Source organism: Diceros bicornis, chromosome 16 (assembly GCF_020826845.1).
Source record: "Diceros bicornis minor isolate mBicDic1 chromosome 16, mDicBic1.mat.cur, whole genome shotgun sequence".
NCBI lineage: Eukaryota > Metazoa > Chordata > Mammalia > Perissodactyla > Rhinocerotidae > Diceros > Diceros bicornis.
In genome coordinates, this window is record NC_080755.1 from 8,410,390 (window position 1) to 8,698,747 (window position 288,358).

At 42.5% G+C, this 288,358-nt stretch overlaps 2 protein-coding genes across 2 annotated transcripts; one reads left to right on the forward strand and one right to left on the reverse strand.

The window, feature by feature from the left end:
• Nucleotides 1-23,010: 23,010 nt before the first annotated feature.
• On the forward strand, nt 23,011-47,975 carry NAPG (NSF attachment protein gamma). The gene is made up of 12 exons (XM_058556724.1): nt 23,011-23,153; nt 26,731-26,798; nt 29,720-29,804; nt 30,533-30,550; nt 31,219-31,249; nt 34,854-34,963; nt 35,081-35,147; nt 35,431-35,501; nt 41,408-41,486; nt 44,138-44,217; nt 44,773-44,902; nt 45,613-47,975. Exons 1-12 carry the CDS (start codon nt 23,098-23,100, stop codon nt 45,754-45,756), a joined length of 939 nt encoding a protein of 312 aa, XP_058412707.1. The 5' UTR covers nt 23,011-23,097; the 3' UTR covers nt 45,757-47,975.
• A 3,728-nt stretch (nt 47,976-51,703) lies between these two features.
• PIEZO2 (piezo type mechanosensitive ion channel component 2) lies at nt 51,704-241,714 on the reverse strand. The gene is made up of 36 exons (XM_058556541.1): nt 241,571-241,714; nt 239,035-239,154; nt 236,153-236,191; nt 235,022-235,160; nt 231,794-231,942; nt 228,429-228,659; nt 224,268-224,391; nt 223,311-223,597; nt 221,979-222,127; nt 208,617-208,822; nt 206,504-206,664; nt 198,446-198,571; nt 196,849-197,049; nt 196,005-196,209; nt 195,785-195,886; nt 194,517-194,682; nt 190,080-190,323; nt 160,359-160,525; nt 150,939-151,301; nt 150,292-150,550; nt 147,086-147,268; nt 143,723-143,975; nt 142,609-142,741; nt 141,260-141,407; nt 140,955-141,169; nt 135,156-135,314; nt 133,277-133,424; nt 128,818-129,006; nt 128,396-128,488; nt 126,700-126,872; nt 124,927-125,055; nt 123,598-123,677; nt 120,380-120,563; nt 52,167-52,680; nt 52,015-52,059; nt 51,704-51,931 (listed from the first exon to the last, which is right to left on the reverse strand). Exons 1-36 carry the CDS (start codon nt 241,619-241,621, stop codon nt 51,704-51,706), a joined length of 6,363 nt encoding a protein of 2,120 aa, XP_058412524.1. The 5' UTR covers nt 241,622-241,714.
• Nucleotides 241,715-288,358: the final 46,644 nt, after the last annotated feature.

Here is a 288,358-nt window from a genome sequence, read left to right on the forward strand (position 1 = left end):
TTTAATATTGTTTTGGTTATTTAGGGTCCCCTGCAACTCCATATGAACTTCAGGATTGGCTTTTCCATTTCTGCAAATAAGACTATGGGAATTTTGATAGGAATTGTATTGAATCTGTAAATTGTTTGGGAGAGTATTGCCAACTTAACAATATTAAGTGTTCCAATCCATGAACACAGGATGTCTTTCCATTTATTTAGATCTTCCTTAACTTCTTTCAACAATGTTTTTTAGTTTTCAGTTTACAAGTCATATACCCTCTTGGTTAAGTTTGTTCTGAACTATTTTATTCTTTTTGATGCTGTTGTAAATGGAATTGTTTTATTAATTTCTTTTTTTCAGATTTTTCATTGCTAGTGTATAGAAATACAATCAATTTTTGTGTGTTGATCTTGCGTCCTGCAATTTGCTGAATTCATTTGTTACTCTAATAGTTTTTATGAGGATTCTTTAGGATTTTCCATATATAATATCATGTCATCTTTAAATAAAGGTAGTTTCATTTTTTCTTTATAATTTAGATGTTTTTAATTTATTTTTCTTGCTTAATTATTCTGGATAGAACACCCAGTAAAATTTTGAGTATAAGTGGCAAAAGTAGGCATCCTTGTTATGTTCCTGATATTAGGGGGAAAGCTTTCAGTCTTTCACCATTGAGTATGGATTTTCATAAATGGCTTTATCATTTTGAGAAAGTTCCCTTCTATTCCTAGTTTGCTGAGTGTTTTTATGATGAAAGAGTATTGGATTTTGTCAAATGCTTTTTCTCCACCACTTGAGATGATCATATGGGGGTTTTTTTCCTTCTTTGTTCTATTAACATAGTATATTGCATTGGTTGATTTTCTTATGTTAAACCACCCTTGCATTTCTGGGATAAATTCCACTTGGTCATGGTGGATATGTGTTTAATACATTGCTGGGTTCAGTTTGCTAGTATTACGTTGAGGATTTTTGCTTCTATGTTCATAAAGGAAGTTGGTCTGTAGTTTTCTTTTCTTGTAATGGCTTTGGCTTTGGTATCAAGATAATGCTGGCCTCATAGAATGAATCAAGAAGTGTTCCTTCCTCTTCCATTTTTTGAGGAGTTGGAGAAGGCTTTGTTTTAATTCTTCTTTAAATATGTGGTAGAATTCACCAGGGAAGCATCTGGTCCTGGGCTTTTCTTTGTTCACAGGTATTTGATCACTGTTTCAGTCTCTTTACCTATTACAGGTCATTGAGATTTTCTGTTTCTTCTTCAGACAGTTTTGGTAGTATGCTGTTTCTAGGAATTTGTTCATTTCATCCAGGTTATCTAATTTGTGATGTACAATTTTCATAATGTTGTCTTATAATCCTTTTTATTTCTGTAAGGTTGGTACTTTCATTTCTGATTTTAGTAATTTGAGTCTTCTCTCTTTTGTTCTTTGTCAGTTTGTCAATTTTGTTGATCTTTTCAAAGAACTCTTTCACTCTGTTTTTCTATTCTCTATTTTATTGATCTCTGTACTAATCTTTATTATTTCCTTCCTTCTGATAACCTTTGATTTAGTTTGCTCTTCTTTTTCTAGTTCCTAAAGATGTACAGTTAAGTTATTAATTTGAGATCTTTCTTTTTTAATGTAGCTATTCACAGTCGTAAGTTTCCCTCTGAGCACTGCTTTTACTGCATCCCATAAGTGTTGGTATGCCATGTTTTTTTTCATTCATTTCAAAGTATTTTCTTATTTTCTCTTGCAGTTTCTTCTTTGATCCATTGGTTGTTTGAGTGTTTTATTTAATTTTTATATATTTGTGCATTTTACAGTTTTCCTTCTGTTATTGATTCCTAGTATTATTCCTTTGTGATCAGAAAAGATATTTTGTATGATTTCAATATTTTAAAATTTATTGACAGTTGTTTGTGGCCTAATATATGGTCTATCCTGGAGAATATTCCATGTGCACTTGAGAAGAATGTGTATTCTGCTGTTGTTGGGGGGAGTGTTCTATAGATTTCTGTTAGTTCTGGTTAGTTTATAACATCGTTATTGCTTCATATGGCTTCCAGTTACTGTCAGTTTCCTTTCGTTTCAGCCCAAAGGACTTGTGTTAGCATTTCTTGTAGGGAAGTATACTGGTGATGAACTCCCTCAGCTTTGTTTATCTGGGAATGTCTTGATTTCTCCTTCATTTTGAAGGATAGTTTTACCAGACATAGAATTTGTGGTTGCGTGAAGCAGCCATACCTCTGAGATTAAGTGTGTGCACCCACTTCTCTTCTCGCCGGTCTTCCCTAATCTGTTGGGTGGCAGCAAGACGGGCAGTCACGTCTTCCGCACCGCTTGTCCTCCTTCTTTTTTTTTTTTTGTGAGGAAGATCAGCCCTGAGCTAACATCCATGCTAATCCTCCTCTTTTTGCTGAGGAAGACCAGCTCTGAGCTAACATCTATTGCCAATCCTTCTCCTTTTCTTCCCCCCCAAAGCCCCAGTAGATAGTTGCATGTCATAGCTGCACATCCTTCTAGTTGCTGTGTGTGGGACGCGGCCTCAGCATGGCTGGAGAAGTGGTGCGTTGGTGTGCGCCCGGGATCCGAACCCGGGCCGCCAGTAGTGGAACGGAGCTCGCGCACTTAACCACTAAGCCGCGGAGCCGGCCCATGTCCTCCTTCTTGTAGAGTGGTGTGGCAAGGGGATCAGTTAGATTTGAACCCTGGTTTCACAACATATTATCTGTGGAACCCTCTGCAAATCATTGAAACTCACTGAACCACACTTTCCTCATCCAAAAAACGTGTAAGTCATGATAATCATTGTTCTTCATACCTTAGGGGATGGCTGTCTAGGTCTAATAACATTTAGATTTAGAAAGCACTTTATGAATTATAACATTTGTACACTTGTGAATTGTTATTACTATTATTATATGAGATTTATAGGAGTGCCTAGTGCTTAGGACTAGTAAAAGGCTGAATGAAGAACTAGGATTTAGTCTATACCCATGTCACTATCCATTTATCTGTCTGTCTGTCTGTCATTTCCATCTATCTACCATCTATATGTCTACTCACTTATTCTTTTTAAATTATTAACCTTTTTTAAATCATGAAATATTTCAAATATGTAGAAATATTTGAAATGTAGAAAAGTATAAAAAAAAAGCTCAGTTCTATAACATCCAGAATTAATAAATCTTAGTATTTTGCCAAATTAAAAATTTTGGGGGGTGTGGGTGGGTAGAGTGTGCTGTTTTCCAGGAAGGCAAGCAGAGCCTAGTTGGAGTGTGGGCTATGTGACTGTGGGTGTGTGAGGGGATTAAGTGTGGGTCCTAATGGAGGGGCAGGGAGAGGATGGGCTGGGATTCACTGAGCATCAGGGGCGGCTCAGAGAGTGATCGAATCAGGTCCAAGGAGCTGCAGTTGCGACCATTCTTCCCAGAGGAAGCCTCAACTCTCGGGATCTTGGGAGTTGTATGGGGCCGGCAGAGAGTCCTGAATGAGAAACACCTGGATACCCCAGGTGCCAGACACCCGTCACCCCAGACTCATCTGTAAGGACTCTGGCTCACACTACCTATCAGGAAAACCCTAATTTTTTTCTGTCAGCACTTTAAATATGTCATCCAACTGCGTTTTGGCCTTCGTGGTTTCCGAGAAATATGCTGTTAATTTTAGTGAGGATCCCTTGAACGTGATGAGTCTCTTTTCTCGCTGCTTTCAAGATTGTTTCTTTGTCTCTGGCTTTCAACAGTTTGATTATAATGTGTCTCAGTATTGGATCTCTGAGTTTATTCTACTTGGAGTTCATTGAACTTGTTGGATGTATAGATTGATGTCTTTCATCCTAGTTGGGGAATTGGGGGCCATTATTTTTCAAATATTCTTTCTGCCTCTTTGTCTTTCTTCTCTCCTTCTAGGATTCCCATTGTGCATATGTTGGTGTGCCCTATGGTGTCTCACATGTCTCTTCAGCTCTGTTCATTTTTATTCATTCCTTTTTCTTTCTCCTCCTTAGACTGGATAATTTCAACTGACATATTCAAATTTGCTAATTCTTTCTTCTGCCTCTTCACATCTGCTGTTGAACTCTCTAGTGAATTTTTCATTTTAGTTATTATATTTTTAAGCTCCAGAAGATTTTTTTTGTTCCTTTCTATAATTTCTACTTCTTTATTTATAGTCTCTGTTTGGTGGGACATAATTCTCCTGATCCCCTTCAGTTCTTTGTCCATTGTTTCCTTTAGTTCTTTGAGCATATTTAAGACAGTTGATTCAAAGTCTTTGTCTAGTAAGTCCAATGTCTGGGTTTTCTGAGGGACACTTTCTATTAATTTCTTTTTTTTCTTATGAATGGACCCTATTTTCTTGTTTATTTACAAGCCTCATAATTTTTGGTGCAAAATTGGGTATTTTGAATTCTATAATGTGACAACTCTGGAAAACAGATTCATTCCCCTGCCAGGGTTTTTTGCCACTACTAGTTGTAGGTTGGAGTTGCTTGCTTAGTGACTTTTCTAATTAATTTTTGTAAAGACTGTATTCTTTGTCACACATGCTCACCAATGTCTCTGTTCCATTAGCTTTGTCATTAGACAAAGATTTCCTTACATGCCTAGAGCTGAAGAAAAGAATTCTTTCCTGGGTTTGCAAATTGGCTTTTGTTGATACACTCTTTCTGTGTTTAACCAGACTCTGTACGATTCTGTCTTAACCTTCACTTCCTGACTGTGCAGAGCCTAAAGGTCAGCTAGAGGTGAAAGCTTGGTCTTCTCAGGTCTCTTCTGAACATATATCTAGCCCTGGACATGAGCATGGCCTTTTAGATTCCCTGGTATACACGGGAGCTTTTTTTTTGTGTGTGTGTGAGGAAGATCAGCCCTGAGCTAACATCCATGCTAATCCTCCTCTTTTTGCTGAGGAAGACCAGCTCTGAGCTCACATCCATTGCCAATCCTACTCCTTTTTTTTTTTTTTCCCCAAAGACCCCCAGTAGATAGTTGTACGTCACAGTTGCACATCCTTCTAGTTGCTGTATGTGGGATACGGCCTCAGCATGGCCGGAGAAGCGGTGCATTGGTGCGCGCCTGGGGTCCGAACCCGGGCCGCCAGTAGCAGAGTGCGCACACTTAACCGCTAAGCCACGGGGCCGGCCCACACGGGAGCTTTGTAAAGCCCTCGTTCCCCCATGTATCTCCTTCCCCAGCCTTTTGCTTCCCAGGCTTTTTGTTCTGTTTGCTGCTTGCCTCTTGGTGGCTGCTGCTAGTATATTTGCCTTTAAATACAATTGACAAATGCTGCCCAGAAGGCCATCCAGCCCTGAGAAAGCTCCAAGGTGAGAAAACAAAGATTAGCCCTCTGGGCCAATCCCTCAGGGAGCCATCAGACAGGTCAATGCCCACAAACACAGTTCTCCCAGAACAGGGTCCACACTGCTCCTGCTGGCTCCAGCAAGCCGCACCCTGGACACTGGTCCCCACAGTCAGGGCTGCTGCTGTGCTGAGGAGTGGGGGGATCACGGGTAGGTAGGTCAAATGCCACCATCATCTCTTACTGAATTTCAGCAGCTTCTTTATTCTTGCTATAGGTTTTTAAATTAGATTCCAGAGATCCAAAAACATTAATTCTGACAGGTTTTGCTAGCTTACTCAATGCTTTAGTGGAGGGAGGTAGTTTTGGAGTTCTCTACCATCTCCAGTCATATAATAATGTTTTAACCTAAACTTCTCTAGAACTGTTTATTCATGTTTTGTATTTAATAGCACACTTTATGCTGATCCCAGAAAAGATCACTGTGCTGAAGGCCCAAGACCTTGCTAAACTTCTGAATCAAATTTTCTTTACAGGCGCTGAAGTAGGGTCCACTCCATATATTTTTTTAAAAATCCTTGATTGCCTTAAAATGAAATCAATCCATTTATTAACCATGCCTTAAAAACTCAAGCCTTCCTTGCTTCTAGTAAATTTTAGGATCTGGTTCTTTAAAATGATGTTGTTTACAAACAACAAGCTGGGGACTAATAATGTTTTGTCACAGTTCTATTTCTCAGAAAAGACTCAAGAATAACTGTGAGGAATGGGGACTTGGCTCTTTATAGCTGCCAGATTATTTCTGGCACATCTGAGTGGCCTGTTACTCCACAATCTTGCCCACAACCTGTGATTCTACAATCTTATTACTAGGCGCTGTGGTAAAATGAACGTAGCTCTCATGCAAAATTCTGCCACACATACAAACATCAATTAAGTATAAAAACAGTTATTCAATCTGTTCTTGTAAGGTCTGTGTAGTCCCAGCATCTTCCTTCATATTAATTACATAGTCATGCTCCGACGCAGTGGTGCATGCAGGTTAGCTAATCCTAGATGGTGTGACTTAAATCGATTATTCTAAAGTTCAAATTTTATTTTGATAATTATTCACTATTTTTGTATGACCAACATTAAGTAAACCGATTATTAGGCTCTGCCCTTCCACCATTTAGGAATAGCAAATATGTTGCAACAAGTAGATGATTTTACACTCAACGAACTTTTGAATCTATCTAGTCCTACCCCATTCCCAATGCAGTGATCCCCTCAATGCTGTAACTGACGGGGACGTCCAGTGTCAGCCCGAACACTTCCAGAGACATTGCTCAAATCTCCAAGGCATGTCATTCTATTTCTGCGCACTTGCAATTCTTTCTAATATTGGGCTGAAATGGATCTGCTTCCACCATGTCCCTAGTTCTGTCAGAAAAAATTAGACTCTTCCTTTACTTGATAGGCTTCCTAATAACTACTCTTCCCAGTTCTGTTCTTTGGTAATCTCTTCACACTTTCCTAACGTGACTTGGAAACACTGCTTCAAATCACTGCTCCAGTCCTTCTCTTTCAGTCAGCTTCCGTTTGACAAATTAACATTTCTCTTAAAATGCTGAATAAAATAGCATAGATATAGATGGACCAATGAAGATAATATTAGTACCACTACTTCCCTTATTCTAGACCAATTCTGGTCTAGTTTTAGAAATAAGAGTTACATTCATTTTTGGCATTCTTATCCTTAAAGTTTTACAAGCTAACGTTGTCTCCTTTATGTTTCCTGGTATAGACACGTAACAACTCAACGAACCATTGCTGTAAGAACTTGAGAAGATTAAAAGTTTTTCATAAAGAAATAATTTACGTATGTATTTGTTGTGTCTATCTAGAAGCTATCCAATGCAGCATTAACTTTGCCTCCCTCACGTCTGGCATCTAAGGCATGCATCATATAGAACCCAGAAAATAACAGATACTGCATGAGGACACTTATTAAAATCGTTTACCTTTGACGGGTTCAGTGCTTATCAAAGCTCGCCGAGGATACTTGATTGCAATGGGAGAAGCAGATCAGTCTGCAGGGCAAGACATTAGGGCGTGTTTGAGAATCACTGGGCGGGGCCACTGGGCTTCATTTCCTTGAGGACCAAAAAACTTTAAGATGTCTTTTGATGTCTTTTTAGGGGAAGATAAAATAGGGACCATCACCTTGGTCTGATAGCAGGTGGTTGTACTTAGAGCAGAGGAATGGCTGTAAATTGGTATTTTGCTTATCTTAGTGCTTTATTGTTTGTGCTTTTGAATGGTTGATCTGTGATCTTGGCTTCAATCTTCCTGCATTAGTTTAAATCTTACTGCATTAATTTGGTATGGTTAAATTGTTTGAGTTCTTTAATTTGTACTCAATGTTTCTTTATTTACTTATTTTTATCCCACTTGATTCCAAAAATGATTCAAGGCAGCTAACAGAAATACCTACAATTCAACAAGACCAAACAGAATATAAAAATAGCTGAGTGCATCTGAACAAACAGAATGTAGAGCTGCTACAAAAATAAGAACAATCCAGACCTGACCTGGGGATTCTCAGGAGATGCCAGCAAGGCTTAGCTCCTCGCTAGGGGGAGACATGTTTAATGTTAGGCTTTCTAGAAGCCAAAGTAGTAACATGACTTAAAATTTCATGTGACTTGAACAAATTAATCGCTCAGGAAAAAGAAGAACTATTTCTGAAAGCAGAGAGATTTTCCTTTGCGAAACTTATTCAGTGAAGAAGAATCCACCTATTTATTTCTCAGTCTAACACACTCATTTCCATTCAGGATTGTGGAAGCTACATCATCTTTGCGCACTACCTACTAGGCTGGATGCTGTTTTGTGTATCTTTTAGAAGAAGCAGGAAAAACGCCCAGGTCTGCCCCACATTTAGTCCCAGTATTGAAGTTTTCACTTAAATTTAAAACCCTGGGTCCATCTGAAATTAGCCTTCACTGGTCCAGGGAAAACATAATTTTATGTTTAGAAACATAATTATGTTTGTTTAGAAAACATAATTCTCTTATTCGTGTGTGCCTTTGATGTATGTGGCCTTCGTGTTCAATTACCATGTAAAACACAGTGGTCTTCCTTTCCAGGGCTTTGTGTAGCAAAATTTGACTTTCATCCTTCAGTTAAATCTAATTAAGAAAATCAACTGAAGGAACTTCCCATAAAAGTGAGATGTTATTATGTGCTAATGAAAGGCAGATTGTCCTCCTAGTTACATGGTATTTCCTTATGAGGAGGCATAAACAGAGAGGTTGCATTCTCATCAAAGGGTCTTAATTATCTGTCCCCTGAGTGTTCCCATAATTATAGTATCCTATTATCAGGTGTCAATAAATGCCCAAACATGCAGTCTGCATGCAGAGTACATTCTGCAAAATATTTGACATGATGGTTTTTGTTAAACCTATCCAAACTTAAAATCCTTGATTGCTCTGCTGCTTTATAACAAAACCATTTACTGTATAACCTCTATGTGGAAGGGTCCCTGCTTTTTTTATATATCCAAGGATGTTCTTGGATAAACTATTGTGGAGGAGAGTGGGAGTGGGGTGGCAATCAGAGTGTTCATCTCACTGTCCCCACCACTGGAGGGTCTTGATGTGGCCAGCCTCGTGGACCTCCTTCTCTTCCCATTGAAGTTAATCCATGTCAGCATCACCCTCCTTCAGCCCAGCTCTCTCACAAAATGGTTGGCAGTGAAGAATCATTTTTTTTTCCCAAGATCCCTCCCACCTAGACAGTCTACCCCTGATCAATCATGTCAGACCTCGATGGTATTTCCTTATGAAGAGGAAACTGAATCTCAGAGCTGTGGCATAATATCAGAAACACTAATGATAGAATTTTTATTTCACTCAGTCACAAATCATTCCCTTGTACTCCCCTGTTAGTGACAGGCCTTCCAGAGCTGAGTTCCTCAGACGCATGCTCTCTCTTAACTTTTCTCTTTTTCTTCAATTCTCCCTTATTTTCTTGCAGAGGGTTTTTTTTAAGTCCTCAATCCAGGCCAACTTCTTTGGCAAATCCCTGCTTTCTCTAAGAGAGGTGTGTGTGTGTGTGTGTGTGTGTGTGTGTGTGTGTGTGTGTGTGTCTTGTGTCTGTGTGTGTGTCTGTGTTTTGCATCACAAAGCTTTTCCTTTGTCTTACAAACTAGTGTCCTGGGCTTTAATGGGAGGTTCCTTCTCGGCTGGGTCACAGGATTGTCTTGGCTTCCAAACAGGAGGAGAAGGCAGTGACCCCTAATTGAGTTCAAAAGAGAGTCCTACACATCCTCTTCACCTTCTGCTCCAGCAGGAATCCAGCAGGAGCTGGAGCAGATTTCTTCACTAGACAAAAGTATGCCACTACAAGATGATCGCTATTTTTTTTTTTACTGTAGTGTTAAGAAGCATTCAACCCTTCCCTGGAATTGCTTACAATCCAAGAGTCAACACAAATTAGACTGTTTTTCTATTTCCAGTCATCTCCCTTCCTTCATCCTCCTCTCTCAATGAAATTGTTCCCTCAGTTCATCTTTGTATAATTACAATAGCCACATACAAATCACTGGTCATTCAAAAGCCAATCATTCTAAAGAACAACCTTCAAATGTGAAAAATACCAGAGCTACCTGAATATTTCTTTATCCCTAATTTTTTTATTATTATTATTCCACCTTTTCTGCCAACTTTTCAGGATTTGAGATGTAATCTGTAACATGCCATTGAAGCCTCATTTATTCAGTGGGTAAGCATTGAGGGCCTGGTGGCTCATCAGTCCACATCCACACCCACAGTGTAGGTGGAGCCCATGGGCACCAGGGTCCCAGTCTCAGGAGCTCACTTATCAACCGGTGTGTCCTCTTCCTTAGAATCTCATCCCCTGAACTTTTTCCTGAGCTGTTTGAGATTACAGCCATGCCCCTCCCTCCCTAAGCCACCCCACACCCTATCCCCTGGCAGCTTTCATCCTCGTGACAGCAATCTCCATATTTGTAATTTTAAAGAATGTTATTTAATATCTGTCACTGTTGCTACAGAGTGAGCTACTCGGGGGAAGGGACAGTGCCTGACTTGCCCGTGCTGTGTCCACATCGTGGACCTCAGAACTGTGCAAACATGTTCTGGGTAAGTAAACACTGAATGTGCTGTCTGGTTTGCCCACCAATCGTTAAGCGTGGCTTCATTAAAAACTGCCCCAGACCGAACTCAGAGTTACAGAACATTACAAAATTGGAACCTAGAGCAAACAGATTTCATCATAGCTCTGGCAATAAAGTCAGCAGAACTCTAGCGTCAAAAAACTATCTTTTGATTCACTTCAGAATATTTAGTTCTGTATGAAACATACAGACTTGTTTCCTAAGATGAATGTTAATCTAATTCTCTATCTAAAACTATTGTCGGGAGCAAATTGTAAGTGCTCCTCTATGCAAAAACATCCAATGCTTGCCAAAGAAACAGAAAGATTCGGAATCCTTTACTCAGGAGGCAGAGAAAAGAATCTTGTCTGGGAAAATTACACACAGATGGTCCCCACAACAATTGCGAAGATCTATGTCTTCTCTGTTCAATCCCTGAAGAGCAGGGCAGCCCAAGCTGGTCTCTGGGAGCTGAGAGCATCAACTCAGCCAAACCTGACATGGAGTCGTCTATGGTGGAGGCCACACTTACAGTCAGAGCTTCTAACACAACTGAACAGTCTTGATAAATTGGTAAAGGAAAGGTGAAAGTTGCTAAGTTTTTTCATTTTTATAAATTTGTATTTTTAATGAGTATAAGATGTAGAAGATTATAACTCAGTAAGAGGGTTGATTTGAAAGTCTATTTTGAATATCAAAGACATACCCTGTAGTTTAAACTAGAAGTCCCCCACTGGTCAATGTTCACCTAAATTGTAGGTGCAGTCTGGAACAACTGGACTTAAAAGTCAAAAATCATAAAATTAAAGTTCTACAATGGTAAATGCCACAGCTCTAAAGAGTGAAGCTTTAGGTGTGCTTCGAGGAGAGCATTTGTTCAGGTGGAGTGCTGCTGTATCTTTACACTGCGCCGTGAGAGTGGGACCTCTCTCTGTTCTTCTGTAGGATCAGCACTAATCCCTGGAAGTGGTGAGAGTTAGAGTGAATTCTTGCTAACATAGAAACTCCCCCTAGAACCGTCCACAAGCACACTCCATCCTCACAGTCGTCCCACCTGCCTGTGTAGGCTCTCAGGGTTACATGTATAGCCTACTGGATGGGAACTGCCAGGTCTCTTGTCTTTCTGTCCCCAGAACAATACTTGGTGGGTGGCAGCAAGCCAACCAGGGGCAACAAGAAGCTGCACAGGAAGTGTCCTTCGAAAGTAATGAGGCCAGCAGGGAGGACAGAAGTGCGCTGGGGCCTGTGTGCTGGCTCAACAGAAGAAGCCGTGGTCAGGCCCATGGGAATACTGGAGATGTGTGCTGTGAGTTGAAGGAGGAACTGAAAACAGGAGCTCAAGTGACAGGGGAAAGCTGAACCATGGAAAACAAGAGAATGACATGGAGCAGAGCAGGGAAATAGAAGCCTGGTTTCTCAGTGGGGATCCAGGAGGTCGGCGGCTACACGCGAGCCCGGGACAGAGCTGAGCTCCTGGGGAACAGTGGCGGTTGGATGCATCGGCACAAGAGCTGAAGTGCCAGGTCCCAGCTTTGCTGCCGAACACGAGAGTCTGGGCTGGAAGTCTCCCCTCCCAGTTTTTGCTTTTTTACTTTTTGCTTTTAGCTATTCCTCCTTTTCTCCAAGCAGAGAAACCAATGGGGAAAGCATATCATCCAAAGTTATTTGTCCCAGTTCTGGTGGCTGTAATTGATCTTAAGAGTCTCAGGTTAGGATCCACAGGCGGATTGTGAGAAATAGGAAGAAGGCCATCAGCAAAAGTTCCTCACCTCACCTCCAAGCTGTTCATGTGCTTCCATCACCTTTGGGCTGCGTCATCCTCTCCTTCATCCCCCACTCCTCCCAACTTCCTCTGCTCTCTGGAGATGGGCAAAGCATCACCCCGAGCCATCTGTCAGAGCAGGTGGGGCAGACACAGGGCCTGGGCCAGCAAGGTTGGGTACCCAACCCTCTGGAGTTGCTACATTTTCTTCTGTCAGTGGGAACTACTGAAGCTGTTGACACAGGGAGCAGTGTGATCAATGGTGATGTTTGTGCTTTAAAAAGGCTGTGATGCAAAGTGGATGATGGATTCTACAGAGGGCAGAGTGTGGCCAGATGACTAGTGAGTTAGAACAGGTCGACCAGTAGTTCAGACAAGAGAAGGTGCCAATGGCTATAGGGGTGGTGAGTAACCGGCCTAGGGGAGAGGCTGAGGAATCAGCACACACTGTTATCTGGGATTCCGAGTTCCACAAGTTAACTACACTAAGAGTATTTTAGTTCCTAATATTACCAGTGACTCAATGGTCACAGGAGGTCTAGCATCATCATTGGAAGTGTCCCCTAAATACCTGTGACCAAAAGATAAGGACACTTGGGGGACATGGGACGTAAGGACACTGTGAGATCTTGAGAGGCGCTCAGCCTGGCTGGCGAGCTCTCAACTCCTCTGTGGAGCTGGGGCTTCGACAGCTGCATTTGCAGATCTCTTAGGCCGCGGTGCCTTCTGTATACCCAGTTGTGTTTAGTTGCCAGCTGAGTTTAGGTAGTCAGGGAGATTTAGAGGAGAAATATAAAAGACAAGCATGGAGCTGCGCTGTAGGCACTGTGATGTCCCTGGAATGCAGGGCCAGCACGTCTTGCTTGCTGAGAGAGCACGTGCTTAAGGGAAGTGCCAGCAATGGCTGGACTTAGTGGCTCCCCTTGCACCTGACTGGCTTAGGCCCGGGAGGATTTGCAATCCCAAAGCCCGTGGACTCCTATGAGATTTAGCTGCAAGGGATTTCCTGTCCTCTGTGAGCTCAGAGAGGATTCTCTGCCCACATTTCTAAAAATCTGTCCTATAGAGAGAAAATACATATGACAATAATGATGCTGGCTGCTATTTACTGAGTGCTCTCTCTGTGTCAGTTCTGGGCTAAAATTGATGACAGCTCCACAAGACAGGCACTTAGTGTCCTTATCTATTGCTGCTTAACAAAATCCCAGAGCTCAGTGGCTTAAAGCAACAATTTGTTATTCTTGTATCTCATGATAGTGTGGACAGGAATTTGGACGCGGCACTGTGAGGGGAGCTCATCTCTGCTTCACGATGTGTGGGACCTCGGCTGGGATGGCTCTCATGGCTGGGGGCTGTCTGGGCGTCTCTCCCTCCACACACAGACCCTCTCCTGGTAAGCTTAGGCTGCCTCCCTTCATAGTGGCCTCAGGGGAGTCAGACTGTTCAGGGCTCCAAGAGTGACAGGAAGTGGGAGCTGCCTTGCCCTAAGGCTGGGCCTGGAACATCACTTGCTCCACGTTCTATTGGTCAAAGCAGTCACAGAACCCACTTAGGTTCAAGGGAGGAACATAGACTCCACCTCAATGGGAGGAGTGTCTGAGATTTGACTGGCTTTTTTTTTTTTTTGATGAGGAAGATTGGCTCTGAGCTAACATCTGTCGCCAATCTTCCTCTTTTTGCTTGAGGAAGCTAATACCTGTGCCAACCTTCCCTTATGTTGTACGTGGGATGCCGCCACAGCATGGCTTGATGAGCAGTGTGTAGGTCTGCACCTGGGATACAAACCTGAGAACCCTGGGCTGCTGAAGCGAAGTGTGGGAACTTAACCACTATACCACCAGGCTGGCCCCTTGACTGCCATTTTTAACCCACCACATTATCATTATCCCTATTTTATAGAAGAGTAAACTGAGACTCAAAGAAGCCAATGCTCTCTATCTTATGAGACACACAGCTGAGGCTGGACAGCAAGAGCAACTCTACGCCTGTTCTCTTTCCAGTCCACAGCCCCGTTCTCTCAACACGAGAACATGTGCATAAGATAAACTTGGTTGAGGGGCTAACTGCTTTTCTGACAGCATTTAGAATAAAGCACAGCAAATCACTTCGCCACAATCTTTCTATACTTTGCATCACTAACTTTAGAGGCCCAGTGCAATATACAGCTGTAGAATCTAAAACTTCTCTTCAGTTTGGGAGGTTGTTCAGGGTAAAAGAGGAGGAAAAAATACGAATGAATAAAATCACCAATTTAAATGAGAACTACCTGGCTCAGGGTAGGTTTCTTTCCCCAGAGGATAGAAATATATTTACATTATGAAATAAGCTGGAATCCAATGGGAATCCCTTGTTATTATTAGATTTCCTCTTGAGAAGGATTTATAAATGAAAACATAACTTGCTATTTTAGAGTTTTGTTTTTCAGGGAAGAAAAACCCTTTGCAAAAACAAATTTAAAAGGAAAAACTTATCCATTTCAAGCACTTGTTTATTTTCTTTTTTGCCAAGCTAAAATCGTCTTCTTTCATCTCTGATTTTGTTAGGGGCTGAGGGAAGAGGTTTTTTTTTTTTCCCTTTTTCCAAATCTGGAAGGTCTCTGTTCAAATGTGAGACGTACTAAGGCTGCATTTCTGAGGCCGCCCTCCTTTGCGAGCTGTGGGCCGAGAGCTCCGCGCAGCGAGGGGACGGGGACAGCAGACAGAGGGGAGCCTGGTGCTGCTGCAGTGTTCATCTGGGAGTTATTTCAGGGCCCTACGGGATTACTGGGCTCACGGGTCCTCTCTGGATCTTCCCTGTCTTTTCTAGCACGTGTCCTACCCTAGCGTTTTTATTCTATCTCCCCAGCTATACGAGAATCTTGAGGAAAAGTGTCCTGTAGCTGCTTTTGCAATCCAAGTGCAATTCTGGGCTTCCAATTGTCATGTTTGAGTAGGCTTTATATCATAGACTGTGAGTACTTCCTTAGCTTCTTTATTAACAAGTATTAAGTTCTAATCACACAAGCAGAAGGAAGTTGTATTTAAGCAAGATATGTGTTCCGGAAGATTTTCAAACATAATTCAAACTTTGCCTGGTTTTAAATGGATCTTGACAAACGATGGCACATATGTGCTCATGCACCAGGTGGCTGCTGGAGTCCGTCAGTCTGCTGCCGCCTCCCGCTCCCCCTGCACTCCCTGGAACAGGCCAGGCACACCCCCCCTCACCCACCGTGCTGCGGTGCTTTATCAGCGGTGCTCCTAGTGCAGATAGCCCTCCCCTCAGGCCGGCACTCCTGCAGGTCTTCATTCAGTCGTCACCTGCCCAGTGGGTGACGGCCCCCACCCTCACACGTGCATTGTCCCAGCCCCTCTTCCTGCTTTATTTTCCCGCTAGCGCGGATCCCACTCAGCATCCCATCTCAGCTGACTTATTTCCTGCTTGTCTCCCACTCCCCCACTGACCCTTCTCTCTGCTAGCATGTAAGCTCCACGTGCACCAGGCAGGACTTCTGTGTGTTGTGTTCGCGGCTCTATCCCCAGAGCATGGAACAGTGCCTGGCATGGAGAACCCACTCCCTAAATATTTGTTGAATGACTGCCTAAAGAGTGAATAGTATAAACCCAGTTCACAGCTGTGTATCCCCCACAGCTTCAAACTGTGCAATTCTTGAGAAATTTTTAATTTGGAAGAAGCGTGTTATTTAAAAGATTTCATTGAAAAAGTCAGACATTATTAATATTTTATGTTTTATTATTTCAAATTTGCATAATTTATATTTGCACAAAATGTAACCACATGAATATATTCTCCTTTTAAAAAAATTAAATTCTTACAATTTCAGGCTAAAGCCCTCTTCACTGGCAAATCCATGGCTTATAATTCTAAAAAGAGAACATGTGCAGGATGGAAGTAGGTTATCTGCAAGGAGTCCGATAACATACACGGTGAGACTCCACTGAGCCAGTTCAGTAAACTGTTTCAACTTTTATTCAAAGATAACTAGCAGAGTAAGTTCTACACCTTCTCCCTTTATTCTTAAAAGAAACCGTCATCAGAACGATTGTGTTGGTTACAGTGGATGCCAGAGATCTGTTATCACACATACTAATGCTGCACATCTTTCTAGCTTTCCTGTGAGCTGAACGCTGGGGCAACACGGCTTCCCTCTGAGTACAACACAGTGAGAGCTGTCACTTGCGTGTGGAAGGTTCAGTTATGCGTGCAAAACGCCCAGCCTCTGACTCCCCCGCGGCGGCCGGCGCTTCCGTTTGGAAGCGCGCTGTGCGCGTGCAGCTGGTGCCACCGTGTGTTTGCTTGGGGACCGCAAGGCCACAGGCGGAGACGAAGGCACGCGGGTGGAGCTCTTCACGTCCGTAAGGGACGTTTCTTAGCCGTTGGGCAACTTGCTTCAGTCATACCTAATAAATTCCCAACTCTGATTTTTCAATTGTTAGTGAAATTTCAAAATAGTAACAGATATGTAGTCAAGCGCGCTGTGATTTTTCTTCTTTAAAAACATTTGAAAACCTATCATTGAGCCATACAACTCGGGGCGTGCTGTGAGAGTCGTTAGTAAACTACTACCAACCCGAGACCACTTTCCAGCCCACGATGGTGGCTCGAGAGTCTGGAGACCCCTTAGTGACGGCGCGACCTCGGCGTGCCTCGGCCCGGCAGCGCGCCCCGCCCGCCCCGCAGGCCCCGCGCGCCGCCGCGAGCCCGTAGGGGAAGGCCCGCTCCTGCGCGCCGCGCACCGCGCACCGCCGCCTGCCGCCGCTGCGCGCACGGCTCTCCTGCTCCGAGTCTGAAATTGTTTTAAAAATATGAAGAAATTAAACATGACGATTGTGTGAACGGTTACAAGGGGCGAGGACGCGGGAACCGTGGAGAAAGCCCAGCCAATAAAAGCAGACGACAAGGCAAAGAAGTCACCGCGAGGAAGAGCCAGCCCAGGCTCCCGGGGAACCGGCCGCCTAACGTCCCTGTCCTTCCATGTCTTCTTCCGGAGTAACGCGACATTTCAGCGCGGCGAGGCCTGAGCTCGGCTCTGTGCCCCACCCACCTGGCTGAGAACTCAGAGTCCTGTCATCCAAGCTCTCGAGCTACTGGGGGCAGACTCGTCAAACCGTTAGACACCGTCAGAGCCGTGTAAAAAGGCAGGCAGCCGCAGATACAAGGGAAGCAGCTCATCCATGAACCCAGCACTATGCGCTGGGAGCAGGTCACCCATGAACCCCACGTGCAGGCACTGGGAGTAGGTCACCCATGAACCCCACGTGCAGGCACTGGGAGCAGGTCACCCATGACCCCACGTGCAGGCACTGGCAGCAGGTCACCCATGACCCCACGTGCAGGCACTAGCAGCAGGTCACCCATGACCCCATGTGCAGGCACTGGGAGAAGGTCACCTATGAACCCCAGGTGTGTGCACTATGTGGCTGTTAAGTGTGAGGCATTGTTCTAAACACCAGCAAAAAAATATACAAAGATACCTGGCCTCATGGATCTTAAATTCCAGGAGGAGAGATGAACGATAAACAAAACAATAAAACAAGAAAATGCTATCATGTTAGAAGATGACTGGTACTGTGGGGGAAAGTGGGGCAGTGTTGGGGGATTGCAAGTGTGGAGAGGAGAGGGAGCAGGCCGCAGGATCAGTGGGCAGGCCTGGAGCACAGGTGAGGTTTGAGCAGACTTGAAGAAGGTGAGGAATCCACTCTGAAGCTCTCTGGGCAGAGGGCTGTGGGGGAGGGAACACTGGAATAAAGGCCCTGAGGCAAGTGTGCCTGTGTGTGAGAATTGTGGGGCCGGGGTGGCTAGAGTGGAAGAGGAAAGGTCTAAGACAATGGCAGGGCCTGTGCGAGGCGCTCAGGTCCTGGCAAGTCTTGCAGGCCGTTGTCAGCCTTTGACTTTTCTTCTGAGAAAATGGGAGTCGTTGGAAGGTTTGGAGCCAGGAGTGATGTGATCTGACATGTTTGATCTGATACGTGTTGAGAACAACCTGTGCAGTCAAGGCAGGGACATGGGTCCAAAGGTCACTGCAGTAACAGAGGATGGTGACTTTGACCATGGGGTGGCTGTGGAGAGGGAGAAGTGGTTGGGTTCTGGATACCTTTTGGTGGTAGAGTCAGCAGAATTTCCTGACAGATTGCATGTGGTGTGTGAGCGAGAGAGGAGAGGTCAGGATGACCCCACGTATTTGGACAACAAGCAGGATGAAGTTGCCACCAACCAGCGTGGGTGAGATGAAGGAAGGGCAGGTTTGGGGAGCATCAGGAGTTCCGATTCGGACAGGTTATGTTTGCGACTTTAGATTTCTGAGTGGAGCTGTTGAGCAGGCATTGGACACACGAATCTGGAGAAACAATTCTACATATTCGTCTCATAGATAATTGTGGTGAATTTTTAATCAACGGATTCATTAATGCTTAAAAAAATACAGATCGTAATGGCATCTATCAGTCTTATCCCAGCAAAAGCCAAGAATAATTTTCTAAAATCCTATTCCAAGTAGAGCAACCCATCAAATTATAATAGGATTTGTTCTAAAAGTTTATTTGTAGGTTTGTTGTTTTGGTACGTCGTTATATATTTTCCCAGAGAGATGATTTTATGACTCTTGGTTAAACTCTTGGGCCAAGTCTTGGAAGCGTATCTAATCTGTACAAGTCGCAGTGTATTTGCAACAAACAAACAAACGAACAGAGAAACAAACGAAAGCAACACTGCCAAGGTACTACCAATTAAACAAACACACAATGCTTAAAGATCTAGGAGCTTGGTGCTTTCCCATTTATGATTTGTGGGTAGAAATAGTCAGAATTCATCAACCAAACCTTCTCCCCCCACAATGACAAAGATCCCTCATTTTCCTGGACGTTCGGCTGAGGAAGGGAGATCCAAGAATCTTGCTTCCTGCAACAGAGCAGACGAGGGGAGGGGGCATGTTTGTATGCAAAGACCCTGGGGACTGATGCGCAAAGAACTCCCACAGACTGCAGCCCCACCATTAGAGCGATTTGGGGTAGCAAGCTCTGTGTTAAGCCTCTTTCATACTTTGATGGAATCGCTTTAGTCAGATCCAAAACTGGTAGGGCACTTGGGAATACACATTTTTATTGGGGCAGGATAAAGAAAAGGAATTGTTAGAATAAGAGGAAAGGATGGGCTCAGAAGGGGTCACTTGGGCCAGCAGCCAGCCTAGGGGTAGGGGGGCATTAAGTGTTTGAAGGGGCCCAGGAGAGGAGTAGAGAGCCAGCCTGGAAGGAGGAGAGGAAGCAGGAGGGGGGTTGAAGGCACAAAGACAGGCTTTGCTTAGGTTCTGGTGGCAGCTGCTGTGATATCAAGAATCATTTTCATGGGTCGCCAGTGCTGGGGTTATGCTCTCAGGTCTAGTCTGAAAAACGACACGTTTCAGTCTTTCCTCACTTGGTCCAAGCTTTCCATTCTCGGCTCATCCAAGCTGGCTTCCCCATGTAAATTCCCCTCACTCAAACCCTACCTCAACCTTGTGGTAGGAAGGGAAGGGATAAAGTGGGGTATTGTATCACCCCTTTGTTATCTCCATTCTCCCTCCTCTTCCCCCTTTCCTGTGAGTGTGGTTAGCATGCGCTTATACAGGTCCCTGGTCATAGGTCTTTGGGAATATCGAACCCAGTGCCACAGGGCTGTCACAGCTGTCTTTCTCCTTCTCATTCTTTCTGTATTAGTACTTAAATAAAATTAGGTTTAATATCTGTGTCCCCTCATAGGTCACAGATTCCATGAGGGCAGCCGTTATCCTGACGAGGTTCAGAACACACTACCCCAAAATATGGCACCATGGTACATTGAATATTTTAAGTTGAAGGAATTTGAGAACGAGTGCATGCAGGGAGGGCTCTCTGACTTCACCCTTCTCCGCTGAAGCAGGTCGTAAGACCCTGTGGCAGGGGAGAAAGTTTTCCTCAACCCTCTTAGGGTCCCTGGTTGGGTCTGAAAATTAAACTGACAAAGACAGATTAACAGGGGAAAAGCATACAGATTTATTTAATGTAAGTTTTAGGTGACACAGGAGCCTTCAAAAGGAAATGAAGACCCCAAAGAAACAGACCTGTGTCCTTTCCTGCTGGGTTTGGTGAAGATGGACAGTCGTGGAGGAACAGGAGAGGTTAAGGAGGATGAGGCAAGTGTAATGCAGTGGGGGAGACTGAGCAAGGCCTGTTTGTTCCGAGTCCTCCCCTCCTCGCTCGGTCTTCAGAGGTAAGGAAGCGCCTTTCCTCTGGTGTACAGAGGGCACCTGTCACATGAGGATTTTATGACCTGTTTCAGGGGAGAAGGATGAGGGCAAGAGAAGGTCAGAGTGACCTCCTTCTTCCTCCCATTTTCTCACACTTCTACAGCTTAAAATAGTCAACGTGCCAAGGTGCCATATTTGGGGTAGCATGTCCTGAACCCCATCAACCCTCATGTGAGAGGCGTCCTCCCTATACTGGGAGGAAGGGGGCATCCTGATCTCCAAAGACGGAGGGACACCGAGGGGAATCTGAACGAAGTCCTTGCTAAGTTGTCCCCCACTTACTATGCTTGGCTCATACTTGTTGTTCTATCACGTTTTCCCACCCTTCATCAAACCAAGCATAAAAACACTCAGGTTTAACCACTTTTGCGGGGCTTCATTTCCTTAGGAATGCTCTCATGTCAAGTAAAACTTACATTAAATAAATACGTGCTTCCCTCCTGCTGCTCTGTCTTTGCTGGTCTCAGTTACAGGGGCCCACTGGAGAACCTCAGATGAGGGAGGAAGAGACTTTTTCTCCCTTACATTCCCAAGCTCACAGTTGTGTCCTGGGTGTGTCGGCACAGTGCATTGTGCAGAGTAGGTGCTCAGGAAGTACCTAATAAATGAGTGTGTGGACAAGGGAGAATGAGGAGGAGGCTATAGACTTTTTGTGTAGATCCCTTAGAAAAACTTCTGGGCACTTTCAGTGGTTTTAGAGGTTGATGGCACTGGGTGGATATCAAGTCTAATTTCACTTAAAAATGTAAGGCTTTCCTGTTTCCTGATAAGGGCACCAGTAACAGTCCTCAGACTTAATCAGTCACCCCAGAGTTGTGGTGAACTGGAACTCATGGCCATAATATTTTACAACTCCTTATTTCCCCACCTCTTGAATCTGGACTTGCCTCGACCGATAGAGTGTGGCAGAAGTGATGCTGAGTTGGTCCTGAGAGCCTAGGCCTTATGAGGCCAATAGCTTCTACTTTTACCCTCTTGGAGGCTGCAGCGTTTCTATAAGGAAGCTCAGGCTAGGCAACGGGATGATGGGAGGCCTCCTGCCTGCATGGTACTTAAACCCAAGAGACTAAATAAGGAATGAGGGTAGACGGGGGGGGGGGGGGGGGGGGGCAAGGCCAGTTCACCCATTGACACCAGAGAAAAGGCAAGATATTTGGGAACAGATGCAGGTGGACTGGTAGATGGGGTGGTGGGGCGAATTGAAAGATCTCTTCTAATTGCTTTTTTTTTTTTTTTTTTTGCTGAGGAAGATTAGCCCTGAGCTAACATCTGTGCCAGTCCTCCTCTACTTTATATGTGGGACACTTCCACAGCATGGCTGGTGAGTGGAGTATGTCTGCGCCCAGGATCCGAACCCGTGAACCCAGCCGCTGACGCGGAGAGCACTGAACTTGAACCACTCGGCCACGGGCTGGGCCCAACTAATTGCTGTTTTTTATTAAGCAAGAAGTAAGAGTTGGCAGGCAGGCAGGGAGATGGTGTTGCAGTTTTGAGGAGAAGGAGGGTGTGACCAGCCATCCAAGTGAGGAGGTGAGTGATTTGACCAGGGAAATGTAGCACCAAAGGTCTCACCAAAGGTCATGTGCATGATCATTAAAATGAGTAATGTTCCATGCCGGTTTATTTTTCTCCAGCTACATTCACTTGCTCAGGAGCAGTTCCAGAGTAGGTGGAGAGTTGGGGTTTTCCTAGACAAGGAGAAAGGAGGGAGAGGGGGCCAAAGAAGTTGAGGGTATGCAAAAGAGTAGCTAAAATGATGGGACACGGAATCTATGCTGGGTAGGGAGAGAAGTGTGAGTAAGAGCAGGGGGAGAGGAAAAAGGCTGGAGTTTGTTGAAGGTGAAGAATGGCACTAGGAAGGGTGAGCTGGGATGATAGGAAGAGGTAAAGTGGGCTGCTTGAAACTGACACCCTGGAGGGCCCTGTTACTAGTGATTGACTGGCAAGGCCGAGGGTGTGATCCTGGGATGAGTGGCTGCGTGGTTGGGTTAGAAACTGGGAGGCTGCATGGGCATTGCAGGAATGTGATGTGGACACTGAAAAAACGTGGATTATGGATTGAGTCTGCTGTATTGCTGGCTATTGATCCTAACGCCTAAACTTTTCCTTCAGAGCACTCACAACAGTTTGTGTTGATCGAGTGATTATCTGACAGCAATCAGGACTGACAGTCTGTTTGCTTACTGGCTGAAATACAGCTGGCGCTCAAAAGGCAGAATGAATGAATGAATGCTATTCCAGCTATAAACAAATGCAATAAATTACGGCGCCAACGCGTTTTCACATGAACGAGAGAGCAAGGCTCCACAAGGGCGATGTTTCTGTCTGTTGTACTCCCTGCTGATTTTCTGCTGCTTACTCAGTGTCTGATACAATCAATACTTGTTGCGTGAACGACCGACCGACCTTCGCTACCCCACTGCGCCTGCGCTGGAAGCCCGCGGGTCTGGCGAGCCCGGGCGCTCTGCGCCTGCGTGGCGTCTCCTGCGCCGCGCGCTGCCGGGCTCTCGAGCCTGCATTGCCGCGTTAGGTTTGAGCCCTGCAGGCCTCTGTAGCCGCCGGGCTGTAGCGCGGCCCCGGCGTCCCTCGCGGTGTCTCCCGCCTCCCTCGGCGGGTTCTGTCGTCCGCTGGGGCCGGACCTGGGATGGCGGCTCAGAAGATCAATGAAGGGCTGGAGCACCTCGCCAAAGCCGAGAAGTAGTGAGTGAGACCCTCGCGCGGGCCTCCGTATGGCGCGGGGCCGGCCGCGCCCTGGGGCGGCCGGGGCCGGAGGGCGGGCGCTGCGCCTCCGGAGCCGGGCTGTCCCCGCCTACCCGGGGTCGTCTCCCTTGCGCGTCCGGGGCTTTCGGGCTAAAACTGTCGCAGCCTTGGCCCTCGGGGCTGCACGGTTCGCTGCGGCGGGGCCGTCCTGGGCGGTGTGGCCTGGTTAGAGCGTCCCCGGCCACTGCCCCCTGGATGCCGGTAGCACCTCTCCGCCCTGTGTGACAGCCAGAACTGTCCCCGGCGGCTCACAGCGCCCTGTCGAGAACCTCTGCTATGAAAGACTTCCTTGTGTTGGGGAGGGGGCTAGAGATTTACCCTGAACGCTCCTCGGCGACCCCTTGTCGTGTTGTGTTGTAGAGTTCCTGGGGGCAGAACTGCGCCCCCTTAGCCGTTCTATGCGTTTATTCTGCCAGCGTATGGTACGGTACGTAGTAGGCCGCCAACGAATATTTGCGGAACTGACTGATGCTGCCTCATCCATCCTTGGGACACTCGCCTCCTCGTCAGTTTCATTACTCCAACGAATTTTCATCTGTCAGTTATAGATAGTGAAAAGTCTACGTTGTGCTGTGTATTAGGTGCTTCACATACCTAATCTGAGGTCTTCGCAACTTCCCCGTAGAGATTCTCATTATACAGGAGACGAATGAGGCTTGGGGAAGCCTCATAATGACTTGCCCAAGGCTGCGCAGTTGAAAGATGGCAGAGCTAGTTTTCGAACAGCGGAAAAACTCAAGCTCTTTCTGTCGTGCCACATTATTTCCTAGGCAGTGTGTAAGGGGCGGGGGCTCTTTTGGTGCAGGAGGCGCCCACAGCAATCTTACTTTCTATTGGGAACAAACGGTTATACAAAAGTATTCTTAGAATAGTGTGTGTAGCAAAGACTGTAGTAAAGCTGTGTTAACAGTGCCTTGGTAACACAGAGGAAGGAGTTTATCCTACCTGGTGAAGTTTAGGAAGATTTGACAGAGGGGATTTCTGAGAAAGACCTGGAAAATAATACATTTTTTAGCTGGAGGGAAATCCTGTGAGAGAGAATCTAGCCACAGGATGTGGTATATGCACAGGCCTCAGAGTGTGTTGGGGGACAGTGAACGCAGGGGAGCTGCAGTGCCACGGGATGAGCTAGAGCAGAGGAGTTGGGACCAGGATGTGAAGGGGCTGCCCCTCGCATGGCAGGGAGTCTCAGCTGTGCTAAGGATCAAATAACCACTGCAACCTGGTGAGACTGATTTTTGGCTGAAGAAATGTGGCAACGTGGAGAACGGACTAGGGGGGAGAGGAGAGTGAGGACTTGGGCATATTCAGTAAGCAAACATTTATGACATTGTCACCACGTGTCTGTATCAGCCACTGGGGTGACTGAGTGACCAAAAGTGATCCCTTCCTCAAGAGCTTAGAATTCACAGGAGGGCACACAAGTAAACAGATGAATGAAAATGAGATACTAAACGCTAGAACAGAAGTATACAGTGGTTTCGGTGGAGATACAAAGTAAGGAAAAGTCAGTATCCCCAGGATGGAGGGATGGAAAAGGAGGGCAGAGCAGGAAAGGTGACTTTCCTGTGACAGGTTAGTAGGCTGTCAGGATGAGGGCCCGAATTAAAGTGACAATACAAGGGGCAGGATTGGGCAACATTTGTCAAATAGAATTGACAAGCTTTCATGGCTAGACTGGATGTGGAGGGAAATCCTGACTCCCAGGATTCTAACTCGGGATGGAGTGGAGGAGAGACCTTCTGTTGAGACAAGGGGTATAGACAAGTAAACAGGGTGGGTGGGTAGGCCTAAGGGTAGGGAGGTGTTAGCTTGCGTGTGTTGTTTGAAGTGCCTCTAGATGGAGTTGTCAGTAGGTGGCAGGACAAGTGGGCCAGGAGCTTAGGAGAGATGTGATTTTTCTGTTTTCTAATGCTAATGTAGCTCAATAATGCTGAGTAGTTTTGCAATTATAATTGATCCCCTCAAACAGATGGTGGTTTTGCAGTTTTTGGTCCTATGGAAATTGATCAAGCTGTTGGCCCCAACAGAATTTCCTTATTGACTCTTTTGACAGAGTCAAAAGCGCTCACAGGTAGAGCCTTTAAAGCTAAATTAACCAGACTGTCTTCTCTCTTCCTGATTTGAGGTGCTGAGTTGACTCGGGATGATTTGCTATATTTTAAAATCTCTAGCTCTTTCCATGTGTAGCACATTAGACAATTGAATGATTGTATCTTGGTTTTGGTGGGATTTTAAAAATTATGTTAATATACAGAGTATAATGAGTACTTTGGGGTACAGGTGGAGGATTAGAATTTTGCTTTATTGCCTGCTTCCTCGGTTTTGTGCATTAGAGTAGACAGGCTGCAATTTAACGATTTTATTTTTCTGAGCAATAATATTCTTGGTAAGCTTGAAAAATTGCTTATAAATTTGAATCTAATAGCAGTGTGTACACAAACATAATTGTTAAATAAATTTAATTGACAAAAAAATGTTCCTTAAAAGTTAGGGCGTTTGGGCAGTGCATACAGCCCTCACAAATGAAGGGTGTACTTCAGAGGGCTCTTGGGGATTCCCTATCTCTCAGTTAAAGTGCTCCCCTGAGTCCTTTGAAGCTTACAGTGTTATATGTGAGCAGGCTTTCTCTAACTGATTTCAGATTTAGAGTTTAATATGGTGTTTAGCAATTCTTATGCACACCCAAGTTTGACAGTCACTGAGTTAGTTTAAACTAGAAGTCAGAAATTATTTTAAAATGAAAAAAAGAACACAGAAAGGGCAAGTAAGATAAGGACTCAAAATTGATTGTCCTTTGGTTTGGCCTCTGGGAAGCTAATAGCGATCCTGGAAAGCAGCTTCTCTTGTTTTCATAATGTCCTTGTCTTTCTGGTTATCCTTCCTGTTCACTGGTGGCTAATTTGCAGCCTTTTTGTGACTCCCTCTGTTGTTCTTCTGAATGGTTGTATTCTGTAGTCTTTCTGGCCTCTCTTTACAGTTTCCCTAGGGGATCTTAACTGGGCTCTTGGCGTGGCATAATGCTGATGACTCCTCAGTTAATATCTCTATCCTCTCCTGAGCTTCAGTCTCATTGATGCTGTGCGTCATTGGGTCTCAAACATGAATGTGCCCTCAGGGCTTGTTACACCCTGGATTGCTGCTGCCCCCACGAGCCCCCCCCCCCCCCCCCCCCGCCCCGAGTTTCTTGTTCTGTAGCTCTGGGGTGGGGGTCAACAATTTACATTTCTAGCACGCTTCCAGGTCATGCTGATTCTGCTAGTCTTTGGACCACACATTGAGAACCTGTGCTCTAATTGGATGTTACACAGGCATTTCAAAAGGAGAAAAACCACGTCTATGACAGTGGGAGGGAAAGTAATGAGGTTGTATTTAATTATAAGTAAGTTTGGGTGGAGGTGGGTGAGATGGGGACTTTGTACCTGATGTAGTGTGCTACAAGGTCACTACAAGCAGGGTTTCTGACTTGTAAATGTGGTTGGTAACTTCTGTTAAATATGTCTTCCTTTCATTTTAGCTTGAAAACTGGTTTTTTAAAATGGAAGCCAGATTATGACAGTGCTGCCTCTGAATATGGAAAAGCAGGTACGTGTGACCATAGCCCTTTCACTCCAATGTGTCATCTTAAAGTAGGTGATAACTTCATCTCAGCATAATGCTTACTCTTAATGCTTCCTATAAGATTTTAATTGTTTAAAATAAAAAAACCTACCCAGACCCTTGCATTTTTCCCACTTATTTTGACATGTGTTATGTGCTGAGTTGCAGATCCAGCTGCTGCTTCCTCTCCTGTGACAGCAGAGATGGGTGGAGTTGGTGGTGCGCAGTGCAGGTTTTTAGCATTGTTCATATATTCTTGAACTTCAGTCAGTTGCATACTGCTTCCAGGAGTTTTGTCATATTTTTCTATTAAACTTCCTATTATTGAATAAAGATTTTTCTTTAACGTTTTTTTAAAACTTAACCTTATTCTAAGCAGATCTGCAAATCATGTGTTTGTTTGGCATGTGTTTTTTTATAAGCCTCACTTTGAAATACTCTGATAAACATTCATTGAGCATTAAGCTATGTACATATTTTAATACATTTATCTGCATATAAGATAAAAATGATCTGAAATATGCAACAGAAAGGGAATTTACTAAATATTTAACATTTTAAATTATGGAATGATAGCTTTCAGCATATCTATGATTATTTTAGATATAAAGCCTAACATAATTTTGAGTTGTGTTTCAGCCATAGCCCTGATCACATTTGTTGGCCTAGTATAGAGATTACCTAGGTAATGTGCTTTCGGCAAACTTTAGTTTTAGTATGTCACCAAATAAAAAAGAAATCGGGTAAATTGAAACTAATCAGTATAATATAAGATTTATTTTCTGGATAATGAGATGACAACAAATGAGTCTTTAGCACTTTTATTTGAATTCTGAGTAAATTCTTTCCATTGCATTATGCAATTTATATCTCATATTTAAAAGGAAAATTATTAAAAGTTCAAAATGGTACAAGAACACTTTTGTAACTGAGGGTACAACATTTTGCAAGTCTCCTCCATGAGGGAAATTGAACACAGATTTGTTTTATATGCATCTGAGACCATGAGCTGCTTTCAAAAATAAATATTTTGGTCAGATTTTCACATTAAAGCATTCTTCGTTTATTTTCTTTAAGCGGTTATGCAAAATACGTTTAATCAGTAGAATAAATTTTTTACAAAATGTGGAAATCCAGTGATGAAATGAGTTTCAGTAGTTTATTTTCAACATTTGATTAAAGAGAATTTTAAGAGCATGCGTTTAACAAATAACGTTTCTTAAAACGGTATCCTTTTTTGCTTATTTGTAAGCAACTGTGGTAAGTTTTCCAAAATCTCTAAGATTGTAATTTAGGGCCACTCCTAATTGTTTTGCTCTCATGATGACATTTTTACAGTATATTTTAGCTCTTTGGACTCTGAGAGCTCTTTTTCACAGAGCCCTAAACAGCATGAAAGCTTTATTTTAAAAAAATGCATTGTTAATTTTTTTCGACATTTATTTAAAGATTGTGCCAAAAAGGAGAGTTTATTATAAAAATAATATATTTATTGGCCTTCAATTTCTAAATAATTTAAAAGATGGAATAAGCTGTAACTAAAGCACTGTCCTTATTGTTAAATGTAAAACTGGTGACATAAGATACTGTCTTTTGTGACAGATACTCTTTGGGAGTATTGGTTTGACTGACGCAATCTTAGTTTCTCAAAGCTTAGATGTTAGTGTTAGCAAGACTTGGTTTTGAGTGGAAGTAGCACTGATTAATTGCTAATAGTCTACAATTTAAAAAAAAAAAAGTTTTGGGGCCCGCCCGGTGGCACAAGTGGTTAAGTGCGTGCCCACCGCTTCGGCAGCCGAGGTTTTGCAGGTTCGGATTCCCGGGCGCGCACTGATGCACCACTTGGTAAGCCATGCTGTGGCGGTGTCCCATATAAAGTAGAGGAAGATGGGCACTGATGTTAGCTCAGGGCCACTTTTCCTCAAGAAAAAAGAGGAGGATTGGCATTGGAGGTTAGCTCAGGGCTAGTCCTCCTCACAAAAAAAAAACATTTGAGCAAATCAAAACAACACTAAGATACCACCTCACGCCCGTTAGACTGGCTATAATCACCAAGACAAAAAACAACAAATGTTGGAGAGGATGTGGAGAAACAGGAACCCTCATACACAGCTGGTGGGAATGCAAATTAGTGCAGCCTCTATGGAAAACGGTATGGAGATTCCTCAAAGAATTAAAAATAGAGATGCCCTATGATCCAGCCGTCCCACTACTGGGAATCTATCCAACGCACCTGAAATCAACAATCCAAAGAGGCTTATGCACCCCTATGTTCATTGCAGCATTATTCACCATAGCCAAGAAGTGGAAGCAACCTAAGTGTCCCTCGACTGACGATTGGATTAAGAAAATGTGGTATATATATACAATGGAATACTACCCAGCCATAAAAAAAGATAAAATCGTCCCATTTGCAACAACATGGATGGGCCTGGAGCGTATTATGTTAAGTGAAATAAGCCAGAAAGAGAAAGACACACACTGTATGATCTCACTCATATGTGGCATATAAACCAACACATGGACAGAGAAAACTGGACTGTGGTTACCAGGGCCAGTGGGGGTGGGGGTGGGTACAAGGGATGAAGGGAGTCATATATATGGTGATGGACAAACAAAAATGTACAACCCAAAATTTCACAATGTTAGAAACCATTAAAACATCAATAAAAAAATCAATTAAAAAAAAAATTTGAAAATATTTCTGTCATTGATAATCAAAAAAGTTTTGAGAAAATCACTTAGATAAAAGTATTTTATAGTTTTATGAAACTTCCTAAGTATTTGATTAAAATAAGTATATTGTCTAATACTTCAGACATGATGCAGATTTTGGTATGGATTCATTTGAAGATTTTTAGTGATGGAAATAGAAAGTCTGTTTTTTTTTTTTTGTTCTATTTCAGCTGTTGCTTTTAAAAATGCCAAACAGTTTGAGCAAGCAAAAGATGCCTGCCTGAGAGAAGCTGTTGCCCATGAGAATAACAGGGCGTATCTTTTTCAGCCTTAACAAAGGAATTCAGCAATTTGATGATTTTGACAGAAACTCATGATTTTTTCTTATAAATTTGCTACATGTGGAGTATAGTGCTATTCAGTTAGAAAATGATTAGAAAAATTCTGCATTTTTAAACTCTGAAGGAGCATTTATACGGACTTTTAGTCATGAGGTCCACACTGTTTTGCAGGGCTACATTTGAGAGTTTATTTCTACTATTTCTGGATGTTCTTGATGATGGTTTACTTGGGATGGAGTGAGGAAAGGATGAAGAAGTAGCACAGGTATTAGAAATGTATAAACTGCTATATAAGTATTTTTAAAATAGAGTCTTCTGTAGGTATTTCAAATAATATTTTTAAGTAATATAAAACAATAAATTTTCCTGAGGTATTTTAAAACTGATAGACTAAAAAAATGTTTATCTCACTTGCAAATTATGGTTATAATAACCTTGCATTTTTAGTAAAAGTCTTTAGATAATGCATAATGGAAGTAACTTGAAAACCTATGTGATGTTTTGTCAGTGTTTTTGTGAATTATGTAGTTTTAAGAGACTTCAACAGGCATTAAATTATTTCTTTTTCACCTGTTTGTAGGATTTGTCTTTTGGAACCAACTGGGGCAGTGATTTAGTTAACATTGTTTTTTAAATAGTAGATCTTTAGAAACTGTTGATTTGCTTTTTTTCCTTAATTTTGACTTTGTTACATCCATTCAGTCTTTTTCATGCTGCCAAGTAAGTAAATATTCTCCATGTTTTCGTGTGCTTGCAGATTATTATGTTTTAAATGTTGCTATTTTTCCATAGGTAAGTAAATTTTTCCTAAGTTACAAATTCATAAATAGTGAATTATTTTGTATTGATTTAAATAAAATAGGCATTTCCATTTGTTTCAGTCTTCACTTGAACCTTAAAAATTATCACTCCTAACTAAGATATATAGTGTTTAAGTTAAATTCACCATAATATTTTTAGGACCATTTTGTTCAATAACCTATGAGAAAACAAGTAAGCTAGAATCTCTTTTTTCCCTCTTTATAGTCAATAGTGCCTGTGGAAAGAAACAGGAAGCTTTCTCCTGCTTTTGTGGGTCTTATTTATTTGTTTCAAAACTTGGCTTTAAGTTTGTCAAATAGAAAATCATCTCACCTCTCTGAGCTTTACTTAAGTTTGCATCTGCAAAATAAAATCCCTTTAACTTAGATGTCTGTTGTTTACAAGGCATTATTGCCCACGAAAATAAAAAGAAGGAAAAATGATGTCATGTGGTAATGAAAGCCTTAAGTATTACATAGTGTGTGGGCCAGTTTTAATTGACATAATTTCTCATATCTGTGGTAGGAAGTTTCTCCTCCCCCTTATTTCATTAAGATCTCATCCAGGAAATTATGTTCTCTTTGCAGAGCTTATGAGCAAGCTGGCATGATGTTGAAGGTCAGTAATGTTGTGTCACAACTGTTCCGTAGGCAAAATGAATTAACTATAAGGTGTTAAGTAAATTTGTGTTGAAGTTGAAAAGTCTCCTTGCTGTAAGGCAAGAGATACTAAGATTTCTTGACCAAAGTAATGCTAATTGGACCTATAGGGTACCTTCTGCGTGTCTTAAGACAGAGAGTTTTAAAAGTGCAGTTTAAGAGACACTGTTGGAGGGAACTGGGAACACCAAGGTTGTAAGCTTTGTAACCACAAGAGAGTGGACTGCTAAACAAAGAGCTGTGTGGGAAGTTCCCTAATTTTGAGAACTTAGGACATCTTAACGTAGTAAGAATTTACAATTGTATATTTTTTACTACCCATAGATTATAGAAGAGATTTTTGCTTGTTTTATAAATATCAGTTGACATTGAAGAGAACCTTAGACTTAAGCTATTGTTATTTAACTCTGATTCTCTTTGAATGGAATATTTTGGCTAATGTACTTAAGCTGCTTTTCATATTTCTGCTTCTTAAAAGCACGTTGAGAGTTAATATCCTGTTGTGGTAAGGCAGAACATGTTATTTTATGACACTGACTCTCAAAGTATGCCAAGTGGCATTGAAATAGAACATCTTCCTTTCCATTTTTATGTTCTCTGATATGGTAAAAGCTATTTTGAATTATTTATTATAAAGCTTTGTTTTAAGAACTTATACTTTAATAAAGCTTTTGTTTTTGATTTCTACTACTTTTATAATCTTAACTTACTGATTTTTTTAAGTGAATACATGCTGATTGTAGAACATTTTGAAACACTGGAAAGATTAAAGAATGTTAGTAATAACTGTTAACATATTTGGTTTTTTTCCTTCTAGTTATTTTTCTATACACATACGTTTTCATGTAGATATATATATACACACACATCACTGAGATAATGCTCTACACACTTTGTATCTTACTGTTTACATTTAACCCTTTCATGCAGATTTTCTAATGTCATTTAAAAAATGCTGTCATAATATAGACCAGCGCTTTAAGAATTTTCATAGGTTTGACCCAGGAGTTCCAATTCTGTGACTTTATCATAAAGAAATAGAGAGAGCGCAAAGATTTATGCATAAGGATTTTTATTGCCATATTGTAAAGAAAAAATTGCAGCTATCTAAATTTTTAATAATAGGAAAATATGACATTATGAGGCTTTATGATAAATTGTTATATAGCCATTTGTAATAAAGCTTTTCTGGCTGAAACATGCAACCAAATTGATATTTGGTGATGCAAGTCAGGTTATTGGCAGCAATTCCTCAGCAACTAGAATTTCTTTTATAGCTGAAGAAGGCAGTGTCTGCCCTGACCTTCTCCTGTCTCCGTGTCCCCTGAGAACTAGGACGCTCCCAGCTGGCTCTTGTAGTCTTGGTGTACTTTGTTAGGATTATTAGGTTACACTGTCTTAGTACAGAAATGCCAGAACGCTATAGTATAATATATATTCCTCACAGTCTCAGTTTCTGTTCTAACAGCTGTGCTAAGACTTGGATCTTCATCAAAAGTTATTATTCCAACATATTACCATTGCTCTAGTATCTGTTTAATTTGAGGATTTGAAAGGCACTGCATTGAATGAAGGGAAAATAAACCTAATGGATAGGGAAAAAAGGGAAAAAGACAAAAGAAAATGCTTCTGGCAGGCTCTTGTGTTTAAATTAAATGCCTTTGGACAGTCCTTGGCAGCATTAGGAGTCCTGAACTGCATGGTCCACAGTTAACTCTGTGTGCTAAAATTTCCACCAGCTTGTCATACAGACCTTCATATTTATCCCTCAACGAGGCTCAGGAAGTGACGATTTGTGGATGGGGCATGGGAGAAGACACAGGGACTTGTTGGATCAGCCTCTGGTTCTTCATTTTACAGCTGTTATGATTTCATATCCTGTTTACTCCACAGAAACGAAGTGACTAAGGCACACAAGCCACTGCGAATAGGCATATTTTTATCTTCTTCATGATTTTGCTGTACTAGAAGAACACGGTGAAGAGTATAAAATAGTGTGACTTTTAAGTAGGTAGCCCATCATTTCTTATGGAGGTGTCAGTATTGTGGTTGGGCCTCTGCTAGTCACAGTCACACTCGATTTGATGCAAAAGCAGGGAGATATACTTACTAGTTTTTGAATGTGTGACTTAGATGGTACTTATTTCATACTGCCCTCTCCTGTACTTATTGCTCTGTGTCTTATTTATGAGGGTCAAATTCAGGAAGGATAGTACCCGTGTTAGACTTCTTTTTATCCCCCAAATGTTTTGCATGTTGTAGATGCTCAGTATGTATTTGATCAGTTAACGGATAAGTCAATTGGGAGAAGAAATACTCTGTAAAGCCCAAGTGACCCTCAGGACTAAAGTGGGTGAAATGGATTTTGTTAGACTTCCCTCCCCTTCATATATCCTTCAACATATACCCTAGACGCTTGATTCTTTCATTGACCTTTGGTTTCTACAACAAAAAAAGTTTTTCACTGAGATTTGAAGATATGTTAACTGATATCATTCTACTTGAGTATGATAGCAACTTTATCTTTTATAGTTTTTTTCAGTCTGTTTTATTGTTATTTAGCTGCATAGCTAAATAATAAAAAAGTTATATTTTGAAGTTGGTAAGAATGAGACCATCAGTTTTGTATCCTAAAGAATTTTTCAACTTAAAGACTGAACAGGCAGATTTGAAAACAACCCAAGAGATGTCAGCATGGAGCCTACTTTAAGATACACCATGTCAACCCCAAATAGATAAGGCCGATAAACTTTATATCTAGCTTCTAAATGATTTTTTTTTCAGTTTTTTAAAAAACGTTTTGATTTGGAGATATTAGATATAAGGACCACAGGATGCTGAGACTTGTGCTTTAATGGTAAGAGAGAGAGTTACTCTGTGGATGGCACTCAGCGTGGAAGAGGGTCGAAAGCTCAGATCGACTCAGGGCGTAGGGGAATTAGAGGCAGTCTGGGTGTAGGGCAGTAGGGAGTGGGGAGAAATGCAACCACATCCATGCGGCGGCAGGCCTCGTCTGACGGGGACAGCTACTGCTCTGCCCAGCCCACTATTGCTACGTGGGAATGCACGCCTGCTGATGTCATAGCTTTTGACGTTTTTTTAAAATAGGAAGCCATAAAACAACTTTTGTGAAAGTATCTGATTTAAAAATACTGAATGGTATTAAGCATGACGCACTTGGAAATGAGATACAGCCTCTGGCTACCAGTTTGCAACCTTTGGCATAGGCCTTTGATATAGTAGGGACTCAGTAAATGTTCAAAGAATTGTAAATGGTTAGAAAACAGTAAAGAATAAGTGTTTTGGTTTCTCCTATTTGTATAGTTTCCCTAAAACTCTGTGAAGTCATGATGAACTGTGTGTGGAAGTTAACTGATACATTTTTGGTTTGGCTAAGTGAAGCTTGATGAGGAGAGTAACCATGTGAAAGCATTTTATTTTGAATGTATTTATTGTTGTATAAGGTTTTGAATTAGGGATAAAATAATTGAATTTTAGGTTGTTAACTCTGTATTTCTTAAGTGGATGCAGTTACTGATCCATGCTGTATCCTTTGCCTGAAGGAGATGCAGAAACTACCAGAGGCTGTTCAGCTGATTGAGAAAGCCAGCATGATGTACCTAGAGAACGGTACCCCTGACACAGCAGCCATGGCACTGGAGCGAGCTGGAAAGTGAGTGTGCAGAGCACAAGTCTCTGCCAAGAAGTCATGGCTTTTTGTTTTAATAAAGTCCTTTGAAAAACAAGTTTGCTATTTCTCATATAAGCCAAATTTTCTTGTCTAATTTAGGCTTATAGAAAATGTAGATCCAGAAAAGGCTGTACAGTTATATCAACAGACAGCTAATGTGTTTGAAGTAAGTTTGAATTTTATTTTTTTCTTTAAGTATACTTAGAATGTTTAGGTTCACAGTATACAGGAAAACAGAAATGCAGTGGCTACTTTTTAAAACTTTTCACTGCTCACAACTGAACTCTGTTTTTTCTGTTGGAGAGTAATGAAATGGATCAGCAGCTTTGGTGTGTTGCGCCCCTCTGCCCCCATCGAGTGCTGTTACTTTTTTATCAAATAATTGTTGTGGGCTAAAGAAGATTCTTACATTGAAGCAGCCAACACTCTCTTTTCTTTGATTCCCTCAGAATGAAGAGCGTTTACGACAGGCAGTTGAATTGCTAGGAAAAGCCTCCAGACTGCTAGTCCGAGGACGCCGGTGAGTTTTACAGGACTGTGTTCCTGTGTGTCCATGTACACCTTCAGTCCACATTTGCAAATTAAGTAATTTTGGGAATGGCTTGTTAATCTTTTGGTGTAAGCCATAGGCACAGCAGGTTACCCAGTAGAAAAATTGATGTCTACAAGACGGCACATTGAATTAAATATGAAAAGATCTGCTGTTTTTCTAAAGAGTAATATATTTGCCAAAATGTATCATGCATTGTGCTTTCATTGGTTAAGACCTGGGTCAGCATGAGAAAGCAGTTTTCTTGATCTGTTATTTGGTTAGATTATAATGTCTCTCTCTTGAGGAGAAATGTCTATATAGGCATAAATAATCGGATGCCCTAAATGCTCACCCGTGAAAACTGACAGGTTCTTGACAGCATACAGTGTCATTAAATAGAGTATTTACTGTTTTATCCTTTAAAAGTATGACCTAAGGCACAAATAGCTGGACCCCAGAAACCTAGAATCCTGTTGGATTTCCCTCTGTTTTTTTTTTTTGTTTTTTTTTCCTGTGAGGAAGATCAGCCCTGAGCTAACATCCATGCTAATTCTCCTCTTTTTGCTGGGGAAGACCAGCTCTGAGCTAACATCTATTGCCAATCCTCCTCCTTTTTTTTCCCCCCAAAGCCCCAGTAGATAGTTGTATGTCATAGTTGCACATCCTTCTAGTTGCTGTGTGTGGGACGCGGCCTCAGCATGGCTGGAGAAGCGGTGCATTGGTGCGCGCCCAGCATTGAACCTGGGCTGCCAATAGTGGAGCGCGCTCACTTAACTGCTAAGCCACGAGACCAGCCCTCGTTTTTTACTTTACCTTAATTTAAGCTTAGTAAACAATTTCTATCATTAATAAAATTCTGTTTGCCAGGACCTTGTTTAGTAACATTTAAGGTCAACACCCTTAGGAGACTGTAAGTCTGAAGATAGATATCTTAATTGAAATTTGCCCCTAACTCTCCAGTGACAGAAAAGACCCAAGATATGTTTTGTCAAGGAATTGAAAAACAAATGACTGAAGAATCTATTGACCCTTTCTGAGACTGGATTAAGTTTTTTCTTCATGAAGGTGGCAGATTCTAAAATACAATTCAATCGAGTTTAGAGTAGCATCAAAATAAATTAATATAGAATTAATAACTATTAAACATTCTCATTTAGATATACTACTTTATAGGACTTTCTTTCATTGATTAGTTTTTTTGTTGGTTTAAATGGAATAGCATTTTTTTTTCATTGGCCCTGCGCTAACATCTGTTGCCAATCTTCCTCTTTTTCTTTTTTCTCCCCAAAGCCCCAGTACATAGTTGTGTATCATAATTGTAGAGTTGTAGCTCTTCTATGTGAGATGCCGCCTCAGCATGGTTTGATGAGTGGTGAGTAGATCTGCGCCCAGGATCTGAGCCGGCAAACCCCGGGCCGCTGAAGTGGAACATGTGAACTTAACTGCTGTGCTGCTGGGCTGGCCCCCTGGAATAGCATTTTTATTTTGTTTTCAAATTAGGGCTTTTGTATTAAACCGTGAGGCAAAATTTAATTTATAAATGAGCTTTGGGTCATTACCTTTATTCATCTTAATAATTGTGGCTTCCTAGAAATCAGAACGACTGAATGCTAACTCTGGAGTTCCCAATTTATAAATGGTGGTCTAATAAGTTCCGTTTAGTCTCTGAAGTGGTTTCCCACAGAAGCAGAGCTGTTGGTGGGGTGGTCCCAGCTGTTGCAGAAGAGCTGAACTGTAAAGTGCTACCTAGCTTCTGACCTTGGTGAGCAGGCCCCGCACTCTGGAAACTGGAGCGGTGTCCTGCACTCTGCTGTTACAGGGCTCACAGTAGGCACCTTCTGGTTTGCTTTACCTCCTTTTCTCATCCATTCCCACCCCTAGTGATCCTCCTGTGATGTTCCCAGTGCCTTCCCAGAGGCCTAGGCCCCTCACTGAGGGCCCTGCTGAAGGCCTAAGAGGTGAGGTTGGAGTGGGGCAGAAGGTAAGGACAGCTCTGTGTGGGAGTCTGCTCCGCTCCAGCTTCCCTAGAGGATTGCAGCTTTTCACATCCTTTTCCCTTTTGCTTCCCAAACTGTAGATTATCTAGAACTGTGTTTTAGGGGAGCAGCAAAGGGGAAGGGAAGGGCCAGGATCTCCCTTAGGGGGTCAGCTGAGGAACGTTTTCCAGCTATATGTACATGTTTCTCTCGAGGACTCCATTAGGGATGGTAGCCACCATCATTCCGAAAAAGTTACTGATTGGTTGTGATGTGTAATGAGAATCATTATTCTAAAGCAAGTACTAAGTGTCCTTCAGGTGTCAGTGGAGGGGGAAAAGTGTGAACTGAATGAGTAGCAGGATCGGGCATGTTGTGTGGGTATATTTGAAAGGGGATATTTATAAATCCGGGGCAACCAATAAGTCTTTTATTTACTTTGTGAATTTGTTCTATTGGTTTTTTTTCTTTTTAGTAAAAATGCATTTAAAAATGATAGTATTTTATGCAATGTTTCAACAATAATTAATTTTATGGAAATATTTTAAAAAATTGTATAACAATGTAAGAATTGATTTAAATTTATTAAGGAATATTAAGGAATTTGATATTTTGAAAAGTATCACTGGGTATGTGTGGTATGAAAGAATTAAAAGTCAGCTGGCACAGTACTTCTATCAGGAATTTAAATAGTGGAGGGTAAGAAAAGCATGGAGCATCTATACTAATGGAAAGATAACTGGGATAATATATGTGATATTTGAGTATCTTGATTATATACTTTGATTATAATCTGATTTGAGGCTATCAATTGCCTAAAAGAACTAAAACTGGTGGTAATTTTATAGTTCATACAAATAACATCTACCAATAGAATGTGGTGGGAAATTTTAATTTTATGCTTGTTATATCTAGTTAGTATCCTTATATTTTTACATTAACGTGAGACTGTAACATTTAATCCTAGTTTAGTCTGTATCTTAGTATAGCAAAATTAAATAACTTATTTAATACATATTGTACTAGTCTCCTGCTTTTCCCTCGTTTCTGGAGAGCCCTAATTCAGCAGTGAGTCAGCTTTTATTTAGGTAGCCTCTGGGAGACCTGAAATCAGTCCTAATCCAGCGCCCTTGTCCCTGCATTGAAAAGGCCTTTCCAGCAAGTTCATCTGCCTCACCAGTGAGACTTCCATTCCTGTGCCTTCCAGAGAAGTTCTTGCAGCTCAGGAGATTGGCAGGCTGTGTGGTTGGCTCTCAGTGAACCAAATCTGGAGTGCCTTCCTGGAGCTCTGCTGCAGCTCCCAGCGGGGACAATGGGCTTCCATGTCGGTTAACCACCCTGCCCTGCCCCACTCCTGCTTGTAAGACTTCGCAAAGCGAAGCACTCCTGCTCACCATTGGCCGAGACAGTTGCTAGATTGTGAATGCAGGGAGGGCTAGGCGAGCGTGTGTGCGGAGATTCTAGTTGAGGGTAGTCACTGGGTTTCTTCTTGCGTGACTGTGTCCTGTCCATTGTGGTGCCAGGTTTATCAGGGATGGTGATAAGCTAAGGTGGTAATGTGACAAATCCGCTGAAAAGTTCCGTAGGTGGTTAAAATATATTCTGGAGCTCAGGAGGTAGTTGGGGCCCGAGGAGGAGTTTTGAGTCATTGTGAGGAGGTGCCCATTGAAAGCTGGGGTGAGTGAAGTCTTATGACAGTTTCCTGTCATACACGCATAATTTTTGTGGGGCTTACATTTTGTTTTATTTTTGAATTACAGGAAGATAACAATTCTCTTTTCAGCAAAACCTGTTTTGTTAGGAGTATTGAGGATTATCTTTGCGTTTCATTAGAATAAGTAATGAATAATTTCCTGGATAGATTTGAAAATAGATGCTTTATATGTCAATTTCATGAACTTTTAGCAACGTCGATTCATTGTTTTGATTACAAACCCATATAAATGTACAGTATTTCTTTTGGATGGCTGTCTTGCTAGGTAGCTGTTAGCACATAGAAATGCTGTTTTTATACCAAGGAATTAAATAATTCATGCATGAAGAATGTAGCCTTAATCAAATATATGAAAAGCTTAAAATACTGAGATTCCTACTAGAATGATATCATCTGGACGGTATGTTCACAGAATGTTCTGATGTAATTTATTTGTAAAACAGGATCTGTGATAAGCTCGTGGTCACAAGTACAAATGATACAGATATGTGTAATCTTCCTTTATTAGTTTTCTGTTTCTGCATAACAAATAACCATCAACGGAGCAGCTTAAAACAACCCTCACTTACCGTCTCACATTTCTGTGGGTCAGAAGTCCGGCACAGTGTGGCTGGGTGCTCTGTTCAGGGTCTTACCAGGCTGGAATAATGGTGTCCCGTGGGGCTGCGATCTCACTCCAGGCTCACGGGTTGTTGGCAGGATTCCTTGCAGCTGTGGGACACACTTTTGTGTTTCTTTGTTGGCTGTTGGCCAGCGGTTGCTCTCAGTTCTGGAAGTGCATGCCGTGCCTTGGCATGTGCCCTCTGGGTGGTTTACACATGGTATTTGCTGCTTCTTCAAGGTTGGCAAGAGCATGTCTCTCTCAACTTGACTTCTAATCTCTAACCTTTCAAGGGCTCACCTGATTGGGTCAGGCCCACCCAGACAATCTCTTTTTGATTCACTCGAAGTCAGTTGATGAGTATCCTACTCACAGGAGTGAATCCTATCATACTCAGAGGTCATGCCCGCATTCAAGGGGAGATTATGCAGGGAGTGTATTCGAGGAGTAAGAATCTTGGGGGAGAATCTTAGAATTCTGCTGCCACGTCCAACTCGTAAACTGACTTTGTTCTCAAGTTGATCTTTGGAAGTTCAGAAAGTATTTCTCCAGTGAGCCTTATTTTATGAGGTGAAGTTGCCAGGGTGCCACCCCAGAAATGCGGTTTAATTCGTATGTGAGCTAAATCAAGCCACTGAGTGTGTGTGTACATATATGCACATGTTTTTTTAAAGATAATTGTTAACATACAGAAAAATACAGTATAACATTTTTATATTTTTGATTTGGGTCACAGAAACACCTCTCTCCCTCTGTATCCTCACAGTGTAGACTGTTCGCCCTTTCTGGCTGTTGGGAGGGGAGACATGGGTGAAGACTGCACAGTTCATCCAGGTACAAGTTAGCGCCAGGAAGAGAGTCCTGGAATCAGAAGTCTACGGCAGCTTTACAGGGAGATGGGGACCTGGGTCTGATGGGGTCAGGGCTGGGAAGGTAGGAAGGGCTAGGGCCTTGAGGATTTGGGCACAGTTTTGGTGATCCCTTTCCTCTTCATTCTGCCATCTGAGGGGGATGGAGGAAAAGGAAAATGTGTGAGAGTAGATGAAAAAAGATGAAAGTTGAGGATCAAAGATGGCAGGAAGGACTTTTTCTAGCCCTCTACCTGCCCTCTACTGCGGCCCTTGTCAGCACCGGGAGCTGTTAGGGCTCACCGGGGCAGCACTGGGGCATGCGCAGGACAGAGCGAGGACAGAGCAGGAGAAATTCCTCAGCAGGGAGGCAGGCTCTCGGGGTGTCTGGATGGCCTTTCGGTGGATGATTAAATCAGGATTGTCTAATTCTTTTCACAGATGTTCACAGAGCAGTTTGTTGAATTTGGTAGATACTCATTAATGGATGAACCTTGGAAGACTTAAAGCTGTCCATTGGAGTGACCAGTCCTTACGTTCTTTTGCTTTGTCTGTCTGCTTGATGCCTAAAAGGGCAAGTTGTGCATTTAAAGGACAGGCCAGAGGAGCAGAGCTCATGGAAACATGGGTTACAGAGCAGTTGCTGAAATACCTGACTATTTCTCTAACATTTCCTGTCAAACACAGACAAGAGTGACCTCTGCTCTAGATCCCCTAGGCCTGCCTTATTTCACATTTCTTTGTTTTGTCTTTAGGTTTGATGAGGCGGCACTCTCTATTCAGAAAGAAAAAAATATTTATAAGGAAATTGAGAATTATCCAACTTGTTATAAGGTATGCTTTTAAAGTGCTTATTTTGAGTTTTACAGTAGATAATTTTTCATATTGGTACAACTGTGTACCGAAGACTGGATTCCATGGATATTTGTATATTTTTTAAATAATACTTTATGGGCCTCTGTTTTTGGCCAAGGTGGAGTAAGCCCACGATAGCCTCTCTCTCCTGCTGATTACAACTAAAACTTCTGGACAAAATACAAAGCCGTTGCCCGGTGACTCTGAAAAGTCAGTGAAAGCAGGACTGGGGAGGGGGTGATACATGGAGAAGCTGCCAGCATGGGATTGGGTGTCCAGGGTTTTTCCCTCTTTTCTTTTTGAGGCACTGCCTTGAGCAAGGCCCTAGTCATGGAGTTGGGCAGCAGAGGCTCCAGTAGCTACAACTCCCGAAGAACCCATCTACCCCTCTTTCTAACCAGAGGCACTGGGGAAGCAGGCCCCTAGTTTTCCTCTCTTTTTTTCTGCTTGCCTTTGCTGTGAGGGTGAGCCCTAGTCGTGGAGCTACAGCTGTGATGGTGGCACAGGCAGATAAAACACCAAAAGAAACCCAATCTCTTTGGTCAGAGGTACTGGAAAGATGAGCTGAGAGAGCAAGGAGGAAACCCCAGAAAGGAGAGCTGGGAAAGGGACTCCCCTGAGTGTGTGTTTTGGGAGGGGCGCACAAGTCGCGGGTTTTCTCTCCAGCTTTGCACGTGCGGGACAGACCCAGAGCAGCAGAGCATAGGCTTTGAGAACTGAAATAAGATGAAATCACTGTCCTGGGCACATGTGTGGGGCCGAGCAGAGGGGCTGAACTAAGACTAGAGCCACTGTCCACCATAGAGCAGACAGAACATGCAGTCTGAGCCCAACTGGGTGATCCACACTCTCCTGAGAATTAGAGGAGGGCCTCTAGCATAACCCTCCCAATGTCTAGGATACAATCCAAATTACTCAACATAGAAAGAACAAGGAAAATAGGACCAGTCTTGAAGAGAAAGGACAACTTTGCCAACCCAGAAATGACCCAGATGTTGGCGTTACCAGATCAGGACTTTGGAGCAGCTGTTAGAACTGCTCCCTGAGGTAAAGGTAAACACGAGTGAACAAAAGGATTGATTTTTTATTTATTTTTTAATTTTTTTTGGTGCAGAAGATTGGCCCTGAGCTAACATTTGTTGCCACTTTTCTTCTCTTTGCTTGAGGAAGATTGGCCCCGGGCTAACATTTCTCTACTTTATGTGGGACGCTGCCACAGCATGGCTTGATGAGTGGTGTGTAGGTCCACACCTGGGATCCAAACCTGCGAACCCCGGGCCACTGAAGTGGAATGCGTGAGCGTAACTGCTACTGGGCTGGCCCCTAGGACTGATTTTTTTTTAATAGAATGTATTAAAATGAACTAAATGAGAATTTTCTTTTCTTTCTTTAGTTTTTTTTTTTTTTTTTTTTTTTTTTTTTGTGAGGAGATCAGCCCTGAGCTAACATCCGCCAATCCTCCTCTTTTTTCGCTGAGGAAGACGGCCCTGGGCTAACATCGGTGCCCATCTTCCTCCACTTTATATGGGACGCCGCCACAGCATGGCTTACCAAGCAGTGCGTCGGTGCGCGCCCGGGACCCGAACCAGCGAACCCCGGGCCGCCGCGGCGGAGCGCGCGCACTTAACCGCCTGCGCCACTGGGCCGGCCCCTCTTTCTTTAGTTTTTTGAGGAAGATTGGCCCTGAGCTAACATCTGTTGCCAATCTTCCTCTTTTTCTTTTTTCTCCCCAAAACCGCAGTACATAGTTGTATATCCTAGTTGTAGGTCCTTCTGGTTCTTCTATGTGGGATGCCACGTCAGCATGGCTTGATGAGCGGTGAGTAGGTCCGAGCCCAGGATCCGAACCGGCGAACCCCGGGCGGCCAAAGCAGAACGCATGAACTTAACCGCTGTGTCACCAGGCCGGCCCCTAAATGAGAATTTTAAAACTGAAAAAGCAATGTGTGAGATAAAGTACCGGATGGGCTTTTAATCTGATGATGGAGAAAATGAAAGATTCAGTGAACTTGAAGGTAGATCAATAAAGGTTATCTGAAAAACAGAGATAAAAAAGATTGAAAAATGCCTTATGAAGAGCTATTTTACCAATACGATCTTACCAGTCATATCTTGAATCTTATTAATGCTCTTGTTGGTCTATATGTACTATCATTGTTTCTGTTATCTACAGTTTTCATCCATTCATCTTTTTCCTCGTATCTCTTTAAAAATTCCAAAGTATAGTTGTAGAGCCACCAGTCCCCCTGCTTCTTTTTGCCTTTTTAAGATTAAACCTATATAGATATTTAGAAGAGATTTTCTGTAAAATGTGTGGCTGCTTTGTCCCGCAGTGCCTGGTCTGCAGACTGCAGTGGTGGGACCACCTGGGCGCTTGTTGGAAACAGCAGACTCGCAGGCTTGCCTCGGGCCTTCTAAATCAGTTTTCCTCTTAACAGGAGCCCTGGGTGGTTCTTGTGCACGTTACTGTTCTGGGATATTCTCCCTCAGATATCCTGTGGAAGTTACTACAGAATTTATAAATCTCTCTCTATGTAAACCAAGACTCTGAAATTCCAATTCCAGATGTCAGGAAATTAACTTTATTAAATAGATACAAATTTGGACTATAATCACCTTTTTTGTTTTAGAAAACAATTGCTCAAGTCTTAGTTCATCTCCACAGAAATGACTACGTGGCTGCAGAACGATGTGTCAGGGAGAGCTACAGGTAGGACACTGACTTGACGCGCAGTTTTAACATTTCTGTTTCTTAGTCTAAGATTACTACTTAGACAGATATTCTTGGCCATGAAACTTTTTTTTTGAAAAGTAAATTTCTTAGTGATAGGAGTTCTTGACTACCATTTCAGCTTTTACAGCAGGATTTTTACAAGTTGTGTTCTTTCCTGTGTTTTTCTCCTGGGCGCTTCCATGGGAGTGAATGACTTGAATGGTTTCTTGTATTTGCCTTCTAAGAAAAAAAGAAAAGTACAGGAAAGTTCTCGGATTGTATGTTACAGAAGATCAGAATAAGGGATTTTTTTGTTACAGAGTTTAAAATGGCAGTGCCTGTCGGGGCCTGTTGACGTTCGGGCTGCATAGTTCTGTGGTTGGGCCTGTCCTGTGCGTTGTCGGATGTTGGCCACGTCCCTGGCTTCTGCCCACTGGTGACAATTAGACGTCTCCAGTTGGTGCCAGACATTTGCTGGGCGCAGAGTCATCTCTGGTTGCACTGTATTCTGTTAAGGAACAGGAGGAGACATGTGACTTGTGTTTGCTGTAGCATTCCAGGGTTCAATGGGAGTGAAGATTGTGCTGCGCTGGAACAGCTTCTCGAAGGATATGATCAGCAAGACCAAGATCAAGTGTCAGAGGTCTGCAACTCACCGCTTTTCAAGTACATGGACAATGACGTAAGTGGCCTTTGTTTAGCTTTCTTTTTTCCTCTTGAAAGGAAGAGACTTCTAGTGAGATTATCTTTCTCCCATGGACTTGTGAGCTTTTATTCCTCAATTTCTCACCTCAAGCTACTTTTCAAAAAGAAACTTGGAATTTGCACTGAATTTCACTTTAAGATTGTTTGGATGTCAACCATGTGGGTTTACAGCCATTTGTTTATCCATCTAACTGTTGAGCACGTGTATTTTTTAATTCAGCCCCGTTTCTCAGCTTCTCCTTCCATCTGTCAGCCTCTATAGATTGCTTAGTTTATGAAGTTTCTTTCAGGTTCACTGTCTGAAAGAGGCCCATCATGTAATGGCCTTTGTAACTCAGTAGACTGGAATCCCACTTCTAGCTTACACTCTTCATTTACTCCACAGATCTTTATCTCACAGGTACTACAAATGTTACTTAACTTAGTATGTCCCTATGATCGCAAATTCCTAAGTGCGGAGTATAATTGATATTTTTACCAGTTGTGTACCTGTCACGTCATGGTCATGAGCCATCTGACGGCAGAGCAATGTTGAGTTTTGTTGTGGTTGTTTTTCCGTCTACTGGCAGTATTGGTTTTCAGAAGGCAGAGAGCTAGGATCTGTCTTTTATAGATAACTATTGTTGAGACACCACATGTCAAGATTCTCATTACTCAGCTTTTGAGAACATGCTTTGTCATTGACAGTATGCTAAACTGGGCCTGAGTTTGGTGGTTCCAGGAGGGGGAATCAAGAAGAAATCTACAGCAATACCACAGGCCAAGCCTGAAGGCACCGCTGCTTCCCCTGCCGAAGAAGAGGAGGACGAATATGCAGGAGGGCTGTGCTAGGAGCTTGCTTAGCAGAAAGGAAGAGAACAGTCCTGAGACACCATTTGCGGACTTGGAACGTGTCTAAGGGTATCCAGACTTCATTGCAGGCCTGGTTTTGAATGCCAACAAAGACTAATTTTTAGTTACCATTTCCCCAAATCATCCATTGTACCCACTATCTGTGAAGCATTTTTTTTTCTTTCCATGATAAGAGCTTTTGTAAGACACCAGCAAGAATTAACAGAAAAATGTACTGTGACATTTTAATACAGTTGATTTTAAAATTTGCAAGCCAAATTCTAGACAAATTACGTTCTAAACAAAAGGGACAATAGGCATAGATATTCTTTTCTCTTGGGTTCTTGTAATTTATCGTGCAAGAATTTTCTTTGCATTTTATTTAATAATTGCTGCTAAAAGTGAAGTTTACTGGTTAAACAAAATAGTATTACTTTTAAATATTTTTTTGTTTTGCAAAGGAAATTTATCCCCCATGATATTAGATACCTTTAAATTGGTAAATCTATTCAGAGAAGAGATTGGAGCAGGAAGCTATTTTGAGTCTTACAATATTATTTAGCCCAGTAAGGTTTGAAAATTTTGAAGGTAGCATATTAAAGTCATTCTATAAATGTCTTCAGTTCTCTCTGAAATATGGATATTTTTTCCACGTAAAAAACACACAGTGACTGTCTCTACACCTACTTGGTTCTTGACTAAATGGGCACTAGTGAGCACCTTTTTTATGCATTCTAACAGACGTAATGTTTCCATCAATCTAGTATATGTATGCATTTCTTCCCTCCAAAGCAATTTCTGATTCATTTAGAGTTGTAACAGGACAGTAGCTTGACATGGGAAATGCTGTCAGGGAAGATGGTTTTTGAAGTACTTATATTTAAAGTACTGTACTGCCAATGTGTTAATCCTTTATAGGTATTTCCTAAAAGGGTATTTTTGAAGCATTCCTTTTTCATGCTGTGTGGCTTAGACTCATCTCCCAATCTGTTCACTGAAAGGAGGCTTCAGAGCCTAGCAGTGAGCATTCTGTGGGCAGGTGCTGCCCAGAGTGGTTTTCTGTTTGTCTGCCCTCCGTCTCTTCAGAGTCCTGCTTCGTGGGAGTACAGTGTGCTTAGTTCTGCTAGGCTTCCTGAAAACACTAAGGTAGGCGAGCACAGTGGGTTTAGTCCCAGCTGGCTCTGTGGGAGAGCTTAGACGGAATACTATCCTTGTTTGGCAGGTGGGCTTGGGGGGTGGATGTTAGGATAGGAATCTTTATTGAAGGTTTGATTCAAAACACTAATCAATGTAATGTTTTGATTCCTTAAGTTACGTGCATGGTTCTGCAGGTGGCAGCTCATTTTCAATAACTATGCAGATCAATTTTGAACAGTCTCAATAAAGCTGTATTTAGGCATTTGTATTTAATGACATGTTAATATTTAAAGATCCCATCATTGCTGCTCTGCCCTGTAGAGCCAGTCAGAAACTTCAGCACTCTTATGTTAATGCTCATTTGAGTTAATTAACAGTCTGTTTAAATAGATTTGGCAGCACTTAAAAGATATTTTAGACCCTTTGTTTAGACCATATTATAGACCATCCATTATGGTCCATATTATCCATGACAGCCTTGGAAAAAATCTTTTACTCTTTTCATACATATTAAACAAACATGAGGAATGAATCAGTGCACTCTGTAGCAGCAATGCAACTTGTCTTAAATAAAGGCTTTGTACAAGTGCAGCCTCTCTCCACCCTCCCTGCCCACATGTGAGAACTGACGTGCAGAACTTGGGGATACTTGGGGTGTCAGGGTTATTCTATGTGGTGTCTGATAAAGAGCATTTGTTCCACCTTTATGCATTTTATTTTTCCGCTTAGTAAGTCTATCCTGAGGGTATAGTCAGAAGTGGAAAACTTGGTGTTTACAACAGGAAAAATTATTTTCCAGAACTCATGTGATCACTTTTACCAAAATGGAAGTCTGCATGAATATGCTCAGAATCTAATAGTCAATATTCTCTTATATCATAAGTGAAGTCAGTCTACAAAATATATTTAATATATTGAATTTATTTGTACATATGCAGAGTATGGTATTTGTGTATGGAATCTGGGCTTTATTCTTATTTTTTCCAGCTCTTTGATGAGTAGAATATTAAATGTGTTGTTATGGAAATGTAGACTGTTGCTTCTCTAGGAAGATAATTATGAAAATAAAATCTGAAACTCTGTATGATGATTATTCTTATTATTCATTTTGCTTTGCTTGCTTATTTCCTCTTTTCCAAGGAGACATTCTCCTTTATTTATATGATTCCAGCTATATTACACAAGAACAATATTTTGTTCTCTTAAGTTGTATATTCTGCTTTTTGGGAGTCAGTTAAATACCTTTGGGAGTTACTGTAAACTATTTAAACTTTTTAAGATAGTGATCATCCAGTTACTTTAATACTGTACCACCTGCTACTCAGTGAGATGGAAGACTAATATATCTTCCAGGAGAATAATTCTTTCACTGAGGTAAGAGAGGTAAAAATACACGATTAGGAGGCTAAGAAAACAAATGTGAAATGGCATTGTTTTGCATTTATACATTGGTAGCACCTTAGTCACCAGTGGATTTACTTACAATTAATCAGACATTTATTGAGTTCCCACTATGTGATATTGTCCCTGTCTTTCATAGAATGGGAATTGATAATATGATTTGATACCAGGACTTAGTAGAAGTTGGAGTGCGAGACAGAAATAATGGAGAGAGAAGAGTGGCTCTTGGATGTAATGCGATTTTGCATTTCTTTCTGGACACCTTGGAGTGTTCTGAGTGTGCTTTGTGGTCACCCTGGTATTTGTAGCATTAAGGTGAGACAGGGAGGAAAGATGAACAAAATCTATCTCCCTCTACCCCTCCCCCATTGTTTTCATTAGGCCAGTACCAATAAAAGGCTGAATGTTGACCTTAATTTGATGTTAAATTTAAGGGTATTAAAAATATCTTGAGGGGGCCGGCCCCGTGGTGTAGTGGTTAAGTGTGCGTGCTCTGCTGCTGGCGGCCTGGGTTCGGACCCCGGGCGCGCACCAATGTACCACTTGTCAGGCCATGCTGTGGCGGCATCCCATATAAAGTAGAGGAGGATGGGCACGGATGTGAGCTCAGGGCCAGTCCTCCTCAGCAAAAAGAGGAGGATTGGTATGGATGTTAGCTCAGGGCTGATCTTCCTCACACACAGAAAAAATCTTGGAAGAAGAAAGGACTGAGTCAAACATCAATTTGAAAAAGGAGAGCAAACCTCTTTCATTTAAGTGGTTTTTTAAATAGCCAAGAGACTTTCGTGAGTAGAAAGAACTTAACGTGGCTTTTAATTAACTTCCAAGGGCACTGAATAAAATTCCCCTAAATAATTAGCCCCAATAACAAACTAGGTTAATTAAATCCCCTTAGAGTTTAAGGCTTAAATATTTTAAATTATATTGATAAATTTTTTTATATCTGATTCTCCCAAAGCTTTTAAGGGCCTAATTAGGGCAGTCTTAAAACTTGCAGAATTTTTGTAAGCACTCAATTAACTTATAAAGCTAATAAATCCAACTTCCACATATAGTAACTTGTTTCCAAATTTTCATATTACTGTTTGTGAACTTAAATGCTCAATCACAAACTTTTAAAATGAAAATCAAAAAGGTAATATGTCAGATCCTGTTAAATGTTTCAAAACCTTAAATATAAACATACATGAGGGGCCAGCCCCATGGCTTAGTGGTTAAGTGCCAGCGCTCCGATACTGGCGGCCTGGGTTCGGATCCCAGGCACGCACCGATGAACTGCTTGTCCGGCCATGCTGAGGCAGCGTCCCACATAAAACCGCAACTAGAAGGATGTGCAACTGTGACATACAACTATCTACTGGGGCCTGGGCGGGGGGGGGCACCAAAAAAAAAGGAGGAGGATTGGCATGGATGTTAGCTCAGGGCTGATCTTCCTCACCAAAAAAAAAAAAAAATACACGGGTTATCACAATGATTATAAAACTTATTCCTAACCTAACAAGAAAGTATTACCACCATGGGGTTGACTGACTTTATCAGTATGAAATACTTATTTCTACACCTACCCAGGGTAAGTAATTTACCCAATTAAGGGGAACAAATTTGCCATCTTGAGTGGGCCAACATGCTGTTAGGACCACAATACACTTGGAGGTCAGAGACTAGGATGTGGGTGTTGGGTGCTAAATACTTGCAGGATGATTCTGCACATACCACAGATGAGCAAACCTGGCCTTTTCTTTGGTTCTTGCGCTATGTCAATAGAGGACACCAAGCCTGTGCCTTTTAGCTCAGGGTTTAGTTTCACAATGCAGTGGACCACACACCCTCTGGGCATTTCTAAAACTTCATCCTATGCAGGTTTCTTTTTTTTAATAACCTCACAATGTTTTATAGTGTGATTTGGATAGAATTCTGCACCTATAACTAGTTTGAAGATCATTTCTTTCCCTACTTGATTTGGATTCTAGTGTTATCTTTATTGTCTAGTTGGTTTCTGCGTCTTTTCATATTTCATGGACTTTAGGCCATGATTCAGTGGTCTTTATATTGATAAACTCATAATTCAGTAGGCATTATTTTGATAAACAACTACCACCCCAGATAATGTGGTCTGGATCAGAGGGGATCAGTCAGGAAGGGCCAAGTTATGCTGTAGTAACAACTTCAGAATCTCCAGAGAAAACAGAAACAAGGGCTCATTTTCATTCATGCTCCACGTGTGTCACAGGTCAGCTGGGGGCCCTGCTTCATGTCTTCCACTCTTACGGCAGGACAAGGGAGCATTACGGATCACAAGCAGGGGAAAGGGAACTCAAGAGAGGGTCCCACAGCAATAAGTGGTCCATCCCAGAAGTGACGCACTTGACTTCCACCCACCTAAGCAGAAAGGGGCCTGAACCTTCAGTCTCTTGTGGGCCTATAAGGAGAGGAGAATACGCCATGCTGGGGGCTACCGAATCACTATGCTTTAAAGCATTTGCAGTCCATTGTAAATTAATTTTTGTTAAATTTCCATAGGATTTTAATAGAAAACACCAAGTCCCACCCGAAGGCAGTCACTGTTATCTTGCTACACGTACAGAGTGATTTCACGGACATAGTCATGTTTATCCCTGACAGTCATTCTCTGTTACCCCCGTTTTCAGGTGAGTAACAAACCCAGAGGAATTAATTTACTCCGAGTGTTTTTGGTGTTAAGATATCTAATGGAGATGTTACTTGATCTGATTTCTTGGTTTTCTATCATTCATTTGAAAAGGAAAACAACATCAGCAGGCCAGCTTGGAGTTTGCGCTTTTAATTTAATTTTTAAATAGGAATGTGAATAATCGGTTGTTAAAAACATTATGACCTGGCTCAGACTGCCTGGTATTCTAGCTTAGATGTGTGTGACTTTTCCCCAGGGTGATCTCTGAGATCTGAGATGCTCTGCACTAGCTGACGCCTGAGCATCGGGGAGATCTAAGGCAGGGTCTCGGTTGTCTTTACGATTTCTTCCTCCCTTTGCTTGCTTTATGTTTCATATTCCAGTTTTTTCTGTCAAATCTCAACATTTGTCGGAATTCCCATCCAAGTACTATTTGACAGTGCCTTCTTCATGGTTGGTGGAAGGGTAAAGTGGGTGATGGAGGATGGAGAACCTGACACACTCTTCCCTGTGGGGGGTTGGAGGGTGAAATGGTTGATGGAAAATGACAGTGCCACTGCATGGAGGTTTGGTGGACAATGGAGAGTATGATGCTTTCCCCTTGGGTGGGTGGGAGGCAGAGGGGGGTTGAAGGAAAATGGAGATTATGACCAAGATTATGAGCAAGTTCTGGGGGAGACCCAGGCCCTGAGCGAGGGCAGTCCCGGCTCAGCTCCTCCAGGCTAACGACAGGGCCTCGGACTGGGGGCGGGGGAGGCGTCAGGAGCACAGGCCGCGCGGTGGAGCCAGCGGCAGGCCTGGTCGGGAGCTGGAGAGCTTCCACCAGACATGCGGGGACTCCTGAAGCTTTTGCCTTCCAGGCAACGCTTTCACGCCGCGGGGTGACGTGCGCGCACGCGCCCACCCCAGGAGGACATGGAGCTGGGGTGGGATGTGGGTCCCTCCCCGAGAGGTGGGCGAGCTCACGATGGCCGTGAGGCTGAATAACTGTGTGGAAAGGCGGAAGCGTCCCGGGTGGCTGTGATGTGCAGCCCGGGGTCACGTCACCGCCCCGCCACGCGAGTCCTCACGGTCTCCAGCTGGTCGTCCCGACAGGGCCGGCGTCTAATCCGACCCTGAGAGCAGAGCCTGAGGGGGCAGGGGTCCCCCCGCTCTGAGAAGGTGTCGGGAACCACAGGGAGGGGACACTGAGCACAGCCCGCCCGCCCCGTCAACTTCTCACCCTGGTGACTCCTCCGAAACTCAAGCCGGCTGAGGGGGCGCCGTCCTGACGGGAAGGGAAGCAGAGCGGTGTCCGCGCCCGGGTTTCTGCCGAGACCACTTCCGCCCGGGACCTCCCAGCCAGCTGGTGGCGGACGTGGGCTTGGACCCCGGCGTTGTGGCTCCGAACTCCGGCGCGGAGCAGGCGCTTCTCCCCCGCGGGCTCCTGTCTGCTGCGGGCCTTTGATGAGCAGACGTGCGGGGAGCGGGGGGAGAGAGGCCGGGGGTGGGCCGCAGGCCCTGTCCCTGGGGGGGGGGGGCCGCAGGGGAGAGACTGGAGGGGCGCCGGGGTGCGGGCTGCGTGCTCGGAGCCGCGGAGGCCCCGCAGGATGGGGGGAGACGGGGGTGCGCTCTGCTGCTCCCGGGCGGGGTGGAGGGGGGCGCGGGGCGGAGCGGGAGACGGGAGGGTGTCCGTGGACGCGGAGGGAGGGGGCCCCTCCGAGAGGCAGAGCTGAGAATCGGGGATGAATTGGATGCTGGGGGCGGGGAGGGAGGAGGAGGCCGAGGTTCCGGGCTCGCCCCTACCGGGTGATGACCCTCAGCTCAGGGACTGTGGCTGGAGCTCAGGTGAGGTGCGGACCCCAGTGAGCGGCCGCCTGAGGCTCAGGTGAGGTGGAGGTGGAGAGCCTGGAGCCGTGGCCCAGGGCGGTGCTGGAGGCACACGCGCTCCTAGCAGCCGGGCCTGAAGGGAGGAGAGGCATCCAGAAGGCTGGGTCTGGGGGACGGTGTCGGAGCTGTTTCCAGGGCTGCTGGTTTCAGGGGCCTGTGGGGAGGGTGGTGGAGTCCAGGTAACAGAGCTGAGGGGAAGTGGCTCAGAGCTGGTGTTAATGTGATAAATGTCATGTCAGACACTGGGAGGAGGTGCGGTTTGAGGAGGGACATTTGGTGAAGGTCTGCCATGGGGTGGACACTGTGTGGGACCTGGACCTCTGGGCCAGCCCTCCCACAGGCAGAGGGAACATGTCACACTTGGTTCTTTTCTGCTGGGGACCCCAGGTCTCCTGCACTGGGTGGGGACTGAGGGGCAGAGGTCAGAGGGCACAGGGTGCACTTGTGTGGTCCCAACACTGGGAACTTCCTCTGCTCAGCTGCTCAGACCCAGCTCACCTGCTACCTGGGTACTTGAACACAGCAGCCTCCTGGAGGCTGGAGGCGCCTCGAGTTTGGGGAAGTGATCTGGAGCTGCTCACCCCTATGGATGCCCCAGTTCCTTCATCTGTAAAATGTGGATGACTCAGGTGGGGGTGGTGTGAGCAAGAGCCAGCCAGGACCCTGTGGGGGCTCCAGAACCATCGGCATCAGCAAGGCCAGTGGGGATGCAGGCACGCCCAGGATGGGGATGTCCCATGCTCAGAGTGGTCAGGTGTGGGGCCCGAGGAAATTGCAAGACATAGGATTTGGAGATGAAGTGTGGTGACAGCTGCTGACCTGTCCACCAGGCAAGACCCTCCACCAGCAAAAACATTACGACTCACTGAAGGCTCAGAGGATGGTTAGCATTTTTTAGCAATAACGTATTTTTATTTATTTATTTTTAAAATTTTTTTTTGAGGAAGATTGGCCCTGAGCTAACATCTATTGCCAATCCTCCTCTTTTTTTGCTGAGGAAGATTGGCTGTGGGCTAACATCCATGCCCATCTTCCTCTACTTTATATGGGACGCCACCACAGCGTGGCTTGATGAGCGGTGTATAGGTCGACGCCCGGGATCCGAACCTGTGAACCCTGGGCCACTGAAGCAGAGCACGCACACTTAACCACTACACCACCAGGCTGGCCCCCTAGCAATAAAGTATTTTTAATTAAGGTATGGACATCGTTTTTTAAGACATAATACTATTGCACACGTAATAGACTACAGCATAGTGTAAACATAACTTTTATACGTACTCAGAACAGAAAATTCGTGTGACCTGATTCACTGCGTATTTATTGCGGTGGTCTGGAACTGAACCGGCACTATCCCTGAGGTGTACCTCTAAAACAGACATGCCATCTGAAGCATCGGAATGCAGTGCTTGGCTGACTGGGAAGTAGCTTTCCAGAAGGGGCATCATAAAATGAAAAAGGTCTCTGGTGCATCTTAGTATGTAAAGAATGTCCCAGGATTGGGACATCAGTTGACTATTACTAACTATTCAAGAAATTTTTCACTTTCTCCACGTTTAAGACTATAAACCTGGAGTAAGGCACATTTGGTTGTAAACTATTTTAATTGGTCTTTTAAAAAGCATGCATGACTTTGCTATTAGAGTTCATTGAAGCCGGTTGCAGCAGTGTTGTGTAGTGTTGGGGGCCAGGCTTCTGCCTGCGTGATTCCTTCTGCCTCGCCAAGCATCTTGGGCAAGCTCATTTCCTCGTTTAAGAACATGAGCATGACAGCACCCACTGAAGAGCAGTGTTGAGGATTAAATGAGTTCACAGATGCAAAGCACTTAAAAGAGTTATTGGCGAATAGTAGATACTCAATAAACACTAGTAAGGATGATGAATGAGATCATGAACTTTGTGAAAGAAAAGGTCAGGTAAGAGTTCCAATTTGATAGCCAAACTTTCTTGGGAACTTAGGCATTTCAGACTAGAGTGTAAGTCATTTCCTCTAGGACCTCATGTTATCTTCATCAGGGCCTGGTCACCACTGAGGAATGTCCTATCTCTGTGCATGTGGCACCTCACACTTAGACGCCTGTAACTGATGGGCCTTAGCCTTCAGGATTTGCATCCGGATCACTGCCCATCGTCCCATTCCAGATTTTTGTCTAGATCCTTCTCTGCTTGGTGATCTCTTGGAGGCCATCTGCCTGCCTACAGACCAGGACTGAGGCCCTGACCCTGTGGGGTATTGATGGCCCAACATCTCCCTCCTGCTTTGGGAAGCTGCACTACCTTTCAACTCCGCTGGGCCCCAGCAGTCATGTTTAAACAGTGTGTCCCCACCATCCTGGCCACAGTTGTTTGATCCCAAAATAGGCTTCTGACTCAAGCTAAGCAAATCAGGGTTCCCTCCCAGAGAGTGTGGATTTGCTCTCACTATCCAGATGGCTTGCTCTCTTTATCCTGTCTTATTTTACTTCCTAGTACTGCTCAGTACTTGGAATTATGCTATGTATTTATGTGTGTATTGTCTGAAATGTGAACTTCATTAAATTAAACTGTGGCCTCCAGGAGAGAAGGACCTTGATTCTCTTCCTCACCAATGAATCTTCTGGAACAGTGCTTGGCACATAGTAGGTATGGAATAAATATTAATAAACACAGGAACAAAAGCACTCAACAAATGTTATTTTGTTCGTTTTTACTGGAATTGGCTGGTCTCTAGTCATGCTCTTTGTCATTCTTTTTTTTGTGTGTGTGAGGAAGACCAGCCCTGAGCTAACATCCTCCTCTTGATGCCAATCCTCCTCTTTTTTGCTGAGGAAGACTGGCCCTGGGCTAACATCCGTGCCCATCTTCCTCTACTTCATATGGGACGCCACAGCGGCATGGCTTGACAAGCAGTTCGTTGGTGCGCACCTGGGATCTGAACCTGCAAACCCTGGGCCGCTGAAGTGGAGCGCGAGAACTTAACCGCTGCACCACCGGGGTGGCCCCTCTTTGTCATTCTTAATTTCTATTGACCAATAGAAATCCAACACTTTTCAAATCAAATAGATCTAACATTCCTAAGTGCATGAAAATGTTCTTTAACTTTTGGGGATTCTTTGTTTTCCCCCACCCTCCATACCTAATTTAGAGGGACTGAACACACCCTGCTAGATATTAGCCCAAGGCACAGTTGGGACTTAATGACATGCTCTGAGAAATACATGAGCTCATGGAAATACATTCAGCCACCTGCCTCCCAGGGCCCAGCGAGGGTATCTTGGGTAATTCTTGGGTTCCAAGTTTTCTAAATTTCAGAGCCAAACCATAAAGTTGTTTATTGCTTGAAGCTAAGATGCGATTTGGCTGTGATTTCACAGAGGTGATACATTGGAGGGGTGGTGATGGGGAGAGAAAAAGGAATCTGAAACAAAATTGGTTTGAATGACCCTGTTCAAATATTAGAACTTGTACACAGAAGGCTCGCCTTTCCTCTTCACTGAAAGCACTTCTTAAGCCCTTCCTAGAATTTGGGCTTTCCAGGTCAAGAAGTGGAATGTTCTACAGCTTACATTCTCTACGCTGAAGACCAGTAGAACAATCAACATGGCAGTAACTCATTGCATCAATAGCTTATAGAATTCCTTTTCTGGAAGATTTCTGTTCAAAATTAGTATTTCACCTGTTTAGTGTGGTTAGGTTCAATCCTGCTGCCAATAGCTCCTTCTTTTAACTGTGGTTTTAGCACATGTTACTTGGGATTTGATTGCATATGATTTTAATTAAGGATGCTTTAGAAATGTCACTGAGCAGAGTGATGCCCTCACAGAACCATGCTGAGAAGTATCTTTAACTTCAAGGCTAAAGTCAAGCATACAGAGTGAACTCACAATTAAACTGCAATGTTTAGAACATTGCAGAATTAGCAGCACACGTTTTGATACATTCCTAGATTTTGAAAGTGGTTTTGTAGCTGAGTTGCATTTCCCACATCTTCACCGGCTTCCTCAGTCTCAGAATGTTTTCCCCTTCCTATCCTTGACCGCCCAGCCCCACTTCTACATCAGCTGCTTTGCTTGAGGTCCATATCCATGGTGTATGTGTGCATGTAGACAGACGAACACCCCACAGGAAGCCAGATGATCCTGTCATCTTGCAGATACGTTTAAGAGGGTATCCAGACCTTATTTTCAGAGCTGAACATTGGCTTAAGTAAACTAATGCCATAATCCTACTGATTCTCTTGGCAAAAACAGTGAGTTCATATATCTGTTTTATCAGAGAAGAGAGTAGAAGGCACAAGAAGAGCAGATGAATGGGATATGATTTATTAAGACCTGACTGCCCCTGAGACACAGAGACTCCTTACACCATCACTCCTTGTCTGTCCGGGAACACGGATTAAGACATTGTTGTGTGGCTACGAGGAACAGCGAGCTCAAGCCCTGGCAGGAGCTCACCATTGTCCGGCAGACTCTAGCCCTGCCCCCCGTTTCCTGTGTCCTCTTGCATCAGCTGTGTGCCTGCAGACAGCCGCAGAAGAGATGGAAAATGCATGGGCACAGACTGCTCTGATGGTCACTGCAAATTCAAATCAGGATAGGAACAGGATAGGGACAGGATGACCTAGTGGAAGTCAGACTGACCTGGGCACCTGGAGGAAGTTGTACGTCATCTCTAAGCTGCAGAGCATCCTGGTCCAGGATAGACACAGACGCCCTTCCCCAAATGACCTAGAATTTCAGGACTGCCAAGCGTTCCCACGCAGCTGCCAGAGATCCCATCCTGGTCCTCATGACTCATCCCCAGCTCTGGCCAGCAGTGAGTCCAGAGTTTGAAGGTGCTCCCCAGCCAGGGCTGGCTGCATGATTTTCAGGGCCCAGTACAAAATGAAAATGCAGGGCCCTTTGTTCAAAAATTGGAAAAAAAAAGGCTTGTTCCTCTCCTCTGCGCATCTCTCTCTGCCTGTCATGGTGTTTGCATTTGCTATTCAATGTCCGTCCTTCAGGAGCAAACTCTCCTGGGGGCTTGGGCCCTGCCTTGCAACTTGGCACAGGGGCGCATGCCTGACACAGCCCTTCCCACGCTCAGGTCACCATGGGGCAGAGGGCAGCTGCAGGTCGGTGGGTAGGTGTGGGAGCCGGCTGCCAAGACCCCGTCCTGGGGAGATGCGGGGTGGGCCCTGTAAGAGCCGAGGCTCCGAGCCCCTGGCACATCCTCCACTGTCCCATCAGACTTTGCTTACAGAACACAAATCCAAAGATAAAATGATTGAGAAATTCAGGACGACCGCAGGCGCACGCGCCTTTGAGTGTGGCCCGGCCAAGTCATCTGAGCCAGACCCGGGGTGGGGTGGGGGTGGGGGGCTCCGATCAGGTGTGGTTCCCCTGCCGGCACGCAGCTTTCACGTGGGGATGTGCACCTGGGAGTCCCTGGTACCCCACCCTGGCTGCTATTCTCCCTGGAGGAGTTCCCCAGGGGCCCTGGGCATCTTGGTTCTGGCCTGTGCAAAAAAGGAGGGGAAGATGGATCCTTAGGGTCCTGACGCCCTCACGGTCATTAGCAGGAGTGGGCCGCGGCCTTTCAGGCTCTTCGCTGCGCGAGTAAATAAACGCAAACGGCGTTTCTCATGCTAATATTGATCCCTTCTCATAATCCAGCTTCCTTGAATCATTCAGCCAAGAGGCGCCCCTGGGGGAGGGGGCGGAGGGGAGACTACACCCGGCCTCGCCGTCTGCAGTCGCACAGCCGTGGGCCCAACAGAAATGCACCGGGAAGGCTGCTGAAAGTGAGCTGCTCTGTTTACAGCGGGCCCGAGCCCTTCTCTCAGCAGCTGTGAATTGAGCTGTGAGTTGTGTCCACGGCCTTCCTTGTCCTCTGTGTTGCCTTTCTCCCTCGCTTTCTCAAGGCAGAGCACGTTGGCTTGGTGATGGCGCCTCGGGCTCCCTGGGGTGCCCTCCGGAAATGTCCCCCCACCCGCCACCTAGGTGCACTCAAACCGTCTGATAACCCGCCCAGGAGCCGTAGCCGCGACTCAGAGATGAGATGAAGGGAGCCAGGCAGACAGGGAGCGCGGCAAGCCCATCTGGAAGGAGCCACGTGAGATTGGGAACTCAGAGGGTGGATGGAAAGGCAGAGAGTGAGGAAGGCCACGGAGCAAGGCGAGGAAGCCACCAGCCCACGTGGAGACAGGAAGCTGGGGAACCAGTGGGCCTTGTCCGGCTTTCCCGGGGCGACTGGAGGCTGGGAGCGCCATGCGGGTTACCTGCCCCAGGTCTCAGCTTGGAATAGAGTTCCGAAGACCACCTGAGGCCGTTTTCCACCAGAAAACATTTTTGGAATGGAACCACCTTTATTTGCTGTTTGTTCCTCTTCTCCTTTTTTGGCATAATGCTTCAGGTATATCAAGGCGAGGCAGCTTCTTCAGGGCCCCAGTGTCAGAATTTTTACAGCCGCCAGGTGGTGCTGCAGAGCAAGCCTAGAGGTTGCCTGGTGGGAGACAGCTGCTGGGGATCCTGGGTCTGCTGCCTGGGCAGGCGCGGCTTTACACAGACCAGCTCCCAAGTTAACGTTGATGGAGACTGCGGACAAGCTGTAGGATGGGTGAGCAGGGTTGAAACTCACCAATTGGATGAAAACCTGCAGCCATGGTGTCTGTCTGTCTCTCGGAATCATGCACGTAGGCGTGCATGCACACACACACATGCACTCTGTGCAAACTCTTGGTTGTGTTTACCTGTTGTTACTCTCCGGGCCACAACCGTAACTTAAGATTATGTAGTGGACAAGGACCGGCCTGGGCCTTTGCTGAGGCTCCGTCCCGGGCTGCTGGCAGCGCTTTGGGGAATTCTTCATGTAAGCCTGCTAGTCCTGTGGCTGGTCATTTAGCCTCCACGGCTCCTGCCCAGTAAATGCTAGTATGTCCCCAAGCATTGTGACAAACCTACAGTGTCCTCACACGCACGCAGGTGCCCCACCCAGGGTTGGGGTGTTGTCCTTGTTGGAAACCAAGACAGCTTTGAGAACACAGTGTGCCCCTGCCCTGCCATCTAAACGCTGTGTGATGTCAGAACAACAGCGCACGGCTCTGGGCCATGCTCTCCTACACGATAGCCACATGTAGCTTTTAAATTTAAATTAATTAAAATAAAATAAAACTTAATTTCTTTGGTCACACATCACATCTCAAATGCACTATAGCCCCATGTGTCTCGTGGCTACCGTGCTGGGCAGTGCACACGTAGAGCTTTCCATCACTGCAGAAAGTTCTCTCAGACAGTGCTGGTCCGGGTCGTCCTTTTGAAGCGCAGCTGAGCTGCTTTGGCCCCATGCCACAGAACCCCACCTTAGTGGATCCAGTGCAGGTGGGGCGTCTGCTGACCAGCCCTGGTGATCTGTGGGGTGACAGCGTGGCTCGCTGTGCAGGGACAGCTACAGAGAGAGCAGATTCAGAGTGTCATTTCTGACGCTCTGGAGCCAGCTCTTCCTGAAGCCCTTCATCTGGCCCTTCTCTCTGACCCTGAGTCTGACATATGCCTGGTGCTTTGTCTGTCTTACCTCACTGGATATATTCTCTCCTGCGAATTCACAAAGTTTCCTAAATACAAAGTCCTTGGCTCTTTCTCTGTTTCCTTTCAGACTGAATTATTGGATTAGAAGAAGGTTTCCTAGTTTAGCAACCCAGAGACGTGTAAAGGTTTCTGATAGAAATGCCCTCTTCCCCAACAGAGAACACAGGGACTCAGGCACACGGAAAGCATCTGGCGGGGTGGTTGGGGAGCCGGGAAGTGCAGACACTCCTCAGTGAGATACTGTGGGAGTGGCTTCAGAATACCCACCACCCACACACTTCCTGTGCAGGGGGTTCTCTAAGTGGCTTCAACAAGTAACACTGGTACCTTACCTATTAGCAGAGAGAGAGAGAGGCCTGCTTCAAGTGAGATAAATATCTCCAGGAGGGACCTTGAAGCTCTACGCAGTATGCTGGTGGGAATGGGAGCCTGCTGTGGAATCGAGGGCCCACCCAATACTTTTTCCATCTTGACTACTTGTTTCTTAAACCTTTCCAGCATGTAGCATTTCCCAGGGTGTGTCACAGGCCATTTCTCTCATGAGATGCTTCTTTAATAAACAGTTCCAAGAAAACAGCTCAAAATGTTTAAGAAACTCGACGTAACATTTTCTGGAACTTCACAGTGCACTATAGCCTATTAAACATTCTGAGGAGTTCCAGACAAGAAAATAGTTGCATATTGTGGAACTCAGCATTTCCCTGACGCATTTGACCCTAATGGCCTTCTCTCGTAGAACCCCATCCACGTCCTGCAGACCAGGGCCCTCAAAGACACAGCTGTGGTGTGCAAGATTATCCCCAGGTCCTCCTACCCAGCCGCAGCCCGGGAAGGCCACCCCGATGTATTTCTGAGCTTGGGCTTCCCGTCTGGAGAACAACACTGAGCTGGAGCCCATCTAGAGAAGCCCCCAGCAACAAGCTTCACCAGAGTGAAACAGCCATTTCATAATCTCACAGCCCTGGGGAGGAAAGGCTTCTCCTTATCACTGACAAACACAACAGCAAGAATACAGCACCTTACAGTCACGAAAGTCTGCATTTGTGTTTTAATGTCTAACAATCCTGAGGGGTAGGAGGACATTTTATAGTTAGGGCAAAGGGGGTTCAAAAAAGTTAAGCGATTTGCCCTAGATCATCAACCTACTGAAGCAGAAGTTCAAACCCAATTCTTGTGCTTCTGGGTCCTTGACACTCTTCTCTCTGCCAAACTGTTATGCAGAAATGGCATTTGCTCTGCTGTTTCTTCAACTCATACGTCCTAGCTCTGCCCTCTAGATTCATAAGGTAAAAGTCTATTTCTGTTGCTGTGGTTAAAAGCACAGGCTTCAAAATTAAAGATATGAGTATTTAAATTAAAAATTTGTCACGTAGAGCTGTATGATCTTGGAATAGTTACTAAACCCTTCCGAGCCTCAACTTCCTCACTGGTAATACTTCCTACTTTGGATGGTTGTGGTAAGGATGTGCTAAAATTAAAGAGGGGATGACAGAGTCCACACTTCAAGGAGCTTAGAAGCCCAGAAGGGAATGAGACAGATACACCCTCAACAGGCAGTATAGCACGGTGGTTACTAGAGAGACCCTGGACCACTCTACTGGGGGTCAGATCCCAGCTCCATTGGGCATGTAACTCAACCTCTCTGGGCCTCAGTTTCCTCATCTGTAAATGGAGCTCTTATGAGTCCCCACATTCAAGAGTGGTTGGCAGGGCTGAGGGAGGTAATATATGCAAAACATTTAGCACGATGCCTGGCATATTTCAGGGAGCTGAAGTAGTGGGATGAGAGGGCAGTTTGGGGAGGGCATGGACCACGAGTCAAACCTCGACAGCTCCAGATCAATTGGTGTGGTGGCGCTTGGGTGGTGGTTTGGCAGGTACAGGGAAGCAGGATCCAGAAAGTTTATGGAGAGTCTAAGACTGCGCTTTTAGTTTTACATTTCAAATTCCTAATTTCCAAAGGAAAACATCTAGCCCTCAAAGGAACAGATGACAAAGAAACATCTGGTGTTGACCCCAGATGAGCGTGGCAGGAGTGCAGATCTGAGATCTGACTCTGGGCTGACTCTGCAGGTCCGTCCTCTGCCCAGGAATCTTATTTTTTTCTGCTGTTCCCAGCTTGGCATTCCCTGGGCTGAAATGTTGCCCTCTTTCCACACTTGGGCCAAGCATCTGTACACACTGAGGGCCCGCCAGCGTACGCTGGCCTTGGGCCCAGAGAGTAACTGCATTTCCATAGCGAGAAAGAAGGAACTGAGCCTCCCCGAGGGAGCTGGATGGGCCCGATCAGGGTCGCGTCTCACGGGGAGGTGGCGTCCGCTGTCCCTTCCAGAGGGCGCAGGTGCAGAGGAGGACGCCAGACCCCTCACCCTCTCCTCGCCCCTTCTCTCTGTGGAAGGCCACCTCCTCCCTTCTCTTTCTTTTCTTTCACTGTGAGCACATCTTTTCCTGTGGATTAAAAGACCTTGTATTTCTGAGGATTCCTGAATCTAGGTCTCAGGCCCGACCTTTCTTCTGAGTTCTAGTCTTTTACATCTGCTTGATCCCTCTCATTTCGATGCCTCAAACCCATCATGTTCTAAGACAAACCTGGAGTCCCCACCTCCACTGTCCCATTTAGCAAATAGCTGTGTCCAGTCACTGGTGTCACAACTGGAGGGATTCTCCTTGATCCCTTCCTTTCCCATGTCCAGTCCATTAGCAAGTCCTGTCAACTCTGTCTTCAAAATCCATCTGTCCATCCCTTCCACTTTCATGGCTCCTGCCTAGCCCAGGCTGTGGTGTGCTGGAGACAGCTCGTTCTCGCTCCGGAGAGCTGATGATGAGTACCTCTTCCTAACTCCACCTTGAGAGCTTGAAATCAGCGCTGGGGGAGTATTTCCACCGTGGAAACTGACAAAGTCTACCAATCAGGGTTTTTTTCTTTTTTCTTTTCTCCAAAGAGCTGATGTTAAACATTTTACCAGCACAGCACCGGGACTGCTACCATCTTTTACCTCTACAAACGCAATGGCCTCCCGGTTCCCATGCCAATCCATTTTTCTACTCAGCAGCAAGAACAGGTTTCTGGAAATACAAGTGAAATCACGCCCTGCTCTTCCTTAAAGCCTTTTGATAGCCCCTCCTTGCACTTGGAAAAAACTCGACTTCTTCATATGGTTTACCAGGGTAGTCCACGTCTCCAGGCTCATTCGTGCCAATTGCTTTCAGGAACCAAGTCAGCCTGGGCTTGGGTGTGGACAGGCTTTGCCGGGCAAGTTGAATAACGCACGTGGTGATTGTGAACTCCACAGACCTCACTTTCAGGGCGCAGCGCTGAGGCTCTGTAGTTTATAGAATGTGCAGTAACTCTAACTTTGCTACCCCATTCAGTCTGATGAAGAAAACAGTCTAGACCAGCACTGATAAAAAATGCAATGTGCATCACATACGTAATTTTCAGTGTTCTAGTAGTCGTATTAAAAAGTAAAAAAAAACAGGTGAATCAATTTTAATAAAATGTTTTCTTTAGCCCAATGTATGCTGCTCCAGATATAACTTTTTCCCGCTGTCCTAGGGCATGTCCTCGGCTCACTGCCGAACTCCCGAGGGGCTGATTCGCCTGGCGTGGCTTCAGGTATCTACCTGCCCTTTGCCCTGCAGCCTCCACCGAGCCCTCCAGGATCCCCCTCCCCCCCCGGCCCCTGAAGTCAGGGTCCCGGGTCACTCCATGTGGTTCCCAGCCCTCACCTCTGGCCCTGCTTCAGGATAACCAGCTTCCCTGCCTGGGGCCCCTTTCTGACACCCCCAGGAGACTGGAGGCTGCCCTTAGGCACTTGCTCTGCCCCTAAACTTCTCATAATGATCTTGCCTTTGTGGCAAAGCTCCCAAGGCCAGGGGTCAGGACAAGCACACAAGACCAGGCCCAGGGTCCACTGGACTCTTGTACCCTCCATCTCATCCAGCTGGAGTGGGATGGGTAAGACACCTGCAGCCCCGTGCCAGGCTCTCCTGCTTTCCCACCGTCCCCTTTTCCACGTAGGGGGTTGATCCTCTCTCAGGGGTGGTCCTGGAGAGGACTGGGCTGGGCACTGGGTGGCAGCTTCTTTCATGTATTTTCACCAATGGCAGCCCTGCTTCCAGCCCCTCTCTGCCCAGAGGTGCTGGCAGGGCAACCCCTAGGGAGGCCTCTGCTGTCCGTCACCCGGCCCCCGCGGGTACACGCTGGTTGGGGGATGGGAAATGGGGTCAGAGAGGTGTGAGATTCATTACCCAGGTGCCCCTGTACCTGCACTGGAGGGACAGGAATTGAAGTGATTGTCATCAGGGATCTGGACACAGTTCCAGGGGCCCTGACCTGACTTCCCTCCCATGAGTTCCTAGCTTCAGGCTCTGTTTCTCTCTATCTTCTGTAACCTCAGTTTCCTGGCTTTAATGTTCACCTCCAGGTTGGTGACTTTTAAAATCTTCATCTTCAGCTATGACTTTTCTCCAAAACTTCATCCTCAGTCGTCTGTTATCCCACTGACGAGACTCTCCTGAGGACCAATCTCACTTCCTCCTATCTCTTCTCAGACCTGCTTATTTCCTCCATCCGAGTGTGGTTGTTCCAATCTTTCCTTGTCCCATTTATCAAATCTTTTTTTTTTTGAGGAAATTAGCCCTGGGCTAACATCCGTGCCCATCTTCCTCTACTTTATATGTAGTATGCAGCCACAGCATGGCTTGATAAACAGTGCATAGGTCCGCACCTGGGATCCAAACCTGCGAACCCCAGGCCACCTGAGCCGAGCACTCGAACTTAACCACTACGCCATGGGGTGGCCCCCCATTTATCAAATCTTGATCATTATCACACTGCTGTTATGAAAATCATCATGTTCATCAGGTCACTATCAGAATAGCCAATGTGTATTGAGAAGGTTTTAGGAACCAGACAAGGTGTTAAAATCTGGCCTTCTGGCTGGGGGCACATGGCTGTCCATGGGGACGTGGCTGTCCACAACGGGCCCCAAGTTAATCTCCTGCTCTGGTTTCCACCGTGTTTCTTTACACTACACCACTTGTGCTGATCCGGCTGCTGGTTCCCCTCTCCTTTTGCCCTCTGCTGTGCCTTCAGGCCACTCCCTTCCTCTCCCCTCCATCTCCATACATTCAAGCCCTCCTGACCCGGAAGATCTGGGTCAAATGCTCCTCCCTCCAGGTGCCCTCCCGCTCCTCCTCCTCCCATGTTCCCCAGGCGCCCTCCCTGGGCCCTCGTCCATCACTCCATGTACTGTGGGCCAGGCGTGGAGGGAGGACCCAGGGACACGGGGAGTGGGACCCACTTGTCAGTGACTTCTGTCTCTCCTGTGCTTTAGCATCTTTAGGTGCTCCTATCATCTCCCCTCCTAAATCGTGAACCCCCACATGGTCTAGAAAACTCTTCTAAATAAAAGAGTGTGAACACCCAATCATGGATGAACAAAGGAAAGTGTGCAGGTTCCTCAACGTTCTTAGGGCAGTGGAGCGGCGGAGGGCAGAGCTCAGAAGAAATGCTCTCGGTGCACCTCTCTTTACACGATACCTACACTTCGTCCTGAAAGTCGAGTGAACACCAAATGTTTACAAACCCAAAGCTCCATTAATGGAGGAACCTGCATCTTTTAAAGAAATCTTTGATAAAGAGAAGAATGAACCTCATTTGTCTTTGATTTAAATCTTGGCCTTACATAAACATTTCCTCAAATCTCCTTATGTTCATTCCTGTAGACATTTTCCGCACACGAGCCTGTGTGCATGTATGTGTGTGTGTGCATGTATGTGTATGTACATATGTGTAGACCTCTGCTCATCGCCTATGTCTGAAGACGACAGGAACAGAGGTTAACAGTGCAGTTGTAGTTGATTTATTTATGCTACAGACACTAACTTAGCCCTTCCTCTGTGCAGGGCACTGTTTTAAGTGTTTTACAGTTACTTCCTCCTTTAACCCTCAGAACAATTTTATGAAGTAGATACCATTACTGCTGGAGATTGGGAGACTAAGGCACAAGGACCCTTTCTGTTACTCAACTCATTACTTATTGCTTGGTTATTGTTTTAGAAAAAAACTTTGACTCACTTTGATCCACATCTCCAGACATGAGAAGGCTCCCTCAGGATTTGGTGTCAAGACGCCTCACTGATTTTCTTGGGTGAAGACACAGTAAGGCCTGCGGCAGAGTTCCATTAACACCATAATCTTCAGTATAAAGCAAATCGCACTTTGATTCAGCAGCTGGAGTAATTTAAGACTGTTCTTATTGGATTTACACATTTAATTTTGTATATCATTGGAGAAGAGTTTAACAATCAACTTGACAAAGGAAAATAAAGGTAGAGAGCAACAATAAATACTGTTGAAATTATCTGAAACATTAGGGTGGCCAACCATGTGGATTTGCCAGGGTCTGAGAGGTTACCCAAGACCTGGGACTGTTCTGGCACCCTGACAGTCTTGGGCAAGTGGGGTAACTGGTCTCCCTACTTTGGCGTCAGGCTTCTGACGGATGCAAGCGAGTTAGAATTCAGCATCAGTAGGGCTTGTAATCTAGAAAATGTGCCCCTCGAGCCCGCACTTGGGACCCCGCCATTGACAGAAGAAGGGTGCTGTGTTAGAAATGGACTTCCTGCCTTAGAAATGGGCTTTCCTGGTCTTTGCGGCTCCCTCTTGTGTTAGTGCAGCTGCTCTGTATTTTAGACGCAACACACGTTTGTGATCTCCTAAGTATTTTTGAGCCTCTCGACATGATTGCCCTTTGATATCTGACTTTTTTTCCTTTTCTGTTCACTTGTCCTGGCCTCTTCATGAGAAGGTGGATCTCACCAAATAGATGGGTAGAACCAACCTGGGAAAATGTCTTTTAATTCTCCTGGCGTAAAGCTTTGTAATTGGGCTATCTCATGAAGAAACTCTGCAATTCTCATCTTTCAGGTAAGTCTTAAGAGTAAATTTTTCCACTTTAGATCTGATCACATGTCTGAAACCTATATGAACACAGTTTAATTAGCTGTTTTTCTAGAAATAGAGCTTTTTTTAATTGCTCAAAAGGGGCCGCGAAAAATGAGCCACTAAAATCCAGAGTAAGCATTACCTCTGATGCTGCCCCCTTCTCACCGTAGCTCCATATTTCCTCTCCGTCAATCTCTCTCTTCCCCATGTGTCACTTGCTTAAGAAAAAGGCAAATATATGCCAGTGATGGGCACATAAGGCGAGAGCAGCCGATCTTAGTAGATAAAGACCCACTGCCATGGAGCCTGTCTTTCTCTCATTTTCTCCATCTCAGTTGTTTCGGCATTCTGCTGGTGCAGTTGTAGATGTTACCCCATCCCCACCCCAGCTCCCCCTTGTCCCAGCCCAGCAGCGAAGTGGAGCAGTCCTGATGTCAAAAAAACAAAGTTTAGTTTAGTCAAATGACTGCATAATTTAGTGAAAATATTTAGATTTCAGCTCAATCAGTGAAATTAATAGAGCATTTGAACTGTGTTTTTAGGGTGCCAAAATAATTGTTCTAAATGAGACTACTTCAAATACACTGGCTTGAAGTAAAACTGATTGGTTTTCTACCTTATTTTTTAAAAAAGGTTCTGGTGTGGATTCAGCTGCCACGTTGCTTAACTGTGGAGATCTAGCTTCCCACATCACCTTTAAAGCTATTTCATGCAGGAGTAAATTAAGCTCAAAATGTATTATTTCTCCTCTGGTTCATCTATAGCAGTGAAAGCAATCACTTAGTGCTGCAGGATTAGCCTGGTGTGGCAGGAAAACCACGGTGGCCCGGCCGCGGAGCAGCGTGCCTGGACCACAGCTGTGACTGTGGGCAGGCCGCTGGACCCTGGGTTTCCTTCTCTTCTGTGAAAACAGGGGCTGGGACCAGGTGCGCGTCAAGGTCCTCAATGTCGAAGACTTGGGATTTATGGAAAAGTTACCTAATGCCCTCTTTCCTCCGGTTGGCTTTAGTTTATTTTTCCTCCCCTTTCACAAGTATAAAATTCCATTTCTTAGGTTGTGTATACGCTTACTGCACCTGTAAACCCTGCTCAGGGAAATTAAGATTGGTATTAGGCATCATGCCAAGCTTCTCAACATCCTGCTATATAAAGTCCGTTGCTCAAAAAGGGGCTCCAGGCTCCTTCTGCAGAGTGACAGGTCTCCCGAGCGGTGACTCGGCCTGCTAGGGTGTTGGAAACACTCTGCTCTGGGTTAGGCTAGAGGAAAAGTCTCAATGCCTTTGATTAAAACTTTCTGATCTTTTAAGGTCTTGGTCTTCTGCCACCTCTTCCACGAAGCCTCCAGCATCTGCTTCCCACAGCTGCCCCTTCCTCCCCTGAGCTCCTAGAGCATTTGCTTATGTGCACTAGCTTTACCTAATTCTGCTGCATGGTACAGTCAGACTCTTCTGGACTGTCAGCTACTTAGGAATAGGGATTACGTTTTACATCCAAACTATCTTTTCATTCATTCATTCATTCATTCACTCATTCACTCTTAGTGTCTGTGTCTGTGGAGGATTACATCTGAAGAATGGTCATGTGAGTCCTGACAACCCCACTGCCTGACCTGTGATCTGAACCTTACATAGACGTCGTTAGAGAAGGGTGCTTGGTTCCCAAGGCAGCTTATGTTTTAGGGCCTTCCAGGACTAGGGGAGAGTCCTCAACAAGGTGATCGTAGAAGTTTTTGTAAAACATTCAAATGTGAGATATTTTAAAGACAATTGGGTAAGACAGTCTCTTTCCATTCCGACCTCTCTTCCCCATCACAAACGCATTCTGTGAAGTGGCTGGCCAGGACAATTATAGGCTCCAGCTAAGGGGACTGTTTCCTAATTTCCTAGGGCTACTATGACAAAGTGCCACAAACTGGGTGGCTCCAAGCAACAGAAATTTATTTTCTCACAGTTCTGAAGACTAGACATCCGAGATCAAGGTGTCAGCAGGGCTGCACTCTCTCTGAAGTCTCCAGGGAAGAAACCTTCCTTGCTCCTTCCCAGCTCCTAGTGGCTCCTGGCGATCCATGGTGCTCCTCGGCTTGTGGCTGCATCACTGCAGTCTCTGCCTCATCTTTACATAGCTTGGTCTCTGTGTCTCTGTGCTTCCTCCCCTCTTTTATAGGGACACCAGCTGTTAGATTAGGGCCCACTCTACTCCATTATGACCTCATCTTAACTAATCACATCTGCAAAGACCCCATTTCCAAACAAGGTCCCATTCTGATGTTCCAGGTGGACACGAATTTTGAGGGGACACTATTCAACACAGCACAGGTTGGTTCTCCAGAAACCAACCCTGAGATGGAGATTTGTGTGTAGGAGGTGTATGGAGTAGGCTGTCAGGAACAACACCGTTACAGGAATGAGGGAAGCAGGGGAGAAGTTGACTAAGAAGTGGCGTGAATGAAGAGAAGGGAAGTGTATTAACACGCTGGGAAAAGACGTGGATTTCTTGCTGACTTATCAAACACTGACATTCTCGGTAAAATTTGCAGTACACCATTGCAGTGAGAACATCAGTTACAAACTGGTTAATGAGTGTTGTTAATTGAAAGTGTATTTATGAAAACTTGAAATGTCCTCAAATCTTTCAATTAACATATAAAAGAAACACAATGGAGGCCCCCCAAATTTGACAAAAATTTGATATACAGCATTACCAATAATGAGCTGTTAGCACTAAAGAAACTTTCCTAAATTATCTATAATAGAAAACAAATTTTGATCGATCATGTTACAGAAAAGACTGAACTATTCTCTTTACGGAAAAATGATATAAAGCCATTGTCATATAAGGAGAAGATCAAAGAGTATGAAACCCAAGAGTATTAGGGAAATTAAGTATTATAAAATTATAAGAAAAGTACTAAAAAATTATTAAAAGGAGAGTAAGTTAATTAAAAATATTATTTTATGGATTTTGTGATGTTTATCAGCTTTTTAAAATTTTAGAGTGCTGTGATTTCTTTCTCCTTCAAAATAAATATGCACTTAAACCTAATGTTGTATTCGTATTTTTCTTAAAGAAGGCTCTTCCAAATAGTACAAGCTTCAGGTTCACCCAGGGCCATGCAGCTGTCCACAGGGATGGAGAGCCAGAAGACCAACGGGTATAAACGAGGGAACTCAGGATCCCTGGACCCCAGACCACAGAAGCCCACGTTGCTGAGGTGGCACTTGAGCACAGGTCCGGGGAGTGTGGCCCAGAGCAGAGCTGTAGGTGGAATGGCCCGAGGTCACCTAAAGGGCTGTCCCCTCCAGAACTCTGCCCAGCCCCCTGGAGTGTGAGACACTGCTTGGATCTCTGGGCTTGGCTGCATTGGGGTCGCACGTGCAAGGCTGGGGAGCAGGGGAGGGGAAGGCCTTTCTAAAGAGACTTTCCTTGAGAAATTCAGTCATATCCATCATCTATTTATAGTAAATTTTAAATAACCACAAATGGGGAATTCCAGGCCAAAGAAGTGGGGTCAAGAAGCTGCTTCTCTGAAGGTAGCGGGATCGCTCTGCAGAGGAGATGAGGCCCCACGGGTCGCGCAGGAAGGCAGCTGTGCCTGTGCACGCACTCACAGCTCCGCGATGGGACTGGACTGTTGGCCCATTTAGGGTCCGATTTGTTCCTACCCTTTGTCAAGCAAGGAAAAATCACTACAATTTAAAGAGCAGATATTTCTTTGGGCGATTAGAATTGCAATTCGGGAGATACAGATACAGGTAGAAACCCCAAATGTATTCTGATTAGAGGAGAGGGGCTCAGGGTTTTTATAGAAAAAAGGGAGGATGAGGTGAGTTGTATATAAAGAAGAGTTCACTGGTGCTAGATGAGGTAAGGCCAGGTTTGTACTTCACAGATTGGCCTGAGATTCGATCATCAGGCAGAAGGCTAGACTTGTCCTTCATTGATTTGTTAGCGATTTGGTCATCAGCAAAGTCCAGTTACATCAGTCCTTACAGAGCGGATATCCTTGTCCTCACTGACTTCTTGGAATGTTGGTGGTTTGGTCCAGCTTGGAAGATTAAAAAAAAACAAGACTGCAAGGCAATTCCTCTGAAATGGTTGCTCTGGCTCTATTTTAATATGGCTCCACTCGTGTCATCTTTCACCTTTCGCCAGGGAAGGAAAAGCCAGCCACGTGACTGCCAAACTGGGGGGAGGCCAGAATACGCCATGTAGGCAGGTACCTGCGTTCCCAGCACATGCCGGCTCCCACGACAACCAGGAAGATCTGGGCCAGTTTCACCTTTGTGCTTAGGAATTCAGTTTCATTGGGTCAAAATCAATTTTCTTGGAGCACAAAGTAGCTTTTTGTTGTAAGTTTTTTGTTGAAACTGGCCATGGGGACACAGAAGGCTGGTGGACATCTTCACATCTCAGAGAACGTGAGTCCTACCAGGGACAAGAGAGCCTGCCATGCCCTGCCTCGGAGCACACAGCCCTCTGTACAGACTTCCTGGGAAGCTAGACTCGGAGAATAGAGGGAAAATTTATGCAGGTTCAGGGTGGCATCACAATTCTTTCTTCTGTCCCCGCTGGCCCTGCCCTCGCCCAAGCCATGTGACTCACCTCTGGTAGACTCTCCATCAGCAGTAGGGGTGATAACAACCCAGGGCATCTCACTGCGTCTGCAGACCCTCAGACACTCTGGGCAGAAGCAGTTTCCCCCTTCCTGGCTCTAAGCTGCCTCATACTAAAACCAAAGCTGTGGCACAAAGGAGGGAGGAATCTGTCCCACGGAAACACCCAGCAGACCTGGGATGTGAGAGGAATTGTTTATTGAATAAATTTTTTAACACAGCCCGTGCCTGCCTCAGGACTAGTCACTACTGTAAATCGATGGGATCCACAAACGGGCAGCACCCGTTTTCTGTCTGAGCCTGTCTGTAGCGGGGTTGGGGTGGATGGGGGCTTGGTTGCAGTCACAGATGCTGAGGGTCCTTCAGCTGGAGTGGAAGGGATGTGTTGCTGGCTGCACATTTCAAGCCAACAGTGCTGCTCCAGATGCTCAGAAGGCTGGAAAATGGACAGCATGCAGGCAATAGAGCTCAATGACTTAGCTCTTCTAAATACCCTTTGCTCACCTCAGACTCAGCTAACGTATGCTTTACTCCGCTATTAGGTAACTTTAAAAAATAATCTGAAGCTTTCTCACCCTCAGTCAGAGGTACACAGGTTTGCTTTGACGGCCATCTCCCTTCTCGCTGTGGCGTGTACCAGGCACCCCGACAGGCCCTCTCGGTCAGCAGGTGATCTCCACGTGGCTGCTGCTTGCTGCAGGTGGGTTGCATGACGATACAGCTGAAGCAGGGGAGACCGTCAGACCTCACACGTCCACATCACTGGGCGCAGGCGCCGTTGCTTATGGAGTTTACTCGGGCACTATCTCCTTCCCTGTCTCTTCACTTTCCGGGATGGCAAGTTCAGGGGCGAGTGCAAGGGCCCCCCAGAAGTGGTGGTGAAGTAGCGGTTGCTCTGGTGGCTGGCAGTGCAGGGGCGAGGCAAGGCGGCCCCTCGAGGTTCTGCCCGTTCCTGCTCCCGCCAGTGCTGCTCCCGAGGGTGGGAGATTTGGGGCCGTGCTCCTTCCTCTTCTGCCCAGCACCAGTCCCGTCTTCCTTAGTGTTCCCTGGTCAAGAGTCATTGTAAAATGTGGTCTACAGATGATCCCATCAACTCAGTCAGTCCTTCACTTAACAAACACGTGGGAAACACTCTGCATGTTTTGGCAAAGTGCTCTGTGAGGGGAAAACAAAGTTGAATGGCACAGGCCTTTGCCGTGAGGAAGTCATGCCCTTTCATAGGAGGCCGCCTTGTAGATGATGCAAACAGATGGGCCCCAGCCCTTTCTGCTTTGGGGCGCAATGACACCACGTTAACACTAACGTCCACCATGACTTCTTAGATGGCACCTGCACAACTGCAAACTCTTAGGCCTTTCTCCAACTAGTACCCCACCCCCGCCATTATTTCTGGGGGTCCCCAGAGTACAGCTTCCCACCCCTCTCAAAGCTACCAGAGTGAATTGGTGTTCATGCTGGGGGAGCCAGCCTCCAAGATATCTCACAAGGACCCTTGCCTTTCGGCATTCCCGCCCTTGCACAGTCCTCTCCCACAATGAATCTGGGCTCAACCAGGGGACCAATCGAAGACAGCGGAAGCGTGGTGTCTGCCTTCTGAGGCAAGGTCATAAAAGGCACTGCAGCTTCCCCCTGGTCTGCGGGATCGCTCATTCTAGGGCAACCAGCTGCCACATTGTGAGGACACTCCAGCAGCTTTGTGGAGAGGTTCACATGGAGAGGAACTGAGGCCTCCCACCAACGACCAGCACCAGCTTTCTCGTTATGTGAGTGGGCCACCTTGGAAGTGGATCCTTCAGCCTCAGTCAGACCTTCAGATTTGCAGCCCCAGCCCATATTTTACCTGCAGACTCAGGTAAAACCACTCAGTCAGGCTTTTCCCAAATTCCTGACCCACAGAAACTGTGAGAAATAAATATTTTGTTGTAAGCCTCTAGGTTTCAGGGTGATTTGTTATACAGCACTAGATAGCTACTACACATTCTGTGTAGTGAATCCCCTACCACCAATTGTGTCTCATTTGGGACCTCAAAGCAGTACCACTTGGGACTCAGCTTCCCACAGACTACCTAATAAAAACAGTTCCTTCTGCCTCTTGCTCTACTCCCACTGTCTACGTTAACGCAAAATCCGAGGGGGTCAGAAGCCAGGTCATTATCCTGTCCACTGCCCAGACTATGGGCACCTGTCCAGTTAGCAGTAACTGTCACTTGATCTCAAGGAAGGCAGGCCCTGCCTCAACCCGAGGGCATGAGTCATGGTTGGTCTAAGCCAGACCTGGTCATCTCATCTCTTTTCATCTAAGGCAGGATTGTCACCTAGTTACAGGCAATGCCATGTCATGGAGGTGTGCCCGAGAGGCTGCCCCTACCAAATGAAAAAAACAAAGTCTTCTAGGAGAAAGCTCTTTGCTCCCACCCCTTTCAGCCTTCTTCCAGCCTTGAATGTGGGAGCACCGTCTGCACACCTTGCATATGTCTGGCACTCATGGGGCAACATGTCAACACTCTAAGAATGTGAGAGCAGAAAGTAGAGGAGGCCGGAACCCTTTGTGATGTTTTTAAGCTACTGCATCAATCTATCCCAGCTCTGCCCAGACTTCCTGTTAGATGGACAAGACAAACAAACCTATGTGTTTAAGGCACCAAGGCAACTTGTATTGCCTCGTCTTTCTGACAATTCTGCCTTTTCTTCTTCCCTAGGCCCAAAATAAAAACTGGTGCAAGTAGACCTGCCGAGGACTGGCTGCTTCCACCTTACAGAGACCCTGGTCTGAGTTCCAGCCTGGGCTCATCTGGGATGTCCTGATGCACGAATATTTATGAAGTAGTCAGAAAGTACCATGATCCTATGATTGGACAAGAGGAAGGGACTTCTTCTTACGGGGAGGAGGACTCTTACCCGAACCGTTAAAAACTAGTGAGAACTCCCTGGAGGGACAAATGGTTGTGCTACTTCCTGGGAAAGCACTTTGTCGTTTCTAAAACTCCACATAAAATTGTTGAGGGGGGTTATCACCTTCAGAAAGAAAAGATCAATGTGCTTTCAAAACAGCATTCCTGAAAGAGCCATCTGCGTGCTGGCATTTCAGTAATTCACCCACTTTGTTTTCCATTGAGGTTGGTGACGTTTCCTGTTCTGTGACTAGATTCATATCCTCTCTTGAATTCATAAAGTGATGAAACATGGCCAGTATGCAGGAGGCTTTCACGACGCACTGCCCAGGAAAGCTCTTCTGCAGCATTATGTGGCCTTTCACTTCTCTGATTAGAGCAGCAAACATGTGGTGCAGACACGAAGGCAGTTTTCAGTTCTTTATTGCCTCAAGCTCTCCGCTGGGGACAGGACCAGTAGGCACGTGCCTGCACCCTTCAGAGTGTTTTCTCCCACGTACGACGGAAGACCCTTCCTTCTGAACAGGGAGAAAGACGAACACAGACGAGGTGAGGGGTAAATCAAACAAATGCCAGTTTTATTTCTTCGGCTCCTGAGCGTGTCCCAGCAGAGGGACCGTGCGAGAGCTGTGAGGCTGAGGGCGGCCTCCTCCGCGCCTGCCACATCGGCCTTTCTCCCGGGCTCCCTCTTCCCGTCACAGGTGAATGGTGGCGACTGGTTGTGATGGCCTCTTGGTCTGAAAAACTATGCTTCCTTTATGCCTGTGTAACTAAACTAAAAAGTACAACGGCCGTTTCCCCTTTGATTGGTAGATATTACAATCTTTCAAAAGTCTTGATCAAAACTATCCAGTATATCCAATTTGAAAATTAGCATGACATTTTATTCAAATAGGACATGCTATTATGAATAAAGGAATTAGAAAGTATCTTAATAAATAACAGCACCCGTGTAGGGATATTTCATCTCTCCCTAACTGAGTTAGACAATATCACAATATCCAGAAAATCTTTCTGCTTTTATTTCCTTAGTGAACAAATTGATGGTAAACTCAGATGCAACTGCACGGTGTTCTGGTCGTGAATTACTGTGCTGTTATGTACTCTACATCTATTTGGCTGACTATTTATCTTTCTGTGCATCGTGAACCCATCTTATTTATCATGTATTTATCTCTATATAGCAATTCCATCACCATCACTACCACCAATTCTGTCTGTCCTCCAGGACTGCGCAGGAGGACTCCGCGCACAGTTGACTTCTGTGTGTGCCCTGGAGCTCAAGCATAGCTGGCCAGAGCACACAAAAATAATTAGTCATTAACATTTCTTTTTGGTTTTTGTTTTATGGAAATTATGCAAATTTTTTTTTATTTAAAAAACAAAGTACAGCAAGCAACCCAAAAAGTGCAAAGAAAAAAAATTCTCTCAAATCTCCTCATTCAGAAATGAACCCTTCCTCCGCGACCATCACTGAGTCCAAGCTCTGTGCAAACTGGTCAAAGGACCAATAGACACAACGAAGATTTGACAGCGTGGCATCCTATTTACTATTTTAAAATAAAATGGTAACACTTAATCCTCATGGAATTTAGCGAAAGAGAAGAAAAACTAAAGGAATTGTTGAAATTCAGATAAATGGTTCTTCACAACAGAGATGCATTTCCATAAGATTCCTCTCAAATTTAAAATAGACTGACTGTAAGCTGCTCTTACCCCTACTTCAACCTCAGACATTTTCTGTTGATTCCTTGCTCTGAAATATGGAGAGAGTAGCACAACCTCAGATCCTTGCATCTTTTTTCATAATATGTCCTATTTTTTAAAGTTATGTTATTAATTTTCCATTTTCAAGGTTTATAACATTTGCATTCTGTTCTTCAACCACAATTTCCTCAGTTTTTTAGCCTGTTTTGTATTTAAATGAGTTTAGAACTGACCACCACTTTGTAACCATCAATTTTCCTTTTTTAAAAAATGATTTTGATTCATCCCTTGATTGGCTAAATTTCATTGTCTTTCTTTTCCCAAGAAAAGCTCATGGACTTTTTGAATTATTGACTACTTGACAGCATCTGCTTTTTGTCTTTGTACTTTATGTATAACTTGGCTAAGAGGGAAACTCCTGGGCGACACTTTCCCCACTCAGAACCTTGTAAATATTACTTCCCTGACTTCTGGCGTTGGATATTGCATGGACGAAATCTGAGCCCAAACTAGTCTTTCCCACGTACGTAATGTGGATTTTCTGCCTGGCTGAACACATGAATCTTTTTGTACCCTTGGAGTTCAGTAACCACTCTGGACTAAGTTTGGTGTTGATAATTCTACATCAATCTATCTATATAAATACATATATATATATATATTTATAGTGCAGGTTGTATTCTTTTAAGCTGTAGAATCAAGTATGTCATTATTTCAGGAATATTTAATTCTACTAAATGAATTTATTATTTCCATCAAAGTAATATATGCACTTACTTAAGAGTCAAATACACTCTGCCCCACACTTCCCCAAGCCCCAACCCTGTTTTCTGGAGACTACCTAATTCAAATTTTCTGTTTCTTTATATACGTCCTTCCTTAGTTCTAAATAACATACTTATAATGCTCTTTCTTGATTTTTAGATTTTAGAAATTATTGAATAATATCCTTTGGTGAAAGTTGAGATCTCTCCTCTCTGAGCACCCCCACTCGGCTAACAATTTTGATTGATTAGTGCTTTGTGTTTTCCTTATTTTAAGTACATAAATAATGTTTACTACCTGTCCCATATTGCCATAACTAACTCAGAGGTTTTCCCTGAGCACCTGAAGGCTTTCCCTAGCTTCCTGACTCCCATTGTTTTTTATCCTGCCTTTCCTCCCCTCAAGAATGCCATCCAGGGACTTGATCTGTTTTTTTCCTGCTTCATTCCCACAGCCTAGAATCAGGCGTGCCTTGAAATGGTTACTCATTAAATCTAAAGCTAAGTGAGCAAATGCTGAGAAAATAGACTGCTGTGATTATAGATTCTTTCTTGTGCTTCTTTCTGTTTTTCCTCAAATTGATAATTGCCTGGAATTAATCATTGCCTCACCTTTTTACTTGCTTAGACGTCTATGTAATTACAATCGGTCCTTCCCAAAATTTCCAAAGTCATTGTAAGCCCCCCTGAATACTGTCACTCCATGTTGTAATGACGCATCTGGTGGTCTCTGTCCCGCCCCACAGCCTCCCTGATGTTGGTGTCCAGGACTGTGAACTGCTGTGGGGGGACCCCCTCCTCATGTAAGATCTCTGTGCCCCTCCCCGACTGGGCCCTGCTTCCTGGTGCCCAGTCTTCTTCTTCTTGGTTTATACCCTCATTTTAGTGGAGCATATCTGCCCATAATTTCCTGAAAAATAGGGGGAGAGGTACTGTTTGAGCTATTGCCTGTCTGAACTTTCACTCTAATATTTGTGATTCGGCTGGGACAAACATTCTAGGTTGGAAATCCTCTTCCCTCGGAAATCTGAAGGCATTGCTCCATTATCGTTCAGTTCCCATGTTGCTGTTGAGAAGGCCATAGCCATTCTGACGCTTTTCCCTGTCTCTCTCTGAAATTATTTAGGATGTTCTTGTCAACTCTGGTATTCTGCACTTTCACAATGATGTGCCTTGGCATTGTTCTTTTCATTGATTATGCTGAGAAAATCAAGCTCTTCATTTATTTTTAAAAATAATTTCCACTCTGTTTTTTCTTCTTAGATTTCCTGTTAGTGGGGTGTTGCATATCCTGATTTAATCCTCTAATTTTATTACCTGTTCTCTCCTATTTTTCATTGTTTTACATAATTGAGGATTTTCTCAGTTTTATTTTTCCAATCTTTCAGGCATTTTTCATTTAAGGTTTCATACTTTTAGTTTTCACTGAGCCCTTTCTTCTTACCTAGTTTCCTAATTGTTTCTTTTCTTTGGTTTTTTATTTGTTTTCTTTAATTGATTTTTTTTTTTTTTGAGGAAGATTGGCCCTGAGCTAACATCTGTTGCCAATCTTCCTCTTTTTTCCTTTTTTCTCCCCAAAGCCCCAGTAGATAGTTGTATGTCATAGCTGTACATCCTTCTAGTTGCTCTATGTGGGATGCCACCTCAACATGGCCTGATGAGCAGTTTGCAGGTCTGCGCCCAGGATCCGAACTGGCAAACCCCAGGCTGCCGAAGTGGAACGCGTGAACCTAACCACTACACCACCAGGCCGGCCCCCTAATTGTTTCTTTTTTCCCTCCAACATGAACTTTTTTTATTTCTTGCATGCAATATTATATACTATCTTTTGGAAGATGTTAATTATTGTGCTTTTCAAACTCTGCCCCTCAGTTCCATCTTTGTGCATGTTTGGCCTCCGTCTTTCATGTTGAAGGCACTCCCCAAATGTCTGGTGAGACTTGGTGACTCCTTAAATTTAAGAGAGAGGCACCAAAAGCTAATGAGAAAAGCTGTTTGTGGGCTGGGCTTACCGATGAACTGGCTGTGCTGTAGGCTGATTTGGACAGACACCCAGAAGTTTCTTAGGGGGGATCCCTAGATGTTCAGGAACTGAAGGTCTTTTCTCTGGGTCTCTGGGTCCTTCCAGAGGAGACACCTCCAGCATTCTGTGAGCAGGCAGAAGAAGGGGCTGAGACTCGCCACAGCCCGTGGACTTCCACTTGGCCTCCAAGACAGCCCTTCACGCCTGCCTCTACCCATCCTGAGCCCCTGTGGAGGGGAGAGACTTTCACTCAGTGGAGCACACCCGGCCAGAGAATATGCAGGTCAAACTGCTCTTTAGCTGGAATTGGGGCCTGCTTCCCTGTTTTCCACCTCTTACCTCGCCTCTCTGATCCTGGCATAGCTAGACTTTCCGGGGCCCGCGGGGGTGGACCGGCTCCCTTCTTGCTGCCATCACTTTCCACAGCCACTTAAGGTTTAGTGCTCTCTGTGCTTCTCTTCTACTTAATTTACAACCTGCAGAATTTGTTAACGTTTCTCACTCAACACTTTAACATTCTCCTTTGTTGGGGGTTTTAACTTGCTTTATTCTCTCACTCTCCTTTTAGTACAGTTCTGCAAGGGAGCATGGCTATAAGCATGCACTGCATGTGCCATGACCGATCATTAGCTTTTTTATAATCTCACATCTTTTCTACGCCATTTGCTTTGCTTTCTTCTTCAGGAACATGTTGGATTCCAACGTTATATTTTACACTTCTTCCAACGTGAGCATGTTGGCTTTCCTTTCAGGCCATCCATAACACCCTCTATATGGCAATCTGATAAGTGTCCTCTCAGGCTCTTGGTCCTGCCTACCTCATCTCCACAGCTTGTGTGTCTGTTACTTCCAATGCCATTTTTGTCTTTTAAAAATCTGTTTTTGGGGCCGACCCCGTGGTGTAGCCGTTAAGTGTGGCATGCTCCACTTCGGTGGCCTGGGTTCAAGGGTAGAGATCCTGGGCACGGACCTACACTACACGTCAGCCATGCTGTGGTGGCAACCAACAAACAAAATAGAGGAAAGATTGGCACAGATGTTAGTTCAGGGACAATTTTTCTCAAGGAAAAAAAGAGGAAGATTGGTAACAGATGTTAGCTTGGGCTGATCTTCCTCACCAAAAAAAAAATCTGTTTTTATCTTCTATTTCTTCCTTGAGAAGATTACTTTGAACCTTAATATCTTTTTTTTCCATGTCATAGCATTTGTATTAGTAATTTCTTTAAGACTATGGAGACCTATTTGTCTAAATTCTGCCTCTCTTTCGTATGCAGTATCTCCTGTGGTACACACATCCTACTTAAAAAATAGTTAGGCCCAATGTGGGATCCTTCCTAATTATTACTCATCTTTAAGTATTACTCAAGACTTACATGGTGAGGGCAGTATTGCCCTTCAAGACCTGTTGTTTGCCTGTGAACACGGCTTCTGTGTGTGCGAAGGAGAGAAGCTAGTGCTTCTTATGTCTCTGAGGTGTGCAAATACCCAGCTTCTGCTCTCTTAGTTCTGCCAGCTGCATCCTTGAACCCTGTGGGTGATTTATTCCATTGGCTCAGTATTACTTGACTGTCAGTATTTCCAGAGCTGTCTCAGGGATTTGACTCATCATCCTTGAATTCTGGTGAGAAAATCCTACAAAGTACTATATGTGCAGATGTCAGTACGAGGAGGCAGTGTGATTGAAGTAGACTGGCCGACCTGCAGCAGCCCTGAGCCTGGAGCCCTCACCCCTTCCTTCTGCAGGTGGGGCCTTTTCCAAAGAAAAAGAAATCAGAGAGAGGCTTACAGCAGAGAGCAAGTACATGAACTCTTCAGGAGGCTGCTTTAGGCATCTAGATGACCCCGAGGGAATTTGCTCCTGTTATGGTTCTATTCTGCAGAACAGAATTGGCGGAGATGTCAGACTCTCCTACCTGTAGGCCAACAGAAAGGGGGTATTGTGGCAGGAAGAGCACCTCTGTGGGTCAGAATGAGCTCCCTCTGAGCCAGCCAGCCTCAATGAGTCCACAGCGTAGGAGGTGAACGTATGTTTTGACTATCTACTTCTGCATAACAAGCCACCCCAAGATTTAGAGGCTTAATCCAGTACTTTATCATCTTTCCTGGTTCTGTGGATTGACTAGATTCACCGAGAGAGTCTCACTTGGGTTTCCTGGATTGCAGCTAGAAGGAAGCCAAGGTTGGATTCAGATAAAGGCTTAGCTGGCTGAATAACAAAGATGGCACCCTCACTCCACGGCTGGTAGTTGATGCTAGATGTTGGCTTGGGGCTGAGCTACAGTTGTCAACTGGAACACCTACACATGGCCTCCCTGTGTGGTTGGACTTTCTACATCATGACAGCTGTATTCCGAGGTGGAGTGTCCAAGAACAAACATTCCAGGGGACCCAGGTGGGAGCTGTAAAACTTGTTATGACCTAAGTTCAGAAGTCTCAAAATGTCATTTCCTCCTCAATCTATTGGTCAAGCAAATTATGGAGGCTGGCCCAGATTGAAGGAGAGGGGAATTAGATTTCACTTCTAGATGGAGGAATGGCAAGGTCAGCTTGCAGAAGAGCATGTGACTGCCACAGGGTGAGGTGAGAAGACAGCAAGAAAAGCTAAGGTCAGGACCACCTCCTACCTCCCCCTCTAGTAGGGAGAGGACAGCCAGACCACTCCTTACAGCCTTCTTCCTGGCACCTGCACCGCAGAAATGAATTGGGCCAGACATGAATGAGGTGGGTAGCCTGGGGCATGATCATTATCCCTCAGACCTCCAAGATCAATGTATGCTTCCTTGAATATCCCAACCCGCGAACACAGAGAAGAACCATGATGGGTGACTCTTCCAGGACCAAGCTGGGAGCATGGGCTCTGCTCTCTGCCCTGGCTCCGGATGCACTGTTCTGACTCTCATCGCATCCCCAGGCCCCAGAGGAGAGAAGCCACCCATGTTTGGACCACATAGGAATCCATGGATTTGCCATGGACCCCTTCACATGCCCTGTTCTTTTGCTGTTTCTCTGGTTTCATTGCCCATTAGAGAGCACTGACCCAGGGGAGTTGATGGCAGTGCGGAGCTTGATGGGAGCCTTTTCTGTAAGGAAATCTGCCAGTGTGAGAATGCAGAACCGGCTAAGGGAATGCCCCTCCTCACAAATGGTGCAAATGGCAAACATCTCCAGGCTTAACTTCCCAAACTTGTTTTGGAAGCTTGGCCCAAGACATCTAGATATAGAAGTTTCACACTGGCTATGTCTCTCAACCCAAAGAGGAATTATTTCTTCTTCCTTTATGGGTGGGCAGAGCATGGTGTCACATTCATTAACTAAGACCTGCTGTCCTCCTCTTCCCCAGGAGCAGGATGTCTCTGTGAATAGGGACCGGCAAGCACATGGTTGCTTGCTAATCTCCTCCTGGAACAGGACTCTGGAGTGGGGACCAAGGTGGAAACCAGCTTCAGGAACTTGAGTGTGCTCAGGGCTTAGAGGCTGGCACACTGGAGCCCCACTGGCGGGAAGGAGTAGGGAAGCTGGGTGTGTGGTCAGCAGGCATGCAGGGGAGCACTGCAAGGTGCATTCCCAGGGATGGCTGAGGAGCCAAGCAGGAGCTCAGTGTCCAGCTCTTGTTCCTTGATTCCTGGGTCAGCCTAAGAGGGAGGAAAGGTCACAGCGAACATCTAGTGGGTGCCAGGCATACTCCCATATGCCATCCTACGTAGTCACGTCAGTACTCTTCAGGGGACTTTTTAAGAAGATGCAAAGAGGAGGAAGAGGAAAAGGAAGAGTGATCATTGCTTTATGTGCATTGCCTCATCTAATGCAATTTTCAAAATAAGAACTACTGTTTCTATTTTGACTGAAACTGAGGCTAAGTAATGCTTAAGACCACTCAGCTGAGAAGTGATAGTGCCGTGCTAAGAAGCCAGGAGAGTTCCTGTCTCCCCTCCCTCCTCCACAGGGTCTTAGTAGAAAGCTTGGCCTGATGGCCGGCCAGTGGGGTAAGTGTTTTTGGTCTCACTTCAGGGCTGGGTTGCCAGCCCTGAGGCAAAGGAGGTCAACAGCCTGGATGTGGGCTTGTGGGGAACGCAGATGTAGAGAAGGTAGGGCAGAGGTGCGCCCAGGAGGGACCCAGAGGTGGCCGTTCTGTGCCTCACCATCACAGGATGGCTCTGTGTGGTCTACCACATTCACGGCTGCAGTTTTATGTTGAGTCTCCTCACTAGGAAAGCAAATGATGAAAAGATTCCTTTGACTTTTCTCTCTGACTGGAACACTCCCCTGCCACCCATGTCATCAGCCATGTAAACACTGAAAACTAATGTAGTTTACTCTGGATAAATGCTGGAAATCAATGAACCCTCCTACGGAAGTTCTCTTTCATCCCCTGCCATCACTTTGGGACTTACCCGAACATCTCGGGAAAACGAACCCCATGACCAGGATGTAGGTCACTAGCCTATCACTTAACCACGGATAATTTCCTTTGGTTTATTTGGGAAAACATAAGTTCTTTTTTTTTTTCCAAACTCAAAATAACTCAAGTTGTGCTGTCTGGCAAATGCAGTTTTACCTAACACCAGAACAAGTTAATGGATTTTTCTTTCATGTCGAAAAAGTTTTTTGATGGCAAATCCTGAGTTTGGCTTAAAAAGCATGATGAATAGCTGGGAGATGGTTGTGAATTATGTACGAATCCAGAGACTCACACATGGGGACGTCACATGAAGGTGACAAGGAGAAGGCAATACCCTTAACAAATTGCAGATTATGCCCCAGAGCTTTCTTCTCCCCAGTGGGGAATCAAACTCATCGTAGGCTACAGATGTCTGAGCTGCATGGCGGAGATGAGAGGAAAATCGGACCAGGCTGCGGATAGGAGGCCTGGGACCATGAAAATCAATCCAGCTTGCTGTTTTTTCTCTGTCTCTCTCTCCTTCCTGCTTCTTTCTTTCTATGCTTCCTTGCTCCTTTTGTTTTCTTTCCTTCCCTTCTCTTCCCCTCCCTCCCTCCCTGTCTTCTTTTTCATCCCTTATTCCCTCCTTCTTTCCTGTCTTCCCTTCTTTCCTTCCTTTCTTTCCTTTCTTCTCACTTCTGCCCCCTTCTCTCCGTGTATCTCTCTCTCCCTCTCTCTCCTTCTCTCTTTCTCTCTCTCTCTCCCTTTGTTTTGGCAACTAACACTCTGGTTTATGGGAGGAAAACTGTCAAACTAACAAAAACAAATCAACTGAGACAGAAAAATATATACCCGTAGAGTCTCAAACTAAAGGGAAAAGCATTAACTACGTTTGTATTTTGTCAGAGAGGGGCATGTGGTTCCAAAATGCTGGGAATGCAGTTCTGTCTCTTAGAATAAAGAGTATTTGATAACCTTAAGTCAATCTGCTAACTCACTGGCATTCCTTGTGGAAGTGAAGAGATAGTCATTGTGTGGTTTGGCAGCCAGGAGGCTGTGGACAAGTCTTCATTGGCTCATTTCTTTGGAGCAAGGGTGAACAAGGCACTGTGGGAACCCAGAAGTGTGGGATTTTTGCATGTCTGCCGAAGAGAAAGTGTGGAGTCATGAACTGAGAGGTTTGGTCACCATCGTCTCCCTCTCCTTCATGTGCTTTACCACTATAACCTACACCATTACCGTCACAACGTACAGAGTTACCATCACAACCTACAGAGTTACCAGCACAACCTACAGCATTACCATCACAACCTGCAGAGTTACCATCACAACCTGCAGAGTTACCATCACAACCTACAGAGTTACCAGCACAACCTACAGTTACCATCACAGCCTACAGCATTACCATCACAACCTACAGAGTTACCAGCACAACCTACAGACTTACCAGCACAACCTTACAGAGTTACCAGCACGACCTACAGAGTTACCAGCACAACCTACAGAGTTACCAGCACAGCCTACAGAGTTACCAGCACAGCCTACAGCATTACCATCACAACCTACAGTGTTACCATCACAGCCTACAGGGTTACCAGCACAACCTACAGAATTAGGTGGATTATAAAGAAGTATAAAGAAGAGTTACAGGGAGAGTTTAATGTGGTTTATCTAGAAGGCTCTGTTTTTTATTTTGAAACTTGCACTGAGTGGAGGGATGATTGGTTTCCATTCACCCATGTCTCATCTATCTTACAAATATTTTGAGCACCATTAGTTAGGAAAAAAAAGTTGAGAGTTCAAAAGAAAATAAAACAGCAGGATTAAGAAGGCCTCATGCCTTAAGAATCATTTGGACTAAGCCTTAAGAATGAAGAGGACGGGAAGAGAAAAGGTTTCTGGCATAGTGAGGCAGGGGGAGGTGGGGATTCCAGTGGGAGAAAGCGCCTGAGCCATGACCAGTGTTGTTCCCTAGCAGGCTTCTGTGCACACAGAACCCCACGTTGTAACACATCTGTTTCTTTGTCTGCTCCCCGCCTCCGTATTTCCTGTGAGTTAAGCTAACCCCTGTGCTTGGCATACAGTTGGCATTCCATATATGTTTGCAAAATGAATGAATGCAAGGGGGCAGGCAGCAGTTGCCAGGTGAATCCAGGAAAGAGTGCATATGGCAACAATCCTTTACTGAGGGCTTTCTGTGGGTGGGAGATATAAAACTAGGTCTTAGGGGCTGTACAGAGGAAAAGGTCCCCACAAAGGGCTCAGATTCCCTAGGATATTTTCTCCTAAACAGATAAAATATTTCCCTTCTCTGCACATGCAGTACTTAACATACCTGTGGGTAAGCATCCTTCCACTGGGGAGGTGGCGGGGATCATAGTGTATTCCTGCTGGACCCTTGTCCTGATATGGAATATGATACCTAGAGTTTACTGGGACACCACACCATACAGAGAATTGACACCCATATCACCTTACTGAATCCTCACAAAAGGCTGGAGAAATCAGAGGGACACATTTTAGTAGCCATATATTTTTTCTTTTTTCTTTAACTTTTTATTTTGACAAAATTTCAGACTTAGGGCTTCAAGAATAGTATAGAATCCCGGTATTGCCTCCAACCCGGTTCCTCAAACGTTAACATTTCACCCCATTCGTTAGTGGGGGGGGGCGTGGGGCCTGGGGGAAGGCGCAGTCCCTGTAGCCCAGGGTCCCGCCCACGTTCTCGGTGGGAGGCGCCACCTGGGGCACCCTGCCGCTCCAAGGTGGCCCCTCCCCTCCCCTCGACGCTGCCCCTACCCCCGACGCCCCCCACACGACCCCGACGACTCCCCGCACCCCCCCCACACACTGCTGGACCAGAGGAAGAGAAAACACAGGAGGGAAGTATCGAGCAGGCGGGAGAAGATTACACATGCCGCTAGGGAGCCAGGGTACTTGGTGGGAAGCCCAGAAGAGGGCGAGGGAATTTTGGCTTAGCAATCAGGGAAAGTTCCCTTGTGTCTGCTCCAGCCTGAGTCTTGAAAGCCAACTCACACACAGTGCTGTGCTTCCTGTCTCTGCCAGGAAAGGCAGGCAGGACATCGCGCTGCATTCCAACCCGCTCCAAAGGGCTCAGATGAGCTCCTCGTCCCGGGCCTTTGCTTTCCTCTCTTATTGGAGACCCAAGTCCTTTCCACTTCTATTTCGTGTTGTAGTCTCTTCAGCTAGCTTTGCCCTTGTCTGTGGCCTTCTGCTTAAATCAGGCTTTGGTCTTTCCTTGAATAAGCTATTCAAGGGGCCGTGGGCGGGGGGTGGGGGGGGTGGAGGGGGGTGGTGGTGAGGGGGTGGTGGTTGGGACACGACCCAACCTTGTCAGTCACGGTTTAATCACACAATACTTAAGGTGATGATTTCCATGGTTGGTTGGGAATTTACATATTTTGTATATTTGTAATACATTTCTCATTTGTATAAATGGGAATCTGCCAACATTTTACTTTGTAATCAACTTTAAAATCTTACATGTGCGAACATTTTACCGTGTCAGTAAAAATACTTAGAAAACATAAAATTTAATGCCTGTACAGAGATGCCTGCTGTCCCAACTAGAGTGTAACCTTTAGAGGGCAGGGATCCTGGCTGTACTGCTCAATCTCATATCCACAGCCTCTGTCACAGTACCTGACGCACCGCCGGTGCTGAGTATCATTTGAGTGAATGAATATCGATGAAGACTGAGAGGAGGAGGAAGCTTGTCTCAATAACAACACTTAGGCTGTTGGAAGGGAGGAACAATTCTTATATTTTCCAATATTTAAGTATGAAAAATTTCGAACAGATAGCAAAGGGGAAAGAAATTTACACTGAACACCATATACACACCATCTAGATTCTATCATTAACATTTACTATCCATGCTTTGTCCCATATCTCTTCATCTATCAATCCATCTTACTTTTTGGGCTGCATTCCAAAGTAAATTGCAGACATTAGTAACTAAAGCTCAATATTTGTTTAGAGTTTTGTTTTTGTTTTTTTGAATGTAAAATCTAAATTCACAAATCTATCAAGAGGTAGAACATTATTGCCATCACCCAAGAAAATTCTTCTGGGTCCTTTTACTTGAGTTCCATTTCCCACCCACCCAGAGGCTCCACAGATCAGTGCTGCCTGTTTTAGACTTTCGTGTAAATGGGAGCAGACGGTACGTGCTGTTCTTTGTAAGGTTTTTCTCACACAGCACAGTGTTTCCGAGGTTCAGCTGCACTGCTGTGTATACAAGCAGTTCACCACTCTTTATCGCTGAGCAGTATCCGTTGTGGGGTTAGACCACCTCTTATCCACCTGACCTCTTAACTGATGATCACCTGGGCTGTTGGAGAGAATTTTCTTCTTCCTTTTGATGACTTTTATTTCTTTTTCTTCTCTTAATGCATTGGTTAGACCTCTGGTGTGGTGTTCAATAGGTGTGCAGAGAATAGACATCCTTACCTTTTTCCTGGCTTAGGTGGAAAGCGTTCGGTTGTTCACAATTCTGTACTATAGGGTTTTCATAGATGCCCTTTATTATGTCAAGGGGATTCCCCTTTATTTCTGCTTTACTGAGAGTTGGTGTCATGTTGAATTTTGTCAAATAAGTTTACTGCATGTATCAAAATGATAATATTGGTTTTCTCCTTTATTTTGTTAAATTGTTGGATTACAATAATTGATTTTTGAATGTGATTTCAGCCCTGCAATCCTGGGATAAATCTTATTTAGTTGTAATGTATAATCTTTCAAAAATATTACTGGATTCAACTCGTTAGTATTTTCTTAGGAATTTTGTGTCTATTTTCCTGGGGGATATTGATCTGTGTTTTTCTTTTCTTGTGATGTTTTGTCATATTTTGATACTAGGATTATGCTAGCCTCATAAAACAAGTTTAGGAATTTTTTTTTCTTCTCTACTTTCTGAAAGAATTTGTGTAAGATTAGTGTTATTTCTTCCTTAAATGTTTGATAGAATTATCCAGTCACATCATCTATGCCTGGATCTTCCTTTGTGGAAAAATGTTGATAATAAATTCAATTTCTTTAATACACATATGGCTATTCAAATTTCCTATTTCATCTTGTGCCAGTTTTGCCAGGTTTTATTTTTCAAGGAATTTGTTCACTTTATCTGAGTTGTCAGTGTCTTTCTGTATTCAATTTCTCTCTTCTGCGGGTTGGGTACTTTCTACTAATCTTTCTTCAAGTTCAGTGACTGTTTCTTCTGTTATTTCTATCAAGCAGACAAATATTTCCATTTTTTAAATTTGAGTCTCAGAATTACCACTTGGAGTTTTTAATATTTTCTATTCCTCTGCTGGGGATTCCTATCTTTTTATTCATTAGGAGCTTGCTGTTCACTGAGCATAGTTCTCATAGTTGTTTTAAAATCCTTGACTGCTAATTTTAACATCTGGGTCATAGCAGGGTGGTCTCCATTGTTGTCTTTTCTCTTGAGAATGTGTCCCATTTTCTAGTTTCTTTATATTTCAGATAATCTTAGTTTGTGTCCTGATCATTGTGAATGTTCTGCTGTGGAGACTTTAGATTCTGGCACATTCTTCCAATGAGTGTGATTGTTTTGTTTTATCAAAATTAATTCGGTTGCTCTCAGACTTCAAAGCTTGTCTCTTGAGCAGCCGCAGCTCCAATCTCAGCTCAATTCTTTCCTCTCTAACTGGTTGCTTGCTGCCTCTCTGCCCATGCTCTGTTCCAAGTGGCCAGAAGATTCGAGACTCACCTCCTCGGCTCTCTTATTTCCAGGATCCCCTTCCTCACTCTTCTCACTGCCCTGAACCATGGCCTCTGTTTCCTCAGGCCAGAGGACAGAGGCGTGGCACCCCCGTGGTCACTGCTCCGTGCAGCTCTCCCTGCGCTCTGGCCTCAGGCTGGAGGTCATGAACCCTGGAGCACGCCCAGTGCCTCCGCATCTCCCGGGTGCCGGCCCGCTTGTTTCGTTGCTAGTCCCTCCTTCACGTTGGCTTTCTCTCTCCCCTCCTCCTCCTCCTCCTTCTCGTATTCTGGCCAGTGGTTTATAGCTATCACCTGCCGGAGGGCTTTCCTGGCAGGAGGTACCCGGCCGTATCAAAAGACAGGAGGGCAGTTCTGGTGGAACAGAGTAGTTCTCACACGTGTGTTCGTGGCCTTGCCTGTCCTGGGTTTACAGCTGAGTCCTAGGGAGATAAACCCAAACAAACTGGCAAACAATACAGATACAGGAGTCTGCTCTGTGGCTTTTGTGTTGACACTGCATCTCTCGCAGCACTGCAGTGGTTTCCCACGTGAAAAGGAAGCCTCCCCAGGCCCATATCCACCCAGAAACCATGGGCCTTGTGGGCGTCAAGGCCTCCAAGGGATGCAGCATACTCTGGAGCCCCACAGACTTCCTTTACGGAGGAGAGGACACTGGTGGATGCCAAGGGGCCACATAAAGGACTAATTCACAAGTGCAAGAAGCCACCTTCCTGGGAGTCTAGAGGTGCCTGGACGTGACTTTGTGGTGGAGCAAGGGGTTCACACTGGAACAGCAAGAGGAAGGAGAGACTGCTCATTGCTCTTAAGGTGACCCATTTTTTTTTAATGGGGGAGTAAAGAAATTGAAATTACGTGTCATGATTACGAACAAAGTCTCCAGTACAGCACTGTGTCAAAGAAAGGGATGGACTCTTCCTCTTCCCAGACTCCCAGCAAAAGTGGGCTCTGAGAAAGCCTGGCCCACGTCTACCATCTACACACTTCATGAGGCCTTTGTCCTGGTGATTGAAACATCAGCCAGTCCTGTGGCAGCTAGGGAAATAGCCCATGAGAGGCCTTTGCCTCACTTGATGCCATACAGGTGAAAGGGGACACAGTCTGAAAGACCACTGTGAGCGGTGGGGATGAAGGAAAGAAAGAACCCCAAAACGCGTATTAATACCTATTACCCTGCGGGCTGAGATGACCCTGTGAATTGTGAGGCAATTAGGATACTGTTACTCTTTTTTTGAGTTTAGGCTGTACCGTCTCAGAGAATTAATGTTTGTCTTTAGGAATGTGTGTGTGGGTTTAATTTTTTTCAAAAGTAGGTAGAGGTACAAATGGTGGATTTTTGAAGAAAAAGGTCCTATTGAGGAGAAGGGAAGAACCTGGGGACATGAAAGAAAGGTTGAGTTCTGTGTTGCTTTCCCTTGGACCACATAAAGGTAAGGATTCCCACTTCTCCTTTCACAATTATGCTCTAATTTTCTGAGGTTTTCACCAGCCCGTCAGTAAGGACTCTTGTGTGTGGTACAAGGGGAGAAGGGAGGAAGTGCTGGTGTGTCAGGCAGGGTTCAAGTGGAGAAACAGAACCAGTAGGAGACATTGTGAGGAGGTTTACTATAAGGCATCGGCTTACATGACTGCGGGGCTGGCCAGCAAGTGTGGACTTCTCGGGCTGACTGTGAGGAAGGGCAGCTGGAATCTGGGCACCGCCGCTGTCCACACTTGGAATTTCCTCTTTTTCAGGGAAGCTTGGCTCTCTTTGAAGGTCTTCCAGCTGATTGACTAAGGCTAATTCCCCTTACTTGAAGTTCATTCATTATGGACTTTAGTCGCATCTACAAAGTACCTCCACAGTGACATCCTGCATGAGGGTTTGAATGAATAACTGGGGCTTGCAGCCTAGCCAAGCGGACACATCCAAAAGGCCATCGCAAGAGCTGAGGCCAGTTCTATGTTTGAGGCTCTCGCAGTGCTGCTGCCACCCCCATCCCTCAACCGCCTACTGTAGAAGCTGCTGCAGAGAGGACCGCCGAGGGGCTGCAGTTCCTGTGGTGTAGGGGGCAGCCAGGATAATGCAGGCTGTGATCCAGCGTGGCCCAGGAAGGGGCTCATGGCCTGGAGAAGCAGTGGGCACTTAGGGAGATGTTCCCTCATAAACCAGGCTGTGTGATCCGTCGTGGGGTGGGGGAGACAGGAGGAACTGATACCTATTGCCCTGGACAGACCGAAGAATCCTGGAGAGATGCATCTGCTTTATCAATAGAAACTTGGCCACTGAGAAGTAAGACAAGTCCAAGTTCAGCTCCACCCTTGGAGGGGAGCCACTGAGCAAGCTGCAGGCATGGGATCTGCAGAAATCCTCACCAAGTCACCTCGACCTTTCCTCGGTTCCTGCCCGGAGCCCTGACTCATCCGCATGGGGGCATCTGGCCCACAGACAGTTCCTTTATCTCACAGCCCATGCCTTTCAAACTGTGAGAAGAGCGTTGTCAGGAACCAAGGAACCAACCCTTGTTTGTGCTGTGTTCTCTGTAAAAGTCAAACTTAGTTTGTCAACAACGTTATGATAAATCTCTCACACAGCCCTCTGTGATGGCTGCAGAGCAGTCAAACTTCTGGTGAACTTCGTTTTGGAAGTAATGCTCTCTGGACTTACCACCATGGAAATATTGAAAACGAAATCCTTTCCCTCTCGTCTCTGACTGCCAAGCTTTCCCATCCCTAAGCAGTTATTTTTCTCCTTCCTCCTGCAGAGGGAAAGTTCCAGTGGTTATTGCTCTTGCCTGCTTTCCGGCTCTCACTGCCCACACGCTGGGGGTTTCACAGCCGCTGGGTGTTCATCCAGGGACCCCCACTTCATCAATAATGCACCTCTGTGGCGGCAGGAACAGCGGGGTTGACGTATTAGGCACCTAGATGGATGTAAGTAGCTGAGGCGTGCAAGTTACTATGAAAAACAAACAAAGCAAAAAGCCTGCCGTCAGCCTCCCTGACAGACTGTCAGCTGGCTTCAGTCAGGCTTTGTCTTCCCTGGAGGAAAGCACGGAAAAGTCGGGAAGATCCTGTAGTTCTCCTGTTAGCTCCGCACACATCTGCTGGGGTCACGGGGTGTGTATCAAGCCATTTCACTTCTAGTGTTTCTGGCCTTTGTCCCAGCATCCTGGCAGGTCTTCATGAGCTCCATCAGTGTGTCCAACACTATGGCCCCTCGGGGACCAAAGACGACACCGTCCCTGTCTTCCAGAGCGGGGGTCCCTGAACTACAGCGGGGCCATGTGTACTACAGTTAACCATTTTACTATTATTGGACATTTATTTCATTTATTTCCAATGTTTTATTATAACTAATAGTACATTGAACATCATTGTACATATGAAATTCCATGTTTTGAATTATTCTGTTTTTATAGAAATTAATGCATGCCATTTTAATCTTTACACCAACAGTGTATAAAAGTAGTAATTTCTTCATAAAGCTTACTCATATTAGCTATCTTTTTCTTTTCTTTTCTAAAGCATTAATATTCTGATCTTCTAGATAAAGAATGGAAAAATGTGATGCCTGGAGCCCATCATACCTGGAGACCAACTTCCCTGGACCCCCTCCTTATTGCCCATTTTCCCTATATAAGTGCTTCGAGATTCTGTAATCCTTGAAGATGGTTTTTTGAGACATTAGTCTACTATCTTCCCGGTTATGCTGACTAATTCAATTAAAACTTTCTTTCTTGATCCCTAGCTTGTTGGGCTTAATTGGCTCAGACGCGGCGAGCAGAGAGAGCCCATTGCTCAGTAACACACACTGTTATGCAACCAATCTCCAGAACCTTCTCATCTTGTAAAACCAAAACTCTGTACCCATTAAACAACAATTCCCCATATCCCCTTCCCGTCAGCTGCTGGCAACCACCATTCTACTTTCTGTTTCTATGAACTGGATTACTCCAGGTACCTCATATAAGTGGAATCACATAGTAATTGTCCTTTTGTGATTGGCTTATTTCATTTAACATAATGTCCTCAAAATTCATCTTATTGTAGGATGTGTCAGAATTTCCTTCCTTTTTAAGCTAAATAATATTCCATTGTACGTATATACACCATTTTGTTTATCCCAGTGTCATGTTGATGGACACTGGAGTTGCTTCCACCTTTGGCTGTTGTGAATAATGCTGCTATGAATATGAACAGGGGTGTGCAAATATCTGTTTTAGTCCCTGCTTTCAATTCTTTTGGGTATATACCCAGAAGTGGGATTGCTGGATCATATGGTAGTTCTATTTTTAATTTTTTGAGGAACCTCCATACTATTTTCCATAGGGTCTGCACCATTTTATGCTCCCACCATCAGTGCACAAGCATTCCAATTTCTCCTCATCCTGGCCAACACTTATTTTCTACTGTTTTTTTTTAAATTTGATAGCAGCCATGCTAATGAGTGTGAGGCTAACACTTGTGCTTGAAAATAAAATTTTATTGGAACACAGCTATGATTATTCACGTATGCGATGTCTCCAGCTGTTTTTGAGCCTCAATGGCAGAGTTAAATAGTTGCAGCAGAGATAGTATGGCCCATAAAGCCAAAAATATTTACTATATGCCGCTTAACAGAAAAAATTTGCCCATCCCTGTTCTAGAGATTTCCAATCTAGTGGAGGGAATAGCACATACACCTGAATCATTAAGTAGTGATGCAGGGAAGTCCATGTTGAAGGTCCAAATGCAAATAATAGTGTTCCTTTTCATTGTTAACTAGTATTCCATTGCATGGATATACCACAATTTGTTTATCCATTTACCAGTTGATGGACGTTAGCTTGTTTCCAGTTTGGGACTATCATGAATAATGATGCTATGAATATTCACTTCAAAGTCCTTAGGATTTTTCTGTGCCAAAATGACTTTGCCTGCAAATAAAGACAGTTTACTTCTTTCTTCCTAATCTGTATCTTTTCCCTTTGCCTCATTACAATAACTAGAAACTCAAGTGCAGTGTTGAGTAGAAGTGGTTAGAGTAGGCATCCTTGCTTTGTTCCTGATCTCAGGGGCAAAATATACAGTCTTTTACCACTAAGGATGTCAGCTGGAGGATTTTGTTTGTTTTGTTTTTGTAGGTATTCTTCATGAGTTGAGGAAATTCTCTTATCTTCCTAGTGTGCTGAGAATCTTTATCATGAAAAGATGTTGAATACATTCAATTTTTTTTCTGCATCTTTTGAGATGATCATAAGATTTTCATCACTTACTCTCTTAACATGGTGAATTATAATGATATTTTCTGATGTTAAACCAACCTTGCATTTTGGGATAGAACCCACTTGATCATGATGGAATTGTTTGTTTGTTTGTTTGTTTGTTTGTTTTTTAGTATACTGCTGAATTCTGCTTGTTAATATTTTGTTAAGGATTTCTGTGTCTATGCTCATGAGGGGTGTCTTTCTTTCCTTTCGATGTCCTTGATGATTTGGGAATCAGAGTAATACCAGCTTTGTCAAGTGAGTGGGAAATTGTTCCTATCTCCTCTATTTTTTAAAAGAGTATGTGTAAGAATTGGCATTTATTTTTAAATTTTTGCCTGTATTCTTCAGTGAATCTATCTGGCCTAGGGTTTCGTTGTGGGATATTTTTCTATTATGAATTCAATTTCCTTAATTGGCATAGGGCTATTCCATTTTTTGAAACATTCGAGTTAACTTCTGAAATATATGTCTTTCATGGAAATTTTCCATTTTATTTAAGTTATAAAATTTATTGTTCATAATATTTGTAACCTTATTGTCTTTTTAATAGTCTGTAGAATCTGGAGTGATGTTCCTCTTTCCTTCCTGATATTGTTACTGTATCTTTTCTTTTTGTACTATTACTATCAGTTTTTTGGTCTTTTTAAAAAATTGGCTTTTGGTCTTGTTTATTTATTTTTTAATTATTTGTTTTCTATTTCATTGCTTTCTGGTCCTAACATTATTATTTCTTTCCTTACATTTTATTTTGGTTGAATTTGCTCTTCTTTTTCCATTTTTTAAAGATAGAAGCTTAGACTTTAAATTTTACACTTTTTAAATTTTCTAATAGAGACAGTTAAATTTGTCCCCTAAGTACTGGCTTAACTGCATCCCACAAATTTTGACATGTTGTGTTTTCATTTATGTTCAGTTCTAGTTCTTTACTAATTTATCTTGTGATTCCCTCCTTGATCTATTAATTTTGGGGGGATTTTCAGATATATTTCAATTTCTGATTTCTTATTTAATTGTGTTGTGATCATAAAACATACTCTACATGCTTTCATTCCTTGTAAATTTATTCAGTCTTGTTTTATGGCTTCACATGTCTATCTTGGTGAATGTTCTACTTGAAAGTAGGCGTATTTTGTTGTTGTTGGGTGGAGTTCTCCACAGGTCAGTTAGGTTCAGTTGGTTGGGAGTGTTGTTCAGATCTTCTATATCCTTACTGATTTTTTTCTACTTATTCTGTCAATTACTGAGAGAGACGTATTGAAATATCCAATGAAAATTTGTTTATAACTTGTTGACTGTTTGTTTCTCCTTTCAGTTTGTCAACATTTGTTTCCTGTGTCTTGGAACTGTGTTATTAGATATATATATACACACGTTTATAATCATAATATTGTACTGCCATATTAACCTTTTTATCTCTGTGTAATGTCTCTCTGCATTTCTGGTAATTCATGTTTTCTTATTGTCTATTGTGTCTGACATCAATATAACCTTCCCAGCTTTCTTATGTTAACTACAGATATGGTATATATTTTTATGTTTTTACTTTTAACCACTTTGTGTCTCTATTTTTTGTTTTGTTTTGTTTTTTTGCTGAGGAAGATCAGCCCTGAGCTAATATCTGAAGCCAATCTCCTCTTTTTGCTGAGAAGGACTGGCCCTGGGCTAACATGCATGGCCACCTTCCTCTACTTTATATGGGATGCTGCCACAGCACGGCTTGACAAGCAGTGCATCGGTGTGCACCTAGGATCCAAACCTTTGAACCCTGGGCCGCCAAAGCAGAGCGAGTGCACTTAATGGCTAAGCCACCGGGCCAATCCCTTGTGTCTCTATTTTTAAAGCTCCTCTCTTCTAGAGAGCATATAGTTGGATCTTGCTTTTTAATCCAGTCCAAAAGTTTCTGGATTTTAACTAGAATTTATAGTTCATTTATATTTGATTATGTGTTTATGTAATTTTATATTAAGTTAATTTAATTGTACAGTTAATCACATGATATGTATAAATTTAGGTCTGTCATTTTCTTATTTGTTTTCTATTTGTCTCATCTATTTTCTGGCATCTCCTTTTCCTTTACTGTCATGTTTTTTGTGTTAAGCAAATTATTTTATTGGCTTTTTAGCTTTGTTTTATTGTATCATTTTTGGAGGTTTCTCTAGGGATTAAATTAGCTTCTTTAACTTATCCAAATATTTTAAAAGTTAACACTGAATTACTTCTGTTAAAATATAGGAATCTTGCAATGGTATTGCATATTATACCTATATAAATTAAAAATACAAAAAAACAACAATACAGTATTATAAATTTTACTTTAAACATTTAGGAAATAAAGGAAAACATGCAGTCTGTTAAGGTTATCCTAAACATTTTCTGTTTCTGATGCCCTTGATTCCTTTTGTATATCCCGGTTACTTTCTGGTGTCATTTCAATTCAGCCTGAAGGAATTTTTAAAAAATATTTTTGGTAGCAACAAATTCTCTGTTTTTATTTATGTGAACATGTCTTTTCATTTTGGACGTATGATTTTACTTAGTGTAAAATTCTTGTTTGACAGGTTTTTCTTCAGCACTTTTGGACTTGCCATTTCAACTTTTCCTGGCCTCCCTTGTTTCTGCTGTGAGGCCAGCTGTTAGCCGTGTCGTTCTTCCCCTGGACACATTGTCTTTTCTCACGGCTCCTCACGACTTTCTCTTTATATTTGGCTCCAGAAGTTTCCTCAAACGCGCCTAGGTGTAGTTTTCTTTGTGTTTCCCGTATGTCAGAGAGTTTGATCTTGGATCTATAAGTTATGGTTTATTTTTCTTAAATCAAATTTGGTAAGCTTTCAGCTGCTATTTCTTCAAATATTTTTTCCTACCCCCTCCTCTCTGTTTTATTCTTCTGGAACTCCTATTACATGTATACGGGCTGCTTGATTTTTGTTCACAGATTTCTATGTTTTCTCCATGTTTCTCAAATCTTTCTCTCTCTCTCTTTTTTTTTTTTTTGGATGGGATAATTTCTACTTGTTTATCTTCAAATTCACTCATTTTAAAATTCTACATTCTCATTCTGTTGTTGATCTGAGGTATTATCTACAAACATGATGTACTTCTCTATTAGTTTGCTTTCATTTCCTTCAAGTACATTGTAAATTGTACTCACAGCAGTTTTACACCCCATCTCTCAGATGTATTGCTCGGTAGTTTCAAGGTTTATCCCGTTTTGCATGATTTGAGTGTTATCCTTTTTTTCTGTTACATTTCATGATTGGTTATTTCTGTTTCACGGAAATACTATTGATTTTTGTGCGTGAATCTGTTTTTCAGCAGCCTTGCCAGATACTCTTATTAGTTTTATTGGTTTTTGGGTGGATTCTCTTGGATTTCCTAAATAGACAATCATACCAATAAGGACAGTTTTTTTTATATCTCTGAACATTTTTTATTTCTCATTTCTTTTATTTTCTTTGCTCTCTCTAGGGCATCAAATACAATATTTCTTGGAATCACTAATAATGAGTATTCTTGTCTTGTTCATAACATTAATGTGAATTCCCTAAAGTTTTACTATTACATTTGTTAGATAACCTTTATCCTTTTAAGGGAATTCTCTTTTTGTTCCTAGTTCACTAAGAGATGTTTATTAATGATGAATCAGTATTGAATTTTATCAAATGCTTATTTTCTGTATATATTGTGATGATTTTACTGCTTTTCTCATTTTACCTGATATTGAATCATCCTTGAATTCATGGTATTTACCCTAATTAGTCACAGTATACTTAGTCGTGTTATACTATCTCTTTTTCAAACATATATAGTACTAAAACTGATTCTCTTTATTATTTTTACATATTTATTATAAATGACATTTCATGATTTTCTTTTCTTAAACTGTCTCTGCAGTTTTTTTTGAAATCAAGATTAGATTAGCCTTATGATATTATTTACAAAGTTTGCCTTCTTTTCTTGACATTGAAATATTTTGTGTAAAACAGTAATTATCTGTTCTTTGAAAGTTTGGCAAAACTTATGTGTACAGTTTCACAAGATTGGCATGTTTCTTATTTTTGTAGGGTGGAAGTTGATTTTGACTATTAAGTCAATGCTTATTGCTTTAGTCTATTTCTATTTCTTATTGCATTAAATTTTATAATTTATATATTGATTTGAAGAAAATTTTCTATTTGATCTAAGTTTTCAAGAATATTAGTACATAATTGCTTATAGTATTTCCTTATGATTACTTATTTTTATTTATTCTTTGCCTTTCTCTTTTTCCTTTTGCTCCTTATCAGCTTTGGTAAAGCTTTGTTTATGATTTTATTCTTCAGAAAAAACTTGACTTTAGTTTACTTGCTTGCATTTTTGCTTTTCTTTTCATGTATTTACTCTCTGACATATTATTTTTTACCTTTTACTTCCTTCAGTTATTCTGTTTCCTTTCTATCTATATTCCTTCTTGAATTGAATGCTTAATTTCATTTAATTCAATAAATTATCATTTAATTCATAAGACGCTTAATTCATTTATTTTCAGTCTCATTGATTAGTGCACCTTACTTACATTCTACAAGGTTTGATATGTAGCAGTTTTATTTTGACAAGTTTAAATTTTTTGCATTTAATTTTTTTAAACTCATGAGTTATGTAGGAATTCATATTTTCCTACCATAATTTAAGAATTATATTTGGTTAGTCATTTGTAATTTAATTTAATGTTAATCAGGGTATGCTTGATCATGCTGCCATAATAAATAATCCCCAAATCCCTGTGGCTTAAAATAAAATTTACGTCTTACCTAGGTTATATGACCATCAAAGTTTGGCAGGTAGGATCTGCTCATTGTAGTACTTAGACACCCAGGTTAATGGAGCAGCCACTATTTCAAATGTTGCCAGTTGCTGTGTCAGAGGTTCAGGGAGAGAAAGAGAGAAAGCTCTGAAGGGATTCCCCTGGGCAACTGAATGCTCCAGGACACAAGTCACACATTTCTCTTCTGCTCACGACTCTTTGGCCAGAACTCGTCACACACTCACACCCATTCACAAGTGAGGCAGTGGTAGGAAATGCAATAGAGAACTGTGTTGGGTGAACAGCATAGTATGATGACAAGTGTTAGCAATTTGTTGATACCTTTTTCCTACCTGGTCAACTTTTTTTTTGTGTGTGTGTGAGGAAGATTGGCCCTGAGCTAACATCTGTTGCCAATCCTCCTCTTTTTGCTTGAGGAAGATGGTCCCTGAGCTAATATCCATGCCAATCTTCCTCTATTTTGTGCGTGGGATGTTGTCACAGCTTGACGTGATGAGCGGTGTGTAGGTCCACACTCAGGATCTGAACCCATGAACCCTGGGCTGCCTAAGCAGAGTGCATGAACTTAACCACTATGCCACCAGGCCAGACCCTCCTACCTGGTCAACTTTTGTGAATGTTCCATGTATCCTTGGAGAGTGCATATATTCTCTATTTGTAGAGGCTTGTGTTCTAGAAATAACTAATACATCAATCTTCTAGCTTATTTGTCCAGATCTTATTTTTACTCACTTGATCTATGAGATTCTACAAGAGTTATGTTATAATTTCCCACTATTGCTGTGATTTTGGTTTTGTCATTTTCTCCTTGCAATGATGTTTGTTTATTATTTATTTTTTTTATTGAGGAGGATTAGCCCTGAGCTGACATCTGTGCCCATCTTCCACTATTTTGTATGATGTGGGACGCTGCCACAGCATGGCTTGATGAGCAGTGTGTAGGTCTGTGCATGGGATCTGAGTCTGCAAAACCTGGGCCACCAAAGCAGAGTGCACAAACTTAACAACTATGCCACAGCGCCAGCCCTGATGTTCATATATTTTGAAGGTGATATGGTTAGGTCCCATTTATTACTAGCTACTTTTGCTCTGTATTTCTATCTCTACCAAAAGTAATGAAAATTATTGGCCAAGAAGGTACATAATTTTCCTATACCTACCATCTTCACTAATTGACAGGACTTAGCACTGGTAGTTATTCATAGCAGATGTACATGATTTTATTTAACCTTACAGCATCATAGTAAGGCCATTGCAGTATTGTTATTCCTGATTTACTCCTGAACACATGGGTCCCAGAGCAGAACCTCAAAGCCCACTCTTTCCTCAGCCCATGCTGCTCTCAGAAAAGACAAGCCAACATTTAAGGCCAAAACAACTTTGAAAGACCCGTTCTCCCCCGAAGCTGTTTTGGTGGATCTCTGCGGTGCAAATACTTGTACTAGAAATTCACTGTTCAATCTCCAAGTCTTGTCGCTTTTCCACGTTGAAGGGCACCTACCTGGAGTGCCGGTGACGTGTCTTTCATTTCCCTGTACACCATTAGCACCTAGCACAGCACCAGGACAAAGAAGGAGAATGGACTATCACTTCTTGAGTAAACCTTCCTCCTTCTAATTCCTTCCCTGAAACATGCATCCCCTTTTCTGTAGCTCATTTCCTGGGTCACTCTCATGAAGGGTCCCAGGATGCTGTCCTGCGTCTGGTGACTCATGCTCATACCTCCTCCACGTGATCCTTTTGGCCCAGTTCCCCTTTGGTTTCTGTGGAGCCAGCCGAACTCTGGGATTCTCTCTCTGGCAGACCCCAGCTTGGAGAGGTGACCTGGTGGCCTGGTGGCGTAGGTGGGCTCCCAAAGTGACTGCTGTCTGCAAGGACCCCCTCTCTGCCATTCTGCAAAAAGGCTTTATTTTCAGTATATTAACTGAAACCAGAGGCTTCTTTCCCTCTATTTTCTGGCTTTATTATATTGTCTGGGGTTTTTTTCTGTTTTTTTTTTTTTTTAATATTTTCTGGGTTTCTGGTCCCAAGTGTGATGCAGGACAAAGGCTGCTTGTTATTGACTGCTGAGGGCTCAGGGCACTGCTGAACAACGTAGGCACAGCCATCTGCAAGGCTCATCAATATCTCACTGCTTGCATCAGTCTGGGTGCCACGAAGAAGCATAATTCATAATTTAATACTGCTGGCGTGCTGTTCCCTAATGCATCGTTAGTGTTGGAGGAAGGCCTGGCCCGTGGAGCGCTCTGCACATGTGCTGGCAGCCTCAGAGGTCAGGCTCTGGGCAGCCCCTCCGGGCTGGGGAGGGGAGAGCAGGCTGCACGGAGCAGCCCAGTTGAGAGCCAGAGGCACTCGGAGTCAAGAGAGGTTACCCTAGAACTTTCCATGGCTTAATTGGCCTCTGTTTTTCATGAAGCCTTCCTACATGGAGATGGAACAACATTCATGGACGTAAAATTTTCCCAGAACAAACCTTGCTGACACTGAGATTGTACCAAAAATATCAACAGATGAATGAATTATGAAAAAGCTAGTAGATGAAAACCAATTTTATTTAGCGAGATTTTAAATGTGTCTGTTTCCACACTTGGAAGTGTATGCAGTTCGGATTTGGCTTTGGTTTAGGCTTGGTAAAAAGCCGTCGTAGTCTCCAACTTTTGTGTACTTTGTTGAATACTGCATCCTGTAGACTAGTCTGAATGCAGGCCTCTGTGCTGGTCCAAGCTCTCTAGGCATCGTCCCTGGGGTGTCCTTCCCTGGGTGACTCCAGTCTCCCCTACCCTCACTCTCTCATATTTACTACCCACCTGCCCTCCATACATCAGAACGAACTCTCAGAGATCCACCCCTTAGCCTAACTTCAAGGCAATGTGCTACCCTTCCCAGTGTGCTTACATTTAGGTATTCTCTCTAGCTACAGACAGCAAATTTATTTTTTCTTTACAAAATCATTTCTAGTATAATCTAGTGGGAGGAGAATGATTTCACATGAGGTATGAGAGCCTTCTTAGTGTTTGTGAACCCATACCAAGTGGGCGACTCACTGCCTTCTCTGGTTAGCTTAGAGACCAGGCTTGGGACCGCTGGTTGTGCATCATTTATTGTCGTTTATTATCATTTATTAATGAGGCCGACCGGACATTTGCAATGATTGGCTACTGGGTTCTGAGCCTAGAGACTTCCCTTGTCAGCCATCATTTTTATAAGGCTGCAGAAAATTTTCACCTTTTTCAGTAAAATTGACCTAATTTTCCCATTAGACATTTGACCAACACCGGAGAAAGTGGAAATGATAAGGAAGTGAATGCGAGGGAAATGGATTGTACCTTCCATCTCTGGAACTTTAGTTTCTTAATTGCTTTAGACATTCCTTTCTTGAGGGTGGTGAAGACACAACTGTGGAGCCAGGCAGGGTAGACAGCCAGCTTGGATAGAAGGAAGGCAGAACCAACATCGACTGAACACGTTCCATCCAGTGTCATGATGCTTTAGATCTAGAGGTATCTCGCAAGGCTCCCTTAGAAACAGGATGGGAAGGGAGTATCCTCAAACCTGGCTGGTGTCAGAATCATCTGGCAGGATTTAAATACATGTAGATTCTTGGATGCTGGCCCCCTAAGTCAGAGTCTTGGGGGCAGCATGAAGTCCAGAAGTGTGTATTTTTTTTTTTTTTTGAGAAAGCTACCTAATATGATAAGGTTTTTTTTTTTTTTGAGGAAGATTGGCCCTGAGCTAACATCAGTTGCTAATCTACCTCCTTTTTTCCTTTTTTTCTTCCTAAAGCCCCAGTACATAATTGTATATTCTAGTTGTAGGTCCTTCTAGTTCCTCTATGTGGGATGCCACCTCAGCATGGCTTGATGAGTGGTGTGTAGGTCTGCACCCAGGATCCGAACCACCGAACCCTAGGCCACCAAAGCAGAATGCACGAACTTAGCCACTACGCCACCAGGCAGGCCCCCAGAAGTTTATATTTTTTAACAAGAGCCAGAGGTGATTTTGATGACTAGGCAGTGGATTAGGCATAGCATTCCAAAACACAGATCAATGACCAGTACTTCAGAATCAGCTGGGACACTGATGAAAAGAGATATTTCTGGGCCCTAAATCTATATGATCCAATAAATGAGTCTTGTAGGGTTCTGAATCAATAGTTTTTCAAAGCTCTTCTGTTGATTCTGATGATCGGGCAGGTACAAAAACTCCTGGAATAGAGTGAGTGGAGAGCAGAAGGCTGAAAGCCCACGTGGGAGCTGCTGCATAAACAACAGGAATGGCCTGACTAGGGAGGGGCAGGGCCACAGGACGAGAGGGGCAGAAGTTCCAGAGACTTGACCAGACAGGGAGCTGCTTGACTTCGTGGCCTGAGTGAGTCTCAGACCCTCTGAGGTCTTTAGCCTGAAGCAGTGAGTATTGTTAACAAACTGAAGGCAGGAAAATGAAGAGGGCTCTGGAGGTGAAAATCATGATTTTGGTTTTGGGCATATTGAATTTGAAGTGCCAATGGATCATTAATCTGGAATCCCTCTGAGCAGTTGAAAGGAGCAGGAGTGACAGTAAGGAAAGAAGTCAGATTAGAGATCTAGAGCTGCCTGCCTGGGGGGGTGTTAAATCCATGGGCATGAATGACATTTGTCACTGATGGTGACATTCATCATCCACAAAGTGAGCTTGGCAAGAGAGACAGAAACATCAGAAGAAAGATGCATTCTTAGGGAAGCTTCTGGTGGTATTTTAAGTACTTTTCAAAGGTTGTCTTGTTATCTCAGGTGCATGGGAGTCCCCGGGAGCAGTGCTGCTCTGTTGGACGATGACTTGTCTTGTTTGCACCCTGGGACTTGGGTTACTGATGAGGAAGAGCTCACATGGTTGATCCTCCACTGACAGTCAGGCCCTTACATTCCTTCCGTGACCCTGAAGCTCCTGCACTGTTCTGAGCTTACAGGCTCGCCTCTCAGGTGTGGAGACTGGGTGGTATCCTCTTCACGCCCAAGGCAACATTAATAAGCCTAGAGCCTGAGAACCCTGAGTAATGGAAAGATGTCTTTTAAAAATATAACTCAACAGGGAAGGAGACCGAAACTCTTTTAGATAAGGCAACACAGGAGATATTCCAGTAAGACAAGAATCTCCACAGTGGGGAAGGTCCTGTGATCGCTTAGGGTTTCTGCCTGGAGCTCAGATCACACGGAGGGCCTCTTTTCCCTCTCCCCTTCCATTCTGGAAAACTGAAGCCCATTTCCTCAGCTTTTTTCTAATCCCACCCCTCTCTCTCCCAAATAGCAGCTGAAACTGGATCTAGCAGAGGATGATGGCCACGCACACTGACGGCAAGGAAGAACGTGAGACAGGACCTGGTGAGGAGTAAAGATACTGATGGGGCTGAGAGGCTGTGGGGAGGGCATGGAGCCTGTGGAGGGGATGATCCTGGGTGCTCACTGTGAATGGGCCAGGCCACCTCGTGGGTTCAGGTGTCTGAGACCACACTCACGCACGGAGCCCGTGGATACGTGGAATAGAATAGGTGGCCTCTTTCAAATCTCTACCTCTCTGGGCCTCTCTCTCTATGCATTACATCACTTGATGTAATAAATTGACTAAATGCTCCTCCAGAATCTGGGTGTTTGCTGACACAAGGCTGGGTTCCAAGCCACCAGGCCTACTGAGCTCACTGAAATGAACCTGCCAGGCTGTGTCACTTGCCAGCGGGGTCAACACTGGGCAAATTACTTGACTCCATGGTGCCTCAGTTTCTTCATCTAGGATAGAATTTTGGGGAGGTTTAAATAAATAAATATTCTGCAAAGCTCTGTAGTGGATGGCACATAGCAGGTTCTTAATAAATATAGTATTATTATTATTTACATGTATTGACAAAAAAAGATCACACTGTTAATACTGCTTTGTAACCTACTTTTTGTATTTAACAATATATTCAAGAACATCTTTCCACATCAATAAGCATAGGTGTGTATCATAATTTTTGTGGATGTGTTGTGTTCTAATCCTCTCTTTTGGAATGTTTTTTCCCCAGTGTTTGAATATTGTAAACAATACAGAGGTGAACATCTTTGGAGATGTCTGTGTGTAAGTTCATCTGTTTCCTTTGGAGAAATTCTCAGAAGTGGAGTTGTTGAATCTAGGAGGAGGCAGGGTTGTGAGAGCTGATACGCAGTGCTAAATGGCCCTCCAGAAAGGATGTGCCAATTTACTCCACAGCCAGGGTGAGGGAGCACCCATTTCTCTGCACATCTCCGCAACGCCGGGAATTAGAAGTCTCTGTATTCCTTGCCAATATGTTAGAAAGCAAACGATCTCACTGATATTTTAACTTGTATTTCTCTCTTGCTGTTGTCTTCAAATATTTAAATACTTACTAAAAATCTTATGAACACATCAATTAATAATCTAAGATGTAGTTGTGAAGTTGTAATGGATCATTAAAATAAGCACGGAATTTCCCCCCACCACACACACCAACTTAGATATTTCAACCAATATAGCCATGGGTGGTTCACCTTCCTGCACATGTCATCTCACTCATAATGCTCATTAAATGAGCATTTGTTGAAATCCTGAGGACAGTTCTGAGCAAAGGAACTGCCACCATGGCCCAGCAGTCATGCACTGGGGCACAGTCTGAACTGCCCTGGCCTTCTCTCTTGGTATCATCACCTCCACTGGCCTCACCAGCCTCTTGGGGAGGACCAACCACTGGGCTTCCGCTTCCCAGTGAGCAAATTCTGTCTGACTTCAGACTGCTATTCTCAAAAGGAACTTAAGGAACATTTGGAAAAAGAAAGAAGCATTCGGAAGAGGAGCCCAGAAGGGCCATGCTTTTGTGTCTTGGATAACTAGAGTCCAGACTTTTGTGTCTATAGTCAAACAAATCCTCATTCCCTCCCTCTGAGAAGATTCGACCAGTGATGCCTTTGGGAGGGCATGAGTGTTAAGCCTGGTGGTCCTCAGTCCCTCTGGAATGCAGTCCAGTCTCTGAGTGTGGCCTGGGCCGCCTGCACTTTGCTTGCCGAGTGCCCCTGGCCCATGGCCCGTGGATGAGCAGGGTCCCTCCAGAGTGGGCCCTGCTTCCTCTTCGGGCTGTCCGGGCATCCTGCAGGGGCTTGTTCCGGGTCTGTTCTTCATGCTCTATGATTTCTGCGTCGTTTGCTTCACCACCTGTGCCATCAGTGTGGGTCTGATGGCGCTCAGCTCCCTGGAGGTCCAGGGATCCCAGGGCAAGGCCAAGGGGCACTGAGCCCTCACCCCAGGTAAGGCTGACCTCATCTGTTCTGCTTTGGCCTGTGATCCTTGCACTAGGGGGCCACATCTGGGTCCTTAGAAGACTCTGCAACCCGCCCCCGCCATATTGCACACATGACAATGGACCAACATGCCACGCTCTGCCCTTCCCGCCCAGTGCTTCTGGCTCTGTCCCTGAGGGCTGGTTTCCAAAGCTCTTGCCGTTGCCTAAGGAGGGAAGGTTCTGAGCAATAAAATTTCTGAAAAACAAACAAACAAAATAAAACCCCACGCCCTCACCCAGGAAAGCAGAAGCCCAGGGGTCAGTCCTCCAGGGGGCCTGGTGAGACCAATCAGGGCGATGAAACCAAGGGGCCCAGCCAAGTCAGACTGGGCTCCCTAGTGTGTGGCCTCTGGGCCATGCCCATCTCTTTCCCTCCTGTTGTCCTGTCTGAACTGCAGGAACGAGCAGGATGACAAAATGCAGGCTCAGCCTCTCAGGAAAGGTCAGCTTCTTCACCAGCGCCATCAGCTTGTCTCTGATCATGGTGGCCCTCCCAGATAGATTCAGACGGTTGTGCAAAGAGGCCTGGAGCCTTAATCCATGAATGGCACGTGCAAATATGTTAACTTGGGTGGGAACCTCCAGCTCTGGTTGCTCTGTCCTTCTGAGGAAGCAGGGCTCCATGTGCCCGCCTTAGAAGTTAGAGGGCTGGGATGGGGTGAAGGCCTCAGAAAGGCCTCAGCCCCAGGAGGGCTTGGCTAAATGCAGGTGCGCAGGGCTCTGCAGAGGCCGGCCTCCTTAGCCTCAGCAAGGCGAGCCTGTTCATGGGCACACGTGGCCTCAGGATGCAGCTGCTGCTGCTCGGTCTGGGGTTACAAGTTCAGCTTGGAGGTTCATCTTCCAGGGGCCGACCTGAGCCTGCCCGCAGATGTGCATGCAGGCCTCAGCACGGGGTAGGCCGTGTAGGTGGCCTTGGCCAGGGGAGCAGCTTCGGAGCAGGCTGGTGGTGCTGGCCTTAGCCCATGTGGGGGTTGCCCAGGGCCTCAGTAGACTCCGTGGGCCACACGCTCTCAGCCAACGAGCACTGCAGAGGCAGAGTCTTTATGGTCTTGAGACACCTGGGAGCATATGCGCTGCTTTAGAACTGCGAGTCAGCTGTGTTCTGTGGGCACCACTGAGTGCTAGGGACACACAGCCATACAGTGGTGGCACTATATCAGCTGTCTGCATTTGCACCCAAGGAAGAGGCTGTGGCGAGGCTCACCTTGTTTTCATGCAGCTGGTCCCCAAACTCAAGAGCCAATCCCCTCCCCATAGTCTGGATAATTAATTGCACATGAGGAAGAATCCTTCCCTAGGAGGCCAATTTCAGAGGTCAAATAACTCTATGATAAGGGACAACGAAAGCAGTTACTGTGGCTCAGGACTAACACTGCTGTTTTGTGCTTAAATAGAAAGTACACCCAACGGCATTTTAGCATGCAGAAATATGAGGCACAAAGTGGGAATGGAAATTGAGAAGTTACTAAGATATTGGTGGGGAAAGAAGAAAATCCCCAATCAGATCTTGGGGCTGGAGTTGCCATCATTGCAAACCTCTACGCTCCGCAGGAAGGCAGCCCTGGCTCCCTGGCAGCCTCGTCTCTCTTAGAGCGGGGGCAGGATGCAAACGTGGATTTCTCCCCAATATGGCAAATGCACCGAGCCAAAGTTAACCACCCGCTGGGACATGTCTCTCCACTGAGTTAAGGTCACAGTCATGGATTCCGCTTGCCCCGCATGGACTGGCTTCCTAGAGAATCTTGGACCGACAGGATTTTCTTGTTTCTCTCCACTCAAGCACCAGTGAGCCTCTGCTCCAGGTTTTGGCAACACTCTTCACGGGTCTGAGCACATAGTTTTGCCTGGGATAACAGGGGAGGCAGGGACTTGTCATGTTTTAAAATTCAGTTAGTCTAGGCAAGTTCTGTGGGTCCTACTGATTTTTGGATTCTTTAAAAAACGAAGCACAATCAGAAATGTGGTGTTGAATTGAATTAACATCTGAAGGACTGAAGCTGTGCAGCCAACACAAGCTGCTTTCCTGAGGTGACCGCAAGGCCTCTAAGGTGCTGAGAACGCCTCAGGTGGAGACTGACCAGAGTCATAAACTGGGGGTGGTGGAGGCGGGGCACAACGTTAATCTCTTTGATTTTTCACTCGTGAAGGTAAGAGAATTTAATTAATGTTCTTTGGTTCTTGGTTTAATATTTTAACTTTCAATTTTCCCTGAAAAATAATGAGAAGAGGTCTGTATTTAAATTTGGAACATTTCCACATTAGCATTTTGTTTCTGAAGTATATTAACACTGTCATTTCATTTCACGGCAGAGCCTCATGTAGGTGACGTTGGACAAAGTGCCTGGGTGCAGTTTGTGATGTTTGAATAGAGACTGAAATTTTGGTCTTAGGTATAGAAATTACTAATTAATAGAGTGTTCTGAGCTATTTCACAACCTTCTGGGGACAAAATCGAGACTGACCGTGAGGCCCCATGAGGACATCCCAAGGATCGGTGTGGTTGGCCTTGAAGGATGGACCCACCAATGTGGGTGCAGGAGGGTTGATGGGGCTACTAGGCTGGCTTCCTCCCTCTAGTGGGATGGCCACACGCTAGGCTCACCAGAGGGTAATGACTAGGCCTAAGGGGTTTAAAGAACAAAAAACTGGGAGGACTTTTTTCCCCCTACTCTGTATGGTTTTTCCATGGGGAGGATTATCATCACCATAGCATTCCTGGTCTCTCTTCACTCTCAAATTCATTCTCCCAGCTGAGATTTTATCAATATTACAGGTGACATTTTTCAAATCAAGACTTTATTCTTTTAGAGCAGTTTTAGATTTACAGCAAAATTGAGCAGAAAGTACAGAGATTTCCCATATACTCCCTGCCCCACACATGCATAGCCTCCCCTATCAATCAACATCCTCCACCAGGGTGGTCCATTTGTTACAACTGATGACCTACATTGACAGACACATCATAATCAGCCAGAGTCCATAGTTTACATTAGGGTTCACCCTTGGTGTTGTATATTCTGCGGGTGTGGACAAATGTATAATGACATGTATCCACTATTATAGTATCATACAGAGCATTTTCACTGCCCTAAAAATCCTCTGTGTTCTGCTTATTTACCCCTCCCTCCCCTCTAACCATTGGCAACCACTGATTTTTTTACTGTCTCTATAGTTTTGCTTTTTCCAGAATGTCATATAGTTGGAATCATACAATATGTAGCCTTTCCAGGCTGGTTTCTTTCACTCAGCAATATGCATTTAGGTTTTTCCTTGTTTTTTTCATGGCTTGATAGCTCATTTCTTTTTAGCACTGAATAGTATTGTATTTACTGGATATATCACAGTTTATTTATCCATTCATCTACTGAAGGACATCTTGGTTGCTTCCTGGTTTGGGCGATTATGAATAAAGCTGCTACAAACATCCATGTGCAGATTTTTGTGTGAACATAAGTTTTCAACTCTTTTGGGTAAATATCAAGGAGTTCGATTGATGGGTCATATGATAAGAGTATGTTTAGTTTTGTAAGAAACCACCAAACTGTCTTCCAAAGTGGCTGTACAATTTTGCATTCCCATCAGCAATGAATGAGAGTTGCTGTTGCTGCACATTCCCATCAGCATTTGTGTTGTCAGTGTTCAGATATTGGCCATTCTAATAGGCGTGTGATGGCATCTCAACACTGTTTTTTTTACATTTCCCTGATGACACATGATGTGGAGCATCTTTCCATATGCTTACTTGCCATCTGTATTATCTTCTTTGGTGTGGTGTCTGTTAATGTCTTTGGCACATTTTTTAATCAAGTTGTTTATTTTCTTATTGTTGAGTTTTAAGAGTTCTACGTATATTTTAGAAATAGCCCTTTATCAGATGCGTCTTTTGCAAACACTTTCTCCCAGTCTGCGGCTTGTCTTTTCATTCTCTTGACAGTGTCTTTCACAGAGCAGTTTTTAATTTTAATTAAGTCCCGCTTATCAATTATTCCTTTCATGGATTGTGCATTTGGTGCTGTATTGAAAAAGTCATCACCACTCTCGAGGTCATTTAGGTTTTCTCCTGTGTTGTCTTCTAGGAGTTTTGTAGTTTTGTTTTATATTTAGGTCCATGTTGAGTTCATTTTTGTGAAGGGGACAGGTGACATTTCAGTCTCTCATCTTTCCCTCCCTTTCCTCTTGGTTCAGAGTTTGTTTCATAGCCCAAGAAGGCAAAATAGGAGCTCTTTATTGGGCATTCCTAAATACTCAACATGTGGTACTTGTTTTTGCTGTTTTGTTTTTCTTTTTTTCGTTACAATGTCACCTTGATGAGAGCAGAGTTCTCCAGAACCAGTAATTTCAACCTTATTGAAAAATTAGAGTCACCCTTTGGGCTTTTAAGACTCCACGTGCTCAGGCCCCACATCCTTAGATTTGGGTTGACAAGCCCTGAGATAAATGCAAACCTGGGCATTTGCATTTTTTGTAAACTCCATTTGAGTATCTGGCGTGCTGCTAAGGTTGAGAATCAGCCTGCTGCACTATGGGATAATTGCAGGAGTTGCTGAGGCATGATGTTAGAGTTAAAAAGCCTGATCACAGTCCATATCTCTGCTTTATTAGGAAAACAACGCCTGTTTTATTTATTCAATTACCACATCCATTATGAATCTCAAACTTTCTGATTTTCGAAAAAAGACAAACTAAAAGCCTAATCATTTGAAAGATACTAAAAATCCTCACCTACAAATTCTAGTGGTTTTACCCTTTGATAGGACCAATTGCAGAACACACAACCTGTAGGATCTCATGGGGTTCTCGTTGCCAGACTGGAGACTAGTAGTCCATTACTAGGATGTAGTTGTAAAAGATTTAAGGCTTTTTGCGGGAGTAGTAAGGAGAAAGGCCTAGATATTAAAGCACGATAGAAGTGGTAGAGGTCTGGTGGGCTGAAAGGGAGCACGTTCAGCAAGAATGTGAAGTAGTGACCGTGGCCACCATGTCTAATCCATCATGACAGTGGACTGACCCCATTCTCCAGGCAGCAGTCCAGCATCTCTGAAATGAGGCCGTCTGACAGTAGGAGGCTCAGATCCGCCACCCTGTTACTTTCTCCCATACCTGGATGGAAGGGCTTTGATTCAGATGAGCAACATTTGTTTATTTCACCTAGTGGCTTTTATTCAATAGACACCTGTAGAAACCATGACACCTTGAGATACCCACATTTCTCAAGTACGTTAATTTTTCCATCTTGATCAACTAATCCTTTTGTTAAAAACATGCAAACACAAAAGGAAAAATAGATCTGGCATACAAGAACAGATTAAGAATGAGACGAGCATTTTATAATTTATCATGAGATTAAGGACAGTACTTTATTCCACATGCAAAAAAGTTACTTGAAAATGATCTTCTTCCAGGTTTTCAGATATCTCCCCTTCTCTATTATCATGATGATTTTCTTTGTAACTAGGAAATTGATATGGGGGATTTGGTTCCAAGTAAGGTGGTTCCAAGTATGGCGGGAAGCATGGGTGCTTACGAGCACTGGCTATGTCACACGGGGAAAAGTATTTAAACTCTTTGTGCCTCAGTTTCCTCATCTGTAAAATGAGAAAAACAGTCCCTCCCCCTTGGTTTGCTACACTAAAAGAGATAATCCATGTGAAGCCCATGTGAAGAGGCTGTCCCCATGAAAATGTCAACACATGGCGGTTGTTTCTCTAGAAGACACAGTAAAGGAGGGAAGAACCAGAGAGCCACTTGTCAGAGAGCACTCCACCCTCACTTTCACACAAAAATGTTCTTCTGGCAAGTCCACCACAGTCAGGAACAGAGACACAACCTCCAGTCTGGAAAGTAATCGAGCCCCTTTTCTTCTTGCCTTTTGGCTTATCCAAGGAGAAGACGTTGCCAAGGGGTGGCCAATGATCTCAGTGGCTTAGGAAAGCACTTCTCCTACATGTGGCTGAGAGCAAGTGACCTAACCGTGGAGGGACTCTGGGCTTGGCTTAGCCAGGTGAGCAGAGGACGAGAGTTTCCCCCGGGACAGGAGCCGGGTGGAGGTTGTCTTCCCTTCCACAGTACTGGCTTTGAGGTGTGCATGCTCACTGTTAGTGTCAGTGAAATGGGGTGACTGGTTAAGGGCAGTATAAGATTTAGCCAACTGTCAACATCAGACATGTTCCCCCAGGCTCATTTTGATTGTGATAGAAAAGTCCTCACACCAGAATGTAGTCCATTAAGTCATTGATCCTAACAGAAGTCAGAACATCAGGATGTAGTAAATTAAGTCACCGATCCTATAACAGTAATATTCTTCTATATTGCCCATATCTGTAGCATTATTTTGTTTATCTGAGCTAACTTATGAGATTGTCAAGGAATATGGAAAGACCAGTCCATCAAGCACAAAAATCAGATTCTTAGGTTAAAAATGAAACCTGAGAGATCCTATAACTCCTTGGAAGGTTGTTCAATTACCCACATTTGACCTGGGTGGCACTTCAGACCAGGGATGTTCTCTTATGCTCTGTGCTTATTAGAAGAGTCCAAGGTTCTGCAGCCACCTGGCCTTCCGACCTCAGAGCAAGTGGCTTGAGAGAAAGCCGGGTGAGGTGTAGAGGGAGGGTTGCCTCTATTGCCCTCTTTCTCCCATTACTTGAGAAATTCAGCGACACCTCCATGTGGAAAAGGGTGTGTCTCATTGTACGTTTCCCTGCCAGAAACTTGGTTGCCTGGGAAAAAAATATTGTAGGAGACAAAAAGGTGGGCTTGACGAAAAATTGCTCAGTACTACCTAACCTGACACTAAATACGCCAAAAAGGTGTTTGGGAATCTAGGGGTCCAGTGAGGTCTGAGAAGGGGGAGTGCTCACGTTACTGACGTAGTGGAGGGCTGACCAGGCCTAGGCTGGGCAGAGACAGAGGCTGGAGAGAAGCAGACTTCAGTGGGGAGGCTATGCCAGCAGGAGGCTGGGGTTCCTGCAGGGCAGGCGGGTTCCTGGGGGAAACGAGTCAATTCCCGGCTCATCCTAAGGCTTCTTTACGCCTCTGAGTCCTCATGCTTTTAGCACAGGGTTTGGCGCATCACAAGAAGAGCCAGTTCTAATCGAGCGTTACCTATTACCATTGCTATTCTAGCAGCTCCCACACTCGTTTCCAGCAATCTTCTTCAGGCTCACTTGGATGCAGTGAAGGGTGGGTAGAGAGGCCAGGAACTGTTTCCTTGGGCTTTTCCCGAACATTGTAAACAAAGCCAACAGCCGGTCCAGAGTCCCAGGATGATCTCGGAAGTCCATCTTTCCACAGCTTCCCACGGGCACCCTCGGTGTCTCCCCCTTCTTTCCTCACCATCTCTGGTCCCACTTCTGCTATCAACACGTGCCTTTCTTCTGGAATGCTGTGAGACCCCACCTGTGAAAGTCCCTAGGACAGAGCTCAGTCCTCCACAGAAGAAACAAAGGGTCCCGCAGTCTCACTGTAGATCTAAACTTGGACAGTTTTAGAAGTATGAACACTACAGCTTAGAAAAGGCAATACTATAAAGGATAACCATTTAATATTTTAAGATACTAATATCTTTCTCATTGCATTCAAAATAACCACTGTGTAGCGCTAGAGGTTCTAGTCAATTTTCAAATTGCAAAAACTGAGCCGCAGCAACTGAAAGGATTGCATTTGCAGGTCATTCAAGAACAAAAATGTATGGGACAGTCTGCTCTGACGCTGCAGCCACGGGTCTGGTGGGGGCAGGAGGGAGCTAGGAGGCCTCCTTGATGAAGCCACTGGTCTGGGACAGGCCAGCCTGACACGGTTGCACATGTGGAATAAAACCCAAAATGTAATATTCAGAGTTCACAAGCTGAATAAGTGCACAATATTTAAATAATTAAACCTTTAAATGATGATTTCTGTAAGTCTGTAGAATTTACACTTCTGATTTGGAACACTGTGAATATAGCCTCAAATGTTCATATTAGAAAAGAAAAATAAGGAGCTCTGGACCCAACCCAGGAAGTCAGGAAAAGAATAAAGAATAACACGAGTAAGCAAAAGAAGAAACAAGAAAGACAGGAGCAGAAATTTATAACTAGAGAGCAGATAAACAATAGGGAAGATTACCAACCACTCCTTGAAAATACTGGTAAGAGAGACGAAGAATAGGCACATCTGATCAATACAAAGTTGTGGGAACATGACTACAGATACTTACGACTTAAAATGATGCTTTAATTAAAAATATTTTATTTTTAAGAAATACCTTTTAGTCCAAATGATGTAGGCTCTGAGAACCAATCATTTGTGCACACTGAGTACACCAAAGCACTGTCATGCCAAATAATTAACTAATTTAAGCAGCCAATGAAATTTAAGACTGTTATCTCTGTGAAATTAAATGTGTTCTTCCCTGTTGAATATGGTATTTAGAGGAATGAGGGCAGGTCAAGGCAGCAGCAGCTCGCTCAATCACTCTCTATCCCCTCCCTGCCTCCCAAAACCCCAGGCGAGAAGTAGGCCAGCAGGGAGAAACCCCAGAGTCTGTGATAGCACCAGGGCGGGTGGGGGCGCCCCCTATGCAGGGGGAAGAAGAGAGAGGCAATGGGTGGTCTGGCAGAGCTGGGATCAGGAGCCCATACAGGCCACGCTGACCCCTGGACATGCTCAGAGGGGATTTTGCACACCCCACTCAGGGAGGGCAGTGTCAGGGGCAGGGGCTGAGCTCTTACAACTAACCGGCTGACACCGCCTCCCAGGTGCAGAATCCACGTCGAGGAGAAGCTGCTGGGAATAGAGATGGAGCAGAACAGCTACTCTTGGGAAGACAGGGCCCATATAAAGTAGGCGAGGAGAACAGAGCGGGGCCTGAGAAGTGAAGGGTGCATCTGTGAACACTTCAGAACCACAGGAGTGGGCTCAAAGCCACAGAGCCAGAGGAGCTGTCCCCGCACGTCCAAGTTAGGAAAACTGTCACACACAGGAGCCACAGAAAATGACTGTGCTTCAATCCAATACCGAATTCTTATCAGTAGAAAAACAATAAGGGGCAGGATCAGGTCCTTAGACATGGAAAAAGTTTACCAGCAAGATATGCCCACAAAATGGGCAAAAACTATAATCCAATATTTCAAAATGAACTACAATAAATTAAGAAAATAGCAGAGGACGTTAAAGAACAATAGAAATCAGAATTTGAAAACTAGTGTAAAAAGGAAAGTAATTATTTCAGAAAGGATGACTAAACTAGGACAATAAGACAGTTCCGGCAAGGGACAGGGTCACCTTATGGGCAGGAGTGACTGACCAGGGCCATCGGAAAGAGGGCTGCGGTCATTCAGCTGGGTAGGAAGAATCTGCTGGTGCTCAGCGGGTCCCTGGGGGACCAGGTGGTGCTCCATGGCCAGACTGAACGATGAAGAGGTCAGTGCTGTGGCCTGCGGAGGGCTGGTAACCAGACTCCTAGAGCTGAGGGTCCGGCTCACCCCACCAGGCTCGCTGTGCGATGGCAGAGGGGCTAAATATGGGTGAGGAGGATCCAGAATGGTGTGGAGGGGATGACAGCGAGGCTCACACATGGACTTGAAACAGCGGCCACACGGAGACGGCAGCTCCTGCATCTGACTCTGCTCAGGTGAGGGCAATAAGACCTTACTCTCTTATTATAAGAAGCCAGTGGGTCCGAGAGGCCCGAGGGTAGATGGTGATAGACACTGCGATCTCCTCGGACGCCCTCTGCACACCCACACATCGGTGCCCATGGGTCACGACCGTGACCCTCAAAGGCAGTAAGCTCCAGCCGCAGGGAACGGCCTTGTCAAAGGGGAAGCCCTGCCCGGCGGGTGGCTGTGGCAATGACCTGCATCCAGACAGTGCCTTCACTCGGGACAAGGAAGGGCCACCCCAGCTCCCGAGCACCCCATCGGGTTGGGTGAAGCTGAGCTTCGGCTGCATGGTGAGGCAGCCTGTCTCGCTGCCTCATCCTGCCTTCCTCCCTGACTGCTGTAACTCCCAGGACCACTGGCCCAAATGTCCTCTGGTGACCGTCCTCGGAGGCTCTCTCCAGAGAACCCTATCTAAGGTGGCAGGCCACTCTGATAAGGGGCATCTACGGGGCCAGGGCAGGCACTCACTTGAGGCTTAGAATGTGGCTGGTTACAGCTTGACAATCCCTTCTCCTTGTCAGATAAATGAGGCTGAGAGGGGAAGCTACCTGCTGGCCCGCAGCTCCCAATGGGATGGTGGCCAAGCAGGCCTAGAAGCCGCCGCCGCCTCATCCTCTGTGATTTCCACTCCAGCACACGCCTCCCTGGACGCAGTGCTTTCCTTCTACATATCTGTATTTCTGTCTTCTATCTTCTCCCTCTTACACACCAGGAAGCTTTTTTCTTGAACTCGGGAAACGGTTTTCTTGAGGAATATTACCGTTCTGCTGCCCTTTGACCTTCACACTGCTTCTCAGGAGCATCTTCCTACTTGCCTCTTTGCTAAACATGCTGTAATACTCTCTCTGGAAGTTCCCTGTTGACGTCTTTAAAAGAAAGAATTCACAACCAGAAATATGCAGTGATTCTTCCTGTTGTCTGGAAATCAGAACGTGGTCCAGAGAGTTCCCCTAAGTGGTTTGAGTTTGTCGTTAAAATGACTGAAGTGTTTATTTCGGAGGGTGGAAGTGTGCTGGCTTTCACGGTGGAGAACAAATACGCACTAATTCTCTAGTAAGACACTGGGCGTCATTTGAACTCTGCTATTTTTTTTAAAGATCCATATTCACTGTAATAGTTTCCTCTTTGGAAATTAATTTGTTACCAGTTGTCTCCCGTTCATATTATTCATACAGAGAACGCACATGTGAAAAAATAAATAAAAACAATAAGAAGTGGATTCTTATTTCAGTTAATTTTTTTAACTCCTTGTACACAGTATTGAAAATGATCACTTTTCCTATTTCATGCAAAAGAGGCAGAAGGAGGGGTATTCTTAAAATGACTTTGCAAGATGTGCTTTATTTTAAGTCAGTCCTGAACCCAAACTACATAGGATCATTTTTTGACACATTCTAGTCCATTCAATGATTCTTCTCAGAAACTGTATTTTAATATGGAATGAAAACTACGTTTCAATCATAAATTTTCATGCTACATTGTTATTTAATGAAGAGGTTGTATTATCAATAATAATAATTTAAGAAAAGGCTATTTTTTATTTCCCCAAGCTCAATATACATATTTCTTTCATAATTATGAACTTAAAAAACCCGTCTCGGATGTAAAAATGTGAATGGGAATATGTAAACTCTTTGATATACCTGAAAAACAGGGAGGAAAATGTCACATACTGGAAAAACCATTGCCTTAAATCATTGACATGGGAAAAAGCGTGTTGAGGGCTGGGGAAAGGCAGAAGAGAGCTCATGACCTCAGTGAGTAAAGCTACAAAGTCTGAGCGTTCCACACCCAGCGGGGGCACGTTTATCTTTCTGCCTGTGTCTGTTTCAGAGGAGCAGTCACTCTCTGAGGCAGAACAGCCACCACCACTGACAGGCGTCACCAGCTGGGCCTCAGAAAGCCGAGGTCCACATATTTGTTTTGCTGCTTTTTTTTCCTGAGACGTCACTGGTGTTTAATGGAAAGATTTCTTATGAGTCTTCAGTTCAGATAAGGCAGTAAGAGTGTCGCTAATATCACTTTTTGCTTAGAATGAGGCTTATCCTTCCACTGGCATCTTCACAGCCATCGGCTCCCTGTCTCTCTCCCCTCAGAATTGTTCAGGAATTTTCAGCCTGCTATTGCTGCTGCCTTTCGGGGTGTGCTGAGGCCCATCTGTTCTCCTCACAGCAGCCTCCCCTTTGGCGACAGAGCACTGTATACTGCATCACAGCATCTCTGCAGGAGGGGCACGGGCCCTGCACGGGAGAACACGGGAGTCTCTCCTCTTCGTTCTCCCTCTCTTCTGTTTCTCTGAGGGAAGAGACCCATCAATGATTCCTTCACGTAGCCAATCAGAATGCAAGACACCGTTGACTAAACATAAAGCAAGTAGCCCTGACTGCAGAGAAATGGAATTACAAATAACTTTTTCAATAGCGCCTTAACTTGCAAGGTAGCTTGATTGCAAAAGGAAGTTGACTCCTTTTGGCCACCTGCCAGAAGAGAAACCATTTCCATCGAACTAGAAATGTTTAGCTCTTATGAGAATATTGTGCTTTTTTTTTTTTTTTGAAAATTCAAATGTTAACTTGATTTGCAGTCTGTGTCCTAAGGTATCAATTTGTTTTTTCCCTGGTCCATTTGATCATGGTTTCTGGTGAACGGTACAGGAATATTAATTTGGCATAGAGATCTTCCTCTAGTTCCAGTTCCCCTGTCTCTCGAACCAAAAAAATATCTGTGCACAACTTCAAAATTCGATCGACATTTGGAAGCTCTTCAAACATGATGGAGTGAGAAATTCCACTGAAGAATTCACGGACAAACTTCCCAATCACGAGGACAACTGAAGCATACAGTCCCATGATACTGAAAAAAAATTAAGTAGAAATTGTACTTAACAGTTAAATATGGTTAATAGAACGTATCTAAAAGAAAAAATAATAACATTTTCCCTCAAACTTCATAGAAGATACGATAAACTTATCAAAGCTTAAATTTTTTCCCTTTGGTGAAAACATTCACTTTTTTCTGATTAAAAAGATAATTTACGTTCTTTGAAAAAAAATTTACACATTACAAAGCTGTAAGACATGAAAAATCAAAGTCCTGTGAAATCTCACATTCTGGAAATAACGCTAATGGTTTCATGTATGAACCTCAGGTGGATTTCTGCATATATTCTATGCATAGACCACATATTGTATTTGGTAGAAATGCAACTGCACCATATATACTTTTCATACCTAGCACTTTTCACTTTAACAATACTGTCTTTCTCAGAGATTCAACTTTTTATTGAGGTAACATAATTTTATTGAGGTAATATAATTACAACATTATATAAATTTCAGGTGGACATCATTATATTTCAATTTCAATGACTACATCGTGTTCACCACCCCAAGTCTAATTGCCATCTGTCACTGTATGGAGATTCATTTTTATAATAAAATTCTAGATAGACAATGATTTCTTAAGAGGCTTTTTCTGGGAAACAGAAAACTTTCTATTTGTGTCTCGTAGGAGATGTGTGCGTCCTAAGATTTAAGCCTCAGAATGTAGTAAAATGGTAACATTGGACATATCAAAAACTGTGATTTCTAAGTGATCCTGTATCTGCTAAGGTCAGAAGTAAATGTAAGCAGAAAAGAGACCCTATGCCAATTTCTAAGTTTAAACACTGAATTGCATCAAACTATGCCATAATAGGAAAGTGTAGAGTTAAGAAGCTGAAAATATGGCTTCCAGTACTGTTATTAATGTTGTGACTCACACAAGGCATTTTGACTTCTTCAGGACACTGGTTCCTTATTTTTTTAAATGAAGGGCCAAGGATATGTGAATTTTAATATTTCAACTATAAAATTCGAGAACTCTAAGAAGACAAAAGGCTTCCCATCCTCAACTTGATATGACACAGAAGTAGACTCCTGTAACTGTTAACCATTAAATGAGTCCTTACCCATAGCCAGCCAGGAACCCCAGGCTAGGGGGGCTGACTTTGTCATTGAAGACCACCAGCTCCAAGGCCTGAGCATGCTGGTTGTATATTCTGTTTCCAGTCAGGTTGAGAACCCACCACTCACTGTTAGATTTAGTTGAAGTGTCTCTGGACAAAATGATGGTGATATTCATGAAATTATTTTCTGGAAGAGGAGAAAAATAAAATCAAGTTAGCTTGAGAATTTTAGAATTTAATGTACATCAACAGTTCTCGGATGACAAAACCTGGTTACCATTCATAGCATATGGTTCCAGGATGAGAAGGACATTTGGACATGCTAACAATGCAAGTGGAAAAGGAAGAGTGGGCCTTAGAGGTGTATGGGGTGTCTGTTTGTCACTAAAGAGGTCAGTCATGGTCACTACATGTGCATGGCAGCCAAATCACAGCTGGAGAGTGGAAGACCCATCACCTGACCATCTTTGCTGATAGTTCTAAACAACTAACTAGACATTTAAAAATCCAAATCGCCGACTCTTGATTGAATTGACTGATTCATTCACATTACCAGGATTTACTGATTATCTTCTAGGAGGAAGGTACTCTGTTAGGTGCTAGGGGTTAGAAAGTTGCATACAGTATGGTTCCTTATCTCAATGGGAAAGACCATGGACAGGAGCACAATTTAAGGGCATGTGGCAACCACTCAAAGACCTGCACTGACAAGGTCTGTTAGCTTAGAAAGATTGCTTCTGGTTGGTATGATCCATGAGGGCTTCTCAGAGGAGATGACTTCTGAGCTGAGTTTTGCTGAGTGAGAACTTCAATAGGTGGAGATAGGGTGGGCAGAGGAGACCCTTTCAGCAAGGGTTGATGCCATGAAGCTCTGCAAAGTTCTGAAAACCCCCGTTATGTATGGTCAGTGATTGCTTTTGTTGAAGCATAGGGTGATTATGAAAGAATAGTAAAAGATAAGGCCAACAAAAAGCTTAGGACTACATTGCAGGTCTTTTACAGGTCTTTCTAAGAAGAGCCACCCTTGCCAACGATAATAGGGCCTCCACTGAGAAACATGGCAGTGGGTTGTAAACTCTGTGAGGGCAGGAACCATGTCTGCATTATCTCATGCTAAATTCCTAGATCAGAGGAATCTATGACAGTGCCTGGCAAGAAACATCTGTTTGTTGGATGGATGGATGGATAGATGGATGGATGGATGGATGGATGCATGGATGGATGGATGGATGGGTGAAGGAGAGTGAGGAAAGGCAGGAGACTGGGAAAGATAAAGTCCTTGCCCAGGAAGAATGTGAACCACTCAGAACATTCAAGAACAGGAAAACTTTGGTTCTGACGTCTAGAGACAGTTCTGCGGGGAAATCTGGCCTGGGGCCCAGATAGGCCAGGTTTCGATCTGGTTCTTTCACATACTGGTTGTATAACCTCACTTGAGTAATTCACACCCTGAGCCTCAGTTTCCTCACTCATAAACTGGTGATAACCAGCAACCTATGCTAAATATACCCTGTGGTGAAGATCAGAAATAGCTCAGTGAAGCTCATCAGAAAAGCTGTAGGCAGGATCTGAGAGCACCAAGGCCATGTGGTCTGGGGAACAGGGACTATGGAGGTTGGAATTCAGATCACTCACAGGCAGACAAGCTAGTGTGGGGAGAGGGACAGAACTGGTCAAAGAGGAGGCAGATAAAGGATGCTGCTGGGATGAAGGCAGGGAAGGGATGGGACCCAGGGCACAGGGAGAGGCTGAGCTGGCAGGGGAGAGAGGATACATCTTTCTTTGAGGCTGAAGGGAAGAAAGAAGGTGCCTGTGAAAATACAAGATGTTTTGCCAAGAAGAGGAAGGAGGTTGAAAGTGTGGCTCCTAGCAGGCTGGGGTCTGCTGGGAAGGCAATGGGAGATATTCTGCTGAGATAAAGCAGCAGGGAAAAGCCTGTTGAAGGACAGAATTGTTTCAGGAGGAATGACTGATTGTGGAGCAATCTGTACTGTCAAATTAAACATTTCTAGAACTATTCCAGATTGAAAGGGAAAACAGTGGGCCCTCTGTATCCCCAGGTTCTGCATCTGCGGAGTTAACCGACAGCAGATAGAAAGGCCTGCGACTGTTGCGTCTGTCCTGAACATGTACAGACTTTTTTCCTTGTCATTATTCCCTAAACAATACAGTATAACAACTATTTACACAGCATTTACCTTGTATTGGGTTCTGTAAGTAATCTAGAGATGATTTAAAGTAAACAGGAGGATGTGGGTAGGTTATACACAAATACTACACCATTTTGTATAAGAGACTTGAGCATCTGTGGACCTTAGTGTTCTCGGGGGTCCTGGAACCAAACGCCCATGGATACCGAGGGATGACTGTACCAAGTTCTTAATGCATCTTGCAATTACCTTGTAAGACATATGTTTTTACTGTTGAGGAAGAAGAGCATACAGATGTGGGCTCCAGCCAGTGCTATCCTCCAGCCTTCTTTTCTGCCTGTATTTCTGGCAATCTCCATGGGGGATTCTAACTATTTATTTATATCTCTATCTTTCCAGCTAAACGTGAGCCATGCAGAGCCTGGTCTCCAGGTCTGGCACACGGCCTGGCGACAGTTAAGTGATCCACGTTGGCAATGAATGAACATGAGCTGGATAACTGCACTGTCCTTCTACCTTTACCAGATGTATACATCTACTCTGCTCCAGGTAACTGATTAAGTCACACAATGCTTTATAATTAAAAGAATCTAAAATTACCAATTCACTACCATCACTGTTAAATTGAGAAGACACTGTCTCTCGAGTAGTACTATTGATAGTTAATCACCCTTAGGCTGAATCAAGTATATTTCCTACTATCTTTTTATTGTTCTTATTGGGGGGGCCTTCATATTTAACACTGTATGAGACAGTTTTCAGCCAAAAATATGGTTGCTAACAGAAACAAGTAAAGAGACTGATTAATCAGTAACATAAGTCACTAAACATGAATTTAAGTCAATTGCATTCTATAACAGTGAAAGAAAGAAAATGAAGAATATGGCTCCTGGATGAGTAAATGACTCCTTCTGGCTGGTGAATGCAGCCAGCAGTCTTAGGCTTCTTGCAAGCCATGTCACACAGGGAAAGAAACTGGAAAGGAGCTCGATGAAGGCTGAAAATGCAATGGTAGAAGCTGAATAAAATAAGGACTAAAAAAAGTTCTGAAACAATTCCTCCTGTTCTTACCAGACAGAAGTTGCTTTATGGGTTTTGAGTTAGAATCACTGGGCGCTTTCACGTAATATGGGTAGATCTTTTCTATAGTCCTGTGCATTAGGACAAAAAAAGAGGTAATTAAGTTTTAGTTGGTTTACTCACATAAAGTTGATTTTTTTTGTTGCTATTTTTGACCTCATATCAAACAAATAATGGTGAGAGTCTTCACACATTTACACAACATGTAGTCATCATAATTTATGGGTCTCCATTATAATCAGAATTCTCTGAGGCTGAGCAAATTCACCAGGTTCTATCCAGATACTCATGTAAACTCTGTATACCAGCTAGTTAATGGCTTAAAACCTGCTACAAACATTTTCCCGTGTCTGTGACTGTGTCTGAAGCAAGGGCTGTCTTTCTTGCCAGGATCCTATAACTCTTATCAATCACATTGAGCACTGTTCTCATTTTAATTTTTAGGATTTTAAAACTATTCGTAATCAAGTGGACTGCATGAGTTGATCTCACGCAGAGTGAGGGTCGAGAGGAGACCTGGCGACCTCGACCTTATCCTGCCTCTGCTGTGGACGAGCTGAGTGACCTGAGGCCATTCCGTCTTTCCAGACCTGTGTTCTCGCCTGGGGAATGATAGGGGGATTTGACTGTTTTCAAGGGCCCTTCCACTTTAGGGATTAACAAAGGCCGTCTTAGGGACACATCTGAGGACTGCATCACGGTGGTTCCTATTGTCACCGCATTATAACAGGGCCCGGGCAGACTGGAGGACAGCCTGGGCAAGGGCCGGGGGAAGCTGGGAATACTGCGTTTAGTAGTTTTACGCCAAAAGCATTTTTTTCTCTTGCTAGTTCTCCTATCAGAATCTACACATCACAGTTTGGATTTGTTTGATAATTAAAAGAATCAAAAGTTGTAGGCAGGATTTGTTTGAAGTGGAGTATTTGTATGGCAGGATAATATGTTAAGATGTAGTTTTGCCCCCAAAATTTCCTTTTACCCCTTGTCTTCTCCCACCCCCCATTCATTGGCCAGGCATTCAGTGACCCCGGGGGCAAGAATAACAGTGGTAGAGGGTCGCAGAGGGTCTTTCCCTGGCTTCTGGTGAGTAGGGTCAGATACAGCAAGGTCTGCTACCCAGAGATGAGATCAACTCTCCCCATGCGAGTGGACAGAGAGTAGGAGGGAAGAAATGGAGTTGCTTTAATCCAGCACAGCGAGCCCTCCAAACAGATATTCACTCAGTTACTGAAGTTCTTGCACACATGCATCTGTAGATGGAGATTTGGTACCAAATACATACATCTATTAAAGCTGTATTAACAGCAACAATCAACTTACACCGGTGTTTTGGAACTTTCTGTGTCGTTGCCAGCTATCATTTTAGCTATATTCTCTCGTGTAGTGTTTTTAAGAGGAAAAGAAAGCTTATCTGTTGCTATTTCTGCTTTTGCACCCAGACTCATGTTTCTGCGGGGGGAAAAAAAAAAGAGCTCAATGTCAGTGATTATTCAGAAGTCAGGAAGAGAGATTTAAAAACTCAGATGACTCTTCATTTTATTATTCTCACCAAGTTTTCATTGGATCCACAAGTGTCAACCCAACCCTGTGTGTCCACCTCAAATCTACGTCCAGCCACTTAGACACCAAGTTAGTACAACCCTGGAAGGCCACATACACCTTCAGAACAGAGGTGCGCGAGGAACAGAGCCTCCTGACTCGCAGGAAACCGTCTCGATGCTCTCACATGAGTTTCCCGTAACTCCTTATAGTAACCCAATGAAGCTAGTCCCCATGGTGACTAATAAAATCCACATTTTAAAAAGAATGTTCAATCAGAAGTTGATTTTTAATTTTCACTATTGTTGTTCTTTTTTTGGTAGCTCTTCAGAAAAAGGCCAAGAAGTAAATTTTTGGCAGTACGGAATTCCATGTGAGAAATTTGGAACATTTAAAAGGAGAAAATGAGATTAAAAAAGGAGTTCTTCAAATTCTGAACAGCTCCCTCTGAAATATTCTTTACTGTTTCCTTGTGAATTCACTGTAGATTGCAGAAGGCTTCTTCTCCATCTATCATGATTCTTTATTAACTCCAACCTAGAAACTGGCATTGTGGACCCAAATGAACCTATCACTTGCCTGTCCAAATAAGCTTGCCCAGAGTCCGGGTCACAGGACTGTGATGAGAGAAACTACTCTCATTAGCTCCTGTATGCATCGAGGCCCCCAAGCGGCTCTACTGACACATCCAGCTGGATGTGTTGGATGCAAGAACTTTTCCTAAGATGTGCTCTGTCTACACAAGAAGCAGTGGCTGCATGCTGCCATCGGCTTAGGTTAGGTGGAAAGGAATCTCCCCAGCTCTCCCCATCCCGGGACTGCCAAGCTGCTCTCACACCCCACACCTGGAGAAAAGATCTGCGAGGGCTTCCCCCATGGAGGAGGCATGGAGTCAGAATCCGAGGTTCCAGAGGCTGCAAATTCTTTATTATTAAGACCAAACTTCAACTTTTCAGGGAAATCTTACAATTCACCCAGACTTTGCTTCATTTTATAACCATTACCATCTTTCTTTTCTTTCTGTCTCTCTCTCATGTTCGCAGAACTCATTGCCAGCCTCTCTTTCAAAACTGAAGTTAATACAAAAAAAGGAAAACTAAGAAGTTCTTAGTTTTGCCAGTGATTCTCAGGCAAATGATTATTTAATAAATAAAAATGTTAGCTTTAGGGGCTGGCCCGGTGGCGTAGCGGTTAATTGTGCGCTCTCCGCTTCGGTGGCCGGGGGTTTCCAGGTTCGTATCCTGGGCGTGCACCGATGCACCGCTTGTCAAGCCATGCTGTGGCGGCGTCCGGTATAAAATAGAGGAAGATGGGCACGGATGTTAGCCCAGGGCCAGTCTTCCTCAGCAAAAAGAGGAGGATTGGCATTAGACGTTAGCTCAGGGCTAATCTTCCTCACACACAAAAAAAAGTTAACTTTAGAATGGATGCTCCCAAGATGTAATGTCAACCAAGATCCACATTAATCAAATTTTTCTATCCTTCTACCCCCACCCCTGCCCCAAGTTTAGATGGGGGAAAGGGAGAAATTATGCATGGAAGCACAGTAACTACCTCTGAATACTCCAGGAAAAAACAACAGAGAAGCTACTATTGGGGTCCATGAGTTCCTGTATCATTTTCTGCTTACTGGGAGGGCTGATGGTCCACAAAGAATTTGAGTTTCCTTCCAGTTCTGCTACTGTTATGTCTTCTTTTTCATAATTTTCCAGAAATTGCATGGCACCCTGTATGCACACAAATATACATGCATAAATAGATCACATACATGATGATGTATGAAGAGAGTGATCACTCTGCCTTGTAACTGATTGCACAGAGAGGACTTCTTCCTATGAAAGGAAGATCTCTGTAATGGACTGCCTTGGTGCTCCATTGTACTAACTATGTTCCCACAGGCATGTGCAGTCACATAGCCAGACCCAGTGGTGGTGTTTCCACAGAAATGCAGTTATGGAGTCATTCCAGTTAAACAGTAAAGAAAAATCAGATGATTGTTGCTTTTTCTCCCCACCAAGAAGGAGATCTATCAACTATTGGGGAACGGCCCTCTCATGAGAGAGTCAAATTTAACCCACCCAGGACATCTTGGACCTGTCCCCATAGCTGCTCATTCCTCAAGATTAGTTTTGACACTGTGCGTTATAGGCTGACAATTTTACAAAAGAGAAAAGTTTGCCTAATCACTTTCTTTAAATAAAAAGCATTATTGGGGCTGGCTCGGTTGCATAGTGGTTAAGTTCGTGCACTCGGCTTCGGGGGCCCCGGGGTTCGCGGGTTTGGATCCCGGGTGTGGACTTACACACCACTCATCAAACCATGCTGTGGTGGCATCCCACATACAAAATAGAATAAGATGGGCACAGATGTCAGCTCAGGGACAATCTTCCTCACCAAATAAATAAATAAATAAAAGCATTACTGGTAAAGCAAATTTTAATTATGAAAACTCATGTTATCATATTATTAAAAGTGTGGAGTGTAGAGAAAAGAATAACATCAGCCACAACTCCACCACCAGAATATTATCACTGTTTTATGCAGTAGGGAATGTATATCTGATTTTTTATCATTTTAAAAATAACAGTGTGTCTCCTTTTTCGTTTGTTTTATCTTGAAAAATTTTCATGCCATGTATAGTTTTTGTAATGATTATTTTTCATTACAAAAGAAGTTGCTTGGAAAATATTCAGACAACATGGCATGTAAATAAAATAAAAAGTGGTAGCCCCTTTTCCTCCGCTGACTGCCCTGGAAGCCAGTGCCAATCAAATCCATTCGATATACCTGCTGTGATTTATTCAACCAGTTCCCACGTGTTGGACCCTCAAGTGGCTTCCGGTTTTCACTACCATAGAAGATACTCTCACGAGCAGGTACCTGCACAGAGCTTTCCTATATTTTGAATTCCTTCCTTTGAATAGATTCCCAGGGTAGACCCACCAGTCAAAGGGATCAATATCTACCACAGTTTAAAAAATTTAAAAAATTTTTAAAAGAATCAACATCTGTTGTGCTTAGAATAAAATGTTCTGAATTAAGATTATGTTTGTTAACACTGCGTCCATATAGACATAACGTCTTAGACTATCAAAGTGCCAGGTGGCCAGGAAGCTGCTGGGCATAATTGATAATCCCTGAAAGGTCCTTCCCCCCATCACAGGCATGGCAGATTGTGACTCATATGACAACCAGGAAGCTGGCCTAGATGAAAGATCTTCATAGAGATCTGTTATATGCATTTACTTACAGTGTCCCTAGAAAAAGATTTCACAAATTTATTAAACTTTGGCTGGTCCATAACTTTCAACTGGCTTTGCTGGGCACTCATCGTGAAAATAGGCTGAAAAACAAAGATATACAGTGTCGTCAATATTCTGAAGCTGTTCTCTGCATCCTGGATTAAAGAAAACCATTTACATGTATATCACCCACTGAGTACCCAAAGGCAACTAGCCGCAGAGATCTCTCAAAACCGGGACAGAACTATTCTTTCACTGTCTTGTGCACCTTGTTGCAAACATCACACATTGGGTGACCAGTCAAAATTGATGTGGGAAATATGGACCTGCAACACCTAACCACACGTCCCATAGGTGGTCATCAGGAAAGAGCCCTGTGTCAGGGAAGGGGCCAGCAGGTGGTGGGACCAGAGAAGTGCACAGCCGTTACCTGGTACCCTCCCAGGGTGATTGTGACCGAGACGTCCAGGGGCTGGTTGATCACCCCAGCGACAGATTTGATCAGAGACATGAAGAGAAGAGGAAACCAGACAATGCAGATGAGCAGCACGATGATCATGCCCCCCATGCCATACTTCACCACTTTCTTCTTCTTCTGCCCCCGCGGCTGTGGGTATCTCTGCAACAGAAGAGTGTACAGAGGCTCAGCACTGCCCCAGGAGCAGGGGGAGGAAGGCGCACACTCTCCCCATGGGGAGGCGGCTGGATGAAGTCCTGATTCTGCTTAGCGGGCAGAGCAGCGTTGTCCCCACCTGGTAGGAAGTTAGGTGGTGACGTGAGGCTGTAACAAGCTCACTGCAGGTCCCCCAGGAGGTACCATGAAGGGCCACCATGGCCTGAGTGCCTTTCTCCTTAAAACGGCTATATGGTTTTCAGTGACCCACAGATCAAATACTCTGCTGAACAGAGCTTCTTTCTGCTTTTAAGGGATCATGGGGGAGAAAGACATTTGGTTTTAAACTTCTGACTTTAAATTTCCTTTCAACTGACCCCTTCCTACCCTTGGTGGGTGGAAAAACATGTTTAATTTGATTCATGACACAGGTTGTCAGAAGGTGTTTTTCACACCCTACACTAAGACCTGTAGGGTCAAGAGAGCCCTCTCCGGGCCACTGTGATTCTGCACAGGTCCTCGCTGGGTGCTGTGCTGGGGGTGGTGTTGGAGGGAGGGTAGGTGTGTGTTGAGGGGGGTAGGTGTGTGTGTCACACAAGGGACTTGCACAAGAGCACTGCTCTGGTAGGGTGGAGTCATGTCCATTCGCTTTATCTTTATAAAAGATAAGCACTGAGCTCGGAGGTTGTGCACAGGTGGAAGGGGCCAGCTCTGCTGCCTGGTATTAAAGTTGCTTTACCAGATCTGTATGTGCTTTCCTACTTTTGTGTGGCTTCTCAGTGACCTGCTTTCTTCCAGGGTTACCCTGGAGGTTAGGCTACATACATCACGTATCAGATGTCCCCAACCCGGCCTGAGTTACCCTGGGGCTCACACTCCCTCAGCGGGGATCCACTCACTTCAGTAGATTAAGGTAGGGAAAGATAATCTACATTCTACCTGTAGACACTGAGCTCTAGGTTACAAACTCGGAGAGGGCTGGGAGTCAGCACGGATGTCCCCCAGGACTGTAAAGGACACTGCTACAAAGGCTCTACAAGCCTTGACACTCAGTGATCGCCAGAGACGGGCATAGAAACCGGAGGATGTGGTTGGTGTGGGGTGCAGAGCGGAGCCAGGATGGGGAGCAGAATTCACCCAGGGCACAGAAGATAACGCTTCTAGATGACTCTGCTCTGTGAAAGCGGTGCGAAGTTCAGATCACAGCAGTGTATTTTGATATTTTTACACTGGAATTTGATACTGTTGGTTACAATTTTCTATTTTGAAAGAAAAACTGGAGTCTACTATTTAAAAATTTTAAATATATACCCATACACATACATGCACACATGCACATACCTATACGCATACACACACATACAGGTTTGCTTTTTCATGATTTTCTCAATGAGGCACGTTTAGACAACAGGCCACCCCTCCCACTCCAACAGCACCCTAGCATTCCATAAGGAAGAGCCGTGTGAATTAAGGGAGATTTATCTTATCTCTTCCAAGAACAGCCTCGGTTTCTTCTGCCTGAAGTGGGACCACACCAGTTCCTTTCCTGAAGACTCATCTCAAAGTCCCCAGAACCCCCACCCATCTCCTCCGTCCTCCTGCTCACCTCTCCACGCATCTCCCTGGAGAGAACAGGGCCAAGACCTTCGGACCTGTCTCTAACTGTGAGGCCACTTTCCCCCTCGTGTTCCAAAGGGACTGCACCTTCTCGTCCCGCGCTGCTCCATCCGCCCCTTCCTGGGGAAGCCAGCTCTGTCCTGTGTTCCTGTTGCCTACACTTCCAGCCAGCTTCCTACAGTGTTTGGGGAAGTGGCTGCGTGGGGATCTTTGTAAAATATGACTAGGAGTGAGTGGCCTGTACTGTGTGTGCTCATGCTAAGTTTGTCTTTCAGGAAATTGTTCTCACTTCACAAAGTATATTCATAAAGCCCCAGGAGCATATTACATTCAACATGGAAAAAATCCCCAAGAAAAGTAACTTTTAAAAGAAGCTGATTCTTCTGCTTTGTACTCGACAAGTGATTGTCACTGGTAACGTTTCGTCTCTGATAGGATGGAGTAGAAACTAGTGCCAGATTCATTTAGACTCCCTTACTACAACCTCCCACATGCCTACATACCTCAGGAAGTTTTACCATGCCTGACTTCAAAGGCAGATACTCTGAAACAGCCATCAACTTAGCCTACGATGGAAGTATATATTTAAGTAGAGGTGATGCATTAAAGTGAGGCTTTTTATTTCTTAAAGATAAAATAAAAAGGATAATTGCAAGTTTTTTGTTGGGTGGGAGCGCCTAACGCTCTAGGCCAGATTGACCCTGTCCTTCATAAGGAGAATGGGCAATGGGTATGACTGCCTCACTACAGTATTAAGAACATTGTCACCTGTTGGCTTAAAGGCAGTGAAAATCGAGTATGAGCTGAGGAACTGGGCAGCCACAGCTGCTCACATGAAAAATGGGCCCGCATCTGCGTGACAGAGTTACTTGAGTTCTGACTCAGAAACCCTCCGTAAAGGGCCCCCATCCTGTTCATTCAGGGGAAGCAATGTCTCCCCATTTCTGCCACCCTTTGGGCAGGCTCTGGATCTTAGAATGCCATCTCTCACTCCTGCTCTCAACAGATGAGCTCATCTACTCATGGAGAAGACAGGCTATCGGGCATGAGTTTGTTCACTGCCCATCTCTCTCTCCAACTTTCTGTAGGATGGCCGTTCCTCTTTGCTACTGCTGACTCGTTTTTCCACGCCTCTGATTCTATGCTTTCCAGATCCCCATCTGGACCTTCCTCCTTTGGCTCTGATATAAGAATTTTTACTTTTCATTTTTCTCCTGGTCTTTTGCTTACAATCTCAGAGAGGTTCAGACCCTCTCGTTCTGAAATCATCCTCTTGACTTGCCTCTCTTGAACTGATTCTCTCTCTTGCCTTTCCCTTGCCTATGCTTGGTCCCTCCAAAATGGCAGCTACAGGAGTGACCCCAGGCAAGGCTGTCCCCCAGAACTGTGAGCAGGTAAAATGGTTATCTTCAAACCACTAAGTTTTGAGGTATTTGTTAGCAACAATGGACAACTGATACAATACCTATTGAACGAATGGTTCCAGGAACTGGAGGGAGATCTCCCACCTCTGGAGGTGACCCACTCGTGATGAGGTAGATTTGAGTATTAGAAAGTTCTTTATGTTCCATTGAAACTTATTGGAGCTTTTGTCTACTTGTCTTAATTCTGTTTTCTTAAGTTTCACAAACTAATTTGAATTTTTTGTCTATTTTCCAATATTTCCAATAGTGAAAAACAGCTATTAGTTTTGCCTCCCCCCACTGTTTTCTACTTCAGACTGAATAAGTCTTGGTTCTTCCTACTTGTCCTTATATGTCATGATTTCCAGACCCATTGTTACCTTGATTGTTACCCTCAATGTCCCTTTGGTAGACTGGCTCTCATATTCTGTCATATCTCAACTCTTGCTCTCCTTAAAAATCAGGACAAGCTAGTATGATTTTAAGTATGCTGCCAGTCCCCATCTTCTTCACTCCCACAAACCCCACAAACACAGAGGCCACAGTACAATGGGCCCCATGACTTTAAAGCTGAAATTCCCAGAAGAAGCTACAGAACACACCAGAAATTATACGGAGTGGAGAAGACTTTTCCAAAGAAGGTATTCTCGAGATGAGGAAAAAGCACATTTCATACCACCTTGGCTCATGTTTGTTGGGTATTTCTATTGCTATTATGCAACAGTCTCCTGTTTCAAAACTTGAAGTTCTGAAAAATCCAATAAATAATAGTAATTCTATGCATATTTAAACCTTAACATTCAATGTAGCAGAATAAGAAAATATTTGCACTTCAATTTCCTTTGCACAGAGGTTAGATTGTCCCTCATCAAAGAGTGAATCAGAGGATGAGCCTGAGTCCAGGCCACCTGACCCCACTGCTCTCTACCATACCACATTCTCTCCTGCTCCCAAAAGAGCCATTTAAGAATTATTGGGTCATACAGCTATATATCATTCTTCTTTTTAAAATAACTACAACGTACAGTTGCCAAAAGAAGAACACATCTGGATGCTATTGCTGACTAAGGCAGCAGTAAGTCCAAAATTCCCAACCCCAGCAGGGTGGAAATCAACGGGACTTTTATAGGTCTTGGTAGTTTTTGCCCCCTGTCTCCACTTATTTGGCCACAATACTCGCAGAAGTTCACATTAATCTTATAACCAGCCTGTATCCAAGAGAAACAAGCAGGGATAAGGCATTTTTATTGGCTTACTTTTTCTGACTCCCGCCAACACTTCAGGATGAATATGTGAGCATAGATGTCCTCCACACAGATCCAGCTGGAGAGGCTCAAGGTCGTGTCTGTCCACACCCAGTCCATCACGGCCCTCAGCTCAGTCAAAAACGGAACGAGGCGGAACCTGGCAGAAACCATGCCTTGTTAGAGAGACAGTTGTGGGATGGCCCCCCTCACCCAGCCAACCCTGGGGGCTCGTGGAGTTCCTTATTGTTTTAGCCCTTGTGACTTAAGAAAATTCTCAAGGTGACCTTTATGGTGAAATCCAACTTGGAATACAACTGACTTTCATTATAAATCCAACATAGGTTTTGGTATTTTCCATTCCTTTTTTTTTTTTTGGCTGATGGCTTTAACAAATTGGGATTCCCTTTTTAAAGAAGTTTGAAGGTGTCTTCTGCAATTTTTCATCAGTCTTGTAGTTTTCACCGTATAAATCTTTCACTTATTTGGTTAAATGTATTTCAAAGTACTTTATTGTTTTTGGTGCTATTGTGAATGGGAGAGTTTTCTTTATTTCTTTTTCAGATCTCGTTGTTAGCATATAGAAACATAACTGATTTATGTATGTTCATTTTATATCCTACAACTTTACAGAATTTGTTGATTAGTTCCAACAGTTTTTTGGGTGAGTCTTTAGAATTTTCTCTATATAAGATCATATCATCTACAAATAACCAGAATTTTACTTTTTTAAACATTTATTTGTTTATGTTATGAGAATTTGTTGGTCATAGGATGATTGAATTATTGGGGCTTTGCTGCTGAATGAGCTAGGAAAGACTATTCACTTGGTAAGTGGAAGATGAGGGCAAATGAGAGAAGCGAGATGGAGCTGACATGTCTTCAGGAGCGGCAGCAGGAGGGCCACAGCCGGTGGCCTTACTAGATTAAGGCCGACGGGACTCTGGCTTAGCCTCTTGTACTTCAGTTGGGAATGGGTTGACCTGGGCTCCTCTCGGGTCTGGGGACTCTTCCTTGTTTCCTGACTGACACAGAGCTTCTCCCAAGCTGGAGAACCTGCGTTCATCCCTGGGCCCTCACAGCAGCTGAGTTACCACTCAGAAATCCGCCCTGTGCTACTCAGCTTTGTTGAGTGAACACTAACTCAACCCCTGGAAGAAATATCAGGCCCCCACACGGGATGGCACTAAGTGAAACACCGTTCCACGCATGACAGTTCACATCTGAGCACCTTCAACACCCTTTTGTGACTAAGTCACCGGTCCCCAGGTCTTGTGCTACCAAGGAGTCAGCAGTGCCATGAGCAGGCTGACCCTCTACATCATGGTATAATTTCCGAGGGAACAGAGAAGAGATGCTACCACTGAAATCCTCATATGGAAGAGCCAATATGCTTCGTTTGAGTAGCTAACTTACTACCAGGAACAAGCAAGCTGTGTGGCATTCAGGTTGGTATTAGGTGGAACAAATGCTCCTCTTCAATGGATGAACTTACTGTATATCTAAAATTCCAAAGGTATTTTGGAATAGTCCAGATTCCAAATATTCTGTTCTGTTGTGCCCAGAAGTATATTAATACTTAAGGACCATGTATACCTATTTACCTCCTGCAATTTTATCACAGTGATTATGTAGGATACAGAAATAGAAAATTAACCCACGTGGATGACCTAGAACAAATATCCTGGCCAGGTGTGTGACAACTAAGGTTGGAAAGGTGTTTAAAGAGGTGTATCTGTTCTTTCGGCAGGCACTGTAAGAGGCCACGAGGATCGACACTGCTGCCTGTCAGCACTCTCCCTCTCCCATCCGTCCCCAGAGAGGAAAGAGAATGCCTTTCAGTTGCCAGCCTCTCCTCTGTGAGTGACGTGACAATGCAGAGTGTCCTTACCCCTGAAACAAGAAGAGGTTGACATAATTGTAACTCTTTGTGAGGAAGTTTCCAAGGACGCGCGTTGGGTAACCACAACGGATTTGGTAGGCAGACAACCCGAAGTAAACACACTTCACAAAGTACCAAAGCTGAGCCACCAGATTCTGGCTGAATTTCCTAAAATGTAAAAAATCAGAAAAGTGAAGGAATGGAATACTCTTCCGCTACAAAAGGACACCAGTTTAGGATTAAAAAAAAAACAAAACCTAATTGCCCCTCTGGCACTTAAAGTCAATTCAGTCAATTCTAGGGAATTCTCTATATAAAGTGGATCACTTCAAAGGCAAAAGGTAGGGTAAGAAAATCTAATAATTAAAAAAAATTCCTACGGATGGTGGCCCCAACTAGTAAGTACATTTACAACTAAGAAGTGTATTATTCTGTTGTTTAGGCCATAATTACAATAAATTACTAGGTGAATTTACTAATAAATGTTTTCTTCCAATGTCAATGCTGCTGGTACCATGGCCCAAAGTAAAGCTTGACAAAGAAAAAACAAAATGCATTTCTTACTTAAAAGGACCCATAATTTGGAAGATGTAGGAGAAAGAATTCTGAGAAAAGAACTCCCAATTTTGTTTTGCTACACATCTATAAAGATGGATAATGTATTAACAAAGTTTCGACAACTGGATTTTGGTTCCAGTTCTGTTTATAAGCTACGGGGTTTGTTCCTTAAGCCATCATTTCTCAAGACAGCAACGTCTTTATTTGAAAATCTTCCCTAACTCTGAAAATCTATGACTCTATGATCTAACCTTCCTTTTTTAAACGATGTCCTTAAACATAGAGATGGTAGTCCCTTCTCCTAGTGAATAGGAGACCTGTTCTAGTGAAGAGACCTACAGTGTTGTGCAGTTCATGAATGCTACCGTAAGTTGGAGCAAAAACTTAGCAGAACTAAATTTCACACTAGAAAAATATTTGGAACACATTTTTAAAGAATGATGAGCTATAGGGCCATTTGTTAGTTTGGATAAATGCAGCATTCTGCGTCTTTAACATGGTCGGTACACATTTTAAAAAGGAAATAAAAAGTAAGACTTTTGACTCGGCAAGACCTAGCAGAATCTCCCCTGTGTTTAAAATTAAGAACAATATTGGAAATTTTTTATACAAGCAGTGTATCATTCTTTATGTTGTATTTTGGATTTGTCTTATTAACTTTTAATTTTGTTATTAGAAGAAAACATGTATTATTTTTAAATTGAAAATAGCTATTCTTTAGCTGATAAGATCTAAGGACAAGCCAGGAACGTGTGGGCCTATGTGTCTGGGGAACCTAGGGTCCTTTACGTAGATCTCAACAACTAGACCTCAAAAATATTGCTTGTGAATGTCTCCTCTGTAGAGAAACACAGCCTGGGTACTTGAGGACCTAATGAATTAATTTAACTATATTTGACCATGATCTAGCACTTGACAAGTTATCAACAAAAATATCAGATATTTTACAGAGAGCCCACGTCAATTATCCCTTCCCCCACTCTTTCTAGGCACTGTCTATATTTGCAGAGCATTAGGAAGAACATTATTTTAGCCCTCCAGAAAAATGCCCTTTGATTTTACAGAGACTTGATATGAAAACTGCATGGGAAAGAATTCTTCTACATATATTAAAATTACAGTCAAAGACAGATAAGCTGTGTTGCCTTCTATTCTTTATAAAAGGACCAACCCATGTTTTACTCATTAAAAAAAAATAAACATTTTCCTTCCTACAGTCTTAAAATGTGTCAGCTTGGAATAAGTAATAGTTAATCTGTAGTGCCTCAAGTAATCGTGTTAAATGTAATTAGGGACATTAGGATGTCCAATCCTGGAAGACTTTTTTCTTTGGTGGCCTCTACCTGTTTTATTGCTGCAGCCTACAGACATGCCTTACTCATCTCACAGCACCTACTTACACAGTGGTTTGTAGACTGTAGGCAACTACTGAATGTTCGTGGACTAAATGATGTGCATGAACACAGGAAAACTCATTTATTGGATTAATTATTCAAGATATCAGAGCTTCCTGATGCTCAGTATTCTGACTGGTAGCCATAATTTTCTTCTGTATAGCTTAAAAGACTGCTAATTTATTTCTTCTTTTTTCTTTTCTTGTTTTGAAAAGAATCTAAACAATATGACCATTAATATGAACAATAATGAATTAAATTATCCATAACAATATTCAAAGGAGGAAAAATGAATTTTGGATGTTAAGTAATGGCAGCATGGTTTGAAATGTCAGTAAATTATGTTGCCCCTGACATGCTGGCAACGAAGACAGAAGGTTTGCCAGTCCTAATATATCTTGTATTAAAGATCCAAAAATAAAGATAGGATAATCTGTTGCACTAGGAACGGCCATTAGGTGAGGCTCAATGGTGAGATCCAGTGAGCTGGAAATGGTCTCTGTGGCCACGGCTTTAGCAATTGTCACAGTGTCTTGAGCTCTGAGTGCCACTGTGTGGGCCTTCCCACATGGGGTCGGGTCCATGCTTTATTCACATTGGTGTCATGCCGCTTCTTGTCTGGTCTACTGCCCTGGACACAGTAGGTGCTCAATAAATGTGAAATTGAACTGAATATGCATGACTGCAAGTCACCACAGGAGAAGCCTTCATTCACTCAGTCACTATAACAAATATTTCAGCTCTCTTTCGTTTGGAAGGTGTTTTGTTATGCTGTTAATCTCTTCAAAAGCCTGGTAGAACAGTGTGGTAGATAGAAAAATGCACCCCCCCTTCTGCCCAAAGATGTGCATGTCCTAATCCCCAGAACCTGTGAACATGTCATCCTTACAGGGCAAAGAGGACTCTACAGATGTGATTAAGGATAAGGACCTTGAGATGGGGAGATCGCCTGGGTTATCCAGGTGAGCCCAATCTAATCAGCAAGTCCTCAAAGAGAGAGACTCTTTCTCAGCTGTGGTCAGAGGCAGACGTGACAAGAGAAGAAGGGTCAGAGAGACGCAATGAGAAAAGGACTCAACAACTCTGCTGCTGGTTTTGCAGAAGGAGGAAGAGGCCACCAGCCAAGGAATGCGGGCACCTCTTGAAGCTGGAAAAGTCAAGGAAGTGGATTCTCCCCTAGAGCCTCCAGAAAGGAACAGCCCTCTCAACACCTTGATTGTAGTCTAGTGAGACCTGTGTCAGACTCCTGACCCACCAAATTGTAAGACGATAAATTTGCATTGTTTTAAGCCCTAGGTTTGTGGTAATTTGTTACAGCAGCAATAGGAAACTGACACAAACAGGAAAAGCAAAGCTATTTGGTGATTTGATCTTGCTAAAGCGACTCTCTGTGGCTCCGCCATTGCCATATTTCTGGAAGCACTGATCTCCGTGGGGCTCCCCTGTTAGGACATGGCAAAGATCCCTGCTCTGGGGCTCTGAGCTCTCTTCTGGGATTGGAACCATCAAATCCTTTTCACACTGCACAATGAAATAGTAGATTCTGTCACTTTAAAAAAACCTGCTTGGGGGGCCGGCCTGGTGGCGCAGTGGTTAAGTGCGCGCGTTCCGCTGTGGTGGCCTGGGGTTCGCTGGTTCGGATCCCGGGCGTGCACTGATGCCCTGCTTGTCAAGCCATGCTGTGGCGGCATCCCATATAAAGTAGAGGAAGATGGGCACGGATGTTAGCCCAGGGCCAGTCTTCCTCAGCAAAAAAGAGGAGGATTGGCATCGGATGTTAGCTCAGGGCTGCTCTTCCTCACAAAAAAAAAAAGAAAAATATCTGCTTGGAACCAAATGCGAGATACTTCCCATTGGTGGGTGTGTATCACATAGTAGGTGTGGTGTACAGTAGGTGTAGTATACCATAGGGCCAAGAGGCCTGGGATTGGGATCTGGCCTCACCAATAATTAGCCCAATGACTTTGGAAAGATCACTCTTCTTTATGAGTTTCACCTATCTCAATCTGTAAAATTACACAGTAGGTCTAGAAAGCTTTTTAAGGTCTCTTCTCTGAAATTAAGAGTCTCTATGAGGGCTGGTGGAGAATGCCTATTTCATGCTTTTAAATATTAAAGAAATAGTCAACATTCATCATCCAGCTACCATGGGTGTTGAATTTGGTTTATTTCTCTGAGTTGAGAGATAGCTATAATTACATATTTATAAAGAAAATTATATTTATTCTATTTTAAAGACAACAAATAAGATTCACAACACTATCATGAACAAATTAGAATATTTTTATGAGCAGCTTGTCTTAATCTGAATTATTTTTTTATCATCAGAGATATGTTTACTCTCCCAACATACAGTGTGGAATGGGAGACTTACCAGGCTCTTGGGTGTCTTCTTTATTTAGTTAGTTCTACTAATTCTTTATTTAGTTGTTCTACTTTAGACTCAGGAAAAATTATCCTAATTCAATTTTTCCTTTTAAAATATTTTGCATTGCCACCATTTATTATTCCAAAGCAATAATTCTTATACTGAAATCAGAAAGTCGGAGCCTAAACATTCAGGTGAGAACAGACATTAGCTCCAGCCGTTGTTAGGAGAGATGTGGATTTCCTCATCAGGAATTACATTTGAGTCAGTTTATGTGCCACATAAGTAAAATCCATTTTCCCTACTTTCTATTCACACTTCCAAAAAACGGTGTTAGCCAGACTGATTGACATGTTAGTCATAAAGCTTATCTGTGAATGACTCTTGAGTTATGATAAAAGGGTCAAATTAATGTTAAACACGAAGACCTTGTTAACGATATGTTTATTAAAAAAACCATTCCTCTGACCTCATACGGATACTCCCACCTCCCCTTCTGCAGACCTCACACTCACACCTAACAGCCCTCTCCTGTTTCTAGCAATCTCCCTTGTCTTTCTGTTATCCGCTGTCCCATTCATTGGCTCCTGCATTAACACCAACTTGGTCTCAAGGACTGTTCTGGGTGGAGGTGTGGGGTGGGAAGAAATGCCATCTGGGCTGAGATCTAAATAGTGAGGAGGAAGAAGCACTGTGGTTTGGAGCGGGGAGGCGCGGAGGGAGCAGATGGGCTTTGAGGTGCCTCTGGAGGTCACGGCGCCCTTGGGGAACTGAAGAGGGTCAAGGTCACGGAGAGAAAGACAGCAGCCACCTCCTAGGATCTCACTAGCCCTTTCCCTTCCGAACTTCAGGCTGCTCTACTTAAATACCCACTCCTTTAATCCCCCAACCCATTTTAACTGGCAGCAAGAGGTGTGTTAACGGAGCAGAGTCTTGGAGTCACAGGTCTGCATGCTTCCCTCTCCGTGTGCTGAGACCCTGACGGGGCCAGGAGCTTTCCAAACACCGTTAAACGTAACCCTCACAGCCACCATCTGTGGTGACGCCCCCCATCCCTATATTTTCTTCTACTGGTTAAACAGTCTCTATTTTTTTCATCCACTTCTCATATGACATAGTTTCACATCCTCTCATCCTCTTAATAATGTTCCTAAGATGGTGCTCCAATTCATCTCTGTATCTACAAAGGGTGGAGACAGTCACAACATGAGGACCTAGGTTTGCTCTGATCGTCAAGGCTGTCACCTCCCTTATTCTGAAAACTCTACTTCTACGAATGCATATCGGAATGCGGTGAAAATATTTTTGAGGAATTAGTTCACATTTTGGATTCACATTGAATTTAATATTGATTAAAATCTCTGATTTTTCCTATCTGTGGTGCTGCTCTGCCACACTTCTGCCTGTACCAAAGCACATGGGGTGACTACTCTCTGAGATATATTTGCATTAAAGGGGGCCCATGCCTCCAGCTTCTGAAGACCTTACCTCTCAGTCACACCGGGCAAGATGAAGAACATCCAGAAGTGAATTCCAAACACAAGAATGACCTGGAAAATGACCTTTCCCAATACAGTCTTCCTGAGGTACAGTGCTCGGTCCACCACCATGGTTCCAAACTGAATGAGGACCATCACCAAAAACGGCCCAGGGACCTGGTCCTCGGACAGCGAGGAGGTGATGTCTGCTGCTGCTGAGTGTTTCTGGGAAGGAGACAACAGGTTCAGGCCTGAGGGGCATTTCACAGGACACCATCACTCTTGGATGTCCGGTGGCCTTCACCCCCAACCTACCCCAAAGGCCCAAAAGCCAAAGACGATGATGACGAAGTCGACAGTGTCAGCCAGGAACATGAGCACGTACACATCAGTCACAGCGCTGTAGTCTGGGTGGATGAGGTCGTAGAAGAACTGTCTGATGGGCACGTATATTTGCAGAGTCCTGCAAAACAGAAACCCCCCACTCACTTGCTTCAGGAGGGGCAGGAGGGGAGGAAGGACCAGATACTGCAACCTTTCTGTTCCTCTGCATCGCTCTTTCCAACCATGTCACCCCTCCCTCCATGGGCCTCAGGACAGTCCCACTGGGGGTGGCTCCTGCTCTAACAGAGAGTGCATGTAAGTTCTTTGCCAAGATAGGCCCAAGGGCCCTTTTTGCCAATGGGATCATGGACCTCTTCTCTTGCTTGAAGCATAATAGAGTGGTATAACGCCCTGGAAATGAGGTGCTGGGTTTGTCTCCTGATTCAATTACCCTCTACCTGTGAGACCTTGAGCACCTCTCTGCATTTTCGTTGCTTCTTCTGTAAACCACAGGTAGTAATAAGACCCGAGGCAAGGGGCTGAGGTGAGAATTAAGTGGGAATGTACTAAGGTGCTTAGCCAGAAGTCCTGACCCGAGCCCCAGGTAAACATTAGGGAGCCCCAGCTCCTCCCTTTTTCAGGCCCTGTGCCTCTCCTGTGCCCAGGCATTGCCCTGGGCTTGCTCTCTCCTCAATTACGTGAGCTCCTGGCTCTGGCCTGTCTGTCCAGCCTCTGCCCTATCTTCACTGTGCTCTGGGTTCTGCCTTCAATTCAAGGCCATGTTCAGGTGTGGACAGCCCTCCAGGTCTCGGAGCCCACATTCAGGGCCAGCCTGGATAAGGCTGCACCTCCTCCATCTCCACTTCTAGTCTGCTGCCTGTCTGCGTCCCTGACACCTGGGGGAACCTGTGCATTTTTCTGGAGACTGGCTGTGCGATGTTGGACAAACCATTTTTCTGCCAAGGGCCTTGATTTCCCTTCCCTAGGATGAGAGTTTATTTCTAAGGCCCTTCTAACTTGGACATTGAATTCCTTTTTGTACTGTTGGACTTTACTGTGATAATGCCTAGAATTACATACTGTGAGCCCATGAAATTATTTATCTTGTTCAAAGAGAAAAAGTGTGTTTCTAAATGCAATGGATATAAAAATGAATCATACTTATTAGAAAATGATTTTTAAAAACAATATAATAATGGGTCATTTTATTCTGCCTTAAGCAGATGAAGTCTGTGATACAAGGAGTCACTTCTCTGCTCTTCGCCTCTGGTTTACAAGAAATAATTACACCAGTTCCCCAGCCCAAAAATAAAATACAGGACCCAAACTCATGCACTCACTTCTTTATAGTAAATGCTTTTGCTTTGATTAAATGTTCTTGAAGCTTTTCCATATAAAGCTCTCTTTTGCTTTTTTGCTTAACGCTCAAAACACTACTTCCTTTTTGACTGCTGTTTCGGGTGCTTGTGCTGCCTAGAATTAAAAAGAAACGAAGATGGACTGTGAGTTACGGGTTTGTTGACAAGAATATCGCAGAAGCCCCCAGAGCCCACAACGCAGGAGGACGGCTTGAAACTGTTTTAGAGGGTGAGTGGGCATAGACGCTGTAAGATGGGGACTGAGAATTTAGAATCTGCTGTCTCCACTCTACTGCCGTAGTAAACTCGTTTGTACATGTAGTGCTGGGTCTTTCCTGGGTTGTCACGTAATTTTTGTCCCAGGAAGAAACACATCGCAAGAACAGTTTTTATAGTGCTAAACGGGGTCCTAGGTTGCAGGTTTTCAAGATTGGGTCTATGACCCAGGCCTTTTTTCATGTCCTAATTTCTCTAAGTGTAAAACGAATATGAGATGACCTGCCAACGTCTGCCCGGAAAGTGTACTCTGAAGATGAATACTCAAGTGTTTGGAAAGCTTCAGACAGGAGTACTATACATACAAAAGCCCAATTACTCTGAGTGGAAACTGTAAGGCATGTTTGCTTTCTGACTGTACTCGCTGTTTAGTAAGAAATTAATAACTAGTTGAGGAATTGACTAGATAGTTTTGCTAAAAGTTCCCATCAATTAAATCTAAATAGTCTTTTGAAACAGACTGATTTACAGCAGTCTGGACACACCCGCAGAATCTCTGGGTATGATTTTAAATCTACCGCAATCCCAGGACTCACTAGGTACTAGGCAGTGTGCTGGCTGCTTTTCACAATTATCTGATATCCTTGTCCTGGGGAGGAATCAGACATTTTGAGCAATGATGTGACTGCCCCAGGTCACTTGCACAGCTGAGCCAGGATTTGAACTTGGGTCTCTCTCACTTCGAAGCACTTCTTTTTCACATCACACTATCTATCTCTTTGGTAGCACCCAACCAACTCCCTCTGCCCCAGACCCGATGGCACCAGAAAAACGAGACAGCTAGGGGGTTATTCCAGCCCAGTGACCACATGACGGATACCTCTTTTGGATCTGTTTGAAGAAAAGCTGGACCTATGCGACGTCTGGGAGCTGCTGCCGGAGCGCTTCCTCCGGACAGCCGCCAGCTGCTCTGGGAAGGTCACGTGCACCGACTCCGCGGACGCAGCCAGGTTGATGGATTTCAGAGAATCGGAGGAGGCTCTTCGGCAGTGACTGAAGGAGAGCTCATCATCTGACTCTTCCTTGTCCATGCCACTGTCAGAGACGTCATCTTCATCCCACAAGCCGTGGCACTGAAAGTGGGAAGGGACAGCTCAGACTGCCGTTCCAGGTGTGGGAGCTGGTATTCTGCCCTCCAATATCTCATCCAACGAACTGTCCCCCAAGGTTAGGAAACCAAAAGTAAAACAGGGTGACTGTAGTTGATAACACTGTATTGTATGACTGAAATTAGCTAAGAGAGCAGAACTTAAATGTTTTGGCCACAAAAAAAAAAAAAAGATACATAGGTGAGGTGATGAATGTGTTAATTAACTAGGTGGGGGGCATCCTTTCACAATGTATACATTTATCAAATCACCATGATGTATGCTGTAAATATCTTACAATTTTATTTGTCAATTATACCTCAATAAAGCTGAAATTTAAAAAAAAATATTAGAAACCAGGGCAGGGTAAGGGATTCTAAGAAACCTTATTTCCCATAATTTTATGATAGTCCCAGCAGAGTGGAGATGGGTGGGTGTAGATGATAAAGAGTTTGGCTAATTAATTGAGATGGAGACAGATAATGTTTTGCAGATGGAACAAAGGTGAAATTATAGTCACTTGACTTGTTCCTTGAGTCAAAGCACCTTCCAGAACACATCTCTCCGTGCTTACTACCAGCATTTGAAGTATCAGCAGGTGAATTTAGCCCCACTGCCTATGTTCACCAAATATCTACTTGAGTAATGATGCTGTCCCTCCCCTAGCCTGTAAAGCAAGATGTGGATCCTTGAATCATCCATGGCTGACTTAGAAACAGAGCTGCAAATACTTGACTCAAAAAAAGTTGGCCCACATGTGAGATAGAGATTATGATGCATTCTGCAGAGCCTGGTGTTTGCTTCAAGGAATGGGATAAAAGAGGCTGATAAAGAGGGGAGGAGTGAGGCAGAAGAGGAGGCTGAGAACCAGGGACCTTGCTGGGGTGAGATGCTACCTGGACCACAAGTCACCTTTACGATGACCTTGCTGTTGTTGGACGAAGCTCTCCAATGAGCTCACTGCCTCCTGACTGCTCAGACTGCCAGGCTATGCATTTCTTCCCCAGGACCTCGCCCAATCCCCCCTCTGATGCATACTTCAGAGGATGAGAGCTCCAGCCCAATTTGCCAAAAATCGGTTGCTTAAAAACCAACTCGTAGAATAATCAATTCATCAAAAGACAAAATCACCTAATTTACGGATTATTCTTAAACATTTACTTATAGATATATTATTTTTTAAACATCCATGAACATATTCTTATAAACATAAACATTTTAGATTTTCATAGTGGGATTTTTCAATTTATATCGACTTTCAAAAGTTTTCTCTTTTGCCAACATTTTAACATACTTAGATTCTTTTACTACTTTCTTAGTAGCATATTTATTTGTTTGTGAACTCTTCCAATTATTTATAAAATTTACAGCAATTCATACTAAATAGGAAAGTTTTAACCACCTTTGAAATTTCCCCATTGTTTTAATGGTTTGGTTTTCATAGCAGCATCGTTTAATAGGTTTATTTTTTCAAAAGCTGTAGGTGGTTTTGTCTTCTTACAAAAATATTTGGCATTCCAAAAACTATTTTTCACATCATTAGCCAAAATTTCAGCATAATAGCACCTCAAATAGATTCACCACATATATGAAATTTTCAAAGAAGAAATCAGAGTAAGTATATCAATATGAAACACCAAAATTTTGTTTATTGTATGCTTTAAATATAAAATTGTACCTGTTAAACCATTTAAATATTAATGAAAAAATAGCAAAATGCGTAAAGGTTTAAACAAATTTTTCAAATGACATGAGAAAGGATACAAAAGTTGCAAGAGAATTCTGAAGTGGCCAAATTATACCCTCATGCCTTTTTCTTTTTTTATTGAGGTATAATTAACCTATAACATTATACCATCACGTCTTAAATGCTTAAATTTAAAACTTTAATTTCTAGAAATAAAAAAATAAGGTTAATACATTTATTAATATACTCATAACAAGAATAGCAAATTGGACAAATTCAGGTAATTTATCAGAAGAACTGGAAAATGTAGGCAAATTCCATTTTGGCCAGCTGGTTTCCTTGGATAACATACCTTTGCAAAACACCCCAGTGACCCTGGTAATGCTCCCCCACAATGGAGGGTTAGGGGCTTGGGCACTTCGCAAGGTGATAGAAGAGACAGAGTGAAGATCTTGACCAAGGTGTATGCAGATGAAACCCAGTTTGAAATAGCCCTTGAGCAGGAATGAAGTTGAACACACGGTTACATAGGTAGGCGTGCATGTTTGTGGGTATGTGTATATGCATTAACTTAGGCCAAGCTTGATCTAAAAAGGAACTAATAAAGATATTATTTGATAAAATGAATTAAAAATATTTTATAAAAGGAGACAAGGTTAAAATAAGAGAAGGAAGGTAAGATTGTGACAATAGGCACGTTGGTACATACAATGGATGCTGTGCAATGATTTCTCATTTTTAGAGTTTAGTGGCATATTTACAAGCTTAGCTTATAATTCACATTGTATGAGAAGAAAAAAACCCACACATTGCTCAGGAGGATGACAAGGGTTACTGAGCTTGAGACGGGTCATCCTGCAGGCAGAGCATGTAATGACTGGCTTTCTCAACAGTAAGCTCACAGGGAGAACCACCTGGCTTCACTGGACCACTTAATGTGTGGCCTTTACTAAAGCTAATGTTTCATGACAAGAAATACCCAATCAAAGCAATTCTACCAAAAGAAGGTGGGCAGAAAGTAGAATGGAGATGAAAGGCAATATAATCCACCCCAGACTGTAGCTCTCTGATGCTCTGGCTTAAACCCGGAGTAGAATTTAGTGTGTCAGACATTAAGATACTGCACACCATCCAGGCAATTCCCACATACATGGATTATTTGTGATGTGTTCAATCCAGGGTAGAGATACGGGGAAATTTCCTCTCAGATTTGTTACAAGTTTTATTATTGAGCACACAACGTGGGAGAAAATGTCCACATAACTGTCTGTTAAAAAAAGAAAGAGCACACAAGTAGATGCCACGCACTGGCCCCACAGCCCACCACCAATCCCAGTGTTCAGGCTCTCCACGGACAGGCCGGGGCTGCCGTGGTCAGCATGTGCTGCTCAGTGCTAACGTGCAGTACCTTCAAAATTGATCGATGGAAGAACAGAGCCAGGAGCTGAATGAGATCATAAAGGACATAACCTTCTTTCTTTTCCACTCCTATGATATTAGGTGGGTGGTAAGGTTTATCTTTGTGCAATTCCACATTCTTGTTCCAGGGAAAGAACCCAAATTGGAAGAAATACTTGACCACAATGGCCACCTACAAACAGAGGACAGAAATTAAAAAGAAAATTACTCCTTTCAAGAAGAGTTATATATGAGAAACAGTGATATGAAAATTTAAGAAAAAGATCATTTCACAGGTTTGATGACAAGAATGCACACGGTTATGTGGAGTAATAACATTACCACTCTCACAGTTTACTGATTTCAGAACAAGCACCACATCTTACTCGCGCAGGGGCCTCCCACTGCAATGTATTCCACCGCGAGAGCCTTCAGTGTATGAGCGCCAGCAGGCTGTTCAGGACACTGCTCAAATGATTTCCTCTATTTTTGAAGAGTTGGCTAATTTATACTGATTTAATCAGGTATTTATAAAATTATTCAGCTATGAAAAAATGATAATTAGGACAAACTGGTAGAGAAAGATGTTTACATTTTCCATATTGCTTTAATTTGTCATCTTTATAAGCATATCACACAGTTTTGATGTACACAGTTTTCACTTTCCTCCAGTCTCTTTCTTCTCACCACTTTATTGCTCACTAGAAGCTCTCCTCAAGAAGAAATAAACATAAACGAAACAAACTGGCCAGTTGTGCTAGTAACTGGTCCAGGGTATAAATGTTGTAGAGAAGTGGTAAGCTGAGACAGAAGGACAAACGGGAAAATCTGTGAGTTTCATGGAAGCAGACCTCTGATGTCTAGATCATCTGGAATTAATTGCAATATACACAATTCATCAATAAAAACACTTTAAATAAAGTCTTCTCTTGAGCTAGAGTCTCCCTTTAGCTTTTCTTCTCTCTCTTCTCTTTTACACAATCAAGCTTCTACAAAGAACAGTCCTGTGTTTCTCATCTTGGTGAAGCGCATCCCCACATACCGAAGCCACAGCAAAAACCTGGAGATCATCCTTGCCTCTCCCCTTCTCCCTCACACCCCAGCCAGCTTCAGTCAATCACTAAAACTCTTCTCATCTACCCACCCCTCTTCAACCTCATTGCCTTCAAGTTCAGACCTTATTATTTCTCACTCAGACAGTTAAAATAGTTTCCTGGCTGGTCTCCATGCCTCCACTTTCATTCTGTATAAAAACTTGCTAAAACACAAACCTGATGGAGTCACACCCTTGTTCAAATCTTTCAATACCAGGGGATAAAGTCCTGACATAAACCCTGTGGACAGTCCCAAGCCCCTTCTGCTGTGCTCTCCACGCACAGCCTGCCTTTCAACCATCATAAGCCACCTGCCATTCTTGGCACGTGCCAGGTTGTCTTATGTCTTACTTTGTTTCTTTGCAATGACCAGAGGTCACTGCTCTTCATCCTTTGGTGAACTTACACTCATCTCTCAAGACTCAGTTCTAAGTGCTTCCACTGAGGAGTCGCCGTGATAACCTCTCCACCCCAGCCAGCTGCATAGGGCACGACATCCGTGTAACTCTTGCAAAGTCTCTAATGCCTCTCCCCTTCTCCCTTTGTATTGTATTGTAGGGCAATTCTTTGTTTACATCATATCTGTTTGCCACATTAGTCTGTGAGACATTGTGAAACATAAATATCTTTTTTGGTTTTTTTTCCCACTTATTTTTGGATTCTCATGCCTAGCATAGTTCTCAGGTTTTGGCACTTCATGCAAGTTGTAGAGTTAATTGACATAAACTTAATTTCCTACTTCTTCACTCCTCAGTGTGACAGAGAAAATGGAAAGCCCCACTTTAACTTAACCAGGAAGATTTTATTTTTAAGATGAAAGCTCTATAAGCATCTCTTTTCCCCTTCGTCCACTCCTAGGAAGAAACTCCCTCATACGGAGGTGGTACAGAATGTACCCAGTCCCTAAATAGGAGTCATGTCTTGGGTCATGAAGTGATGTAATGGAAGCAATATTTAAGATTAAGTATTTTGACAAGATTGTGATAGACAGGCTAATTAAAGTAATAGATATGTATTTGGCTTTACATCTTTTATTTTTATTATGCAAATAAGATACATGATATGAGTACTCTGAGTACTTTTAAGATGATTTAATATATAACTTTATTTTAATTTTACTGTTGAATTATTTATAAAGATTTATTATTTACAAAATTTCTAGACTGTGCACATCCATCACGAGTACTATCCTTTAAGAAGCAATTACAGTACTACTGTAAATGAATATTTTTCCTTATGAGCCAGGTAAGAAAATTCACCTTCTTCACAAACCTGAGAACACAAGAACCATGATGACCCAAGGCACAAAGTCTCAGAGCTTCCCTTTTCCCAGTTTATGGTTGCCATGGGAATTTGTGATCTTGTATATATTTAACAGGGCCGGAGAGAAAAGCACGTCCAAACAACTGGGCAGAGTGTCTCTCATCCCCTCATGTGTGATGAAAACGGGTGGCAATTCCCCCTTTCTGTCATTCAGGTTGTTAAGTGGGTGCTTATATGACTTTGGGTTTTTTTTTTTTTATTGATGTTTTAATGGTTTCTAACATTGTGAAATTTTGGGTTGTACATTTTTGTTTGTCCATCACCATATATATATGACTCCCTTCACCCCTTGTGCCCAACTCCCACCCCCTGACTTTGGGTTTTGACATGTGGAAACTGGCTCCTAGGTTTAAAAATGGGAAATACATGTGTTGCATCAAACAATATTCTAAGTGCTTACTGTACTGTTAATTCAGTGTCCATTCACTGAACACCCACTGGTGCCAGGCACTAGCTTGTTTCTGTGTAACACTTATTATCTTAGTGGTCAATGTCATAGGGCTTCAAAAACCTACTCTGTCACTTGCCAGTTGGGTAACTTTGGGCCAATTATTTAATCTTACTAAAGCTGTTTCTTTATCTGTTAAACAGAATGATATTAGCACCTCTCTTGTGTGAGGTGTGTAATGTGAAAAGACGTATACAAATACTAGCACGAGATAACAGTTAGTTATACTCATTGGTCTGTCTGAGAGTATCCATCCAGCTGACTGTTCTGTGTGAACTGCCTGGGAGTTTGGCAGGCCCACCTAGAGCAACTGCCCGAGGCGATTTGCAGGAAGGTTCCACGCAGGCCTACCTCTGTGTAGACAATGGCCATCATCCAGAACCGTTTGCTGGGCCTAGGGACAGACAGCATGGCCCAGAGGAAGATCAGAATGGGAAGCACCAGGGTGATCATGGAGGCAGAGACCATGTGGTTGAGGATGATCACGAAATAGCACACCATTTCTGAGCGGGCCACCAGCGTGTTGTACATGGCATAGAACAGCAGCAAGAACCGGGGCTGGCCAACGTAGAATTTCTCCGACTCCTCGAGCTCATCGTCATGGAACATCCTGTTAGAGTACACAACACGACAATAACTTTGTGCTTAATTTCTCCAAATGACTGATATCCATTTTGCACGATCTTTCCTGTCCCACCCCCATTCCTACATCCCCAGATTTCTTGTGGAGACAACCTAATATCACATGCATATAGAAAGAACTGTGAGCAGAAGCGTTTACTGCCAGTTTTTGCTAGTTCTAGCATTCAGTGATAGAAGCACTGAAGTCGGTTTTGTCTTGGCAGCAGAGAATACCGGAAATCGTGTCTGTGTGCTGCAGACGTGGAGGCGGATTCGCGGCCTGTGCGTTTCCCGTGCGCAGCAGCACGGCGCGCACCAGGCGCTGGCTCCGGGCGGCCTTCCCCGCGCCGGCCGGCCCGCCCGCCCGCGGCGCTTACTTGTTCAGCAGCAGCTCGCTGGCCGTCAGCTCGTGAGTCAGGGGCGGTAAGATGCTGGACTCCAGCCTGTCGGAGCGGCTGTCGTCGGGGCTGACCGCCATGTGGTTCCGGCCTGCAGAGCCATCCCGCGAGTCCAAGGACAGGCGCTCCAGGCTGACGGCCTTGCTGTAGGACGGCGGGGCTTCCTCGTCGCCCTCCTCACCATCCTCGGGGGCCTCCTCACCCGCCTGGTCTGCGTCCCCGACCCCCGCCTCCTCGGCCTCCTCGTCCCTCTCGGCTTCCTCGTCCTGCTCGGCCTCCACCTCCTCGATGGTTTCCGTGGTCCCCTGGCGCGAGGACAGTATGGTGCACTGGGTGGGCTCGCTGTCAGGAGAAAGGGGCGGCCACAGACCCTCGTCTTAGCATCCAGCTCCTCCAGTCCTCCCAGATTCCCAAGACTCCTTCTCAGCACTCCCAAATAAAAACATGAAGGCGTGTGAGAAAATGAAATACCCCATTTCTCCCCTGCATTCCGTCTGCTTTGCTCCTTCAGGATGTTCACGTGTGGTCTGCAGAGACCGCAAACAGCAGCCTCTCAAATGCAAAAGCTGACTGTGCACATACCCGGTTGAAAACCAGAGCAAGTCACAGCTCACAAGTTGCTAAACCCACCTATGCAGAGAGATTTTGAACATTGTACCAAGATTCGCAGCCGTGGGTTCCAGGGTTTATTTCCAAATAAAGACAGAGTTAGCACAGCATACCTACCATTGTATACATCGTAAAGAAGAGCGCATATGGAAATGAGAAGCCTTGCCAGTTTGGGTCTCTGGGTGTTGGCCAAGATGTATTCTACTCTCTATGCAGTGGACCCGCCCAGACGGATAAGGGGAGGACAAGAATGACAGAATATTGGCCAAGCTGAACAGCTGCATGCTGTATGAAGAAATGGCATCCTTCTTTATTATCTGTTCCTCCTCCCAGTGCTTCCATCCTCTGCCTTTTTCTTACTGCTGATATGACATGTGACTGAATTTTCACCATCTCTCCAGCCCCCAACCATCTCCCATTGAGTTCCTTGCCCTACACATGGAAACACCTGCCATTTTCTCCTCCCCTGTGCCTCTCCTGCAGTTGCTTGCTCCACCCTCGGGTTGCATACCTGCACTCTCTCCTCCCATCGCCTTCAACTTACTTTCTCCTCATTGTTCCCCTGCTAGTGTTGATTTTCCATCAGCTTCTCTACTTTTCACTCTCTATTTTGGGCGTCCTGTTCTTTTCTCCTGCATCCCTCCTCTCCTTCTTTTAGTCCTTTATCTTCTAACTTCCCCTGCCAGGTCTGTGCAGGAAAAGTAGAAAATGAAAACACAGCAGCCACACCAGTGAAATTCGTGGCATGCCTGTTATTACTGTCCACCCCAGACACATCCCGGCCCGAGCAGGAGAGGGGCAAAGATTATCTGAAGATGTGGAATCTGGTGGATGTAGGGCCATAATTTGTTAGACTCTGAAATTTGTACTGTTATCTGAATGGCATATAGTGAGCATCTAGGGTCCATAAACACTGAGCTTCTCAAATGCAAATTGTACTTATTTTTCTTGTCATGGACACCGGTGCAGACATGTCAATGAATGCATGAATGAATGAAAGGGCCTTGCCTGAGCCTTGAGACTGAAGAACCAGATTTGCAGGAGCCCGTGGTCCCGTTCCAGTATGTAACATTCCCAGGGCTTTGGCCTTAAGTGAGCACATCACAGAGAAGTCTCTTGGAACGCCAAGCCAAGCTGGCTCTTTGCCAACACTTACCTCGATTAGACACAGCCTCCTAGGAAGGCCACGAAATTGACTGATCACCCCAGGGAATTTTCAGACCTGGAGCAAACCCCACACCTGGTCTTACTTCCAGTTGGACTATAACCAATGACAGGCATGCTCTCTATGGCTTTGGATTTGGTCTGGCCCTGAGGGGATTCAGCAAATCCTGGTACCTTCAGGAATCAACAAAGTGGAATGACATATGTGCCTGCCAGAGGACATCTCAAATGGCCAAGGCATTCCCATTAATGCTAGGCTCCAGTGTACTGCAGCGCTGTGTTAGGATATATAGCTGCCAGCAAAAAGAAGTTAGCACCTCTCTAATTTGCCAAAATTGAAATCAGTTTTGGATTGGGTTATTTTGGGGTCAAGATAAGCACAATGTAGCTAATGCTCTGTGCCTCTGCTGACCATTCAAAAGCAATTCACAAAAGAGCTTTTGGATACTATGCAAATAATTTCATTTCTAAATGATTATTGTTTTATGGTAGGATTTAATGAGAAAACTTAAGCCCAAAGTAATCTTTTCCAAACAAAACAAGTTATGGTCTCCAAACAAGTTATGGTATCCAAAGGTGATAATTTCTACTGCATAATAATATTCTTTTAAAAAACCAATGGTAAAATATATTCTGATTTTATGTCAGTTATGCACATAATATGTGGACAGATTTATTCTGTATCAACTAAAAATGAGTACATATGGCAGATTTTCAGATTTTTCCCACTGCGTTTATCTTCTGATGAAATCTTGAGAAGAAGGTTTCTACCTTCCCTGTCACCTTTCCCCCGTGAGGACTGCCCACGTGAGCTCCCAGTCAAGGAGGAATCATGCTTCTCCTGCTGAAAACGGAATATGTGAAATACTTACAAAATGGAAGACAATGTTTGTAGGAAGGAGTTTTAAGAAACTCTTAACAGACAAAGACTAGAGAGCGATTAGTTTAATGGAATGCCATCCTGGGAACGACCAGTTATGTCCTAGAAAGGGCGGTGGTTATGCTTTTGTTAGTCATGCAAATTCTTAAAAAAAAAAAAAAAAACACATCACAAGAACTTATATTTGCAATGACAGGAAGGGGGAAATGTGATAAAATTACAGAACAAAGCATGCACGAGTTAAGCACCTGGATGCTAAACTGCCACTGTCAGCTGATGAGGAGGACATATCCATGCTGAACATTTTACGGAGCCTAGGTCGAGCACGCTCACTTGTTTTAGGAACAGTTTCTGGTCCATCTAAATCATCAAGGGTAGACTGCCTTGAGAACAGCATGGTTGCTTCAGTGTAGCAGCTAGCAGCGCAAACAGTTACAGAGACACAGTGTTAAATGCCAGTGGTACATCAGTTCACACATGGATCAACTGACCAACACACTGCCATGCAGCAAACCACACGCGACACCAACGCCACTGACAACTATGACCGCCACAGCGGGGTTCAAGGACAGGAAAGGACCTGTTTGGCAGGACAATGAAACACAACAGTACTGGATTTTTAAAAATATATTGGCTAGTGATAAATTATGAAATGTCACTCTCTGGGAGGGACAAGGAAATAGAATAACTGCAAGTCCCAACATTTCTCTCACAGAGAAGAATTCATATCTTTATAGCTTTGCAACTGAGGATGTTTGTAATTAAAGAAAATATGTTTTATTTGGAGCTTCCAATCTTGAGTCCATTGAGAGCATTTTGTAACCAAATTGCTTAAGCAGAGCTATCTGCTCATGTAAAATTTATATAAAAGATTTCGATCTTGTTTTTTTTTTTTTTTTTTTTTTTTAACACAGTCTCCAAAATGAGAGAGGGAAGCTCAGGAATGACCACAGCAAACTGAATTTTCCACCCCATTTTCTGAGTAATATTCAGTGAAGCCAAACTCGATGCCTTGCATGGAGAAGAGATGCTGGTTTGAGATGCAACTGGATATAAACCAACATCAAAAAAATGAAATAAAATGGTACAAAGAAAACAACAAAGGAAGTTTAGCAATGGCAGGGTCATTTTGTCTGTTAACTCTTCATTTTGCTTAATGAATTTTTTCTTCTGGATCATGTTTTAAGTCTTGGCAGATGTCATTTGGGCGAGAACCCACTGGCTAAAATCCTCAGCTCCTGTTACCCAATGGAGCAACAATTGGGAAGGGAGTGATGGCCAATTCAGGACTGAGATGCTACTGGGTGAGGCTACTAACAAGAAGAAGCAAAGAGAGTTATGGCATGGGCATGATTTCAGTTCAGACATCTAGTTTAACCCCAAAGGCCAATGAGGGCAGGTACTGGAATACAGTCTTCCAACTTGAGTGCTAATGACCTGGCGGACCCAGGGGAACAGGCTCTTGTGATACAGAATGGATTGCCCGGTGATGCTGTTGGCTGAACATTATCATCAAGTGACCGCACTAGGAGACCTACTGTGTGCCCATCCTGCACTGCCAGATGCCCTCAGTCAGTAATTGTGAGGCAGGAATGGAAACCATTCAGGCTGTACCAGCCTCTGGGGGTGGGGAGTAGGGACTACGAGTCACTGGCTCATGGAACCAGTTAAAGGGCTCTTCACGTTCCAAGTGCTTAAGCTCAACCCCAGCAGTGTGCTAGTGGGGCCATCCTGCTGTGCATGTCAGACAGGGGCAGGGCAGTGAGGGAGGTGAGCACGTAAGCAAGCAGATGGTTGCTAATAAGCACATGAAGACTGATTTCGTAAGAAGGCCTTAACTCTTTTGGATGGGACCCAAGGTGGGGTCCCAGTTTCATCATCTATGACATGAGGGAACTGGATCATTGAGTTTCTGTATTAATTTCATATTTTTAGAGGTGTGATCCCATGGCCTTTTAGGGGTTTTCAGGCAGAAAGATACCTTGTACCCTCTTCTGCCTCACTGCTCAGTTTCTCTCAAGGGAAGCCTGGTTCTAATTCCAAAGTCCTATTGATCTTGTTAATTCTTGGGTTGAATTCTCCTGTCACATCAGCCCGCCTTCAGACCCCATACAGTCTCACACAATTGGGTTATTTGTAGTGTGACCCATTTGTCATCCAAGCCAGGACAGTTTTAAATGCGAAAGGGACAGGGAGGAGCTTTACAAGAACAGGCCCAGGTGACAAGCCTAAAGGGATGGACAGTGGTCGTCACCTCCCTGATCAGGCCTGCACTTGGAGCAACCTCTAGGTGACATTTCTCAAATGACAATCACTCTCTTCTTATGTAGGAATGCTCCTTAGAATGTCGCTAATGTTTCTTACAGCAATTTAAACTAATTTATTTTCTGAGAACGTAGATGATATCTGATTTCATAAAACAATCGTTAAAAAAATAAGTTGCTATTTTACATCTGGATTTGAAGGAAATTGTGACTATTCCAGTAATTTAAAGGGAAGACAAATTCACTTGGTAGGTTCCCACCTCAACCTTGTCTACTGTATGCCCAAAAGCAAAAATAGGTGACATGGATGCCAGAGCAGGAGCTGTGGCAGGTGGGATGGCTCCACCAAAGGTCGGTCCTCTGCAAAGGGGGTGGGGCCACACTAAGCATGCCAGTACCCACTGGGGGATGATACTAGACCCTGCCCAATGACACAGGTGTCTGAGAAAGAGCTTCGACACTCGGAATCCCTTCTAGGAAGATGACCGCCTTTCTAGCCATCAGCATGGCTTCCTTAGACTGCAGTGTAGACAAATAATTGGAGATTTGAAAGTTTCCTAAAGCAAAGAAAAAAGGAACGTGGCTCAGCCATTAAGAAAAGGGCAAACGTGAACTCATTTACTAACAATGTAATGGACCATATTGTGTTCCCACTTTCTTTAGGTTGAAAACAAAAAGTAAAAATACCTTAAAAACTAATTTTAAAGGTACTGGTGTTCTACTAGTAAGTTCACTGATTGACCATTTTTAAATTTTGACAGTCTTTGTTAAAAAGCAATCAATGGATTTAAATACCTCCTACCTCACGATTCTTGTTCATGGATACAGTTTTATATTTGCCATCTTGGGTCAGATTTAAAGGCAGTCACTTGATTTTACTATAACCTGTCTTTCTTATTATTTTTTTTCCTCCTAAACTGTGATTTATAATATTTAGTTAATTTCTTAATTGGACATATTTTCAATTGTTATGCAGTTAAAAGTTACTAATATAGGAATTATGTAAGTTTATTTTATGGAAAATCTATTTTCAATTCACTTTCTCATATTCTCTTGGATTCATCTGACTCAGAGTTTGGATCTGCAGCAGCTATTCTCAAGCCAGGCTCATGGATAACAGCCAGGAGGCCTGTGAAACCCTTGAAAATTTATGGGAAAAATATGTATTTTTGTGCACTTTTCCCCTTTGGGAGATAGTATATAGCTTCATGAAATCTCAAAAGAGGTTCATGAAAAAAGTTACCAACCACTGTTAGTGTCATTGCAAATTAACGAAGAAAGGCTATTCCATCCTTCTCCTTTTTACTTGCCACGCTGAGGGATCCAGCTAATAAAAAAATCTCTGTATTATGAAACAAGGCAAGAAGGGAGGAAAAATAAATTCATTTGAAAAAATATAAATGACATGGGGCAGCATTTTTTTTGGAGAACAGATGCATACATGTGATAATCAAATTATATACTATGCATGTATATAATTGCATTCTTCACTATGTGGGGGGAAATAATTCCAATTGAATATGAATATGACTTGCAGTTAAGTTAAGCAGAACTGTCTGAAGCCTTTCATTTTGGAATTCAGAAAGATTCCTCTTTCAAACTCTTTCAGAGTTTGCCTCAGACCCCGTCCATATTCAATAAATGCAGAGCAGCGCGGTCCAAAGCTGAGAGATGTTTGTACATGTTGTACAAAAATAAATGCATCCATAGAAGAGATTTATAAAGGTATTATTTATAAAAAATATATATTTATTTATTACAATAAAAATATATATTTATTTATTACAATAAATAAATATATTTTGGAAAATGTACATCTAGAGTATCTCAGCATTTTTCTCATCCTACCATTCTCCTCTTTTTTGAAAAACGGTTGTTTGGTCATGAATAGGTTATAAAGTGGGTGGACTGGAAACTTTTAGATTCCCCAGTTCCCTTTCATTCACCCTGTAACTAGGAAGCAGTGATAGTCAGCACCTTGAATACTCCCTACGTTCAGATGAATCTTGCCTCCTCCGCACGCCCCCGCCGACACACCTGTGCACTTCTGCACACATGCCCGCGTGGTCTCCATTTATTAGTAAGGGAAGAGCTACCATGAAATATGGAATATGTATGAGCCTGGGTAGAATGGGGGTACAAGTGGATTTTCAATTTTAGCATGAATATGAATTAAAGAGAAATTAATTCAGTTTAAATACATCTATCAATAGATATAGAGGGAATGGTTGCAACAAGAACAAACTTAAGAAGGTAGGCCGCTTCCAAATAGGACAGTTATTATGGTTTGCAAAAAATAAAAATAAAATCCAAACAATAGTGACTTTTTGTCTCAACAGAGTCTGTCAAAGGAGAGGGAAGCTCCCCTTTCAGAATTGCCGATTGTGAGACTTTTCAGGAGGGCACACAAGGGGGCGAGGTTGGCACTTGCCAATCAAAACTAAATTTTCACTTTGTAACTGATATTACTGATGGTTTCAGAAATTAATAATTGAGAAATGTGCATATGTTGGGCAGAAAGAGAATGAGAAAGAATGTGTTATTACCATGCCCATTGTTCTAATAATTATTTTATTCTAGGAATTAAAAGCTTCTTGAACAGGATCTCAATTAGCAAATAAATGTTTTGACCTTGAAATCCTTCAGAGTTTCTGTCCTGAGTGTTTCTTCTGCCCACAAAAATACATAATAGCTATAATATATCTATTTCTTTAGAACTTATAAATAAGCAAAGATTATCCCCAAATTTAAGGAAGAATATAATATCTTTTATTATGCCTCAAAAGACTTTAAAAGAATCAATACCTATTTTGGGGGGCTGGAAGGGATATAACCATGAAGAATTTTATCTGTACAAAAATCACATTTAAATCAATGTATGTATGAATACACATACTTTTTAAAAATTAAAATGAGGTTGTAGCATACATTCTATTTAAAATTGAATTTTTCTAAAAAATAAAAAAAATATATATATACGATGAATATCTTTCCTACAATAAACATAGATCTGCCTCAATAAATAATTATTGAGTAGCAAAAGAAAGGCACAATTGGAGAAGCTCAAATATAGCAATTCAGCCAATAGCTAAAAACAGCACTTCAAGGTGAAACATTTTTTTACCCACCTCTCCCTGTTCAGGTTGCAATTTCAACTTCTAGTGATCTATTTTGGGTTTCGTATTGATCGAGTAGTCTCAGTTCCCTCCCCTATTTCGTCCTGTAACATATTCAGCATTTGTGAAGGGCGAATATCCCACCAGGCCCCTGTGCTTGCTCAGTGTATGCAGTGTGACAGAGGAATTCAGGAGCTTCTAGACCAGCAGTCAAGACGCAGCCCATCTCTGCTGTCTTTTTCCAGCAGGAATCCTAGCCCAGAGGCTCTTCCCAAGGTCAAACCTTTTAGAGATGACTCTTATCTTTATGTCTCTATCCCAGAATTGAGCCCAGGGCCTGGCATGGAATAGGTGCTTTGTAATATGTCTAATGAGAACCATAAATACAAGAATGTCCTCTCTGGTAAAATTCTTTTCCTATAAAGATGGAAACAAGGTGTAATTCATTCAGTTTAGCTAATCACCCTAAGAAAGGCCTTCTGCTTTACTCAGAAGATAGCTCTGTGCAATCGACAGCAGCTTTCTAGAACACTGTGAGCAAAGAATCTGGAGGCTTTTCTGGGATAGGCAGTAAGAAAGACAGGTCAGTTCTCAAAGTTGGCCTGGAGTGCAGGAAGAGGCATTGAGAGGCAGCATACCACGGTGGTTGAGAGCTTGGACTCTGAGCTGAAGTATGTGGTTTTGAATCCTGGGTCTGCTTTTATATACTTCTTTACTGTGTGACTTTGGGAGAATTACTTAACCTCTCTGTAACTGAACTTTGTCTTCTGTAAAATGGGGATGATAATAGCATGCCTCCTGTAGGGTCTTATAAAGATAAAGAGAGGTACCCCCTGTACAGTGCTGAGTGCTGGCCCATGGTCCCTGTTGTGAGACAATGCAGGTGGTCACACGACTCAGGGAAGGTGGAAGCTGACAAGATCACGTCTCGAATGTTTACTATGAACTGTACAGTAACAGCTCTGAAAGGAAAAGATCAAGGATAGCAACAGACGGCAGATGATTCTCGTATAGAAGACACTTTGAAGCAGCATTTTAAAAAGGCATTAAAGGTGCTGCTCTGATACGAATAGTAATTCTGTGATAGGGAAGGCTCATTCTTACGTGCCGCCAGCTTAGAAATCTCTGTCCTGTGCCTGTGAATCACGTGGGTATTTCTAATAGTTTATTATCAATTCCTGATTTAGGATCTAGGAGAGGACAATATTCCTTTTGCTTTGTTGTAAACATGGAGATAGCCTGAGGAGGGTGGGGTCCATGTAAGTTTTTGATTAACTTGCACCTCATCCATTCATTGCTCGCATTGATGAAGTCCACCACTTTTACCTTCATCAAAAGCAAACCCATTGTTTAGAACGTGAAATACCTGGAGATACTGTCATGTGAATCTAAGCTATCCATCCTGTGGGCTGTCTGTGCACCTGAAGCAGCACCAGGACGGTCGTCAATGGTGTCCAGTCCAGACTCTCGGGACAGGTTCATGATGTGGTTCTGATAGTACATGTGGATGCTCTCCCGAGTGGGAACGTTGCCCTGCAGAGAGGGAGACAGTGCCACAGTTCTTACTTGCCTGTGCAGCCACCTGGCATTTCTCAATACCGACAGCTCTCAGCCATCACACACTCCTTGAATAAGGATTAAAACAAAGCTAGTAAAGTTGGCGTGGGATGTCAGCTCATTGAATTAATGGTACCCAATATTACTGGGTTATACTAAACAAGAAATCCCCTCTTATATGTAGATAATTTCGCTAAGTCATAGCAACTTTTCCAGAAATGAACTATTATTCTGAAATACAATCTATAAACCACATATGACTATATTTTGTAGCTCTTCATATATCTTAATTTTTCCTATGAGAAGTTTCAAATCAAACTTCCCAGACTAAACAACATCATTCTTTATGGACATGACAGTCCGTGCATCTGCAAACTCTGGTGAGGAGGAGGGATAGAATGAATAAACTGGCCATTATCCCAGAACTCTGTATGTGTGTGTGTGCAGGGCCTGATTATTTTAATTCTGAGCATGGAACAGATTTAACTATACAGAAGAGCAAGGGGGTTATGCAAAGACTCTGGAAAGAAAGGATCTTGTCTTATCCAACTTGGAGTTCTGGATACTGACTTTTAAAATCTTTACAATGTTGGGGCCGGCCCGGTGGCGGAGCAGTTAAGTGCACGCGCTCCGCTGTGGCGGCCTGGGGTTTGCAGGTTCGGATCCCGGGCATGCACCGATGCACCGCATGTCAGGCCATGCTCTGGCGGCGTCCCACATAAAGTAGAGGAAGATGGGCATGGATCTTAGCCCAGGGACAATCTTCCTCAGCAAAAAGAGGAGGATTGGCATGGATGTTAGCTCAGGGCTGGTCTTCCTCACACAAAAACAAATCTTTACAATGTGGAAAGAAGCAAAAAGAATTATACCAACAGTGTTACCTTTTTAATTTCTCTGGTCAGCATGCATCTTTCAATTCTCAGAACTGTGGATATATCAATATGCTCCCTTGAAATGGAGTTAAGCCAAGTTGTGAAACTATCCACTGTTGCCAGAAACAGGACCCAGGTAAATTTCAAAATATTAAATATCCTCTTGATGATATTGTCTAGGAGGAAAAAAAGCAACCAGATTTCAAAGGAACAAAGAACCATCAACCATTTTGCTGCTGTGTGGCGCAGTGATGTTTTACCAAAGGCAGACCTGGCTGTGGCCCTGTGCACCTCATACAGGTGGGGCATGTGACACTCAGCAAGACAGGGCCACAAGGGAGGACTGCAGGACAGGAGGCTATGGGTGGGTCTCTCCACACATGCACTGGCAGCATCAAAACCAACCTAGGGTAGAATTTTTACCCTTTGGTCAAAACATCAGTCAGAACAGGTCCATATACACACAATAGGTTTGATTAAAAGTAGAGATTGCATTCATGGAGATTTCTGTTATTGACACAGGGATAGAAATAGTCGGCATCTATCCAGGTAACTGCGTCCTTTAATGCTTTTTCTATAAGTTTCCTGAATAATTGTTGAAAAAAACTCTGCTGATTCAGGAAGGCTTGGATGCTTCCCACTGCAGACGCATTTCAGTTAAGTCACCTTAAAGCTATTTTGTAGAGCACACATATGAAGAGTGTATCTAAACCACTGTATTATCTTCATCATTCTTATTTGATTGTACTTAGCTTCGCTAACAACAAAATTCTGCACATGGGATCAATCCTCTCCAACGGAAGCCATGAGGTTCCTGATGTACTGAGGTTCTCTGCCTTATCTGTGGCTGTGCCTTGGGGAGCCCGGGAAACCTGCTCAGCTCAAACTGCCGTCGTGTCCATAACATTGTCTCCATCCAGCACACGCCTCTCCAGTGCCCTCAGAGAACGTAACACCAGCTCTTCGATCGCTGACAAGATTTGAGGAGGTTCCATAACTGTGACCTCACTTATTTTAAGTCAGAATCAAAATAAAAGAGGGAAGATCCCATATTAACTTTCTGTCCTAGTCATTCATTCGTGTAACCAATGGTTTCTCAACTGGGATGCAAGGAATCCTTCAACATGTTTCACCAAATTTCAATCAGTGTGCAATTTTTTTATTTGGCACTTAAAAATTTCAGTCTTATTAACTATTTCAAACACTGACTGTGATAAAGGGAATACTTAGTGAACATGGCAGTGAATTAAGAATTGCCTTACTGTTTATTAAAAAAAAAACAAAACAACAAATCACCACTACCACCACCAACACCAAGAAAGACAGCTTGTATCTTTCACCTTTCCCCTCATCAAAAAGAAAAAGAAAACCAGATTCAAGTGTTATAGTAAAATCTTAAGGAATTTATGATTAATGATTATCATTTGGAATTGTAGTTTAAAATCATTCATATAGCATGGAGAAAAGGGCAAAATTCACTGAGATAAGCGTTTATGATCCTGGGCAGGGCCGGATAGTAAATATTTTCAGCTTTGCAGGCCATACTGTCTTTGTTGCAACTACTCATGTCTGTTGTTGTGTTTGAAAGCAGCCCCAGACAAAGAATGAATTGTCTATGAATGGGCATGGCTGGGTTTCTAATAGAACTTTATTTATGGACACTGAAACTTGAATTTCATAATTTTCATATGTCATGAAATACTCTTCCTCTTTTGATTTTTTTCAGCCATTAAAAATTATAAAAGTCATCCTTAGATAACAAGCCGCATAAAAAACAGGTGGCAGGTGGGATTTGGCCCAGGGGTCATATAGTTTCCTGACCTCTAATCCAGTGTAATCAGATGCAACCACTGAATGACTTACCCTGCTCTCCACTAATCCTCTCTCTCTACTTTAAAGACCACAGTGTGAATCAGAGTTTGACTTTGTAATTGAAAAAAAAGTTCTTTATGAATTGGGTGGCCTAGAAGGAAGGCAGAATGTCTCTCAGGTTAAAGGTTTGCCCTTTTCAAAAGGAAAACCATCAACAGGAAGTTTAGCTATGAATGGTATGGCCTCCAGACAGAGTCCAGATGGGTAAGGTGGAGACAAAGACGAGTTGAACAGTTCTACCTACTGAAGTAACAGGAATCTTGGAGTTGTCAGCTGGTACCTGGAGAAGAAAACTGGGAATCTGCAAAAGGAGATGGGGGGATGATCTAGTGAAGCCAGGCCCCAAGGAACCAGCTGGTGAGAGATCTGCTCAGGTGGGAAGAGTAATGGCTGACTTTCTCTTTGAAGTTGTTTCCTGCCTGTGCTGTCACTACCCCACTGTCCCCAACACCTCTGTAAAACTGTGTCGCACCTAACAGTCACACCTGAGGTGTACTTCAGGGAGCAGGGACATGAGAGAGTATCCTTTGTTGAGCAAAGAAGTCCAGGAAGGGAACAGCTGCTAGATGAAGCTGGAAGGAGTGAGGAGCTACAGATTCCACAGAAGAGCAATTCTGAGCAAGGGAGGAACACTTGAATTTCTCTTTTGACCCCACACCCCTATTCTTGTTTTACTCTTGAGTAAGGTATGCATTTCCCACAGGAGTTTGGATGGAACCTCTAGCTGTTTTGTGCAGACATAAAAGGAAAGTTTGGACCCCGGATGCTGGAGGACTTGGGGTTACACCTACTAATAAACTTTAGCAGCATCTTGTATTTTTGACAACTTATTTTTTTTTCTCATATTCACAATTATTTTCTTAGCGGTGGTAAAGATAAACACTTATTTCACAGTTTTGCTTATGGTGGTTTGATGGCAAAACTAAAATTGCTGTGTTGGAGACACACATAACATTCACTTTAATAATTTGGAGGATCACAAACTCACATGTGAAATTAGAATTTCTATTTTTATTTATTTTTTAACCATAGAGGCAGTAGAGTATAGTGGTTAAGAGCACAGACTGTGGATTCAGATTCTTTGGGTTCAAATCCCAACTCTACCCCTTAGTGGTGGTGTAGACTAGAAAAAGTCGGCTAATCTTCTTCGGCCTCAGTTTTTATCGGTTAAAAAGGGTTTTTGAGGGTGTTAAACAACTTAATGAGCCCAAACCTCTTGGAAAAGTACCTGGCAAAGAAGATGTGCACTCTAAAGTGTTAGCCACTATCATTGTATAGAACTTCGCAGCAATAATAGACTATCTGGCTCCATATACATGTGAGTCAAATTATCCGGAAATGGAGGCCAGGTTTAACGATTGTGCCACAGATGGTGTTAGACAGCCTTCGAGAAGTCTCATTTTGTGCCAGCAGATGGCATCCTTGGAAGTATTGTGTCCAGAGTAAAAGAGCCTGAAAATCTTGCCTGCTGATAATGATGAACACAGGCATTCCAACCCCATGAGACAGAGGAACCAGCATGTCTATAGAACTAGGGAGGCATTTAAGTTCATTTCATTGGGAAGTTTTTGTTTTGCCTTTTTTTTTCCTGCATGGAGAAATCTTCCTCCCAATCACATACTACGTGAAGCTCCAAAGGCACTGTGACTGGGGGGATGTTAGAGGACATGGATTCTGTCCCTGGCTCCGTCACTTAGTAGCTGTGGAATGCTGAGCAAACTCACTGGGATTTGGTTTCCCCTCATAAAATGAGGAGGCTGGCCCAAGCTTCTAAAGTACCTATCATTTCCCCAACTATACTTACTTCTCATTTAACTCCTTCTTTCCAGGTTCTTTAAAATTAATTGTCAATATTTTTTGTGCCTCTATTCTGATGGCTTCCATGGGGCATTTCTGATTTTCTCCCTAAACCCCCCTTTCATAGGTACTTGGATAAAGGAATTTACAAACCAGCTCTAATCCAACAGCAAAGATCAGACCTACTTTGAGAGTCATTTGTAGCTTCACTAGAGATGAGATTTCAAGGGACACTGATTATTTAGTGGTAGTCTGGAGCAGGATTTGATTATTCTCAGGCAGCCTTCCACTACATACCATCTGGGCAAGTGTCATTGTCAAATAGCCCCGCTCGTATGTGTCTTCATTTGTTACCTGGTCCATCAGACTTCTTTTTGACTGGTTCATCCTCTCGATCTTCCCACTCTACGGGACCTGCCAAGTGTGTTCAACAAACATGAGTTAGATCTTTTGAGGGTAAATTGCATGCCAACACTTTTCTTCTGGATTAAAAGGGATTTTAAAATTAATCCAGGGCATTCTGCCTATTTAGGAGTTCCTGGGGAAAAGGTGTAAGAATGCATAGCTTTCAGATTCTCTTTACTCCATTCCAGAATAAGAATCATGTATACAGGGGTGGTAAGCTATAATCCGCTGGTCAAATCTTGTCACCTTTCTGTTGTTAAACGGACTGTGAGTTCAGAATGTTTTTTATATTTTTAATAGTAAAAAAAATCTAAAAAAGAATAATGTTCTGTACTTGTGAAAATTATACAAAATTCAAATTTTAATGGAGCAAAGCCACACCGTTTGTTTATGTATAGTCTGTGGCTGCTTTAGCCCAACAATGGCAGAGTTGAGTTGCAACAAAGATTTACGGTGTGCAAAACTTAAAATATTTACTATCAGGCCCTTTACAGAAAAAATGTGCCGATTCTTGATACATACTATGAAATTTTAATTTTGAATACCTTGGGATAATGTTACAGATTTTAGTTTGTCACTCCCTAAAATGACATCATAGGGTTTCATTTTAATTTTTAGCCTCTTATTTGAGGCTAAAGTTGTCATATCTAGCAAATAAAAATACGGGACACCCAATTAAATTTGAGCTTAAGATACATAACAAATAATTTTTTAGTATAAGTTCTGTGCAATATGCCCACATTACACTTAAGCTAAAAAATTATTTGTTTTTGATCTAAAAAAGTCAAATTTAACTGGGCTTCTTGAATTTTATCTGGTAACCCTATCTAAGACCATTCATGATCTGACTCCAGTTAATCTTCCCAAACTTATTTTCTGCTGTTGCTATTTTCTACTACTCTGTCTCACATCTCATCTCTACCAGCTAAGCTGACCTACTCTTTGTTTTTCATACATGGTCTTGCTTTCTTCTCCCAGAACGTCAGGCTTTATTCAAACGCTATCTTTTTTTTCATTGCATTCTCTTACACTCTTGGCTACAAGTAATCTTTTCTCCCTCTGGTCCCATGCTATTTCATCTTATTTTTTAAATGGAACTTCGTGGTTTCTATGTCATTGGGGATTTTTTTACACTTGTGTTTAAGAGAAAAGGGTCTAGAGCCAGGATGCCTGGTGTGAATTCCAGACCCACCACTCACTGAATGGCTGTGTGACCTGAGGCACTTCCTTCCCTCTTGGGGACCTCCTTTCCTCATCCCTGTAGAGCAGGGAGAATAAAATGCCCCTGGGCCATTGTGAGGGTCAAATGAGTTACTGTAGAGAAAGCACGGACATCAGCACCTGGCCCACTGGAGGGACAGAATCTGTGTGCTTCATCTGTCCGAAAGAAACCTACCAGAGACGACGCCTTGTACCAAGAAGATGCTGAATAAATATTTATTAAAGGACTAAATAAACATTTATTTCAGCCCCGATATCTTTGAATCATTGCTGTCTTTGATTTGTAGGTAAACAGTGGTGCACCTGCACATAAAATCACCTTCATGATACAGAGGAATATTTACAAGATGACTAGAGGACACATTTTTAAAACTGGTCAAACAATTTTGGAAGAACAAATGTCTGAGAATAGCAAACACAATTTTGAAAAAAAAAAACAAACGGGAGTTGTGAGGGGAGTTTGGAACTAAATATTAAAACTAACTCTATAGCTACTGGACTCAAAAACAGAGGACATTGGCCCAGAGCAATAATAGGACAGTGGATCAGAATACAGAGTCCAGAAACACATCTAAGAATAAATGGGAGCCTAATACTGACAAAAGTAGCATTTAAATGCAATAGAAAAAGGAAGACTCATTTAATAAACAAGGATAGCATAATTGCCTATCCATCTAAAAGTGAACAAATTAGATCTCTACTTCATGAATATAAAAACTTCAAAATGTAAATAAAATTAGGAGGAAATATAGGAAAACATTAACATAATATTTGAAGGGAGACTTTCTTAAGCAAGATGGAAACCTTGAAACTGCAAAAACAAATGTAGACATCAGAAAAAATTAAGGATTGTTTAGCTAACATACTCCATAAACAAAATCAAAAGATAAGCTTTGGGTTGGAAAAAGTATTTGTAATAAATGAAAAAAGGATAATATCCCTAACATGTAAACATTTTCTAGATTAAGAAGGACAAACAACCCAACAGAATGATATTATGGAAAATGATAAAAATGTTTAAATCTTAGATTAGGAAGTACAAATTACCAAGAAAATAAAAAATGTTCAGTCTCATTACTTAGAAAAATTCAAATGAAAATAAAAGCCATTTATCATCCCTGAGAAAGACAAACAATAACAAGAGTAATAATACCCTTCTGGATAAAGCTATAGGGAAATGGACACTCCTGTACCTTACACATGTGAGTGTAAATTACTAAAACCTTGTATGAAACTGTCTATTAAAGTAAAAAAAGGCAGATCCTTTAACCCAGGAACCCCACTTTTGATAATCTATTCTGTGGAAAGCACATGTTCTTCCCGACCTTTTGCTATGCATTTAAATACACACACATACATGTACAACTATATACAAATTTTTGTGCAAGGATATCTATGCTAGCGTTGTTCATTGTGGCAAAAATCTGCAAGCAAACTTTATGTCCATTGTGATGGAATAATTGAATGAATAATGCATATCCATATTATAGAATATTTTGCAGCTATTAAAAAAGAATGGTGGATTGTAATTAGTATTTGGGTGGTGAACATGAGAACACGACGTAATCCATGCAGAAATAGAAGTATAATGATGTACACCTGAATTTTATACAATGTTATAAACCAATGTTACTGCAATAAATAAAAACAAACAAACGAACAAACAAAAAAAATGATATCGTTTTATAAATACTTAATTGGAGAAATGTTCACAATACACTGCTGATGAACCTACAAGAGTACTTTGTATAGCCTGAGCTCATTTTTGAAAGACAAACAAAGGAAACCATGCCTGCACAAATGTACATGTGCACCTGAGTAAGGAATGGAGTGAACACAACATATTGTGAGGATTTGACACCCGAGGGGATGGGTTTCCAAGGCAGATTCTGCATCTACTTCTTTACTGCTTGACTTGTTACATCAGCCGTGTCTTAATTTTGTCTTTTTAAACCAATAAATCAAAATAAAATTAAAGTTACCAGGAGGTAGCAGGGAGCAGAATGGTCAAAAAGGAGAGAGGTTTTGCAATTAGAGCTCCATTAGAAATTATGTTTTCCTTCTCTTTTATTTTTTAATGCATTTTTAATTTCACAAGGCATCGATAATATGTTTTCCTTGTAAAGATTCAAAATATAACAGATAAGCCTAAAATTCCCTTTAAGAATACCACTTAACCTCAGTCTCTCTACCCCTCCCCCAAGAGGTAACCACTGTTATTAATTTGCTAAGTATTCTTCCTGATCTTTCTCTTGCATTTATACACTATTATATGCACCCATTAAAAATGCAAAATATTGTCTTGAGGTGCTTTGGTTTCCTTTGTTTCATAAATGGTTTTATAACGTGCATGCTATTTTGCAACACAATGCTTTTCATTTAATAATAGGTCAGGAATTATTTTCCAAGTCAGTTCAAAGTAATCCATCTCATTTCTTAAACTACTGAGTAGTATTCTATAATATATTGGTAACATAATTTACTTGACTCTTCTTTATGTGAGCATTTAGGATTTTTCCAAATTTTTGTTAGTAGCAAACAATGGTGAATGTTCTTAGACATGTGTCCTTGTGCACATGTACAAATATTGCTTCAGGTTAAGCCACGCACCTAGAAGTGGGCCTGATCTTTAGCAGGACAAGTACATTTTAAATGTTCATAGATATTGGCTCACTGCTCTTCAAAGTGGATGTACTACTCTACAACACCGCTCGCTCACAGTGCGTGCAAACACTTATCTTCCCACCAGCTCCAAACAGTGATATTATCAAATGTTCAGGTTCTTGCCAATCTGATAGGTAAAAAAACCAATATGTCAAAATATTTAGTTTGTGTTTCTCGTATTACTGGTGAAGCTGAGTATCTTATGGCCATTTATATTTTCTGATCTGAGAACTGGTTTTCATATCCATTCATCTATTGAGTGGAATTTTTCTTTTCCTGATTTTTAGGAGTTCTTAGTATATCCAGAATACTAACCTTTAGTAGGATACATATAATGAAAATATTTTTCTTGAGTGCCCCACTTGCACTTCGACTTTGCTTTTGGTGTGTTTTGTTGTAGTTTGGAATTATCACCCCCTGAGAAATGTGTCCCTATCGTATGTTTTCCAGTGTTTCGGTATCATGTTGCATGTGGCATTGGTAGTTATGTTCCATTTCTGATTCCTGATCACTAAGCGTGTAATATCCCTCTCCTGCACCCCTTTTCTTCTTGATCAAATTGTCAAAGGTTCATCTTTCTTACTAGTTTTTCCCAAGAACAGCTTTTCACTTAATGATCTGGTCTCGTCTTGCATTTCTTTTCTATGACTTAATAACCACCTAAAGATTAATTTTTTCCTTCTAATTTCTTTGGGTTTATTTTGCCCCCCTCTTTTCCCATTTTATGAAATGCTTCTTAACTTAAATTCAGGTGTTAATTTATTCCAGCATCAGACACGAGCAAGTAAGTACAGGTAAAAACCCTTTGCACTCTTCAGAATTCAAGAATTTCATTCCTCCAAAGCTTCTGTCTTTGCAGTTCCTCTTTTGTAGTCAAGGGCCACAGAAACGAAATGGGGGTGCTGGCGAGGCTGCTGCACCCCCTGACACTCACCCTCCCCAGATCCCTTTCTCCTGCGTTTCTGACCTTCTCTCGCAGACCTTTTTTTCTCTTTGCGCCTCTGACGGAGTGCTGTTTTAGGGTCAGTAATCCAGGCTTGATAAACAAACTGAAGGGGGAAAGTTCAATTATTTTCTGGCTTTTTAATAATTTGAATTCAAAGAAAAGGAACCAACACCAAGCTTCCTGACTTTCAGAAATATTTTTTCTCCCAATGCAAAATAAATATCCCTCTCCCGCACCCCTCAGTATTCTCAGCTGACCTGTGCTATTTCCATTATCATGAAATAAAATATGCAAACAGATGCTGTAGGAATATGTTTCATGAGCTGTCACAGGCAATCATGAGATACTCTGGGAATATACCAACCACCATTTCTCCCAAGTCCCCACACACATCACCATTTGTGGGACTTAGTTACCAATTCTTTTTCATTACACACAATAGGAATAAAGGAATAGGAAGCCTTGCTAAGTATAAATAGAGTAGTTTTCTCTCATTGCAAATAACCTTTCAGTCAAAAACAAAACAACATCTTTTACTCATTTACTTTGGGAAAATAGTTTTGTATATTTGATACTCTTGTAAATAACAGCTATTATCAGCAACTTGAGAAAGGGCTTTGTAGACTGATTAGATTTGGAGAGGAAAAATAATGTGGTATCGAGGTTAAGGAGTTATTCCAGGATGGTATGGAAGGAAAACTATGGTGCTTTTGGTTGCCTTTTGTCATTTTCGTTCAAGAGCTGAAATATAGTCGCATTAGTATATTATAACCAATAACCACAACAGAGCAATTTTGAACAGCCCCCCACCAATAGTCTCCCAAGTCATGCAGAATGAACACAAAGAAAACCTTGATATGCAAAGTCAGCCATCTACGGTCATGAAGCCCAAGCAGGCATGCTCCTCATGCACCCGCAAACACACCTGCGCCTCAGGGAAGCTGCGTTTCTACTGTGATGATAGAGTTAAAGGAATGTTTCATGGGGGTGCTTGTAAACCCAGATTCTATATTATTTTCAGATTTCTGAAATCTTTGAAAAACACAGTATAAGCAAACCACTGGCATTGTGATGTCATTAAAAATAAAGAGGGATTCAACTTTTCCATATATGGAAATGTAAAGGTCATAGGTTACTAAAACAGAACATTTCTTTTTTCTCACTGGTAGAAATCTGAATCTTATGGGCAATTAACCATGTAACATCTGTATTATTTCTGAATAACAAACCCAGGAGGCAAAAAAATTATCCTATTTTATGCCAAAAACATATTTTGAAAAATGAGAAGATGAACTGGAATTTGAAGAAGCACGAACTCAAGGAATTCATGGTAGATGTCTATTGAGCATGTTGTCGGGAATTCTATCAAGAATATCTCTGAGGTTTAGTACATTAATAAGCAAACTTACTTCAGGAAAATATTATTTCTTTAAAAAAACTGAACTGCTAAAGGTAAGAAATTTTCAGGCTTAAGAGCAACATATGATGACATATCCTTCAAAAAAAGTGTTATTACACTATTGCTTTTAGATAATGTAAGAATGCCAAAAATAGAAAATAAAAAAGTAATTCAGGATTTGTGAATATAAGAGGAGTGCAAGTTGGAGAAATTCTTTTGCTCTGAAAAAAATGAAATCACTGGGAGGGAGGCTGAGAAGGAGAGAGAGAAGAGGATGTTTAGGATAGAAGTGAAGAGGTGTTATAGAAAGGGTGAGTGCCAGAAACTTTTTCTCTTATTAAAAGGAAGCTCCTGGTTCTCCATATAATCCCTAAATGATTAAGCCTATCAGTGCCTTCTTGTTGAGATGAGAATTTAGATAGTGCAAGTAAGAGGAAATGAAGGAGAGAGAGAGAGTCTTATGATAGGTCCTTATTTGTAGGCAAACTATCTTGATGTTTGGAAATACAAACATTTTATAGTTCCAGGGTCAGTCCGACTGTCTCAGGAAAAAGTTGATAATGAAGGAATAAGAGGAGACATTCAATTCTTACTGGGTCAAAAAATGTAAGTTTCTTACTGAAACTTCTCAATTCTTACATTGCAACTGTAACTATCATCCAATTTCATGGGTTTCCCTGGGGAATTAAACACGTGCACCACTAACCATAGGTAGAAAAGTGCATGAAAATGTACATAAATCATCTTTGGCTTCTCCAAACTGCCACTATTGTGTATTCCCAACTTTATCTTAAATGCTATCATAAATATTAGGGAAAAACGGGATTCATTTTACTGAAAACCTATCATGCAAAAAGCATTTAATTTTTAAAATGGGACAATTTTATCGAAGTGGAGATCCTTAACTAAAAATGGTTAAGTTTCATAAACTGTCCTTTGATTCAAATGTAATCCAGGACTTTCTTTATGTTGTAAGAAGATTTTTTTTTTTAAGTAAGATGGGGGATAATTCTATTGCAATCTTTCACATGAATTATCAAAGATAAATGGAGAGACTCATATGGTAGTCATAAAAGGGAAAAGAGAGAATCCTGGGGTGGTGGCAACAGTGACTATTACACTGAAAACCAGAATCGTGGCATTTTAAGAATGGAAGGAACCTAGAGGTCTGCACCCTGCTGCTCAAGGTGGAGCAGCAGCTGTGCCTCACCTGGGGGCTAGAGAGAGACAGCCACCGGGGCTGCTGAATTTAAATAACTTGCATTCAAATAAGATTCTAGGCAAAATGTGAGAAGCACTGGTCTTCCTCACTGTCCAAACCATTCGCTTAACACTTGAGGAGCATGAAGACCTCCAAGTTTCAGTGTCTGCCCTAGATTAAGTCAGGAGAAACAGCTTTCCATAAAGTACAAGAATAGTAATTCATTATCTATGATTTTCAGTAACGAAGTGACTATAGACTATAGACTATAGCATAGGTATCTAGATAACTTCTGTTGGGCATTAGGTTCATTAACAAATAACTTTTTAACAGTTTTTTCAGCACCATCACTGAGGACGTGAGGTGAGGAGCTACACAGACTGTACATGGCAGCACAGCCTAGTGAGGTGCTGGGCGGACCTCAGAATAGCAAACGGAAGCCAAAAAGGAGATGAAGCAAAATGAGTCTTTTATTAGCTTATTCGTAATTTTACCAGCTTTCTGAGAAACTTTATCACACTTTTTACACATCATAACTGATGCATGCAACCAGAGGTGACCCTTTGAAACTGAGATGTGACTTAGGCAAAACTAAGAGACGGACAGAAAGTAGTGTGCGTCTGCATTTTCTCTTTCTATGTTTTGATAGGCTCTGGTGTTGACTGAAAAACAAGAATCGAATAGTAAGAAATTTGGCTTCTCAGAACTCTTTTTGGAAAAGTTTGCCTACTATGTTGAGTTGTCATAACTCCTTCACTGTGCGATCTCTAGAACAGGGAAAATGCAGATGAAGGGCAACAGGGGTCTGCTTGTCTACAGTTCTACGGAGCGGAGGGTCACACGCCACACACCAGTAAAACACCAAGTACCTTTGCAGCTCTGATTAAATACTGAAGAATAGTTTTGGGAAGTTTAAGGACAGACTTTGGCAAGGCTAAAATGGCTGACGCAAACTTCCCAATAGCTCTCTACAAAGAAGGACAAAGCAAGAGCAATTAGTAGGAAAAAACCAAAAACTAAGAATTTAATATATGACGTCAGTATGAGTTTGTCTCTACAATTACATCAACCAGGTTAAAATGTGCCCATCATGGAAGCTAGAATAAAATGTGCACTGCTTGTAAGTTAAGAATAAAGAAAAGTCAATCATTGCATGTAATCCATATGGTGAAGATGATCATGTTCTCTCCTTTGCTGCATGATGAGTGATGGTGAGAAAAAACCTCATAAGAACAAAAATAAACAAGTTAAGTCATTAGTAGTTGACAAGCCAGCCACACGCATGCACACAGACACAGTCATCAAAAAACACACACAGATAGCGATGGGGCCAGTGAGAAAGCACCAGAGCGAGGTGTCTCTGTGAATAATTTAGTTCTTCCATTTCACTGGGAAGACGGGGTGGATATAATCTGCCAGCTTGAGAGGACCTGGCCAGCAAACTGACAGTGGCTTATCTTGGACACATCACGTAGCCGACAGATATTGTTCTATGTGCTTTATAGTACAACAAACGGGAAACACCAGTCCTAGGATGTGGCTCCTTCATCAGAGAAATATATACCAAGCTTTCATCCCATATGTAACTCTACTGACAAAGCCTCATCTTTAACAAGCATGAATTATATATTCACTGGCTACAATATATTAGACTGGTGATCTATATAGTTGAAAATGATACGGCAGATTCTGAAAAAGAAAAGCAGTTAAGCTGAAAAGACCAGAACTGTGCTAGATATTTTCATAAATTCTCAAATCTTTAGAAATACAAATGAAACTGATTTTCAAAATTTGGAGCAATATTTAAATGATCATTTCTTTCAAAATGAAGCAAGTATTTTTTTTCATGATCCACAATTTCACATATCAAAATGTACGTCCACTCAAGCAATCCAAAGCAATGCCAGAGAAGTCTTCTTCATTCCTACTTGCAACAAAAAAATAAAGTTCACCCAAGGAAGCTTTATTTTTTGTTTATAGCATCAGAAAATGTTTTGATGCCAGTGAACGAAGACCTGACTGGAACACTGTTCTTGCACGGCACTAATTCTGACAATGCTGAGAGCAAGCAGCATTATACTTTAATGAGAAATAAACAATTTTGGATGTAAATCAGAAGCTTCTGGGAGCTATAACACATATGACCATGGCAGAAGAATTCTAGGCCTGCAATTAAGGTGTGTCAAAAAGAAAAACTCTCCCAACAAGCAAAGGACATGGTTTCCCCAACCCTAGAATTACCTGGAAAGCTGACCTTCTTGGAGGTTCTTCATCTTCCTTTCTAAATTCTTCCTCTTCCTCCTCTTCACTATCCGTTTCAAACAAATAATAATCTCCACTCCTGACCACTAAGCAAAACAAAATATTTTCTTATTTCTTGAAAGAGATATGAGGTAATTGGGGGCTTATTAATGAAATGCTCCCCCCCTCCACACACCAAAGATACACAAATTGTCCATAAAAGGACTAGAGCAAGAGATGTTGGTAGGGAGAAAAAAACCAGAGATGAACAGAACGCATTCTGGCTAATGCTATGTCGTGTTGGCATGACTGGGTCTACATAGCACAAGGCCTTGTCTATGCCACGTAAGAGAACTGGCTACTACCGGGCTCATCTGATATTTTCCTCCTTCTTCATTGGAAATTCTACACAGATGCATCAGATCAACTCTGAAGCAACCAGTTTTGTTACTAAGATGGCCAAAACAATTGAAAATTATTGCTCCACAATTCATAAATTTTGGTCCTTTAGACAAGGCCAAAGTGAAGAGGAGAATTTGGTGTCCTCTGAAGGGGTCCAAATTGTTGTAGAAAAGCCAATCTGGATGATCCAGGACCAAGGATCAGTGTCACCAACCTCCTACTTCACTTCATACGCTGCAGACCTGGCTTCTCCACATGTGAAACAAGGAACATAATATATATGGCAAGACATCTAAGAGAATTTAAAAAAAAAAATCACACATTTCCATGAGGAGGAAATGGGCAGGTAACAATAAAAAAATACAACCACAAAAACACCACCACCACTCTGTCTATTTCTATGCATAGCATGGGACAGACTGAGGCATGGCAGACAGGGTCCATACTGTTTAGCACTGTTGGGCTTCTGGTCAACCAGGAGCTCCCCAGTGGCTTCTGAAGTGTGAAGAGAACTGTCCTGACCATAAGACACAGAGCACAAACAGTGTGGACCACCTTGTCTTGCCTGACATTTTCCCTTCAGAACATACTGCTGTGTTAAGAGTTGGGAGTAGAGAAAGCTGAAATGTCCAGAGATTTAAAGAAGTTTGAGAATCAAATCTTTACCAGTTTGATCATTATTTTGAGTTTGTCAGAGAAAAGAGACCCAGCATATACATTTCTGATGCTACAAGAACTGTACCACCATTTGTGTGTACCACCACAAAACACACTAATATTTTCAAGTTATGTTCAAGTTTTCAAATGCTGAGGTGTCTTTTGGATGACGTAACAGGATGTCTTTAGTTATCAGTTTGGACTTATACATTGTAAAGTAATGGAAAACCTTGGCTTGCTCTAAATTAGTTGCTTCAATATCACTAAACATGATCAAAAGGTCAGTAATTTTGCCCATGATTTCAGACGTATCTGAAGCCTCCATCCACGAAGATGCAGAGTGAGTGAATTGGGCCTTATATCCTTGAACAGAAGCACTGTAATCTGTCATTTTTATTTTGAAGAAAGAAACAGGCTCAGAGTACTGGGCCCAGGCCTGAGGAAATAAATGCAATACAACATAAGGTAAGAATAAGCGAGAACAAACCAAAGTCACAGCGTTACGTTTGACAGTGAGGAAGCCCATGAAAGTAACGCCTTCCTGTAAGCTCAGAGATTTGCAGGAAAGTCACATGGACTCTACGTCACATGGTCATTTGGTAAAAACAGAGTATTACAGATTGAGCATTTTACCCTCATTATAGGCTCGAAAATCAACAACAGCTTAAATGTATTCAATCATACCTTCTGTAAATTTTATTCATGTGGACACTGTGAGCCCAAACAGTTTTCATCTCAAATAGTATAACACTGATTTTATCATTTAAAAAACTTTACCAATTTGTATGTGGGAAGTAGAGTTAACACACTAGAAAAAGAAGGAAATGATAAAAAAAAAGTTTCCAATTCCTTTATAAAATGTGATTGAAATAAAACTAGGAAAATAACAGACAATATTTTCTGTAGTGCTGTCTGCTAATACTAAGTACAGAAGCTCTTATATATACACGTTTGTTAGTTCAGACAGACATCCTACCTCCAGCCTGTGTCCATACATACATCATGGACGTTGATGCTATTGCTGCACAACCAAGCATGAAAATAACTTTTAAAGTCTCACCACCTGTATGCACAGAAACTTGGCCCTTTATTTCAGATATTTAACATTAAAGTGAGCCTTGGCGTTGATTTAGGTAGTACTGAATTGACCCGGAGACATATGACACAGGAGTGGAAGGTATCATTGAACAGCAATAATGCAATCACATGTGTGCACATAGGGATGGAAGTGGGAGATCTGTCAACTATAGACGATGATAAGATCTTGAATGCTTACCAATAATATGAACAACATAGCAACATCATTATATCGTCAATAGATTTACACAAGGGTATTCCAACTACACTTATTCTTACACTCAGCACCTCTAAGAAATATCTCTTTAAAAGCCCAGTGACTCAAGAGATCAGAAGAAGGGCTTTTAATAAAATGCTTCCAGATCTAAAGATAAATTTTGGAATTTGTTATGGTCTAAAAAATAAACCACATATTCATTCTTTTCCTTTCCTCACAAGCTTGTAAAAGGAAATACATTTTGTAGAAAAATTTTAACATCACGGTTAGAATCTGATTCCAAACTATGAATTACACACATTCCTGCATTATTGCACAGTAAGGTATTGTAACAAGGCACATTTAGTTTGATACCAATCTTCAAGAACTTGATATAATGAGGGTGAAATGAATCAGAAAATGTAAAGTCAATAACCTTTATAGGAAGTTCTCTAAATTATTACCAACTTGTAAGATGATTATCAAAGACCATATCCAATTCCTTCCAAAATGCAATGTTCAGGTGAGAAAACAAAAGACAACCACAATGATTGCAATGGGAATTTACCCCAAGTGAAAGCATAAAACATTCAGTACGACATAATTTTGAAATGGATAGGTCTCTCTACACTAGCAAAGGGCCCTTTCAAACAGAAAGATAGCATAGTTTACTTGTGACTTGATAGAAATAGGCATACAGGGCACTGCAGTATTAAATCATCAGCATGATGAACATGCCAATGGATAATAAATTAGAGTCACATAAAATTTCCACTTGAATCCTTGTCTTTTGACTTGGGCATCAAACGAATGAAACTCTTCATAATTCATGGATTTTTTTTCTGCCATAATGCTAAAATTCAATATTTGGGATTAAATTTAACTACATCCAGGTATACTGAGCAAATTTGGAATATTGCTTTATTCAGTTGGCTTGCTGATTTTAGAAAATTATTTCTTGGGTGACAGAGGCCAATACCAAATCTAGGTGACATTAAGAATTAGACATGAGAAAAGATTCTGATCAATTTGACTTTCTAGTGATTCTGAATATCCTATTAGTAGAGGCCTTCCCATCATCACGTGACATTGGGGGCCTTGTTGATAACCCTTGTCTATTACATTAGCTACAGTTATTGAGACACAGTATAAGACATAAAAGACTGAAGACACTACAATTAATTTGCAAAATAATTAATGATTATTCAATATTCTCACAAATTTAAGGGGCTAGATTGAAATGGATCATTCCCATTATGATACTATTGGCCAATAGTGAGTGATATTTCCTTTGCTAAATGGAACAAATTTAGCCACGGAGTTCCATAATTCCTCATTTTTTTTTATGATCAGGAGAGAAACACACTAATTCTATGTGGCTATCAAGCTCTGCTTTTCAAAAACTGTTTCCTGACTTTGCTCTTCATTGATCATGGCTGAGTTGCAGGTAGATCTGAGGCTGTACCACGTGCTGCGAGTTGGATTTGAAGTGTCGTTTTTGAGCCTTTTTGAAACTGGGGAGGAGGTAGAGTGAGAAAGTAAATGCATTTTAAATTATTCTCATCTTTATATTTAATAAATTGCCAAAAAATCTTACATGTAAATAAAATCCAGGCTCTGGGAATGAGGGGAGGGGAGGCTCACTGGCATCCACGCCAAGCGCCTGACAAAGAGAGTCACAGACACTTGGAACATATACTTACCCTGAAATCAGAGTCCCAGGAGGAGCCAAAACTCATTTTTAATAAGGGTTTGTAGCCACAAAATGAAAACATATCAGCAGAGCCCTAAACCTCAGAATTGGATAACACGGTAGTCAGTTCTCCTTCCCTTTCTGAGCCCATAGATGGTACTCAGGAGGACACAAGCTAGTACCTGGCTTTCTTCAGCCAGCAGGGTAATCAGCTGGTTTCTCTGGCAGATTTGATCCACAGGGCTCAGAGACCCTTTTCATCACAATTTCCCTACACTCTGACCACCTATCAAGTCACAAGGATCAAACCATGCATAGAACACACAGGTCACAGGGACGCCTGAATTCTGGTCAAGGATATAAGGGTTAGAATCAATGAAACTGTAAGAGGATCGAGGAAACCTACTGGAAGCATGATCGACCCAAGGCCGCCACCACTGCTTTTTTTTGCCCTTGGCTTTCTGTTTGTCTGCTTCTCCTAAAATAAAATATGTCCAAATATTAATTCTTATAAAGTGAGAAAACAAATTCTGAAAACCAAGCTTTAACAACTCAATTGTCAAAATCTAGCTAAGTTGCAAAAGTACATTAGGGGTCAGGCAAAGGAATTACACTGACTGAAAAGTTCACATGTATTAGCAGGCGGTTTTACAAGGTAAATACTAAGTGTCTAGTAACATTATGCCACACTTTCACTTTCTTTTTAGTAACTGAGGTATATAAAGAAATATAAAAAAGAAGGGATTATCTGTCAAAAATCTCACATTGAATTTTCCATTGAGTTAACAGAAAAGAAACATCATCCAAATTTTATAGAACAATTTAGTGGCAAATAATTTGTTAAAATGTATACATTCCAATAACCAGAAATTTTTCTTGTGATTCTTTTAATGTATGCTTGGAAAAATATAAATTTACTGGTGATTAATAGATACTATGTACTAGAAAAATATAATGCACTATTTTTCCATTCCTTTCAAATAGCAAGCATGTAAACATCTGTAAGAAGACTTTTAAACTTAATTGGATATAATAAATCTATAATTAGATATAATAAATATATATTTCATCTTAAGTTTCATTGGAACAGATAATAATTGAATATTTTAACTACTATATTTAGATGCCACATAAAATATGCATACATATTTCATTTTTGTATAAAATTTTAGAAATCAAAGACAACAGTAGACTGCATATCTGAAATATCTTCCCTAAAGGAACAAATTAAGCAAATTCATGCCCATTTTCTTCAGAAACACGTCTGTGAAACAGAAGTGAGGTTATGTGCTGATTAAGTTGTCTTGATACTTATAAAGTCATGGATTCATTACATATGTACTTTAGGGAACAAATAAACTTATCCCATTCACAATGGGAAGGTAAAACTTTCTAAGTTAAAAAAATACTTTGATAATATTGGCAGAATGAAAACTAATGTTATTTTATAGCCCTACCCAATATCATGCTATTATTCAATGTCAAGGTACTTGAACAGGAGGGAAGTGTCTCGACATACTTTCGTCATCCTCTTCAGAGAGCTTTTGGATGTCTTGGCCTTCCCCTGACTCCTGGGTCAAGCTCAGCATCCTCTCCTTACCCTTTTTGTATTTCTGTTGTCTGGCCTTGATGCGATCCATCCTGTCAAACAGAAGAGCAGCAGCAATGCCAAGAACACATCCCCAGTTATCATATGGTCAGCACGCTGGGTTTACACTTTTATGCATAAAGCTGAAATCATGGACAAAGTGTTCAATACTTGAGAATTGTGAATGGTTGCTTACTGGCAACAAGTATCTCCTTGCTTTTGTTTTACATACCCATGTTATTCCGCCCTACATAGACGCTACTCTTAGTAATATGATCAATAATAATTATGCTACGGTTTGATATATAATACATTATGTTCATTTATACCTTGTACCACAGCCATTCTGAAATATAAGTCCTTCATTTACCCAGGTTTTGCATTCTTAAACAAATGGAAAAATTCAGTGAAAATTATAGTAACAGGCCTCACTTCTGGGAAACCAGGAACATATTATAAATGGGTCTAAATTTGTTGTTTCTCTAGACCTGATTTAGCTAGAAACAATAAGAGCAACAGTTATACCACATTGTACTTACATTATATATATATTTTTATATAATGCATATCTTTGTGAAAATGACCATGCCATGGGATAGTGAAACTGATACTAGCAAATATTTTTGCATGGGGAAAAATGCTAGGAAAGGAGGTCAGAGAGGAATGAAACTCTCTTTGCAAACTCAGAGAATTTTCCCGATGAGCTGATAGTGTGTCTGCGTTTTCTTGGGGAAAGTCGCTAGGTTCTGAGTTCTACGGCCATCAGCTGTTAAACCTGGCCCCATACATATGCAGTGTTACCAATCCTCAGAATTTCTGTTCACTGCTGGAAATTTTACTGCAAGAAAATTCTTTTCAATGGGCTAACTAAAAAAAAAAAAGAAAAAAAAAAGGAATTCCCAAATCTGGGTGGAGTCAGTTCATTACTTGACTTCTCCAAAATGGTGTGCTGGGAAAGGCTTTAAACTGATTATAGGGGAATACGGGTTGTATTTCTAGTGTCACCTCTAATTAGTTGTGGATTTTAAGTCATCGAATATCATGGGTCATCAGTTTCTTCCTGAAGAGACTGGATTATATTATCTCTAAAGATCTTTCCAAAGAGAGGGTTCTGCATTTATTCCCTTAACCCACAGATGTAATGCACATTCACCCCAAATGCCTGGCACTGGGCAAGACCCCATCTCATTCATCAACTCATTTAATCACTACAAAAACCCAGATGGGATTGTGAACTCTGGTTTAAAACACAAAATCGAATTTCAGAGAATTTGAACGACTTGCTCAAGGTTCCAAAGTAAGTAGCTGAACTAAGACTTGACCTGGTCTTACTCACATTGGCTCCCTTTCCACCACATTGCAGCTATATTTCTTTCAATGACTTCCATTTTCAACCCAGCAGGCATAAGCCACTGCCCTGACACAAGAGCAAATACCTGGGCAGTTGGGAAAGTTAACTCAAATAGGTTTTTCAGGGAGTTGAGGCTCCCCAGGAGCTGAGAGCCGGCTGAATGGTAGCGCACAAACCAAAAACAAAAGGAGAGGAGAAACAGAGCAACACAAAGCATCCTTACTGCCTCTTCAGCTGGTCCATTGACTTTTTCTCTTCCTCAATTCTGGCCTTTACAGCTTTCACAATTGTGGCCTGGAAAAGTTCAGCCCCTCTGAAGGAAAATTGGAAACACAGAACAAATCAGTATTTCTGTCATTGTCACTCACCTTCCCCTGAGCATGAATACGGAGGGATGGGAAACATGGAGTCTCCCGGCTGGAGTGGGCGTTGCAAGGCCCTGTCTCAAAGCCTCTTCCAGAAGAGGAACAAGGTGCAGCCTCCCCCTGGGAGGTCAGTAAAGAGAAAATGGTCTGTGTTTTCTATGACATTCAAGGCCTTGCATCTCTGCAAACCCATCTGGTAGAATGTTATACTTCAGCAAAGTGTCACTCACCCGACCTTTTTATAGTTGTCCCCTGAGGCGACATTTGCAAGGAGTGAGTTCAGATTGGTTTTCTACTCAGTATGCAGAAAAGGGTATGGAGTGAGCTGGGGCTTCCTTAAGGGAATATGCAAAGTTGGAGTTCGAGCCCAGCTGTGGGATTCTCTTCTTCCTATCCTTCGCTCCCTTCTGTTCTTCCTCACTTTTCAGGCCAACATAAGGGTCCCCAAAGATCTCATCAACCTCTCTTAATATCTTCAACTCTGTCGCATTGTCATCTGGTCCCATCTGCTTGGCAAATCCCAAGCCTGTAGGAACCCAATGGTGCGCCAGTCGCGTGCTCAGATGGGCTATGTGAGCGGTGCAGAGAACGCAGGACTGGGCAGATTATTAACTGCTCCCCACACTCAGGGGAAATTCTTCTGCTTCTCTACAGTACTATTTCAATCTCCCTACACTTTTCTCAAATCTCGAAATCTGTCAAGGGCTTTTCACTCCTGGTAAATGACCCAGCTTCCTACTTCCCAGAAAACCTAAGTCATGAGGCAATAATTTGCCCAACTTCCTGCCACCTAACCCCTGGACACCATTTCCTGCAGTGACAGTGAAGAGGTGACATCCTTCTGCTGATGTCTGCCCATGCTCAGGTCCCTCCCCACCCACAGCCTGACGGACTCCATCCTTCCATTTATTCCTCTCTTCCTGCATTTCAACCTTTGCACTGCTACTGAATCCCGCTTACAAGAGGCAAACATGCTCAGGTCTTACTAATCTTAGAAAAAGAACCCATGCACAGCCCGCAGTTTTCTATGTACAGCCTTACATCCCTGCCCCTGCACAGCAAATATCTTGCTATCGCATCTCCAAGTCTTTCACTTCAACCTCAGCTCATCGGTGTATGGCTCTGACCCCCAGCTGCTGAGGTCGCTGACTGCACTCTTCAACCTCCAGTCTTGTCTTCAGATGTCCCGTCTGCTGAGCTTCTGCTTTCAAACAGCCTTCCTCAGGCTGCGACGGCACCTGCTCTTTCAGTTTCCCTTCTTCATTTCTGGCTCAGAGTCCCTGGTCTTCTCTGCCCATCTCTTCAATGTGAACACTCCCCAGGGTCCTCTTCTCATTCTCCACATTCTTCCCAGGCAGCTCCAACCACTCACCTGCTCCAATACCGTGTGTGTAATGACGACACTCAAGCCTATTCACATCTCCATCTGTCCACTCAGCTGCCCGCTGCACTTCCCCCACACTTCCCAGTGGGGTGAACTTCACACACCCACGAGACCTACAACTGCCCCACAGCAGTTGGTCTTCCCTCCCGGTCTGCAGCTCCATAGGTTCTCTACATTTAGGATTGGCACCACCACTTGCTTAAGCCAGAATCCTGGGCACATCATCCTCTACTCTTCCCTTTCCATCACCATCTCCCTTCCTTCCAATCAACTTTCCAGTTGTGCCAATTTTACCTCTTAATATCTTTCTAATTTATCCCATCTTGGTCCTAGCTATTATCTGTATCCTGGATCATCAGAGCAGCCACCTAACTGGTCCCTCTGCCTACAGTCCTCCTTATATACCTAACATATGCTCTACACCACAAGCAGAGTGAGCTTCTGAAATGCAAATACAGCCACCTCACTCCCTTGTTTGAACACATCAATGCCTTCCTATTGTCTATGGGATTACTTCTAAAGTCATAAACATGGCTTATGAGGCCCCTGATAATCTGGCCTCTCCTTACCTCTTCAGCTTATTTCTCACTACTCACAATCTTCATCTTCAGACTTCCGTGTTTCGGCCACTCTGAGCTTCTCACGATTCCTCAGTGAAAACTTCCCTCAGTAACTTCACTCAGGCTGCTTCCCCTACCTCCCTCCTCTACCTCTTAGTCACCCCTCAGATGGCAGCCCAGAATTGAAGGCTGCCTTGGTTCCTGCCCCCGCTGTTGGCTGTCTGCCCTTGATATAACCCCACAGCTTCCCGAACGTCTCCTCCCATCACACTAGCTGCACTGGATTACGACTGCTTATTGGGGTGTTTATCTCCCTACCAGTCTGTAAGCTCTGTGAGGGCAGGGCAAGCATCCACGTCCTTGTAGCACAGTAGGCAGTGAGTAAAGGGATGAATGAATGAATGTCTATTCTTCAGAAAGTCCATTGTGAGTTCAGTGCTTATTAGACAGGGCTTTTCTTTGACAGGCATGAGCTGTACTCTGAACCAAAGCCATCACTTTCTATAATAGGAAGAATATGCTTTCTAAATAATTGTGACAACTTTGAGAACAAGATACTGGCTTCTGATTATGGCCTGGATCCCTAAGCACCAAACGTTTAGGGGAAGCAAAAAAGATGCATTTACCAGTGAAATACCAGCTGATATGTACAAGCAAATAAGGTTACTATTGGCACAGGACGAGACATTGCGCTCTGCTCTGAAAATGATGTCCCAGATATTGGTAAAACAATTATAATGGTAAATTCCAGGGCCAATGGTGTACATAAAATGAAGTCACTGTTCATCTACATAGTGAGGGCCAAGGGTGCCACAAGTCTCCTCGCATTAAACGTAGGTCCCCTGCTAGGTCCTCTTTCTATCTGGCTCAAAGCTAATTTACAAAGGCTGGGAATTGCCCCCATATAAATGGACTTTTAAAATAAGTATTTTGTGCATCCTGACAGGGAAAGAGAATAGGCTCCAGGAACACTGGTGGTATAAACACAGATGTATTTGTTTAAACTACAATTCAAAATGATAGATATTGGCAATTTCATATGATACAACCTAATGTTTATCAGGTTCGTTAGCACCATGGATCCGATGGGATCTAGGCTGGGATCTAGGCAAGGTCAGTGTCTCTCAGAGGCGCCCTGCAGTCTAGGGGATCACGCACCTGGCCACTGACCACCCCTCTCTCAATGGCATTCCCTTTAACACTTAGTCCTCCTCATAGTCTTCCTGGTCTTTTCCTTTGAACCTACAGGATCAGGGGCAAAAACTGGAGAAAGGTAGTAATCCAGTAGTGCCAGTGTCCCCGAGAAGAGAAAATCAGGTCGTTGGGGAAAAATAGAGTGAGAGGAGGGGAAGGGGAAGGAAAGACAAGTAAGAAGGGTTTAGAACGAGGCTGCAGTAACACACTCCTCATCTGAGACCCAAGGAATAATAGGTAGTTATGTTTTATCTATTTTCAAGAGTTTCTTCTTAAAATAGAGGCAGGGAGGGGCAGAGGGACCAGACGGCAGCCCAACATGGCCTATGTTGCTGTTCTGACTGAGGTCAGAACCAGCACCTCCTCATGAGGGGTCCACACTGAGGGCTCTAGACCACCAGGCATTCTGACCTTCCAGAGTGTCCCAATTCCTGTAAACTGTGACTCGGCTCCACGGACTTTCTTGTACTTTTCTATTTTTGATTTTAAAGGCTGTAGGCTAAAGCCGTCTTGGATTGATTTTCTTGGAAGGAATTTCTTAATTTCTTGTGGGTTCTACAAGCGAGCTCAGAAAGCACAGTACAGCATTACTTCCAGACAGGTTTCTTCAGAGAAACCACGTGATTCCCTGGCCTGACCCACCTTGATGCCAGGATCTGTGAAGCTTTTATATCTGCCACGACATGTAGAAAATAGTAACTCATGAAAACTCTTCTTTGCAGCAGGAGGAAGGCAAAACATATGCTGTCCCAGATAATTCCTGCTTCACCACTGGGCAGTTTACAGGAGGAGTCGTCATCAGCTGGGGCAAAAAAGTAGAAAAAAATTAACATCCATTTTCACTGTTATTTTATAAAATCTGTAGAATGATCAGATTTGGGAGGTCACACAGGCATCAGAGCAACATTCTTATGCATCGACTCACTCCTGAGTGGATTTATTTACAATCGAGGCCACACACTTCAAATCCAATATCAACACTGATTCATAAGGCTGACCACAAAGTGAACTCTTGATAATGCAAGGTACAGCGGGGCCTCTTTGTCAGGGAGGGCTCCTGAGTATTTCTTTCTCTTAGGGAGGAAGGAGCCCTTTCCCCTCAACAAGGGCTGTGGAGAAATAATGTCAGTACATCCCAGTGCCAGAACAAATGCGCTGGTACAAAAAAAAATCACCCCTTCTGGGAACGGGCTCTCCCCAGCAGTAACCAGCAGAGCCGGTAACGCAGTATGGTCTATTACAAGAAGCACATCTGATCCTAAGTCAAGACAAATTCCCAGTGACTCTTCTTCCTGGGCAAAGCGTAGTCTGGATTGGAAGCCACAGTGAGGAAAGTGTCATGTTCAAGTTGCCCCCATTCTGGGCACCGTGGAGAACCATGTGTGGTGTTGCCCTGGGTTCTGAGGCAGAGGGATGGGAATGGGACTTCTGCCTCTGTTCCGGGGAGAGTCTAACTACAAAGACCCTGGTGCTCCTCCCCATTATTGTCCTGAGTTTGAAGTTCTCTGAGCTTCCTGAGGAGACAACGGCCTGGAAGTCAGAATTACTTTGATGACCCAAGATTCTAACTGCAACAACCACAGGCTTGACTGGGTTTCTCTAACCCTTTCCAACCGTAGCTCAAAAAAGTTCAGGGAGTTACTAGAGGCCACACCCAATCCCCAGGCCTGCCAGGGTTTGGGAAGTTTCTAGAGGATGATCAAAGATGCCTCGAGTAGAGACACTTCATGTTACGGGCAGCAGTTTCACAGTGCAATACAATCTCACAGCCTCTGTGCAGAGAGAGAATTGAACGCCACTTTCTTCTCTTTTCTTTATGTGCTTTGGCCCAATTTTTAAACTGGAGCAATATGACTGTCCTTCCTTCTCTGTCCGCCCACTCCCAAATTTGCTTTCCATACTTACGCATTTTATAGCCTTTGACTGTGCAGGCCAGGCTGAAAGCTTGGATCAACCAGCAACTATTTTGAACCAATTTTTCAATGTATCCACATGCTCCTATCTGAAAAACAAATGGGAAAGGCAAATCCTGAAACTCTGCACTCAGAGAAAGAGGCTGATGTCTTGTGATCCCACCATGTGCAAGAATTCACCAAGTCTCAGTGCCAATGACTGCGGAAGATGCCAACAGCACCTAAAATTTCAGTTACCATGAGGCAGTGCAATTGATGCTTCAGGAGAATCATCGTTTCCTGGGGGAAATCAAACCCAGTGAGCAAAGGAGGAGCTTTAGCGTGATGTTTTCTGCACTGGGACTACCCCTCTTTTCAAAGAGGAAATCCTGGACTATTGTAGGAACAAGCTGAACTCTGTGATAGCGAACACATGACCTTGAGCCCCAGGAATTTGATTGCTTAGTCACTTTCTCACAAGTCAAACATAGTAAACCTATGCTACTGCCAGGAGATCACCACAAACATAAGCTGCATGATACACTTGGAATAAGAACAGAGTATGTGTTTTGAGGCTTTTTTTTTGGCCAATTCTCTGGGTAAAGAAATCTTCTTTATGATTTGCACGTGGTTGTCTCATAACAATGATTTCTTGTCATAGTTATGCTAAGTTCACAACCTGAGAGGGGAAAAGTTTAAACAAACATTGATCATTGCAAGCCAACACAGAAAGGTGATGGCTGGCTTGTGTTTATTTCCTGGGAACATGTGAACTAGGAGAATATAATTAGGATTTGCTCCCAAATCAGTAGTCAGCCAGCATGAGTACCTCCACACATCAGAACATGATTTCTGAACTAATATCTCAGTCCTACATGGCCAGGCTTTGGTTCAGGTTCTCTAGGTTGGGGATATACTCCCACTTTGTCTCCCTGGACACTCCTGAGTCTATCTTTCTAGTCTCTGATGGGTTCAAATGGCATTGCCTCCAAGAAGCCTGTTCCCAACTCATCAGGCATGATATTAGGTACTCTTTTGTTTTGTTTTGTTTTGTTTTCCTAAAATGTTGTGATAATTAGCATTCACAGATCACATTATAATTATTTATAAGTAGGTCTATCTTCCCTTTTAGAATGAAGAGTTCCTTGAGAGTAAAATCTGGGTTCTATTTATCTCTAGATCTTTAAGATATAAAACTGCCTGGCAAAGAACAGTTCTGCAATATAGGTTTACAAAATGAATGAACGGACTTTGTAGCCACACATTTTCCAGGAATGGCTGTAGGGATCAGCTTCTGGCAATGGATTCTTCACCATCAGGCTGACTTTAGAAGGAAATGGTATTCTGTTGTGCTATCTCACACTCTCTCCAACAACTTTCAATACTATCCTGAATGTAAATAAATATTGGTGGGGTAAAATGATGAATAAAAGTCACTTTTACTATCAACTAGAAAATTAACATTTCAATTGACTGTAGACAAAATAAATTATTCAAATACATATTCATGGTTACATAGACTTGATTTTCCAAGGCCTCTAAATGCATCAATGGATGTGCCAAGGAAAAAAAATCAAATGCTTTCACAGTTGAATTGCCTGGTGAGCTTATCTCTAAGTAGCTCGGAAGGGGAGAGGCAGGAAATCATTACATCTCTGTGCTCCTAATGCACTACCACTTATAGCCTGTGAGTAGCGGGCACAAGGACTAACTAAGTTAGGGCCAGCTACAATTGGATTAACTCCTTCAGCTCATGAAAAGTGGTTTAATATCCTGAAACAATAAATAACTTAAATGGTGTCCTTGTGGCCCAAAAGATTTTATGTGACTCTGGGATGATAGTAGGCAGTTTGAGCTACCTCCCAGGTCAGAGAAAAAGCTGTGTCCTGGAACATGGGAATCTAAGAGCAGAGCAGCCAGAGTAGCGGAGGGGGTTGTGCTTTGCCTCAACCCTCTGTTGCCTCAGCTCTGCCCTGATCAGGGTGCCTGTGCTCAGAGGCAACCGGGAAGCTGTTTCCTCTGTGTCTGCCATATCTCACAGGTACATAAAACATCCGTGCATTCAACAGTGTATTCCACATCAATCCCCAGACCACACAGTGTTACAGAGAACATGCTCATTTTATCTTATACTTCCACAGCTCTTTCTAGGTAAGAGAGTTGCTTTCAGCCAACATGGTATGACTTTGAAGAGATTCAATGACTGAATCAACTTGTAAAAGGGCCATTTTGTAGCACAAAGAATGAGTGATGACAAATTATTCCTCAGAAGGGATAGGATTTCAATAAATAACTACACTTTAGAATTTATTTCTACAAATACACATCCTCTTGTCATGTGACCTTGAGATGGTAGAAATGAGCAAACAGGATTCTGCTGAAAACGGCAAGACAAAGAGTAATGAATGGCCATTTGAATTCTGAGTTTGCAGCATCTTATTTAGGGCTTTTAAGAGAGCAGTGTGATGGGCAATGGGCTTTTAATAACCACTGAATGGACTGTTTACTCTCGCGCTGAAACCACAAATGCGTTGTACGGTGGGAGCCACTTACTGATAGTATGTTTTTCATTGTAATCACAAAAACGTTGTATGCAATCAGCCAGTCCCAATAGCGCAGGATGCTCCTGATGGGTTTCAATAGCAAATCGCCCCCAAAGAGCAGGAAATAGAAGCAGGCCACCAAGTAACCCATGCAAAAGATGCTGATCCTGGTGGTCCCGGTGATGAAGATGATCGTGAGCACGAACCAGAAGAGGTAGCTGAAGATGATTACTTTGGACATGTCTAAGTATGATCTGGAAGACAAAACTGAACCATCAGAGGACAACAGCACATACAAACAAAAATACTGAGTCAGGAGATCCTCCTTTAATAGGGAAACAATTCAAACTACACATTTGATTCTCTATGAAAGCATGACACAAGTTGTACTGTGAGCTCTGTGTCCATCTCTCATTCAACACTGCCTGGTCTATAGGAAATCCTTACCTAGCCAGTCATGGCCGAGTAGGTAAGTTTGTGAAAAGACCGTGTGCACATTTGTTATCAGCGTACTTGGCCCAAATTTCCCACAAACAGCAACATTTTCTGCCTACTACTTGAGCACTGGAAAATCCTCTGTTTTTCTACAGAAGGCATGAATAATTGTATGGCGAAGGGAATTCTAAGATACAGATGCCTCCTGGAGCAAGAGAATGTGAAGAATGGATTCCTCTCGATGAACTAGAAATGAATAGATTAAAACAAATCCCTGTTACACACAAAGGTTACTAGAGATGAAATCTCTCCCTGGAGATGAGAAGTAACTCTGACAAAGCAGATGCAGTCACAGTGTGTGTGTCGGGGGTGCTTTTAAGCTCTAACACCCCGTCTTTGCACGTCCCTGGTCCCTGGGTGGAGTCAAGATTCTTTTTTTTTGGGAGCCATTCCTCCCCTATGACCTTGCTGAGAAGGCGGAAGGTGAGGCAGCATTCAGTCTGCAGGGAGTTTCCCCTGGTCACTGCCCCCTGGTGGGAGTTGTACCCATAGCCCACAGGCCAAGTCTCATCTGTATTTACTTAATTAGAGCTTCTTTGTTTTGGAGATTTTGCTTTGATTGTTCCTCCTCCCAGGGTTGGGGAGAAGTATAGGAGAACCACCAATTCTGGGTGTTATTTGACTAATGAGCTATTTTGTAACCTCTTGATAAAACATGCACTACACTATCCAGTATCATTGGGAAGGGAGTTGTGCCTTAAAGGTACACTGTCAGACAAGCGAACCTTTGAACTTGACTCTTTTTAGAGTAAAATACTCAACACTTTTAAACGTTTTTACAAAATTCTTTTCTAAAATATATCACACCCTTCCCTGACTTCACACACAAAGGAGAGTGAACAAAATGTCAGTACTGCTCAGCATCCCAGGATCATGACAGCAGAGCTAGTGATTCAGTCCAGTTGTCATATCGGGACGTGTGTGTGGTTTGAAGTCAGTGAAATCGGGCTGCTGGCATTTTTGAGTATGTGTGTATGTGTGCGTGCGAGCCCATATAGAAAGTGCACTGTGCACTTTCTACAAATTTCCCTTCCTTGCCTGCAGTTGTTAATACCTGCTCTGGAGCCCTGGCCCTGACTCCTTAGCACTTAACCTGCGTCAGGTTCAGAAATCATAAAGCTTTACTTGTGAGAATAACATGGAAAACTAGTAACCTGCTCTGAAGAGGAGCCTAAGGCCCCTGAGCAGATGAGTGAGCACTGGGGGCGTGTCCTCAGGTCCAGAGGCCCCTGAACTGCTGGTGCTCCGGCTGCTTCCCTGAGCTGCCCAGGAGTGCGCAGCGCAGAGAGGGAGTGTGGGACAGCACAGTGGCCACTAGCTTCCTGCTCACGACTGTGGTAGTTCACAGGTTACTCTCTGAGGGGGCCACTTCTCTGGCAGTCCTAATTGAGAAACAAATCTGAAATAATTCAATTAAAAAAAAGATACAGCTTTAGAAATCAGTGAGGCAAAAAAGCTTTACAGTGGATATTTAGGTTTCCCATTCGTACAGTCAGGGTTGAGTACGTATTTTTTTTCCCTTTACTTTAGGGAAAAGAGTGAGCTGGACTGATTTTTCTCTTCGCACCACAGAGAAGAGGCAAAAAGGGAAGTCTTGTTGCATATTAGTGTTTAGTGTGGTCCTTTAGTCATCAAGAGAATCTTCAAGTTACACAGCTCAGCATTTTAAAGCAAATTCACTGACTGATTTACTCAGCACAAACGGAGTTTCTCACGCTGCCAAGAGGCACGTTGTGCTTACACGTGCAGTCTTTGGAGCTGGAGCGACTGGGTTCAAACCCGTGCTCAGTTTCCTCATACACGAAGGTGGGAGGATAACATCCCCACTCAGAGGGCGGTCACTGGGGTGAAATGCTGCATCCACGTAAAGTGGCCAAAACCCAGCCTGCATAGAGTGAGCCCCTACGACTGCCGGCTACTAACACTCTGATGTGCGCTGGAGGCCAAAACGATGTATACGTGTGGGGAATGGGGACAAGTGCAAACATAAGTGAGAAGTAGACTCTGCCCTAGGTGGCGTGTACCTTAGAGTGGGGGATAAGACAGGTTCTTAAAATACCAACACCGTGCAACACCATACTCCAGGAGGTCAGAGATGCAGAGCGAATTTCAGGTGTGGAGAGTCGCACTGGCTTGTATGAAACAGCCATGTCCACACTGTGCACAAATGTGCAGCTGCTCACTGGATCCCCACAGCAGTACTGGAGGATGGATGCTAACTAGTGAGGATCAGAGAGGTTTCATAATTAGTCCGAAGACATACAGTTAGTAAAGGAGGCATAATAAATCACACCCATTTGTCAGACTCCTACTGCGGTGGTTGACTTGAGTCTTAAAGGCACTACAGGACTGAAGAGCTGACTAGAGAGGCAGACGGGACTGCCCTCCACGAAGTGGGCCTCCGGCGAAAAACCTACAAGGACTTGGGAACCCAGAGAACTCAGAAAGAATGCACAGCGAGAAATGTAGTTTGGTTTAAACATGAACTCTGAGGAGGAGATAACCAGGCTGCCAAGATCAGCTGTCACTAGACTGCAGAGGGCAGTGGAGGGCAGAAAAGGTGCGACAAAGGGAGCCCACACATGGCCACAGAGCGGACACTGCTGGAGAGTGTGCCAACACAGGGCGGGCTGTGGTGACTGGTCCTCCTCGGTGTCCACTGAATATGGGGACAAGAAGGAGGGACGGGGGTGAGGAGGAGGGACAGGGGATGAGGGGAGGGACAGGGGATGAGGAGAGGGACGGGGATGAGGAGAGGGACAGGGGATGAGGGGAGGGACAGGGGATGAGGAGGAGGGACAGGGGATGAGGAACAGAGGATGAGGGGAGGGACAGGGGATGAGGAGGAGGGACAGGGGATGAGGAGGAGTGACAGAGGATGAGGAACAGACGATGAGGGGAGGGACAGGGGAAGAGGAAGAGGGACAGAGGATGAGGGGAGGGACAGGGGATGAGGAAGGGGACAGGGGATGAGGAGGAGGGAGAGGGGATGAGGAGGAGGGAGAGGGGATGAGGAGGAGGGAGAGGGGATGAGGAGAGGGACAGGGGATGAGGAGGAGGGACAGGGGATGAGGAGGAGGGACAGGGGATGAGGAGGAGGGATGGGGATGAGGGGAGGGACAGGGGATGAGGGCAGGGACAGGGGATGAGGAGAGGGACAGGTGATGAGGAGGAGGGACAGGGGATGAGGAGGAGGGACAGGGGATGAGGAGGAGGGATAGGGGATGAGGAGAGGGACAGGGGATGAGGAGAGGGACAGGGGATGAGGAGGAGGGACAGGGGATGAGGAGGAGGGACGGGGATGAGGAGGAGGGATAGGGGATGAGGGGAGGGACAGGGGATGAGGGCAGGGACAGGGGATGAGGAGAGGGACAGGGGATGAGGAGGAGGGACAGGGGATGAGGAGGAGGGACAGGGGATGAGGAGGAGGGATAGGGGATGAGGAGAGGGACAGGGGATGAGGAGGAGGGACAGGGGATGAGGAGGAGGGACAGGGGATGAGGAGGAGGGACAGGGGATGAGGAGGAGGGATAGGGGATGAGGAGGAGGGATAGGGGATAAGGAGAGGGACAGGGGATGAGGAGGAGGGACAGGGGATGAGGAGGAGGGACAGAAGATAAAGATGAGAGACAGAGGGCAAAGGTGAGGGATCTCTGCTGGAGTGCCAGGAAGCAGTATTATGTGCAGAAGTCAGTTTGTGTATGAAGAAGAGGAGGAAAACTGAGGCTAAAAAAAAAAAATTGGTTAATGCTAAAACAAACAGAAGCAGAACTATAATTCAGAGTCTCAGCTCTTAGAGTACTGATTTACCTGTCTACATTTATTAGCTTCATGTATACAAGTAGCTGATCAATTTCCCAAGAATAGCAGAGAGAAAGTGGAAGTAGAGGTCTATATTGTAAGTGAAATGCACACACCAAAATGGCTTTGAAACCCATGCGGCTGTTGTTACCTGCAGTGAATGAAGTCTGGAACAGGGTTATGTTGGCTGAAGGAGGCCGCGTCAAGGTTCATGCAAATCTCAACATTGTCTCCTGCCATGATTCGCACTGCAGCCTTATTTTCATCCTCAAAAATTTGCCTTTGTAAGGAGGCACACAGAAGCAGCATGAAGTCATCTGGCAAGACAGAAATAAGAGAATTAAACCACCTTCATCTTCTGGGTTTACATAATATGAGAAAGAGTCCCAACATGGTCTCAGCTGCTCCCCAACTCCTAGGTGAGTCGTGTTCCCTAAGTTCATAGTGTAATTCTTCCTGGATTCCAATGTTGGGGCCAAGTCCACCTTCCCCACCATGGGTGACGCAGGAGGGACCACGGACATCGGGTGCTCCCAGCAGGAGAGCCCCTGGATTCTATCTGCACAGTGGTGAGTGAAAGTATCAGGTGTAATTACTAGTCTCCAGGATTTGCTTATATGATCACGTTTATCTGCATTTATCTCCCACCAAATTTCTGAGGAGGCCATTTGAGCACTTTCCCCACCAAAGCCTCTTCCCAGAGCAGAAACCACAGTGAAGGCTTGCTGAGGGCAGACGAAGATGGTGGGCCGATTTGTGGGAGTGGAGGAGAAGTCTGGCGCAGCTGTTCTCGTGGCCGACTGCCCAGAACAGGCCCTCCACCAGCTGGGCTGGCAGCCTCTAGCACCAAGTGGCTTCGTTGTTCTTTAAATTAAACCTGAATGTTCAGCACAATCACTCCTTGGTTTTCAGAGCACCTGGCACTCCCTGTCGTCTTAGGAGGGCTGCTCCAACCTTTGGATCATCAGCCTGCCCTCGGAAGGGCTGGGGGCTGCAGCCCAGCTCTAGAGCATCTGTAATTCGGGCAGCATTTTCCTCGCCAACACAGTCTTCTCCGTAGATTTGGTCGTCTGTAGTGGCAACCAGAAACAACTGCTTCACAAAATACAAGGCCTGCCTGTCCAGCCTACTTTCTAGAAGACTGTGGGGGGTGGGGGGGGTGGCGGGTGGGCGTGTGTGTTGGGAGGTGAAATTATGAAAGTGAATATGGTATTTCAATGTTTATTTATTAATTTTGCAAACATAATAGAGCAAGAAGAAGCCATTAACGACTTGTGATACTAATGCATTGAGATAAGCCTTCACATGGTTAGCAAGTGCGGTGAAGAAGCAAAGGCACTAATGCATAACACACAAGACGAATTAGCAAATGCAACACCAAACAGCAGCGCTCCGTGGCCCTGGGGCTGCAGCACTCACAGATGAGGAACACTGGGTTGGGCCGCACAATGAAGTCTGGGAAGTACAGCCACTTAATGATGTTGTCGTTGAAGCTGGCACCCTTGAATCTCCACGGGTAATCTGCAGGGAGGGAAGTGGTGGAGACGAAGATCAATACCTCTCCACTGCCCTTCGCTCACCCACCCACTCCGGAGGGGCTGGTGGTAAGTGCAGCTGGCTCCTGGCAAGGCCCGCTCACCTCTGCAAGGAGCCGGAGGGATGCCGATGCAGATGAGGTACTGGAACGTGAGGATGCAGGCCAGGAAGCAGCAGTACTTGGGCCAGATCTCTGCAATGGCTTTCCTTCTGCGTCGATACAAGACAGCGATCAACCAGCAGGCGTGAATCATGGCATAGAAGTCCATTCGCTGCCCAATGACGTTAACTGACATTAGGAAACAGGTCTGTGTAAGGAGGAAAAGAGGCACAAAAATTGGGTGTCAGGGAAGGGGAGTGGGGTCAGCTGTCAGCCCTGAGGGTAGGTCTCTGGACATGTTCACCAAGGCTTGCCTCTTTTGGGTGTCTTTCACTGCGAAGACAGAAATACTGTACAAATGACTATTCACTGTTACTAAGAACCACTCCAAATGGTGACGAGAGCTACAGCTATGATCTCCTCATGAAACATCACTGTTCCAAATACATTCTGTTAAGGGACAGGCTCCACCACACCATTTCATGTCCAAACAGACCATTTTGGCTAAGGTTACACTTTCAGAATGCATAAAACAGAAAGAAGATTAATAACATTTTATTCTTAATAAGAAACCAGCTAAAATGACAAGTAATATCCATTCATCTGTAAGAGCACAGAGATGCAGAGGGACCAAGTCCACTACTGCACAGCAGGGGCAATGGCATTTGTCTTGGAAAATTTTCAGCCAGGCCAGGTTAACCCCTCAGGGATCTCCTCCCGCTGATCCTGAGGAGACAGAAATCGTGGCATGGAGATGTGCAATGAAGCTCCAGTGGCCGTCTGCCCAAGGCTGCTACTGGAATTTTCACAGAAGAGAGAAAGAAAACACATCAGCAAGGAAACTTACCTCTAGACCAAACTTGTAGAAGAAGTAATTTATGAAATATTTGGCACAATTAATAAGTCCATCATCTAGATGGAGTCTTGTGATGTCATGAAAGATGGTTTTAGACACAGGGGCCGTGAGATTGTTTCGACCTCGGTAGTATTCCTGATGGCGGTAAATTGTAACCTCAAAGGCCAGAATGGCCAGCATCAGGAGATTATTCTACAAAGCAAGAAAACACAGTTGTGTGAAGCCAAATGCTTTATGATCTGGTAATTTTAAGCAATCCTCATAATAAATCATTTTATTCCATTCTTGATGTCTAAAAGGACAAAGCTTTATAAAATCCCACCTCTATAAAATATAGCCTTGAATTCAATGTTCACTTTCTCTGTTTTCAGGTAACAAGGGTGGAGTTATCTCCATTATGCAAGTCAGGATCGTTTCCATGATAATAGGATCTGGAATCTCTAGGCAAAAGACTGGTGACGCACCTTACTATTCCTGTACCAGGCAGCAGTGTCCCGTTACCTTGGGAGGGTGGGTCAGCCTTATTTGCAACTAGAACCACGAAACACTTCTACATGGCCCCCAGGGAAACAGACTAAGCTGGAGGAGTGGGATCTGAGTTAGTGGGGAAATTTTTGTACACCTCCAAAATCTGGCTAGAGAGCAGTAGATTGAGAAGCATACTGATGACGATAAAATAATAACAATAATAGTGAGGATAATAATAATAAAATAGTTAACATTTATGGAACCATATGTGCCAGACATTATTCTAATCATCCTTTTCAAATATAAGTTTGTTTCATCCTCATAACAGCTCTTTATGGTAGAAACTATTTGTACATTACAAGTGATATCTGCCGTATGAGAAAAAACTAGAAAGTTACACAGAGAAAGATGAGATGCTTAGTACATTTTAAAATTCCTGATGTTGAGTATAAATGTTTTATTTTTAATTGTAGTGTCAGCATAATATTATTAAGACTGCTCAGATTATCCATCAAAGTAAAATGTGGAAAATCTGAAGTATATTGCTTTTATTACGTTTGTTACAACTATTTGCAGAGTTCTTTTTCCAAAGATATGCTCTTTACTTGATTACCTCTAAGCATAATATATGCCCTTTATTAAAATTTGTAGAGAAACAAAATTTAGATAGCAAAAATGTCTTGTAATGCTACACCTACTTCTCAGAAATAATCACTACTGATCATTTGGAATATTTTACTTAATATTTTTTCTCTGTGTCTAAAAACGATCCTACAACGCATGGTATTTTGAAATTTGCTGTTTTTTTTTTTAAACCATATATTTAGGGCATCTTTCAATGCCTGACATTATCAATCTACCTCAATCTTTTAATGGTTCTATAATGTGCCAGTGAATATATTTGTCGTACTTTATTCAATTAATCTCAAACTACTCGATCAATTTCTTTTCAGCACAATGCGATACTGATCTTAATATTTAGTCATTTGTTTCAAAGGTGATTTCAAATGCTACATAAGAAGGTGAGGTTCCTATCCAGTGTGATATCAGGGGTCTCAAAGGAAAGGACTGCAGACAGGAACCGCGCAGAGGCACAAACTAAGCTCGACAAAGCCTTTACCCTCAGGTACACCAGCAAAGGGGAGGACTTCCTCAGGCCGACCCACTCTGTCGGGTCAATAGGAGCGTTGTAGAGCAGCGACTTGTTCAACTGCTGGAGGGGGACATTCGTTTGGTTTTCATTTGGCTGAAAAGAAGAGAAAAGGGAGTAAAAAATGGGTCCATGGGTTAGGAGAGTTCAGATTATTCTCCTTCAGCTTTGAGCAAAGGGGCACGGGGGGATAGGGAGGGGGACTCTCAGCTCAAGAAGAGACTCAGGTGACTTAAAGGCCAGACAGAATGTGCTTGGGGAGGTAGGATCCCCAGTATCTGCCTCACTTCACTAAAGGCCAGTCAAGAAGATTCCCCCGTCTGAGGCTCACCAAGGAACAGTTAACAGAAAAGTTCTCAGGCTTAATGGTTTGCAGCTGGTACAACATTTTGCAGACGATGATCACACACGTCCAGACAGTGCAGACACTTGAAGCCAGACGGCGTAGCTTGGCGTATGGCAGAGCAAAAGCCCAAGAAATCAAAAATACATAGTTGAACAGAGACACCTGAAAACATAAAATCAGAAATGGGGACAAAAATGCATAACACAGCATAACATCCACAAAATGTGGCAACTTGATTTATTCAATTCAGCTCAGTTCAGCAAAGGTTGGTTGAGGTCCTAGCATGTGCGAGGCATTGCCCTAGTGCGGCGTACTAAGATAGGTCTTTTGTGGCAGACAGATAGATAACCAGATGATGTCAATATAACGTAGCATTGGCTAAACTAGAGATGTGAACATGCTCCTGGGAGAATAGCCAGAAGGGTCCTTGGCCCAATCTGGAGCTTCAGGAAGCAGTTCCTGGAAGAAATGTTGCCTGAGCTGAGCCTTGAAGGATGCATAACGTCAGCCAGGCCAAGAAAGGTGAGAAGTACATTCCAGGTAAAGGATGTATGAGCAAAAGCAGGAGGTAGCATGGTGGGAACAGGTGATCCCCAACAACCCGAAATTCTGGAGTTGGTAGCAGTGAACTGTGGCACTATGTGAGGCTGGAGATGCACCATATTGTGATGCACTCTTTTTAAACCACGCCATGGGCCATGAACCCCTTCTGCAGAAAATCGAGAGCCACTGAAGGGCTTTACACTGGGAAGTCTTAAGGAAAGATTGGTATTTTATTTAGATAAGTGTCACTGAAGAATGGAGGTGCAACAATGCGGGTTAGACCAGAGGTCAGGGGACCAGCTCCCAGGCGCTGCAATAGCCCAGGCGCTATTGCAGGGCCCCAAGCTAGGGCAGTGGGGCAGAGATGGGGGGAGCCGTGGGTTGGAGATGGGAAGTAAAATTAGCAGGATTTGGTGACTGGCTTGGAGGTAGGGGTTGATAAGGGAGACAGTGGGCGTGCCTCCCAGGTTTCCGGCTTGGGAGCCAGAGCCTTGAGAGGATGACAGTGCCACTACTGAGATAGGATCTGGAGTCGGGGCAGGTGCAAAGAGGGAAGGCAATGACTTCAACTAGGTTTAGACTGTGTGTGTTTATCAATCCAATGAGACATCCGCTCATGTCTAACAGTTCTCCGTAGCTAATAGTTCACTGAACGGTATAGAAGCACTACCATCTTATTCTGCCATAGAAAATGCTCATTTATTCTAAATATTTTTAAATATCTGAATATTGTTAAAATAATATCCTAGGAATATTTAATATTATCAGGTGAAAATAAGAGCACGCACCCAACTGATAAAATTGAACATGTACCACGTGCTACGCACCGTGGGCTGTAAGAGATATGGTTACCTGTTTGGCCTACAAAACTATAAAACACAAAATATGGAGACTCCAGGACAAGATTTAATTCTGCAATTTGTTACCTATCTACGCTTCTGCTTAATTGCTTGCTGCTGTCCAAGACAAGGAACCTCTGTGAGAATTAAGTGCTGAAATATTAGGGTAGTAAGAGCTGTCTTATGGAATTAATTAAGGATAAAAGAAATATTGTATGTGGAAGTGCCCTGTAAACTATAAGGCACTCACAAACATATAAATGTTATGTTGTAACAAAATATTTTGATTAGCTGGGTGACTCCTCCTCCTCAGTCATTGGCAAGTGTCACGCTAATTGGGATGTTAAAAAGCAAATCCTATTAAAGATATTCTGAAATTAAGTCCCTTTGTTATTTCTTTTATTATGTATTTAAGGCATTGAGTATAAAAACAGTACAATAAACTTACACAGAACTTTCAATTTTTTGAGTGATAGAGAAAGAGAAGAAAAGATAATAGCTTTTATTAAGTCCAAACTAGGTTCAAGGTAACATCCCAAGTAGATCCCTGCCCTTAAGAAACACTCAGGGTAGGGCCAGTGAGAACTGCATAAAGAGCCGTGACAATATGATGGAGCCCAGCCTACCTGGGGTGAGCCAAGTTGCGGGGAGCACGCAGCTGATCATCTAATCCAGGGCTAGGGAAGATTGCCCAGAGGACCTGAAGTGCCAACAGGAGTGAGCCAGGCAAAGGAATTGCAGGTCTAAGGCCTTACAGGCAAGGGAGAGCACGGGGTGGACATCCTTGGCCAGCTGAGGTTCAACATGAGAGCACTGTGATCTGAGTCCATCTGGAGGACTCCAAAATCCACCAGGTGGTGAGGGCATCTGGAAATGGAAATGGCGAAGTGGTCCAAGGCCAGATGATGAGGGTCTTATATCACGTGATTGTGAGGATGAGAGAGAGCTGTTGAAAGTTTTCGAGTAGAGGATTACGATGATCATATTTACACTCTGGAAAGATGATTCTGGCTGCATGATGGAATACATATTGGAAGGAGAAAGGATTTTCTCATTCCAGCAGAGCTGGGAATCTGTTATAGAGTGATCTAAAAGGAAATGAAGTAGAGGAGGGAGCTCTGTTTTAGAGATATTTAGGTAAAGGTGCTTTGGGGACATACAAGAAGTGAGGTCATGTTCAGTTGTCAGATCTGGAGCCCAAAGCGAGGACTGGACGGAAGACACAGACTTCTGACCCATGGCATGTGGATGGCAACTAAACCGCAAGGGAGGATGAGATCACCCATGGAGGGCAAGAATCAGAAGAGGGCTATGGATAGAATTGAAGAGCCCTGAGGAGGAGGGGGCGGGAGGAGAAGCAGCACAGGAATGAGAAGGAAAGAAGGACCAGGAGTGTGTGCTGATCTGGGCACAAACGCTCAGATGGCCGATATCCAATGTCGGAGAGAATCAAGTAAGATAAGGACTGAAAAGCCTCCATGCGGTGGGTGTTTTTCCTTTTATCATTCTGCAAATAGGAAGACTGGGGCTCAGAGAAGTGTGATACTTCGTTCAGTGCAAACGTGGTTAATGAGGTCATTTCGCTGATGATAGAAATCTCATGGAATGTACATTAAAAAAAGAGACAAATACCTGGGCCCCAACCAATACCTGATGCATCGGAATATCTAGGGAAATAACTGGTCATCCGCGTATAGAACAAGTGTCCAGGTGATTCTTATTATCAAGGAATTTCGGGAAGTAATTTTTAGCCTTCCTGACAAAACACTTGTACATAAATTGTCATTTTATCTGACATAAACTTGGAGACTTGAAGCTACCGTTTTGTCTGAGAACTGTGGCTCCCTGGCCTCCCTCCCTCCCTCAGAGCACCCACAGCCTCAATGATCACCCGTATGGTGCAGCCACCTGCAGGAGAGCCCCTCCCTGTGCACCCAGAGCCTCCCGGGGACACCTCGAGCCCAGCACTTCAGGCGCCTTTTGGTTTTCTTTACCAGCCATGACCATCAGACTGCGAACTGAGACAGGAAGTCTCTCTTTCATGCTTTCCCACCAGCATCTGGCACAGTATAAGCATTTAGTCAATTGTAATTTATTGCAAGTACATGATAAAGTCTAAATGAATGCTTAGTGAGAGTGAAAGCAGAAATATTAATGAAACAGCAACTAATTTCTAGGAGAAATCTCAGGCTTGCAAAGTTCTTTTATTTACTTCCTTCCTTCAGTCAGTTAACATTTATTGAGCTTCTACAATTGGCCAGCCCTCTGGGAGTTTCTGAGGCTACTAAACGAAATAACGCATGGCCGCCTACCTCAAGGAATAACCTGATCTCACAGAGCTATCTAGGAACCTTCTGAAATTAGAAATGTAGTTGCGTATAAAAGAAGAAGAAGCGAACGTTATATATATTTTTAATTTTTAAAATTTTAGTTATTTATTTATTTTTTGTGAGGAAGATCAGCCCTGAGCTAACATCTGTTGCCAATCCTCCTCTTTTTGCTGAGGAAGATTGGCCCTGGGCTAACATCCGTGCCCATCTTCCTCTACTTTATACGGGATGGCGCCACAGCATGGCTTGACAAGCAGTGTGTTGGTCTGCGCCTGGGGTCTGAACATGCGAACCCCAGGCCGCCGAAGTGGAGTACACACACCTAATCGCTACGCCACTGGGCCGGCCCCATACATACTTTTAAATCTAGGTCATTCCAAAGTGGTGTCGCTCTGAGTAAGACATGCCGATGTAAGAGAAAGGTTTCTGTAACAAATTCTTTCCCAGTGGCCTCTTCTTCCTCAGATGCCCATGATGATAACCTTGGAAAGGTTTATTATTTGTGGGAGAAATGACCCTGAAAGTTTGTGAAAACAAGCACCTTTGCTGAGGGCCTTGGATAGGGATGGTCTGAATCTAAAGCTTGTGGCCACACCTCTTGAAGATTTAACTGGGGATGTTGCTTTGTTCTCATTTTGTCATTTACTGATCCACAATTTTTGAGAAAGGATATTTCTTGCATTAATCAAAATTAAAAAGCTATGAATGGTAAATACATGTAGCAACTGCCATTGCTGATGGGCTTCTCCAGTCGGGGATGAGTCAAGCCTTCAAAGCAGAAGAGGCCCTGCAGGTATAAATTAGACCTCAGAGGGGAACAACCTGGGGGCTCTGGTCACAGGTGAACAATGCCCCTGGAACTGCGCAACACAGCCGCCCTGATGCAAATGGCTGCACACTCTCCTTTACTACAATCAGATCAAATTCACATTACACTCTGGATTGGCATGTGGCTCCTGACAGGAACATATACAAGAGCCAGTGCTTGTTTCTCCTCCCCTCTTGTACTCAGCGGAGAAAGGTGTTCATGACAAGAGAAGTGTCGTGAAGCACTTGGTTAGAAGAGATGGAGACGTAACATTCCACAATGAGGTGCTAGCCAACCAGGTAGAAATTTCAAAACAGTTAATCTGAAAACATTTTGGGATATTTAAAGCCTTCCAGGAGGATATAAATGGGTCAAGATAGTGAGGATGACAGGAGGGAGTGTGAAGAGATTTCTGTCTGTCCCCACCTCAAGACGATGGGGTGGGGAGGAAGGGATGTGACATTCTCTACCCAAAGTCCCGAGTGAGGAGCTTCAAGCAGGACCACTCAGAGATCTTAGTGTGTGTACCTTGGAGTGTGGGCACAGAGTTTGTGCGCTGATGTACAACTTCTACCCAGAAAACCCAGCTGGCAAGGACAGAGAGGCCGCTGTGGCAGCAGAGCACAGGGCGTGGCTTCATTGGTATCCAGGAGCTCGAGCAGGGCAGAGACTGTGTGAATGCTGCCTTTGGACCTGCTGTGGGAAAGAGAGAGCTTTGGGCGCTGCTCTGAGTGCCGCTCAAGGGGATTGCCTGCCAGGGTGATGGGCCTCCTACAGAAAGGGTCCAGAAGGAGTGGATGCTGGGAAACCAGGGGCTGGGCAATGGGTCACAGCCCCAGAGCTGTTGTTGGGGGACCCCAAAAAGGAGCCTCCATGAGAGAAAGGGTAGGTTTAATTGGCTGCCAACCCAGAAGGTGAGGCCAGCCTATGATAGCACAAGTCAAATCAGAATACCCCCATCCCCACCTTGCCCATCTGCCCAGAGGCCTGTAACAGAAGTTAGTTCACTGGAGCAGGGGAGGCAGGGAAGGGATGTAAGTGGGAGAAAGAAAGAAGCAGCCAGAAGAGGAGATGCTTCCACGTGGGTAAGAGAGCAGAGTTTTGATTCTTTTCTGTGGCCGGACAATTTTAATTAACAAAGTAAGATTTTGCTTGCTATTTAAGGTAAGCAGAGAACTTTCCATTTTCTAGGAATAATCAGAAAGTGTTTTGCATTCAGGAGCATGGAGAAAAGTTTCCCTATAGAATACATTTTAAAAGGACAGTAGAGGCCTGAAATAAAGTTATTTTTATAATTATGCCCCACATGTTCTGATCACTCAGTGCTCCAGGGACATTAATAAGAATCAGCTGTGAACATGTTGACTGGGGCCCAGAGTCCAAAGTCAGTGCAGAGAGGGGAGAGACCTTGGTGGTGATGGGATCTGAGGATCCTGCAGTAACTCACCCTTGGGTGAGGAAACTTCTCCTGTGGGTGGGAAGACATCATATGAAACTTTAGGGGATACACTTGGGGGTGAAACCATCTTACAACAATGGGATTCTGGCAGATGCTAGTAGCAGCAGGAGCAGAATTTCTCTGATTCATGAGTCTCTGACATGCATTTTAAAGTTATAGGGGAGAGAGTTGGAATTAGGAATGAAAATTCTGAAAGTTTGCACAATGTGTGAATCACAGAGAGGGAATTGCTCATATGCCATTGAAGGCCATTTTTCTAATGGTGTAATGGGATGAACAGATCACGATCCTTCACTGACTTGATAGTCTATTAACAAGACATTCTTGAGGCTCATTAAGCATGATTTAAAAAAAATACATGTCTGCCTTTTGCTTAGGATTTGTAGAGAGTGGTGTCACTTAACCCTCTCTCTCTCTGTCTTTCTGAACTCTGGGATGGACTGCCGAAAGTGGACTTTCCGTGCCCTACTAGCACTCATTTCTCTTCATTTAACGCCCACTCCCATCATTAAACTGTCTTCATATGCCTTCACAACTCTGCAACACAACCCTCACGCCATCAGAAGTCATCTGGACATCAGACTTGGTTAATTCACAAATGGCCTTTGCTCATTATTACCCAAATGCCTTCTCTTGTTCTTTTTCATTGCTCTTAATATTCTGACCCTCAGATTCTGTCTGAAGTGGTCAATTTACCTATACAGTTAAAATGTGTAAGCTCTTTTGTTCTCAACTAATATACATATTAGGCTAGATTGCAGTTCTAATTAATGCAATTAATTGGTTCCTTAACAATGGAGCAAACGTCATTTTCTGCCACAAATCTCACAGGGAGAGTGGTTTCTGCTTTGTTCCCACCAGGCAATAATCATCCATCCATTTCAGATGGTTTGTATGAAATGGGAGAAAGTTCTAGTTTAGACTGGAGAATTCAAATTAAGGTTCATCCCTTAGCTACCTACTTGTGAAACATTTTAGGTTTACAGTATTATAGTTGTAATATTATATTATTATTTAACTCTTTAAAAATTATGGGCAGTAGTTCCCTGACTTAATTTTTAGAGGGCAAAGACTGAATTGTCACCAACTCAAAAACAGTCCAGGGACGTTAGAAGTAAGTGAAAATTATTTGTTGAATAAATTGAAAGAAAGCTAATCTCTCCACAGTAAACATCAAATAATTATTGGCTGAATGATGACTCTCCTCTTTCCAGATGAAAAAACAGAAGTGCAATTACAATGGTGAAAGACTGTGTGTCTTGTCTTAAAAAATTCAGTAATAAACAAGGTGAGCTCTACTAAAGAGTTTATTAAATTTTGGAACCTGAGTTTCCTTGGGAACATAAACTGGACTGTTACTGTTTTCCTCAAGAGAATTTACGGAGACAGATTCCTACGTGCAGTCAGAAAGATGGCCTGTTCTCACACACTTCAACTAACGGCTAGATGAAAAGAAGTAACCTTTGCAACATGACCAAGCCAGTCAGAGACTGAGCAGGACCTCCTTCTCCACTACCCTTCCCTCCTCTCAGGACAACTGCCCTTTGGTTTCCTGTATTACAAATGTATGTGCTATCCTAGAGCCTTGGCGTTCTAACGTAATAGGAATTGCATTCAAAAAAAACCATGGACAGTGGGAAAAGGAAAATGATGACCTTACTATGGCTCTGTTTGGCCTAACAATACAACAAATGTGCACTTGCCTCTTTCACAGAAACCCAGATAATGTACGATGAAACAATTTTGATGATATGCAACTCCAAAATCCACCACATGAACACCTGCAGCTTGTGAAAATATTCCAGGAATTTTAAGAAGAGCACAGTAAGGCGGTCAATCACCAGATGCCATTTGTTCCTTAAATCTGCAAAATAGGAAATTCCCCAAAAAGCATAAAAATGTTTTTTTTCATTATTATTTAAAGCATATCTTGTAACATTCAGATTGGAATGAGATGCTGCAAAATAATAGTAGTGGATGAATTCTAAGGATACCATCATCTGGAGGAAGGGTGGTCGAAGCATCCCATGTCATGACGATGACTTAGAAATCATACACTGAGACTGGGGAACAAGGTTACTTTTATCCACCTTTTCATTAAATTCTCTTAAGGCTGAGCTATACTGACCTAATTTCCTGAGAATATTAAGTAACTGAGCTCCCTCCAAATGGCATCTTTCTTGCTAAAACAGTGCTTGCAAAAGTGTCAGTCTCCTTCCTGAGGCTTAACTAGGGGACGGATCAAGCTTGGCACTCGCCCTGGAAGCGCGAGCCAGGCAGGAAGAGCCGGCTCCTCGTCACAGCTGAAAGTGAACACTGAGGGCCCCAACGACCGGTCTCAATTCATGAACTGTGATCAGACTCATTCTAATCATAACTTTTAATCAAATTAGTCATTTTTTCTTTCTCCCTTGTGTAGGGAGTCACATTTTGCAGACTAGGGTCATGCTTCTGTCTAGAAGGACCGTCCCAGGTAATCTGAATGACAGTCACAACAGGACTGTTTCGTGGAATGAGCACATCACACATCTGGAGACAGAAGCCCATAGGCCAGGCAGATAAGACCCAAGTGTCCCTCAGCAGCTTCTTTACAAGGCAGGGTGGCTGGAACAGTCACTGTACTTGGTTCTGAAAGTCTAAGTAAGGTTTAGTTACTGTGAAAACTGCTTATTTACAAAATGACTCAGATAATAGTCGATACCAAGATTTAGGTCATGACTGGTGCCAGAGGGAGTGTGAGAACAAGGTGCAGTCCAGTTTTCCATGAGATCCTATCAGTAAAGCTCAAAGCCTGTCTTCAAGGAGTATAACAAAATCCTCATCCTGAGTCCACGGTCCCCCAGAGCTTGGTTCTCCCGTCTCGCTGAGGAGCCGGGTTGCTCAGATATGGCGAGTGCTTTTCTGGGCCTCTCCTGAGGTCTTCTGAGATGATGGCAAAGGGGACCAGGTTTTGGGGAGCTTGCCTTTGGGAGGGATCTTCCACCTCATGCTGCCCTTTTGTTGCCCACTTTGTAAAGCACAGAGCAGCAGCAAAGACGAGCTCAGCATCTCACTATCACAGCCCCAGAGCATCACCCCCAGAGGCCATGCTCTCTGGTTCCTCCCCCACCTTCTGGGAACTGCTGAACAGACCAAGCTCTCCACCCTTTATACTCTGTCAGATAATGGGTCCTGATCACCCAGGCCATCCAATTCTCATCAGGCTCTATTAAGACATTATTTCAAGTCTGTGAATAAAAATAGGAAAGAAGAGCCTAAAGAATAAAGAGGAAAAAACCTAAAATAACAATGACAACAAAAAATCTCTAGGAGTTGGTTAGAAACGATCATTCTCCAATTGCTCATTTTCTCCTCTGGTTCCCATGTCCTAAAACATTAGAACAGAATTAGAAATGTATTCTTAATGATCAGTTTCCTGGAAAAGCCTCAGAATGATTTCTTCGAGGATGTCTTGGAAAAGGCCATGCCTAGCACTTTCAGAAATTCTACACAGCTGCTTGTTCCTGCTCTGGTAGGACACGCCCTCCTCCCGGTTTCTGACTGAGCAGAGGGTAAGAGCCACACCCCTCTGGTATCTCGCCAGGATCACCACTGGCGGATCCATAGTTGATAACCAACTATCTGCTCTCTTCTTCTAAGTCAGAAGTAAAAGGAAATTATTGGAATCGGAATGTTATAACTCTAGCAACCGAAGTAAATAAAACACACCCCAATTTTTATTTCACAAACTGGATCAAATATATATCCATTTGGAGCAAGTCAGTGTTTCATTCACTCAGTCAGTCAGTCAGTATTTTCTGGTAGTGAGCAGATTACCTGAGGTCTCTTCCTCCTCCTCTTCCTCTTCCTCCTCCTCTTCCTCCTCGCTGTCTTTCCCAAGCTCACCCTTCTCGGCTTTTTCAAGGCATACCTCCAGTTTCTCCTCACCAGCCTCAGCCACCTTCTTCATCTCTGGCTTCTCTAGGCTGGCGGTCAGATTCATCATGGCAAGGTCCGGAAGGCTTCCTTCAGGGTGGGCCAGTCTGTTGGCAGAGGGCAGCAGAGTCAGAAGAGGAAAGGGTGCCAGGAGAGACTTGAGTGAGGGGCAAGTGAAAGGAGGGTAAACAAAAATGAAAATCAGTGCATGTACACGGGCCTTGCAATGTGGGGTTGTTAGATTGTTAGCATCTTGTCACTTTTTTTTTTTAAGCTCTTTCTATAAACAAACTGTAAACTCAGGTTTGGTTAGCTTTTCCAATTCAAGTTCTAGTGATTAGTCAGTAATGAGAGCTATCGACACCTAAACTTGACATTTTTCCCGGAGGAGAAAATGGCCAGAGTTTAGGATGCAGAAGCATGAAATGGCACCATGTAGAGCAAGCATTTCATGGCTTCACAGGGGGACTTACTCATTTTGGTGGATTGGTAATTTTTTCTTGATGCTGCTCAAAGTAATTGAAATAGAAAGGAAAAAAAGGAGATGAGAACAGAAGAATTATAAGGAATGTCAGAGATCACACATCATGCTACATCATCCACTAGTGCATTCCTGTATGCCGGCTGCAGTAAGTCCTAACGTCAAACACATTCCAGGAGGGCGTCAACAGCGTGCTTCTGCTGGGCACCTATGCTGGGCAGCTGAGTTGAGAGTGGACAGGATTGCAGGTTGTAAAGGAGAGGATATAGAGACTACTGAGGCAAATTATGTCATGCTTTTTTAGTAACGCAGCAAACTATCCCACAAAAATCAAGTCATTCATTTTTTTTTTTTTTGGTGAGGAATATTCTCCCTGAGCTAATATCTGTGCCCATCTTCCTCTATTTTGTATGTACACCGCCACAGCATGGCTTGATGAGTGGTGTAGGTTGGCGGCGCCTGGGATCTAAACCCCGAACCTGGGCCACCCAAGTGGAGCATGCAAACTTAACCACTATGCCACCAGGCTGGCCTCAAGTCATTCAAATTTTAAATAGGTTTTTTTTTTTTTAATTCTTAACTGTGTGCTTTCAGTCAACCTTTGCATAGACTCATCCCACTCTGCGGTCATCTAAAGCATATGCAGGGGAATCTGGATGCTTTCAGAATAGAGTAAGAAGTCTGCATCCCGCCCCTGGTCCCTGCCCATGGGCACCGACGTGAACCGATGGGCTAGCCATCAGGAGAGGATGGTGTGGGCGAGCCCAAGAGAGTGGACAGCAACGGGAGCCTTACAGCTTATTCCACGGCTGACAAGAACAAGTACGATCTTTCTCCTGAATTTTTAAAAAGTATATCCTTTATTCATAGTCAAACGAATGTTTGAAGGGGAACATATGTGGGCAATAAAGTAGATATTAGGAAAAGCTCTACTGGAAATACATGTAGCCTTCTCCATTTGCAACATTTAATCTATACATTTCAGCCAGCTTGTAACAGGATGGACAATTAATAATGTTATTCTAACTATATAATTATGGGCTCTGAGTAAATTATTTTACTTTTCTGAATTTACGTTATTTTCTATAAAACGAAGAAGTTTGGCTAGATAAAAACCTAAGCTTCCTTGTAAGTCATTGGCTTTATATTTCAAACACACCTATGAGGTAGGATGACTGTTTAAGGAATTTGCATTGTCCTTAGACTTTTAGAGACATTATCATTCAAAAGTAATTCCTTTTAACAGGGTGGCAAGCAGGTAAATTATAGAATGCCAGAAACGAATTGTTGATTGAATGAAGAAAGAGTGTTCTGAGGATGGTTCAACATTGGTGGAAGGAATTATGCTGACACTACTTTCTTATTTTCAACTCACTCTTCTGTCTCTGGGAAAGTGCCCCACTCTTGAAACTGCAATCCCCTGTCTCACATACCAGCACTGCACGTCATGTGTCAGGACCCATACCTGCTGTTTCCACTTCGTCAGGGAATGTGTGACACATTGAATGGTATTGAACGTAAAAGCAGACAGGTGTTATACGGTTGTCAGCATTTATACGTTCTCTTCAGCACCAGCAGGGGATTGCATGTTATAAGTGAGAAGACACTTTTCATTATGAGAGGAATTTGGTAGTTTTGAGTGTGGAAGAATGACCATCTCAGAGCACATTTCTAACATCTTCATGGACACAGCCACGACTTCATATTGACAAGAAAACAACTTTCCAATAATTAGTGTTATTTATGGAGTGAAACTCACAGAGAAGTGGCTGTTTCTGCAGCTGCCACTATGGCTACATAACAAAAAGTCCTCAAGCAAGGAGGCCCCAGAGTGCCAGGGGAGACAGCCAGGACATACTGAGGGGAGGGCACAGAACAAGAAAGCAAAGAAAAACACCAGAGGAAACCTTATGGAAGTGCATGCAGAAGATTCACTTCTGGAAGCTTGTAATAGTCTACAAGAGATCTGGGACTAAATGATGCTGGCAGAGAAGAGAAGCGAGTTTCTGTGTCTAATACCACTCACTTCCCTCTGACATGATCCTTACAAGGGAGCAGGGCACGTAACATCCGGGTGCATGCCCTCCGGAGCAGTCTAACCTCACGGGCTTGTAATGGATAACAAAACAGGAAAAAGGGAAAACATGTATCAGGCTATCATTTACTAGTCTAGGAGTTTGTTAACTTTCTGAGAAATTTCACTGAGAAAATCTGTGTGCATAAAATGTGTAGAGATGAGAATATTTTCAATGCATGATTGGAGTTTACTATTTTAAAAAGACAGGTGCGAATCCTTTCATTTTTCTTTCATTTTTTCCTTTTTATCATAGCATTTTTTTTGGAGGCAATAAAGAATGTTAAAAGCATGCTCTTTGGAATCAGAAAGACTTAGATTTAAGGCTCAATTAGACACCTCACTACCTGGGTCACTTGGCAAAACTCCTACTCTGTCTTTTAAGTCTCAGTTTGCTGATCTGTAAAATGGAACAACAATGCCTATTTCACAGGATGTTGTGAAAAATCAGGTGATTTCTGTTCAGCGCTTCACACGGTGCTGAGTACACAGGAATAGTCTTAGAGTAAGAAGCCATCTGCTAATGATAGATTTCCACATACTGTGTGGATCAATGTATCATAAATTCATGCTAATGAAGAGCAGGAATTAGAAACATGCCTTTGCAAGGAACCATGCAATGCTAAGGCGCTAAACGTGGAGCATAATTCTGTCATCAGCACACTTTTTAACAGAACTTGAGTATTAAAATGGCCATTCAGAAGAAAAAGAGCAAACGTTTCTTCCCTGGGAATCTGTCTGCAACACTCAGTGTTCTGAGCATTCTGCCGCCTGCAGATCACCTCCCGCCACTGCCTTCTCTGAGCAGTGGCTGCTGCAGGGCGGGTCTGGCTGCCATGCACACTTCATCAGCAGGACTAGCCTCCAGGTTGCTATAACAAACAACCCAATCAGTTCTCCAGGAGACCCTACCTTAATTTAGCCGTTTGCTCCCTAGCAAATTTAGAAAAGGGATCCCGATTTTGCAAAAACTAAATGAAAAACCACACTCTAGCAAAAAAGCCCCCTGAAACTTCAGGCTACGCAACTTAAAAACTTGACTGATCATCATGTGCAAATTATCTAATCATCACATGAAAGAGTTTACTTTGGGACTCCAAACAGACGGGGTGACAAACTAGATTATCAGAGCACGCCTCCCCCACTCCTTTAAATCCCACCTTTTGGGGAGCCTTTCCCTCGGGGAGTTCATTTTCTTCTCTTTGCATTTTCCCTAACCATCCCTGCAACTTCCTTTATTATAGCCCAGGCTCTGGGCTTTAATCCTGTCACTATTTCTTAAACAAAACGGTCCTCTCCTTTTGCATTCTAACAAAGCAGACAACATTTTTCTGTTTATTCACCCACTCCTTCCTTCATGCTTCCACAGCTTTGTACAGTCTTCAATATGTGAATTTCTCTATTTGTAACTGCATAATTTTATTCTAATGATTGCTCTGGGGACTTTCCCCTTGAGGGAAGAAATCTAGTCTTACTCTACTCACTTCCCTTGCAAAATGTAGCATTGTGCTTGGCATACCCTAGGATTCACTGAATGTTTGCTGAATGAATTCTATGCACTGGAGAGGCATTCTTATTTGAAACAGATGAAACAAATTATGTTACATGGCTAGTTGAAGAGGTTTAATTCCCTACTAGGAATTGACTTTGAAAAGCCACATATTAACCTAGTTTCCATTAAAGAAAATGGAAATTCTACCATTGTAAAATCTCCTTAGTCTAAATTCCACTTATTCATAACTATTCTAATTTGGAATATGTGGTAATATAAACTGCACTCACACATTCATTAGACTATTAGAAAAAAAGAAGTTTTGTAAATTTGCAGTGTTCATAATATTTAAAGTAGACTATTTATACTGTGTAAGATTATTTTCTAGAAGTGATAAGCACTTTTAGAAGACTGCATTCTCAGATGAGCAATTGATTAGCAAATTGAATACCACATCTTAAATGTGTGTGGTAGTAATTCCTCCAAAAAAATCTACTAGGCAGGTGTGATGGCTCTAGTTTCTGTATATGTGAGAAGAAACAACCATTACTCTTGTTAAAATATTCTAATTCATTCTGTTTACCAATTCAGTTGGAACTTCCCCACAATTATTCACATCATCAAAATTTTATCAGTCACCCACTATCCTCAACAGACCTCCTTGATCTCACACCTTGTAAGGTCATGTCTAAATTTTAACCAACCCAGAAGTTGAATGTAGGTATGTCCTCTCTGTCATCCAGAACTCACATTTACAAACACATTATTCTCCTTATAAAACAACATTGAGCATAAAGAAATAAATTATGGGAGAAAGAAAGCTTAGTTACTTAATGAAAGGATTCAGCCTATCATTCTAATCAAGAGTAGGCTCTATTCTAAATTGGACACACTTTACATACAGCCTTTCAGAAGCACATGTTGTCAAGTGAGGGATGAATTTGTTGGATAACGTTTTCCTTGGGGCCTAGCTCTGGCCTTTCTTAACATGTGAACATTCAGACAAAAATGAGAGATTCCACTGGAAAGAAGATAGTGCTAACGGTGGAATGCTTCGAGTATGGTTCGAGTTTTTAATTTTTTAGATGACTTTAGATCTTGATCATCCCAAGAAATCCTGAATGAATTCACTGGCCTGGTGACTTGGGTTAATGGGCATAGGATTTCTCTCGAGAGAAGTCTGGGACAATCAGGACCAAAATTTGTATCAGCCTCTACCATCGGAGCCCATCAAACCAGCTCCAGCCCTCTGGTGTCCTGGCCATCTCCTCATAAGGCAAATAGTAAATACTTTATGAGAAGCTCAGAGAGAGAGAGGGAGAGAGAAGTTCCTTCTTCAGCAATCTGCACAGTGATGCACTAATTTTTCACACTTCCTTCTAGAAGTTCTGCCTCCTAGGGTTTGCTATGATTGTCAGCCTTAGGATTTTAGAGAGAAAAGCTAATGGAATAGAAAACCAACAAATCTTTCAGAGTTATTTTGTTAGTTGGATTTATTGCAAAATACATGTTTCTATTACCTAAATTATTGGCTTTATTACTAATGACATGAAGTTATAGGAGTGGGTATTTTAATTCACCTACTTAATAAAGTAAGAATAGTCTTATTAAATCAGATCCCAAAGGATCTTTTCTCTGTACTCTTAGGGCACTTGAGAATAACTCTACACACAACACTATCAAAGCTTACTCTTCATTATGTATGGTCATTTGCATGTTTTATCTCCCAGCTAGGTGACATGCATCTAAGGTGTGGCCAGGTCTCGGTGCCTATCTTTGCTGCTTTTGTGGTAAGCAAATATATAGTGAAATCTGGTGATCTAAAACACCGTTCTTCAATATGTTGATTTTTCAAGTAGAAGTATAGTTGAAGAAATTGATGTTTTAATTTTCTTTTAACCATATATTGTTGTGACTATTGTCACTTCATTCAGGAAGTATCTACTGAGGGTCCACTAATGAGTAAGGCCATGAGGTAGGTGATGTGGGGACACCTTGGTGAATTATACAGGGACTCCAGGCCTGAGGAGCTGATACCTCTGGCGAGGGAGATAAGACAAGCAGGCAGATCAACGAGGGCTGGACGGCAAGTGTCAGGAGGCGGCAATGATAAAGGGCTACAGGAGTTCAGAGGAAGGGCCGATTTCTGTTAGCGGGGAAGTCAGCATTTATGGGCAGGCTTGTGGAGGAGGTGGTTCTTGAGCTGAGCTCTCAGATGTTCAAGAGGGAGATGAGCTCTTGGGCAAGCCTTGAACTAATTCTACCAAAGAATGAAACTAATGGGGCATATGTTTGAACCAAGACCAAAGGCTGAGCACCAGCTGAAGACCCTCAGCAACCTCCGAATCCACTTGGCGGCGCCATTCAGTATAAACACCAAATGATTTGCTTTGCAAGATACATCCATGAGCATACCTGAAGACCATCGTCCGCTATCTGATGTCATAATTTTTCATTTACAAAACAGTAAAGTGTTTAACACACCAAGAGATTGTTTTTAACAAAAACAAGAGAGAAAACATTGAAGTACCCACCTATTTATTATTAGATACACGCGCCCATTGACTTTGGCATGGCTATGAGGTGAGAGATGGAAGCACAAGGTTGCATGCGGTGGCAACGGGGAGACAGGTTGGAGAGAGAAAGAAGAGGTTGTTAGACAGAGACGAATGAAGTAGACGTGTCTCGCAAGCTTTACATCATCAGGTGGGTCATCGTTGACACATTACATGCACTGAAGAAGAGTCTAGGCAGCAAGATTCAGCAGCAACATGAAATCAGACATATTCAGGAAAAATGCCTGAAGATAACAGGTTTCTCCATTCTTCTCATCCCTCCCATCTCACACACTTTATTAAAAATTTGTGAAGCTTAAATTTTCAGAGTAAATTTATCAAATAAAATACAATTTAAAAGATGAATTCTCGCTCCTTTCCCAGAGTTAAAAAAGTAGAATCCTACTAAATAACCATATTCTACATATTTTCTCTAAGCTGTCCTAAAACTGAGGTAAAAAAAAAGTCATTTTATTTCTATATGCATCACAGTACTTTCTAAAACAAATTATGGACAAATTGCCGTGATGGATATGTAAATAAGTAATGGATATTTAGCACATTATTATCAAGTATATATTATATAATAGTTATATTATAATTATAATATATATTTTATCAATATAAAAGTGAAATGATACTCCTGAGAACTTCTATTTAGAAATAATAATAGTTTCTTCTATCATAAAACTTTTTCATAATGTTAACTTTATAAATTCTGTAAGGCTAAACACAATCAATTCTCCTCCAACACAATGGACATTTCCCTATACTTCGTATATGGACACTCACACAAACAATGGACAAAACAGGAGAAGAACAGTTGGATATTTAGAGAAGCAACAGCTAGAATAAATGGAAGGAATACAATGCTTGTATTATTCCCAATTTATGGGCCGTTTTTTGTCAAGTATCTAAGGAGGTGGGAGCAGAGAAAGCAAAGCACGGCAGTCAATCCCAACTCATAAAATATTTCTTTTTCTTCATCATTTTGAGTTTAATGCAGTCATTGATTAGGACTCTAGAGACAAAAATATACCGTGAGGTGGATAGTATTAGTAAGGAAAATACGACAATGGGGAAGAGCTGCTAAAAAGATGGGATATATATCATATGTTCAAAGTTAAAATGTTGGGACTTTAAACTCTTGCATGAAATCCCAAAATACCAAACTGGAGTGAGTCTTTCAAATTTCTTAAGGTTCTAGAAGACTTTTTTTTTCACAGAACTGAAAATGAAATCCCATGTACCTAACTAAACTCTTCAGATGGCTGGAGAGTTTTATACTCTTACATTCTCTCCTCATCCTTTAAATTTTATGGGAAAATTAACTGTTCATGGAGTGCTGAGGATGAAGCCACGGTGTGAGACAGGCAAGCAACGCCCTCACACTGCCATAGCACCTTTAGATGTTTCTTCCCTCGCCCTGGTGGGAGGGTGAGGGCTGAGGACATGGGGAGAACACTGCTTGACGGGAGGCTGCAGTCCTTCCCCAGAACCTACATAATCACACAGTCTTCTATATACTTAGAAGGAACTCTGTGGAACAAATTCAGTTTTCACATACCCTCTGTCTCAAAAACTGTGATTCTTTAGGCTGGTAAAATCATTGCTGAGCTGTATTATCTTCTATAAAACTATGGTCCTGAAAAATCTCTGTTTTTCTGGAAAAATTGTGACATCTCTATGTGATTGTGTGACAGATGACTCAGACAAATGATAAGAATAATGGCAAGAAAAAGCTCCTATATACTAGGGGAGCTTTTATTTATTTATTTTTTTATTATTATTTTTTTTGTGTGTGAGGAGGACCAGCCCTGAGCTAACATCCGATGCCAATCCTCCCCCTTTTTCTTGAGGAAGATTGGCCCTGGGCTAACATCCGTGCCCATCTTCCTCTACTTTATACGGGATGCTGCCACAGCATGGCCTGCCAAGCGGTGCGTGGGTGAGCACCGCAGATCCGAACCTGCCAACCCCAGGCTGCCGAAGCGTAGCGCACGCACTTAACCACTTGCGCCACTGGGCCAGCCCCTTGGCGAACTTTTAACGAGAAGAAAATGAAGATGCAAGGGAAGAAAGGCATTTAGAAGAAAAGAATTTTTAAAGACATCATTAGCAATTAGTAATAATTACATTTCTTTCACAAACATATAAATCCACTCCGCCAACTAAAATGTTTTTTTTTTTTTTTTGATTATTGAATACGACTTTTTGAAAAACTGATGAGGGTTTGCCATTAAATAAAGCATGTTACATTGTCAGAGTTAAATATCAAATACTAGTTTTATCCACAGGTATCACAAGCAATGTCAAAAGAATCAACAAACAATAATTTTTCTAACTATTGACAACTATCACTTTTCTATGCAGGCATTGTTTCTGCAACTTTTAATCTTAGGGTTATTTCTCTTGCCAACAAGTTTGCCTATGAATCATCTCTCCTAGGGGGTTCCCAAACTTCTAATAACTATTTTTCCTAATGTTTGATTATCACTGAAGGCAGCTGCTGACCCCATCCGTGCCCTTCTCCCTGCTGGGGTTTTGGGAGGACATAGGTTTTAGCTGAGCCTGATTATTTACGGTGGCAAGACAGGACAAGAAATAACGACTGGGGGCCGGCCCCATGGCTTAGCGGTTAAGTGCGCGCTCCGCTAATGGCGGCCCAGGTTCGGATCGCGGGCGCGCACCGACACACCGCTTCTCTGGCCATGCTGAGGCTGCGTCCCACATACAGCAACTAGAAGGATGTGCAACTATAGCATACAACTATCTACTGGGGCTTTGGGGAAAAAAATGGAGGAGGATTGGCAATAGATGTTAGCTCAGAGCTGGTCTTCCTCAGCAAAAAGAGGAGGATTAGCATGGATGTTAGCTCAGGGCTGATCTTCCTCACAAAAAAATTAAAAATTAAAAAAACGAAATAACGACTGGCTGACACCTCTTGGCTCTATTGGTTGGGAGCCACTGACACACTGACAGTCATCTGGAATAGACTCACAGTCATCTGGGATATGCTTAGAATGAAAAGTAAATGTAATCTTAGGTGCAACAAAACATAATAAGGAAAATAAATCTGCTGGTCATAAATAAATAGATAAAGATTATAAAATGTTTTTCATCATCAAATAAAAGTGTTTTAGAATTATACATAATCCCAGCCCCTACTACAGCAGAAAATTGAAAGTTTGGTATTTCACAAACTGTGCATGATGAAATCTTCATCTTCTTTTGATGTACTCATTTTATTCCCTTGAAAAAGAGTTAAGGGGAAGTCAAAAAAGCTAGGAGAAATTTTCAGCTGTGGCATCTGTGCTTCTTTTAACACAGCACTTTGCTCCCTTAGCTGCTTAACAAGTGTTTTTCCAAGAACTGAATCATAGGCTAACTATGAAGCAGAGAGGAATATCAGTATTAACATTCATTGGAAGAACGCTTGTAATTTCCCTGAGATGGAACACATTGAGGGATGTGTGATAATCCATTGTGGTTTCAACACACATGGGTGGGGAGAGCAAGATCCCATCTGTTACCTGTAAACAAGTTATATTTATTGAAGAGAAGACAACAACAGAGAGCTCAGGCTGTCTTCACTTTCTCTTCTTAAATGTCATTCTAGGTACTAGCAGATCGCACTCTGTCCTCTTAGCTAAGATTCTTCATTTTCAAAATGGAAGGGAAAATTCTGCCCATCATTTTTTGGTATGCTCTCACTCACAGTGACCTCTTGGCTGGTTGTTAGGGCAATAGAAAATTCTTCCTCTGAATTAGCCAGATTCTGTAAATGTCCTAAAAACACATAACCAGCCTGGACATAAACCACACGTTGCCAGCTCTAAAGTGTCGTATCTGCACCGCTGCTCCGGGTCTACTGCTCAAATGACCATCAAGAGCACTTTACATTAACCAGTCATAAGGCACCACCAGCTGTTTCAGAAAGTGTCATCAAATATCCCACAATTATTGCTCACTTTTTTTTCACTCACAGGTTGATACTCATGGAAAGTTCAAGGTTGAAATTCTAAGTTAGATTGGAAGGTGACCACAAGGTGACCATGGGAAGGTGGAGAATCAAGGCTGCCTTCTGACAGCGAGCCATGTGCTTCCGGCGCTCGCTCACCTGTAAATGGTGCTGTCTTCCTTGCTGGGAATGGACTTTAGGTCTGTGAGTTCCAGGAATCGATCATGGAAATAGTGAAGGTGTAAAATGCACACCAGCAGAAAGGAGGTTGGGATGAATATTCGAGTGAATAGTTCAGCCACGGTAAACTGTTTTAAGCCAAGATCCTCAAGCCTGTAAAACAAAACAAAACGAAAAGCAAGAACCTTTCTTAGGCAATGAAGACACACTCATCACTATAAATTACACCACAGTCTTTCCCTCTCGGCAGTCACACCGTTTACGGCACCCCTCTCTCCCATACATTCCAGTTTGGCTTTTGTTTCCACCAGTCCAACTGACCCGCTCTGACAGTGGTCAATAACGACCTCGATATTGCCAAATTCAGGGGCTGCTTCTCTGTCTTTGTTCAATTCTTTCTCTAGCCCTTCCTGAAACAACCCTGGTCTGGAGGCCGCCACATTGTCCTGGTTTTCCTCTTCTGTCACTACCTCCTCCTTGTTTATTGGACTCCAGGTGCTGAAAGACCCCCAGAACTCCGTGCTGGGTCTCTTCTCCAGCTTACTCTCCCCTCAGGTCACCCCACCTCGGCCCGCGCATTCATATACCATCTTTATGTCAACGACTCAAATGTGCGTTTACAGCTCACCTTTCTCCTGGGGACTCTCATACCCCAAGGTCTACTGAAAATTGGTTGTTTCACAGTTATTTCATATTTAGTGTTTTCAAAACAGTATCCTTTTTTTTTTTTTTTTTGGTGAGTAAGATTCGCCTTGAGCTAATATCCGTTGCCAATCTTCCTCTTTTTTTCCTTGAGAAGATTAGCCCTGAGCTAACGTCTGTGCCAGTCTTCTATTTTGTATGTGTGTTGCCACCACAGCATGGCTGACGAGCCGTGTGGGTCCACACCCAGGATCCGAACCCGCAAATCTGGGCCACTGAAGGGGAGTGCACAGAACTCAACCACTACACCACAGGGCCGGCCTCTCAAAACAGTATTCTGGATTTCCCAATTTTCCTTAGCCAAGCTGTTCTCCATCTCCCTTTCCCCACTCTAGTCTTTCCTGGTACACCCGCTGATCCTTTGCAAAATTCCAAAGCCAGGAAGTCTTTCTTGATTTTTTCTTTGCCTTCACATCTCATTCATCCACAGTGCCTTCAACCTCCTAGACATCTCTTGACTCTGTCCACTGCTGTTATCCATCTCTATGGCCACCTATTCTAGGTGAAGCCACCATCATTTCTCACAAGACCACTGCTATTGCTTGCTAATGGTCTTGTTGTTTCTACTCTTGCCTTCTGACATATCACTTCTTCTCAGCCAGCCCAGGGTTCTTTAAAGACTTCTAAAAATTTCAACAAGAATAAAATATCAACCAATGCTACCTACATGCCATGCACGTCCCGGGTGCCTGGCTGAACACTCCCACTTGTCTTTCCACTCTGCCCCTTGATCTCAGCAGGCCAGCCTTCCTTCAGTCCTTCATATGTGCCAAACTCTGCCCTGCCTCAGGGCCTTTGCATTTGCTGTTCTCTTTGCCTGGGATGCTCTTCTGCATCCCAGCTCCCAACGCACACACTTTTCTAGAGACAAATTCCTTCTTATCCTTCAGGTGGAGTTTAAATGACACCTCCTCAATGAAGCCTACCCTGACCACTCCATGCATAGTTAGTATCCCTCATTGTTCACTACCACAGCCTTGTCACAATTTGTAATTAATTTATCTGCACATTAAGTAGGAGTTTTGTTTGTCTCCTCCACTAGAATATAAACTCCACAGGCTTAGGCTCTGTCTGACTTGCTTCCTGTTATTTCCCCAGGCACAGTCCATGTCTGGCACATGGAAGGCATTTGATAAATATTTGTTGAATAAACATTAAAGATGTGTTAGTCCAGCTACATGGCGATCCTTTCTTTTTAAGCTTTTCTCTTAGCTACCTCAGTGTATTCAGCTCTATGCCCAGTTCTGGTTGGATTTCTAAACTAATTTCCAGTGTTTACAGAAGCAAATTGGAAAAGGATAGAGTACTATCTACTACATGCACAGGAAAAGTTGATTCATCATCACTACTCTATTAACACGGGCAGAAATTTCTTTTTCTATGACACCAACTACTCCTTAGAATCTTAGTACCAGCGACATGAATGAGGAGAGGCTGCTGCTGTATTGTGAGTCCATGAACTCACTGATGAACTGAAGAACTGAGCTCCAGTTTGGAGAGCAGAAAGGGTGAATGCTAAAATACTAAGCAGGTGTGTTTCACAGGAAACTGACATTAAAAAAGCTCATTTCATTAAAATGGGGCTGAAAATTCACTTTTCAGTCAATATACATTGAGTACCTACTCTGTGCCAACCTCAGAGTTACACAGAGAGAACACAACATGACTAAGACATGAATCCTGTTCTCAAAGGAATTACAGACATTGATGACATTGTGTTTTACTAAAATCTTTCATAAAAATATTTTGAACAACATGTATTCAAATCTCCATCCTGGTTGTCACTTTCACATCCCATCATACACCAACATTGCTTACTTTTCTTTTTTTAATCCAGTCATGTTTTGCCACAGGCCTGGGAAATTTTCAAACTGATACGTGTATATAAAGATGAGCACCAGCATAGTATAGATAACCACTGACATCCAAAAATATTTGAGCATTCGCCTCCACCATTCATAGTGCACCTGCAAATCAGACGTTGAAAAACAAACGAGAAAAATTGGTTATAGAAAAACTCTCAAATATATCTGGTTTATTTAACTAAGACAGGTGATGATATTTGCAAATACTTGAAAATAAAGTCTATTTCATTTTTAGTTTTCAAGGTTCTGTTCCTCAGAGTTGGATGGATCTGGATTGGAATCCAGTCTTACCAGAAGTTGCTAACTGTGTCTTTGGGCAAGTCGCTGGACCACACTGAGGTAGTCCAATAAGTACCTACTTCAAGAGTTGTCAAGAGGATGAAATAATAAGTTTATAAGGCTCTCGGCACAGTATCTGATCTATAGGAGGCATTCAAGGAATGGTATGGTAGATGCTGCCATCATTGTGGTTATTGCTGGGAGAAACTGGCTCAGGTTTGAAATTCGAAGTGGTGCTAGGTGAATGAAAACGTGAAACCACCACAGAGGAGACGCTGCTCTCGACCATGAGCCTGTGGATATTCACTAGAGAACATCTACCCTGAATTTTTAAAAGTATTTCAGAACTGTATTGATTTCAGTTGAGACATTTTTCTCTCTCCATGCTCTTGTTCACTGGCGTTGCTTCATTTGTTCTGTTGGTTGCTTCACAAATATTTCACTGTCGCACTTGTTTCTACTGTGGGTTAAAACGTCTATCATCAGTTAAAACTGAATCTGTGGAGAGGCTAACTCACTTTAATATAATCTCTTATAAATTCTAATTAATGAAATACTAAAGCGGTTGATGCATTATACATATATATGTACACACACACACACGCACACACACACACACACACACACACACACACAGTTTTCTGATTCCACAGTCTGAAATACAAGGGAACTGGGTGTCACCCAATATTTTAGATTATCCAGCCACTCTTCTTAAATCACTATTGAGAAATTAATCTAATTTTACAGGCTTCTTTTTTTTTAATCAAGAATTTTTGAAAAACTCATGAACTTTTTTTGACTTTTTACTAAAATTTTAAAGTGATGAACAAACTGAAGACAGTCATTTCCCATTTTAGGACTCTTAGTATGTAATGCTTGAATTGCATCAATCACTATCCAGTATGTTCGGGAGGTTATAGTATCTTAGCCTCTCATCACAGGAAGCCCACATGGATTCCTGGGACAGGTGTGAGGATAAAAAAATAGAGGACAACTGTTTACCTACCTGATACAAGGCCACACAGAACAGAAACAGCACCATGTAGATGATTTTGTACATCACAATTTTACCCTCGAAGCTGACGAAGAAGAACATTCCTCCACAGACGTAGATCCAGTACTTGATGAACATGGCCACCACCAGATTGCCCAGCACCTTCATGATGTCTTGGTCATCGTCTTCCTCCACTTCCTCTTCCTCTTCCTTCTTTCTCTCCTGCTTTTTTTCCTTTGCTTCCTCTTCTTCCTCCTTCTCTTCGGCCTCTCCTTCCACCTGTATATCTTGCTCATCATCTTCAAAACAGAAGTCCGTGCTGTTATACTGAGCTGATTCCCTGACCAGAGCCCCACTTTGACCAGGTGTCGTATGTGGGCCACACAGCATGCATTTTATGTGTTACTATATGAGTGAAATGATTTTAGACTCTTCTAGTAAACAAGGCGGCATTTATAACTAATCACAGTCAACTTTCATAACCTTCCTGAAATATAGTGTAAAAGAAATAAATTTGGTAATATTTTATACTAATCTTTTTATAACACCTGTTTCATTTCCAACATCCAATGATAGCTTTAAGTACTGCAGGATCTAGAAAAATAAACAGGTAGCAATAACACAAATCAATACTACCATATCAGTTTCAAATTCTGGTTGTTTCATGGCTCTAAAAGTGTGACCTCGGAGAAATCATTTAACTTCTCCGAGCCTCAGTTTCTTCTTCTTTTAAGTGGGAATCACTTTTGTGAGGATCAAATGACACAACATTTTCAAAAGCCCCTTGTGAAGCCCCACGTGTACTCTAAATCTTGTGAACTATAATACGGTTATTTATCACTCCAAGTTAACGTTTGGCTTCCATCTAGTCTGAAGCATAGAGACTTTCCAACGTATTTTGGGGACTTTGTCTCCATAATTGTGCTGAGCACAAAAACCTCCAGTCAGACACTGCAGACACTAATTTACCTTTTTCTTCATTTTCCTGACTTCCAATTTTGACCTCTGATAAAAGAGCTTCCTTTTCCCGAAGAGCTTTTTGCTCTGTGAGGTGCTGCCTCAGCAGTAGCCAAAAAGTAATGGTGAAAAGTATCTGAAAGTAGAGAATTTGCAAAGCAAGAATTAAGCCACCATTTGAAGTGTAAATACATTTCAACAAATACGATATTTTCTCCACATTTCAGTGGGAGCACAATAAATAAACCTTTCTATTTGAGATAGAATCAGGCACCCACTTGATTTCAACTGAAAGTCACTGGCTTGTAAATCCCCTTTCCTGAGGACGCCAGCATGCACCTCGCGTGCCGGGAGCACAGTCCACACCGCGAGAGGCCCTTGGAGATGACACATGGGACAGGCCAAACTGCTTCCATCTGGCCGGAAAAATTGGTCTTCCTCAAGGCGCTAGTCCTTCATTTCCTGCCCTGATGGTGACATCAGCACAACTGTGACAGGAAGACACACTTCTTCTACACAACTTGTTGACTCTGCAATGTTCCTTATTTTGAAGAATTCCCCAGATGGGAAAAAGAACATTTTATCCCAGAAAATAGGACCCCTTAATATTCCCATTCATCTCCCAAAGCTGAAGGAAGTATTGTTCTAAGTGCCCACACCTGTATATTAATGTTTTCTTGAGGGCTAGGAAAAAAAGTTATGATTTCCGGGAGCTCCATTCTTCACGGAATATAGGACCTGGCACACAGTAGTTTTTTGTACCAGTTTTACTGAGATATAATTCACATGCCATACAATCCACCTATTTGAAGTGTACAATTCAATGGATTTTAGTATATTTACAGAGTTATGTAACCACCACTGCAACTGATTTTAGAATATTTTCATCATCCCAAAAAGAAGCCCCATAGCAGTCAACCCCCTTACTCCCCACCTCAGCTCTAGCCAACCATTGATTTACTTTCTGTCCCTATAGAGTGCCTAATCTGGACATTTTATTTTATTTTTTTTGGTGAGGGAGATTGGCCATGAGCTAACTTCCATTTCCAGTCTTCCTCTTTTTGCTGAGGAAGATTGGCCCGGAGCTAACATCTGTGCCCATCTTCCTCTATTTTGCATGTGGGATGCCGCCACAGCATGGCTTGATGAGCAGTGCGTAGGTCCACACCTGGGATTCAAATATGCGAACCCCAGGCTGCCAAAGCGGAGTGCATGAACTTAAACACTAGCCAGCCCCTAATCTGGACATTTTATATAAATGGAATTACATAATGTGCATTCTTTTGTAAGTGGCTTATTTTACTTAGCATCATATTTTCAAGGTTTACCCATGTTGTAGCATGTACTGGTACTTCATTCCTTTTTATTACCAAATAATACTCCATTGTATAGATAGACAACATTTTACGTATCCATTCATCAGTTGATGGGCACTTAGGTTGTTACTATTTTTTTGTGTGACTATTACGAAGAACACTGCTATGAGGATTCATGTACAAGTTTTTGTGTGGACACAGGTGTTCAGTTCTCTGGGGTATATATACCTAGGAGCGGAATTGCTGGGTCTTATGGTAATTCTATGTTTAACATTTTAAGGAACTGACTGTTTTTGAAAGTGGCTGCACCATTTTACATTCCCACCAGCAGTATATGATGGTTCCAATTTCTCCACTTTCTCGTTAACTCTTGTTATTGTCTGTTTTTTTGATTCTAGCCATCCTAGTGGGTGCAAAGTGGTATTTTATTGTGGTTCATAATAGGCTTTTAATGAATATTTGCCAAAGAAATGAAAAAATAAATAAGCATTGAATAAATAGGCAATGAATGGGTCATTTTCACTTTGGATAACTGCCCATTTAACTATCCATAAATATTCACTTATCATCTACCTTCAACATAAACCAGTGCCAATAAGTCCTGGTAAATATGTTCAGGACCTAACGAAATCAAGAACCAGAATGCCTACACTTCTGAAAACCTGGCATTAAACTTCTGGAAGTCACAGCAAATTGAACTATAGCTGCACTTTGGAAAGAAATGTTTCTCTAATGCATATACAGAGAACCTAGGAACACTTAGGGGCAGAGGGGACATCCTTCCTAGGGAAGGTGAGTTAAAAGCCAGGTTTTGAAGGTGGCAGTTGATATGGTCTGACGGAGCCGGGGAGCTGAAGAATGCTGCAAAGTAGTTGAGTCTGGCTCCACCAGAGGGTTCCCACCTTTGAGGATCCAGGCCATATTCTTTCTTTCTCTCCTTTTCTATCACAGTGACCCATCCAGTACTCTGCAAACAGTGTGTGTTTAGCAATGTACTTTGATGAATGTCACTGTGATAGAGATTTTATGATCTCAGAGTTGTGTTGCTATTATCTATGACAAAGCCTTGCATTTTTATTTTTTTGAGCTCTTGGATAACATTAAAACATAAGTGCAGACCGTAGTTTCCCCAGAATAACATTGTTTTCTTTTTACAATTAATAAATTTATTTCCCCCAAAATTCACGCCCCCCCCAAGAGCTATTAATTTTAAATGAGACAGGAAAGGTAACAATTAGTTAGCTGGCATGCATTTTTAGACGTCTCACGGATAATAGATTTACACACTCAAAAGGATAAGATTTTTATTTCTTTCATAAGCAAGACTAACTTACCAGTTTTGTGTGTATGTTTAAGGGGAAAGACAAGGAGGGAGAGAATGAAAGGGAAGAGTGTCAGATAAAGGTGACTTGTGAGTGAGAGTATTATATGAGACTCAGCACGGAGTAAGGTTTGGGAGTAGGGTAGGCACGGGAGTTTTGTATGAATGAATGAATAAATCAGCGAATGAAGTTGCCCTGATCTATGAACAGAGGGAATTATGATCTAATTTCTGTCATTAGCACTCACCTGTTAGGATTTTTTCCTTTACCCCAGTAGCCTTCACCAAAAAATCTGTTATGGCAACCAACCCTTGGTCAAGTCTATTCAGTACCACCATTTACACCTGATTCCCTTGGATATGGGGTGTCTGGTAACCTATAAAAAAGGGGGTTGCTCCCAGGAAAGGTGGATTTCATGTGATGTAAATGAATGTCTCTTTCAGAGACACTAATTTTCCTCTCTGCCCAGAGGAGAAAGATTTTCAAGCCTCCTTCAGTATTTACATGTGATATTGCTTTTACTGTCTTAACACAAAGTCATCAACACAAAGGGAACATGTATTCAGAATCTGCCATTCTGTTCACAAAACATAGAAAAGCTGGGGCACCTCATCTTCTGAAGTAAAAACTATTAAAATGGACCATGAAAATAAATGAGTGGTGAAAGATTAGGAAGTTTCTAATTCAGATGAAAGCATATTATACAATCAGTAGAAGAAACAAAAGCAAGGGTCATACTAAATTTTTGCTGCTAAAATTTTTTAGGACATAACTGCAGAAAAAAGTGTTTTCACTAATAATCACTGATTATCTGCAGCAGCAATGTGTTGCCTGTTTTGCAAACTGGTATCTATCAAAGAAAATCCTCTCACCCCTTGACGTATTTGACATTGTATTTTCCTATTTCCCCATCTAATTTCTGCTATACTGTAATTTATGCCAAAAAAAACCTTAGACTATATTTTTTTCTTGGAGTGGAAAGCATTGTCATTTTTATTTTTTTATTATTTATTTATTTATTTTTGTGAGGAAGATCAGCCCTGAGCTAACATCCATGCCAATCCTCCACTTTTCGCTGAGGAAAACCGGCTCTGAGCTAACATCTATTGCCAATATTCCTCCTTTTTCTCCCCAAAGCCCCAGTAGATAGTTGTATGTTATAGTTGCACATCCTTCTAGTTGCTGTATGTGGGACGCGGCCTCAGCATGGCTGGACAAGCGGTGGGTCGGTGCGCGCCCGGGATCCGAACCCGGGCCGCCAGTAGCAGAGCGCGCGCACTTAACCACTAAGCTACGGGGCCGGCTCCGATTGTCATTTTTAAATAAAATCTAAAAGCATGGTATAATATTTGTTCGTGTTTAAATTAGAGACCTCTAAGCAATATAAATTATTTCTTATAGTTTCATTTCTGTTCCTTTTTGTATAGCAGTGAATATTTGGAAGCTATTTGTGTAAGTTTTTGCTTAGATATGATTATTATGATTATTGTGGTTTTGTTTCAATGTTTTGTTTTCTCGTTTTCCTGTTCACTTACCTTTGAGGCAAGTTCTCCTGGCTCTTTCTTTTCTAAAAATCCTGGGACCTTTTTAATTTCAGGAAGTTCAAAACTCCATATATACTGTAATATCAGCAGCAGATTTCCATAAACCACCATGAAAGGAGAGCTGATCATGGCATATTTCCTCCTGTTGCGAATCATCCAAAGAGTGCACGACCAGATCAACAGCACGAAAGTCAACCAGCTGTGGTAGGTGATGCTCCAAGCCTTGAGGGAGAGAAAAACAATTGAGGTCAATACAATCTATGTCTCCACTCTGGTTATGTAAAAAGTTAAGATATCTAAAAAGAAAAAGTCAATAATGTTCAAACTTGGGAGAGGAGAGAGTTGTGGTGAAATCAGGGAGAGAGATCCCAGCCTGAGGCACAAGGAGGGAAGAGAAGAAAAATACTGTCTGCTGAGAATAACGTTGCTTTTGAACCTCCTATGGGGAACAGAGCCTAAGGCAAGGGGGTCTTCATTCCAAGTCCTTTTCCCTTAGCCCCAAAGATCTTCATCTTTACTCCACTTTGAAGTACCAAAAGCAACCATAAATGCTTTCTCCCTTTTTTTTCCAAACTATCCTGGAGTCAGTAGTGTAGTGCGGAGTGAGTGGGCCATAGCTGGGCTCAGAAATGGAGGGTGTGGGAGGCACTAGGGTAGGCAGACAAGCTGGGCTTCAGATCACTCTCAGTAGACTACCCCAGAAGATACACACGATAGACATTAGAAAATTTACACGAGGAAGTTGTGTGTTAGGCTTCTGCACACCCAAACAACAAAGCCAACCTAATTTAAAGGCCAGCTACAGCTTCTGTCCTGCAAGGGGTAGGATTAAGAGCCATCAGACCCTTTGGACAAACAATACATCTTCTTCCATTCACACTAAACTCCCCAATAATCAGAAATGTACCTCAAAGGGCAGCTACCAGAACAATCTGTAAATCAGGTTCACGAATATTATTAACTTCAGGAAATCTACTCTTACCATAATCTCTGATACCAAATTTTTGAGAAAAGACCTTTAAAAACATTTTTAGACATGTTTGGGGCTAACCGAAATCAAGTGTGTGCCTGAATACCATAAATTGTCAAGAAGTAGCTGTGAAGTTGGAAATGTTTGCAACTCTGCTTTGCTTCTGGAAAGTAGATAACTGAAATCAACAGGGAACACACATTTACTCTCAGCAATTTGCAAATTTGTCCACAGCACACCCAGCTTTTTCAGTGGCAAATTATTTAAAATGTTGGTTAAAACATGGTAAGTATAAAGTGGAAATTAAAACTGCTTCTATTAAAATTAAGTTAGTGGGGCTGGCACAGTGGCGCAGCGGTTAAGTTCATGCCCTCCGCTTCAGTGGCCTGGGGTTTGCAGGTTCGGATCCCGGGAGCCGACCCGTGCACCACTTATCAAGCCATGCTGCGGCAGGTGTCTCACATAAACTAGAGGAGGATGGGCACAGACGTTAGCCCAGGGCCAATCTTCCTCAGCAAAAAGAGGAGGATTGGCATCAGATGTTAGCTCAGGGCTAATCTTCCTCAAAAAATAAAAAATTAAGTTAGTGACCTACAACTATTATCAAACTGAATTATTTTCATGAAAATATTATTTCTTGGAAATAGTGTTTATCAAAGATGAGGTAACATTAATGTATTTGCATTAAACAATGTATTTAATGCATTTATCCCAGTATCAAATGCAGATAAGATTGCCATTTTGTGTGTGTGACCCAGGAAAATAATCCTCCCAGATATTGTAATTCCAGTAGATTTTTTTCCCTGCACACTATTCTTGTTTGTGAGGGTGAGGGTGGAGGAGGGAGAAAAACCAGTTATGAGGATTTTATAAAACCTTTCTTTTTGAGTGTGTACGTCACACACGCCTTCAGTTGCAGGGCTGGGTGGCAGACTCTGCATTATGTCGCTTCTGATGTTCCGTTTCCGGACTGTCTGACAGTTGAGCACTTTGTCCTTTCGAATAAACACACATATCATTCCCCCGGACTTGGCTCCTCAGGACCTCTCTTTCTGTCTGGGATTAGAAGTCTGCTGCAATGAGGGCGCTTCCACGGAAGGCAGGCGCTTTTAAAACATTAATATTGTGGCTCCATTACAACAACAGCAGTGGCACCAGACGAGGGCACGTCTTTAATGAAGGATCTGCTTGCTTATATTGTTTTCACAACAGATTTTTTTCTAAGTAACAAAACATGTATTCAAAGTTTTTCTTAATGCTCTATTTCTTTACCAAAAAAACCAACCTTATCTGGCTTGTTTTTAGAGAGAAAAAAAGTGTATACTCAAGTTCAGAATCAAAACTAGTTGCATTTATAATATGTTTGATATTTTAAAATCAGAGTTTTGCTGTAGTTTAAATTAGAGGTCGATACGTGGAAAATGTCCATAGGCACGCAAAGAGCACAGAATTAATACTGTTTACAGACCAGAGTTTGCAATCCTAAATCAGCCATCCTGAATTTTGAGGAGCTTGCTTTTCCGGAACCCTCTCTCAGATGTGGCAGTGGTCCTTATTAGAAACTGAAGCTGAGTCACACACAGGTTCACCTGGGAGACATTTGGACTGAGTGCCCGAGGAAACCGTGTTTAGGTATTGTTTCCTCTAGAGTTAGAGAATATTTTCATTTTGTATCATCAAAGGCGTCCACGGGATCTCACTATTGGCCACAAAATTGGAAGAGTTTTGTGTTAAATAAATGTTAGGTTTCTCAAAAATAAATCAGATTTCCCAAGAATATTTGTTTTTAGGAAGGGTAGAAACTAAAACTTCTTTTATCTTCTATCCATAGGCCCAAGGACTATTTTTGAAGCTATGATGTGTTAGAGATGGAGGATGCACCTAGAGGTGAGTAGAAACCTACATAAACTGAGCGCTACAATCAGAAAAGCTCTTGGGGACTCTGGTTGCTTGATGTTTGTATCGGTAACAATTTATTCCAGCTAAGATGGAATAAAGTTTCACTCGAATCTAAGATAAGGGGAATATAACTCTCACTATCTGAAAGAAATAAAAGCAGTCTATGTTAATCATGAACATCTGCAATACACATAGGAAAACTACCCAAAGTGTCCTTTTAAATTGGCAAAATAAGGGACAGTCTGACTTGATAGGCCGATTTGAGAGAAATGTATTAATATTTAAAAGGAGATTAAGAAGAGAAGAAGACAGGATTTTGAAATCTATATCATAAAGATCCCATGAAAAATTAACACAACCAACCATTCTCTGCCAAGACGCTGGGAAGATTGATATTTGTGCTGGCCATGAACGGATGGCGGAGCTGGGAGCCCGAGGGGGTACATGCACCATTTCTCCAGCACATGCTGTCGCCTCCCATACATACCATCATAGCAATAAGGGCACAGATGTAACTTTGTTTCATAATAAACTGGAACACAGAGACCATGGCGTGAACTTTAACACTTCTTTTCTCCTCATGGCTCCTTTCCTCTTCAAATTCTTCTTTCTCATCCTCTTCTTCCTCTTTCTTTTCTAGATGGACAAATACTTTATGTAACTATTTATGCAAATATGTGAACTTCGTATAAATGTCCCAAGCAGTGCAGCTGCATGAATAGTTTTAGCATAGCCTTTTATTTAAGACTTCAGAGATTATTTCCAATTTACAAAGCCCTTAGAATTCAAACAACACCAGTAAGTTCTGCCTGGTAAGTGTAATGGAACCTAGCACTCAGAAATCTCAGGAAGAAAATTTCAATTTGAGAGAGTGTGGAAGAAAGCTTCTAAGATGGTCCCTAATGATCCCCACTGTCTGGTATTCATGCCTTTGTGGAACCCTCTCTCCTTGAGTGTGGGTGGGACCTTTGATGGACTTCTAACAAATAGAATACTTGAGAAGGGAAAGAATATCACTTCCAAGATTAAGTTAAAAAAGACTGTGGCTTTTGCTTTCTCTCATTCTTTTGCTCACTTGTTTTAAGAGAAGCCAGCTGCCATGTTGTAAACTGCCCTCTGGAGGGGCCCAGGTGGCAAGCACTGATGTCTCTGGCCAACAGTCAGCAAGAGCTCAAGGCCAGTGAATAGCCACGTGAGTGGGTGTGGAAGCAGATTCTCCCCTGGCAAGCCCTCAGATGAGACCGAAGCCCCAGCCATGGGGCTCCCCTCCCCGTGAGCTTGACTGCAACCTCATGGGAGACCTTGGGCCAGAGGAACTCAGCCTAGTCACACTTGATTCCTGACCCACAGAACCTGTGTGACCCTAAACGTTGTTTTAAGCTAACTTTGAGGGTAAACCACTAAGTTTGTTACTCAGTAATAGATAACAAATACAAAGAGTATACAGAATATGGATAGAGTAAAGGTGCAGAAAACCAACCAACCAACCAACCACTCTGCCAGAGTGAGGTCGGTGTCCCACAGTTTCCCTTTAGGTCATGCTGAGGCAGGAAAGTCATACTGAGGATGGAAAGATCAGGTAAAAGCAAGAAAGCGAAAGTACGGAGGGCTGAGGAGACCAGCAACAGGAAAGTGCTGGCGTGGGCGTGCAGGAAGCGTTCCTCCTCAAGACCCTCCTACAGTGGGCAGGGGAGCTACTTTGATTTCACAGATGAAGTAACGAGTGACACTTAAGTAAAACGCCCTTTCTGCCTTTCTTGTTTAAATTAAATGGGCTACATGTAAATGGATTACATCCCATTTAGGGAGTTGTTTAGCACCATGAAGAGGAAGTATAAACCACCAAAAAATCAGTGACCATGCGTGCCCCCTACGCAGGCTCCGAAGGGAGCCTTCTAATGGTCATTCCTCATGCAGAAGCCCACAGCCTTCACTCCTCCAGTTTGAGGGTCGTATGATAAGCCTGGGGTTCATATGGGGAAGCCCGTGGATCAGAGACAGTGATGAACACACCGAATCTGATGGAGTTTACAGTTACCGGCATGCTACTCTCTGGTCATGACACCTTTTGCATATATAGATTCAAATAACAAGTAATTTTCCAGCTTTTGTCTTACTTTAGGGTTCCCTTAGTCAGCAGTCACAATTCTATTCATTTCTTCCCATGTACGCGGTGTGTAAACAGAGGATATCTGGCTGGGACCTGAAGGTCTCAAGCGTTGGAAGTCACAACGCTGGTTCTCAGGGCTGCCCTTTGTGATTCCAATGCTGAAGCTCTGGAAACCACACTTTAGAAAGTACTGTATTTCCCTGAGTTATTCAGTAAGAGAAAACCTTCATTTAAGTCCAAGTTGCAAACTACAACACGTGCGTGTAGGAAGCAGAAACAGGTAACTACCCCATAAAGTCTGGTGCTCTGTGGGGTCACAGGTGTCATCTGGGGCTGCGGGTGTGGGGAGGATGGGGGAGGGGGGCTGAACTTGATCTGACCTCCCTGAGGAATGCTGGATAATGCGGTTAAGATGTACACTGTTAAGCAGACGCACTGTCAGGGGCAGCTGCAGGACACACTGATAAAGAACTAGGAAGACCAGCACATTAGGATAAGCCTGGTGAAGAATTATGGAAAAAGGGCATTAGAGTAAGCTTAATGTACCAATAACGCAGGTTGAATAGCTGCTGGCTGTTTCCTAAAGGTAGGATAATGTATAACAACAGGAGCTTTAATTCCATATAAATAGAGAGAAAAATCCACTAGAGTTTTGTAGCCACTTCTTGCTACCTGCATGTATTCTGCTATTTTTCCTCTCAATAGTAAACTTAGCGAATTCTGTCTTCATGGAGTGGTGATTGGTGTGGTCTCCGACAGGACAATGACAACAGAGGCTGAGCCAATGGCTGTCTTGCAGAAATAAGGGATTAGTGTCACCAGATATTCACATTCTTCAAGGGATTCCAGAAATTTCCATTTCTAGGTCAGAGCTGCAGCTTTTTAAACGTTGGTTACTATTTAATTTTTTAAAGAAAATGCTGTATCGGCCCAAAAAACAAGTCTGAGGCTCAGATCTCCACCCCAAGCCACCAATTTGTCATTTCTAGTAACAGTCTGCTTTCCGTCAACACAAGAAACTGAGAGAAAAGGGAAACAGGCCCAGTACAAGTTTTGACCCTCTCTTCTTTTTTTTTTTTTGGAGGAAGATCAGCCCTGAGCTAACATCCATGCCAATACTCCTCTTTTTGCTGAGGAAGAACGGCCCTGAGCTTTGACCCTCTCTTCTTTTTTAATAGACAAAAAGAAAACATTCATCTTTCTGAAAACATTCATCCATTAACTAGCAAAACTATTGACCATGATTATAATATCAACTTAAAGAAAAACTAAAGCACATATATACACATAGGTTTAATACTAAACATACATAAATTGACATGTTTAAAATAATATTTTACCTTTTATTTTTCAAAGTTCACCCCAATTATGCCACTTTATTTTGTATGCAAAGATAGAACACACAGAGTAATACGCTGGGGCAAAATATAGGCAGAACTTCAGGAAATGAGCTTAATTATACTGACCATGGAAGACAAGATCTTGGTTAGAAAAAAGAAAGGACCAAATCCAATAAACAATAAACAAAAGACAGAAAGATGCCCAGCTAATGAGAGGAAATAAATCCCTGGGTGTGACTCGCACCCCCCAGAGCTGGCTCCTTACCCAAGGAGTCATCGGAGGGCTCCCACCGGTACTGCGGGGTGGAGTACAGGTCAGCTTTGGCGGGGCCGTTCTCTATGGGAAGACCGGGGTGGATGGTGTGGTAGTCCACAGGATTGCCGTTCACAGTCACCAGTAGACCCTGCCGGGGGAGTGCGGGGCAAGGCACACCTGTGACAGCAGCCTCAGGTTTCAACATGCACATCCCGCCTCCTTCCCTTACGCTAGGTAAGCCTAACTCAGCAGTGAAGAACTGAGTGAACAACTCAGTCAACTACCCACTTGAGCGAGCTGACTCATGTACACTCCCTCTCCAAATGTATTCTCCCCAGAGTGACCACAGTAAACATAAACCTGACCTTGTCCCACCTCTGCTAAAGACCACGCGACGCACCCTCTGTTCTCAGTGTAACGTGTAAACCCCGTAAACGGCTGACTGACGCTTCAGATCTGGTGCGATCTCCTCTTTAGCCCCAGCCTCAGGGCTGTCCTCCTCCAGCCATCCCTCCAGCTCTGCAGAAATCCAGACTTTTCCTGGACCCTGGGACCCTGGCCAGGAGCACCGCTGCCCTGGCCCCTCCCGTCCTGTTCCGTCCCACACCCAGTGCAGCTCCGCCCAGAACTAACGCAAAGTCTTAGGTTAGCCAGCACCTCCTCTAAGGATCTCCGCCAGACGCAGCCAGCTTGCAATTCCCTTATTGCAGCACTTCATACGCTAAGTGACATTTCTCGTTTTCTCCCTCTGTCTCTTTGGCTTTACAATTTTTGAGATGTACGTATACATATAAACATACACACATGCATATATATGTGTGCGTGTCTGTCCACAGATACGCAAGACTTCCTATTCAAATTATGTAATAGGCGTATCTGCAGAGCAAAGCACTTTCAAAAACTCCTCTAACGTGGCTTTTTAAAAGTTTAAACACATTTTATATGATTATACTCGAGCTTATATTATAGGAGTCAGTGCTTTAACAGCAATTAACCAGATACAATTTCTGCAAAAAAATTATTCAAAAACTTACGGCAATTTTATAGATCATTAAAATACGCTTAAAGGAGCTAATTCCATTTCTGTCACTTTTACATCACTTACATGAGCATAAATGATAATTCTAAGGATATACTAACATCAGATGGTTTGTAGTCATCTTGGGTCATGGATAAAAGCTGCAAAAGCAATGCAGGACAGCATGTTAATATGTAAGCGGAAAGCACTATAACGTTTATCCATAAATTTTCACTATACACATACCCATTCTCCTAAACTAGCTGGATGCTAGTATGTTAAAACTGCCATGCAAAATATAGAGGGACAGATAATTGAACTGGACGTTGCTGTTTATTATAACAGTTTCCCAGCTTCTCATGTTAACTTTTAATTATAACAGCAAAAAAACAGCCATAAACTACATGACTACAAAAGTTGATTATGTATTTCAAGTGTGTTTTATTCTAATAGAATAATCTGCTTGGTTTTACTCTCCTAGAACCCTTCAAGACATCTGCAGAATTCTGAAAGTATTTACTTTTCAGGAAATAGAAGTTTCATAATAAAGAAAAATTGATTTGTAGTGTGGGCTGAGATTATTTTAAGATTTGCATATTGTCTACAAGAAAATAATTATTATCTGACTATGCTTTTTAACTATGTTGGTGCCAGGTGGTTTGGGCTCCCCTCAAATAATAAACATTTGCTATGCCAACTGTTCCACAACTTTGGGGTCAGGACTCATTTACATTTTTAAAAATCATGAGAGTCCCAAAGAGTTTTTATTTATGTGGGTCCTATCTATCAATATTTACCATACTAGAAATAAAAATTGAAGCATTTAAAATTGTTTATTTATTAATTCATTAAAAATTAAAAAACATTACATGTTAACATAAATAATTTTATTCAAATAGCTATATTTTCTAAAAAAAACCCCACATAGTGAAAAAAGTGGCATTGTTTTATCCTTTTGCACATCTTTTTAGTTTCTGGCTTAAAAGAAGACAGCTGGTTTTCATATCTGTTTCTACATTCCATCTGTTGTGGTATGTTGTTTTGGTTGAAGCATGTGAAGAAAATCTGGCTTCACCAAGCTACGCAGTTGGAAAAGGAAAGGGTATTTCAATAATTTATCCAGGTAATTGTGGGTACTCTTCTTTGATACTACACCAAACTCAGCAAGTATAGTAACTTGAAGGTTAGTTGCAACGTGGACTCTGAAAGCATATCAGTGAACTTTTCACACTCTGTTACAGTAAGATCCACTGATGTATCTGGCACCTTGACTGGAACCTTCACCCAAGCGTTGTAGTATTATGTGTCGGTGATTTGCTTCAGTGAGTTATATAGCTCTACCAAATACTGACACATTTCATTGCATGATATTTAAAAAGTATATTTGCTAATATCATCACTGATCACATCAGGAAAGTCCTTAAGTATTGGGAAGTTGTCAAGCTCTCAGTGGTGGAAAAAAGTTTCCAATATTCTAATTTTCACTCAGAAGTTCCAATTTTATCATTGGCAACAAATGCTGTCAGTTGTTTGTCCCGAAGTGACGAGTTCATTTCATTTATTTTCCAGTAATTGTCTGCCAAATTCCCACACTGGAATAACCATAATTTGTCCATCAGTGTCCTTTCAAGTTTTCAAGTAAATCTGGTGTGTGGTGGGAAACAGCCAGTTCAGCTCACACTTCCAACCATCGCTCAAGGGCTTTTCGTCGAGATGGTCGTCATACTTTAGAGTAAGTGACACTTGACGCGCACTTCCTATTTTGTCACACAAAATATTAAAAAGGCATGTGGTCCAAGGTTGAGATTTAAGAAAATTAATAACTATTTCTGGCTTATCAAGGATATTCTTCTGTGGAACCGGCCTGTCTGCTTTGTCTTCTGTGAGTGTGTGGCCATCAAGGCATGGCCATACGTGTGGGGGTTTGTGCTTTTGTACCAGCACAGCAAATGTCAGCACAGAGAAAAAGGCAAATATTTTAAGTGTTATTACAAAAATCGTTTTGAGCTTGTGGATCTGTGTAAGGGTCTCAGAAATCCCCAGAGGTCCAAGGCCTCACTTTGAAAACTGCTGTGCTAACCTCTGTCGATCTCCATCACGTAGTGAAATGGGCAGGATAATCTGAAATGTGGTGAGAGAGAGAGAGAAGGGCCCGGGGGAATCCTTGGACATGTTAGGGCATCATACGCGCCCCACATGTGGTCATCCCTGAGGCAGCTCATTTACTGTGTCACCCTCTCTCCACATAGGACAGTCACACCCAGAATAAGATGTGTGTGTCCCAGAGAAACTCACCTGCCACCAAATAAATCAGTCTACTCCTCAGCTCTCTAACATGCTGGGAAGCAAGATGCTGACCCCATCCAAGAATCATAAGAGCATTTGTCTTTACAACATTGCAAATAGGCCCTTTAAAGAGCTCAATATAGCCTGACTGAGTTGAGTTCAGAATGATCAGTAAATGACCAAAAGGCTATATGAATTACCCAATTGTGACTCCCTTGTCCTTGTCAATCGATACTGTTGCTCAAAGTAGTACGAGATCCTTAATCATATTCATATAAACTGTTTCGACCTCTCTAAGGGGTTCCTTGAGTTAAGGGTGTGGCTGGTTCCCCAACAGAGTGAAATGATTTTCTCCGATGTATTTCAACACTTGGGACTTCACTGCCCAGTGCTAACAGGTTGCTTCAGTATTTTTTGTTTGTTTTAAATACAAAATTACCTTTAAAAATTAAGAACATTCTTTTTAGGATTAAGATTCAGTAGAAAGCACTGAAATATAAAATGGTAGGGTATGATGGAACCATGGCATTTCCTTTCGGAGCACCAGGTTCCCTTCCCTGAATAGAGGTCTCTGGTACTAAGACTTAAAATCAAACTATTTCTACAAACTGTGAGCAATCTGAGTTTGCATATGATATTATATGACTCATATTCAGCAATATAATATGAAAATAGCAAAATAAATTAGGAGAGGAAAATTTCTTTCTCGGTGGCTTACTTTTCTCTCATCGGTTGGGTAATGGGTCGCGTACCACAGGCTCCGCCTCCTCTCAGCGGTTATCTGCAGGGGGCTACAAGCCAGGGCTCTGTCCTCCTCCTTGGTCCTCTCATCCTGCACCTGAGACACAGAGTAACCCACAGGACTAGCTCTGCTTCCCAGAGCAGTGCCCTCGGGCACCTGGGTGCCCCCAGAGGAAGCTTTCTTCCTGGCCTCAATGTGATTATTGTTCAAAGTTAATGTACAAAATACATGTGCTTTTATCAAGACACTTTACAAAATGACAAAAATGCTGCCTGTAAATGCTCAGCGCATCAATATTAAATGTTTCCTGACTTCTACTAAGCCCCACAAATTACAGGAATGTGCTCTAATGGTGAGTATCCGCAGCTTCTCAACGTGTGTTCTAAACTGCCCCGGAAAGCAGCTGTGCAAATGGCTCTCAGAGGAAGAGCTTTCCGAAAAGTGCACAGTTAACTGCGTAAGCCAGTCACGGGCAATCTTTAATTAAGAAGAAATTTATTAGAGGCAGAATCCTCTAGAGCTTACACATGATATTAAGCAAGAACGTATCTAATGCACAAAACTCTTGCCTTGCCTAATGAGACATTGGCCTCAATTAGACAACTGGTCTGGGAGACATGATAAGGAACAGAAGGCACCTAGGTGATCTATGGTTTCCCAGCAAAGAGGGCCCAATAAAAAGGGCATTAATGCACTGTCGATATTGGAGCAGAGGGAGGAGACTTATCTTAATGCCCAATTCCTGGGTTCTAGTGTGCCAGCATAGAGTATCCATAGAGGCATACTGATGCCCTGGGTGGGAACTCATATTCACCAGGTGGGAGCCCATCTATAATGCTTAACTCGTGACACCTGTTTCTCTCTCTTGCTCTCTTTCTCAAACATGTATCACAGACTTTTACCTCAGAACTCACATTTGCTGGCTGGCATTTTTCGTGAAATGTGCCAGATCATCTGGAACTATGATATAATCAGCCAGCTGTCTTCCATCATTGCCTCAATGAGAAAGTCCTGTGTCCCAGCCTATTTAAAATACGGACCACCTGAAATGTCGATGAATTAAGCCCTGTTCTCTACACACACCTCCAGAAGCCGTGATCTGTAATACTGCTACTAACTGTGCGGCCTGTAACTTAGATGTCTCCCTAGCTCTCTACCTTCCTTTATCCCCAGAGGGCCTGTGGCTAAGGAACCCACATGTCTCATGAGCCTGAGGGGCTGTAACAGACTTCACCTTTCATGAGAGCATGAGAGCATCCGTACACAAGCTCCTGCCGGTCTGCGAGACCCGAGACATCATGGAGAAAGCTAAGGGCACCTGGAACTCTTACTAACACCAACGCCTTAAAGTAATTTCCCTCACTGGTGAGGCGTTGTTCAGAAATAGTTCTCATAATATATTTTAATTTCTTTTGCACACATTTTTATTTGTATCTATATACATATCCGTATGTGTGTTTATGGAGGAAGAGAACACAATAAACACTGGAAAGGATTTTACTGGCACACAAACTTTGGAAGAGAATTGGACAAAATGTAAGACAAGATGATTCGGATTCTTTATAACCTCGTGGGGCATTTCTGTTTTATGCAACCGCCGTCAGTGTGCCCAGAAGACAGGCGATATGTGAGAGCCCTGGGGACATGGAGGGCCTCTGTGGCCCTCATAACTGGGCCTGTCTGCGCCATGGGGAGGAGGCTTCACACAGGTGGGAGGACAGACAGAGCCCCTTTCTGCAGCTGGCACCTCCGCCGGGGATGGACAGAGATATGCATCTCACCCAGTTTCACTGTACTATCTGACTCGGATTCGGATCCCCCTTACGTCTTTTGGATGCTTTGGAGAAGATACAGCTCCTCCAGGTGGGGGCCTTGCCTACCGTGTCGCTGCTCTATCCCTGGCCCCCAGGTTAGTGTCTGAGACATTTGGCCTTCAATAAACGTTTGTTGACTGACTAACTGAGTGACTCAATGTGTGGATATAGTGAGTGGGTGTGCAAACAGAAAAGGGATAAGTAGACAACTGCAGCAGGGCCCAAGCTAGAAGTGAGCCAGGAGGAGGTGTGACTGGATCGCAGAGACGTCAGCCCAGCATGCTCATCAGAGTGGGCTTCTAGCGTGGGCTCCTCCCCCGGTGGATGATGGATGGTGTGACAATCCTTGTCTACACTCCCTGCCTCCCTCGTGTGCCAATAACCTACCTTACAACTGAGCTTCTTACAGTCATCTAGGGGAGGAAACAAAAGCGGACTAAGGTTTTCTGTCACTGAAAGGGAAAATAGAGAAGTCACACACTCTCTGGTCCTGCCCTCAAAAGTGCCACAGCCTTGTTAATATTCTCACGGGAAAGAAACCAGTCCTCACTTGTGCCCAAGGAGACACCCTCATCCCCCTGCCTCACTTAGTCTGCAATATAGTATTGATTACTCAGTGGTTAATAGGAGAGAACAGTTTCACCTGGAATTTCCAGGTTACTTGGCAGACAAGATCATGAAAATCTTTTTATCCTTACAAGGGGTTCCTGCAGCCAGATGCGGATCAGAGTCGCCAGCGTGTAGTACATCACCAGCAGTAGGATGGGGTTGGCATGGTGATACCAGGACAGATCTGGGTTTGCAATGATCTTCCACGTGCTGGAACAGTCTGTTTGAATTACTGATTTTATACCAAACAACCTGTTTAAAAACAAAGAAAACTATTAAAAAGATGCAACAAAGATCTGTGTCTCTAACGGAATAAAAACATCTTGTTTTTAATACATTCATGAGCTACTCCTAGGTTAATCCATCCTATTTTAGGTATTTCATTACTCTTCTGTATATATAACCACATCTTTAAACAATATATGTATGTATATATATAATATACATATAGTATATATCCCTAAATTATATATATGTGTGTGTGCATAAAATTGATGCCAACATTAGCCAGATGATCTTTACATTGGCTCAAAAATCTAGCTAATACGAAATCTTTGCACACCTGTTAGAAATTTATGTTTTAACTATCAATCAGCCCTATTAAAACCCTGCATTATTGAAATGTCAGGTATGTAGTAACATGTTACTAAGTCCAGCTAAATGAGCACATAATTGTTTTTGCCAGGATTTAGCATTAGATACTCAGTTAGTGTTGATATTATTGGGCAAATATTGAAATTGGACACAGTTCTACAATTTAGCCATAAAAGCCAGATATTTTATACTAGAGTTTCTGTAAGATATATTGCTGTTGAATTTTATTTATGGACAATTTAATTTTTTCAAAGCTTTATAATTGATTATTTACTTTGAAATATAATTTTGAGGCTTGTTAAATTCTGAAATGTTTTTTAATGTCGATTTCTATTATATAACAAGAATGTATCTGATTACATAATGGGAAAGTGTGTAAAATATGATTCATTAAAAATTCATTTTATATGAATTTTTTTCTAAGAAAGGAATCCACTAAGTGACTAAAACTTTTTCATGTTATGTTAAGGAGTCACATAGCTTTCTATTGTTCGTCTCTTTTATATGTGAACTTCCTTTAATTTGTATGTTTCACTCTTCATTCAGATATAAGATCTTCCGGGATGACAAGGCCTTCACTCGTAAACCTCTCAGGGTTAAAGTACTGTTTTCTATCAGAAGGCGAATACGCTACTAGCAACTTGCTGAACACAGAAGTTAAAGTAAGCTAACTAGAAATTAAACTTCCTTCAATTTGTATCAGAAAAAAATATTATACTAGAACTTGCTCTTATTGTGTGTAGGTCTTTCCTTCTAGGTCCACGCAGATTTGTTGTAGTTAACATTAGGAAGAAAACTTTCCTGAGAACGAGTTACATCCCACCTAGAAGGGTGGGACATTCTGAGCATTGTTTTGCAGTCCTAGACTAAAATGTAAATTTCTTGTATAAAGTACATGGAACTGAAATCTTTTAGATTTAGAATCAGACGAGCTGGGTAGTCTGGAGTGATCTGAACAGAAGGTTTCTGCTACCAAGTCCTCCCTCTTGTGCCCTAAGCGTGGCACATTTGCCAGAAATAACCTCATCACTTGTCAGTTTAAAAATACCTGTTTTGCCCCATCAGAAGGTTAGTGGTCATTTCTGCAGCTGTTTGTAAACTGAACTATGTGCAGTTTACAAAAGACTTGGCGTTACATCGACACTCCACACCTTACCCTTGATGTCATAGCTTCTTCCAGACTGATTTTGCACATTTCCACAAGAACGCAGAGGACTCAGTCTTATGTTCCGTACTGAACGGTACATGGACTAACAAGCATGGGTAGAAGCTGCAGAATGGGAGAAGGAACCTTTTCTAACAGGGCCACGCAAACATTGTAAGACCTGAGATTTCTCTCTCTCTTGTTTTCTTTTGCTGAGGAAGATTCACACTGAGCTAACAACCACTGACAATCTTCCTCTTTTTTTTTTTTTTTTTTGTATGTGAGTTGCCACCACAGCACGGTCACTGACAGACGAGTGGTGTAGGTCCACACGCAGGAACCGAACACACCAAGGCCACTGAAGCAGAGTGTGCCAAATTTAACCACTAGGCCACCGGGGCTGGCCCTCTCGTTTTTTTAAGAGGCTAGAAACTATAGAAAAAATTTCTATATAAGATGCAAAGTTTCTCCTTGAAGTTTCTCATCCTTTCTGGCACTACAATTCTTGGGTACTATGTAATACCCAACTATTATTTAACTTAACTTTTTATTGTGGATCTCTCATAATCCAGGATTGTTTCTCAATATTGACAACACACAGAAAAGTGATATCATAGCACCTGCCCTCCAGGAACTCACTCTCCATCCAGCTGTAATGACGTGATATGCCAGTTTGGTGAGAGCAAGGTGTTAACGGAAAACCCTTCTGTCCGTGGGTGTTTGGGATGCTGGGCAGTGTAGTCAGGAAGAAGAATGCTGGACGTTGGGACGGTCCAAAAAGGGTAGATAAGTAAATGAGAGAAAAGAGAAATCCTGAAGGACTAGTGAGATGTTGCCAGGTTGTCAGGTTGGACTGGGAAGAGAGAGTCACAAATTGGGTACAAGGAGAGCAAAAACTCTATTTCGTTATTCACGCATCATCAGATATTTGCAAACTTCATTTTATTTTAATGGTTCCCACATAACTACTACTGTCTTTACAGTGGTCCTAGTCTAGCTTTCAAATTCATTGAATAAAAATATCTATATTGTTAAAAAATTTTTTTTTGATGAGGAAGATTGGCCCTGAGCTAACATCTGTTGCCAATCTTCCTCTTTTTGCTTGAGGAAGATTGTCGCTGAGCTAACATCTGTGCCAATCTTCCTCCATTTTGTATGTGGGATGCCACCACAGCATGGCTTGATAAGCAATGTGTAGGTCTGTGCCTAGGATCCAAACCTGTGAACCCAGGGCCACCAAAGTGGAGCGCTTGAACTTAACAACTACGCCACTGGACCAACCCTCTATATGGCTAAATTTTGAGTCATTAAAGACACTTAAAAATGACTATCTTACATCTTTCCATAGAAACATCTGTTTGCCTGAGAAGTATAGGTGACACAACTATGGAGAGGTGCATTCCCATTTATTGCTTATTTAGAAGCAGACAAAGTTTTTCTCTTCTATGTATTTGGAATATCCTTTGTTTAGCTTGGACCCCAGCCCCAGTTCTATTGATAATGGACATGGGTACATTTGGTAGCTGGCTCACTGTCTCTAAATGTCCAATTCCTTATGAAATCTAATAGAATTGGGAGTGGGTGGGGGGCATAAGCATGTGGACAAAGAAAGGACATTTTTCAGAAGATCTTATGATAAACGCTTAAGATCTCACAAACTCTTCTATTTCTTAGAGGACGGCTGAAGATAGGTCCCCACATGACGGACAGTTCCCAGTAGAGACCCTTGGGGCACACGCTCCTGCTTTGATACCTGGCCTGTCTTGCTCTACTCTCTATTTCATGGCCAACATCCCTGTCCATAGAACAGGTCCTCTACTCCTCTTCCTGGACAATTACACTGTAAAGGGCAGTCTCTAGTTTCTCTTGCTACTAGATTGTGACCATTGCCAGAGTCACCTTCAGAAAACTCAGGTTCAGCATGTCACCTTCCTCTTTCTTGTTTCCTATTCTTCCACTGCCTGAAGAATCACCCCAAGTCCTGGCAAAGCATCCCCCAAGCCTTTAGCAAGCTGGTCTCCTTTCTCCCAGACAACGTGAACTTCAGCTACACTGGACTCTCTGGGGTTCACCATAAAATCTCAGTCCCTTTGGTCTTGCTACTCCTTGTTTACCAGGGTTATTTCCAAGCAGTTGTGTCTTTTCTGGGGTTGCCAAATCACGGATTAGGGGTGCATGCACCAGGTAAGCTTTGCCCACTCCCTAGCAGTTCAAATCCAAGGCAGCAGGCTAGGCAGGGCTTCGCAGACTCTCTGATATCTCACAGGACAACTCCAGCCCCACCCCCAACTGCATCCCATAATATATTATGGAGGATATATATATATAGGAGGAATATATCACGTATTCCTCTTAGGAATGCTCACCCATCCCAAATTACTGCAGGGGTCACCCAGGACACCAGTGGTCCAGGAACACACAATTATGTTACTATCATGGCCTATTGTCAAACACTCGTGCTAATTTATGACAACTGGTGTTTGCCATAAGCATCAGTTCTTCTTCATTCTTTCTTTCAGTCCAAATACTCTTTATAGCTGACGTCAACTGATACTCTTAATACCAATTTCTGACACTCTTCATTCAGGCTTCTTCTTCCTATTCCTTTCCGTTGTTGTAGTTGGACATTCTTGACATCATCAAGGCCTAGCTCCCATGCCACCATTTGTGGGAAACCTCCTCTGATTTCTCCTAATAGGGATCAATCTGTCCTGCCCTATGCATCCACAACAATTACATTTATAGTCATAGTTTGTAATTCTATTATTGTTAGTTTATGTGCTTGTTTCTTTGCCCAGTTTGATTCCAATTCCTTTAAAAAAGGATATGTGTCTTGTGATCTTGCCTTTGGCACTTTGGCAAGTGCCTTTGGCACTTGGCAGTGCCTAGTCTATAGTGGACTATAAATGTAAGCTTATTTAATTGAATTAAAAACACTGAGACTAAGATATTCCATTCAGTTACAGTAGGTGATCCTGGTCACAACAGGAGTAGAGACTAAGGGATGGATGGCCAAGGTCTTGCTTTTAAAAAAAGGAAACAAAGAAAGAAGGATGGAAAGGAACTGTAGACACACAAGAGCCTTCGAGAATTTTTAGAGAAACATCGCTGTGGCCTGATCCTTGACATCCACGTTGTGCTCTTGGTCTGAGAAATAAGAATGCAGAGCAAGAACATAACAGAGACACCAGGAGAACACTTTAACTTATCCACAGACAATTTAGGTCACAGACAGCAGATAATTGTTCTGTTCTCTATAGGCTGCCAATGAGAATCTTGAACTTTACCTTCTGGGTGGTTCAATAAATAAATGTATATAGTTAAGAAATAACAATTCTTTTTTAAACCTAAGAATATAAGTTTATAATGAAGAAATAATAAGAGATGCAAATATCCAAGAGGAACACAATATGGAGCAGCCTGAATGACTTCTTCAAGATCCTACAACCGCACTTTACTTTACTCTGATTCTTACGTATAAAAATGCATTCCACGCTTTTTGATAGAAGAGGACATCACAGCTACAGGAAGTATCTCCTCCATCACACCACTTTGGTTACTCCTCCTCCGCAGGCCCAGGCATACAGCTGACACTCTCAGCTCTGCTGGCGCTCCATAGGCTCAGCATACACGTCTCCCTGCCTCCCATGGAGCACTTGCCTTGCATTTTCTCTCTCTCTCCAAAGCACCATAACATCTGACAACATATGGTGATTATGAATTGGCAGGCTATTTGTTTCTACTTGCACATGTTGGCAGATTTATAAAACCTCCATCTGTTTTCAGGTTCGCTCCAGACCACATCTGCTCAGTCTCTAGTAATACAGAAACCCAGCCATTTGCGAGAAATACGTAATACTGAAAATAACACCACACTTTAAAAAATTTTAATCGTGGTAGAATACACATAACATAAAATTTATCATCTTAAATTTTTAAGTGTACAGTGCAGTGGTATTAGCTACATTTACATTGTTGTGCAACCAATCTCCAGAACTTTTTCATCTTGCAAAACTGAAACTCTACGTGGTAAACAATAACCCCCCATTCCTCTCCCTGATCAGCTAGTGGTGCCCCCCATTCTACTTCCTATCTCTATGGATTTGACTACTCTAGGGACCTTATAAAAGTGGAAACATATAGTATTCTTCCTTTTGTGACTGGCTTATTTCACTTAGCATAATGTCCTCAAGGTTCATCCATGCTGTAGCATGTGTCAGAATTTCCTTCTGTTTTAAGGCTGAATAATATTCCATTGTATATATATACCACATTTTGTTTATCCATTTCTCCACAGATGGAAACTTTTACCTTTTGACAACTGTGAATAATGCTGCTATGAACACAAGTGTACAAATATCTCTTCAAGACCCGGCTTTCAATTCTTTTGGCCATATACCCAGAAGAAGAATTGTTGGATCACATGGTAATTCTATTTTTAATTTTTTGAGGAACCACCATACTGTTTTCCAGAGTGGCTGCACCATTTTATATTTCCACCAACAGTGCACAAGCATTCCAATTTCTCCACATCATCACCAAAACTTGTTATTTTCTGTTTTTTTGATAGTAGCCATCCTAATGGGTGTCAAGTTGGACACCACACTTTCAATTTAGCCTTTTATTCTCAAGAGCTCAGAGCTCTTTAAGATCCAGGCCTCTCATCATGATACAGAGAGGTACTTTCTTCAACTCAGTAACTAGAATGGATGAGTATGCAGCTAGGTTGATAAAAGTCTAGTCAGGTTTTAAATCCTCTTGTGAAGCCAGGAAATATATTCTTTCCAACTAGGGTAAAATGATTATTTTGAGACAAAGCCTCTAGGGAAAACATCGTTTAATAATCTCATTTTAATCTTAGATCCTTTAATTAAATCAATGAGGAACGGAATGGAGGGAAGAAGTGGAGAGGGAAGAAGCACAGGAGAGGCAGAGGTTCCTCAGGGAGTCTGCGTGCCAAGCGCAGGCTCCAGGTCAGGGACCAGGCCCAGAGGCAGGAGGCTTGCTGATGCTCCATAGCTGGGTCAAGAGCGAAATTCTCGAGTTGTCAGACCTCTGGGGTGCTTAGTCATTTCTATTCTCAAACCATTTTCCCTGCAAAAGGGTGGGGTGGCAGACCCCATGGGGCCCAAGGCTCCCTATGGAGAATTCGTATGCTGAGCATTCAGGAGATTCATGAAACAAAAGGAACCAAATCAATCAGTGGTCATTACCATCAACCAGTTACATGCATCCGTTTGAGTCAGGTGAGTACCCAGTAACAAGTAGCAAGTGGCCTTCAAAGAAGAGCAGTGAGGCCTCATCTCGGTAAGCAAGTCGTGGTTCCAAGGGAAGCAGAGAGCCTTTGGATGGACTGTTTGACAGTGTAAGCCAGCAAGAACAGCACGTGCCCACAGAAGTCCTGGGATCTAACGCTGAGCAAACATCAATACCCTAAAGAAGCCTGTGGAAGTAACTGTGGGGGAAATCACCAACCACCTCAACAGAACTGCCTTTTCTTTTTCTTCTATCCTTGCCCATTCTTTCCCTACCTTGAGGACCATAAGTCTAAGGGTAACAAAATATGAGTTTTATTTTTAAAGGCTAAAAAATAATAGAGATTCAGGTGACACATATTCTACTTTTAATATTTTGATTTTAAAATGTGTCCCTTGGCGCTGGACCGGTGGCATGGTGGTTAAGTTCGTGCGCTCTGCTTCTGGTGGCCCAAGGTTTGCAGGTTTGGATCCTGGGAGTGGACCTACTCACCACTTATCAGGCCATGCTGTGGCAGGTGTCCCACATATAAAGTAGAGGAAGATGGGCACAGATGTTAGCCCAGGGCCCATCTTCCTCAGCAAAAAGAGGATTGGTAACATGTGTTAGCTCAGGGCTAATCTTCCTCTCACACACACACACACACACACACACACACACACACACACACACGTCCCTTGAATCAAATCGCCTTAGCGTGAACTCATAATAAACTTGAAAAAAATCATAGACTGTAGGGCTCAATGGAAAGAATAGGCATCCATATATGGATTCAGATCCTGCCTGTATTATTAGCTATGTGACCTTGTGTATGGCATTTAACTTTTCTGAGCCTCAAGTTCCTCACTTGGAAAATGAGACTAGTAAATACGTATCTTGAAGAGATACTGTGAAGATTAGAAATAATAGGCATAAAAGTTTGGAAATCCTTCTCATCCCAGTTCAACTTAGAACTGTTGAAATGGGCTTTGGAAATGTCCTGTGTAAAACAGTTTAGGATTGCAAGCTAGATGGTCATGAAATTTCTTTTCAAAATAGATGGATATTAATGTCTCTGTCATATAACAGTATTGATGTAGATAATTCAAGCTGGAATGATATAGCTATTGTTTGGACAGCAGTGTACATAGCTAACATTTGGATTAATTGTTGTTAATGAAGAATAAAGGAGAATAGTCTCTTGATGGTACACTCAAGTTACAACCTAAATAGTCACATATACTTTCTTCTCATACATAGAACATACTCTTTCCCTTCTAAGAAAAACCACTCCAAAATGCTACACAGTTATCCAGTTCACCAGCTGGATCCCTAGGTGATGCTTGGTCCTTTCTTCAGTACTCCGTAGAGTTCCACAAAATTGCAACCAATATGCTTCAGTGGAGCAGTAACATAATAATTGCAGCAAAAACTCCCATTTGGAAAAAGGGAGGATGGGAAACACACCACACCACCAGGCTGTAGTTATCATCAAATCCTGCTAGGCAGGAACTGGGAAGACTTCCTGCCTGGCAGACCAGTGTCTCTTGCTGGCAGCTCTTGGTTCTTCTCGCTGGGAGGGACTTTCCTGTCCATTGTCTCTCATGACCCCTGGATCTCTGCCAATATGAATCCCATTCATTCCCCAGGACCACCTCAACTGTTATGTGTGGTTGACATTTTGGTGTAATGTCTATCGTCCTCATTTAATCACAGATCACAATGTCTTATATTACTAGTCTTCTCTTATGTCTGTGTCCTGAAATAGGCAAATTCCTTAAGAGCCAAAACCATATATTTTTGATAATTTTATTTATTTATTTATTTATTTTTCCCTCAAAGCCCCAGTAGATAGTTGTATGTCATAGCTGCACATCCTTCCAGTTGCTGTATGCGAGATGCTGCCTCAGCATGGCTGGAGAAGCGGTGTGTCGGTGCGCGCCCGGGATCTGAACCTGGGACACCAGCAGCGGAGTGCGCGCACCCAACCGCTAAGCCACAGGGCCGGCCCCCGAAACCATATATTTCTAAGTAGCTTCTATAGCACTTACAATAGTTTTCTAAACACGGCCTATACTCAGAATTATTACAACAGTGGCTGTAGGAGTGGCTTTGTTAATAATTTTTCAAGATTCATTGGAAATACCAATCAAGAATTAAAGATTTTAGATTTCATTCATATAATCAATGCAAAAATAATGCTGCAGACATAAGATTGCAAATTTATTCCAAGGATTCAGGTATGAAGGTCTTGAAACTGCCTGTTTGTTTGATTATACTTTGACCTTGACTGCTCCATCAATGTTTATGCCTCACTTAACAGAAAGCCTAATGACAAGGGTCCAGTGCTTTCTCCTTTCCCTTCTGTTGTTCCCAATGCATTGTCAATATTCACCATCACGTTTTCTCTGATGGTCACAGGATAAGTGCTGCAACTTCAGACATAGCATCTTCAGAAAACTTCACTGAGAGTTGAGAAAAGGTAAATTTTATTTCAAGAGCTCTTTATTTGTAGCTCCAAGTTTCTACCTAGAATCACTTCTTTTAGTCTGAAGAACATCCTTTAATATTTTGTGAAGTGCAGGTAGGCTGGTGCCAAATACTCTCAGTTTTTGTTTGTCTGAGAACATCTTTATTTGACCTTTATTTTTTTTTTTTTAAATTTTATTTATTTATTTTTTCCCCCCAAAGCCCCAGTAGATAGTTGTATGTCATAGCTGCACATCCTTCTAGTTGCTGTATGTGGGACTCGGCCTCAGCATGGACGGAGAAGTGGTGCCTCGGTGTGCGCCCGGGGTCCGAACCCGGGCCACCAGCATTGGAGCGCGCGCACTTAACCACCAAGCCACGGGGCTGGCCCTTGACCTTTATTTTTTCCACCTACATCCTTGGATATAATGTTATACCTTGAGAGGTTTTTTTTTTTTTTTTTTTTTCTTTCTTTCAGCAGAACTTTAAAGATGTTGTCCTATTGCCTTCTGACTTGCATCATTTCTGGTGAGAAGTCTGTAATAATTCTTATAATTAGTCCCTTGCATATAATGCTTTTTTTTATTGGGCTGCTTTTAATATTTTCCCCTATCATTGGTATTCAAACATTTAATTATATTGCGCCTTGGTGGGATTTTCTTTGTATTTGTTTAGATTGAAGTTTGTTGAACTTTTTGGACCTATGGATTTATATTTTCATCAAATTTGGGAAACATTTGGCCATTATTTCTTAAAATATTTTTTTTCTGTACACACACCTTTCTAAGACTCCAATTACACTTATGTTAAACCTCTTAAAATTATTCTACAGGTCACTGTGGTCTGTTTATTATTATTATTATTCAATCTTCTTTCTCTCTGTGCTTCTATTTGGATAGCTTCTAATACCCTCTCTAAGTTCCTTGATCTTTTATTCTGTGGTGTCTAATTTGCTCTTAAGCCCATTCAGTGAATTTTTTATTTCAGCTATGGTATTTCTTTTTACCTCTCCCATTTCCATTTGTTCTTTTGTCCATCAGTTCTTTTTTATAGATTCTATTTCTGTCTTCATTATGTTCATATTCCTTACTCTTAAAAATAATTAAAAGGGCTGTTTCAAAGAGTTTGTTATTCCTAGGTCAATTTTCATTGACTGATTTTTTTCTTGATTCTGCATGTATCTAATAATTTTCAACTAGATGTTGGACATTGTAATTTTTACATTATTGAGTGTCTGGATTTTGATGTCCTCCTTTAAAGAGTGTTGAGTTTTGTTTTGACAGGCAGTTAAGTTACTTGCAGATCAGTTTTCTCCTCACAGGCTTGTTTGTAAGTTTTATTATGGTGGGTCTAGAGGAGCCTTTACTGTATTATAGTTTAGCCTGAGTAGAGTAGTCTACTCTGGCCACTATAATTGGCCAGAACTAAAATGTTTTCCCAACCCTATGTGAGTTTCAAGAGTTATTGAGTTTACAGTTCCTCAATATTTGTTCTTTGCCCTGGAGTTTTGCTTCCCCTGACTTCATGGAGTCTCACCCTCTGCATGCACAGCTTAGAATTCAGCTAATGTATCTGGGTGACCCCATGCAGATTTCTGGAGCTCTTTCTCTGCCTAGTTTTTCCTCCTCTCCATTAGTCTGTGCCACAAATTTCAGTCCACTCAGCCTCTCCAAACTCTGATCTCTGTTTCCACAGCCCAGCAAGACCTCCACGCTCTGCTTGGGTTCCTTTTCCTCTACAACACGCAGTAAATGCTACCAGGTAGAAAGCTGGAGTAACCACAGAGCTTAGCTTGCTTGTTTCCCTTCTCTCAAGTATCACAATCCTACACTTCCAATATTCCAATGTCTAGAAACAGTTGTTTAACATATGTTGTCTATTCTTCTCCTTGATTATGGGAGGAAAGCTAGTCCAGTACACTTTATATATCTTTTTAACATCTGCCTTACTAATATGCATATATACTTGCAAAATGGTATCTACTCACCTACCTAGAAGTTGGGTGTTCTAGTTAACAGAAAATTTTTATCATAGACTTACCATATATACACACAACCTGAATAATAAGTATCTGATTTGCAAACAGCCCATAGATAAAAGTGGATGATTGTATCTTGCCTCATTTTTTCTCTTCTTACCTCATTTCAGAAACAACCCAAAAGTATTCCAGGTTTTATCACCAGGAAATATTAATCATATATCACCACCACCATCCTCTTCATCAGATATTTACCCACAGCACATTCCTTCCTCTTTTCTGTCTCCCACCATTTACAACACACACTCCATGTAAACACACATGCTCTCCCATCTCCTTCCACATTCTCATCTTTCCTCAACTCTCACCAAAGAATCTCAGGAACATTTCTTCTTTTCTCTTTACTCTCTCTTTATGTTACTTGTAAATCCAAAAGTGATTTAAGTTATAAATTACACATGCAGTAGTGCTGGTGATGAGTGAGTATCAGGGAAAATCAAAAGTTAAATGTTTTGTAATGAAAACAGATTGAATAACAAATCTCATCACTTTCTAAAATGTGTTTCCCAAGCTATCTCTGAGGACCATTTAAAAAATACCTATCCATTGAGTACTGATACATTTGTAAAATAGAATAAAAGGTAATTAGTAGAGAAATGATCACATGCCTGAATGTCACAGCAATGTCAAACTGCTATATAGGTTTTAAATGCTTTCTCTCAATTTCTGTATTTAACTTGTTGAAAACCTGTTTCAAACAATTCATGGACCAGCACTGATCTTCTACTTTGAATAGCAGTGACTTGGAGTATCCAGAAGTCCCTGTCAGATCAGAATGCTGTCAATAGTCTCTTGCTAATGGTTTGACCATCTCTAATTAACCTTTTTCTCCGGCTGCATCATTTAAAATAAACACTTAAAACTTTTCTTCCCAATATAATTGATGTTCTTAAAATTAACAGTATAATCAGTGATGGTGATTAAAATTCCCTTGTGTGTGTTATGTGTAGGGGGACAGGGTTAAAAATATCTTTGAGGAAACAACAATACATATTTCCTATTGTGCTCCATGCCTTAAGGGTCCCTGACAGCTAGTTGGAAGAGAAGCTCCCTGATCTGGCACTTCAAAAGGAATGCTGGCTGGCACAGAAAAGCACTTCCTGCTAAGTCCCAGACCCTGGAAAGTATGGAAGGAACCAAGCCAGGATCTGCTGGCCTCTAGTCAACCTATGGAATCAACTCTCATGGGTAAAGGAGAAGGAGTGGACTGGTGACTGAAGAGCACACTAACTGAAGCCACTTTCCACACTTCCTGGGGATGTTACCAGCATTTCTCTTTGCAATTTTGTATTCCTTGTATATAGGTAGGAAAGCACTAAGCTGCTCATTAATGTCTAATTCCCCCAGTTTCTAGAAGGGACTATAAACCAAAAGGCAGCCAAAAAATAGAAGCCCAATACTTTGGATTAAACTAGCTTTCATAGATTAAACTTGGAAGCTAACAATTATATCTAACCGAAATAAATCAGAGGCTTAGCAAACTTTTGGAGCTCAGCTAGATTGAAATCTGTGGACTTCTATTAAACTCAGAAGCTAACAATTATATCTAACCGACATAAATCAGAGGCTTAGCAAACTTTTAGAACTCAGCTAGATTGAAATCTGTGGACTTCTTATATGTTATATAGGTCACTATTTTTAAATAGAGTACATCTTAATATTAGGATTTTTTGAATATAACTTTTTTTCACGATTCAGAAGTAATTTAGGATATTTCATGACCTTGCAGCCAATGTTAGGAACATCAATTCCATTATATGGTACTGCACTGATAGAGGTACAGAGGTCATAAGAATTTGCACTGGCCCTCTGAAATATCTGAGAAGTTCTCTATTTAGACAGAAAAGTTCCTGTTAATTTATGTCCTAGCATTTTTGTCTTTTTTATTAAAAATAATTAATTTGAGCTTTCAGATTATTTAATTTTGAATAAGTAGAAATTTTTCTGTTGCATATGTGACTTTGAATTATTATTGCATATTTTGGAGATTCCTTCTAACAAAAACTATCTGCAGCTTCTTTTTTATCCCTTTCGTAACTATGATACCTTTTTAAATTGTCTACTTGACAATAAAAGTATTTAAGAGAAACACTACATACAGCCCTGAATTGTTTCTTCACACACACCGTCAATGGCGCTAAAGCAGAGTTTATCATCCAGGACATGTGGGAAATGAAAGACCCAGACCTGGGGGCTCATTTGCTGAATGCTTGAGAGAATAAAACTTTTTCCTTGAGTTAGTTTTCATTCTCTGATATGGCTGTGCTTAAATGGAAAAGAACACAAAAGAACAAAAGAAAGGGAGAGGGGAATAAATCTAGGTGCAATCAATGGTGCAGATCCTGGCAAGATAAAGATTATCTTTGAGGTATCAGTGGGATAAAGAATCCCATACTAATTTGTCAACAATGCAAGGGACTGAACTGAACCACATATTAGCAAAATGATTTTAAATTTTAAAAATTGGATGTAAAGATAGAACTTACAATACCCATTGCTCAGATTAAAAAGATAATAGCGTTCTGCCACATTTGCTTCTGCTCTCACACTTAAGAAAAAGAAATAAAACATTAGCGGTATAGCTAAAGACTCACTCCTCCCCCTTCCTCACCAAACACTATCCTGAGGATAGTGTGTATCACTTCCCTGAACATTTACTCACTTTTGCTACTCATGTATGCATCCAGAAATAATGCATACTGTTATATGAATTTGACTTTATATAAATAGTCATATTTGTATACATTCTTATGCGTATACATAATAGAGTTCATTTTAATTTCTGGGTAGTATTTTATTGCATAAATAAACCAACTACTCTAGAAATCCAGAAACAGGGAATAATTTGCATGAATAGAAAGATACAAGTATCATTAATTTGTGGGGAAAAATGTACTAAAAATAAAGACAACATAAAGGTGACATAAAGGCCTTCAAGGCCTTGATATTTCAGAGCCTTTGCTTCCTACATGTAGCTTCCTCTACTGGAGCTTTTCAAAACTTCTTTCGGTTTTATGTTTTAGATACAGACAAATTCTTGTATATGTGCACACATGTATATTTAAGGATGTTAATTGGGCAGGGACAGTAATAGTACAAAGCTGCTAAAATTCTAAATGATCATGATGGGGATGTCTAAATAAGTTACGGCATATCCATGTATATTAGGGAATACTATGCATCCATTAACAATAATAAAGAATATCTATACATATTTGACATAGAAAATGTTCCAAGACATATTTTAAAATAAGTTTTAAATTTTAGGAGAATTTCAGATTTATAGAAAAATTGCAAAGACTGTACAGAGAATTTCCCACACTGTTTCCTCTATTACCATCTTACATTAATATAGTACATTTGTCACCACTAATAAACCAATACTGATACATTGTTTTTAACCAAAGTCCATCATTTGTTCAGATTCCCTTAGTTTTTACCTAATGTCCTTTTTCTGCTCTAGAATCCCATCCAGAGTATAGCATCACAATGAATCACCATGTCTCCTTAAGCTCCTCTATACTGTGACATCTTCTCAGACTTTTCTTGTTTTTGATGACCTTGACAATTTTGAGTGCTTATCAGGTATTCTGTAGAATGTCCCTTAATTTTGGTTTGGTTGCTTATTTGTTTACTCATGGTTAACAGAAGTTATAGGTTTTTGGCAGGAAGATCACAGAGTAAAGTGCCATTCTCACCACATCATATCAAGGGTACATGCTATCACCATGACACACTACTGATGATGTTGGCTTTGATCACTTGGCAGATTGTTTGTTAGGTTTCTCCACTATAAAGTTACTCTTTTCCTCCCTTCTATTCCTTACAGTTTGCAAGGAAGTTACTATGCAGAGCCCACACTCAATGGGTGGGAAGTTATGCCCCCCCTCCTTGAGCAGTCAGTATCAACATGAATTATTTGGATTTCTTCCGTATGGGAGAATAGTCTCTTCTCCTCCATTTATTTATTAAATCATTTACTTATATCTATATGGACTCATGGATGTGTATTTTATACCTTGGGTTTTAATCCAACACTGCTTTATTTATTTTGTTGCTCAAATTGTTACAGTTTTGACCATTGGAAGCTCTTTCAGTTTTCTCTTGTGTTCCATTCTCAAATATCATCATTTTGTTATTTTCTGGCACTAAAAGATGTCCCAGGCTTATTTTGTTCTCTAACCAAAGCTTAGAATCAACCATCTCTCCAAAGAGCACTGGTTCCTTTTTCCTGGAAAATGGTACTAGAAACCAAGATCTGGGCACTCAGTGTGCTCACTGCTACTGGGATCTCACTGCTTCTATGCTCTCTCAGCTGACAGAGCAAGGCAATACATGTGTGCATCCTTATCCATGCATATACACATATCATATACATATTTCTCTATGTAACCATCTGTACCTATATTAAGGTACACAAGAGTTCATACTTATGTCTCCAACTCTAATCTGTTATCAAATGATTCTAGCCTTCCACCCTTGTTTATCTGTAACCTTCCACTCAGTCAGTGAGAAACCTGGCTCCCCAGCTGCCATCCATTTACTGATTTGTTTAATCCCAGTATACAGGTTCAACAGTCTCAGAATTAACCTATATTTCCATGGGAAACAACTTTTATCTACTAGAGTATAGTGCTTATGTACAGTTCCTTTTGTCTTTAGTCTTACAATCTCCACTCATTTCCAAAGTTCCTTAAGTCAGCACCTTTCTCCCTATCCCCTTCAGTGAGGTTATATCATACATTTGTAAAACAGTTAGATTCTTTTGTCACAGTCTGCATTCCATCCTGGGATCTTCCAATCTCCTAATTGATTATTTTTTAATTTGCATACCTTAAGGTTCACTCTTTATGCTATAAAGTTTAATGGGTTTTGACAAATGTATAGTGCCATGTATCCCCCTCTATAGTCTCATACAGAATAATTTTACCACCTTAAAATATTTCCAGTGCTTCATCTGTTCAACCTTCTAACCACCCCGCCCCCCAAACTTCTGGAAACCACTGATATATTTGCCATCTCTACAGTTTTGCCTTTTCCAAAATGTCATATAAATGGAATCACATAGTATGTAGCCTTTTCAGACTGGCTTTTTCACTGAACAATATGCATTTAAGGTTCATCCTCTCAAGCTTACTTTGACCTATACTTATGTTCTTTTGTGTGCAAATATATAGGAAAAATGTTTGGAAGGATCCTTACTATTGGCCTCAGCTCTCTCTGGTGAAAAGAATTGAATTAGGTCTAGGAACAAGTTAGAGGGAGGAAGCTTCAATTTTATTCTCTCCAATGAGCATGCATTGCCATTATAATTTAAAGATTATTTAAAAATATTCCATTTCCTGCCACCTTTGTTTTCCTTCTTTGCTCATGTCTTTGTATATTTCTTAGATTTCCATTTCTATAATTGATGCAAAGAGTTTTGATTAAAAACTTTTACAATATATACAGAACAGACCTAGAAATTCTTTCATCATGCCCTTTGCCTATGTTTTGATGTTTAACAAAATTAAAACTGACCTCAGTTTTCCTTACTTAGACCAACATTTGCCTCCTTTCCTTTTTCTCTCTCTCTGGTCTTTTCTCTTTTTTTTCCTTCTGTATCACCACCTGCCCTGAACCTTAACTGTCATTAGACAGTTAACAGCAACACACAAGGCTTATAAAGATAGTTTTCAAAAGAACTACTCTGAGAACTCCCAAAATGTGATTGCATCAACCATTTTGAGAAAAGGACATGGGAAACTGGCATCATCTTCCAACAATTTCAACTACAAGTTTTGCAGCAGTTACAAATAAACACCACTGCAACCTTGGACAAGACCATAGTCATGTGCCCCTCTCTTCTCTCTGCCCCATAAAAACTCTAAACCTACATCAGCTAAGGAGCTGAAATTTTGAGGGGCTTCTTTATGCACATGAATTGAATAAAGGCTTTCATCTCTATTTGAGTATCTTAACTTTTTTGTTTGTTTGTTTGACAATGTCTAAAGAAAAATTAGTTTCTCATAAAAAAAATCTCTCCTATGCAAAAAATAAAAAAACAATTAAATCTCATGGACAAGTTATTATTTTATAAGCAAAAGAGAGAATAAAGGCATAAAGTATTGCTACCCCAAGGCAAGCTTGGCAGTGAATAAACCTGGGAAAACTCTAAATAGCATGAGGGCTTTTAATTAAAGTAAAGCCAGTCTTGTAGATAGTCCCTATGCCACTGACCTTCAAACTTTAATAGTCTGAGACAGGATGTTGAAGTACTACTTGATATAGACTTTTCCCACCTTCTTAAAAGCTTGCTAATAATGGAAAAATTCCCCAAGCCTTTACAATTTAAAGTTGTTCGAGTTTGGATACCCACTAACTAAACTGGCTATTGCACAATAAAATTCATCAAAATGAGAAATTGAGGTAGTGCCCTGTAGGAATACCCATTTTAATAAAATGGTTGGCGGCATTGTGACTGCTTTTATCAACTAAAGGAGTCAAGTTTACCTTCCATTGTTTCCTCAGTGATGCTGGAAGAACTGTGAACTGAAGCTAAAATATACACAGAGCGAGTTCTAGGTGGATCACAGAATTATTGCCAAGTGTGAGAGATGCAGATGCCAGGCAGGAGCCTGGATCTCACGTGGTGAACTGCAAACTCTGGTTCTTCTCACTATCAACAACTTATACTTATGTGTCATCACCATGTGGGTGACAATATTGGGTCCTGCATTCAGAGAAATTCCATCATCTGCAATCTGAGCATCCACAGACATATCACAGCCTCACAATTCATTCTCTCCCTTAATAGCTGAGGCTGGAAGTTCCATGTCATCCCTGTCAGTGCCAAAGCGCTGTCCCTTCAGTGTTCTGGTGGATGCTCCTTGACACTTTTGTGAGTTCAGTGTAGGCTGAAATAAACTCAGAGAGGCAGGCAGGGGCACACAGGTGAACTTGTTTTTCATGAGCCTAAGGAGAGCTCCTTTTACATCCGGCCTTCTGTGGTTCACGGTTCAGTCCCTCCATCCTCCCTGCTTCCCAAAGAGAACCTGTGTCCTGGTCAGGAAGCACTGTCAACCTCCCCCAACAGCTCTAGCTCAGAGCCCTCTCCCAGCTGTGCTCAGACCTTTCCCTCTTCCTGGAATTTCCTCCTCTTCTCCCTAACAAACCTCACTCCCGGTTCAGGCGGCTTGCCTCCTCCATGAAGCTTTCCCACAGCATGTGGCGTCCACATTGGTCTCTCTCTTCTCTCAAATATGTACCCCTTACTTGCCTCAAGTGTTGAGCGCTCCCTTATTTTTATGGTCATTTATGATTTGCACCCTAAGTTACTTCACAGGCCTTATCTTATCTGATGGGTATTAACTTCACACTTGCCTGTGTATGGAACTCAGCTTCTCAGTGATCCCTGAACTTCTCCTAAGAACAGGGTTTAAAATTTATGCTTCTTTCATCACCCAGAGCATTGCACTCCGTGTTTCCCCAAGTGGGATGTTTTTTGATTGCCTGGAGAAGCTGTTAAAATGCCAGGTTCCACATCCCGCTCTAGGTATTCTGTGTTCCTACGTCTGAGGGGAGCCCAGGGGTAAGCACTTGTCCTCCAGTCCCCGACCCTAGTAATTCTTCTGCCACCAAAGTTTGAAAAGCATGGATCAGCTCAATGCTCATCTAAAACAAGGCTGAATAGATACAAATTAAATGGAGCTGGAAACATTCTCATTAGACCTAGGACATTTCTAACTTCTAATTTCTCATTAGCATTGAAAGAAAGGGAGAACACATGTGGAGGAAAGGACTCCTACGTGCAGACAAGGTGCTAGGAGAAGCAACGTGGATGTTTTATTTTATTTTATTGAGGCTTTCACAGAGCTGCTGTCTGCGATCTACGAGAAGGGTACCATTGTTGCACTAATTTTAGAGACAAGGATGATCACACATAGAGAGGATAAAGTACCCAATGCACGGAGATCCTTGGAACCGGCTGAGCAACATTTGAATGCAGACCAAATTGGCCTATGAAGAGGGGAGAGGTATTTTGTTTTCTTCAGTAAGAACAGAGATGGTAGATGCTTAATAATAATATTTGTTGAATGACTGAACAAAAGCAGGAAGGACGGACCTGAGGAACTTAAAGCTATTTCCATCAATTCCCTCAACATGGGATACATGGTGGGCTCACCTGCCCATGGTAATATGATGCAAAATGCTTCTCTCTGTGTTTCTCATACACCTGCAGAACATGCTAAAATGCCAATCCCCAGGCCCCCGCTCTGAAAATTCTGGATTCTCAAGTCAGGTGGGGCCCAGGGATAAGCATAGTTTGTGGCTCAGCATGTCAGGTAATCCCTACGTACACCGAAGTGTGAAAGCCACTGACAGGCGGCGCCCCAAGCTGGAGGACCTGACGTCTCCTTCAGGGAGCTGCCCCACCCCCGCCTTCCAGGTGTGCATGTACACTCAGCATGCTGCCTGCCTAATGAGCCCAATTCAGAATCCTAGAGAGGCGGAGGGCTGGGGGAGGCATTTACTTTAGAACTCTCTTGCTGGCACCTGTTGGCAGACTTGCCTCCTAGAGAAATTTCAGCCCAGAATGGGCAACCGTGGCTCTGCTTGGCGGGGATGTGGCAACCCCGAGGGTGCAGTGGCCTGAGGAGGCGGCAGGAATTGTGAAAGCAGCACTGGGTGGAGGCTGAGGGCTTGAACACTGGTCCAGGGCAGGAAGCACCTGGGGCTTGAGGGGTGGTCCGGGGGTGAAACAGGGTCCCGAGGCTCTGGGAGTCACTCTTTCCTGCGCTTTCTTCCCCTTTGGTACTCAGAACCCACCGTGGCACCTGTAGCTTCTCCCCTCTCCAGCCTAGACCTGTACCTGGCCCTACCTCAGGCCACCTGGAGTCTCTTCGGGTAGAGCTGCAGGCGGCAGAGTATCCACAAAGCTCCCCTCTGAGTCCTTATTTGCAATCAGAGTTGAGACTAACCCATCCATGATTGTGTTTACTCCAAAGGTGAGCGAGTCTCCAGCACAAGTTGTGCACAAACGAAGCCAGTTGTGAAGACATCACCTGACAGAGGCTCGGAGATCCAGGCTTACTGTTTCAGTCTGTTTCCAGCCTCAGGCTTAGACCAGGCTCCTCAAGCTGCGCAGGGCCCTGGAGAGACCCCTCCTTCCTTCCTTTCAGCTTCAGGTCAACTATGCTTTCTCTCCTCTGTCTGGAACCTCAAGACTCTGCTTACAAAAACGTATCTGCAAGTCCTGTGTTTGGAGAACTCCTTAAATTTCTCCTCCCCTAAACCAAAGCTTCCCTCGTAAACACGGCCTCAGCCCTGGCTGACATTTCTCTCTCATCCTTGTTTTTACTGCTTTTCTACAGAGCTCACTGCCTTTCTGTGCAGTAGGAAAGTGGTGTAGGGGAGGGATTCAGAGGATGGGCTTCAGAGTAAGATTTGGGTTCAAACTCTGGCTTTGCCATTCCTATCATGTGACTTGGGGAAATCACTTATCTACTCCTCAGTTTCCTTATCTTTAAATGGGGATAATACAGGGCTGGCCCAGTGGCGCAGTGGTTAGGTGCGTGCACTCCGCTTCTGCGGCCCGGGGTTCACAGGGTCGGATCCCAGGCGCGCACCGGCGCACTGCTTGTCAAGCCATGCTGTGGCGGCGTCCCGTATAAACTAGAGGAGGATGTTAGCCCAGGGCTGGTCTTCCTCAGCAAAATGGAGGAGGATTGGCATGGATGTTAGCTCAGGGCTGATCTTCCTCACCAAAAATAAATAAGTAAATAAAAAAAAAATGGGGATAATAGAACCTACCTTATAGAGTTGTTGGGAGGATTCAATGAATTAATTAGAACCTGACAGTAGTAAGTGTTCAATAAACATTAACCACTCTAATTATGAGCCAGCCCATCATATAAAGAGGAGGCCTGGTTTTCCTTTCATACTTCTTCACAGAGTCACGGAGCCTTCTTGGGAAAAGGCAACAGAGAGCGACTGAGTCCTATCAGATGCCAGGCACCCTACGTCCACGACCTGTTCGAACACTTCACTGAGGCCATGGGGTGCGCATTGTTCAACCAATTACAGCAAGAAGAAGCCAAAACTCCACGAGGTTAAATGCCTGAGAGTCTCACCATGAGTCAGCCAGGTCAAATGGGAGCCCAGGCCTGTGTGCCTTCTGAGTCCTTCCCTCTCACATGGCCAAACTGCCGACGAAAGGCTGAGTCCCTGGAACAGCCCCATGAGAGAGACTCTTCCTCTCCCTTGAGCAGGAAGCCCCCCCCCCGTTACCTTTTCTCACACCCGCCTCCATCTCTGTCACTTTTACAAGCACATTATCATAGGCTCTCCTGGGCTGAAGGCCGCACAAATGACCTTAGTCTATTTGGGGCACCCATGGAAGACACAGGATGAGAAATAGATGTTCCAAATTTAGAATATTGAGCAAGAGGCCACTGAGGAGTGTTTATTGTCAAATATAAAACAGATCTTTCTATAAAGACAGAGAAACTTTCCAGATATCTGTTTTATATTTTTCCAGTATTCTTTACACCATAATTTCATTTAAAAATGTAAATAATGTATGTATGCATACATACATATGTATAATATGCCTATGACAAAACTGAACCACACAGTAAAACTCCTGACCAAGCCTGTCCTTTGATCACTCACATTCCTAGGAATTCTCACAAAATCCCAATTCTGACTCGCATTGTCTCAGCAAGCACTCCATTACAAAGATCCAGCGGAAGTTTTTATATCGATTTCCTTCATGAAAAAACATTTGCTTACTCCGATAGTGTAATTAATGTCATTGTCAGAAACTGATATAAATGAGTCAAAATAAACCAAGGTCACTTACGCTTCAATTTTCCTCCTATTAGGATGTAAAAGAAAACTTCTGGTTGTGTAAACACTTTGTGAAATTTTCCTGGTTACTGGATTACATCAACAAATTCCCACAAAACGGAACAAAATAACTCTCAGCCAGAATTAATCACACTCTGGAATCATTCCCCTCATCTCCACGTTTAATAGTCCTGACTTGTACTAATCTTTTTTCCCCTGACTGATTATTACTGGAATTTATAACGCTAAATCTCAGCGGGTAATAGAGCTGCTCCCCATCAGTGAACAATCCGAAGCCCGTTGACTCACTTATTTTAGGGCTTGGAGATCTGTTTCAAACCATAAATACTGTTGAGCTGAAAAAGATCTTAGCAATCACTGACCTCTACCCTTACCCTCCCTTGCTGTTTTCAGTGCCATTGAGTCGATTCTGACTCCTAGTGACCCTGCGGACAGCATAGCAGAACCCTGCCCGATCTTTTTGCCCCATCCTCCCCTTTCCGGCGCTGTATCAGACAGGGCTCCACTGCTACTCATAGGCTTTTCATGGCCAATTTTTCCAGAAGTGGGTGGCCAGGTCCTTCTTCCTAGTCTGTCTTAGTCTGGAAGCTCCGCTGGAACCTGCCCACCATGGGTGACCCTGCTGGTATTTGAAATACCAGGGGCATAGCTTTCAGCATCATATGACACACAGTCACCTCTGTATGACAACCAATAGAAGGGTGGTGTGGTTCCCTGACTGGAAACATGGTGGTGAGAGGGCCGAATCTTAACCACTAGACCACCAGGACTGGCTCCTCCATTCCTATCTCCACCCAATACCCTCCCCACTTTTTCCTGGCCCAGATATAACTTGCTCAAGGTCACTTACTACATTCTAGAAAAGAGCTAGAACCGGAAAGGAGAACTCTTGAAAACTGTTGTCAATCCACTAGTTGAGGTATTGAAGTAACGAGGTATATGATACAATGCATATAAAGCAATATCACAGAATGTGGCACATAATAGCTGCTTAAGAAATTCTGGCTACTACTACTATTATTGGTCTTACTATCAAGTGTAACATGAACTAGATTTATGCCAGGGTCACAGCTTTTTTTATAATACCATATTGTTGTTTCCAGCAAAGAAGAAGAAATAATGTCTTCTTTAAGGTAGAGTGGAACCACCGTCGCCCTCAGGGGACAGGATCTCTTCAAGGGTGGTGCTCTTGGCACAGGTTGGGAGAGTGTGAGTGAGGTGGTAAAGAGGGTGTGCAGAATTTACGACATTGTGTTATTAATATTAGGTTATCCACCAAGAAAAATCTCTTTTTTTCATCTTGGTAATGGGATCAAAGGAAGGAGAAGAGGGCCACTGAAGATACTCCAACTGTAGAGTGGTTTTTGCAAAACACATATTCTTCGGTTGTTTTGCATATGTGCATCTTACACATTCATAGACTGTATGTTAGTTTCTTGTATTAAACAGAAAAATACTCTTTGCACAGAAATGGCCCACAACTACCTTCCCAGCCAAAAAGAATGTGAGGTGAGAGTGATGTGTAGTCTTGTTTTGGACAATAACAGGACACAGGAATCAAGGCTTCTCATGGGCTTGATTTCAAGTCTTCCCTAACTTTCTTTATATGATTTTCCAAGCCTAGAATGGAGAAAGTCTGTGGATTCAGTTATCCTCGAGGAGAAAAGAAGTCCCCTCTAAGGGGACAAAACAACATCTCCTGGGGTCACCTTTTCAACCTCACCCACCTTGCCTGCTCCCACCCTCCACCCCCATCACTGGAACACATTTACCTGCAGTAATGCTCCTGCACCCCTGAAGTACTGGGATGGGTGGCGGAATGGGCATCGAGGGAGGACTATCCTTGAGAATGTTGGGGCCGGCAAGGAAGCTTGAGAACCACCGGTAGATGGTGTCAGAATCTCTTCCCAATCCAAAATTCTGTGGTGCAATTAGCACAAGTAAAGGCCTAAAATCTAACTGCTGGCGGGGGGGAAACCGGAATTCCCTTTTATGTGCGAACAAAAGCAAGGACACACCTTCAAAAAGGCAAGGGCGAGCGGATGTCCACAGAAAGGGAGGCTTGCATCTCCAACCGTTTTACGAACCATCCTCAGTGTCAGACAAACATCGTTGCTGGAATGAGCCTGCATCAATCTTGCAGTGATCTTTCCAGCGAGACTCCCTCTTTCTGATGGCATCCATCCCTGTGAGTATAATACTGCTTTTCACACACAAAGTTTTGCTCCTTTGGCTTCCAATGCCCCTTCCCCTCTGCATTGCATCATATGAAAAACACAGCCAATGTTTAACCATCTTTTTTCATTAGTTTCTTACTTAGGCTTTAAACACATTTCCATGCCAAACCCATAGACACTTTTGTGCGTGTGGGAAAACTGAAATCTGACATTCACACTACATTGTTTTTTTAAGCTTGGAAAAACTTTGCATTGAGTCCCCGGGCTCTGCATCATGGCTTTGAAGTCTGTTTTTGGCACATATGTGTCTTAACTGTTTGCCAATTTGCTCTAATGGGGCTCTCGGCTCCATGTGCAGAACACTGCCTTGTAAGAAAAGCGTTCTGTTCAAAGGACAATTTTGCACCAGGTAGAAGGTGTGCTGTCTTCAGAAACTGAGACTGTTGACGGACAAGTTGAGGCTATTTGGAAATGCTTTTCCGTTTAACTATTAAAGGTACTCTATCCTTCTCTGACATCACATCTAGGGTTCATAAGAGAACGTTTATATTCTATGAGTGTTTTAAATTTATGGTCTATTTCCTTTGCCTGAACACATTTTCACCTCTGTGAGAAATGAGTCAGGACCAGGACTCCCAGGACCAGTTGTTCGTCCAGGCTCCTTCCTGTACTGCTTCTTATGACAAAAAGACCAAGCTCGACACATAAACTGTGCGGTCTTCCATACTGAGGAGCACAAGATAAGAAGCAGTAAATGCAGGCACTTCTATTACACACACATAACTTTCCCTAAGTAGCTATAATATAAACGTGGATTTAAATACTTCTTGTTAGAGTCTTATCCTACATAGTTAATAGCCAATAAAGTTACAAAGTGGGAGAGAAGGAGACCCACACCAAGTAAGCGGCTCCTCCGATGAATCAGGTGCTGTGTGAAGTGTCTTACACCAGCTCTGCAGGGTATCTGCTATTGTGTCCATTATCCATGGAGATCTGAGGTGGAAATGAGTGAGGCAGTGAGTAGTGAGGCTTAGGAATCCAGGTCTGCCAGCTTTAAATCACAGCGCCCTACTTCTCAGATGCAATAAGTGGTGACATAAGAAAACTGAGAGTATCAGGAGACCCTAAGGGAAGGGTGATAGTCACAGGGAAGTTTCTTTAGAGGACTCATTTATTAACCCATTCTTTTATATACCAAGTCTCAACTCTGTTGGGTGCCAGTGCTGGGGATACCCAGTTAAATAAGATACTATTCCTGTCATCAAAAAGTACCACCATCTGGAGGGCATATTACTCAAATATCGTGGAATGCTTTTAGGAAACTGGCTCTGACCTGCTCACCCCACAGCAAGATGGTTGTCAAGCTTCTCCTCCCATAGAACTGCTTTACCTGGGTGGTGGCAGGGGTAGACAATGACTCACCCCACCTCTTTCTGAGCAGCAGCGCAACAAGAGTTGGCTCTGAAGGGCACAAGGCCTCTTTACTGACTTCACAGGAGGGGATCTTACTTCCCAGGAGAGTAGCTGCTTGTCTGCTCCTGCGTTTTGACTTATAGGAAGAGCACTAAGAAGAAACCTGCTGATTAATGACCAATGAGTTTCATTTAGTGCCAGAAAAGTCAGAGAAATATCAGGAAAAGGACTGAATAATCCATTTATAGAGGCATGCTCCAGCAGGGGAAAGCAATAAATCTGTAAGAAAAGTTGTAGCTAAACGAAAACTACTCGAGGAAGAAATAAACTTATCTAGAAAAGGAAACAATTGGCCAATGTCTAACTAAAACCTGATCTTCTTGCTGAAAGTCCAGGTAAAACGGTTCTGTTTTCTGGGATAAAATCCTAAGTTTCTAAGGAAACTTGACATAATAAATGACCATTACTTTCAACGAAATATCCTTGTAACGTGATCCAACGAGAAGTACATACTGAATGGGTCGTTCTTGGATATTTTCTTTTTTAGGAATCTATAAACATATTTTAATGTACAACATGTATCATTGAAATGTAGTTCAAAGTAATTTTATTATTATTATTGTTGTTATTATTTTTTTTGTGAGGAAGATCAGCCCTGAGCTAACATCCATGCTAATCCTGCTCTTTTTGCTGAGGAAGACCAGCTCTGAGCTAACATCTATTGCCAATCCTCCTCCTCTTTCTTTTCCCCTTTTTCTCCCCTAAGCTCTAGTAGATAGTTGTATGTCATAGTTGCACATCCTTCTAGTTGCTGTATGTGGGACGCGGCCTCAGCATGGCCGGAGAAGCGGTGCATCGGTGTGCGCCCGGGATCCGAACCCGGGCCACCAGTAGCAGAGTGCGCGCACCTAACTGTGAAGCCATGGAGCCGGCCCAAGTTCAAAGTAATTTTAAAGAGAGACAAAGTTTATATTTTTGAAAAAATCCTCTTCCATCAATGAATGTCTAATAAGTAAATTATTGATTTGTCCTAAAATAATTTTTTATTTATGTTTGCTGTCATAGAAATAAAATTAATACGCAATTCACTCTTTCATGTCATGTATGTTAGTGTCAGATGGGATTAAAAGGTTAGGAAGAGTAAGATATTGGCTCAGTGGTCACATTACCAGTTCTAAACCCAAGGAATCATGGGAGTGGATATCAGAGCTGTTTCTTTGTCATTCAGGGTAGCAGAGATCAGGAAGATGACTGACTACAACAAGTTCTCATCAACATTAACTTCAAGTATGATTTCTTCCACAATTTTAAGTCAAACCAGTCCTTTCAATAACAGATGGGAAAAATCAAGCTCAACAAAAGTAAACTATGTATAGTTTGTAAACAAGCACCCAAAATATCTGATTTTGACAATAAAAGGCCCATTTCAATAAAAGGTATGATGGGAAAATACTGGAATTGAATCCATTAAGCCACTTTAAAAGTCCCCCTACATAAATGGTTTAGATCTGCTATCTGAACCAGGCTCATAACTGTCACAGTTGCCAGATTCTTCCTGACAGCTACATTTGGGGGCCGGAGGACAGATCCTCCAGAACAGCCAGGAAAATGTGAGAAACATACATTTCTCTTGCCCAGTGAATTTTCACTGAATGTTCAGATTATTATCCAACTCCTTCCCATCAGTGATGACACATATACACTAGTTAAATTTTGGATGTGAGGAAAGCCTGCGTGTGGCTGATAGAGAAAGGCTCCTTTCTTAGTGTGTTTGCCCGCATCAAGGTCTGGAACGATGGCAGGGGAACGGATAAACAGCATTCTGAACTTCTGTCATTAGCACCAATAATTACACAGAAATGTGTTTCTTGTCAAGGTGACTGACAGGGATTGGATTTACCTTCTTGACTAGAACAACCAAAAATATATGAAACAATGGTTTGGTAGACAATGCACATCAGGGAATGAAGGATAGTAATCTCTGAGGAATGAGAGGAAACAGGATAATCTCTAAAACTGCCCAAGCTTACTTCACTGTGACAGTTTCCAGAATTGAAATTCCCTCCTCTGGTGCTGGCAGGGGAAACCCAGGCACAGTGTGGCAAGTTCTGTAAGTTGAAGAGATGTAGCTTGTAATTGAGAAGTGTTTAGGGAGGACACAGTAGCTAAATTTCAGAGGACAGAGTCCCTGAGAGAAAGGAACTGTACGTAGAGAGAACTCCTGAGACCAAAAGAGGGTCATCCTTGAACACTCTGCAGAGTAGAGTTCAGTGCATGTATGTGAGGAAACTACCTTGAATGGCAAAAGAACCACCTAAATGGCTAGAGGTAACAGTACCCAGTGTTCATACAGGGCAGGTAAGAGTGCCTGTCCCACCAGCCAGAATAAAAACCCATAGGATCATGGAACACTGGGTAGAATACACAGAAGGACCTTGCCTCAGTAATGCGGAATAATTCATCCTACACTGAACACTGCTTTTGTCCCTCCTAATAAATCTTAAAAATAACACCCATCATGAATAACCTTAGGAAGAAAAATATTCAGCACCCAACAAGGTAAAAGTAACAATGTCCGGAATCCAAACAAAAATTACCAGGCATACAAGAATGCAAGCAATCATGACATAATAAAGGAGAGAAAAATTAATATTGAAACTGACCCAGATTTGATAGAGATGCTAAATCAGTAACCAAAGTCAGATAGATATATTCCATATACACAAAAAGTTAAGTAGAGACATAGAACATATAAAGAAAAGAGACCCAAGCTAAACTTCTATTGATAAAAATTATAATGTGTGAGAAGAAAAATACGGTGGATGAGATTAAGAACAGATTAGAAATTGCAGGAAAAATATTAGTAAACTTAAAGACACAGGAGTAGAAAGTATACAAAATGCAACACAAATAGAAAAGAGAATAACAAAAAATTGAATAGGATATCAGTGAGCTGAGGGGCAATTTCAACTGGCCTAATATACGTGTTATTGGAGTTCTCAAAAGTGGATGAATATTTGAATAAATAATGGCAAAAACATTTCCAGATTTGATGAAAACTAAATTCAAACAGTTTCAAGAAACTCAATGAACCCAAGAGCAAGAAAAATAAAGAAAAACTAAACTACAGTCAAAACCAGTGATAGTGAGAAAATCTTAAAAGCAGCCAGAGGAAAAAGACAGTTACATACAGAGGAACAATACTAGGAACTGCAGATTTCTTGTCAGATATGATGCAAGTGAGAAGACAGTGGGGCAACATCTTTAAAGTAGCGAAGTAAAAACCACGACTCTAGAATTCTATATCCAGTAAAAATAAGTACTACCAGCAGACTCGCACTACAAAAAATGTGAAAGAAATCCTTTCATATAGAAGAAAAATAGTAAGAGATGAGAATGTGGACATATATAAAGGAATGAAGAACATGAGAAATGATAATATATGAGTAAATATGTGTTTTTATCAATTAAAAATCCTTAAAATATAATTGACCCATTTAAACATAGTATGGGATTTATATTATATACGAAAGTAAAATGTATGACAACAATGGCACAAATGTTGGGAAGGGAGAAATTGTAGTTTATCATTGAACAGTTCTTATACTACACAAGTGGTATAATATCACTTAAATTTGAATGCATGATGCCCTAAAGCAACTACCAATTTACCAAAACAAAGAGCTGCTGGCTAATAAGTTAACAAAGGAAATAAAATGGAATCATAAGAAATTTTAATTTATACAGAAAAAGAGGAAGAGAGGAAGAAATAATAAATGAGAAAATAGAGAAAAAATGGAAAGGTGATAGATACCAATTTAAAAATATTAATAGTGAAATTAAATGTAAAGGGTCTAAATACCTCCAGTTAAAAGGCAGAGATTGGATGTCAGGGAGAATGATGGAGGAGAAAGCACTAGGAATCTGTCTCCTCATCTAGACAATTGTATCGGCAGAAACTGTCTGAAGCAACTATTTTGGAACTCTGGAGTTTACCTGATGGCTTGAAGTTTCCAGAGGAAAACTTGGCTGGAAATTACATTAATACTGGTCAAATTCAGTGTTAAGTGTGGTAGTAGCTACCCATCCCTCATGCTCCAGCACCATGGCAGGGAGCAGTGGAAAAGGCAAGCTGCATTCCTGGTGTGGCTTGCTGGAACCAGGGTGGCAACAAGGACCTTGTCTTCCAAATATCAGAGTTTGTATTTGAATTGCAGATTGTCACTTAAGGGTCACTGAAGTGCAGGTACAGAGGCTGGCCACCGTTGTTTCAACCTCCACTGACTAAAACAAACAGCTTCCAGGGGATTTAAAGGAGCCACAACCTGTTTTTTTGTTTTGTTTTGTTTTGGACATTCAAGAACAACCACATGTACAGAAAAATTTAGAAAGCTAGCATGCCAGCTCAGGGAAAGAGCCAGGCTCAGAAAAGACCAGGGAAGACTGTAAGCTTTCACCTCCAGCTGATCCCCAGCCAGTACTCTCTACAGCAATTTAAAAAAACCTAAGCAAATTCTGGATGTGATTTCCAGAGTTAACCCATCATAAGATTCAAATGTCCTGATTTCAACCAAACATCACAAGGCATACAAAGAAACAGGAAAGTATGCCTATCCAAATGAACAAAACAAATTGACAGAAACCATACCTGAAGATGCACAGACACTGTAATTACTAGATAAAGACTTTTAAAAAACTATCTTAAAGTTGATCAAAGAACTAAACAAAGACATGGACAAAGGCAAAAATATTATGTATGAACAACATGAGAATATCAATAAAGAAAAATTATAAAAAGAAATTCTGGAGCTGAAAAGTTTAGTAACTGAAATGAAAAACACACTAGAGGGATACAAAAGCAGATTTGAGGAGGCAGAAGAAAGAATCAGGGAACTTAAAAATAGGACAATTGAAATTATGGAGTCTGAGGAACAAAAAGAAAAAAGAATGAAGTAAAGTAAACAGAGCCTAAGGGACCTGTGGGATACCATCAAGTGGACCAAGAAATGCACTGCAGGAGTCCCAGAAGGAGAAGAGAAAGGGAAAGGGGAAGAGGGAATATTTAAAGAAATAATGGCTGAAAACTTCCCAAATGTGATGAAAGACATGAATATTCAAGAAGCTTATAAACTCAAAAAGACACACTCTGAGACAAATTATAATCAAACTGTAGAAAGCTGAAGAAAGAATCCTGACAACAGCAAGAGAGAAGTGACTTGTCAGATACCTGCAATCCTCTGTAAGATTATCAGTTAATTTCTCATCAGAAATCTTGGAGACCAGAAGGCAGTGAATTGATATATTCAAAAGAAAAACAACTGTTAACCAAGAATTCTATATCTGGCAAAACCATCTTTCAAAAATGAGAGAGAGGGGCCGGCCCGGTGGCGCAAGCGGTTAAGTGCGCGCGCTCCGCTGCGGCGGCCCGGGGTTCGCTGGTTCGGATCCCGGGCGCGCACCGACGCACTGCTTGTCAAGCCATGCTGTGGCGGTGTCCCATATAAAGTGGAGGAAGATGGGCACGGATGTTAGCCCAGGGCCGTCTTCCTCAGCAAAAAAAGAGGAGGATTGGCGGATGTTAGCACAGGGCTGATCTCCTCACAAAAAAACAAACAAACAAACAAACAAACAAAAAAACAACAACAACAAAAAAAAAAAAACAAAAAAAATGAGAGAGAAATGAAGACACTCCCAGATAAACAAAAGCTGAAGATGTTCATCACCACTAGACCCACCCCGCAAACAGTGCTAAAGGGGGCCTGCAGGGTGAAATGGCTCCAGTAACCAGCAGCCATGTGAAGAAATAAAGCTCTCCATTAAAGGTAAATACATAGCAATTAAAAAAGCTAGTAGTATTGTAATTTTGGTTTGTAACTCCGCTTTTTAAATGTTCTACATGATTTAAAAGACAAATTCATTAAAAAAATTATTCTTTCAAATCCACGTGGAACATTTACCAAAATAGACCGTATTCCGGACTACAAAACAAATTATATCCTGTGACAACAATGGAATTAAATTAAAATCAAAAGAGAAATATCTCTGGAAAAATCCCCAAATATTTGGAAACCAAATACATATATAAATAGCTGATGGATCAAAGAGGAAATTCACATGGAAATTAAAAAGCATTTTGAACTGAATGAAAAATAAAACATTCCATATCAAAATTTGTAGGCTGTCACTAATGGAGTATTTAGGTGGAAATTTAGATTTAAATTTAATTAAAGTGTTTCTAAACATTTATATTAGAAAAGAAGAAAGATCTCACATCAATGACTTCAATTTCCACCTTTAGAATAGCAACAGAGAAGAGAAAAAAAAGAAGAAAAAGTTAAACCCAAAGTTTAATTTAATTAAGTCAATTAAAAACAAAGGAAGTAGAAGAAAAGAAATTAAACATCTGAGTTGAAATGGATGAATAGAAAAAACAAGGGCTAGCTCTTTGTGAAGATGATAACTTGATAACCTCTAGCTGGATGGAACAGGAAAAAAAGAAAGAAAGCACAAATTACTAATCTCTGGAATAAATTAAATAACATCATTACAGATTGCACAGATATTCAAAGATGAATACAGATATTCAAAGTAAATATTTATTAACTACATTATGCCAATAAATTTGACATTTTACATGCAAATTCCTTGAAAGACATAAACTACCAAAACTCATTGAAAAAGAAAGAACCTGAGTAGTCTTATATCTATATAAGAAATTTAATTTGTGGTTAGAAACCTTCACATTAAAAAAAACTTCAAGCCCATATGGTTTCATGGGTGAATTCTACCAAACACTTAAAGAAGAAATAATGTAAATTCTAAACTAGCCCTTTCAGATCACTGAAAAACAGGAAATACTTCCAAAGTCATTGTATGAGCTATCATTACCCCGCACCCAAACCAAAGACAACTCAACAAAAGAAAACTACTGGCCATTATCTATTATGAACATAGATGTGAAAATTCTAAACAAAATTTTATCAACTCAAATTCAACAATATATAAAAAGGATAATACCACTTGACCAAGTGAGATTTATCTTAGGAATACCAGGGTGGTTTAATATTCAAAAATCAATTCACCATATTAGCAGACTAGAAAAAAATTAAAAATGATGCAGAAAAAGCATTTGCCTAAATCTAATATCCATTGTGGATAAAAATTCTCATCAAACTAAGAATAGATGGAGATTTTTGTCAACCTGATAAAGAACATCTAGAAAAAACCTACAATCAACATCATACTTAATGACGAAAGACTGAATGCTTTCCCCCAAAGAGGGAGTAAAAGAAGGATGTCTGTTCTCACCACTTCAATTCAATATTGGACTGGAGTTTTAGCAAATGTGATAAGACAAAAAAAAGAAAGAAAAGGTATCCAGATTAAAAAAGATGAAGGTAAAATATGTTTATTCATAAATGACACAGTCATCTACGTAGAAAACCTGATGGAATGTATAAAAAATCTTGTAGAACCAATACATGTGTTTAGTAAGGTGGCAGAATACAAGATCAATATATAAAAATTTATTGTATTTTTAGGTACTAGCAATGAATAATCAGAAATAGAAATAAAAATTACCATTTATGATGGCATTAAAATTATGAAATACTTAAGGGATGACTCTGACCTGTGCATGACCTGTGCACTAAAAACTAAAAAGCACTGCAGAGGAAAATTTGAAAAGACCTAAAGAAATGGAGAGATGTACCATATTCACACATCAGAAGACTTAATGATACCCAAATCATTATAGAGAGTCCATGCAATCCTAACCACAATCCCAGCAGGCTTTGTTGTAGAAACTGATAAACTGATTTAAAATTCATATAGAAATGTAAAGGACTTAGAATAGCCTAACAACTTCAATAAACAAAAAAAAAAAAATGAAGGACTAACACTACCTAAATTCAAGATTTATTATCAAGCTACAGTAATCAAGACAGTGGCATAAAGATGAATAGATAAATGGTACAGAATAGAGTCCATATTTAAACCTAACCACATATACACAGACACTTGATTTTTCACAAAGGTGCAAAGGCAATTCAGTGAAGAAAGGATAATCATTTCAATAAATAATTCTGGAACTATTTGACATTCTAGGCAAAAAAACTATAAAACTTCTAGAAGAAAATATAGAATAAAGCTTTATGAGTTTGGGTTTGGCAAATATTTCTTCACCACCACACCAAAAGCATATCATAAAAGAACAACTATTAAGTGGACTTCATCAAAATTAAAAACTCTGCTCTTGCAAAGACTGTTAAGAGAATGATAATTCACAGACTAGGGAAATATTTGCAAAAACGTACCTGATAAATGACTTAATTTTCTAAACAACTCTTAGAACTCGATACCAAGAAAACAAAAAGTTTTGATATTTTTTAAAAATGGGTAAAATATTTTAACAGATACTTCATCAAAAAGACATACGAATGTAACATCAGCTCATGAAAAGATTCTCAGCCTCAACAGTCATTAGGGAAATGCAAATTAAAACCGCGATGAATTGCCGGCATACACCGATTAGAATGCCTAAGACTAAAAAAGATGGATCACCTGAAGCGTTAGTGAGAATGTAGAAGAACTGAGTCACACTACCACATGGCTAAATCTCAAAATAACGAGGGTAGTAAAAGAAGCCAGATCTGCCCCCTGTGCCCCATCCCCTAGGCTAACAATAGTAATAATAATAATAATAAAGAGTACATACTGTGTGATTTCATTTATATAAAATCCTAGAAAATATAAACTAATCTAGTTACAGATAGCACATCTGTGGTTACTTGGGGATGGGATGGGAGGAGGATGAAGGGCAGGAGCGAGAGATGATAAGGGTGTGAGGAAACTTTTGGGTTTGATGAGTATGTTCATTATCTTACTGTGGTGATGGTTTCATGAATATGTTTATGTCAAAACTTATCAAATGGGGCTGGCCGGTGGCGTAGTGGTTAAGTGCGCACGCTCCACTTCCGCGGCCTGGGGTTCGCAGGTTCAGATCCTGGGCGTGGAAATATGCACCGCTTGTCAAGCCATGCTGTGGCCGCGTCACATATAAAGTAGAGGAAGATGGGCATGGATGCTAGCCCAGGACCAATCTTCCTCAGCAAAAAGAGCAGGATTGGCAACGGATGTTAGCTTAGGGCTAATCTTCCTCACCAAACAAAAACAAAAACAAACTTATCAAATTGTACCCTTTAAATAGACTCAGTTTATTGAATATCATTTGTACATCAGGGAAGCTGTTAAGAAAAACAGTTACACTACTTACACCAATAATGAGTAAGTAGCAAGTTTATAAAAACCTTTGTCAAATTTTCTCAGCAAAAAGCTTCTTTGGAGAAATTCCGAAGAGAAAATTAAAGCATCTTGGTTCTCATTTTCAGAGCTAATCTCTTATCCTTGAGTCAGAGCTGCTCAGAACTATAAAGGAGAAACAACAGCAGAAGTTACTGCATAGGCCACATTCTGAACTTTACTAAGCCAAGCCGTTATGAGGCAATATCGTTCAGTATATTTATTCTCAAAATACTTCACCAGTCAGCCAAGTCAGATTATCCACAAACTAAAAAATTAATGAGACATTGCTGCAATCAATTAAAATCCAGATGAGACCATGGATGAAAATCTTAACTCTAATAAACAAGATGGTCACACTTTCCAATAAAATGTTTGATGGCTAAATAATTGTTTTGTTCCAAAATGCCCTTTCTCAAAAGATCGCTTTAGATTTAATTTTTCATAAGCTATTATCTTAACTTGAAAGAACAGTCCATCTTTCTACCACAAGAAATTCTACCATCATTAATTTGCTATTAATTTTTAAAGTTGAAAGAGCCTAAGTGTACCACCTAGGCATAGTTTGTAATATGTTCATTAATACCAGTCATTTGGAGCAAATTTAGAAAAAATGAAACTGTGACCTATGCCTAATCTTTATTCCTCTTCATATTTTGAAAGATTAAATGTAAAATGAGTCATTTCTTTCACTGGATTGTGTTCAGTGGAGCCTGCGGCATGCTGGGCAGGGCTCCAGATACCGAGGGAACACAAAGATAAATTCGATGTGCTTCCTGCCTTTGAGTTGCTAGTCAATCCTCTAACACTGCTCCTCACCAGATCCAAATGCTGTGTATCCAAAAGGCCTAGCTCAGTGCACCTCCAGTAGGTCCGGACCAGAGGGCTGCCTCTCTTTGCTATGGCTACAGATGTCCCCTAGATGGGCTCCAATTACAAAGCCCCTGGACCTCTAAGAGAGAAAGAAAGTGCTAAGACTGGGTCACTTGGAAGCTGGTAGTATGAAGGGTAAATATTCTAGGAAGGCGATGGGAACATGCCTTTGGGCTCACTTTTTTGTGAAGGTGCTTATGCTCTGTACGGCTAAGGGGGCACAAGGTTTGGAGTCAGACCAAATTAGGCTCAAATCCGTTCTGTCATTTAATAAACATGTGGCCTCAAAGTGTACTCAACCTCTGTGAGTCTCAGTTTTGTTTATTTAAAAATGGGATAAGGGCCAGCCCCGTGGCTTAGCAGTTAAGTGCGCGCACTCCGCTGCTGGCGGCCCAGGTTCGGATCCCCGGTGCACACCGATGCACCACTTCTCCGGCCATGCTGAGGCCGCGTCCCACATACAGCAACTAGAAGGATGTGCAGCTATGACATACAACTATCTACTGGGGCTTTGGGGGAAAAAAAAAAATAAATAAAATTTAAAAATGGGATAAAAATAACAGGACCTACGTCCTAGCGTTATCATGAGAATTAAGTAACACAAGAAATACAAAGCCCTAAGCAAAGTGTTTCTACAAAGCAACTGACCAAAATGACAGCTATTTCTAAGTCACATAACAAGGACCTCCAATTATATTGCCTAAAACCAAAATTCTTGTTTGAACTCAAACTTTACAAATAAAACATATGAAAGACTATACTTACATACTGTTACTAAAGTTCTAATCAAAGGCTTGAATACCTAATTAACTATTAGGACACTTATTTAACAAATTTATTTAATAAACATCTCTATACAGTTCTTACTATGTGCTAGGAACTGTTTTTTTACAAATATTAACTCATTTAATATACATGACAAACCCATGGGGAAGGTAATATTATAATTATTCCTATTTATATATATATCCCCATAAACCTATGGGGAAGGTACCATTATAATTATCCCCATATATATATATATATATATATATATCCCACACATAAATATATAAAATTTCAACTTAGATTTGCTTAAGGAATATGCTTTGTTTTATAGGGAGAATTAAATAGTACTGAATTTTCCCAGATCCAGGACTGATTTTTTATCAGTAATACAATGATGTGGTGAGACTTTTAAGGAAAGATGAAAGAGGAGGTATTTTATTGGAATGTATTTTACTAAACTACTAGATGCCATATAAATTGGAAATCAGCAGATACAGAAAAACATTATTACTTACTAACCCCCACATAAAACAGTTTATTTAATGAAAAAAAATCACACTGTGTATGCTTTCTACACAAATAAAACTACAGAAGGAAAGCAGAACTGACATTGCTTAATTGCCTTCTGATTACAGGCACGGGCAGACTCTGTGTGCACCACCTCATCACCAGTCGCCACGGCCTCATCACCAGTCGCCACGGCCTCATCACCAGTCGCCACAGCCTCATCACCAGTCGCCACGGCCCTCTGGAGCAGGGACAGTGGCCTCATCTTTAAGACGAGGCCCAAAGAAGTGAAAAAACGTTACCCCAGGTCTCTCAACAAGAAGAGGGAAACCGGTCCCCGAGAAACACTGAATACGAACTGAAATCTCTAATTTCTTCCAAAGTGAAAGCTGCTTACTCCTTTAACCATGTTTATTTTAACCACCAGGGATAAAGCTATTCTTGAGTTTTCTATACAAATAAATTTAAAACCACCATTTTTCTCAAGCAAAAACTAAATATTTGCCAACACCACACTTAAGGAACCACGTATACTAGGGCCTGTTTAGTTTCTTGCTGAACTTGATATTCAGTGACTGGAGGACGTGTACCACAGAGCATGGCGAGTGGACTGCAGTGGGTGCATTAAAATTGACGATGACCTTTCTGGGAAATAACGCTCCCATACATCTTATAGCCAGTGGCCATATCTGGGGCTGGGAGTTTAGGAAAACCTAAACAAGTTTTACATTACTGCCATACACTAGGAGATAAAATGCAAGGGTTTTAGGAGACAGAGAGAAAAAACCAGCTCGGACAGGGATTTCCTGAAAGCCCGCTGTGTGCACAGCAGTTTTAGATCCTGAGAGAGCCGAGGCCCCCAAACCAGAGCCTAAAGAGACACATACACACAAACAGATCATTACGGTCCAGTGCAGCAAGTGCTAGGAAGTGAGTCTGCATAGGATAATTGCCCAGAAGATAATTCTTGTTCCTCACAGAAGGAAACGTGGAAGGTTCCAGAAGGAGGTGCTTGTGCTAGGTTTTGAGGGAAGAGTAGGAGCAAGTGACATGAGGAAGCAGAGGAAGGACATTTCCAGGGAAGGAAACAGCATAAGGGTGGAGTAGCTGAATGAGTCAGGGAGCTACACCTGCGATGCCAGGTGAGGCTACAATTGTTAGACATGGGGAAGTTCGTCTGAATAAGGAAAGTATTTCATGTGTGTTAATATGATGACTACAACAGTAAGATCAGTTCCTTTTCAATAAGCACCCCCATGGCCAGGCACGCGACATGCACTCTCCTACTGAATACCACACTCTGCTCTGAGACAGGCACCATTTTCACCCCTATTTTGCAGATCAGGAAATGCAAGCACAGTGTTCAGTAAGGTTGCGCCCAGGTGCTCTGTCTAGAAAGTGGAGGGGCCGAGATTGAGCCCCTAGCCGTCAGACTCCAGAGAAGGAGCTTGTAGGCATTAGTATAATTCCCTCAGTATCACATCCTAAGAGAGTGGCCCCCACTTTATCCTTGACAGCTGGGATAGCACCTGGCAGAAAGGACCTGATCTGTTGTGACGTGTGTGCAGGTGAGCTGCTCTTGGAGCTACAAATCCTCTAGAATGAGTCTGCACTGTCAGGTCAACCAGGAGCACTCCAGGTCCCCACAGAGGATAGGGCAGATTCTCCATGAAAACTGAAAGGGAGATCCCTCCTGGGAGATGCCATCAACAGGCAAAAAGTGAGAAAACTGGTCCACAACATTAAATCAAGGCCGAAATTCTGGAAGGCGGGGTTGTTAAGTTTTAGGTCTCTGGGTTAGACGGACATCCTGTGCAAAGGCGCACTGACCTGGTCGGAAGCAGCAGCTGCTTTTGCACACAATGCCAGGTGTCACGGCAGGGTAGGACTTCCCAGGGATCCTGGTCCACAACACACCCCCTTACGGCCCCAAGTAGCAAATTGCCCAGATAGACTCAGGGGTTCAAGTATTCACATTCTATTGATTTTCTGTTTATCTGTGGAAAGTCAATTAATTTCTCTCTTGGCTCCTATTTTCCACGTTTCAGATGAGCACAAATGATCTCTGTCTGAGACCTACAAGTCACTTAATTATTAAGAATCTTCTCAAATTGAAACCGAAAGTTTGGTCATCATTATATCATCTACCAACTCTACAAATTAGACAACTCTATAGGTTAACAATGGCCAGTGCCATCTTTTAGCAAAATGGGAAAGGGAGTGTTAATGTGGTTGGGTTAACTTACATTCCTTAGCATTAAAATGACCTGCGTTACACTTATTCTTCCCCACACAGTGGAATGCTTTCAAATGAAGTTCTTGCCAACTGGTCTCCATTAAACACAATTTAGTCTTTCTGCGCTGTTTCTGTTACTAAACCTCAGACTACCCTATCGCAAGAGATGCAGAGATAGCAACCCCAGGCCAGGCTACAAAAGTGCATTCGTTTAAATAACCTGGATTATATAACCGACTGTAAGGCAAATTGCGCAGACCTAACGGAAAAGCTGATGGCACTGTTTCATTTTCTAAAGGACCCCCTGGCTTCTCTGAACTGGAAGAAAAAGGCAGCATTGAGACCTTTATTATCCCTCACATTTTACAGACATTGTTATGACTCGTATAAAAATAGGATAAACACAATAAGTGATATTGTGCTTTTAATGTTTGTCTTTTTAATGTTTTTTCTCATTTGTCATGGATTAGTTAACTCGTGATGCTGCAGTTCTAGGCTTTGCCTTTTCTTTTTTTACATTGTTCTAACACTGAAATAAACATTAGCTTTTCCTTCACTAAATATAATGCATTTTCTTATCATCACCATTCATTGAAATAGGACATAAAAAGGGTAACAGAGGAGTCATTGTCTGTTATTGTCTATTATTTAATAGAGAATGCTACTTTCATAGAGAATGGCCTGAGAATCTCTCTCATTCCTTCCCACCCTTTCATTTTCAACCTTCACAATTTAAGGTGAAAAAAGCAGCAAAACAACAAATTGAATTTGAGCAAACGAATCCAATCCCTGCAGTAACTCCTCGAATGTTCTAGAGAAAGTTCAGGAGTTGGAATGAAAGCCAGTCGAAGATTAGAAGAGACAACTTAAAGAGTTATTCAGTCACATACTCATCTCAATGCTTAAGGTACACGAAGTGTTCATCAATAGGGCTGAGAAATAAATTTATGGTTCCTTGCGTCTGCAACGTGGTTAAGAAAACAACAGGTATTTCCACATCCTGCCATGCCCTCCACCCTGCCTGCCTCAGAACTGCTACCTGTATTACCTGGATAACTCAAGACTAAACACAAAGAACCCGCTTTTTGTCAAGATTGCTTTCAGATGAGTTCACCTCAGAATTACTTTTGGTATCATCTTCACAACGAAGCACAGGCAGTGATGTGCTGTCAAACTATTAAAATTGGCTTTTAGTTCATGTCACCAACAGGTAGAATTTTCTAGCATTCTAATGCATTTGAAAGCCTTCAAGGCATCTCCCATTCATGATAATGAAGAACAAATCAGGTCCACTGTCTCCGTCCCCCTCCTTTGCCCAACGCACCTTCTGTACTTTTAATGCAGAAGGCCCACAGGACACAAGTTGTCTAAGACTCGAAGCTTCACGAACATGTCCAGCCTTACCAGGAGGAAAGAGACGAGGTGCGTGCAGGTGTAACTGGAGGAACCTGAACACTGGCCCACCACCTTTAATTCTTGCTTCATGTCTTTCAAAATTTAAGGTGTTTACTGTCTACAGAAATTCCCTATGAAAATACAAAACTTTTGGAAGAGACTACACTTTGGATTAACTAAGCCAAATTTTGTGTAGTTCACTGTTTTCCTTAGGGAGACCTGCCAGAATAACAGCTGTAACAGGTTGCTCTATTAAACAAATGATGGCAAATGGTATATTATCCGTCTTACGTTTACTTATGTGGATTCCTTTTGAAGCTTTATTTTGCTGGATCAACTTCAGAAGAGTGATCACTAATTTTTTTTTTTGGTCATAATATACTACAGCATTTCACATTTGGGAAGTATAACCCTACTTTCAGACCCCGTGTTTTAACCTTCCCATAAGTACACTCATAACTATCAAATAATGAGCCCTGACTTTTGTTTTGGAAAATATGGTCATGTGACAGCCACATGCAAAAATGGAAGGAAATCACTAACTCTCCTCCCCTAGGCAATGTCACTCCCTTGCTTCACCTCCCGCTTAACCTTGGTCTCCTGTCCATCCCATGGACTTGCTGGTTCCTGTTTGCCTTCTCCACACACTTCCCTGGCTAAACGTAATGGAAAAACTCCACGACAGGTCTGGATGGAGCTGGAAGGAAGCTTATGATCTCTTGGGGCCACTGGTTGAGAGAATGGATCACCCTTGAGAAAAATAAAACCCCTGATCTGTGTCAGACCTACGTATGGGATTTTAATTTACAGCACTTGCCTGGTGAGGGAATTACTATCCGGTAAATTTTCATAACGTTGGCCCAGAACCATTGAAACCTCCAGACCCCAGCAGAAGCAAGCACCAAACTGCCCTGCAGAGGCGCTTTCACAACTGAGGGAACATGAAGCTTCATCTTGCTCGTCCTGAGTTTTGCTTAAATTTAGAAGTAATGAGGGTGCTTATCACAGCATTGCTCAAGAGAGCAAAAATGAAGAACAAGCTAAATTTACATCGTCAAAAGTCAGGGATTGACTAAATTATAATATATCTACACAATCAGACACTTTGCAGCCTATGAAAATCACATTTTAGAAGAATGTTGCATAATGTGGGAAGGAAAATGCCGAACTTGAGTAAAGCAACTTATAAAGCAGTATGTGCATTATGATTCAAAGTTTGTTATAAAAAAGTACAGTCATGCATAGAAAAAATACTGAAAGAATAGAGATCAAAAAATAAATAGTATTTATTTCTAGGAGTTAGGATTACATTTTTAAAAAGTGTTTTTCCTTATTCTTTATTATATTTTCCCAAATAATCACCAACAAACATGTTATACTAATGATAAGCAAATGAAGTTAATTTTTCTAAAAATAAAGATAATTTTCACCAGAGAGCCTATCTGAAAGCTTACAAGAAGATAAAAACGGCTTGGGTTGTTTTCAGAGGACAGCCATGTCCGAAGCTGGAAATATGGGCTGGAGTCTCTGCAGTTATGAAATTTGTGACAAATGCCCACGGGAGACGATTTTTTTTGTTTGCTAGTTTCCGGTTTGCTTTCCTCCAACTCAGAATTTGGAGTTAATAACAATGCATTGAAATGCCTTAAGAGAAAGCTATTGTTTTAAATATGTAAATTTCCAAGCTTTCTGGCACTAAAATGCAATGTCCTACTGTCACCAAGTTACTGCGGGAGGAATCTACAACAAGGCAGTTTATGTGGATATATTGCATTGTTTGGCTCAAACTGTCTCTATGAGATTACAGTAATAGACTTTTTAAACTGCTTAAAAAGGATTATCTACAAAATGTCTATAATGAATTACAATTATAATTTTAAGTTTGGAACAATTCAAATGAAAAATAAATATACATTATTATATGATTAGGACCGTTATCATCTACACCATAGATTGGCAAGCCTGGTTCACCACCTGTTTGGGTACAGCTTGTGAGCTCATAATGTGGTTTTTACATTTTTAATTGGTTGGAAAAAATCAAAAGAAAAATAATATTTCATGAAATGTGAAAATAATATGAAATGCAAATTTCAGTGTCCACAAACAGAGTTTTACTGGAACACAGCCACATTCATTCTTTTAAACCTTGTCCATGGCTGCTTTTGCTCTGTGACAGCTTCTTGAAAGAATTGCGACAGAACAGGCCTGCAAAGTGTAAAATATTTACTAACTGATCTTTTACAAAAAAAGTGTTTTCAAGGTGGTTCTGAATATTCTTTGTATTTCCTATCATCAGTCTCTAGATGGCAGAAAAGATCCTTAAACGGGGGGGGGGGGGGAGGGACGCAGGCCGGGGGGGGGGGGGGTGGAGAACCCACTGCCCTATAGAGGAAGCTATTTACATTTCCAATCAAGTCATCCCCTGAAAGTCAGCCCTTCTAACAGTACAACACCTTTTTTCTATATGTGATCAATAACCAAAAATCAAATATCTAAAAAACACCAAAGGATTCATTTAGTCTAGAACTAACATCTGTACTGAAATTTAGCATTTATTCACTCCTGCCTAAAATAAATATTACATAAGTCTGTACCATTAAAGGGGCTTCTTCTCAGTTTCTCCCCCAGCTTTACTGAGGTACAATTGACACATGAAATTGTAATATATTCAAAGTGTACAATGTGATGACATAAGTATACACTGTGAAATGATTACCTCAATCAAGTTAATTAACATATCAATCAGCTCACACAATTAAATTTTTTTTTTTTTTTTGGTGAGAACTCTTAAGACTTACTCTCTTAGCAACTTTCAAATAACAATACAGCATTATCAGCTATAGTGACCCTGCTGTACATTAGATCCCCAGAATTTACTCATCTTATAACTGAGTTTGTACCCTTTTACCAGCCTCTCCCTATTTCCTCCACCTCCCAGCCCCTGGCAACCACCATTCTAATCTTTGGTGCTATAAGTTTGACTTTTTTGTTTACATTCCACATATAAGTGAGATCATACAGTATTTGTCTTTCTCTGTCTGACTTATGTCACTTAGCATAATGCCCTCCAGGTCCACATGTGTTGTCACAAATGGCAGAATTTCCTTCTTTTTTATGGCTGAATAATATTCCACTGTGTACATATACCACGTTTTCTTTATCCATTCCTCCATCAGTGGACGCTTCTGTTGTTTCTGTGTCTTGGCTTCTCAGTTTTTTTTTTCTTTTTTTGGTGAGGAAGATCAGCCCTGAGCTAACATCCATGCTAATCCTCCTCTTTTTGCTGAGGAAGACCAGCTCTGAGCTAACATCTATTGCCAATCCTCCTCCTTTTTTTTTTTTCCCCAAAGCCCCAGTAGATAGTTGTATGTTATAGTTGCACATCATTCTAGTTGCTGCATGTGGGATGCAGCCTCAGCATGGCTGGAGAAGCGGTGCGTCGGTGCGTGCCTGGGATCTGAACCCGGGCCACCAGTAGCGGAGCGCGCGCACTTAACCGCCTGCACCACGGACCCAGGCCCGGCTTCTCAGTTTTAATGTGTCTATGTAACATTCCTCTCTTCGTAGACAGAATTACACTTGTTAAGCTTCCAGGTTAAGCCAACTGGACTTAGAATTAGGAAGGTTGTCTGTGGGTGTTGGATACTAACTTATTTTAACTGACTACACGTGGTTTTAGGACTTGATTCACTTTTTTTAAGCATTGTATAGACACCGTCACAAACTAGCTTTTATTATGGCCAAATTTACACGTGAATCAATAAAAGTTAGATGAGTGGATCTGCACACACGTTGCTTCTTCATATTTACTATCACATACAAACCACATTGAGACCTCTTGAAAGAAGGATGCAGACCTATATTGTCAGCATGACAACGTTAATCATGTTCTTCTCAAATACAGATCATCATTTTTCAACCAGAAGACAAGAAGCACGGACACCACTTCCCAGAGACACTTTACAGAGCAGAGTTCTGGCATTTTCACCCTGCCCTCACATTCTCTCCTTCCATTTCTGTCCCCTTTCTCCTGTAACTTTCAATTATGAACTTTTCCACAGAAAAAGAGAAGTTAAAATAGGACAATAGACAACTCAATGCTAACCACTTAGCTTAAATAATTTTCTCTCTTCTCTGTGTGTGTGTCTCTCTCTCACGGTTGTGGCTAAACCAGCAGAAAGTTGCAGAAATCGTGACACTTCATCCCTAAAAAATTCACCATGTATCTCCTAAAATAGTGACATTTTCCTGTATATCCACAATACATTCATGCTCCTAGGAATTAACGATAATTCTATACTGTCAGCTAACAACCAATGAATATTGAAATTTCCCCATTTAATCTCAAAATGTCTTTTAGAGATTTGCCATTGAAGCAGGATGTAATCTAGAGTCACGCCTCACATTTGTTTGCAAGGTTTCCTTAGTTCTCCCTTAAACTGGAACAGTTCCTCCCCTATTTCCTCCACATACACTTCTTTTTCATGATGCTGATTTTTGAAGAGACCAGATCATTTGCCTTGTAGAATCTATATTCTGGATTTTTCTGATCCTGTACATTTAAATTATTTTTCTATCCTTTATAGTTCCTGTAAATTGGAGGTTAGGTCCAAAGGCTTCACAGTATGATGCTGTAGACCTCATATTGCATCACATCTACCACTGTGCCATGTTGAGCTAGCCCATTTTTGGTAATGCTAGTTTTGATCAATTGCTTAAGGTGTTGACCACAACTGTAAAGGTTTGATTTTTTTCCTTTGCAATTAGCAGATTATCAGTGAGGTTATACTTTGTCATTGTTGCAAACATCCTTCATCAACAACCTTTTTAAGTAATGGTTTCAGTTTGTGACTAGAATCAAGCATTTCATTAAGAATTGATAAATGGTAATTTTTCTAATTCTAGTATTTCTTTCCCTTTCATTAGTTGTCATTATCCTGTAAAGAGGAGTATTCCCTCATTAACTGAGAATGGCCTAGAGTTCCTACTAAAAAATCAAAGTAAATGCTGGATTCTTTGCCTTTAATTCCCATTTCACAGTAAAGAGTTGGTGTGATGGTTGTCTCCAATTGAAGCAAATTAGATATTTCTTTTCCTCTCTGTCTTTCACATCATGGACTCATGTATTTTTATTTTTAAATTTTTACAATCAGTTATTATTTTTGTTGCTCAGTTTGTCCTCTATTTGGCCTAGGAGAGTTCCTTCTAGCTGGATGCTTTAACACATCGCTACTATTCTTTGATGTAAAATGTTCTTCTGGGTCTCCTTCCACAGCTGAGACCACGTGTCTGTTCTACTTTAGCAAACAGCAGCTTCTCCTCTTTCTGTGTCCCAGCAGCAGCTCCATCTGAAGAGACCATCTAGCTCCTTCCAGACTGTGTCATTCAATACATTTAAAGCACTAGACTGCTCCCCCCGCCCCCACCAAATCTTTGCTTAACCTATCGATTGGCATCAAGAGGAACCCGTGAACATTCCAACAAGATCACAAAAGGGGCACTCCCCGGAATGCCCGAACGATTTCTCTTACCGTGCATAGTAGTCATCGGGTGGGACCGCTTCCTGAAAGAACTGGAACTGGTACAAATAAAGTCCGATCAAGTGGCCCGCAGTGAAAATAGCCAGAAGAACGCAGAGACAGCCGAACAGCAAGGGGTCGAACGTCCGGCACCAAGACCACCAGGTGCACAGACCCAAAAATACAAAAAAGTACACAGATGAGGTCAAAGATGGTAGCATCATCCCTAAGGAAGAAGACATTCGGTCATGAAAACCTGCACAGGACTGGAAAATTATTTACCACTCAGAAAATGTAACTATTGGAGATTATACAAATTTCCTTCATATGCTTTAGGTATTGATCAGGTTTTTAAAAT

Coding starts and splice junctions, on each gene's coding strand:
- NAPG (XM_058556724.1), top strand. CDS start 23,098: ATGGCGGCTCAGAAGATCAATGAAGGGCTGGAGCACCTCGCCAAAGCC. Junction 23,154..26,730: donor CTCGCCAAAGCCGAGAAGTA/GTGAGTGAGACC, acceptor CTTTCATTTTAG/CTTGAAAACTGGTTTTTTAA. Junction 35,502..41,407: donor CTGCTAGTCCGAGGACGCCG/GTGAGTTTTACA, acceptor TTTTGTCTTTAG/GTTTGATGAGGCGGCACTCT.
- PIEZO2 (XM_058556541.1), bottom strand. CDS start 241,621: ATGTACTACACGCTGGCGACTCTGATCCGCATCTGGCTGCAGGAACCC. Junction 236,192..239,034: donor ACCCAACCGATGAGAGAAAA/GTAAGCCACCGA, acceptor TTGCTTTTGCAG/CTTTTATCCATGACCCAAGA. Junction 141,408..142,608: donor AAAGCATTTACTATAAAGAA/GTGAGTGCATGA, acceptor TCTGTTTTGCAG/GACTCTGCAAATATACGTGC.